The sequence below is a fragment of the Paroedura picta genome, chromosome 3 (genome assembly GCF_049243985.1).
Source record: "Paroedura picta isolate Pp20150507F chromosome 3, Ppicta_v3.0, whole genome shotgun sequence".
Classification (NCBI taxonomy): Eukaryota; Metazoa; Chordata; class Lepidosauria; order Squamata; family Gekkonidae; genus Paroedura; species Paroedura picta.
In genome coordinates this window covers 27,760,821-28,049,178 of record NC_135371.1, presented here as the reverse complement: position 1 = coordinate 28,049,178, position 288,358 = coordinate 27,760,821, and the positions used below count along the sequence as shown (strand labels likewise).

The 288,358-nt window shown below is 42.9% G+C and overlaps 1 protein-coding gene across 6 annotated transcripts; it reads left to right on the top strand.

The window, feature by feature from the left end:
• The first annotated feature begins 46,931 nt into the window (after positions 1–46,931).
• On the top strand, positions 46,932–272,489 carry PDZRN3 (PDZ domain containing ring finger 3). 6 transcript variants are annotated; one of them, XM_077325196.1, is made up of 10 exons: positions 46,933–48,028; positions 58,719–58,805; positions 63,603–63,710; positions 234,477–234,730; positions 244,596–244,683; positions 262,320–262,418; positions 264,402–264,464; positions 266,012–266,116; positions 267,460–267,576; positions 269,700–272,489. In XM_077325196.1, exons 1-10 carry the CDS (start codon positions 47,309–47,311, stop codon positions 271,245–271,247), a joined length of 3,189 nt encoding a protein of 1,062 aa, XP_077181311.1. In that variant the 5' UTR covers positions 46,933–47,308; the 3' UTR covers positions 271,248–272,489. The 6 variants fall into 6 exon arrangements, with proteins under 6 accessions (XP_077181313.1, XP_077181311.1, XP_077181312.1 ...); XM_077325200.1 differs by lacking the exon at positions 46,933–48,028 and adding an exon at positions 54,063–54,104; XM_077325198.1 differs by lacking the exon at positions 63,603–63,710 and having other exon boundaries at positions 46,932–48,028.
• Positions 272,490–288,358: the final 15,869 nt, after the last annotated feature.

Here is a 288,358-nt window from a genome sequence, read left to right as displayed (position 1 = left end):
AACAATACTGTTATCACACATTATAAATGTTGGGTTTTCCTTGAAGATGACAACTTAAAGCGTTTGAAGTCCTTTCCTCCTTTGGCCTCTCCTGATTGTCAGCTTCTTTGCTAAATTTAAACACTCTTTTCTTCTTTACCCCTTATTTTATCTCTTTACTAGAAAATCTGGCATGCAATGAATCAAAGAGGCGATATTTATACCCACACTGTGAGAATGTTTACAGTGTTTGGCAGATTCTGTCTGTGGCTTGTTCTTTGTATATTTTCAGAGCAACTGAAAGTTTTCCAATGCCATTGCTTCTGTATCCATTGGGTTTGCAATTATGAAACGAAAAGGCTTTTATTTAGATCTTTAAGAACATGCAAAATTTCAAAACATTTTGACGAATGAATGAAGCTGTTCAGGAAAAAAAGAATGAAAAGCTGCAATGTGTCAGTTTTCAAAATGAAGATTTCCTCCCTCTTCCCCCAAAAGCCCTTGCTCATGCAGTTGCACTGCAGAAGTGCGACTATTTTGTTTCTTCTACAAAACCCTCCACAGTTTTTGTTCCTTTTACTACCGGTGTTTTAATATCTGAAAATTGAATTCCTTGATATTTCTGCATGGAACATGAATATGGTACATGCTGGATTTTTGTTTTGGTTCCTGCTATATTCCAAGGAGATTGAATTCAACTGCAAGCAACCTTTAATAATTTTCACATGGGCTTTAAGCAACCTTCTGGAAATGCTGTGCAAAGTCCGGGAAGCCCTTTCATGTCCAAAGCTTGGGTTGGAAAAGGCAGACTCGACAACAGCAAAACAGTATTAACGCAATTTGAAATAGAGTTATATCCTTCTAAACCCATTGAAGGAAATGGATTTAGAAGGGTCTAACACTGTGCAGACTGGAAACTGCGCACTGTCCTCATGTCATGTGTAGATCCTAATTGTATAGGAGAGTACACAGATGAATCTCACTAACAGCATCAAGGTGTCCGTGTCTTGTTTCCATCCCCTCAAACTTCTGCATCTCTCTTTACATTATCATACAAACTCAGCTGTTATTAGTGGGTTATACGGGTCATTGATTCTTCTTGTTCTGTCCCTGCCAATGATTACTTATGGACACTTTCACAGAGGGTAGGAACAGAGTGCTCTCTACCTTTCAACAGTCTCACATTCGGAGCACTTTCAAACATGACTTTATTTCCCCAACCCCAACACACACATATCTGAAAAAGCACGTATCATTTTTTGGAAGCATGGTACAAATGTAAAGGATTACAAAGGAGCTGGAGGGCAAATCATACAATTTCCTAATGCATAGATCTGGAGAGAGAAAAAAATACAGTACTAGTGTTATGGGACATGTGCTTTTTCTAGCATAGGTTCCACTTTGCAGGAAATAGTGCAAATATGCTACAACCCCAGATACTGTGACTCCAGTCCTTATTCTCCCCACCCCCAGGCTCACACAAAATGTTTGTCTTTATTTTATTTAGATATTTGTACCCTGCTTTTCTTCCCAGTGAGTACCCAAAGCTGCTTACAGAATCACTCTTACACATCATACACATCAGCCTAGCTACCCAATATCCATTTCATTGCCTCTCTATAAACAGCTAAGCCTGCTGAAAAGCTTGATATAATTTGAGGGAAATAATTGGTTAATATAGTCCAAAAGGAGATTGGCCTAGTAAAAGATTATTGCCTTATGTGTTCTGTTTCTCATGTTGTAGGCCCTAGAATGTAGACAAAACATGGCTGCTAAAGTATATGACATGAATAATAAATGCTGCCACTTCAGTCTCTACGGACTTTCCCATATTGTTAATGAATATTTTAAACTGTCATATCACAGTGAATGTCCTTATATCACCCACCACTGTTCGTGCTTTTTCCTAACATTTAATCAGCTGCTGATGAAGTATAAACAGTCCCAAATATCCTACCCTGATAGCCATTTACTTTCCTGCCATTTTTTCTTGTTCAGAATCCTAGAATATATAGAATCCAAAATAAGGAGAGCGGAAACTGTAGAGACAGGGATGTAAAGGGAAAGGAAGAAGATTTGCAAGAAAACACTATTTGTCCAATTCTGCATGGATGGAAAAGGCCAGTCTAGTGCTCGTATGGCAGAGGGGAATGATCAGTGAGTCCAGAGCCCTGCCAGGGTCCAGCGAAACTGACATGCTTCCCTTTCTACCAGCTGGACCCTCAAGATCGTCTGCACCTCCTTCCAGCCCAGAGAGCTTGAGTGCAGAAGGCGGCAGCAGGTCAACTTCATTTAGCACTTCCAGAGCACCTGACTCATGACCCACTCACTATCAAAGCAGATGCATGCCAGGTGAGAGCAATTCAGCAGAGGATGCCTGAGGCCCCAGCTGTGGCCACTCATCTGGTTAAGGGAAAGTTGCACTTAAGCAAAGCAGGGACTATGCTTGCTTGTGGATGCAACTGAGAGTTAAACCTACTGGTCGCTCCAGTTACTGCTTTAACCTCACTTCAACAAAACTCTGACCCTCAGTTCCAGACCCCTGATTTTGGCTTCAGACCCTTTGGCTTCTGACTCAGGTCTCTCAGCTCCCAACCTTGGCTTGTGTTGCAACATCTCTCTCAACTCACCCTCTGGACTATGATGTGCTTGGTTAGTGCTAAGACATGGATTGGACTGGGACTTGGCTTTGGAAATGACTCAATCATGGCTTAATGGCCAAGGATATTGGAATTTGGTCTCCCCCTGAGCACGTCTGGGTAGGGCAGCACAGTACCAAGCTAAATGTAAACCATGGTTTAGAATCCTGTCTTAAAAGAATTAAGCTTTGATTCACCTGGGTACCTCCATTGCATACATTATGGGACATGAGAAGTTGCTTCAAATCAGGACTCCATAGTTACAGTCTGGGTAGGAATGGAGAGATGTACAGGAAACCAACGGTGTTCATGGACAAGGTGGCAATATGCTTTTTTGGCATGATGTCTATATGCAGCCTACAAGGTTAAGAACCCCACTGGATTGGGGTTCTTCCACTACCATTCCACTACCAGTTCTAGTAGTGTCTTCAACAGATGGTTCCAGGAAGCTCATAAGAAGGCCTTGAAAGTAAGAGCATTCCCAGGTTGCAGCGAGACATTTATATTCAGAGGCAGATCACCTTAGAATGTGAAAAAGCAATCCAAACTGACAAATCCTCTGACAAGCATGTTATTTGTAATGTTCTTTAGCCACTACTGAATTTTGTCTGCTTTGCCGCTCTTGGGTGCACATTTAGAGTATATGAACTGAAAATTCAAATAACACAAACAGTTCCTGGGTTAACCCACTGCAACAAGAAATTCACAGACATTTGGAGAAGACATGAGGTTCTTGCTGCCTCGGGATGTTGAGATATTGTCAGTTCAATAATGCAAGGAAGCCGTTCCTTTTCTTGGCAGGTACACAGCTAGAGATAAATGGACTTTGACATCTCATTTCAACGTAATAACAAAACAGAGATAACAAAGGTGCTCCATATGGCAGTAGTGCTGATTTGCTGATTTCTCCCAGCAGCTACATATCTACCGAGGACAGCACTGCCCTTTCCCAAGAACTTAGGTGTCTCTTCTACTTACCCAAAAGACTGATGCTTGTTCATTTTCAAAGGCTTTGATTTTCCATTTCTGCTGGGCATTGCGAAGCTGCAGAAATTGGATCTGAACCTCAAGTGCAGGCAGCCCAAAAAAGGAAACTGATCTCAGATATGACTTTGAACAGTTTAATATATCCAGGGATTCTGGAAGCCATTACAGGAAATCTGGACTAGAGATTCTGCAGCTCTCTTTTCAAGGTCTAAATGCACTCCCTCCTTAACAAGGATATTTACAAGATGATACTGAGCCCTACTGATACTTCTAAAGAGATGGGGGGGGGGGGTCAGTGGGCCTCATGATCAAGTTTTCCCTGTTTCCTATTGTCAACTATTCTGCCACTACTTATTCTCTCTCTCTCGTTCTCTCTCTCTCTCTCACACACACACACTTCTTATCAAACATACGCTGTAATGGACCATGTTGGAGGACAATTGCAAATATAAATGAGATGAATCTAGGTACTGGATCAAAACCAGGAAGGGGAGAGATGGCCCCCCCTTTCTTTGATGTTGTTGAAACTCTGTACTAATATTGAAGTATTCACAGTGTCACTAAGTGTATTCGTAGTAGATTGTTAGAGGTGGTTGGTTGTTAGAGGGTTTTGAATGCTTGCATCCAGATCATTAACTTAAGACACGCTGTGTGCCCAAGCCCATCTCACTGTGCATGCTGTCATGGCTAAGAGCAGCAGTCTCTAATCTGGAGAGTTGGGTTTGATTCCTCACACCTCCACATGAGGCCAGCTGGGTGGCTTTGGCCTAGTCACAGTTCTCAGAGTTCTCTCAGCCCCAACTACCTCACTGGGTGCCTGTTGTGGGGAGAGGGCGGGAAAGGCGTCGTAGGCACTTTGAGACTCCTTTGGGTAGTGAAAGGCAGCATATGAAAAGCACCTCTTCTTCTTCATGCACAATTCTAAATATGGCTGACAGGGGCCAGTCATTTTGCTCATGGTCTTTTGGTACCTTTGTGATCTGACCAGTCTAGACAGACATCTGCAAAGGTGGGGTTAAAAGAAGTGCTGCTCTCCACAGAGATGTCCACATTTTGAAAAGCAGGAGATCTGGATTGAAACTGGGACAGAAAAAGAAAGTCCAGATCAGGCAGGCAAGCAATAGCACTCCTTTCCTGAAGGCATCTCTATTTATTCACAGTAGATGTGAATAGGTAAGAAAAAAACAAAAGCCATATAGTAGTGCTGACAGTGTTGGACTTTCTAGAAGAAGTGCAGGGACCTAGTCTACCAACCTCCAAGTGGGGCCTGGGGATCCCCTGGAATTACACCTTATATCCAGACTACAGAGTTCAGTTTCCCTGGAAAAAATGGCTTCTTGAGAGGGTGGCTATGGGGCACTGTAGCCCACTGAAGAAGTTCTCCCCAGTCTCCAACACCAATTTCCCAATCTGGAGCTGGCAACACACACACACACCAGTGGCCAGTAGGGACCTGGCAATCATTGGAGAGACAAGTAAACCCCCCATTTAATGAGTCCATTTCTTAACTGTGCAACTGAGAACACAGGACCAAGAAAGGACACCAATTATGAGCTAAATTGCTCTCCGCTAGAACTCCAGAGGAAGAGAATTAGGCACCTGTTGGTTGCTTCCATGTTGGGCTTGTATTCTCTAATCTAGTCCAACCTTTCTGTTACAATAACTGTAAATCTGACCCTAAATGTTTATATGGATGTCTGTCATGCTCAATGTGGCATAATTCCACATAAGTGAATACAATTCCAGTCTTTATTTTTAACTCAATGATTGCAACATAGTCCATTTTAGGTTCATGATAAACTACTAAAGAGCCACTAAGACCGTTTATGCACTGGAAACTTCACTGCCCCACCTCCCTTGCAGGAAGAAAAATCAGGGGCAGATGAGGCGCACCGGGCCAAATGCTCCCCCGTGTGGGTGCAGGAAGAGGTGGGGCTAGCTGCCACAACTAAAACTCCAGCCTGCAACCCAGCATGAAACCTCCAATGCATAAACAGTCTAGGAGCCTGCATACACTGCTCTGAGCTATCTGTAAATAAGTGAAATAGGAGCAGAATAAATAAACAGCTCACTGTCCCTTGTTCTATATACAGAAAGAAATTTGGTGCATACAGTTGTGAACTTCTGTGTGCAGACGCAGCATTACTCCTTCATTGGAAAGCACAGGAAGCACTTGCATGCATGGGGTATCAGTTCATACTCAGTGGATTTACATTAGAGCTATTTTTACCTTTCCCTTCTGAATACTCTTGGATGTACTAGAGATTTGGTTAACACAATGGCCACAGAACAAAGCAAAATTTAAAAAGGACCCTTTTAGTATAATGTCAAACATGTGTCCTACTGAAGGTCAGCCAGATATGCAGTATTTGGCATATCACGCAATATACAGATATTGTAATGAAATGATGCCTTCGGATGCTTCTGAAGCAAGCTGCAAGTTAGCCAAGGCATCTTTATTGCTGAGTAATAAATCCCAGAAAGTCTGTAGCTTCTGACATTTTCCATGTTTTCGTTTGGTCACTTCCAAGCACCAGTAATAAATAGAAGCAGGATCAGGGCCAGCCCTACCACTAAGTTATTGTAGGGGATTTTCAAGGGCAGGACATTGAAGGGGATTTTTTTTTTATTGCCGCATCAGATGGAAAGCATGCTTCATTTCTGGCACTGTTTTGGCACTTACAGTCATTTTGCTGAGGAACAACAAAGGGCAATGGAAGATGAAAAATGTGAATATGTGGGAAGTGAAGGGTTATGCAGCAGGAGAGGGTATACAGTTTCTTTTTAGACAACTTTTTAATGTTAATTCGTGTTTCTGGTTTTCTTGATCTTTTCCCCTTGCCCTCTGTATGATTCATGTTTGTTCTTCCATATAGAACAGATTGCTGCAGTTCAGTGTGAAAGTCAACCAAGCCACTTACTACCAATGTCTCCATCATATGTTGAGTCAGCTTCAGTTAGTTAGCCCTCATCTGGCCTACAACAGATGTCATTAGCATTGACATATTAAGAATACTTTTTTCTTATCTACTTCTAACAGTCGTCTCCTGGGGTTTCATATAAATAGTTTTGTATCAGGGAGTCTAGAAATGGCCGATTACATGAGTTCTACAGTGTGGAGAACAGTCCCCCAGCATCACATTCTTAAGAGAACAATATCACCATACTACAATGCATCGAATAAAAATCCCAGACAGACAATCCGGAAAGATATAATGGTCAATATTTCTGAAAGCCACAAACAGATCCAGGGATGCAGAAAGGCTACAAATCCTCTTGTTTGTCCACAGTGCAGGACTGGTTGTCAACCAAGGTAATCCAAGCAGGTTTTGTTGTTTTGGAAACAACCATAAACACAAGTACAGTCAACTTTTAAATATCCTGCTTAGGACATTTACCATTAGAGCTGCAATCCTTCCAAATGTGGCCTGGAGATTTCTCAATATTATAAATAATCTCCAGTTCACAGAAATAATTTCCCCTGGAAAAAAATGGCAGCTTTATGGCATTATGTCCCACTGAGGACAATTCATTCCTCAACCCAATCTCCATCACCACCCTCAGATCTCAAGGAATTTCCCAACCCACAGTTGGGAACTGTATTTACAGTACAATCCTGTGCTTACTAAGGATTAACCCTGCAAGGTGTTAAATTGACAAATACCTAACAGCCAGTGTCCATAGAGTAATATCATGCATTTTGTGATGTAGACTATAGGTGACTTCTACAGATATTTTTTAATCTCCAGTAATTAAGAATTGCCACTTGTTTGTTTGTTTATTTATTTATATACTGCCCTCCCCGGAGGCTCACGGCGGTTTACAGGAAACAGGAAAAAGATACAGATAACATATGTTAACAACAGGTGATAACAGCAATAACATTATAACAACAATAACCTTAACATGATAACAACAATAACATCAGAGAATGATGGAACTGTAAAAGAGCCTCAGCTCAGCTCAACTCTTACTCAACTCTTACTGGGACCCAGTGGGTTAGGTAGATTCATAGCAGTCGTAGTAGGAGGGGGGCTTGGGGGCCATTTGGAAGCAATGGTTTGGGTCGACCTCAACAAAATGCTTTCACAAGGGGGACTGTTCCAGTCTGGAACACATTTCACGATCAGAATCTCCCCCCCTCACATTTAGACAAAACTTCCTTTGCTGTAGTTTATATCCATTAGTCTGTGTCCTGTCATCCAACATAGCTCAAGACATATCCACCCTGTCATCCACACTGAAACTCATTAGGTATCAAAAAGTGGCAATCTTATCACCTTCTCTAACGTACAGATTCCCAACTCCTTCAGCCTTTCCTCATAGGACATGTTCTCCAAAGTGGATACTACTTACACCATGGATATTTCTGCAGGTGGAGAAGGGAACAATAAAAAAAAAATCCTTCTTCTACATGCAGACTCCTACTTTGTCCTTCATCTTGTTTATGATGGTCCTCTGACTCCTAGGAGTAGAATTTCAGGTGTCTCCATGGGATGCATTAGACATGAGAGGCAGAAAAGTACTACTGTATCAACTTCTTTCCAATCACAGTATTTTGGACCCAATCCAGCTTAAAGAAAGTGGTCTCAGGGCACGAACTCATATTGGTCTAGGATACAAGTTAAGGCAACAACCTGATTTTAGAGCTTTCTGAGAACTTGATCTTATCAACTGGAACATATTCAGTTACTTATAGCATGTTTTCAATATACACAGGAGAGGAAGAATCACGGCCTATTTTCAGGTAAAGGAAGCAGCATGCACAAAATAAAATCAATTTCCCACTGAACAAATGTCTCTGGAAACACATAATTGACGGCTGGTCTTCTTAAAAAAGTCATGTTTGCTTCCAGTGAAATGCCCAACTTAAAACACAGATGAATAGTGTTCCTTCTGGGATCTACACAAAAGCATTATTAGATTAAGCAGTTCAGGAGAAAGAAAAACAAGTAATTAGATTCACATTACCAGAGATATGGGAAATAAGTTGTCCTGTGACTGTAGAATATAGCCATATGACTCAGTAGTGCTTGAATAATCTGGAAATCGCATGAAATTTCTCCACATCATGTTCCTTGACCTAGCTGGAAATGGGAAACACACGTTGTTATTCAGACTTGGAAAGAGTCCATTTGCAGAGAACAAAATAATAAAGAGGCTGAAACAACCATTCAGGTTCGCTTTAGCTTCCTGTCCTGGTTCAATTAATTCTGCATTTATCTCATAATAGCACTGTGAGGTAGTTTGGACTGATAGATAAGAATTGCCTGAAGCTACCCGGCCATCTTCATAGTTGAACAGCTATGAATCTGGTTCAGAACTCTCATTGTCAAGGAGAAAGGTGAATGGCAAAGTGTCAGAACTGAAATAAAATGTCATTAAAACTAATTCTGGAGGCACTTTCAGTTCTCTCTTTTCCTTCCACCCTCAATTTTTATCTCTGGTATTCCATTTGTTTTCAGGCTGTCTAACTTTTTAACACTACAGTTCCCTATGCTCTATTACTGCGATAAGGCTTAAGTCTGGTCTACACATGCACTGGATTAGGAAATCCCTCTGGATTTGTGGGGTAGAACCTGGGAAAGGGAGGGGGTAAGCGAGGTGAGGGAGACCTGGCCATAGAATCCAACCTCTAAAGAAGTTATTTTCTCCAGGGAAACTGAACTCTGTAATATGGAAGAATTCCAGATCTAGCCGAAGGCTGGCAACCCTCTCGCAGAATAAAGCAGAATGAGTTGTGTGCTTCAGACTGTAGGCGAAGAGAATCACATCTTTAATGCTCCAGCATGTAAAAACACTGTGGAAACTGAAAAGTAAGACATGAGAAAGAAAGGTTCATGCCTTCATATACGGTGTTTGTTTTTCCAGTTTGATACAATTATTAATGTAAAGGAGCTATGAAAAATGTAATCCATCCACTGTAGTCTGAAGCAGTTAAGTCCATTCTGCCTCTTCAGCAATCTGCCACCTGGCCCATCACACAACTCAGTTGTGCCACAGATACAATGACAATATAGTAAGCTTTTAAAATATGCACTGAGTAGAAATTTGTTTGTACCACTTTCCCCGGGTGCATGGCAGTTTATTTTCAATGAAATAATGCATAAGTTATTCAGGGGGGGGGGGGAACTAATCCGAGGAAAGAGTTCAGCTTTAAAGTTCAGCTTTAAATTCTGGACAAACATGAAACGCTGGTGTTCTAGTACAGATGTTCTGTTCACTGCCACAGCAAACCTTTTCTCCCCTGACCTCTAGAAACGTTTCTATTCATCCTTGATAGTGTTCAGACCACACTTAGAGAACTGTTGCATCAACTCTTACCATTAAAGGCCCTGCCTGCAATCTTGAAGGATGTAGATCCAAGCTTGGTAGAAAGCCAACCTTCCAAGCAGTGCAGACAGCCTGCCAAGGACACCCAAGTAAAACCAGATGCTGTGTTCTAGAAGTTTGCAGAAAGAAAGAAAGAAAGAAAGAAAGAAAGAAAGAAAGAAAGAAAGAAAGAAAGAAAGAAAGAAAGAAAGAAAGAAAGAAAGAAAGAAAGAAAGAAAGAAAGAAAGAAAGAAAGAAAGAAAGAAAGAAAGAAAGAAAGGTTTTTAATACAATTGTTTTGATAAAGAGGAAGGATTATACCATTAAAGAGAAAGACCAGTCCTCACATTAAAGGTAAATGGCTGAAATAAACAGATCAGCAGTAAAAGGAAAAATGCCTATGATTCATTAATATTGATATTATTAGCTTCAGTTAGATGTATAATGTTTAACTTGTAGAACCAAATGATTGCAGATGTCCAAGCACTGAAATCCATCCTTCCAATTTAATATCTATCATATTAAATATATACATGTATTAATTTTAAAAAGAAAACTTGGATGAATAACCCTATTTGGAAACCTCCAGTTGCCTAAAACCCATTTCAAGCATTTAAGTGCATTTCAGAAGTAAGCTGACGATATCTGAAAATGTTGACAGTTGACATAAGAGGTAAAAAACAAGGGCTTGTAATGGTATGGGTCTGCTGACAGAAGGGATTTCCATCAGCAGAGCTCAGTTTTCTTACCTCCTCCCTCCGCTGCAGCCCCAAAATGCCTCTGCCATGAAATGCTTGTCCTGGAGGACTGGAGACCCACGGGACCGGCATAAGAGAGACTGAGAAGCTTGTACAGGTGGAAATGCAATATCTTTGGGTTCATCAGAAAGTGTGTGTGTGTGTGTGTGTGTGTTGCAGCTCCTACCCAATAACCTTTGGTTTCAAAGGAGCTATAATTTGAGAAACGATTTAACTTTTATGCTGGTGCTGTTGCCTTTGATTTATTTAATCAGGACAACTTCCATTGTTCAGTAGCACTGCCCAGTCACAAGAGCTCTCACCTGACAGTCTGCATGCCATTATTTCATGCCTCCATAATCTCCTGAAATATAATCCATTTGTACAAGCTCCTGGTTTTCCTTTGCCAGTTCACAAATTCTTTTTAAATATGAACTATTCTTCTTCATAGAGCCTCTTATGGCGCAGAGTGGTAAAGCAGCTAACATGCAGTCTGAAGCTCTGACCATGAAGCTCGGCGTTCAATCCCAGCAGCCGGCTCAAGGTTGACTCAGCCTGCCATCCTTCCAAGGTTGGTAAAATGAGTACCCAGCTTGCTGGGGGGTAAACGGTAATGTCTGGGGAAGGCACTGGCAAACCACCCCGTATTGAGTCTGCCATGAAAACGCTAGAGGGCGTCACCCCAAGGGTCAGACATGACCCAGTGCTTGAACAGGGGATACCTTTACCTTCACCTTTATTCTTCTCCATAATAAAATGTGAGTCCAATAGCACCATTAAGACCAACAAAGATATATTCAAGGCATGAGCTTTCGTGTGCATGCTTGTTCGTCATGCTACTTCAGACCAACACGGCAGCCCACTTGAATCTATTCTTCATATTCTTGGAAATGTCTTATGTTTGTTTGTTCCTATTTGGTTTACCCCTGCAAGAATATCAAGGTGGGGCATGGAGAACTTCAAAAAAGTTTGAAAAATCAGAATTTTTAAATTAAATATTGTATTAATTTAGGATTTAATTGATTTTGTTCCGCCTGCCTGCCCATCTGTCATATTTTTATCCTGTGCTTTCTCCAAGAGACTCAGCTAGGCATATTCTCCCCATCATATCTTTACAACAACCCTTGGGGAACAATCAGGCTGATTGAAAGTGTCTGGTCCCAGTTGTCTCAGTAAGCTTTATAGCTGAGCAGGAGATGTAGATGTTGATCTACCCCATCTTCTTCCAGCCACTGTTCCACACTGAGATAAGCAGCCTTCTGAGAATGAAGAGTATAATTTTTTAACAGGATTTTTTTTTTTTTGCCTAATTGCCCATTTCCTGCTGAAATTTTTCTTATGTTGGGGCCTATTCAAAATTACTTCAGGAACATTTTGTTGCTGTTCATTTGAAAGGATGATCTACTACACATCGATTTATGTACTAGTAAATAAGCCCACTGCTCTCGGAATGCAGTGGGCGCTAGCGGGGCTTGGGCTTGTCAGGGGCCGGCGTCCATGGGATCTGAGCGAGGGTCTGAACTCGAGGGGGGTTGTGGGGCGCCGCATGAGGCAGCTCGTCCTGGCCCCCTCCGGGGTGGCGCAGCGTTTCCGGGTGCGAATGGCAGCGGAGGTGGCGGTGAGTGGGCTGTCCGCGGGGCGGTTGTCTGTCGGCGTCGCAGGCTACAGGTCCGCAGAGGTATGTGGAGGTACCTGGAGCGGACGGCACGGCAGGCGAAGTGATGCGGCAGCGGAGGGGGTGTGGAAGTGAGCGGGCCGGACTCCAGCACCACAGCCGCCTCCTGGATCTTCGTGGGGCATCAGGCGCCACAGCACACTATGCAGGGGGTGAGGTCTGGAGGCTGCGGCGGCGGCGGGGCCAGGGCCGTGGACGGCGGGCTGTCTTGTTGGGGCGGAGAGGAGGCGAGCTGCCATGGCGCTGGGGAGTGAGTTAATGGCAGCTCGCGGGCGGCTGCGGGCGACGGTGAAGGGGGGTGGATCGGGAGGCGCTTCGCGCCTCCCGATTAGTCAGTCCAGCACTGCAGGGGCCAATTGCGAGGCACGCTGTGCGCGGCTCGCAATTGGTTGCTTGCCGGCAGACTGACAATCAGAGGGCCCAATCGGCAGGCGCTTCCTCATCACGGACAGGGCCTGCCGCCGGGGCCCTCAGCAAATTATTTAATTCGCTCCGCTAGGAGCGGGTTAAAGATTCTCATAGAATGGGTGAGGCATGTGCGTTTGGACCGCTTCGGCCCAAAAACTGTCTGTAGTAAGGCTGCTTCAGACTCAATTGTCTGAATACGGTCTGAAGTGGCAAACACCCTAGATTTGTATGGCCAAATCACAGGTGTCCTATTCATCGGAATTGTGATTTGGATGACTTCAGCCATTAGTCAATGGCACCATTTATTTCCCTGGGCCATGCAAAGTTTGCCTGGCCTCAACCAGGGCCAAATCTTTTCAGCCCTGGCTCCGGCCTGGTGTAATGAGCTCCCAGAACAGCTGAGGGCTCTGCAAGAACTGACGAAGTTCCACAGGGCCTGTAAGATTGAGCTCTTCCACCAGGCTGAGGCTGGTGGGACGAGGTGAAAGAAGACCAAGCCCCTCATCTGAAATGCTGTATTATCATCTCCCCCAGGTATAAGGTTGGGGGCTGGGAAGGGGAGAGCTGAGGGCTGGTGTGTGTGGAAGGGCGGGAGGGTTTTTAAAAATTGTTTTATGTGAACCTTGTTATGAGCCGGCTGTGCTGTGGAATATAAATGTAATTAATAAATGGAAATAAAAATTAGTATATTACAGCAGTTTGCATTGAACAGTGAGCATGAGTGTTTGATGGCAAATAAATACTGGAAAAATAGTGCTTGGTGGAATCAGAAATAAAAATAACTCACAAATATTGCAATGAGTCACATGCATAGAGAGTTACATATTAATTTGTGCACTTTCTATGCAATGTATTGATTCAGGTGGGTAGCTGTGCTGGCTTGAAGCAACAGAACAAAGTTTGAGTCCAGTGGTACCTTTAAGACCAGGGGTAGTCAAACTGCGGCCCTCCAGATGTCCGTGGACTACAATTTCCAGGAACCCCTGCCAGCATTCGCTGGCAGGGGCTCCTGGGAATTGTAGTCCACGGACATCTGGAAGGCCGCAGTTTGACTACCCCTGTTTAAGACCAACAAAGTTTTATTCAATGTATAAACTTAGTTGGTCTTAAGGATTTCACTTGACTCAAACTTTGATTTGTTCAATATCCCTGGTTTTGTTCCTGCGTTACAGTGGAAGCATATCCATCATGCACTTACATGTGGTAGAAAAGAACCAAAGCAAATTCATTATTATAAACCTATCAACCAGTACCTGGATTAACATGGAATTTAAGTTGCATATTCAAATGTGCACGTATTGAATGTAACATAAGAATTATTCAACATACATACAAAGAAAACTCAAGTGTATATTTCACATGTTATGATGAGCATCCTACACACTTCCCCAAAATAAAATTCAGTTCCCTCACTGACTGAGCTGCACAAGTAGTGCGGTTTCTTTTTTGTAAAATAATAAAGCTGTCCCACCCTGCCGCTGACGGAAGATTTTGCTTTTAACTCAGCCTTAAGGGAAGGTGTAAGAGCCTTCTTTACTTACTCCCTTTCAGAATGGCACTGGAATCTATGTTAAATATCAAAATAAACATTTTATTTAACATATATATACGGAAAGGTTAGATGGAACTAGGAGGTAAAACTTGGTTATGAAAATCAGATGTACAGTTTTCAGATCAACTGCAGGCTTTTGAGAAGTATAGAAGCTTTTTCTTAGTTTCTGGGTTCTTCACATAGACCTTTTCCACACAAGGAGAAAAGGCTGGAATGGCACTCATCTGGCAGTGGGGCTAATCCCCACTTCCACCCTCATTTGCCCCACAGAAAAGGAACGTGGATTCCTTCCATGTTCCCTGTTCTACCACAGGATCAGGCCCATCTGGTAGGGAAGAGTCTTCCCACAGCCCTGGATCAACTATGTTGACCCAAAAGGCACAGTGCCGCTGAGCTGCCAAGGCCTTTTTGTTTGTTTGTTTAGGAATGCAGTATTCCTACCACATTCCTAAACAAACAAACAAACAAAAAGCCCCCCTCCCTGCACAGCAAAATGTTCTGCCCCAGCTGCCTGGGGCAGACAGGGTCCACTGCTGAAATTGGTCCCTTACGGGGACACAAGAAGCGGCAGGGCAAATGACCTCATTGCAAATTCCCAGCAGTGCCCTGGCATGACCACCTCCATGTGAAATTGGTCACACAGACACTTTTTTTCTGTGCCTATCTAAACACTTTGGTATTTTTCTCTGGGTTCCCTTGAACTCCCCTGGTGTTCTTGAAGGCTGGCAACCTCTGTTAATGTCCGAATCTTCCTTCCTTAAGTATACCAGTTTACCTCTAACTCCTGAAATGTCTGAAGCAAGTTTTTCTCATACCAGTCCAGATAAAACCTCACAGTTAATTTCACCTTTTTACTGGTCAGGGATCCTTCTAAGAAAATTTCTCCCCTTTCCTTTGGCATGAGTTAGAAGTCTCATACTACTACCCAAATCACTCTGCCAAGTATCATTCCCTGTTCTTCTGACTATGTAGAACTGCTTTTGGCTTGTTCTGGAGCTGGACACATTAGTGGACTGTGTTCTTTGACTAAATTCTCCTCCAAATAGAGGTACTCCTAAGGTACAGAGATCTTCTCTTAATACATGTTTCTTCCAGAATTTCCTTCCCTCAGCACACTGCTCTCATATCACTTCTCTCACAGCTGATGCTGACCAATCAGAGCACTTGGTAGGAAACTTGGTACTGCTGGTAGGAAAACATCTCTACAATATATATCATCTGTTCTGTCCTTTCTCTCCCCTTTCTAATGCCACTTTCTAGTAAGTAGCTACATACCAGAAATGACTAAGGATTAACTGGTGTTTGCCCCCCCCCCAATATTATTGCCTGACATTTTTAAAATGTTGATTAAAGTAACTTATAATAGTTATAATATCTATGTGAGAACAGCAGGTTTCCAGCCCATTTGTGTCTATTCTACTAAGAACCTGGAATAGGCCCTTAAAAACAAGGGAACAAACTGTAGATTACAACAATGTAGTTTCTATGGAGCTATTTCTCCTATAGTAGCCCTCAGGACAGCATCAATAGTTCTTTCTGCTAAGATTTTCCAGGGCAACAGAATTTATCCTTTTCTACTGTTTTTCTCAGGCCATCATTGATCATCAGGTAACTTGACCAGCTAAATGCTCACTTGGCTTCTTAATTAAGAATGCTTTTTTATTTCCATATTCTAGATGCTTTGTATAGGGCATCTAGTATTTTTGCCGAAGTGCTGCAATAAACACAAGTTTACTTAGAGATAACACCTAAGCAGACCTACTCAGACCTAAGCTTACATAAGAATACTAGCAATAACACCCATTGTGTGAAAAAATACAATGAGCTCTAGCAAACTGTTTGGGGATAGGATCTGAGCCAATAAGAAGCTTAATTGGGAAGTCTTTGTCCAATAAAGTATGTTGTACAAAAAAAAAAAAAACAATGGGCTCTAGAAAACTGTTGATGCTCAGGAGATAGAAGGACACAAAGATTATATACATAAAAGCAAAGAAAGTAAACAAACTCTTAATACATGGCACAATTCTATCTCATCCCTCAAGGATACATGGTTCTGTCTTCCCTCATTGCCCTTTCCCTTTTAAGTGTGAAAGAATGAAAGAGAGAGAGCAACTGGCCCACCGCCATTCAGCCAGCTTCAGAACAAAGGAACTGAACCTGCTTCTCTCTAGAAAAGATAATTCAAATGGTGACAAGGACATCACAGGACCTTTAAAGGAGTGACAGCCTCATGAGGGCCTTGCCTGGGAATAGAGTTGCTCATTTCAGGTTGTGAAATTCCTGGTGACCTAGTGGTGGAGCCAGGGGAGGGCAGGGACCACAAAAGGGTATAAGACAACTAATTTCACCCTTTCAAATAGCCATTGTGCTCTGTTTTTTCTGTCAGCTGCTTGGCTGGTGATGCCTGCCCTTCTGAAGCCTGAGGTCCACTGCTGACAACTGCAGTTATTGTTCTTGTCTGCAAGGCCAAGTTGTTGCCTAATAAAGTTGGACCACCTAAATTCCTACTGTCCACTTCCATGCCTTTGTATTTGAACTCCCACACTAATTCTGATTGAAATTCTGGGTTACTTAATTTTGTATCACCTTCCTGGCAAATATTCTATTTACCAGGCCTGGCTTTACCAACATTGCTTCAGCCCCTGTGTCTTTCCAGACAGTTACTTGTTCACCATTTGCAGTTAACAGGCTCTAAATATTCCTCTCAAGACCCTTGATGGTCTGTCTGTGCTTCCTTGTTCACAGTCTGTCACTGGGATTCAATGGCTTCTGCCCCTTTTGCTATATTGACAATTTTGGGTGATGTTTGTGTTTCTCCCTTCTCTAATTTTGGCCAGTAAGCTTTAATATGCCCTTGTCGCTGAGCTGATAGTAATAACACACTATTCCTAGTTGTCTGTTTTGTATGGAAGTGTTCTCCCAAGCAGAGTTGGTGTTTGATGACTCGATTTTCCCTGAGGTGCTCCAAACTTTATTTTTCTTGATGGGAAGTGGGACAAGAGACCCCCCCCCAAACTCCCCATCTCTCTCATCAAATAAAGTGGTGGCTTCATCCATTTTTTTTAAAATCCTTCAGGAACCATCTAAATTGTGAGGAAACTTGCTTGTAGAACTGCTCAAAGCCTATCAGTTGCTTCAGTACTTCAAACCTTTTTACTTCATTCCCCTCAACCTACCTATTCAAGGCTCTGGGCCGCTGCAGGAGAAAGTTTTCCCCATGGGAAGGAATCTTTAAAAAAACAGATTTAAGCCCTCCTTCCTCAGTCCCACTCCAAATGAAACACATGTCACAAAACAGTACGTTATGACAGCCAGTGTGAAGTTGTGGTTGGAGTGCTAGACTAGGATCTAGGAGAATTAGGTTCAAAGCCGCCCTCTAACATGGAAGCCTCCTGGGTCACACGCCGTCAGTCTAGCCTACCTCATAAAGTTGCTGTCAGGATAAAATGTAGGAGAGGAAATTGATTTATTTAAAATTTATTTTAAAACATAGGGAAAAAAGAATAAGATGAAGGACTTAAAATCCAGCAACTAATTAAAGTTTTTTTGGAGAGAAAGGCGGGGGAAGAGATCTATATAAAATAAAGACAGAAATATAGCAGCACTGGCAAATCTACATATATGTTTTCATCAGTGGTTTACAAATATCTAAAAGCAAGTCCACGGGCCACGTGTTCAGATACTGATAGAGTTCTAAGGTCCTCAATCAGAGTGGGCTTTTATCTTTCCAGTGTTGTCATACAAGTCTTTTAGCTGTAGTAAGCTTTAGTAAGGGCACAAAGGGCCCATTTTCATTAGTGAGGAGAATGATGGAAGTGGCTTTCAGTTCCTATTAGGGAAAAGGGCAGCCTATAAGTGAAGTGAATGTAACTGCCGTGTAAATGAAGTGACAAAACAGTGAACAGAAAGATTATCTGTGTATTTCAGTCCATCATCACCAAAATCTTTCCCTCCAGAAATACTAAAGACTTAAATAGCTTAAATGAACAATCCTTCCCATATTTTACAGAGAAGCCCCATTTTTCATTGTAAAAGATTGACTCTCCAGATCCCTCCTTGGCTTGCCACACTGAACACTAGTCTGGGCTTTTGGTGAAACATTTGTGTAGCTCACCAGCAATATCCTGTAAGTTTTATTGCCCTGATATTGTTGCCAAGGCTTTCTCAAGTGTATGGCTTTGACTACCCACCTTCCAGCCCAGCTAAATAGTCTTTTCAAAGTAGCAAAGATTGCAAGCAGAATTTGAGGTGTGGGGGACGCCCAGTAATGGCCTTTACAAACGCTCTCTAATGGAAAATGAGTTTAACAGAACATGAATAAAAACTGTGGAGGGCAATCTTATTATATCTGCATTACTAGAGAAAAAGTACAAAAGCATAAGGACTCAACCAAGCACAAATTTTTCCCTGCAGCAGAAAACTACTGCACCAAAAAAAAAGGGGGGGGGCGAGGGATAAGCATATGGTGTGTATTTGTTGGTTCTGCCTCACTCCAATATTTAGCAGGAAGTTGTTACGTAACCATATATAGACTAGCTGACCTTCAGAAGAATCTGTTCCCCCACGAGGCTTTGCCTTGCAAAGGAATGAAAAAGGGGGATAGATTTTTGTGACAGTTGATTTCCTTGGACCTTCTTTTCATTTGGAACATCAATGGGGACTTACTTTGCAGTTTAATCCAAAGCACATTTACATGAATGTAGGCTCATTTGTCTCCAGGCTACTAGAAAGTTTGATAAAAGTTTTGCGCGCTATTATCATACTGTGGCTCAGTGGTAGAGCATCTGCTTTGCAAACCGAATGTCCCAGCTTCATTCCCCAGCATCTCTAATTAAATGGACTGAATAATAAGTGACGTGAAAGACCCTGGAGAGCCACTGCCAATCTGAGAAGACTGTACTTACCTTGATAGGACAAGGGTCTGATTTAGTATAAGGTAGCTTCATGTACACAGGTGTTCATACCAGAGGGCTTACTTAGGATGACAAGTAAAGTGTGCGACATATATGGCTACATGCTGCATCCAGCAACAGTGTCTCCTCTAGCCTGCAGTGAATTATGGCTTGCCAAGCAGATTCATTGATTTGCTTCCACATTTCTGCCTTAGTGCAGTGCGGTTTAGCTGCCACTGGGCTGTGAAAATCCTAAGTTTACCAGTGCACATCTGTACCATCAGTGTCACTGCTCGAAATGTCCAGGGGCAATGCATAGTCACATCACCAATAAGAGGAAGACCTAGTGGCCAGATAGGGAGCACAAAATGGTTAGCTTCTGAGATTGCCCCCCACATTAAGCCAACACAAGAAAATAGTTCCAAGGAGGCTCCAGGTAGTGATGGAAAAGACCCACTTTTGCTTTGCAAGCCCTATTCTGCCTTGCCAACCTTCTTTTCCAACTGGTTGCCAACTCCAGGTTGGCAACAAAATGGTTTTCCTCTGGATAACACACTGTGACCACCTGGTCATAGTACAGGGCTGCCAATTAGGAAGGCCAAGACTCTTAGCTGCCCCTTTCACTTCTGAGACCCCACCTCTGTGACTCCCCCACAGCCCCAGCATGTGAGCACCAAAAGGACAATTTACTGCAGGGTAGACCTACCCCTCCCAGAGAAGTAGCTGCTTGCTAAGCTCCCTCCCCTGAGCCTTGCACTAAAGCTAGCATTTCCAAGACAGGAGAGCTTTATGTGGTCTTGTTCTAAGCTCCGACTTCGCTGGTCAACAGGCAAAAGGACTCCTCAGCCTGTGGTCAGCTGCAGATAAACCTCTCTGTCCCCTCCCACAGGAAGCTCCTTTGTTCCCTAGAGAGGAGCCCCCCCCCTCCACAGGTACCAGCTTCCTGGCTAAGTCAATTAGCATTTGAAAGGAGGTGAGCAAGTGATCAGTCACCCCTCCCTTTTCTGCACAGCCCAGACAAAAACACTTGTATCCTTTTGAAGGAAGGGGGCAAGGAAAAGGTGGGGGCATTTTGCCATATAGATCATATCATGTCCTTATTACATTTATATCTCAGTGTTTTTTCAAGGATCTCAAGGTGGCCTATACAAAGCTTTTTCCCAATTTTATAATCAGAACAACACTGAAAGGTGAGCTAATGGACAGTTATGCATTCCAAGATCACCTACTGAGAGCCAGCTTGGTGTAGTAGTTAGTGTAGGGTTGTGTGCAGCGGTGTCCGAATCGGCCATTTCAGGCCGACACAGCCAGCACCGCGCCGCAGGGGGGGAGGGGAGGCACCGGTGCATAACTTGGTGCACACATGCACCGGCGCCCTTGCCTCCCCCCCCAGCGCAGTGCTGTCTGCAATTCAAATGCCGCTGTGCACAACCCTAGGGTAGACTTCTAATCTGGCCAGGTTTGATTCTGCTCTCCCCCACATGCAACCAGCTGGGTGACCTTGGGCTCACCACAGCACTGATAAAGCTGTTCTAACCGAGCAGTAATATCAGGACTCTCTCAGCCTCACCCATCTCACAGGGTGTCACAGCCTCACCCACCTCACCCACCTCACAGGGAGAGAAAGGGGAAGGCGACTGTAAGCCGCTTTGAGCCTCCTTCGGGTAGAGAAAAGTGGCATATAAGAAGCGACTCTTCTTCTTCTACTACTGAGTTTCATGCCTGAATTCTGTTGTAGTTTTGCCCTTGGCCAGCAGTCTCTTTACCCATAATTACTCTGCTTAGAATGCAACTTCAGTAATAACTATTATTTGTTCTTCTGACTATGTCTTCCTTGGCCAAACCTAGTAGTTCTGTGAACAGAGGTGCCATTTTTTTATCAGAAATGTTTGTCCTTCCCCTAATAATTGAATTTAAAATGCTGGCAGCTCAGTTCACAGAACCCCCAACATTCCATCTGGTCTTCTTATTTTCCAGCTGCTGACAGACTATTGGGTGTCTCATTATGGAACAAGCAATTTATTAGGAGAGTGGGACGCTTATGTTTTTAGGGGGAAATAACTGATTCTTATTTGAACTATTTACTTATCCTATCATCCTATCATTGATGGCTCAAATCCGCCATTAAAAGATTCTCCAAGAACTTTCTCACAAACTTTGCCTGAGTTTACCTTCTTTTGAAACTTCATAGAACATCCTAGATACTGGCCTTGATCCACCAGAGCATTTCTACAAAGGGAACAATTTGTTTATATGTGGAACATGACTTTCACACGCCCCTTTCCTGCTGCAGCCTGAAATATATCTCCCCCCACATTGCTCCCAGACAACAGGAGATAAGAAACAGCATTACAGAAGGCATTTGGGATTGAAGGGAGATAGAGAGAGAAAGTCATGTTTCATGAAGGTGAACATTGTTCAATTAATGTAAACATTCAATTGATAGAATATATGCCTCAAAATATACAGTCAATAGGGCTACAAGGCAGACATATACATGTGGAATGACACATTTAAATCTATAAATTCCCACACTATTGTGTGGTTGGGCAAACAATATGTTAGGAATTGACATGGGCAGGAAGTCACAAGTTTCTGTGTTTTTAATGCCTGGCGAGAACTTCTTAGCAGATATTTTAACAAACTAGTTCCCAAAATCCGCAAGAAAAGCTTTCTGATGTGAGTAGATAAATCGTTAGAATGAGAATGATCTCCCATACTTGTTGGACCTTAGTCAACCCCAAATTAATTTTGTTTCATGATTCCATTAAAAGCAACAGGATTTAGCTACAATTTCTATTCCATTGGTTTTATTTGGTTTAATTTGTTTATTTATTTGAAATATGTATGCCGATGTTGCCTGTCCACTCCAGGCAATAAGAACATATAGGCGAACAAACACAACACAAAAAGGGAGGAGGACCAATAAGAGTTTTCTGAGGATACCAACAAGGCAAAAATGCCTTCACCTAGGTCAGTGGTTCTCAACCTTCCTAATGCCGTGACCCTTTAATACAGTTCCTCCTGTTGAGGTGACCCCTAACCATAAAAAGTGTTCTTTCACAGAAATTAAGCCGAAACTGACCAAGGCTGTGAAGATCCACTGTTCCTGATGGTATATAAATTGTTTTTTCTTTTTCCTGGGGTTTCTCAGTTCAGCTCTGTCTCTTGTCCCACCATGCTGATCTTGCTCTTTTCCACTGCTCCAGACAGACGAACGCTCTATCTCGATCTACCCTGCAAGGCTGTTGTGTGGATGGCGCCCCCTCCCCGGCCAAGCTGCTTGCCCTGCCACAACCCCTGTGAAAGGGACATTCGACCTCCAAAGGTGTTCCAACTCCCAGGTGGAGAACCTAGGTGAAGCAGCGCCCCCAAGCAATGAAACTCCGCAGATGAAATTGCAAACCTACCCAGAACAGGAGTCAAACCAAATGTTCCCCCCCCCATACACCAGTAGCATCTTCATTTTGTTGGGATCCCATTTCAGCATGTTAGGCCTCACCCATGCAAAAACTGTCTCCGGGTTCTTGTCCATGGTTTCCATAGCCTCCCTGGGATCTGCTGGAAGCATGAGATAGAGCTGAGTGTCCTCTGCATATTAATGACAACAGAACCTAGTTCTTTGGATGGCCTTTCACAACAACTTTTCATAGATGTTGAATAGCATGGGTGACATGATAGATCCTTGCAGGGCCCCATAGACCAAAGGCCAAGGGGCTGAGTTGCAGACCCCCAGCATAGTTTCTGAAAACTACCTGCCAGGTAGAACTGGAACCATAACAGTCCCAGCCCAGAAAGGTACCATGATTAATAATAAAAGCCTCTAAGAGGTCTAGGAAATCATAGAATCATAGTTGGAAGGAACCTCCAGGGTCCAACCCCCTGCACAATGCAGGAACTCATAATTACCTGCCCACCCACAGGGGCCCAATTTCATGCCCAAGTAATCCCCCCACCAAAAATCTCCAGAATCCAGCCTGGCGTGGAGGAAATTCACCTACCATCCCACAGTGGAGATTAGCAATTCCCTGGGTATGCAAGGAAAGGCCACAAGAGACAAACAATGGCACATCCCTTCCTGCCCACAAACTCACAATCTGCCTAAGTTCATAACATCAGTTATATCAATTATAATTAAAACAATTATAATCCCTCTGTTTATATCTCAGCACAGGTCATCCATCAGGGACATCAAGGCTGTTTTAGTCCCATGACCAGGCTTGAAAACAAATTGGAATGAATGCAAGGAATCTGCTGGTCACAATTAGTATTACTGCCTGTCCCAAGGACTCCATCTTATCCATGTTGTAAGGGCCAATGGGATGAAAACATAGGTAATGGTGGACTTTTAAATGCTGTAACTGCAAGAATTGCTAGCCTATCCTTGGTGTAAACTGCACAGAGCTTTTATTCCAATCCCAGGTCGATTCAGTCCCTGCTGTCTACACAGAATGCAATTTCCTTTTTGATTTTGGGCAATTTAAATTTTCCTTCTGCAGTAAGAAGGATTGATCCAGAGTGACCCTACCTTTATTGTGCGATATCTTAGAGTGCTTTTAGTGCTTAATATTTTAAAATCGCATTGAGAAAGTAGGCTGTTTTGAATCTGGGCTCTAGTCCATGGTAGAGAACCCCTGATTGGCCAAAGCTGGTCATCTCACCAGTTTGCCTTAAAGGAGAAGCCCCTAATTTCTCTCAACTTGGATTTTTTTCTCCCTCCTCTGCCTTCTTCGATCCTCTCTCTCCCCCCTCCAAGAAAAGAAAGAGGCTCCCTTCTTGGCTCCTCCCCCCTTCAAGAAAAGAAAGAAAGAGGCTTGGCTCCCCCCCCTTCTGAACTACCTTAACCACGTGCAGAACACTTTCCTGTTTCAATGGGGGGGGGAGGAAGAAACGAGTTCAAATCGATCTGAATTCAACAGGATTGACAATGGAATAAACAAAGTAAGTGCAGACTCTGCCCTTGTTAAGCATCATTTCACATAATTACTGATTTTAGGATAAGATATTGTGTGTTGACTCCGTATCCTTGCTCAGCCTGATGCTTGAAGAGACAGTGGACTCTTTTTACTTTCATTTAGCAAACATTCTTTTATTTGGTATGTTCCAAGCCTTATCCCTGTGAATACATCACACTTATTTGGTCTTGCTATCCAAAGAGCAGTTAACGGGGGGGGGGGGGGAGTGGGTAAGCCCACCCTTTTGACACTCCCCAGGAGAAAAGGAAGCGGGTGTCAGAATCAAGCTGAGACCTGGAATGGCTATGGGGATTTCTGGCCTCCCAGGACCCAAGGGCTTACAAGTCCATTCACGGCAATATCACATGTAGATATTTATGTATTAGAAACATCTTTCCATCCCATCAGATCCCTATATACAGAAACCATGATTTACATACCATAGCACAAACTACCTAAGCTGCAGTCTCAACATATCAGTTTCATTTACTGAGTCAAATATATTAATTGGAATTTATGGAAAATATGTGAGTGAAGTGTAACAGAAAAAGAATCTGTTTTCAATCTGGCTGTTTCCTATTTTTGCTGTGCAACCATTTTCTTACCACACCGCTGAATGCCAAAAGCTTCCAAAGTGGAAATTCTTAACCAATGATAATGATTTATCTGTCCTTCCAATTAATTTCTTTGCATGCAGTGTTTTGGGGTTATTAAGTTGTCGAAGGCATAGCAACAACCATATAAACACAGCAGTAGAAAATTATATATCATTATGCATTTTGAAAACATACTTTAAAATATCTGGCAAGGTTTTTTAAAAAAGCAATCCTATTTATGTATGGATGTCTGTCTGTAAGTTAAACTTTCTGCCAAAGGAACCCTGAAAAAAATGTAAAAAGATTAGAAGGGTGGTGGTGCAGGAAACATTCTCTAATTGTCTTAATTTTGTAATCTGAAATTGTTTTCACCCTGGCTAAACTGTCTGCTCATTTCCAAAAGCTTAATTTTGTTTGCACATATTTAATACCGGAAAACTACAGAAGGAAAATAAAATATCTTGGACACGACTATGCTTACGTTTGGAAAGGAAAGACAGGCTCAGGACTGAAACATTAATATGTACCATAAGGCATGTTTCCAATTACAGGGGGATAGCGATGGATATCAGCATTTAACAATATAATTAAAATAGATCAGTTACAGCACATTATGCTGGCGGAGCAGAAACACGCTGATAAGATGATAAGAAAAATGGTTTTAAATACAGCCAAATTCTATAGGTAGTATTCTTGCAAAGTGCACACGTAAAGACTTGTTGAGACAGTGGGCATAAGGCTGATCTCTATTTGCAGCCCAGTGGTAATGTTTTACCCCCTGAATCTGCCTGGCATTGATCCAGGATTTTAAATATATATATACCTACTTAGTTCTGCAGGTAAGGGACTTGCTAGGGTACAGCAGTAAAGTTAGAGTCACTCCACTTGGTGACCACCATGAGGCACGATAAAGATATTTCAAAGATAAAGAAAATGCTCATTGGGTTTTCATTGGATTTCATGCAAGGGCCCAAGTTTTTGAGTGCTTGTTGTGTCATACAAAAGCTAAGTTCTTATTTATTTTGGAACTCAGCACTGTATTATTATTGGAACTTTTAGATTTGGCTTGGTCCTGAGTCCCTCCATAAAAACAGAGATGCAGTTGTTGGTTACCTTTGTGGATGAGGCACAGATCCAGACTAACAGTACTTTGAGAGTACTCTTTACTAGGGAAGATTATTTACAAAAATATATTGTATTCATGTGCTTCAGTCTACTTAATGAAGCAGAATACAAAAGCTTAAAGAGTAGTTACAAAAGCAGCACATAGCAAACGTCTGTGACTAGGCTGCAAGCAAATTACATCAGCAGATGGAGAGAGCTGAGCTTAACGCCTGTCCCTTGTGTACTTCTGCAAAGCACTCTGGAAGCTGCTCTTCCTGAAGAAAGAGGAAATGGACCAGGAGACCACCTTAAATAAAGGATTCCCCAGACTACATGGCTCAGAATTCCCTGCAACTTTGGAGTGACCATTAGGTGTCACTAGTGAGCACATAAACCCAGCTTCTTAAACTTCTTAAACAGCTCAAGAACAGCCCTTCAAAGTTGACTTCATCAATTTACCGTATTTGCTGGCGTATGACTGGGCATATAAGACGACCCCCCAACATTTCCATTCAAAATATAGAGTTTGTTACATTACATTACAGTACTATAGGCCACTATGGGCAGCTATGTCTATCCCAACTGAAGTGCACCTGGCGTATAGGACGACCCCCCCACTTGGAGGCATGTTTTTCTGGGGGAAAAGTAGTCTTATACGCCAGCAAATACTGTACTTGCAGATTGCTCCTGCTGCACCTCCTTGCTTTGCTTTGCTCTGCTGCCACCTTTAAAGGTGGGGCCAAGAAAGACAAACAGTTGCTTCTTCATAGAGAGGGGGAGGAGGAGGCTCAAGATAATTTTAGTCCATGGGCATCTGGAGAGTCACAGTTTGGTCATCTTTGCACTGAAGAACAGCTACTTATCTGGGGAGGGAGAAGCTCAAGCGCAATAGCTGGCTTTTATCATTTTAACAGCACAAGTAATATAAAACTATCAGGGCCGGTTTCGTATTGATAATCATTGCTACTCTACCATATCAATAAAAAATCAACTCTCCAGTTTTGCCTTTTAATATTTGATTGTCACTCAAAAGTGGGTTTTAAAAAAACTGGTAACATTTATAGTTATATACTTATGAGCCCAGCTTTTTTTCGGGGGGGGGGGGGGCTGAGACAGGGAAGTGGAGGTAAACAGCTATCTTTATTTTATGAGAATAGGAGTCCTTTTGGAGTAAGAATAGAGGTTCCAGCAATTACATCACAGCAAATATGCTTTCAGACATTATTATATTTTCCCAGAACAACTTTGGTACATTACAATTCCATGCAACAACAAAAATGATGAAAATGGGAGAAAAATCAGATATGTCAGAACAGGTTTTCCAGCAAGCAATAACAGAAGCAGCACCTTTAATAATATCGGTTTACTTGTTCCTCTGGATAAAGTCTAAATATCCATCCTGATTTTCATGCAGCTGCCTTTTAAACTGCTACCACAAGCTTTCTTCTTCTTATTTAGTCTGACATTTTCCTTTACATTTGGCCATCTGTTTTTCACTACAGATATCCACTATTCAACAAGTGGAGACCTCTTTTTTCATGGGGCAAAAGCCCACTGGAACTGAATGGTTGCCAGCTCTAGATTGGAAAATAGCTGGAGATTTGGCGGGTGGAGATTTGGCGGGTTCACCTTCCAAAGTGGCTATTTTCTCCAGGTGAACTTATCTCGGTCACCTGATTTTAAGTTGTAATACCAAGAGATCTCCAACCTCCACCTGGAGGTTGCAAATAGCCAAAATATACTTTGGGCCTCAAACTCTTTCTTTCTTTCTTTCTTTCTTTCTTTCTTTCTTTCTTTCTTTCTTTCTTTCTTTCTTTCTTTCTTTCTTTCTTTCTTTCTTTCTTTCTTTCTTTGCTATTCTCTACTTCCACCATTTGGCCAACTTGCTTGTTTGCTGTCCACCTGGAGGTTAGCAAACCTACAACCGAGTTCTTTTTCCCATGGAAGATGGAGAACTGACACTTCATCTAGGTGTCTTCTGAAGAAATTCTCTAACAATCTGGTGTTAAAACTTGTACTTAGTTACATCGTGGGAACGGTATTATCTGCTATGTAATAAACCACTAAAGTATAATATAAAGCTATTGAATTATCATCTGATGTCTGAGAGATTGATGGAAAAATTATACTGTCCTTTTTATAAAAGAAAAGGTTTCTCATTGGCTGCTGGTGTTAACGCTCCACATGAAGAGAGAGTGAGAGGGCTGTATGATTAAGAGCTGTATGAACAGAAGGCAGTCTCCTGCCTGGGTTTATCAAAAGGCACACAACTATCCCTTGGCCTCTCTGCACTTTAACAAAAAAATAGCCATTCTATGGATTAGCAGAAAGGTGATAGTGGAGGAGAGCAAAGTAAGGCCCATTCCGCACAAGGATCAATGTGGCAAATTGCTTACAGAAAGAAAAAACGGAATTTAAAATAGTGGAATTCGGCGTAACGCATACCTGCCTTTGTAGTGGAATCAAGTTGCGTTTCAATAGTTTCCCACAGGTTTCCGGTCTCGCCAAAAATCGCTAGAAAGGAATCAGTTTTTCCTGTGCTTTGTCCCGCCCCTGGCCATCAATCAAATGAGCAGCCAATGGGTGGTTGTTACCATGCTCCCGAAAAGCCTCTTTCCGTTTAAGAACAGGGTTTTTTTTAAAAAAAGAAAAACACACATGCCTTGATTCCTTGATTCCTCCTAACGAAGAGACTCATCTAGCTGGCACCTGGCGTGTGAGCTGCCATTTCATTGTTGCCATGCTCCCCCGAGTGAAAAAAAAATCCCCCCCCATGCACGGGTGCGATTTTCGGCCAAAAATAAAGGGAACTTGCAAACCGGGCTGTGTTGTGCTTGGTGACTTGAGGGGAGCTTTAAAGCAGCTCTGTGGAGGGACTGCAGCCGGAGAAGCCGGCGGATGAAGGCTCGTAGGCTCATTGCTCTCTGCTCACTCTGAGAAAAAAAAAAGGTGATCGCTTTGCTGGAAGTTCGGAGGAGAGAGCCAGGGGGAGGGACTTTGCTGAAACCGCAACAATGGTTACGCACAGAACATTTTCGCTAGTGTTGCAGATTGTTTGCAAGAGTGTAGCGCTTTCCAGAGGGTGAATCCACTTTTGGGGATTTCCCTGGAAGCGCTACAATGAAGCGCTTTTCGCGGGTCTGTTTCAGGAGTGTGGCAGATTGTGTGCGACATCGTGCATAACTGCAAATTAGTAGCGTTTGCAATTTGCTACACTCCTGCTACATTTAGCTTGTGCGGAATGGGCCTATGAGTTGCCAACAGGGTTGCAAGGTCTGGGTTGGGAAACACCTGGAGATTCTGGAGGTGGAGCATGGAGTGGGTGGGTTTGGGGAGGGAAAGGACCTCAACAGGGTACAATGCCATAGAGTCCTCTGACCAAGCTAGCCATTTTCTCCAAGGGAACTGATCTGGGTTGTCAGGAGAGCACTTGTAATCCTAGAAGCTCTCCAGGTTGAGAAGTTCCTGAAGATCCTGAAATCTAGAGTAAACATGAGAAGGGGATGCTGAGCAGTAATGTGACATCCTAGATAAGAGCCCACTCTCTAAAACTGCCATTTTTTAAATGGGAGAGTAGATCTCTGTAGTTGGGAGGCCAGTTGTAATTCTGGGAGAAGTCCAGGCCCCATCTAGAGGCTGAAAACCCAAAGTGAGGTGGATTTCCAACCTCCTCCCCAATATCTCTCCCCCAGCATGTAATCACTCTGCAGAAGAGAGAGGGGACAGACAATGAGATACCATTCATTGTCCTGCTTTTAGCAGTTTGTAATTAGTATTGGAGTGGCATTGTGTCTTTTCAAGTGGAACAGCAGGGTCAGATTCTTCTAAATCAGTAACAAGATGGAAAAGGTACGAAGGGTCGTTCAAGCCTCTTTAGCAACTATGATTGAGGCTCACCCCTCACTTTGATAAGGTTAGAACTGGGTAAAGGTCACTTAGCTATGCCGCCTGGTTATTAAACAAACGCGTTCCCATTTTATTGCCCCTGTTTAGAGATCACAAAGAACGAGGTCTGCTTTTCAACTGCCCTCTGCAGCTCTGCTTTTAACAGCTGGTAGTGTGTGATCGTGTTTACTTCCATGCCATGATAGAGTCACTGATGATTTCTGCTTGTCAAGTTGTTCTTAAAAGCACAGGAACAAGTTGGATCATTTCCCAGGTCCATTGACATCCCCAAGGAGGGACGTACGACAACTGGTGACCCCAGAGCCATATCTGCCGGCCTCACCTCCTCTCATTGCTGTGATCTTTCTCCTCGTTCCCTTGCCTCAGAGAGAGTTGTGGAGGGTGAACTGCTGAGCTTGCCAACACGTTACGTATTTTGGGTCAGTGCCTGGAACCCTTTTAAGTGGTGCACCAGGGAAAAGAAGCTTCAAATCAAAAATGCTAAACACACTGGAAATAATACTCGGTGTATTAATTTGGTACGTGTGGAACACTTTTAATTTTTAAATGTCAGAAGTTTTATTTTAAAAGATACATTATCAATAGTAGGGAAAGATATCCCTTCTATTGAAAGAAAACCCTACTGGATGAGAAATGGCCCAGGAAAGGAACTTTTGGTTTTCCCATGAGATATTTTTGTGCAGTAAGCTTCAGTTTCAAAAAGGGGTCTATTTCTGTTTCTATCGATAGCAAGGGGAATTATGTCAGGGACTTCAAAAGGAAAGGGATTGAGCTCAAAGCTTCCAGAGGTAAATAAAAACCTGCTTTTAATCCGGGTTTTTGACCTTTAAGGTTCTTGCGGTGTTTGCACTGCGGACTGTGATTTCAGTGTAAGCAAAGAACCTCGATAACCCAGGCTGCATGACATTACACTCCTGTGTTCTATTCTGTTGCAAAATAGGGCCAATAATGAGTTTTTTACTTAAACATTGCAGGTACAATCTAGTCAAAGTTAAGCACCTTTAAATTCCGCTGGTTTAATCTCTCCCTACTGAAATCAGTGGTACTTAGCGGTACTTAACACATGATTAATTCTCCCTTTGAAAATAATAGGACCTTAAAAGTTCTTAAACTGGATCCTGTTGAAAGTAACTTGGAGTAGATTTTCTTGGAAGTAAGTTACTGAAATCTGTGGGGTTTCTCCCAAAGAAAATGTGCTAAGCTTTAGAGCAGAAACATCACCCTTAGCTGGACTGACAAAATTTTCATTTCCTGTTCTGTGTCACATGTCAAGGACAGCTTTGCATATCTTTCAGCAAGGTGATACACATAGAATCATAGAGTTGGAAGGGACTTCCTGGGTCATCTAGTCCAACCCCCTGCACCATGCAGGACACCCACAACCCTATCGCTGACAGTGTAACCAGCCACCCCTTGAATCTTCACAGAATCAGCCTCTCCATCAGATGGCTATCCAGCTTCTGTTTAAAAATTTCCAAAGATGAAGAACCTACCACCTCCTGAAGAAGCCTGTCCCACTGAGAAACTGCTCTGTCAGGAACTTCTTCTGGATGTTTAGACAGAATTTCTTTTGAATTAATTTCATCCCATTCGTTCTGGTCTGTTCCTCCAGGGCAAGAGAGAACAACTCTGCTCCATTCTCTATATGGCACCCTTTAAAATACTTGAAGATGGCTATCAGATCCTCTCTCAGTCGTCTCCTCTCCAGGCTAAAGCTGAATTAGGACTCATTGCCCTTAAAATGATATGTACAGAAATCAAAAGTTAACTTGGTGCCCTTCACTGTACCGGTAAAATAATCTAGCATCTCCCCTTTGCCAAGAAGTGAGCTTTCCTCATTATTTAATTCACTTGGAGTGATGCTTTCTTGCAAATAGCCACACAATTCTAAGGCTTGTCAAAGACTGGGCCTATGTTTTTTTGAGGGGTTTTTTTAGAACATTATAAAAAGCAAGGAAAGAAAGACTGGCTTTTAGGTGTTGCTGTTAAGATGGGGGAAAATCTGTATCTTCTTATTTTATTTATTTTGTGGAGAGAACATAGCTTGTTATGGTCACCAGATCTCTCACTATGGCAGGGTTAGCCAAATAGTGGCTCTTCAGATGTCCATGGACTACAATTCCCATGAACCCCTGTCAACAGTTTGACCACCCTTGCACTATGGCAAGAGATCTCCCACTGGTAGTCTGCTCCTCCTTTGGGAGGCAGAAGAAAAATAAAAATAATTACTGATATCATGCACAACATGATGTCACTTCCAGGTAAAATCCAAAGTTTCTATCACATCACTCTAGGAATCCCCAGATACTCTATGGTTTTACAATCATTTTCAGTGATTCTTAGCATGACATGATGTCACATAGTATCCTCCAGTAGTAACATGCAACAACAGCACCCCCCATGTCCCTCCCCTTCCATCTCTTGTCAAGTGCTAGCTATCAGCTAGCAATCCTATTTGGCATGTTGAAAGTGCCAGCATCTCCATTTAGAGGGATCAGGAAGATTTTTACCTGAGCCACTGCCAATTTTAGTATACGGTATTCACCTTGATGGATCAATGGTCTGAATTGTTGCAGAGTCTGAATTTGCAAAAAGGGTCAAAGCCCCAGGCTGCTTAAAAGAATAAAATAGTTTTATTATGAAGAGAAACAACTTTGTATAGAAAGAGAGAAGACAGAGTCCTACAGTCTGCCGGTGACTAATATTCCAATTGTTCAGGAGGCAAGCAGGGAGGAAGTGTAATCAAAGGAGCAGGAAGTCTCCTATTAGCCAATCAGGACACAGGAGGAGAGTATTTGAAAAATGTCCAGAAATTCCTGATCTAAATATGCTAACTATGTTCCCCAATGCCCCCAGAAGGACAGTATCATACGCACTATAGATCTTGCATATTCCAACATGACTCTGTCTAAGGCAGCTTCATATATTCATGCATGCTTAGAAAATGTATGTGTCACCTCTCAAGAGATATGAATGCATACATGAAAATAAGAATTTAGCTTACACCTTTAACATTTTATCCTCTGTTCTGGACTACTGCATCCAAGTTTTATGTTTGGATTCTGCTTCTGCAAAAAGCCACAAAAGGTTACACTACATTTATAGATGCATTACGTAACAAAAATCTAAAATTCTCACTTGCATGATAGTTGAGGTACCACAGACTTTAGGGAGAGGAGCCAGATATCCCTTGATGCTCTTTGTTTATTGATGAGGAGGTTACAATAATATTGTATTAGGTTTAAGGCTCGAGGTCCTTCCTTAAAAAGGGAGACAAAGAACAAAACACTACAGAAAAGGATTTGTTTCCATGGCTGCATTGTCAGTTTTTCCTTTAGGTGTCTTTTAACAAAAGTAAAAAAAAAAAAAGAGGAAAAGACGTTCACTAAGTCCATTTCCTCTCAAGACGCAACAGTACTTTTGTCTCAAAATTGTGTAGGTGGGATATGAAAACTGGGCTGCAGTCCAGGAGCGGAAACACCAAACAAGCTGTTTGAATGGGATTTGCTCGACAGATTTTGCTGCAATAGGGGTTTTGGCTTCCTAGCAGCAGCAGCAGCAGCAACAGCAGAAGACTAAATCATATATACACAGACCTGAAAGAGACCCAGTGTTGAAAAATGCCTGCTTTCAAAAAGAAAGGGGGGGAAAAAGTGGTGGAATCTTGCCAGGGCTCAATCCCAGTCGTATGACAAGGCACCCTCACACATCTCTTATGACAGGATCCCAGCAAGGAATGAAAGAACTAACGGTTCAAGGGATGGCCCCACCCCTGTGCACAACCTCTAGACAGGAGGACCTAATTGAATAACACTCCTCCCTCTTTTTGGCTGCTGACATTCACCTCTAATGGCAAGGAGGGAACAAAACAGGGCTCCTGTCTGTTTGAAATCTCAGTCTGAGAAAACAACTTGAGAAAGGCAGGATACACCGCCTCCCTTCTGGAAACCCTAAACTGAATGTCTCCTACTGAGAGGAGTTCCCTTTACGCTCCTCCCCCTCCCCCAATGTAACAGCTTTTCAAGAAGGGATTTGAGCTATGAGCCAGCTTTTTTTTTGGGGGGGGGGGTAGATGGAATATAAGGAGCGGGTTGCTTGGGAAATCAGCCTTTCTGTGCCTTGTACATAAACAAAAATCTTAGACCAGGCTGTGCTAATGGTCAAGTGCATCACGCAATTCGGCAGCAGCTGCCTGGAAAGAGAGCCCTAATGAAAACACTAGTCAGAATTATTACACATACTTTCCATCCTGTTGTTGACGTAGGATCCAATAACTTTTCGAGGGACCCTGCTTATCAAGGCTGGATTCGTCATTACGTTACTGTTCGCTACCCTGTAGAGGTCTGAACTGTGGTGAGATTATATGGAAGATTTCTAACAAGTAATGTTTAATCTTTCAGAGTCCCCACATAGTTCGGAACATGATGGCTGCTTTCTCATTGCAGGGCAACGGGAGTCCTGGTCATGTTACCCGGATGATGAAAAATAATAGGAGTCTCTGTATGGAAGTATATTTTACAAGGGGTGTGGGGAGGGCTTTGCATCCCTTTATAGAGAGGTCCCGTGCCAGAGTCACAACATTGTTACCTCAGTTTCACAAACTCAGCATACTCTCTTTTATTGTATTACGGGGACTGTGTAGGAGGCTGGTATCTATCTGAAATGTGTCAGTGGTGGGGGATGTGCCAATATCGAAGGAATCTTGGGCCTCCTTCACACAAGCAGGAAAATCAAGTGATAGAAAGGAAGACACTACTTCACATTATATCGAGAGGGTCCATTTGTGGAAGGCTTTTCCTGCAAGCAGAAAACCACCGCAGAAAACAAACTGGAGTAACATGCTTTTCTGCCTGCTGTGCTAGTTTTCTGTTTATGTGGAGGTTTTTTTTTTTTTGACGTGAGGGAGAATTCAAAGCTGAAATTCTCCTCTGCAGTCTGAACTTCATTGTTCTGCTATTCATTAAGTCCTCATTTGTCGTTCCCCTGTATGTGTGAACCTGGAGCTGGTGAGGCTGATTTGGACAGAAGTTTCAAGTTTGCTGTGAACAGAAGGTTTGCTCTACAGCAGCTCTGAACACAAATCCTGATGTTTCAAGATGATAATCTCGGTTCAGTTCACACGTGCTTAGGAACTGGATTCAAATGGGTAGCTGTGTTGGTCTGAAGTTCTTCAGAGAGTGCTTGCACTCGAAAGCTCACACCCTGAATAAATCTTTGTTGGTCTTAAAGGTGCTACTGGACTCTGATTTTATTGTGCTTAGGAACTAGGTGACAGTGAAAGGAATGGATTGCACTATCAATTAAAGTTTATTCCTGGATGAGTCTGCTGCAGGGTTTCACTTGCTCTTGGTGGAGTTTGAGAGCATCTCACTAAATGCAGGACATTGGATGGCAGATATGTTGTCTTTGGGAGTTTGTACTAGATTCGGTGATCTAATTAGTAGATTGTTGAGAAACAGATGGGTGTGAATCCATTTGCAATGAAGACGTGCTAACAGGGCCACCTTTATTTTAGAAAAGTTTCTTGGAGTTGTTGCAAGCCTGAAAGGTAGAGCTCTGAACTGAAAATATAACTTGTATAAAATCATAAGGACCTGTGGTATGAGGGAAACATGTGAACGTGTGCCTCTGTGAGGTCTGTAGAGGCCATGAAGTCATGGAGCCTCAGACTCAAAACTTCTGTGATGGACTGGTGGGTCTTCATCCTGAAGTATTTGTCTACCACAACTTTCTTCCAGGTATTTTGCACCCAATATTGCTTGCTGGGAAGAATGCTGAATACAACCCTGATGATCTTTCACATGGGGGAGCTGGTTCTATAGCCTTGATGTTCTCAAGGTGATAAGATGGTTTTCATGTTTTGCAGATACTATTCTTTCCTTTTGAACCTTGGGGACTATAGGAAGCATTTTTTTTTGGGGGGGGGGATAGTATTAGAATTTTGTGGAGTAACCTAACCAGCATTGACCCAAACCCACTAGTCCCTATCAGGGAATTCCACAGTTAATTGGAATGGAGCTAACCTTCCTCTCACTTGTGAGAAGCCGACATCAGGATCTTTTTTCTACCAGGTAGACTTTAAGATTGTTTCCATAAATCCTGCCAACCTGAAACAGAAAGGATGCCAGGATCAGTTTAGAATGACAGTCCACCTGCCATGTGTAGAGCCAAAAGGTTTTGCACATCACCATTGCTTATGTCATTGATCTGGAAAAGGAATGTAGGGAATCTAGGGTTGCATCTGCCATGAACATGACAACTTTAAGGAACTTGTTAATTCCCTCTCTGGATTGGTGTCGTGGTTAAGAGTGGCAGCTTTTAATATGGCGAGTTGAGTTTGATTCCCCGGTCCTCCACATGCAGCCAGTTGGGTAATCTTGGGCTCAGCGCAGCCCTGTTATAGAGGCTATTCTTACAGAGCAGTCTCACTCAGAGCTTTCTCAGCCTCACTTACCTCACAAGGTGTCTGTTGTGAGGAGAGGAAGGGAACGCAATTGTAAGCCATTCTGAAACCTTCAGGCAGTGAAAAGAGGGGTATAAAAACCAACTCTCCTCCTTTGGAATTACTGCTTGCAATTTCCTTGCCCAGTAAATAAAGAGGAATTTCCATAATAGAATTGCCCTAATGGGGCCTCATGCCACTTTTTGAGGGCACAGGCTGACTTACAGTCTGCTTGGTTGATTAGGGATCCTTGACCATGTTTAGTGACAAGGCCCCTTGATAAGAAGGCTACTATCAGGACATCTACTAACAGAACTTGTAAAAGACCCATCACTTAATTAAGCAAGGAGTTGTATCTTTTGGTTGGTTAGGTTTCTGCTTATTAGAGAGAGGATTAATTCACTTTTCCTTCATCGATGTACAAAGAATTCAAGGAAGAGTGCCATCTTCTCCACTCCTGGTAACATTGGACAGAACTCTGTGGTTATTTTTCCAGATTTAGAGGATTCCGAGAGATCTGGGGCCACTATTGTTCTTGATAGTCTTCCTGATTAAAAGAGTACTTGAGCTGCTTTTCCCCTTCTGAGACTTCTTCTTTATCAGAAGAGATTTCTGAAGCCATATTTGGTCTAATATCCTGTCATAGGGTAAAATGCACACTGAATAACTGTCTTCCAGATTGTTTTGGGGGGCTAGATTATCATGACAAGGGTCCGCTGCCTGGGGGTATAAAGAAAGAACATGGGCCTTTCCCCCTGCTTTGCTCTTTGCCCCCTGCAGTGATATTTGGAAAGATGAGCATTGTTCCTGTTTGGGTTCAGGACTGCTAGTGGAACATCCACAATACAAAAAAGTCTTATGCACTGGGTTGCTTTGTGAATGTTCACAGATGTATTTTGCTCTCTCTCCTGTGGTAGAAAAATGCATACTTTTGAGATTTTTAGATATTCTTCTGGTGTGGTCCTGTGTAATAGCTCTTGATTATACCTTCTGAATGCTTGGGGATTATATGTGTGTGGAAACAGATTTTCCAAGTACTAAGTCTTCCTAGCCTAAATACACACAGATACACACATAATTCTCAGTGACGTTAATGAGATATTAATAGACCACAAAAAGCACAAAATAATTATTTTGTGTCCAAGTGGAGATTCTGTTGCCCTTTTGTGACAGCTTTGAATCCAGATGGGAAAGTGAAGTCGTCCAGCTTGCAGAGAATTAACTGGAACTATTATGAGGTATAAAATTATTAGTCCAACTGATTTCAAACAAATGTCCTTGAAAGATATTTCTGATTTGTACAAGGCCTAAAATAAGTGTGATATGTAACAAAACGTTAGAAACAAAATTGATCCTTTGAGGTTTACAGTCTAAAAAAAGGTGAACTGTGTTATATCCTAAGGTTCCAACATCCATTTTTTCCTCTGATGCTGGATAAGAATAGTGGTCCATCTAGTCCACCATAATTTTCCATGCAGTAATCAAACAGTTGCCCTGAGGGGTCAACAAACAGCCCCTAGAGATGAAGGCCTCCCCAAGTTCGTAACTATATCTTACACCAGTGGTCCCCAACCTGCAGGCCGCAGCCCGGCATGGCGCCGGGCCGCAGCTCCCTCTCCCCGCCCCCCCCACAGTAAAAAACTTCCCAGGCCGCAAGCTTGCAGCCCGGGAAGCTTCTTACTGCGGGAGGGCGGGAAGAGGGAATCAGGGCCGCGCCGCGCACTGCGCATGCACGGCCGGGCCGCACATGCGCCATGTGCAGCCGAAACCACGCATGCGCGGCGCTTTTGCGCATGCGCGAAGTGCCACGCATGCGCGATTTTGGCTGTGCATGGCACATGCGCGCATGTGCGCATGCGCTGCCCGGCTGTGCATGTGCGATGCACGGGCATGGCCCGCGCATGCACGATGCATGGGTGGGGCAGTTGCCCTGCCAGTCCCCAGCCTCAGAAAGGTTGGGGACCACTGTCTTACACCATTTGTCCTGCATCTTGCCTCATATGAACTGTTTAGATTTTGAGGATATTTTGGACAGATAATTTTTCTTACCATATCTTATCTTTTCTCTGCTTAAGTGTCCTTGATGCTTTTCTTGATTATTTAATTGTTTTCTGTGCTGGGCACTGCAGTATTTTTATAGGCAGAACAAGGGGCTGATTCCAGACTGTGATGTTGAACAATACTGCTTATCTCCTTGGCAAGGCACCTATGCAGGGTTCCATTGCACCGGATATTTTATACCTACATGAAATTACTCATCATCATCAATTTTTAGATGTCATCCAAGTATGCTTTTGTAGAATCATAAGAGTTGGAACGTGCCATGCAGGCCATCTAGTCCAAGCCCCTGCTCAATGCAGGGTCAGTCTAAAGCAGGGGTAGTCAAACTGTAGCCCTCCAGAAGTCCATGGACTACTATTCTCATGAGCCCCTGCCAGCATTTGCTGGCAGGAGCTCATGGGAATTGTCATCCATGGACATCTGAAGGGCTGCAGTTTGGTTACCCCTGGTCTAAGGCATCCCTAACAAATGTTTGCCAGTGAGAGGGAAACCCACCCCCATCATAAGCAGCTCATTCCATTGCTGAACAAATCTTCTTGTAAATTTCACCCCCTCAAATCCAGCTGGTACCTTTCTACCTGTATTTAAGCCCATTATTGAGACTCCTACCAGCAGGAATAGTTCACTGCCCACCTTTGTGACAGCCTGTCAAATACTCAAAGACAGCAATCGTGGGGCTCCCAAGTCCTTCAGTCTTTTCCTTGTAGGGCTTGGTCTCCATGATGTTTCAGAGTGGGTTTCCCACTTCCACTGGAGCCCAAGAATGCCTCTTACGATCCTAAGGAATGGGAGACTCACAAGAGCAGCATGAAGCGGGAATTGGAGGGTAGCTGCAGATAGTTTGACAATGTAAAAATTGCTTGTTCTTGTGCAGACAGAACTTTTCGATGCAATCAAACCCGTGGGCTCTATTTCTGTTAGTGCAAACTTTCCTTCCTAATTGTTCCCAATTACAGGGATAAACCCATAGTCATGGGGGTGGGGGGCTGACAAGGGTGAAGCCTCACCTCAAATGCTCCATCAAACAGCACTGAAAGAGGTTACCTCATTAGTTATGCCAAGGCCACAGTGATCTGCCCCAGTTGCAAATAATTAGAAGCCTTGGGCTCCCTGCTGGTAAAGGCTGGCTACAGAGGAACAAATCACAGCTGAGGCAAGGCGCTTGCATGAGCTGGCCACTCACATACGCTGTTCAAGGAGTTTTCGCACCTCAAGACCAGCCTGCCCTGGGTGCTGCCTGCCAAACAACAAGCTCTCCCAGCTGGAAACACAGGCGCTCACTGTACTTGGCCTACTACAGCTGCTACATGAGGGTGTCACAGCTAGGAGAACAATAGCTTACTGCAACTCCTGCCTTTTTACAGCTCAGCTTGCATACGGCATTCTGCCCAGCTGAAGTTCAAGCAGACCATTCCCGCAAGCACTGAGTGAGCTGCCTTCCTGTCCTTGGGGAAGGAGTTCTGCACACAGCCTAGCACGAATGCAGCCTGATTGTTGGTACCAATGGCTAATCTCAGTGCATTTTCTTTCCCTTTATATCCTGATTGCTTTGTGACTTCTAAAAAAGAAGACTTGCCCTTCTTAAGAGACATAAAGATAAATAAACATGTGCAACTGTACAACCATAAAGGCCACATTGCTAGATAGGCATTCATTCATTCATTCATTCATTCATTCATTCATTCATTCATTCATTCATTCAGCATGTTTGGAGGTGTTCTTGGAAGTCAGTTCTATTTTATTTAGTGGAGCTTACTCTTAGGAAACAGTTCTTAGATTACAGCCTCAGTGAGACTGACCCATTCCAAGAGTTAAACACACCTCCTTCCTATTGATTTTAGGAACTCAGAGTTTTTCACGGTATTACTTTAAATAACATCATCTAATATTCGGTGCAATCCCAACTGATATTAAAGAAGAAGAGTCTCAAAGCGGCTTGCAATCGCCTTTCCTTCCTCTCCCCAAAACTGTGAAGTAGGTGAGGCTGAGAGAGCTGTGAGAGAAACGGTGCTGTGAGAACTGTGACTAGTCCAAGGTTACTCAGCTGTCTGCCTGTGGAGGAGTGAGGAATCAAACCCGGCTGTCCAGATTAGAAGCCACGGCTCTTAACCACAACACCAAGCTCGCCCTCAAGTGACAGCTAGAGGAGCAATATAAAAGTTGGTAACTAATTATGTCAATATTAATCACTGCATTTGAAGGCTAGTAGCCATCAAAATCACAGGCATTTAACATATCTATGAATATGTTTGCTATTCACGCTGGGATTAAATCACTAAGGAGAATGGTGTTAAAAACGATTCACTCCAGGTATCAAATACACTAGGTATACCACTGGGCAGCTTCAAGTGCATTCATGCTGGGATTGCATTTCCTCTTCAGGGGTTTTCCCAGAGGTGCATACAAACAGATCTTTATCCTGCTTCTGTGTAACAGCAACTTGATGTTTAGTTAGTGATGGGCAGTACAGTTTTAAGCTTATTCCCATGCCAGCTGAAGCATCACTTGCTGATTCTTTCAGATCGTGATGCTGTTAAAGTCTGAAAAGAAAAACAGATTCTAGAGCTTTTCTTGATCATCTGGCAACCTGGCATTGGAATAGTAGGTTAAAAATCAGAATGCTGAAGAGGTGTTTTTTCTTCTTCTTTTTTCTTTAATGAGGACCACACTTCTGATTCCAAAAGTATTAGAGGAGGAGGGTAATTCCTGCTGATTCCTCCTTCCTTCTGTATTCAATCTGTGAAACATTATTTTAAAAATGTATAACTTCACCATATCTGGCTACCTGGACCTGGACAGATCCAGGCAAGCACACAGTGCTAAGTTGTAACTGTTGTTGATCAATTGTTTAGACAAGTGGACATTAAGGAATTGGACACTTCTGGGTGGGATTGTATTCATGCTAATGAAGAATGGCTGCAGTGTGGGAGGGCATTATACCTGTTCATACAGATGAAAAGATCATGAGTCCACATAATGTTGCTCAGATACCTTCCCTGTCATCAGCCAAGTGTTTTAGAAAGTGTTCAGGGCCAGGTGGGGGTTTTGCCCAGCCACTGGATATTTGATTGTCTGTGCAGATTTAAAAAAATGTTGTTTTGGCAGCACCTATCATTGCACAAGAATCCTCAGAGTGTGACTGAAGGTAAGCTGTGGCAGCCATTTTGAAACTGACCCCCCCTCTTGTGGCAATCATTTTATGGTGGCCATTTTGTGGCTGTACTCACATGCTATATCAAAATTCCTAATGTCCCTCTAAACTCAAAAAAGTTGGGGACCCCAATCTTGATACCTTAGATTTAGAATCCAGCATTCCTTCAGCAAGATTGTTGACTGATAATAGGGAACATATTCATCGGATTTAAAAGAACTCACTAGCTAGCAGTTTTATTCCGGGCATAATTTATAGTTCTTGTTCTTACTGGCATAATCTTATGGGGTGGTATGGACTGTTCCCATACAAACATACCTGTTAGTGAGAGCAGGCCTGAAAAACTTCTGTTACCATCTTCAGAGGTACATGGTGACCACAGAGCTCTTTAGGTGGCAGGACAACGGGTTTGAAATTTCCTTCCCACTTCTGTTTGTTTGGTAGCATGCTTGTTAAGCTTGTAGGCACCAGTATGGCCAACTGGCCCAGAGCCCTGGACTGAGGCTGCATACTAGAAGACAACAGGTAAAAAGATCCAACGTGCAGTAACGATCAGAGCGTCTGTCTAGGTTCTGGGAGGTCTGGATATAAATCCCCATTCAGCCATAATGCTCACTGGGTGATATCAGGTACTCTCAGCTTAGCCTGTTTCTCAGGAGTCCTAAGAGGAAATAAATATGTATGTGCGTGTGTATGCTATGTAGCTTCTTGAAAGGTTGAATACAAAGTATTATTATCTCAGTATTATTTTCTCAGGCATTTTAAGTGCTATATTGTAGGGGGAGGGAAAAACACTCTTATTTGAATGCTGCTCTTATTTGAATGCTGCTCTTCTATGTATTTTCTAATTTATTATAGGTTCTACTGTCAGAAAATAACATATGCATTTTCATTTCTCCCCTTTTTGTCTTCATGAGGGCTAGTTTCTATGCTGGTTACTTAGATTTTTAAAATCTGGGCATTAAAATATTTCAATTAAGAGTCTAGATGACCCAGGAGGTTAGTCTAGATGACCCAGGAGGTCCCTTCCAACTCTATGATTCTATGAGCAAAAGTGGTTTGCCATTTTCTTTCTCTGAGACTGATTTCACAGTTATTATTTGCTGGGCTGTTTTCACCACATAGGAATCTAAATATATACTCCAAATTTGCGCCTGGCATTATGCATCTGTGGTTTTCTCCCATCACTGGTCAGGACTCCAATCGTGACATGTGTTTTACATTTCCATTGGGAGAGTGGATGGTGCCACCTCCTGTCATGCTGCCTTTTTTTTTTGGTGTGGGGGGAGGGTGTTTGAGCATGTGTAATAACACAGCAAATTTTTTAAAATTGCACCCCCCCCCCATTCCTTGATCACGCAAGTGAAGGGGGGAGGGGTGCTGTTCTGTCAGTCACCATGTATGCATGAAGACAAAGCCGTTACACAATTGTTTATCTGCACAAAAGTTACGAAGTGCCCCATTGCACCTTAAATAATGAAAGTTCATTTAGGTGCTAGAGGTGGAGGATGAATGTATTAACTGTGGCCAACCCTCTTTAGCTCCTACTTTCTAATAAACCTAGGCTAATTTGGGATATCCAGGCTGCTCCTCTACTGTTCTTTCCAAAAATACCCCAAGTTAGGGACGGTTTCAGCCTTCCAAAGGGAAGCTATCTAGAATGCCAGCATTCCTTTAGTGTTTCTTATATAACTAAGTATCAAATGAGTAGCTGCAAAATGCACAAGCACTTCATATAATCCAGTGGTCCTCCCACCGAGTAGCTAACATTATAATCATATGACTCCCTCCCCAGCTACAAGTAAAATGCTAGGATTTTAGATTATACTTATATCCGTATTTGTTTATGGTACCAGGAATGCATCTGTCATTGCCTTAATATTAGGTTTTAATTAAGGGCATGATCTTCTTAATTGTTTCTATAAATTGTTTCTATAATGTGCTATTAGCCTAAAGACTTTTATGAAGATCACTTAGGCTGCTAAATGCTTTATGCTCTGGGTTTTACTAGCTGGATTTTTCTCTTGTTAATTTTATTGTGTTTGTTTTTAATCTTTTATATTGTGAGATGCCTCAAGCAGGTCTCTGAAGAGTGACATCTCAAGAAATGAAATTTACTACTACTTTTTAAGACCTGGGGGGAGGGGAGTCTAGAATCTAATGCATAGGTCTCCAACATTGCTTGAGTCTGTGGGCACCTTTGGAATTCTTACAAAGCATCATGGGTGTATGGCTGTCTCAACTTCCTTCACTCATTCCGTGAATATCTTTCTGTGTGTGTGTGGGGGGGGGGGAAGCTGCTGCCAATGCAATATTTCTTTTAAACCTACATAGCCAATCAAGTCTCCAACAGCTCCACCCGGCCTAGCTCACATTTTAAAAACACTTGGAAGGTATAATGCAGTGGTCCCCAACCCCTGGTCCGGGGACCGGTGCCGGTCCGTGGATCAGTTAGTACCGGGCCGTGGCTCCTCCTTGTCCTCCTCCCCAGCTGCTGCCTCGGGGGCTGCCCTGCCACTCTGCTGCCAGCTCACCTTTGGTGCTCTTCAGTGGCTGCCATGGCTGGTGCTTCCCCTCAGCGTGGCACTGCACAGCTGCTGCTGGCAGCGCCCCCCAGCAGGCGACGGGAAGTCAGGGGCGCCAGTGGAAAGCAAGTGGAGCAGGGGCTCAGGGGGTGGCAAAGTCCCTCGGCAAAACCCCCCCCCGGGCCTCAGTAAAATTGTCAAGTGTTGACCGGTCCCCGGTGACAAAAAGGTTGGGGACCATTGGTATAATGGACACCACATTGGGGGTCCATGATCTACTATCCTCCAGGCAGGGTGAGCAATAGAAAAGACTTGCTATCAGAAATCTCTGCAAGTGGGGAGAAGGGGTGGTTGCCATCCAGCAAGTACTGGGAGGCTGGGACATGGGTGTGCCATTATGTCAACGGTGTGATGTCATTTCTGAGGTGAATGTGGTGAATCCTAGAGCAGTGCACCAAAGGCATGACATCATTTCCAGGTTTACCCCAGAAATGTTTCTCATGGATCCTAGGGCGCTGCATTGATGGCATCACCGGCAGTCTTCAAGCAAAGGTTGGATACACACTTTTCTTGGATGCTTTAGGATGCTTTGGGCTGATCCTGCATTGAGCAGGCGGTTGGACTAGATGGCCTGTATGGCCCCTTCCAACTCTATGATTCTATGATTCTATTCTATGATGGTGTGATGTTTGCCCTGGAAATGATATCTCTTGCTGTCTGTGCAATGGTGATTTCAGCTCATTTTCTGCCCCCTGCAGACCTACTGAGTGGCAATGCAGGTTGAAGGCTGCTGCTATCGCCTACAGTTCTCAGATATGAGGGCGATCTGGCTGTGGCATCTAGCACCCCATTAATCACCAGGGTTGATTCAGCTGTTCTGGCTGGCTAGGCAGGTGTCCCCTACTTCCCTTACTGCTCCAGGCGCATCCCTCCCAAAGCTGCGTGCTTGGTGGAAGAGGGCGACCATTCCAGATAAAGTGTACTGTTCTCCAGTCAAGGGTATAAGATAGCCTACAGTTCTAAATGTTATCTGGAAGGCCAATGTTTGTAGATTGCCCTGTTATGAACCACTAATTTGGTTCATTATTGTGCTGTCAACCAGCAGTGTTTTTCAGTTGTGTCGATCATACAGCTCAGTTACCCAAGATCAGCAGGAATACAAGCAGTATGGCAAAACTTGTGTCCTACCATTCAACAGTCCTATCCTACATGGAGCTGCAGTCATAATGGGAATAGGGCGAAAATAAGGGGTGTGCAGGATCCAAGATGTTAATAGCATCTTTGCAGTGGTCATAATTTCTGGGACAACGGAGTTATTTACTTTTGTGTCAAGCTTTAGCACAATTTATGACATCAGATTTTGGAATATCTGATATTTGACCTAAGCGTGATGGTCCAGATATTCTAAAAATTAAAAAAAAAAAAAACCAACAACTTCCCCTCTTTCTTATCCCTTTTTTTTTGCCATCCTTTAACAAAAATCCCCTTCCTTTTTCTCCTCTTTGAGGCCAGTGGGTATTTTGACACATGATTCTTAAATGGTTTTGGGCTTTAATCAGTAACACAAATATAAAATCTACATTGGCTACCATGTTCATTCAAATTTAAAATGTCTCTCAGCTTCTTGCTGCATCAAAACCCATGCAGGGCCCATACATCAGCTCAAAGCAGCTTTACAGAGTCCTCTGTGAATATGTTCTGTGCATGGTAAGATGCAAAAGCTCTGGCTGCTCTCGGTTTTGCTTTGAGCCTTGTGATATGTATTTTGTGGGAAAGAACGCCTTTAAGATCTGTAATCATAGCTGTGAGAATCTCAGTTTTCACTCAAACCATAGGCAATTACAGACTTGGAGATTGTTGAAGAAAGAGTCTGCGGGGATACCAAGTCTGATATCTGATTAGTCTCCTTGCAGTCCTTGCCTGTGTCTGCCCTACTTATGTCATTTGGGTTGGCCTCGATAAAAGGTATTGCATTATTTTGGCTCCCATACCCCCCCCCCTCCATCACCACTTTCACCTCCCTCTGAGTCACTTCTATGGAGTAAACTTCCCATCTCAGAATACAGGAGGGCTCCTGCCTGAGATATAACGTTTGTATTTTATATATTATACCAGAGCCTCTTTTACAAAACTCCCTCCCCCCAACCCAATACCTGCCACATGAGTCTGGTAGGAGTGTTTTAAAAAATGCTGCAGACATTGTCCTTTGACCTTAGCCGGCTGCTTTCCCCCCACCACTTCCAAACAGGCTGCTAAGAGTCGGACAGGGGGAACAAAGACACTTTTGTCACCCTATATGAAACACAAGGGTACAGGATAGGTAGCCAGTTGTCCTGCATTTGCAGGGGCCATTTCAACACTCCACAGAACTCTGCAGAACAGGGTTAAACTCTTCGGAGTCCACTGAAGTCAAGATCACAGGGTCAGAGGCGTGGATACTAATAGGTTCAAGATACGGCTCCCTGCAGCATGACTGGGTGTGTCCCCCCCTCCAGCCCAAAAGGACACTGTCACTTTGCAGAACACAAAAACTAAACAGCAGAGAAGAACTGAACAGAAGAACCTGCCAGCCTGATATACAGCTCTAAGGAGCTCAGCAGAGCTGTGTTTAAAAAAAAAAATGCTCGGACATTACAGTAGAAAGACCCTCTCATTCTATTGAACTCCAGAAGATGTTCCTTAAGCTTTCCAGAAAACAAGGACAGGTCCACAGAACAGCCACAACTTTGCAAAAAGATCCCCCCAAGCAATCTATATCTCGGACTTTACAAGCTCTCCTTTCTGTTTTTTTTTAATGCATCCAGCAAGCCTTTCAGTTGATTATCCATATGAATAAACAGCATTCTCAGCTGCACCGAGTGAAAAAAAATGCTTAAAAAAAAAAGTTAAACCAAGCCAAAGAAGGCGAGAGCAAGGAGGGGTTTGGGGAAGGGCTGCGTGTGGAGAGGAGGGACGGCAGGGGGCTGCGGGGAAGTGGGCGAGGGAAACTCTGCGCTTTAACTCCAATCAATGTGGTAGAGGATTCCTCCCCAGCATTTTCAAGGAAGTCTGAGGCAATTAGTTCAGTCAGTAGACAGCCTGCAGCCAGCCAGTCTGGGCTGTTCCCAATGACTCGCAAGGAATCAAAAAGGAGAGCAGTTAGAATAATTTCCTATGATCGCTGCACTTTGGGCGTCTTTTGAGAACGGGTTTTTTTTTGTCGGTGGCGTTTCCTCGGAGGGTGTGTGGTTTGTGTGCGTGCCTGATTTTTTTTTTCTTTTTCTTTTCGCCCCCTTCTTCTTTTTGGTCGTTTACGTTTCGCCTTTGGGGACTGGAGGTTTTATTTTTTAATTTTACCCGAGTCCACTTCGTCGCGTGCCTGTCGGGGAGAGCGGAGGCGGCCGAGCGATGGGCTTTGAGCTGGACCGGTTCGACGGGGAGGTGGATCCCGACTTCAAATGCAATCTGTGCAACAAAGTTCTGGAGGATCCTCTCACCACCCCTTGCGGTCATGTGTTCTGCGCCGGCTGCGTCCTGCCTTGGGTGGTGCAGCAGGGCAGCTGCCCGGTGAAGTGCCAGCGGATCTCCACCAAGGAGCTCAATCACGTCCTGCCCTTGAAGAGCCTCATCCTCAAGCTGGACATCAAGTGCGACAACCAGGCGCGGGGCTGCGACAAGGTGGTCAAGCTGCAGCACCTGGCCGAGCACGCCGAGATGTGCGACTACTCGCCGGCCCGGTGCCGCCACAAGGGCTGCGCCGAGGTGCTCAACTTGCGCGACGTGGACGCGCACATGCGCGAGAGCTGCGAGGCCCGGCCGGTGGGCATCTGCGAGCAAGGCTGCGGCTTGGTGCTCACCCACCGCGAGCGCCAGGCCGCCTCGCACTGCTGCCTGCAGGCGCTCCAGGCGCACAACGCCGCCCTCCAAGCCCAGCTGGCCGGCCTCGAGAAGGAGCTCAAGAAAGAGGCGCTCCGCGCCGGCAAGAGGGAGAAGTCGCTCCTCTCGCAGCTCTCGGCCGTGCAGCTCGAGCTGCAGATGACAGCGCTGCGCTACCAGAAGAAGTTCACCGAGTACAGCGCCCGCCTCGACTCGCTCAGCCGCAGCCTGGCCGCCTCGTCGCCCGGCAAGGTGAACGGCGCGCCTGGCCGCAGGGGAGCCGAGCGGAGGGGAGGGGAGGGCAATCCGACCCGGGGCGCGCGGGGGGGGGGGGGTCCTTCTGCACGCGCGCCCACTCGGCCCCTCCCTCTCGCCCCCCGGCCCTGGCCTGGCCTCTCTCTCGGCCCCTGCCCAGGCAGCTCAGGCGTTAGCAGAGTCAGCCCTCCGATGGGGTTAGGAGGGAGTCGCTTTCTGTAGGGGCCGCCCCTCAGTCCCCCTTCATCCTCTCTGCGAGGGATGGGACTCCTGTCACTGCAGACTTGTTATGAGGCAGAGGACATGCCTTTCTTTCTTTCTTTCTTTCTTTCTTTCTTTCTTTCTTTCTTTCTTTCTTTCTTTCTTTCTTTCTTTCTTTCTTTCTTTCTTTCCCCTTCCCTTCCCTTCCCTTCCCTTCCCTTCCCTTCCCTTCCCTTCCCTTCCGTGGCTGGTCTCTACAGGACAGACTCTCTCTTTTGGAATTCCCCCCCTCCTCACTCAACTATTTCACTCCTTCACGTGCAGCCTTAAGCCGCAGATTTGGGACAGATGCTCGGGTGAGAGGCAATATCCCTTTGGAACAACAACAAAAAGGAACCGTCTCCCCCCTCCCACACGCACACACACACACACTCCCCTCCATCCAAGTGCCAGACGTTTGGCATCCTCTGGAGAAAGTCTCTGTGTTGTGTGTAGTGAAGGCACTTTGAAAGTGAGGATAAGAAGGCTGAAGTTGGGGAAGGGCACCAGAATTTTGGTTGTCCGGGTTTCCTGCTAAGTGGTCAAGCCTCTCCCTTCCCCCTTTATGTCTCCTTGCGAACTTATTTTCTCTCCCTCCCCATCTCCTGCCTGGTCTCCCTCTCCCCCCTTTGGTTACAGACATGTCTGTCAGCTGCCGCTTCAGCCAGCTGGAGGGCTCTGCATGAAGGGCAAATATTTACAGCTAAGCTGCTCACAACTAACTTGGGAGAAACAGGACCTGCCTTGGGAAGGAGGAGTGCAGAAAGCGGCGGGGGGGAGCAGAGGGAGAAGAATCAAACATAAGAAAACTTTCATCAAATTGCCATGCTCATGGCATTTAGATGTCAAAAACCAAAACAAACACAAATTATTCTGATACCACCAAAGGCAAATGTTGAAGGGATGTTTTGGTTTTTACAGCACATCTATTTTGTACTTTTAAGGGTTTTCTTTGAGCACAAATTCTTCATGGGAATCTTGTTAATGCAGTCCAGTTTCTCAGTTATGACTGTATTTGATTGATTTGATGGGCGTGGGGGCTGAGAGAATAATGTGATCCCTTGTACTGAATTACATAGTTGAGCATTTGGATAAGCACTGAAGGGCTCGTTCTCTTGCTTCAGAATGAACATGGGATGTATTCGTGATTAGTTCATGATGATTTTGCTATGTTAGTTTACTCCAGAATATCCTCTGGATCATTCTTGGAAGGCTGTAACTGCAGAGTCTGAAACGCAGATGGTGTTTATGGAAGAACCCAAGTCACAGTCTCTTTCCCACTTTTTTCTCCCAAAGTTGGATCTTGGATATACCACGAATAGGATTCTCAAGACTCCCATCTGATACTGAGTCATTAGTAATTGACAATTACTAAACAAGATCACTCAGTGCAGTGATCCCTGTCCTGGGAGCTTTCCAAAATGGGCTATTCAGTAACCACAAATCATCTAGAATGGACTGAACAGTGTTTGAGGTCGCTGGAATCAGCCATTAGAGAATGCATGCAAACATGTAATCTGTTCTCTAAAATCTACAATGGCTTCATAGATCGCAACAACACAACAGACCATCACTCATTGCTGTGTACTTGCAGCATCTCTTAGAGCCATGTCTCTTTAAGCAGTTAGATCTTTTCTTCTTTTAAAAACCACTGGAGCAAGAGCTTATGCAACTTTCAGGACATATACACAGTACTTCTTCCAGTTAAGAAGCATTCATTGTAACTAGGCCAAACATGTTGCCCTTAAAGTGGCTGGTTGTTGGGTAAGATGTGATGCCTTCTTTGGGGAGAGCTCACGCAAAAGCCACTTCTTACTGTGCACCTCCCAGTGTTTTGTCCAACTGCACCATCGCTTGGATGATAGTTTTAAACAAGCCCAATGGCTCACTCTTCCTTGGCTAACGGCACGCTCAAAAACTCTTGCTCCATAAGAACTGCTAGCTTGTTCTCAGTTGCACGGATGCCTGTAGCAATGGGTTATGTTCAGAACTTACCTTGGGGAATGAATGGTCAACCACCCTCCTTGCCCTTTCAGTGGCCCACCCATCAAACTAATCTTAACTTGTGATCCTTTCCAACATTCTGTTTAAAAGAACCAGCTTTGCTTTTCTAAGGTCCTGCAGGAAATTTCTCACCCTGTGATCTGTATCTTTAGTTGTGTTGTTCCTTATTAACAAAACGCTCCTAAGACTTGCTGCAGCCGCTTGCTGACACCGTGGAGGGCTGGCTGGAGGCGGATACAACCACCGCAGTGGTCCATTTTTGGTGTGTGCTGTGGGTACACAGTGTGCATGGTGTCATGGGGCACAGCAAGACCTGTGGTGCCTATAAAGGTGTCATGTGCTTGGGTCCTAGCCTCTTTCCCCAGGTTGTTTTGGGGGCGGCACATAAACGATCGGGGCTTACGCGGTGGGGAGGCCAGGGACTCATTTACCAGGTGGCCTGGGAGCAGTCAACTGAGGTTTGCACCCAGTTTGCTCCCCCACATAGGTCGCTTCCCTTAGGGCAGACTTAAGTAGGCAAGGGGACCTGCTCTCCCAGCAGGAAATGTTGCAGATCCCCAGGGTGCCTCTGGGCTCTGGGGGTTGTAGTCTGCTGACTGCTAGGTCAGGCTCCCTTTCCCATGCTGTGCCAACCCCTCCCCCCCCCCCCCCCCGTGGGGAGGTAATAAAGCTGTGGCCTTGTTTATACCCGACATCGGCATGTTGTGTCTTATTCCAGCCCATAATGCTCGCCTGCAAGTCAACTATGCTGGCTAGTCTCACTCTGTCAGTGATGCTGATATGTAATACCATATCTACCAACACTTCTCCCCACTCACCCTGATAATCTTTCTGCATACTGTTGCATCACTGCGGAGTACTGGAATCTTCTTTTAGACTGTTCAGTTGTGACTGAAACACGAAGCCAAGCACTTCAGTGAATTTGGTGCTAGAGTTCTACTGCTTTGCAAGTGTCTTATGTGCCAGTGCTGAGATCCAATGTAAGAATACCTTATAGATCTCCTGTGCAGTCTTGTATGAGCCAAGAGATGGTTCAGAATGAGTTCCAGGCAAACTCTGCACTTGTTGGTTGTAGCCAGATTGTAGCAAGTTTACTTGTGGTGGCCCCCTTTAACTGCTTACACAACACTAGATGGAACTGATGTGTATGGAGGTGTTGATTCTTCACACTGGAGTCAAGCATTATATTTTCCATCTGAATTTCCATTCCTTCTTCAATTGATCCCCATGTCTGGATGTATGTTGGAGAAAGAGATGCTTGAAAGTGCCTTCGTTGTCTGCAAATGGGGTACTTGAAATTTTTGAAGTTCAGTTCTGGAATTCACAGTTGTTAGGGAAGCATGTCTTCATGAGAGTCCAGACATCGAATGATCTCATCACTGAACCATGTAATGTCTGAATCAGTGTTGGGTGTTCATGGCTTGGCTACAGCATTATTATATTACCCTCCTAAATGCCTGAGCTGCTGTTCAAGAAGAATCTCTGGTAGTGTCCACAGTATGTGGTGCGCATAGCAATGTTTTCTATCAGATTTATGGACACAGCTGGTTAACTTGACTGTTTGTGTGTTCAGCCTGTCCACAAAAAGGTTGTTATTAAGTTTGTAGAAAAAAGGGAGCGTGTAATCTGCAGAAAGCCAAAAGGTGTCATGTCACCACAAAACTGTGGCGTAGCGCTCAATCAATTACATGTCTTTCATAGAGTTTTGGGCAACTTTCCAATCTTAACAGTTTTAGCCTGGCCAATGCCAAAAGGAAGTGCAATTAGAAAACATATGACTTTGTGTTCTGAAGGGCAGCAAAAGGAAGATCGTGTCAGTGTAGGCATCCTTCTGCCACATGGCTTGCTGCACTGGTTTGGGGGCTGCATGGCTGGCTTCCAGAATTTTGATCCTGGGATTATTTAATCAGACAACGATGTCAACATAATTACGTACAGCAAAGGGCAGAAGAAGCATGAAAGTGGCAGGGTATGCACAGTAGGCTCAGGAGTTTTTAGATCCCAAAGATCCTGATTGGGCATAATGCATAATTTGAAACAGTGTTGTTCGTTTTTCCTTCCCTGTTTAATCCTTGTCTAAATGTGATCCCCTGGGTTATCTTTTATTGTGGTTAGGGCTGTTCCTTTAAAAAAAAAAAACACACACACACATCATGGTAAGCTGGAATTGCTCAGTCAGTGTCAAAAATATCATTTGCACAATTGATCCATACAGTATTAATAACTTACACCATTTCTTGAATATACATCCCATGATGGAATATGGGGGTATCCAAGATGCTCCAAGCTTTAGATAAATGGGGTTTTATTTGCCAGTATGTTACAAGACTAGAAACATTGGGGCTTAAGGGATAGTTTTTATAAACAGAGAAATCTCCATTTTGCTTCATCTGATAATATCTTTTGAAAGTCAAATGCCTGTAGATTTGATGCTGTGCACCTCTGTAGTTCCTGCTCGCATCTCCTATGGGTTGCTGCTCAAGGCAAAGGGAGCAAGGTCATTCCACTGTGCTCCGCATCAGCTGTGATTGCAATCTATAAAAAGTTGTCTTTCAGCCTCTTATGGTTGACTATAATTAGGTGGTTCTGTAGTACCTGTAACAAGTTGAGTGTTACCAGCAGCTTGTTATTATCTCATAACTAGGTCATACCACATTGCTGAGCCCATTGTAGAGCAAACATGCACCTGTGTTGGCATAAGGCCTGTGATACTAGTGCCATACTATACATCAAAATGTTCTGACAGCTTTGCAGTCGTTGCATTTCCCCCTGGCTGGCGATACAGGCTCATAGAACAGAGCTACAGGTACTAATTAGCCAGTAGTGTCTGTCTGCTGTTTCCAGTACTGTCCTCAGTGTTCTGCTTTTTTCCTTTCTATCACAGTTATTGTCATGGGATAGTGAAAGTGTCTTGAGTGGGATGAGAGAAATTTGATGAATAAGTTTTCTGGCATCCATGAGCAGCTGGTAAGGAGAATGTGGTGCAAGAACAGGGACCTCTAGATTGGATCGGAGATTGATCAGTGAATCATATAGAAGGGCAAAATTCTTTGCATGAATTCCTCAGTTGAATGCATACTGCTCTTTATAACTTTGCTGTATTATCTAGGCATGGGCAATAAGCCTAGAATTCCCAAACCAATTAGGGTGACACACTTCTATAGCAGTATAATTTACCTTTAACACACAGTTAAATTGGTGGCTTAGCCACTGACCTGAAAACTTTGTGTGTGCTTTTGTTTTTTCATGACAGATACCAATGGCTGCCTAGTCAGTCATCCCCTATATACTGGGAATTTAAAATATCCACTATGCACATACACAGTGTGGAATGAGCTCATACCCACTAGCTGCATTTCCCATTGCCTGTGGACTCAGCTGAACATCTGTGCAGAGTCCTGTGTTCAGTTGTAACTCTGTTTTTTCCTGATCACATGGAATATTTACAATTTACATGCACAGGGGTAGTCTGTGCATACATTCCCCTGAATATATAGACAAGACGTTGGAGATGGGACCAGTAGACACTGGGGATGGGATTCTGCTCCCTATTGAACATCTGGAAAACCTCTAATAGGTATGATCTCTCAAGTCTTTTGAGAATCCCTGTACCACTCTGTTCTGATCAGTTTGGTTGGGAATTGATTTTTTGCATTATTACCAGAGAACTGAGAACCTTTCAGTGATGGGAATGAAATACAAGAGGTAATTTAGGGCTCCAAAATACTCCACAGGGAGGTGAAGCAATTTGCAGAATTATGTTTAAGAGCTTTATTCAGCTATGGGAATATGGCATGCCAAACTTGTAGAATCAAATGATTTGAGCTGGGTGAGGTTAGCCAGGACATTCGCAAGACACTACTTCTTATTTTGAAAGTGGTTGCAATTATTGGCATAAAAGCAGTTTATTTAGAACCAAGAACAGTTGCTTCTATAAGTAGATATGAAGATCTAAAAACACTGTAGGAAGAACATGTTGTTAGATCTTTACATTTTCATGCATAGTGTATAGTAATATCACCCTGTTTTCCCTCATAACGCTACTTGGTTAAGATTTAACAAATGATCAGTTATATGAACCCATTACAAGATAGCAGGATTCCCTCCCACCCAGTATTCTTCAGAATGTTATTGCAGAGGACGTATTAACAAACTTCACCAAAGTCTTTCACCATTTTCCAATTCTTTAAAAAACAACACCTAACTAATCCATTCTGCATGGCCAGTCACTTGTGGGGATGCCTCTAGGTTTAGAGGGAGATGGATGAAGCCTAGTGATAGGTTCTCTGTTAATTACTCTCAGCATTCCACTGTTGGGATTGCATCTGTCCATTAGTCTCTAACCTTGACATTTTTATTTCCTTTACTATGTTTCTTCCCCAGAGCTAGAGCCAAACCAATGATAACCTTGTAAACCTAGCTTGTTATTTTTGTAAGATCCTTTCAAACATTGTCATTATGCAGTGGACTAATTCATGGCCTACCTTCAGTGTATACATGTGGACTTGTAATTCCCATTTCATTGTGTCTGAGGAAATGTGCTACGCATACAGTAGCTTATTCCTGAATAAAATTTGTTTTTTGCTACTGGACTTAAACTTTGTTCTAGTGCTTCAGACCAACATGGCTAACTACCTGAATCTAGTCAATGCATTTTGACCCCCCCCCCGACCCTTCACCCAAATTAATAGCAGTTACTGAGATCCTTTTTCAGGCTTTAATTAGAGTGGTCATCCTGAATGCAATCTAGTAATGGTATCTTGATTGACCCAATTCTATTTTTATTCTTCTATAGAACACAGCTGAGAAATAGAGAAGGTAGCTTTTGTGACAATAACATTCTTGTGTTTCCAATTTTGAACTTATTAGACCTTAAAAGTGGTCTCCCAGGATAGGATGTTTTTGCCTTGAAATATTATCTTATGTCTCGTCTTGGGGATTTCCGGGAAAATAGCTTTAATTCCCCCCCCCCCCCCCCGGTCATTGTTGTCCTTTCAGAAGAGTTGAACATTCACCAAGCCAGTTAATGCAAGCAGAATGTATAAGAACTAAGCACCCCTAGGGACTGGATTTGGACATCTTCAGTACTGTGCATGAAAGAAACGAACATGCGTAGAAATGAAACTTGTTGAAATCAGTGTGACTGGCTTCTAAGTAAATATGTTTAAGTTGACACCTAAGAATTACACTTTGATTCACCACCACATAGCATTTGTTGTACAACTGTTGTACAATTTACAAGTTAATTGGAATCTCTAGAACTGTGTTATTTGTCCTAGTTGATTTAAGCTCTGGACTTTTTTTTCTTTCAGAGGACTGACAGGAGAATATATGACCAAGTCAGAATATACCAGATACTAATAAAGGTTGACTGACAACTTCAAATTGACATAGAGAAAAAGGGTAGGGTGGGGTGAACAAGCTTTAAACATGTGCATTGCAGTATTAGGCAGCAGTTGTAACTTATGTCATTAATGAGGTATGAGAAACAGATGTGTAAAATAGCTTCCTCAAGTTTCAGTGTTTTCAACTTTTTGAGGTGACAGATAAAAAGTTGTTGACTTGTAGCAATGATTGTGTTCAGAATTTGCCTATAATGACAAACTTTCCAGATCCAGGTATTAGTTTATTAGTACAGTGTTGCTTTACTAACACACGACTGAAGTTGGAATTTTAATATGAGTGTTGTGATAATCATCAAAATCTACACTTGTGTGGCTGTTGACTAGAAAAACTGAAAGTACACACACATATTAAACTGCACCCAGACATCATCTACACACTCCAGTTTGCTTGTGGTCATCATGAGCCAGGAAAGTCTCACTCTCTCCCATCTCTTCTCCTGGACTCAGAGCCAGGAATGACAACCTCCTGTTATGAAGGAAACCGCAATTTGTTTGACATCCAGATTAACCACTTGTGCATATTTCAGTTGGTGTCTTGTCTACAAACATGATGTGGTATTCTAAATCAGGATTAAACCTAGTTTTAAATGGTGGTTTCTTTCACACCGAGAAATGTAAAGGCCCAGTCAGCTTCTGGGCCCATTCCTATTGTAACCAGACTAGAGTTTGTTAAGTTTGACGGCAGCCTATAGCAGTACTGAGGACAGTATTCCAAAAAGCCACATACACTCTCTGTATTGGATGACAGCGTTTGATTTTGCCTTTCTCCCTATTTATTTTGTTTTCATAGAGTGCGATGGAGAAACAAGCACCTAGCCAATGTTTACTGTTTTTAAATCCTAAGTAGGTAGCTTCCTCTTGCTGTTAGTTGGATGATGTATGACTTCCTCCAAGTATCCAAATAGTTGAAATTTACAAGCCATCTGTGGCTTGTTCCAAAGCCTACTGAGTTAGATGGAAACGTTTCCCATGATTTCAATAGGCTTTTTGATCAGGCTGTTATTTCTTCAGTCCATATTATGAATAATAGATATATTTTTAAAGAATTTAACCCCTGGGCTGCTCTGGGCAACCCCAATCCTTGCTTGAGGAGATGAGAGAGCACAGGCAGAAACGGAGGTGGAAATGTTTAAGGTGCTCTCGGGAGCCGAAAAGAAAGGTTACTTATTCATATGATGATATATTAGTCACGGCTTTATATCGGCTATGATTTTCACAATTATTTAAGGCAAAGCTGAAGCAAAACTAAGATGTGAGAAGGGGAGAAATAATACATGCAGGGAGATTTTTTTTTTTTTAAGCCATGTGAAACAGGAACTGGGAAGGCGATGGAACCAGATGTTTATGATAGAGTTGTGCCCCCTCCAAAGGAAGCTGATTTTTGATTACATCAGTTTTATTTGATGGAAAAAACAAGAGGGGAGCCTCAGAGTTTCTGGGCTGCATGGGTTTATGTTACCTCCTTCAGAAGGACTAGGCTTAAATTCATCTTTGCATTGCTCTGCTTTGCTAATGTAACTTTATTAAAGTCTGTGAACTTTTACATGGAAGTAGAGAGACTCAGAAGTCAATCAGTTGTTTTATTTTCTGCTGTTGTTTGTGGGAAATTAAAAAGCACTAGGAATCCTCGGGCTCTCAAGGGAAATAAAAGCTCTGCCACTTAATGAATTGGATCAATGGCTCATCTAGCATGGTAATGTCAACCATGAGTGGAGTGTGTCTTGAACTCTGCTCTCTAGGGTCTCAAGTAGAAGTTGTTCCCAGCCCTGCTACCTGATACCCTATTAAGTGGAGATGGCAAGAGCTCCAACTTGAATCCCCATACATTCAAAGCATGCATCCGCCTTCTGAGCTGTGGCCTCTCTTTTTGAGCAGTGGGAAAGGATGTTTTATCAACAGATGGCAATCCTATATTTAGGCACTAGCTCAGCAGTGGGAGCCATGGTCTCATTGTTGTGGTGCATGTTATTATATACCGTTTTACTAGTTATATAGTCATGAAGGAGCCTTTTCTCATGGGTTTTCTAAAAGATATATTAATTTCTGAAACCACGGGACAAGAAGATTTCAGTTGACAAATGCTTCCAGAATATATATCAATATTTCGTGGGCCAGAAACAACAACAAAAAGGTGGCTTTTCATACATGGACAGAATTCTGTTACTGGCCCAGGGCTATCCTAAACAGATTTACATGATCCTAAGTCCAGATTCTTCCCTGGCAGCATGTGGTTGGGGACCTCTGAAGCAGTGAAATCTTAGGCCCTGGCTTCTGCCCCACCTCTGGGTATGCTGACTGGCCCTGATATGAATATAACTCTTTCTAGCTTTCTTTAATGACATCTTTGGTACTTTTTGTCTGTTGTTCCTTTTTGTGGTCTTCTTGAAGCCTTTCCTTTAACACATGCAGACCTTTAGCAAGATGACTGCTGAACAGAAGATGTAAACAGTGAGCCATAAGTGGCAGGACTATAAATGTTTGTGGAAGACCTGACCATGTTATCTATGAACTTTAATCTGTGGTATATTATCTAGAGGTTTAACTTGTGGTTTCTTTTTCCCCAGTGAGCTGGTCTGTTGTCATTATTTCATTAGGAGTGCTACCAGGAAAGGTGGCACATGATAAAACACCACAGTATTTCCTTAAATAAAGTGCAGTGGTCACACACATAACTTCAGAAGAGTTCAGAAGACAATTGCTTCCACTGAGGCATGAGTGAAATCAGCAGCTCTTATTACAAACCATGGAATATTATCCATCCAGGAGCAATTAGAATTTCAAGTTGATAAAAGCTAATGACAGCTTTGCCTGAAAATGAGCTGATCAGTTTGATCTGGTGTTACTCAAGGGTCTTGAACTTTTCAGAAAACTTAATCCTCAAGAAATGTTCATTGACATCTGTGAGCAAAATACATTTGCGTGTTGGGAGTGTGCTTACTGACAGTGCTGCTATCAAATATTAGTTTTCATCACTATTAAGCAGAAGCTGTCCTAAATTTACCAAAGGCTTTACAGTTGACTTTCTTTGCTCATTTTAGGGTGAAGAAACTAAAGCACTCACACTTGTCCTTCATCGTGATTCTGGATCTCTTGGATTTAATATAATCGGTGGACGACCATGTATGGTATGTTAATCATTAAAGTATGTTTGTCTTGCCTGTTAGTGACAGTGTAAGGCCCCTTATGCACGCACCATGATGCCCATGTTGGCGGCAGCAGCGCTTCGAGAATAATAACTGATAACACTCGCTTCCGCCGCCAGCGTAGGCACCTTCCTGCCCAGGGCTACGGAAGGCCTGAGTTAAGCAAACGCGGGATCTTCCGTAGCTTCCTGGGTGAGCCAGGGCTGCGGCGGGCCGGTGCTGTGAATAATTCCAAGCATCCACCGCATGCCCCTGAAGGCTCCGCGGAGCCCCGGAGCTGGCCGAGGCAACCCCCTGCCTCCACCTGGGCATGTGGAGGGGGCCTGCCCCCCTCCCCCCTGGGCCATCCAAACCTCCCTCCCCCCCGCCACTCTGGCTTACCTCCTGGCCCCGGCGTTCAGCACACGCGCTATGCCAGGGCAGCCCAGCATGCTCCGCCCCCGTGCATACACAGAAATCAGCGGGGCAGGCACGGCGGCAGAGCGCAGTAGCTGCCGCCATTCAAAAAAGGCCTAAGAGACATTTTGAAAGAAGGACATATCAGTAATTAGAGATGAAAGTTTTGTTTCACAAAAAGTTTTTCCATGCACAAATTACATGGACTATCTTCACTGAGCAAATGCTCCTTTCTTTTGTCTTCTGAAGCATTAGCCCTGTTCCTCAAACGGGGATTCTTTGATATATTTGATATAGGCAGATGGTATATCACAGGGGTCCCCAATCTTTTTCAGTCTGTGAGCATCTTTGGAATTCTGACACAGCTGCAAAACGGCTGCCATACATGACTGCCACAAAAGGTGGATTCAGCCGTGAGATCGATGCCTTCAGTCACACAGTGGAAATTCTTGTGCTGTGGTGGTAGATGCTCCCATAACAGTAATGGTTTTTTGTTTTTTTTAATCGCCCATTACATCTCCAAAGGCCAGTTCGAAGCCCTATTAGGTAAGAGCCCCACCTGGCTCTACCCGCTTAAAGAAAAAGAAGAAGAGTTAATTCTTATATGCTGCTTTTTCTTTACCAGAAGGAGTGTCAAAGCGGCTTACAGTCGCCTTCCCATTCCTCTCCCCACAACAGACACCCTGTGAGGGAGGTGAGGCTGAGAGAGCCCTGATATCACTGCTCTGTCAGAACAGTTTTATTAGTGCCGTGGCAAGCCCAAGGTCACCCAGCTGGCTGCACGTGGGGGGGTGCAGAATCGAACCCGGCATGCCAGATTAGAAGTCCACACTCCTAACCACTACACCAAACTGGCTCTTAAAAAAAAAAACATTTGGCAGGTTCCAAGGTTTGCTGGCATCATGTTTGGGTCCTCTGGTATATCATTTCTTGCAAGTTTTACCTTCTATTGCTTGTTCTGGAAATATAGCTCTTTCAGAATAAGATTATTCAACTGCAGCTAAAAGTAAACAATTGGCACTTTGTTCTACCTTTAAGGGTTGGAAAATATATACAATTATTAAGCGCTAGCATCAGATATTTAGAAGTTAGCACTGCCTTTGTTACAGTCCAGCGGGAAGGAAAAAAGTAAATATTTTGGGGCACTGAGATGAATATTAGTTAGAGATATGGGGACCAGATATTTCAGCCTTTTCTGTCTTTGTTTAACAAGACGATAGGCAGCTTAATGTTTAAATTATGCACTTTACTATTTCAGCTGAGTTTTTATTTTATACAATATGTGAGTTTTGTATAAATCAAAAATGGGGGGAAATTGGTTCATATTTATTGATTGGCTTTACTCTATCTTAACAAAATGAGCAGATTTCTTCTAATAATAAGAAAGGAAAAGAATTAATTTTGGAATAATGGGGTATTTTTTAGTACATTTAAGAAGTGTACCAGTCTTGTTGACTGCTGCACTTTAATTAAGTAATTTTCTTGTAATTAGCAACATTTTAATGGCATTGTGGTGGAATCTCTCAAATGCTGTTAACATTTCCTGGAAATGATTGCTCAGTGAACAAAAGCAGCTTTGTCTCATTCTCCAGTGTTTTAAAAGATGAGATTGGGGTGGGGAATCTTCACTGAAACACAAATGTATTTTTTGTGCTATATTCTTATGCTTTGAAGTGTTACAGATTAGTCTGGTTCTGCACAATCTAATGAAAGAATGGATTGTTCAAAATCCTTAGAAAATTAGCCGTAATTAACAATAACTATGTAAAGCAAGTACAATTGCCATCCCTAGATGTTGAAGACTTCTTGAATAAACCTCTTCCACCAAAAAGGGGGGCTTAAATATACTAACAGTGAAATAGATTGTTGAGCCTCTTGTGGTGCAGAGTGGTAAGGCAGCAGACATGCAGTCTGAAGCTCTGTCCATGAGGCTGGGAGTTAACGGTAATGACTGCCCATGAGGCTGGGGGGTAAACGGTAATGACTGGGGAAGGCACTGGCAAACCACCCTGTACTAGAGGGCGTCACCCCAAGGGTCAGACATGACCCTGTGCTTGCACAGGGGACACCTTTACCTTTATACAATACTAGGGCTGAGCATAATATTACCCTGGTTCTCTGCCTTACAAATATAAGTTTTTTAATGTCTGACCCAAAGACCTCTGTTGTCTTTCTGGCTGTTTGCAACTATTGGTGTGACAGTATTTATCCCTTCCGGGATTATTTCCTTGTTGTTCTCCCCCTTATAATTCATGCTTCCTCCAGTATTCCCAACTAGTCAGAGGTCATGCACTGGCTTTGATGGCATTTGGATTTGGCTGTGTTTCAGTGGCACTGAGTTCAGTTACAGTGCGGAGAGCAGCTATTATCTGGGTCACATGTAGGTTGCTCGCCAGCCAGGAGTCACTCTAACCATCCAACATTTCTGCAGTTTCTCACTTCACTTTTCAACCAGCCACCAGTTGCTGGAAGGGGAGCTCCTTTTAATGCAGACAAAGATTTTCATTTATTGGGGAATCCATTCAGCTCAAACCTATAAATTCATCTGGTACTGAAGCAGCCCTGCAGCATTTATTCAAAGGGCTGAGACGGCAAAGGATTGTGTCAGAAAATTTGGAGGTGCTGGATTGACTGTTATCTTTCTAATGTTTTTCTGGTGGTCGGTGTCAATAACCAGGGTGACTCCATGTAGAGCTTATTATATCAGGTCTCTTCTGCCTAGGAAAGGCTGTAGTGGGCTAACCAGTCAAAACTGGTAAAAGGCACTGCCGGCCATAGCTACCACCTACCTCTCCAGAAGTAGGCCTGGTTTCAGGAGCACCTCCAAACTATAGACCTGTTCCATCAAGGGAAATTTAATCCCATCGAGAATGAGTGACAATTTAAGTCCTGATGAGGGTTTTTGCTCAGCAGTAGCATTTCTGTTTTCTGCCTCCAAAACTGCCTTCAGGCATCAGTTTAGGTTTTCTATAAGCTCCTTGTGATAAGCAGAAGTATGAGATAGAGCTGAGTGTCCCCCACTAATTGGTGACAGATCAGCCCAGACCTCTGTGTGACTCCACTTGGGGACAAGATGAAGCTTTGCAGGGCCCCAGAGGCCAAAAGCCTGAGCAGCATTCTCCCAGTACCGCCTTCTGAAACCTACCTGCCAGGTATTAAAGCAGGGGGAATCCCCCAGGGGCTGAGTAGGGGCATGTGATTCTTATCTTACTACAGATGCTAATTTTCTGCCTCAATCATTCCTCCCTACTTTAATCTATCTAATTGTGCTTTGCTTTGTACCTCTCCATTCTGACTTCTTTCTTTGCAACACCCCTCCCACCTTTAGATTGGAATATAAGGCCATATGGATCTCCATTCCTACTTGTATATAAGTAAGGAGCTTGACTCTAAAAACCTCACACTCTCCCCCCCTCCCAATCTTGTTGCTCTCTAAGGTGCTACTGGACTTGAATCTAGCTGTTCTGCTGTAGACCACACCTGCCCTCTGAAACAGATGAAGAGTACGACCTCCTCAGTTATTACCTGAGCCAGGCCCATGGTTGACATAGATGCCATCAAGTCCTCATCCATTGCTGACAAAATAGTGAAGTTGCCAATGGCTTGGATTCCTCAACACTACCCTTGGCACCCCCTCTATCAGACAGGGAGACTGTAAGATAGCAGGATGGGTGGTATGCCTGCAGAATCACAATCATGTCTCTCAATCCGAACATGAGGTACACATCCTCAATACTTGAAGGGTCCTGAATAGGGAACTGTTTTAGGGGGTGGACTCTTGATATGCTACAGCAACACCACCTCCCTGCCTTCCAGACCTGTGCTGATATAGCACAAAGTGACCTGGGGGGACACAGGCGGGAGAGGCGAACCCTTTCCCCAACCAAATGTCAACGATACAGTAATACTAGTTGAAATCTCCAACGTGAAGATGGAATACCCGTTACATTTTCTTTTCCTAATCTTCTGGTTCTCTTCCAAAATGCAGGGACACATATTCCTTGCAGAGAGATTCATGTCCTGTTGCTGCAAGTCATGCCTCTACATCCTGACTTCTTTCATCAGGAAGAGATCAGTGACTTGCCCCTTCACCACCTTCAACTGATACCCAACTTGTGGGGATGTTTCCTCTTGTTCTGTTTTCTCTGAATCAAACAATGTGGTCTCTAGAAGGATGACAAGTTAAATACTGGCCTGTTTGCGGCTGCTTATATTGTTTACCAGTAGAAAGGTTTGCATCTCCATGGCTGTGGTCTGCATTGTACTTAAACATCCATTTGGCATCCAGTGTTTAACTTGTGAGCAGTGCCATGACATCAACATGTTTCTGTCTTTTCTAGTGTTTACATTCTCCTCCCCCCCTCTCTTTTCTTTTTTTTAAAGGACAATCAAGATGGCTCATCTAGTGAAGGAATTTTTGTCTCTAAAATAGCTGACAGTGGGCCTGCTGCCAAAGAAGGGGGACTGCAGATTCATGACAGGATTATTGAAGTAAGAACACTTTGTCTGATCTCTTTTTAATAGGCAGAGTTCCATCTCTGATCTTTTGTACGAGAAGACGAGTTTATAAGACAAGTCTTGTTTAGGAGATATAATGTACATCGCCGACTTGGGAGCATTGTGGCACGAGGGGTGGAGGATTGAAGATGAGGGCAGCTAAAATATGCTTGACTTGCTTCAATGCTGACCTTCCTGGCTTTAGGTATAGTTCTTATCTATATATAGAAACCAGATTATGGAAGGTATGTGCTTGTCCTGGCATTTTGAGGAGTTAGCATCTACTTGGTATGCTGCAGTTATTTCTTTCTGAAGCTGCTGGAGATGTGCAAGTTATTTAGTTAAAACCATATGTGTATTCAAGTATCTGTTGTGAAAACTGTGACTTTTATTTAGCTGGGTTCCTAAGGCATCTTTTAAAAAGAGGGCTAACATTTTTTGAACAGATGATAAAGGATAGAACCCTCTCTGAGCAAGCTTTCATGCAGTTTGTGATGAGCCTTACTGAGTAATTCCTTGGAGGGTTACTGTGTATTTTCAGTCCATATAGCCTAGAGTCGTTCCCAGGTTCCTAGAAGTTTTCACTACATGAAAATGTAGAGCCTGTTGTAAAGGTCTTTTTTAATTGTTTAAGAAAATGTTTGATTTATGAAATGGAAAGCAGTTAATGCCACATCACATTCCCCTGTTAGCTATATTTGAATGTGTCCATTTGTTATAATTATTGCAAAAGTGGGAAAGTTAGGGAAGCCTATTGTTCAAATAAGATAAGTGATGCTTTTGTTGCCAAAGATAGCAAGGAACAGCCAGTTTCTCCAAGTAATGGAATTCCTTTGCTCTTATGTTTTGCAAATGAGCAATAAACAGCTGTTAAGGATTTTCTGTTGGCTAAGGACAGCATGGATTTGCTATTTTCTGCATTGGTGTACAGTACATTGCATTCACAGTTTTTTCATAAGCATAGAAAATATTAAGGACAACAGTTTGTGCAAAAAAGGACTTCTATTGATACAAATATGTAGCTGGAGTAGATTTAAAAACTGTTTTAGTTGCTTTATAGGTTTACAGATTTATGAAGCAAAACGTCAGTGAAAAAGATCTAATTAGAAGGCATTCATGCATTCTCTCCTGTGTAAACTATATAGAACTGAAAGATTTGTAATGGTTTTAATATACCTTCCCTCTTCTCAAATACTATGTACAAGATTGCTGAAAGGAAAATTTAAAGGAGTCCTGAGCCCGTTCTGCACACATTGGTTAATCCACTTTCAGTGCATAGGAAAATCCAGCTGCAAAAGCTCATTGAAAGTGCATTATCCAACATGTGTAGAATGGGTCCTGGTCACTCTGGGTACACTCACCCAGGGTGAGGTGGGGAGGTGAGTAAGGCCCTGAGGTATGTGGCTATTGAGGGTGAGTGTGCCTTTGGTCCAATCAGCAATAGGAAATGTTACCTTGCAGGGGATACTGATTGCTTCAATAAGGACACTGGCTACATTCTTATGGCATGAGTATTGGCCACAGCCTTTATTCCAAACTGGGCATGGATCTGTCCCGCCTGTGATCATTCGAACACAAGGCCCCACACTGTCCCACTGGCAAGCCAACATGGAATGTGTGCCCCAATGGCCTGCTGCCCAATGGGAGGTGTCTCCCAGGAGGGACCCCACTGGGCGTCTGCCTCTGATGGGGTCTCCTACCACCCGGAAATGCCAGCCTTCAGTCAGCCCCTTAAGGGGGCAACCCTAAACTGAGGGGCCAGTGCAAAAGCTTGGCCCCTCTCCATAAAAGATCTGCCCCATACTTCCATTCTGCTGACTGTGACAAAGAAATAACCATTAACAGTTTCAACCTTTTATACAACATAACTCAGATACCCAACAATATGAAGGTAGTGTTGGGGTTTTGTCCTTGGACACTGGGAGGGGAAGAGGCCAAGCCAAATGTCTCCTAACGGATGCTCCTGCTTGGCCCCTCCCACTCTGCGGCGTTGGGACACACAATGCTGCCCAAGGAACGCCAGGGCTGGGAGTTCACTCCCACCAGCCAGGTCCCTTCGACGCTTTCTCCCTGCATAGCAACTACCCCCTCGGTAAGTCTCAGGGGAAATTTCTTAGCTGTACACACTGCCTGCCAAGAGGACACATTAAGGAGGAAATGCTGTGCCAAATGACATTGTTAAATGATTACATCTCTGGCTGTTACCTGTGTAGTCTTGGTAAGCAGGGTATGTAGGATCTCGTAGTGCTTGGCCAGGGATTACTGTGGAACACAATGAGTATGTCAATGGTGATAGCTCTCTTATATGAACATTGGCTATCGTGTGAGTAGTCTCAGTTCACCCGTGTTCTCTCCAGAGCAATTGCTCACAATTAAGTGCAACTGTCTCAGTTGCAGACAAAGTCTCTCCAGTTGCATAAAGGCAGGAGTAAAAGTTCCCCAAATAACTTCCCACCAATTAAGTACAAGTAGACCTGAGGGACTCACATGCTTACATTATCCTCAGAGGTGGATCCATTGGGAGAAGAAGCTGTCACATGAAAATGGCAGTACAGGTATACGTTGCCTTTCAAAGAGGCAGAATGGAAAATAAACATTTTGAATCCAGTAGGTGACATTTAGCTGTGGGCCAGAGATGACCAAATATACTGCGACTGAGCTCACATTGTTAAATTATGCTCCCAGGGTAGAAAGGAAATGCCTCCATAAAGTAAAGTCAGAGTAGACTTGCTGCTTTATTCACAGCATGTGAAGGTTTCATCAGGCATCTTCCCTGATGTGCAAGTAATCAGTATTTTGCGGAAAACTCATAGGACTTATTCAGTGCAACGACTTTTAAATATGATCATGACTTTCACCCAAAGCAGGCATCTGATAGCCAGACAGTGTGTGTACAGGCAGCAATGTGTGAGAGAATAGTAGACCTAGGAAAAATAAGCTAGTCATTTTATTGGCATTATCACTGATTTCCTGTGTGTGTCCAGCCTGCACAAATCTCTAGGCTTCAAAGGCTCACGATGCCTGGAGAAGTTATCTTCAGCGCATTGAGATAGCCTTAGTAGGAAGCAGGGGTTGTAACAGTTGAACGTTTGAACTGTGTTTTATCTCTCTAATGTCCAAACACATTAGCGTAGCTGAACTCCTTCGCACCATCCAATCCAGCCTCAGGTCTGAGGGTGTAGATCCCTTTCAAAGGTGACCTTGTGCAGTTGAGAAGAATGTGATGCTAACAAATAATAAATGTTAACTGTTGCGATTAATCAAAGGACAAACGGATCATCCTCCGAGAAATGGAAATATATCTCTTTTGCTTTTATTGATATGGTTCCCAGTTTTATCACGCTGACTTAAAGTAACTGAACCACAAGATGGGGTGCAATCCAGTCCATCTGACACCACAATATTTGCTCATTTGGATTCCACTAAATGAATGGCAGCCTTAAATCTGCAGTGCTCAGTGTGCGATGATTATAATCTGTGGTTATGTGTATGGATTTTATGGTGGCTTTGTGTATAATAATGCTGTTTAAATATAGGTGATAGCATTTTTTAAAATCAGCAGGCATTATAAGGTTGGTCCTGCAGTTTGCAAAAAGAACAAGGTGAATAAAACTAAACAGTTGACCTCTAAGTTCTGATTTGTTTATTTGACATGTGGCACACTTTTCTCTCCATTGGCCCCTCTATTGGGATGTCCAAGCACTGCATGTCAAAGCAGGTCTCCATATCATTATAATCCTTTGAAGTCTCTCCCTGCCCCAAATTCTGCCCTCAAAGTCTCCAGGTATTTCTTAATACAGAACAACCCTATTTTTAGCATAATCATGGGTGATCTCCACTCAGCTTGGTGTTAAACTTCATGAGCTATTTGAGCATCACTGAAACATAGGCCAAGTCTTGGATACTACTCAGAGTTGAGGCCCAGCCAAATAAACCAGAAGATGTTTTCTAAGGCTCCAGGGAGCTGTGGTTATACCCAGAAAGGTATAGCACTCTGTTCTGTCTCTTGTGTGAAAGATACTTTTTGTATCATCGTCATCGTCATCCTCTTGCTAGAACTGTCAAGAAATTATAGATTTTGTGTGTTAAGGAGAGGGAGATATAACGGAAAATATCTCCAAAACTGTTCTAGTGTTATGGGATATCTAGTAGGAAAACTTCTCAGCTTTGTCAAGTAAGCTCAGGTTTCTCAGCTGTATTTCCCCAGTGCTCTAAAGCAGTGGTCCCCAACCTTTTTCTGGCTGGGGACCGGTGGGGCAACTGCCTCGCCCACGCAGCGCGCACGCACGGGTGCACACGCGCAGTGCGCACGCGCAGTGCGCATGTGCAGCCAAAATCGCACATGCGTGAAAGTGCCGCGCATGTGCGATTTTGGCCACGCATGGCGCATGTGCGGCCGGTCCGCGCATGTGTGATGCGCGGCGTGGCCCTGATTCCCTCTCCCTCTCTCCCGCAGTAAGTAGCTTCCCAGGCCACAAGCTTGCGGCCCAGGGAAGTTTTTTACTGCGGGGGGGGCGGGGAGAGGGAACCGCGGCCCGGTGCCCTGGGACCGCAGGTTGGGGACCACTGCTCTAACGCGGGGTCCCCAACCTTACTGAACCAGTGGACAGCTTCAGAATTCTGACGCAGTGTGGAGGGCATAACCACAAAATGGCCTCCCTGGGAAGGAGAACAACACCAGTAATTTTACAAATATATTGTGAAAGAGGAGCATGTGAGAGACAAAAACCAACATTGTGGTGTCAGCTGGCACTGAAGTTATGTCAATTTAATTTGCACAGCTAATCAGATCTCCAGTGGCCAATCAGAAGCCCTGCTGGGCAGGAGCCCCCGCCTCCTCCCCCACACTTTCTGAAAACATTTGATAGGCACCAGGTGCCCATGGGCACCACATTTGGAAGCCCTACTCTGGAGTTTCCTGTGTCTGTCCACTTCTAAAAATAATCTCTTGGGGACATTTGCTTCCTTCTATCTAACTCCCCTTAGTATCTACAACTTTGACAAAGTTTGAGAAAAGTAAAGGCACATTCAGAGCTGAATAAGAACTTGTGTTGGAAATAATGTTTGATTCATAATACATCTGGGCATTCTAAATGAGGAAATTTCATATTTAGATCCAAGTTACTGGAAACTCTAGCAACATCATTGGTGATAGAAAAGAGAATGATATAGAAATGATAATGTGTTTCTAATGACAGCCAGTTTATAGTTCTCATATGTTGTCACTTAATACATAGTGACCTGAGATGAAGAGGATTTCAAATATTTATGTTCCACTTCTCCACAGATAATGTCTCAGATTGTGCAAGTTTGTTAGCAGATTAGATATTATTATGATTCCTGTTCTGGGTAAACGAAACCAAAATTACTAATATACAGAGCAAAATGTCAGGTAAGGGATGTAGGTCAGATGGCTTAAAGTAAACATATCGAGGTAGAAAGCACCATTTCTGCAAAGATGAAATTTATTGTTGCTTCATTTTGTCAGTGTTATCCATAAGGCTGGAGATGCTATATTTTAAAAGGGAAATAATTAATTTTCAGAACTTTACCAAACAACAAACTACACAAAAGATAGGATGGGGAGTCCCAGGAGATTGAAGGAATTTAAGGGATGTAAGCAGTACAGAATGACTGAATAGAATATAACCTGCATGCTAGAATTATGGAACCAAATGAGCCAGTTTTAATGTAAAGGCTGTATTCTCATGAAACACATTGGATTACTCTCGTTTGCAGAAAAAGGTGAACTTATTATACCACTTCCCTTTGTAGTGAGAGGCAGTGCACTTGGACTGTTAGTTGTGTCTGAAAGATGAGCATCACGTTCATGTGTGAGTTGAAGGTTGGGTGTTGTAACCTGGTAGATAGTGAAACAAAAGAAAAGGGGGGAAATGGAATAGATTTATAAAAAGAAACATCCAAAGGCCAGAGTGAACACAGGACATTCTTTTCCCCCTCTGAAGTGTATTCTGTAGGATTGCGTACTCTTGGCCTTGAAGAGGGGCTGAGAAGGTGGTAGATCAAATTATCATAGACAAGGGGTAGTCAAACTTCGGCCCTCCAGATGTCCATGGACTACAATTCCATGAGCACCTGCCAGCGTTTACTGGCAGGGGCTCATGGGAATTGTAGTCCATGGACATCTGGAGGACCGCAGTTTTGACTACCCCTGTCATAGACTTAAGAAAAAATGAACTATGAGATTTAATGTAATTTCTTGCATTCTTATACTTCTGCTCCTCTCTAATGCAAAATAATTTCAAAATAAGAACAAAGAATTCTAAATAGAGAGGCTCTTCTGCATGACTAAACCTCTCACAGACTTGCAACATTCTGCTTCACACACACTTTAATAGAAAATCCAGTTTGCTGATGTGCTGTATGACAGTAGCATTTGACCTTGGTTTGATTCCTTGTTCCTCCACATACAGTCAGCTGGGTGACCCTGGGCTGTTCGTAATCTCACAGAACAATCTTTCTGTACGAGTTTTCTCAGCCCCACCTACCTCACAGGGTGTCTGTCCTGGGGAGAGGAAGGAAAGGCTGCATTGGGGCTCCTTCAGTTAGTTAAAAAGCAGGGTGCAAAACCCCCCAGCTCTTCCTCGTTATGCTATGCTTAGGGTTGCCAACCTCCAGATAGTACCTGGAGATTTGTTATTACAGTTGATCTCCAGGTGACCAAGATCAGTTCTCCTGGAGAAAATGGCTGCTTTTTAGGGTTGACTCTATGGCATTATACTGTTGAGGTCCTTTTCCTCCCCAAACCCCACCCCCAAAATCTCTAGGTATTTCATGACCTAGAGCTGGTAACTCTAGGATGTGCGTTCTCTGTCTCTATTAAATGAAAGTTGTGAATGGCTGCAGTCCAACACAGTTTTTTGTGCAGGGAGTTATGTTTCTCCAACATGAACAAAATGATCTGAACAAAAAAGAATATTTGTCTTTTTGGTCTGAGTTCTTAAAGAATGGTAGCATTTGGTTTCATTTCCTGCAAAGTGTGCTTTGGTTCAGAATTTACCATCTTGGGGGGCTGGGGAGAAATCTGTGTATTTGACATTCATTTGATCAACATAAGTCTCCATAGCACATTAGCACATGCTGTATTCATACATATCTATATCCCTCTGTACCACTTAAAGACCATGGACATTTACAATATCCTTTTTGGCTGTGCCTGACTTTTTTCCGTCTCCAGAAGTGTTTATCATATGTTGCCAGCAGGGAAAAACAATGGTGAGAATTGCAGCCTTGTGGACAAGATGATGCTACAGGTTTATAGAAATTAAATAATGCTACTTTGTTAATGTTGTAGCAAACCAATATCATGGGTTTTTAATTTTAATTTTTAATTTTTAATTTAATTTAAATTTTCCTGCTGAATCTATGATTTCTCTGATAGCTGTGTTGTCAAGCTTCGTGTTTGAAATGCACAGGAAGTTTCTAGAAAACTACAATACTCAATGCAGTTTTAAATGCAACATCTTGATTCTTACAGTGATCAGTATCTGCAATTAGTAGCATCAATTTAAGGGCTGAATAGTACAAGTCTTACGGAATAGTATAAGGATCTAAAGTTAATGAAATCGGCATTGTTTTTGATGAATGAACAACTTATTGCGTTCATCCTTTTTGTCATCCTCTTTAATAGACTCAGCATTAACTTTTAAGTGTTTAAAACAATCATGGTTACTTCCCAGTTCATTCCGCTTCATTAACCATCATGGACCAGAGTGTGCATGCATGACCATTTATGAAATTTTAAGACCAGAAAATCTGTTATGTGATACAACTGTCTGTGTTTGGATAAAACTAAACAATCAAAAAGAGAGAGAGAGAGAAGGGAGAGTATTTCCATTGACATTGTTCTCCTATGAAGGACAATTGAGTTATAAACCAAATTAATACTAACTAGACATTAAAATGGAGAAATATGCCACCTACTTTGCAGACTTGCTAGCATGCATATTTCCGTACAGTAAGTTTTAAAGGGAAGCTCCGGAATCGAGCTGCAGAGCTGTAATTCACGTACAGAATTGATGCTGTCATACTAGGACTAGGTAGTTCCTTACAGATTAGTTTTCATCAAATTGCTTCATCAAGCAATTGTTTTCATCAAATACTGATGTGATACTTTTCAAATTGTTTTACCTGATCCATACCCTCTGTAATGGGACTATATAGTGAAACCCTGGGGTTTCTTGATAGGTCTGGAAGGGTTTCCTGAATTGGGTGGGAATTAATTAATGTTAATTGTATTTTTTAAAAAATCAGTTAAACATTTATCAAGTGATAGGACGATATATGGTTGCGTTGACCTGTCTACCCTCCCAAAATGGCCAATGATGGGCCTGGACGGGGTAGGAAGAGGAGGGGCCCCAGGTGGGCACGTACACAGCTATGCTTCCTGACCATATTCTGCAATATTATTATTATTATTATTATTGTTGTTGTTGTTATTATTATTATTATTATTATTATTATTATTATTATTATTATTATTATTGCTGCTGCTGCTGCTACGACTACTACTACTACTTCGATTAATAGCCCGCCATTCCCCTAAGGCTCGTGGCGGGTAGCAACATATAAAAAGCCATTAAACCCCTAATACATAAAAACATCCTACAAAAACAAATAAACTGCCCTACCCAAGCAACCCGCCAGCGGCAGCATTCCCAGGGAGGAGACCAGGGAGCACTGCATTTATAGCCCTAAGGGGGGAAGGGGCCCTCGATCTTACAAGGAGACACCGGCCTCAACCATAGGCCTGGTGGAAGAACTCCATTTTGCAGGCCCTGCGGAAAGCTGATAAATCCCGCAGGACCCGCAGCTCTTCTGGTAGATCATTCCACCAGGTAGGGGCCATGACCAAGAAGACCCTGCCCAGGAATCACCAACAAATTTGTCCCCGCAGACCATAAGGCCCTGCGGGGGACATAGGGCACCAGGTGGTCCCTCAAGTATGTGGGTCCCAGACCTCGAAGGGCCTTAAAGGTTAAAACCAAAACCATGAATCTTACCTGGCTTTTTAAGGAGCAGGCAGACCACTGCCTCCTTTAGCAGCTTTGGAAACTCCCCTGATTGGAGGGAGCAGTTAACAATGTCACGGAGCTGCTCTCCTACCCTCAGCCCCCCTTACTTGAAGATCCAAGAAGGGCAGAGATCCAGAGGGCAAGTGGTCACCAGCACCTGCCTCAGCAACCTGTCCACTTCGGGTATAGAGAGCTGTCTGATTGCAAGATTGTACCACTTCTGGGGTTTCTCGAAGCCTGAAGAATGTTTCAGGGGTTTCTTAATGGTAAAAAGGTTGAGAAAGGCTGGTATAGTCTTGACTATTGGTGGCTTTATTTGTGCATAATGATGATTTGTGTGTCTCAGACCCTTGATCTTCGGCCTGTATTTTCTACTCAGTTATTCTTGCACTTTTTTGCTGTAACTTTTTATCTGTCTGTCTAAGCTTGCCTATTGAAGACTTTCTGCGTAAGATGAAGTAAACTCTGACTCATGAAAACTTATGCTTCAATAAATGTGTTTGTCTTTAACTGTTAACCAAAGGAATCTTTGAATTCATCCACAATTTTGCAGATCCATATATTAGGTATTTCCTGTTCTGTTCTTCAGGAAAAGTAGACATGCTTTTGAATTCTACTAACACAGCACCATTTTGACTAAATGTATCCAAGATATTTAGTGTGGAAAAATGTGATAACATTTTTTCACATCTGTTATATATAGTTTCTTACATTTACATTTTATTTGGTTTCCCACATTTGTGTCCAAAAACTATCATTATTTAAAATTTGGGTTTGAACTTGAGGGTCCAACTGTTCTTTTTGAGACTCTACAGAGAAAATACTAATGAAGTCTATTCCTATCTATAGTATTTGAGGGGAGTTCATGCATATCATAATAATTGGGCAATCAGGCACAATCATCCTTAATTTGCAACATGTGTAGTAAATTACCATGTCAATTGTATAAAATGATATGAATAAAATTAGTGCAAATCAACTAAAGAGCTATTCATTCTTCAGAAGATTCCTATTCAGAATGCCATTGAATAGAGACAATATGGTTTCATCTAAATTAAGAACTTTGGATTCATAGTATGGACAGTAAGTTGTACCACATTGGACAACTACTCCTGGGTTTGCAGGAAGTCCATATGTCGATCATAGTGCTATTGGATATTTGTTTGACTATTCTATTGCATCTGTTACATACATGACTTCTTCAGTTGCCCATGCAACCAGGAATGAAGAATAAGATTCAGTTGTTGGGTTAAAATAAGGTCAGCTTTATTAACGACAGCAACAGAAAGTTAATGAATAACTTCCCTCCCCACAGGGGATGTCATATGGCGAAAAACCTGCCGCTTACAGTTGGGCCTCTCATATAAAGGATTCTGACTACCATTCCCTATTGGATGGCTGCTGTGTCTTTGCCTTTGTGTTGTGCTTCCTTCCTAAGAAGACTCAATCAAAACCACCTCCATCCCCATAACAGGTCAAAAGAACAAACTAATGTATACATGGTTTGTGTAAAGAAAACCAAATGTGATCACCAAGTACAATTTCTTTTAATAGTTACTTGGATCCAACCAGCTTCAATTGGATGCCGCACAATTTTTGCTCTTTCCCCCCTCCTTGCATTCTGACCCCCCTTAATTACTCTTGTGGTTGTGGGACCCCCAAGGATGTGCAGCTGTGCATCAGACAGACTGCAGTGAAGAGGAAAGGGAATGCAATTGCTCTCCTTTTTTTTTTTGGTATTGCAGTTCTGAGCTGGGGAATTAGCAAACTCCAGCAGTCCTAATTATATTAAGTACTCCTACATTGATACCAGAAAGCCCACTTAAATAACAAGGCATTCCAAGAATCCAAACATTGCACATGTTACTCCACTTAAGAGATGCAAGTGGTCAAAGAGAGAGCAAAGAAGGAAAGGGAGAAAACTGAAGCTGCCAGTCTCTTGAAGATCCAGGGAAGAGTTTGAACACCAAGGCAGTTGCATAAGTATTTGGGTACAGAAGACAAAATCTGGGGGTTCTGTAGTTCAGAAGACAGGGGATGGTCTTGGGCAAGCATAAGTGCACATTTGGGACAGGTTCTGTCCCCGATTATGGGGCAGACACAAAAAAAAAAAACACTCCAGTTTTATTTCCAGGCTTTAAAAGAGGAAGAACTGAAGTAAGGAATTCAGAGATGTAACCTAACAGTTTGAAATTGTAGGATCCTCACAAAAATTTCAAATATGGGAAAATAGAGAAAGTATCAAAGTTGAAATGGATATATTGGAGAGGTGTATGTCCAGCCCCTAGTTTTCCCAATTAAAAACTATCAGCTAGTAAATGATGTGAAAAACCTCTACTTGAGACTTTGGAGACGTCCTGACCATAAGAGTCAGCAGCCCAAGTTCAGTTTTGCTTCTCCTTATGTGAATTGTGCTTATGATTCTCCCCCCCCCCAAAAAAAAAATTCTTATTTTCACAGTTAATTGTCCCCCCAAATGTACATATTTTTCAACATTATTTATGCACCGGTATATTAGCACTGAATATTGTAAGTAGGTGTATGAAGTGCATTGTTACATATAAATTCTTGAGCTGCGGGGTAGCAGTGGCAGATGGAAGGGTAGCAGCATAAATGTAAGGGGCATTCACTTCCTCCTCTACCTCCCTCACTGACTTAGTGCCCCAAACACTAAGTCCTTGGGTTTCCTTGGTATCAGGCTGGTTGGGGAGGGCAGTTACAGGGGGAAGAGGCTTAACCGTCTCCTGTCTGAACTGTCCTAGAAGACAGTGTCAATCTGCATTGGCAGCATTTTATTTGCCTTCCTTCATTTCCTGTCTTGATATATTAAGATTTTGTCTTCTGTACCCAAATACTTATGCAACTGCCTTGGTGTTCAAACTCTTCCCTGGATCTTCAAGAGACTGGCAGCTTCAGAGAGAGAGAGAGAGAGGGAGAGAGAGAGAGAGAGAGAGAGATCTGCTGTAGAGTGTTTGCCCTCTGTTTCCCCAAGTCCAGGCATTCCCTGCTACTCTGGTGTGAGTGCACTTCTGTTGCTTCTGCTTTATGTCAGGCTGGAAAGGATGCACTACCTCAATCACATGGGACACTGAGAAGCCCATCTCAATTTATGTTGTGCAGCTTGCTCCTCTTTTCTTATTCTGTTGTATTATTTTGCATGCGTTTTAGCGTACTGCTAGTTCCGTTCTGATCCCTTTTTAGCCTGGAAGTAAAGTATAACAGTAAGTAGTAATTTTCTTTTCTGTACCCCGCATCAGAAAGGAGTGGGTGAGGGGTTGGGGAATTCCACTGCCAACAGTAGGTTTTAACTTGACTAGTTTGCTGTGTTTCTGTCTCCATGATCATCACAGCCCATCCAAGTAATCAGCAATGTAAAGATAAAGCTTACATTCCTTTCATATGCTGACGACTTGCACAACAGAGGAAAGGCTAAAGAAATGATAGGCATGGGAGGGCATGCTTAATCTATTGGTGATCATGGACAGACTGGAAGATTTGAGGGTCAATAGAAACCACAAAAAGAGTATCAGTCTAAGATCAGAATTCCCTAGGCTGCAGGCAAAGAACTTGGAACAAGTGAAATAGTATTTTTAGTGGGCCAAGTAATGTTGGAAATGTGATGTTTCAAGTTACCCCAAATCTTATTAAGATGTTGGCAATCAAAGACAGAAAATTAAGGGGTGGTACATACTGGGCGAGTGTGCTTAAACAACTAGCGGAAAGAACTGAATAGAAGCTATATTAATTGTGTGGGTAACTGCCCACATTGTCTAGAAAAATCTGGACATATCATCTTGGCAAAGCACTTTGGCCCATGTGGGACAAAAACACTACATTTTTCAGTGCTCTAATTGAACAGGACTCCTGTGAACATGACAATGGAGGTTGACAGGACACTGTATTTTGAAGACTGACCATTTCTCCACTTGGCTTCTTGAGCTGAGCAAGGGAATGGGTTATGTAGCTATCTGCATGCAGCTAAAGCTAATAGAGGTTCACGGGGGTGGCAGGTTAGAGTGGATGAGCGATAGGGTTGTGAGTGTCCTGCATAGTGCAGGGGGTTGGACTAGATGACCCAGGAGGTCGCTTCCAAATCTATGATTTTATGATTCTAAAGAACAAGGGATGTGGCTCGAGAACGAAGGTCTGCTGAAAATCTAGGAGGGACTGAAACATGTTTTGTTCTTAAGTTAGTAGTAGACATGAACTTTTCTCACATAACGTTTTATGTAGGCAAGTTCACTAACATATAACTTAGTAGTCTCTCTGAAAATCCCTGGATTTGCCTCCTTTCAAAGGGCTTGTCTGATAATATTGAGAAATGACCTGTATTGTCCTGGAATTGTGGTCCAAATCAAATTGTGGTTGGTCCATTTTGGATCAATTAGGCATAAAATGGGTGAGTTGGGACCTCTGAATCACATCTCATAAGTGTTCCAGAGGTTTCTGTCATCACCCTAAAATTGAACTAGATACTGAAAATGTTTGTTTGTGCCTAACCCTGTAGCCTTGGAGTGCTCACACACTCTCTCCTTCTCAAAATGTAGCTCTGCTTATACTCACTAGTTGAGTACTCATTACTTAAAAGGACTTGTTTATAGGCCAGACAATTTTCTGTTCCATCTGCACTACTGTCAAAAATTGTTTTTAGGAATTGTTATAGCCTAGCACTGATGAGATCTTTCCTGTACAGAAACTCACAGAGCCAAGGCGATTGAATCTAGGGATTTTTGAGAAACATATTGTTCTACAATTGATTATATTTTTTTAAAATTATCCTTCCAAAATCTTAGCTAGAGTGAAGATGTCATGTTCTTGCAACTGTCACATGAGCATGCCAAAGGGTACAGAGGATGGAATGCTACTTTGCTACCCAAAACCTCTTTGTTGTGGCCAGAGTCCAAGGAGCCATGCAAGTACTTCATGTTCCTGAGAGGTGTTAGATTTGTTTTTTCTTGAATAGCAGCTCCCCTGCCATATGGCAGACTGCTTCTGAAACTGACAGGGGTCAGTGGTGTAAAAAAATTCCCCCAAGCAAGTACAAGCCCTTGGCCACACCTAAAGTAGGTCTTTGGCTTCTGGCCTGTATATTTTTAACCCAGGCTGTCCCTTTGTAGATGTAGTTCAGAGAGCTACATTCAGGTCTGAAGTTTCAGTAGTGGAAATGAGGGCTGGAATTTAAAGAGGCCCATATGGTGTATAAAATGTTTTCATGCACACATGGGGAAGTAGCCAGTTTTTCATATCAGCTGCAGAGCTCGATACTATATTAAATGCCGCTGTGGAAGGTCTTCTGAGTTTTAGGAAAGGGTTTTTTCGGTCTCTAGTAGGAACAGGACCCTGAAATACACCCATGTAAGCATGGGAAATAGGATACTACTGGGGACCTGTTGGATTCCAGTCTGTTTCTCTGTTCACACTGAGTGTGGTTTTGGGCAGAATTATTTGGGGGGAACTGGGAAGGATTTCTATAAAACAAACACTACCTGGGAATTGAGGGGAGGAAAGCCCAAATGCAGAAAGCTTAGAGTCGACTCGCAGCATTCAAAGGAAATCTAAAGCGAGGCTCAAACAGAGTAGAAGAAGTAGAGTTGGCTTGTATATGCCACTTTTCTCTACCAGGAGTCTCAAGGTGGCTTACAATCTCCTTCCCTTTCCTCTCCCCACAACAGACACCTTATGAGTTAGGTGTTTCCAGAAAACAATTTGGTCAGGATTGTTGTATATTATTTTCTGGATTTTTAAAGAAAGAGTTATATAGAAAGAAAGACCACTGAGAAAGGCCCTTCAGGCTGAAACGTGGACAGCCTTATGTTGGGTGGTAGGTGAATTTCTTCCAGGCCGGGCTGGATTCTTGAGATTTTTGTTGGGGGGATCACTGGGGCATGAAATTGGAGTCACTGTGGGTGTTTGTGTGTTCCCGCATTGTGCAGGGGGTTGGACTAGATGACCCTTCCGACTCTATGATTATTTGGTCATTTGATAAGTTCATTAAACTTGTATGGAAAATTGCTACAGATAATGTAACACTTGTTTTGGCTCTTATTGCAGCCTGATAGTCAGGGCCCCCGTAATTTTACTATTGTGCACCATCTAATCAATATTTATTTTGATATTATTTTATCTGCTCTAGCTTGATCCTTGTAGAATTTTCTTTAAAATAATAATATTCCTCTTCAAAATGATCTTGTTTTTGACTATTTCAAAGCATGAATGTCGCCTGTTTTTACGCATTTCCTATGCACTTTTGATTTTTCCTTCATTTTTGACTTCTTTGCAGCTGGGGAGTTACTGGCTCCTGCTGTTGTCAACCATTTCATTAACGGAGTGTGGTTTCCATAATTTTTAAAACTCACTAGAACCCTCTTGTGAACTATGAAAATTCCTTTTCTGTTTTATCTGCTCCTGAAATGAATTTCTTTGCAGCTACAGGGGTAGCAGAACTAACTGGCAAAGGATACTCTTTATAACAATTTGGAACAGCAGAGTCAAAAATTGCTAAACTGAAAAAAAAGATAAAAGAGGAATGCACACAAAGGTGTCAAATCAGATAGATAAAATATTGGCCTTTTATAGCCTCCAGTAAATCTCTAGCTTTATAGGCTATTAAAGTTTCTTTCCCTGAGCTTGTGCATTGTAATATTGTACATTCAATATACAGTATTCTCAGCTTGCTCTCTCCCTTTATTTGAGTCTTTGTTCCTTTAGGTACATTAAGAGAATTTAGCAGTAGTCCTATTCAGATGTAAAACTCATGTGTAGCAGAATCCTACAGGGTGCATACTACCCACAATCCTCCTTATACATATGGTTGCCATATTGTGTGAATGGGGACAATATTTGCCATGAACACATAGTCCTGGTATGCATGAACCATGAAAAAGAAATCCAGAGGTAATTTCATTAGTGTTGAAGCTATATGTGCATGGTAAACATTCGTGTTGCCCGTGAGCGTTGCTGTTGCACATGGCTGACAGTCTCCCGCTACATGTGATTATGATGTCTGAAAACAACTAAACCAACAGTGCAATCCTAAGTAGGAAGTGGTGACAGTGCAATCCTAAGTAGAAATGTAACCATCTAAGATTATTGTAGTCAACGGGTTTAGAAGGATGTTGCTAGGCTTAAGTGGAACCAAAAGGTTAATCTCCTGCACGGCTGGTGTGTGCCAGTAGTTCCTATGATGTGTGAAAGCAAAATGAGAATTTCATACATGCACTGAATTTACTGGCACACTCCAGAATTTTTTAGCAGCCATTTGATGAATTGACATCTTCTATTGGTTCCACTTTTATGGAGCCTGTTATTCATAGAGAATGAATAGATTTTTTAAAAATCTCACAGCCTGCATTTTCTACTATAGCACTTGTGTGTTCAGGATTAGACCTCTGAGGAAGCCCCACTTTGGGACTGCAATGTGTTAGATCTATTATTGTAGGTCTAGCATTGTATGGTGCACATTCTGTTAGCCTATGGGCTCTGTCAGTGTTTCTAACTTTTTAACTTTGAGTTGTGCACAATAAATGTTAATTTAATTTGTATATTTATTGGTTCCTATCTATTGGTTGGTTAGGTTTGCTGGTTTCTTTGCAACACAATCCCCTTTTTGGTTTTCTTGTGCTGGACTTATGTGGACCTCTGCAGAAATGCCATTTTATTCAATAAATCTTATTCCCAGGTCTGTGTTTTTAGGACTCCAGCCTAAGTAACTTAATCCAGCCTAAGTAACAACCACTTAATCATGTTGTCCCTAAGAGAACAAAACATCACTTCTGTCAATAATCAAAAGTGCTCTTGGGATACCTTCATATACTGGGAGAGAAGGCTGTGTTCCCAGTCCCTCTTTGGATCTCCTTCTCGCTCCTGTGTTTGTGTCATGATGTGATTGTAGATTGAGAAGATAATTTATTTGACAGAAGTCAGGTGATGTGGTTTCTTACGCCTTTTGACATGGGATAGTGCTTTTAAACATGGAAGCCGTAGCCCTGCTTGGGAAAAGACTTACTTTTCAGTGGATTTCCAGTGGATTTCCTTGAATGGTCAGATTCGTTATTTTCCCCTTAAAAGGGCCAGACTTCTGGGAGTGGGACTGTTGTGGTGAATAAGGGTTCTCTAGTGAAAAGAGGTTTGATTTGTTGGGTGGAGCTTACTTCTAGTGTTTAGGCCTGACAAATTTTACATGTGCTAATGTTTTTATAACAAATGAATGTTTTTATTCATCATTTCCAGAGTAATGGGACCGCTTTTGGTTGCAGTAACCTACTTTTCAGGAACATTGCCCTCATTCAAGTAAAATGAAAACTCTGTGCTGCTTTGCTGTTGTTTCCATACTGTTTTCAGGAAGTCTTGCCTTTACCACAGATGCTTAATTAAACTGAGCTGTCAATGAGGCGATAAACCATAGCAGAATTTGCTTGGGAGCAGAATGCAAATTTGGAACTATAAGCAGAGGTCTTGGGAAAGGTCTTGACTGCTTTTGCCAGTCCAATTATCAACCAAGGTCATTCATATTCCCAACAAATTATGTGAGAGAGATCATCTTCCACGTGCGAAAATGAGAATGGAAGTTTACTGTGAAATAAATGCTAACGGGAGAGGAAAACTGCTAGTTTGTATTCATCAATGCTGTTTAAATCTGCATTTTCTGTCAGAAGACTGCTAAATTAATATGCCAGGAATATCTTTAAAAAAAACAATCTAAGCAATGAGAAAATACAGAAAAAATTCTTGAATTGTCTTGAGCCAAATCAATATACAATTTCTGATTTCGAATACTTACATTTAGCAATTATATTTTGATCTGGCATTCTTAGTTACTCATGACTGTAATTGATATTAGCCATACCTGCTTATTGTTTTACAATTTTTATGTTGTATAGTCAACAATATTTGCTATCATCATCATCTTTTTTACCTTGTGAATGCTCCATTATGTTTCCACGTAGTAATTCATCATGTCCTGAAGAATCCTGCACTGGATTCGAAGCAGGATGGGTTCAACATGTTAAACATCTACTAAGAAGTCTACATATCAGTTTTAGTCTTCTAGAAGTGTCTGTGTGAATAATGAGATTTCAGTTGTCAGAACAGATTTGCTGTTGCCTCATTCAAGAAAAGTGCCTCTTTGCCTTATCAGAAACATGAGAGAAGGAAGGCATGGATGCATCACATCTTTCAATTGCATTACTAGGACAAGTCATAGGAAATGATAGCTCAATCCCTATGTAATGGAAGGAAAATGAGCTAGTCTTATTTTGGGGTAGATAGTCATCCTGGAATCAAAAGAATCCAGTTGTACATGCCTAATTGTAACAGGGATGTCCTTGGTGTAGACTTTGGAGAAGATGAGCATGCTCTTTTTTTTTTTTTTTGCAGAAATTGAAACAAGAAATGTCAGTTAGCAGGTCTTGTGGCTGCAACATGTGTAGCTACCTGACTTCTGTTTGACTAGTGTCACAACCATTTTAACTTGTAAATCTCATTGCTTATATTTATTGATGCAGTCAAGTTAAGGCCATAGAACTCCCCAAATTTGGTAATGATGACTGGAAACTGGGATTCAATGACCTTTCTGTTCTCTCCTGGAATATTGGGTAGGAAGGTGTATTGTTTGATACTGTGGTTGTGTTTACTCTGAAAGGTGTAAATGGCTCCTTGCAGAGCCCAATTAATGGAACTGAGTTTGTGTCTTTAATTCCACAGGAGTTAACGGCTAAGATCCATGGTTAAACATTTTCTTTTGGTTAGGTGAACAAAGTAGACAGTGTCTTGAGCCAAGGTCAATGGTAAAGCAAGAGCTTGAAGGTAGCCCTCGTTTTAAATTTATGTTTCTTGGCAAGTGTTTGTATCTGTCAATTCATAGTCCCTGCTCTACAATATATTGCTGTGTGCAGTTTTAACTATTAAGAGCATTGAAGTGTATCCCTTAAAATTACAAATAAGCTTGCTTCCCCCCCCCCCAATGTTTTGTTTTCTTTTATAATTTACAATGCTAGACCAGGGAGGATGCCTTACTCCCTTCAGTGAATAGAGCACAAATGCCGGCTTTAGAAAAGAAAGCATAAAGCTAATTGTTGATGGGTTACTGTTTCAGACCACCTACTCTGAGAAGGCTAGGATTTTGTTGTTTGATTGAAATGCCAGACAACTTTGAACTTTTTGAGGGGAAGAATTTCTGCCTGATTAAATAGAAACCTAAAGAAGACGAGCAGTATGCAAAGTTTCTGTAAAACACTGTTTGCATTTCTTTTTAAGTAGCTGTGCTCTGATTGCTTGGCATTTGACAAGATGGAGTTAAGGGCATACTTCTGAGAGATGCAGTTAAATCCTTTACATGCTTTATCAGGAGCTCTGGTGAGATTAAACCATGCCCTAAACAATGCAGAGTGAGCTGTTGGGTGAAAAGATGAGGTGGTGAATTATTTGCAGGAGATACTTGCACTTGGATTTCTGTATCTATGAGAGATGTGATCGATCGGACACTAAATTCTTTTGCCTGTTATACGAGGCATTGTTGTTGATTTTCCAATTGTGTATCAAGAGAAAAGAAGGAATGATGCATAATTACAAGTGGCCCCACTTCTGTTAGGTGACCAATCAAGCAGACAATTTATGAAAAGCTTTAGTTGTACTGGAAAGTGCTTAAATGCAGCAGTGACAAAGCCTGGTAGCACAATTTGATTGTTGGAAGAGAATTGAACACTGTGCTGCTTTTGCATTGTTAACCCTGGCTTCGAACTAACCGTACTGCAAGGGGGTGGAAAGGGGGTGGGGGGAAAACATCCACACTACATCCGCAAGGATGTACATTCTATGTAGTAGCATGGTTATACATAGCCCCTTCTCACCAAAATGTCACCTTTACGGTTCCTATGATTTGGGGTAGAGATGAGCTCTGTGGGATGAGCTAGCCGTCACCTCCCCAGTTAAAAAGAGGTCAGGTAGCAGGTGGAGTGAAAGACCTTGAAATCCCTGAGAGCCATTGCCTGTCACCATAGGTAGTACTGGACTTGATAGACGAAGGGTGTGACTCACTAGAAGGCATCCTCATGGGTTCAAGTATTGTGCTGGTGAATTCAGTCTAATGCAAATGAAGCGGAGATTAATTTTTAACAGGTGCTACGATAAGTTTTCTTTTTCCAGCCCTGATCCCAATACCATTTCCATTTTCCCAGTAACATTTGAGATAGCAGCTTATTGCCAAGAATGCAACGTTTGTGTTACAAACAATAACGCAAGGCCTTGTCACGAAACTGAAACATCTGTATATTTAAAATGTATAGCACCAGTTAAGAAGCTGTGCTGTTTGCAGGTGGGGCTGAGAGTGTTACTCTCTGGGCTTCCCTTAATAGGAACCTCTTTATTGGCAGCCTTTACTGTGCAGAGCCTCATGAGCTTACTGCTCATTCCTTTCAGCAGGTGGTTGGAATCATTCCACAGTTCATAAAAGCTGCAATCTTTCCAATATTTCCTTTTCAGCTGCACGAGACATGTTTCATTAGGTGGGGACCCCTCAAAGTTAGTTGTGCAGTCGCTAATTGCTGAAAGTATTTCTATACTCCTCCTCCTCCAATTCCCAAGAGACGGAGATGCCAGCAGTATCTTTGGGGGCAGTGGCATGGGAGGAGGGAATAGGCATGGTTTATGCCTGTACCATCTCCAGGACTTAAAAACCTGCCAGCCAGGTCCACGGTGAGCTTTTGAAGTGCTGGCAGCACCATTGTGGCTCAGCTTGTGTCTTAGGAAATACAACTTTTTTTTCTTTTTTGTCGGACCTAAATTTGCAGAAGTTGGGGAGGGGATTCCTAAGGAAGTTGAATGACTGGGAAAATTCAGGCCTTCTGTACCTTGCTTAAGCTCATGGCTTTTAAGAAGCTTCAAAATATCTGCAAATATAAAATATCAAAACATGATCATTTGGATTGGTTCTTTGGTATTTATTTCTATTTACATTATTTATAATTTGCCTTTCTCACTGAGACTCCAGGCAAATGAGACCATGAAATCAACATGGCAGAGCAATCAGTAAACAATGAAATAGGGTTTGGATTGCAGAGCCAATCAAAAGTCTAGAAAGCAACTGAAGTAAAATGTAAGTAGCACATAACACATTAAATGATGCAACATTAAAAACAGGATCCAACTTACAGCAACTTTACTTAGTAGTGTAGTGATTCCTAATAATTTATCAAAGTAACTTTGTGAAGTCTTTTGTAGAGTGTCACCCTATTGCCTGTGTAGAAAACTTTGGATAATTCAGTTCCGCAGAGTTTTCAGAAAGCCAGGTGAGTAGAAGCCTTCCTAAGCTCCTCAGGTAGGCTGTTCCACAAGGTGGGGGCTATAGTAGAGAAGGCACTTTTATGGACAGTTGTTGATAACACTCACTTGCAGGTTGGCAGCTGCACAAGGCCCTTCTCCAATTAGTGCAGGTGTCATATTTATATGCCAGGTTTACTTTGTTAAATATATTGATTTTTTGAACAATGAAAAAAGTGAAAAGACAAAAATAACAAGTGGGGCTGAGTTATAAACTGAGAATGGAAACAATTAGAGCAAGCAGGCTGTTTTGAAAATCAGGTTGGTTCAACACCTTTCATAACAACCGTGGGGGACCCATGTGATACACTGTCCCGCAGGCACACAGGTACATATATAAAATGGCATAACTTTGCAGAAACCCTGGTGTACTGACAAGAAATATGATTTCTGCGTTAAAGAAAAATCTTGGCACTCATGTTGAGAAATGGCAGGGATATTTTCCTCCTTCTGAGTCAATATATTGTCAAGGTGTATTATCAAAAAATATAAAGATATCAAGGCTACAGTGGAAATTCATAGAATTAGCTTTTTAAAAAGTAACTTTAAAAAATCTTGAAAAAATTGGCTTATAAAGGAGAATCTAAAATTTACTTCCATTCTGATTTCTGGTTCCTTATTTTTCACATTGCATTTAAAAAATTTAACTCTGTAACCATGTTAAAAACCATTGTTAAAAACCACTCTTAAGAACATAAGAAGAGTCTTACTGGATAAGACCAATAGTCCATCTAGTCCAGCATCCTGTCTCACACAGTGGCCAACCTCTGGATGGCTAACAGCAGGGCATAGAGGCCAGGGTTGTCCCCTGATGTTGCCTTTTGGAGGTTCCCCTCCACAAATCTATATAATTATTTTAAAATAGCCATTATTTCTGTGGCCCTCTGGCAGCAAATCCCACATTTTAATCACTCGTTGCATAAAGTTTTATTTCCTTTTATTTCCTTTTGTCTATCCCAAACCTACTGTCTATCACAATAAAATCAGACAATGCATGTGGGGGAGAGGGGAATTATAGCTTGCTGAATTAGAAACTACCACTTTTAGCTGCTATATCAAGCTGTTACCTCCCTCTTGGAGGTCCTCTTGGAGCTCTTCATAGTCAGCCTTGGTTTTCACTATCATCATCATCATCCTACATAAAACATGTTGGGTGCTTTCTATAATGTGCACCTCAGATTGGCCATCACCGGGAGAGCATTCCACCAGTGGGATGAGAACTCTCCCCAACAGAGGGCCAGTCAGAAGCTCTTCTCTGCCCCCCCTTCCTCCTCTATGCCATTTTCTGGCATTTGGTGTCAGCAGGAAGAGTGCCTAGGACATGAACTCAGGAACTGCAGATAGTAAGGGCGGAAGCTGAGGGTCAGCAGGGCTCCTGCACAGTGGCCATAGAGAGTACCCATCCCTCCTTACTGCAGGAAGCCCTCCACCCAAACTCACCCCCTTGCTCACCCTGCTGTGCACCCTCCTCCCCAAGGTAACACTTCATGAGGGCCCTCCCCCCATCTCACTGACTTGCCCATCCAGCTGTGTGGTATTGAGGCTGTAAGGGCACAGAGCAGAGGATCAGCAGCAGTGGGGCTCCTGATTGGCAGTTGCACTTGCCTCCCCACAATCCTTCCCATCATCAGAGCTCTCCCTGAACCCTCCGCCCCACTACTCCACCTCGCAGTCTCTGCTCTGCAGCTAGGAGGACACTAAGGTACAGGGTGGAGGGTGAGCGGTGGTGGGGCTCCTCCACGTCAGAAGTGCTTCACTCCTGAAACTCCTCACCATGGCAAGACTCGCAGAGCCTGTCCATCATTGCTCACCCCCTCATCCTCCCTGGTCTTCCCACTCAAGGACACTAGAGTGAGGAGCAACTGGTGAGGAAAGACAGAACCTCCCAGCCTAGCTGCCTAGGTCACCCACCCTCCTCAGCAGGGGCTGTTTTAAAAACAGGCTTTCCTGCTAGTTCTGAATATTGTTTTTTTTTGTCATCTGCAAACTAGCCACGACTCTACTCACCCCTACTCACTGCTCATTGAGTCCTACTCTTTGCTTTCTGTCATTTGGCCAGTTCTTAAAAGAACCAAATTTACTCAGAGGTGCTAAATTTACTCAGAGGTTTTTGGGTATTCTTTTTAGCTGTTCTTTTAAGATAGTGAGACTTTTCAGGATTCCAGTGGTGCTCTTGAAGAGATATGTGTTCTGCATGTATCTAATTCCTGATTTTGCTTCCATAGGCATTCTTCCCAACCTATGAATTTTGTTGACTATATCTAAAAATATGTCTTTCAAGTGCAGTGTTGGTAAGTAAAAAGTGAAATGCCAACAGTGCCCTTGCTAATGTTTACTTTTTTAAAAAAAATTAGTATTCCTTGTTAGATCAACAAGATCTGTGCTGTTAGGCACAAAGAAAAGGGATTGAAGACAATGTGTGCATAGCACAGAGTGTGGCATCACATTATAATCAGTGTAAACTCTGGCTTGTTTATATGGAAAGTGTCAGATGTCTGACAGCTCTACAACTGGCTTGTTATTTCCGACAACTGTGGTGGAAGGATAAATAGCTTTTGCGCTTTCCTTTTTGGGTTTTTTTTCACACACCCTCCACACCACTCATGGTTAGAGTATGTGCTAATAAAGTAGCATTGCCTTATTCCAGTCAGTATAGATATGTATTTCTGCCGGAGCTGCCTCAATTCTGCCAGGCCTGCAAGACAGAGCTCTTCTGCCAAACATTTGATTGGGGCCAGTGATTCCAGTAACATCAAATGGGCCCTCCCTGAATAACCCCCCTGCAGAATATCTACATCTGAAGAAACTGCATAGGTGTCCTGAGATGTTGAAATTTTTATTTATGTTTGTGGAATGATTTTATTTTAATTTTATTATTTGACTTATATACTGTCACTCCTGGCCCGGCCAGCTCGTTGCGGTTTACATTAAAAACACCCACATTAAAATTAACCCATACAATTTCCCAAAATACAATTTACAATTTAAAATGACTTACAACAGCATTGATAGCAGTAAACATATGCCCTACTTCACTTCAACTCTCCCATTCTCAGTTCCCTGTCCAATAGTTGATCTCAGACAATATTTGGCCCAGGGGGGAACCAATAACCAAAGAAAATAGGGGGGGGACCTGATCTTTTTACTCTTGTCTCAGCCCAGCCTCAACCAAATGCCTGGCGGAAGAGCTCCGTCTTGCAGGCCCTCAGCTCTTCTGGGAGCTGATTTCACCATGTTGTTGTACACCATCCTGAGCTGCAAGGAAGCCCGGCATATCAATCAATCAATTTAATTAATTCATTTGCTTATGTACTTAAATAATTGAATAATGAGTCAGAATATGAGGCTGGCATGACCTGTGTTCAGACATTTCACCAAATTGTGGTTAAGAAGTTCAGCTATAGTCGAGAAGCCATATTCACTGCTGAGGCTGTTATACTAGAGACAAGGGTGAATTTGAAGCTGCTGAAAGTGGGGAAATGAAAGCAGAGAAGCAATCATAAACTATTTGCCTTTTCTGCATTTGGGCACTCAAATCGCAGTTTGAATTCTACACAATGGTTTGGGGGTTTTTGCTGGTAGAAAAGGGAGGGTGGTTCCCTAGACCACTAAATAGGCTATGTTGACGATCAGAGGCCTTGCGTGAATAAAACCTTACATGGTACATGCACTGAAAAAAAAAAGAAACACTGAGAAAAATATCTGAACTGAGTTGCAGTTTTTATTGTATACTGAAGGAAAGGTAGATGTGTTCCTTTGAAAAGTGTATCTTTTTAAATGTTCTTTTGTATTGAAGCATTAAAAGCTGGTAGTCAGTGTCATTTTAGGGCATATTTCTGTACATATGCACAGAAAACATGCTTTTGTTCAGCTCCTAGTTATTTACACTGAATTTGTACAGACAAAAATTCCAGTAGATAACATTCCCTATGGAGTTCAGGGGAACAAACCAGATCATGTAATCAGCCAGATAGGACATTGTTTCTATTGTTTATATCATGTTTCAGTAGCTGACAGGGATCTCAAAGTTGCTTTCAAAACACTTTGTAAGAACAGAAGAAAAAGAATCAAAATTCCAAAATCAAGTTGAAACAATAGAAAACAGCAGTGATCTGTACAGTCAATGTGATTCAAAGGTCTGGATTTTTTAAAAAACTTTTTCTCTTCTGGTGGATCTTCTGTATATTATAATTCAAATGGTTTGGAAACTCCTTTGTTTCAGTTCCAGTTTACCATGTGGGATGATGATAAAAAAACAAACCCAAAGTCCTCTTGGGCTCATAGTTCTTTCAATCCTGTCCAAATATTTATCAGTTTCTAATGTAAAAAAGAAAGTAGAATTACAGTTCCAGCTTTGGAAATATATATAGCTAGTTAGTTCATCTGTTTGTTCCTCCAAGCATGCCGAAAGAAGGAGACAATATACATGAGAGAGTAATATGCAATAAGATTCCCACAGAGAATTATTTCATAACTCAGTAATATTAAAGTTGATTAATTGCAAAACCATTTAATTTCTATTACTCTGCACAATGTTTTGATCCTCTTTTTGAGACAAACCATGCCACGACGCCATGCACGCATTCTGTTTCTGGCCTTGTGCTATATCGGTCTGTCAGCTGTGGCTTTGATTGAAAAGGTATGCTTGTCAGCTCTGAACAAGTTTCATAACAAATGGCAGCCATTTCTGAAAGAAAATAAAAAGGGCCATTCCAAAAGCCTCTTTTACTCTGAGGATTTCACAATTTGCTCTAATGGGGATGGATAGAAAGTAAACTCACATCAGGCTTGTGGATTTCCAATGTAGTCGGAGATGTTAATACCTTCTGGGTGTATGTATCATTTCCTTATTACATTGTGGGTTAGATTATCTGAGGATGGGACAGAACAATGTGGCTTTTTAGTTATTTGCACAGGATGAGTTGATTCTGTTCTTAAACTGGTCCCCCTTTCTTAAGCCCTTACTCTGGAGAGCTTGCCTGTAGGACTGCATTTACAGAGAGGTACACTGGTTAGTTTCAGCATAGACTGAATGTTTAGAGATCTGTAGAGGTAAGGTTAGATCCAAGGTTTTCCTACATAGTGATGGAAGTATGGTATTTATCAGACTGTCAGTGGTCTAACACAAAGACAGTGTACGAACGGCCACTCACACTCATACAGACACAAATACATACAAGACTAATTCACTTATATATACACATTATCTCTTTTTAAAATTTGTCCAGCTTTCCTGTCTGCTTTCATTTTTTTTCATTTCCACGTGTTAAAACATCTGTCTGATTATTCTTTTGTTGAAGGTCCCTTTGGCACTTTGACAATATATTGGTGCTGAAAAAGATACCTCCATACTCTGTCTGCTCAGCCTGCCTTGTCCTTAATATTTCTGGAAAATGTTTTATTTTGGAGTGAACAGAAATATGAGGCTAAATTGGGTGCAACAACAACAGGAAACTAGTTGACTGGCAGGGTGGCATTATGGGCCGGAATAAAGACACTATGCATTGTATGGCTTTAACATGGCCATGGCTTTATTCAAAATGCCTCCTACTGGAGGGTTGGCCTGGCACAAGAATTGGAGCCTACCATAAGCTGTCCGACTGCTCAAACTAGGATTCCAGAAGTGCCCTGGGTATTCCCAGCCAGGAGAGTGTGCTCCTTGGCTCCTGGAATCCCTACCACCTTGGGAAGCGGCCAAAGAATTACAGTGAGTGTCCAGCTCATATGGCTACTCCTGGCTGCCTGGCAAACGAGCTCCTGGCCTCCCAGCTGGGTCAGCTGCATTAGTCTCCCTGCCAGCCTCTTAATGAGGCCCTCCAACCCCCAGGGAGTCCGGGAGCCAACAGCTCCCTCTCATGCTGTAAACCGCAGTTGTGACTTATAACTATAATTTTTAACAACGCACTAACCATATAGAACCATTAAAAAATTACATATAACAACTTTTCAACAATGAACAGTTCGAACAGTATAAGCTGGATGAGAGGGAAACTGTTCCAGTGGCACCTCAGAATGGAGAGGTGGGTAGCTCGTATATGGCAGCTATATATAGCCTCCTCACGCCACCTCTTGCCCCTGACACTGTCCATGCTGGTGTGCGTGTGGCCCTGCCAGGGTGGCTACATGTTCTCCAGGCCCTCCACAGCATCAACCAGCGTCAACCACAGCATCAACCATATGCAGCGGTATGTCGTGGCTGCATATTCTCATGTTTTTTAAAGAGAACCTTCACACATTAAATATGAAGGCTCCAACATGGATGAGACTATAACTTTAGATCATAGCCACTCCATTTCACACCTACAAATGAAAGTTTTCATGAGGGGAAACACAATGCATATAATACAGCCATCACTATTTCTTAAGTCAGAGTACTTTTTCTAAATTTTGAAGGGGAGAGTGAGTTGTGTCCTTGCACATGCCAAATCATGATTAGAAGGCTTGGTTGAATGGCTAAATGAATAGATGGTAATCCATCCCTGTGTTTCTTTTTTCCACCCCGGTCCAGCAACTGCCATTGAAACAAAGAGACAGGGAATACCAGCCATATTTGATGGATTGCCCCTGTAGTTGGCTAAGGTGCTTGAAAATATTCCAGGTAGATGATGAAATCTGAAGTGATAGATTTGTGCAAATCTGATGGTTTATGTTATTTGAGTTTTGTTTTTTTCACTCTTTGGCTTCCATGGTCTGTAAGGAGGTCAGAGAGCAAACAGGTTACCTTATCATGCTGCCATAGTATACTCCAGGATTTCATCTACAGCCTTAGCCTTCTCCACTAAGCACCTGTTAGAACGAGACAGCCCATCTGGACAAAGCATATAAATAGAAAGGGCTTGAATTATGGGGACTTGATGACAGTCAGAACAGGACAATAATGAAGAAAGCCACTCATGCCACAGGATTCGTTCTGTTCAATAAAGGAGACAGAAGCTTGCTAAATATAACTGACCATTTGTTAACCTTTGCACCTTGATATCACTGTCTCAGGGTGAAATATCTCAAGAAAGCCTAGTCGTTAGAGAGGGGATTAAAGTGGTGAGAAAACTCCGTATGAATTATGGGTATTAAAATATCTTTTGGGAATTGTTATTATTATTTATTAAGTTTATATCCTGCCACTTTCTAGGGACTCACAGTGGCTTACAAACATGAAACCCCCATACAAATCCCTGAATAAAACCCATTGTACCCGGGGTCCCTGAGACCCCCTAAAGACCACAAAAACTGGTGGCCAAAAATGCCCTGTCCCCTGAGAAGACCTCCCTAGAAGTGGGGATGTAGATGTAATATAGCTAAGCCAAAGGAGGGGGCATGGTGTTCCTAGCACTGACACTGGCCACAACCAAAGACCCTGTGGAAGAATACCTCCCTCTGAGCTTTTTTTTTTTTTTTTTGCTCTTTGCTGAAGGAAAGAAAGATGGATGCTCAATACAAATATAGTTGTTTTCCAAACCTGTGGAGGTTAACTAGATTGTTTCGGTACTTTCAAAGGAAAATTACACCTTGCTATCCTATCCCCAAATGTATTTTAACAAGTAGAATTTTTTTTGTTGTAGTTGCAGGTATATTTTATTTTCAACTATAGCATAACAGTCTATTCTACTGTAACATTTGCGTTATTATACTGCATGTGTCATCTTCTGGTAATTACAGGTCTTGAAACAGTTTGGTACAGGAGATCGGCAAATATGGGACTTGACTGGTTGCCAAGAGATTCCAAAGCTACACCACTTGTTGCCATATCAAATGATTTATGCTGAATTTTTCAGTGCTTAAAATGTATGCATAGTGGGAGCAAAAATGAATGGTAAAAACCATAGACCATATTGTTTGCTCATTATTAGCTTGCCCAGGCATCCTTTAGAAACACAGAGAGAGTTCCAGATTAAGCGAGTGGGAAATTTCAGAGGCACAATACGGGATCAACTCCTGCAGGTTTTAGATTGAGGCATTCCCTGTCTGAGGCACAAGAGGGGATCCTGCATTATTCCTCTGTTAGCCTCAACATAGGGCATCTCTGTCTGTTAAAGAAACTTGCCTGTCCATTTCCTAAGGAAAGTATTTTACAGTGTATGAGGTTAGACTGGTATTGTGCAGTCATATGTCATGCCTGCTGAGCTTTAGAGATCTCTGTGCATATGCATCTTTGGGCAAAAGAAACCATAACACACACGCCTCCACTGGCATACAAAGTTTTGTATGCTTAGAAAAGAGGCAGAAGGTTTTTAGGATAAAAAGGAAGCAAAACAAATATAACTGTAGAAATAGGACCAACAGTGTGGCTTTAAGTATAGAGACATCTTCCTTGAGCACAGACCTACTATGTAAGCCAGCGTTGTGTATCACCTTGGATTATTTTGGAAACAAATATACATGTTGTCTTAGATGAAGAATTTCAATATCTTCTTGGTTACCATGCAAAATGATAATATTGGTGTAACCTGCAATCTAGGATATAATGGAGCAATGGGTTCCAGACCCCCCCCCCCGAGAACCCTTTCTTTCTGAGAGATTATGTTCTTAGCAGCCATTGTGCTTTTTTCCCCTTTGTCCAGGGATTCTGGGACACAAAGAGTCCATTTCAAAGGTGTTAGCCAGGCCTGTAGGGCATATTTGATGTTTTGAATTAATAATATTGTTTTCTTTTTCTTTTTAAATCCTCTATCACAGAGCCCTACAGGTTGATTTTAATAGTTATGATAACAGCACATAAGTACAGAGGCCAAGCTAGATGTTATGGTGTACATAGGTCTGATCCATGGACCCCAGCACCACTGTAGAACTGAATGAGGTCATTCAAATGTGCCATGAGAGTCCACACTTGACTGGTTCCACAGCACAGTGGTACCAGGGGATTTTGTTTACTCTCTATCTGTGCCTTTTCACGTTCCAAAACAGATTTGGGCCATTACAACAATTTCCAGTTGTCAGGCTCATCTCTAAACTCTCTAAAATAGCATTGGTGTCCATGGGCTGGAGTTATGGATGCCATAATGTCTAGTTTGGCGCAGATTATTAATATCTATGGGTATACCCCAGCTGCACCACATTCCATGATTTGATTTGATGCCAGAATTGCAGTATCATTATTCCAATGTAAATGTTTAGTAATGGTTGCCAAGGTCATTGTTTACAGAACTGTTCATTGGGAAATAATGGACATAACTAGAGACTCTGTATGCTACTGTTAAATGCTGTATGTATGAGTATTATATGTGTGCACTTACTTTTAAATACCAGACCAGTTAGCACATTTTATGATTCAAGTAATTCCTTTTGCTGTGTTGCATTTTAGAACCTACAAAGTCATACTGCAGCAATTCAAACTTGCTAAGGTATAACAAAATAAGTTGGACTCCTAAATAGTTAATGCAGGATTTTCTCACAGGCATAATAAAAATCTGCTGTAACAGCAGCCGTCTGCCTGTGTGGATGTAAACGCATGTTGCAGAATGTGCTTTTGTTTAAGGTTTAAATGGCTTTTGCAGTCAAGTGTTGTAATCCATTAGCGATAAGTAAAGGTATTTGTCTATCGGTTGCGGTTAACTGAATTCCTATATTAGCAACAATTTAGTCTCCAACATAAAACGGGCACAGGAAATTGTTCAGAGGGAGTCTGGAAATGCAGAGATGGAAACTTGGAGTAGCCAGGCCCAGCAATAATGGGATGTATAACAGAACGGTGACAGCTAACATCTTAACTTTTCAAAGTATCCTACACAGAGCAATACCGCATGTTTTTCCTTCCAGGATTTTGAAAGCTATAACCAATTAACCTTGTTAAGTAAACTAGAAATCCATGTATTGTAAGCCTTTAATAGCTGGTTCTTAGTTTTTCTTTCTTTTTTAAAACAAACCTTGCCAAATCGTACTTATTTATATACTAGCTGAAAAGCCTTTTGCATTCAGGAATGAAGTGGGCGCTAGCGGGCAAAGGCAGGGAGAATGGGCGAAGGGGGGGACCTACTGGAGACGATGGGAGTGTCGGCAATGAGCAGGTTGGTTGCGGGCAGGCTGGTAGGAAGTGGGGTGAGCAGCGGCGGGTGCACGGAGGTCTGGCGGGTGGTGTCTTCGCAGAGGAAAGGGCGGTGGGTGGCCAATGGTGGCAGTAGCAACGCGTCCTCGGCAGCTAGCGCGCAGCTGCGGAGCATAGTCCTGACTTCCAGGCCTATCGGGAGCGCCTGGCTCCATGGCATGTGGCTGCGGGTCCGTGGGGTGCCTCTGCCAAGAAGGCGTATGTGGTGCGGGTGGTTACATGGCAGGCAGGCAGAGGACCATGGGCTGCCACTGCCAGGCATGGTTTTTGGGACCGGGTGCCTTAGCGGTGGGTGGGCGGAGGGCCACGGGGCACACTGGAGCCTGGAAGGAGTTGGGCATGCGCAGCCCTTGGTAGCCAGGAGCCATGTGGCGGCAAGGCTGTGCGAGTGGTCCCATGTTCCTGAGGGAGGCGGGTGCTCTAGTGTAGCAATCCCCAACCTGTGGGCCGTGGACCACATGTGGTCCTTCGACTAATTGGAGGTGGGCCCTAAAGGACGCCTTCTCCCCCCCCCCCGGCCCTTTACTTCATCCCCCCTGGCCCTTTACAACACACTTCATTGTTGTGGCGTGTCTGTATCTTATTTTTAAGGGATGTTTAAACATTGCCATAGCGGTCAGAGAGCGCTAGGGCAGTGGTTGAGAGTAGAGGAGTAAACTACCCCCCCCACCGGGCCTCAGTAAAAGGTGTTGAGTGGTCCCCGGTGAGTGGTCCCCGGCCTTGAGTGATCCCCAGTGATAAAAAGGTTGGGGACCACTGCTCTAGGGGCTGTCCCAGTCTGGAGGTGCCCAGCTTTGCTAGGCGCATCTGCATTGGCCCGCTGCCTGTGCTGTCCTAGGGTCGGACAGACCCGGACAGCAGACTTGAGACCTGGACAGTGCCGCCCAGATGGCCATTTCAACTTTATTTAAGAGCCAGTGGTAAAGATTTCATGTATTCTATGTAAGTGTACACATTACATATTGCATTGCATGCATTCACAGAGAACAGTGTTATGACTTCTCTATATGTCTAGTTAATATAACATGCAAATGCATGTGTTACAGACCAGTGATCCATCCAACACTACACCATGAGCCTAGCCATTAGTGTCAAGGGCAGAAATAAACAACTGTGGTCTTTAGTGGCAGAAAATAGTGAAGACTTGAAATGACCGCTGACTACTTTAGGAGAAAGTGCTAAAGCAGGATTATAGTTGAATATCAAAAAGACAAAAGTAATGACTACCGGGGAATTGTTCTACTTTAAGGCTGACGATGAAGCATCTGAAATTGTTAACAATTTTCTCTTCCTTGGCTCCATGATCAACCAAAAAGGAGAGTGCAACTAAGAAACAAGAAAGAGATTGAGACTGGGAATGACAGCCATGAAAAAGCTATAAATTATTCTTAAGTGTAAAACGGCAATGACTGGGGAAGGCACTGGCAAACCACCCTGTTTTGAATCTGCCAAGAAAACGCTGGAGGGCGTCACCCCAAGGGTCAGACATGACTCGGTGCTTGCACAAGGGATACCTGTACCTTTACCTTTATTCTTAAGTGTAAAGAATCGGGATGTGTCACTGGCAACCAAGATTAAGTTAATTCATACTGTGCACCACCCAAAAGACAAATTAATGGATTCTAGATCAAATCAAACCTGAATACTTCCTACTATCTAAAGTGACTAAACTGAGGCTATCATATTTAGGTCACATTATGAGGAAACAAGGATCACTGGAAAAGACAACAATGCTAAGAAAAGTTGAAGGCAGCAGGAAAAAAAGGAAGATCCAACATAAGAGGATTGACTCAGTCAAAGAAGCTGAAGCCCTCAGTCTGCAAGACCTCAGCAAGACTGTTAATGATAGTATAGCCCATAATTTGGAGATAATTAATTCATAGCACCTATTTGGAGCCTTTTTGAGGTCATTAATTTATACGGATGCCATAAGTCAGAAGCTACTTGCTTACCAGTCACTTCTTGCTTCAGTCAATCAGTTGTTTAATAGAAACGTGGCAAGAATATTCAGCGTTTATTTTTCCTCTTTAAATAATTTCAATCCATTCATACTGGCTGTTGCCCCCAAAATTGTTAAACTATGAAGGTATTATGGGGAACCATGTATTGTACTGTTTAATATCTTCTTTAATTATAGCATTTAGTAGTAGTAAAAATAAATAGTAACTGAACATTTGTTTATCTGTTATCCATTAACATTTTAAGTCAAACATGCAGTTGAACCCCCAAAATAGTGGACTGAACAGACTGAGGGGGAGAACTGGCCTTAAGACATTGCATTTTCTTCAAGCCAAAAATATTCAGACTGACCAGCATTTTTATACTATTTGGCAACTCTATCTAATATTTAATTTTCCATCTTGTTGGCAACAGTTCGTTGCAGTCAGCAAATTCCTCATTGCCGACATGTATAGAAAAAAACAGTATTAACTGTTACTTCTACAATTGCTATTATAGAAGTTAACTATTGCTCTGCAATATTTACTAGGGCATTCCTTACATATTTAATTTTGCACAAACAAATATTGTTGATGTGATAGCTTCTGTCAACTTTTTGCTCTAAAGAATGTTTCAGGGAATAAGTAATAAAATAATTTTACATACTCCCCACAACCATCACACAGAATGTGCTTGAAAGAATGCTAGAGTTTCTACTATTTTCTTGTGTTGTTTTTCTTATTCATATTTATTTTATAGGAATTTCTAAACTTTTTGTTAATAAAACAATGCACGAGGTAATTCTCAACAAGATTAATTAAAAATCAAATATGAAAGGAGTAACAAAACAACCACATTGGAAAACCAGATGACATCACTAAAGTCTACTGAAACACTTCATGAAAATGGCAGCAGTGATGATGAGTACAAAATAAGACAATGAGAAGTGTACAATCATAAAATTGGTAGTTGTCAATACACTGAAACTGTTGATGGTTATCCAGAACAATTCAGTGTTAGCCAACTTCTGGAAGGTCTGCCTGGTTCAATCAACTGGATGAATTTGAAGATGTCCTATGATAATCTGCTGAAATGTAACTTCTTAAAACAAGTGGCATGCTTAGGTATCAATGGGTACAAGGGGCACAGGCTTCATTAGTAATTAGAGCTTCAAATCTGTCTAGAGATGCAAAAATATTTACTATGTGTATATGCTAATAGCTGTCTGACTGCCTGGAATCAGCTTTTCATTAAGCTGTTTAAGAAGGATTTTTTAAAATCTAGGATAAAGTGACCAGAATGATCTAGGATAAACGGACACCATTGACCGGGGGGGGGGGGGAGGTTCTTGATTAAAAATTTGGAGCAACAAAAAGTTTCATAGAATGCATAGAACGCGAAAATAGTATTGTGATTTATATTTTTTTTATTTCAACATAAATACAATTTGCCAGGTACCCCCAGATGTCTTTCCAAAAGTGGGACAATCTGGTCACCTTAATCTAGGACATTGTAGAAATGTTGGCCAGTCCCATTAAACCTAGCTGTGTTTGAGCCTTTTCCTCTAAGATTTAAGATATTAAGACAGGAATAATGGGATTTACCAGGTGGTAAATTGGTACTGCTGATAAGGAGAAGTTTGAAGTCGCCCTCATCTCACGGTTAAATTTTCAAAGTACTGAAGGAAAATTGCCACTCTGTAGTACCACATGAGAAAGATTATGTGTTCAAACTCCATAAAAGTAAGTTCTCCAAAGACCAAACTGACAATCTCATCATTTTTTGGTGCAGATGTTTATCTGGTGAGAATGAATTGCCTTTGTTTCCTTTGCTCATGCTAGCAGATTTCAAAGAGATACATCAATCTGCCTTCAGAGTTAATTTTTCTCCTTCAACTGGCATCCAAAGAATCTGAGCTCTCCACAAGAATTGTTTAACAATATTAAATATGTATTATGTTTACAGGTAATAACTAGCTTGTATCCTGTGAACAAGTTCTGTACGTGAAGAACTGTTAGTCTTTGTTGAGAAGAATACTTTGCTTGTACAAGCACCACGATCTCAGGTATGCAGAGGTTTTAGGGGAAGAGGATAAACACTCCATGGAAGAGACTGTCTAGTATGTTTGGCAGTCTTTCTTAACTTTTTTTTACCCTTGAGAAACCTCAGAAATATTCTTCAGGTTTGACAAACTCCAAAAGTGGCACACGCATACCCCAGAAGTGGCACACGCATACAGAATATGGTTGGGAAGCATAGCCATGTATACATCTGCCTGAGGTTCCCACCCCCTGCAGAGGGAGTCTGGCCATGGGGGCGGGTCATTGGTCATGGGGGAGGTGGGTCAACATGATCATATATGATCATCTCAACCAATAAATGTTTAACATATTTGAATTAAAAAAAAATTAACTCCCACCCATTCAGGAAACCCTTCCAGAGCTATCAAGAAACCCCAGTGTTTCACAAAACCATGGTTGAGAAAGCCTGATGTATGGAATTTGTTAACAGAATCCAAGTACAAATTGTTGTCAATATATATTTATCTGTTTGTTTAGAAAATTTCCATACAGAGATTTGCTTGAAGCGGCTCACAAAGTAAAACAGCATTACAAATGAATAGTCCTTAGCAGATTTCTCAGAATCCTATTCAAGTCTACTTAATGGAGCTCACTCCCAGAAAAATGTTTTTTTTGTTTGCTTTTTTTAGGATTGCACTGCAAAATCATTAAAAGCCACAGCATAAAAATAAGCCAGAATGGGGAAAAAACTGTATGAAAAGACTTCCAGTATTATATTCATTATATTCAAACTATGAAGCTATGTTTTTGTTGCTCATAAAACAAATGTGTCAAATTCAGAACAGTTTATGTGCAGTGTATAATTCCTTTTGATGACTGTGCTGCTTCTGAAGAGAGTAACAGTGAAGAGAAGCATTAAACATTCACCTGATAAATGAACAGTCTAGAAATTAAAAGCAGAAAATATTTCAGACCAAAAAAATGTAGTAGTATAAAACACTAGCTACAGGAGGGCAGACTTTGGGCTCCAACTTGTAAACACAATTTGATTTATGAAATAGTTTTGATTTTTATAAATGGAATTTGCTTCTTGATATGTGATATCAAAAGGCATCTGCTTTCTCCCCCCACCCTTCAAAACACTGGTTTCAATTCAGGAAATGATTTCCCTTCTTTTATAGGAACTAGGAAGGACCATTTAGCAAGTTTTAGCACACATTTAACTAACTCCCACCACATTCAGTGAAAGCATGATTTTCATTTATTGCAGAGTGGATTGCTCTGTTTTGTAGAAATACTGTATGTTGACAGCACTGTGTAAAAAAACTTTCTCTTTTCTGCAGATCTGAGGGCCATAAATTGTGGACTGTGGAATCACTGGCCGCCCAGCTATTTTTAGAGCAATGCATTTTTTCCAAGTAAAGAAATGCAAAAATGGCGGGGGGGGGGGGTTGGGTATTATCCAGAGGTGCACTTGACCATTCATTTTTGGGAGCAATTTTTTTTTTAACATTGAAATATGTCTTGTCCTTGTGGCCATCTGAAGTGCTAGAACAATGCCACCCTGAAATAACTGTATAATACTATAGATGTCTAGCGGTTGTTATCCTTGTCTTCGACACTTTCTGTTTCTGCAGCAGCTCTGTTTGTATTAGACCAGAGATCTACCTAGTTCAATATTCTGTTCCGAACAGCGGCCAGCTGCTTGCATCTATATAATCCAGCTGTGAAAATCACTGTACAGCTTGTAAGTGCTGAATTCCTTACATGTTTTTAAGATTTGCAAATACCTTGACTCAGGTTTTCCATTCAAGTTAGACCAGTAATTCTTTTGGCCACAAAAGAGAGAGGCAATCAGCATCAGTCAGTTTATAGTCTGAAAATCTGTCTTGTTCTAATTTGCGTAATTAAATAAACTGACATTCCGCTGTAGAGTGCTGGAGCATTTTGGTGGTACACATTACCATGTTATTGTGTTTTAACTATGAGTAGTCCTTTGGGCTTAGAGGGGATGCTTGTGGAGAAAGCCACTGCTCATCATTAATAATAAGCTGTAAATAAAATGTTTCACATCTAGACATTAAGTCGAATTGAACATTGCAGCATTTGTTATTTATTAGGCTGTCATTTAAAGTACAAATTACTTGGTACAAAGTAGAACTAGCTGTTGTTAATTTTTAATATTGTATGATGTATGATTGTCTTATGAGCCTCTTGTGGTGCAGAGTGGTAAGGCAGCAGACATGCAGTCTGAAGCTCTGCCCATGAGGCTGGGGGGTGACCCCAGCAGCCAGCTCAAGGTTGACTCAGTCTTCCATCCTTCCAAGGTCGGTAAAATGAGTACCCAGCTTGCTGGGGGTAAACGGTAATGACTGGGGAAGGCACTGGCAAGGCCACCCTGTATTGAGTCTGCCATGAAAACGCTGGAGGGCATCACCCCAAAGGTCAGACATGACCCGGTGCTTGCACAGGAGATACCTTTACCTTTACCTATGATTGTCTTATGTAGAGAATTGCACCAGAACAGAACTCTTTTTTATTGTATCCTTGTATAAAACACTAATGAGTAAGCCAGAAGAAGATGTAAGTCATTTGCTCCATTCAAGACTATGCTCATAGATCCTGGAGTTTTCTAGCCTTCCTAAGGTTTCTTAGATACTAAAGATCACCCCAGGATTGAGAATGCAAGTGTTTTACAGAGGATTTAAATACAATGCGCGGCTGCAACTACCACAGCTACCTTTTGAAGACATGGAGGGCTGGCAGTAGAGGGACATGTCCTCACCTGGAAGTCTTCAAGTGTGTGTGATTCATGCTGGTGGCACGCACATTGGGTGTGTAAAAAGTCCCTGAGGTGTGTAAAAAAGGTGCCATATGCAGGGACCTAGCCTTCCACCTGGGACTGCTGCCAGAGCAGTTTCCTTATGGTTGGGATTGTTGGTTTGCAATCTGTTAGTTAATAATTGGGTTTGACTATTTATTTGTTTGTTTGTTTATTTATTTATTTATTTCTCATGCTCCTGCATGAGAAGGAGCCCGTTTGATGGAAAGCAGTTTGTGACCGGACTACCTAAGACATGGCTCAAAGTGAGCAAAAGCCGACCTGGTAGGGAAGGGGTGCATGCTCATTTTGGCCATTCTGCTTTGGGGGGCATCATGTAGAGAGGTTTGTGCCCTTTGCCCCCTTCCCTTTATAGGCAGCTTCCCACAGTAGTTCAACTCCAGCAAAAAAAAGGTGGCCTACATTCCCAGCGGGGAACTGAGGCAGACCCTGGGTCACCACTGGAGCTGGTAGGGTCAAGCAGTCGGTGGACTGCTAGAGAGGGCTCCCCCTTGTGTTTTACCAACCTTCCACGGTTGTTGTTAATAAAGGTTGTGGCCATGTTAAAAGCCATCCTCGTGGTGTCACATCTCCGTTCCATCCAAAAGCTGCCCTGCTGCTAGTCAATAGAGAGACAGTTCTAATTAGGGTTGGGCACGTCGGCACCCGAAGCGGCCGGTTGCTCCCAATGCAGCCAGCACCACGCCGCAGGGAGGAGGGGAGGCGCGGGTGTCGGAATGCCGGCGTCCGTAAACACGCAGGTGCGGAACTCCACACCTGCGTATGTATGCCCGCTGGCATGCTGACGTCCGTATCTATTGTGGGGAGAGGAAAGGGAAAGCGAATCTAAGTTGCTTCAAGTAGAGAAAAGCGGCTTATAAGAACCAACTCTTCTTCTCCTCCTCCTCCTCCTCCTCCTCCTTCTATTTGGTAAAACCTCCTGAACAAAATAATTATTTAAGCTACATTATTTACGGTCTTTCTTTTGTCTTCAACCACCTGCCCCCCCCCCCCATCCAAGTTATAGTTACCATTCATCTTTGGCTGATACAAATAGCAAAAAATATATAGTTTTCTTCTAGTCTTGGAACAGTTTTGTGAGACTTAAACAGCTTAATGCTGTTTTATGCTGTTTTTATGCTTCTTGCTCATTTATGCTGTCCTTTTTGTGACTTGTTTTTGTCCTCTGGCTTTTAATGATTGTATTAGACAATTTTAATATGCAAACCTCCTCCAACACATATCTCTGGAGATGCAATATATAAAGTTCCTAAGTAAGATATACTGCAAGAAGGCAAACCAATATAATATTTCCTTGAATTTTAGTACGCCCAAGTAGAGGAGTTTGGTTGTTAATAAAGGTTAATAAAGGTTGTTAATAAAGATTGGGAAGGGAAGTCAAAAGTTTAATCGGAGAATTTCGAGAAGAAAGGGTTGTTTCAAGACTGGAAAGGCCTGAGGTTTTAAACGTCTACGCTTCCCTTCTTGAACATGTTCATTAAAAGTACATATCCCTTTATATTTTAAACAAACATTATTGTATTCATTATCTACGTCTGCATGAGATTCATCCAAATAACTTTCAAATGTGCGTACCTTCTGAAACCAAAGCAGATTTTACTGTCTGGCTGCCAGTGTTTATTGGAGCAAACATTCAAGCAACCCTCCCAAGAGAGTTCTTTTTTTTTTTTAAGTTGCCCTGTGAAAATGTCACTTATTCTAATAGCACATCCCATTTTAAAATCATCTACTTTATCTGGAGTCCTTTAAGCATGCATCAGAAAATGTGGCCTCACTTCAAGGTTGTTTTGAATTCCTATATAAAGGGAGTCTTTTAGCACTTTGAATACTTGATTTATTGTACTAGAACCTTTAGGATGCAAGAACCATTCTGTATGAGCATGGGGGAACACCTGTAAACATTGGGCCAGCCAAAAGTCTATGAAATGCTTTTCCACAATGCAGTGTGTGACCTCTCTATGCAAAGTTCATTTGTATACAAGGTAAATGTAGTGATTATGCAGGAAAATATTTAAATGTCAGTGACTTTTTAGTCAGGCCAGGAGTAGCAGCCTAAAAATGTGACAAATAAATAAAAATCATTAGAGGCAGAATATTTTGTGGATTTCCTTCTTCTTTAGCGGCATATTCTGGGGGATCCCTAAGTCCCTCCTGGGCCCATTATGCACGGCCGCTGAAACGGTGATTTCGGGTCATATGGAAAACGAGGAGGGGGAAGAAGCAAAGCAAACCGCTTATGCACGGGACGGGACGCAACAGTGGCAAAACCCAGAGTAACCGATTATGCACGCGGCGACCCCAGCGCCGCTTTGGTTGCGCCCTGGCCACCGAGCAGCTGCGCTTTCTTCCGCGTTTCACTAATGCGGCTTTTTCGGCGGCATGCACCGAATCTGCGGCCGGTTGCAGCCAGCACCGTGCGTTATCGGTGATTTTAGCCACCGCCATTCCACCCCGAATGTGCGCTATTCCCCTTGTGCATAATGGGCCCTGGAGACTAGCATCCTTATGCTGTTCCCAGAAATTCCCTGTTCTCCAGGAGCAGTGTTTGGGGCTGCAGTGGGTGGGGCAAGCAAGGAAGTCCCACTTTGCTAATGGAAATAGCTTCTATTTCTGTTGATACAATTTATCATTTAAAAGATGTCTTCTGGCTATTAATTGCCCACTTTGGATCCAAGTTACTTGGGAGAAAGAAGAGCGTATGGATTTTGAAATAAAGAAACAAAATCCATTTGCAATTAACTGCGGGATCCACTGAGAGGTAGTCATTTAGCTGGTGGAGCCACAATTTGATCTGTGAAGTATGTAATTGTCAAAAGTTAATTGTAGCATTAAAAATATGGCAGACTGATCAAATATATAATAGTAGTAAAATCTTTAAATGTTTCTGATTTAATGCATCTTTGAAATATCATTGGGTGCTTGATCTGAAGTTTCTAGTGATCTCATTAATGATAGTATAGAAAGAATGTTATTTTTCTGACTAATAAAGGATTATTAGTCACTATGTAGTTATTTTCATAAAACATGGCAATGAAAGAATTTATGAAGGAACTTGTATTTCACTGCTATATGGAAAATGCATTAATAACACACTTGATATATGATCCTTTTGCTGCTCTATATATTAAGTTTGCCTCAGTATTAACAGAGGATCTGACTCCTTCATACATCTTGTTCCAGAGTGTTAGCCTGCTGTAGCAAAAGCACGATGAAGATTTCCTGTTCAACTTTAGAGTTTATTGTTTATTGTGCTGTTGGCTTTCATGGGCAAGCACTTACTTAATTTGATGCATGAAGTGCCAGCAAACCTGTTGAATACGGTGGAAAATCTAGTCTGATTTCTTGATAAAGGAGATGCAGAAACTCTTGTGAAACATGGTGTGGTAGTATTGTGTCGAAAGAGGAGAGGGTGCCATGGGATTGGATTGTTGTTGAAGATTTCACAGAAGGGGTTAAGTTAATAGCACTGGAAATGTAAGTGATAGATCCTACATGAAATCAGTTTGAAAGGAATGAATACCTCAGCAAAGAAAACAAATGTCATATTGTTAAGTCTCCAGGCCTGGCAGGGAGAGATGGGCAAGCAGCCAGAACAGTACTGCAGGGAGTATGCGAAGCTTGGCCAAGGAAGCTGAGGCCAGTAGCTGGAGAACAAACACTCACAAGCCAAGTTCAATAAGGGCAAGAAGAAGATCCATAGTCAAGAGTGGCAAGCTGAAGGTCAGGGAAACAGGATCCATGAAGCTCAAGAGTAGTATCTGGAAGTGCAGGTCCAAGAAGAAAGAAATTGCTAGTGCCAATGGGTTTTTGCCTCTCACCTCTCTTAAGCCCGGGCACAGCTAATTATGCACAGTTGCCTCAGTCTTCGGAGTGGATTCTGTCAGGGGTAGTCAAATTTTATTTATTTATTAGATTTGTTCCCCCCCACACACTATTATGAAACAATCCTGAACAGATAGTATAAAGCAGAACTTTTTCATTTAATAAGGTCATTATAGATCACAAGGCTCTGAACAAATGAGGCATGGCAAACAAAACCAATGTCAGTTAATTGGCCATTTGCCATTACGATAATCTCCAATGTGTAATATCTTTTAAAGACTGAACATTTAGGGGCATTTTAACAATCCCCAAAACAATTGAAAACTTAAGCAAAATTGATATCAGGAAAAATTAGAAATAAATAAATTTGTTTGTTTGTTAGTCAGTCAGTTAGGTAGTTGCCCACCTTTAACAGGGTGGTTTACAGCAATTTAATGGTTTATCAGAATTAAAATCGTTAAAACATTTAAAAAGCAATTAAAACAGCTAACAATTGGTGACATCTCCTTTGTGGATCTTCTGAGTAGGAAGTGAACAGGAGAGCACATCTGGATTGCAGTGGGAGAGGCCCTTCATGTTGGTATACCCATTTGTCTGAGCTGTCCTCAACCATCAGCCTGGTGGAAAAGCTTCATCTTGCAGGCCCTAAGGAACTGTGCTAGTTTTGTTAGGGCCCTGATGTTCTCAAGAACTCATTCCCAGGCAGGGGCCAGGGTCAAAAAAGTCTTGGTTGAGGCCAGTCAGACTTCTTTGACTGTCAGGCAATTTGTGGCCACTGAATGTAGTGCCCTCCAGAGGACATATCATCGGCCACCCAAGTGATGTCTGATTTTGCTCTCAAAAATTTAACAGGGAAACAACCAAATCAAAGGTGTTTCTTATCTTAGAGTGGGATAAGGACCATGTAAACATTCTAAATTAATGAATTATTTCTTTCTCCTCCCTAAATGCATGATGTTCTATGGGAATTATCCAGTAAATTCTTAACAGCAGTGAAAATCAGGGCAAAGGGCTACGATATAGTCAGAAAGTATAGAATCTGGTAAGGCCCTGTTTTCAGTTGTAAGATGCTGTTAGGTACTATGTCTTATATTATGACTAGTAAATAAGCCCGCTGCCCCTGAAATACAGCGGGCGCTAGCGGGGCTGTGGAGGTCAGCAGCGCGGCTCTCAGGGGCTAGGCCCTGGACCCAAGGCCGGGCGTGGGGCGACCAGTGAGACGGCGTGAGTGGTGGGCAGGGGCTGGCGCTCCGCGGCCTACCTGGAGCTCCTTTCCTTGGCGATGCGGCGTGGCGGCTGGCAGTGGGGGCGGCCGGCATAGAAGGCAGGAGACAGCAGCCGGCGCGAGGCTGGAGTGCACGGTGGGGCAGGCGGCGCGGCATGCGGGGCAGGCGGCGCGGCAGGAACCGCGCCCGGTGGCACCGGGTCCAATAGCGGCCCGGGTAGCTGGTTGCGGGAGGCTGGATCGGGGCTGCGGCTGGCGGCCCCAGATGAAGCGTTGGTGGGCGGTGGCGTCCGTGCGAGTCCTGGGGCGATCTCCGTTGGGTGTGGCCGGGGTGGGCCGCGGCCCGCGGTGACAGCGCCGTTCTAGGAAACGGCTGTGGGTGGCAGCGCGGCCTTCCTCATCCCGGACAGAGCCCGCCCTAACTCCTCCCCCTAAGCCTTTATGGCTTTATTTAGTCCACGGCACCCATGAGCGCCACGGGCTGTGTTAAGATGATAGGAATTAAAAGGAAATCACCATCTAAACCCTAAAATCCTTTCAAATTACTGAAATGGTTTGGAGGGCCATTTTAGTTCTAGGGCTTATTATTAAAGGGACAGGAGGAGAAAGGTTAAGAAAGACAAGTAAGTACTTAATAGCAAAAGCACGGAAAGCATGAAGACATAAGATTTTACTTGTAGATTATCCACAGCCTTTTGCAAATGCGTGTGAATTGCCATCAAAGCATTAGATATGGACAACAAATTATTAAGCAAATGAAAAATAAAATGTCTCAGTCTCAAAATCAACCTAAACAAGTAGTATATACATTGCGGAACTTTCCAGGCAGAAAATTATCTAAGCAGCTGCACATTAATTTTTGCATGAAACAAGACTCCTCCCCCTCCCCTTCTTCATTAACAACCAGCTAGGTTGAGGTTCATGAAAAGAAGGAATGTGTGCAATGAATACTCTATGGGTATAAAACCCACTCAAGGCAATCAGAAATGTCAAACTTGCACCCCATGCATCTTGTTAGAGCACTATATCAGGCTCATGCATGCTTTTTAATTGGAGAATTTGCTGGTCTGTGACTTATTCTCCAAGTTGTGGAATCAAATGCTTGCCTGACAGTATCATGGTGAACTAAACCATGCTTTTCAGATTTAGCAAATGATTGTACTCAAACATTACGTAAACACACACACAAATAAAATCTCTGGAAGCATGTTTTTTGAGAGTGTTTTCCATGAGGCCTGATCAATACAGTTTGCAACCTCTCAAATTTTTCTTCAGGAGATATTGATATATGGGAATTAGTATCCTTGCATTTTATTGGGAGCTTTTTCCTGCTTTGGGATTATACTGTACACATGAGCATTTCTTGTGGAGACATCAATGTCTCTGAGACTACAGAATTCTAAATTTATTGTAATTTGAAATCCAGTAATGCAGAGATATTTATTTTAGGGAGCCCAAGACTGTAAAAGCACTTTATAGGGACATTTTTGAACTGTTAGAAATTAGAATGGCTCTTGTCCAGTTTCTGCTTGTGGAATTAAGGTGAATTTGGCCCTGATAGATCAATTGCTTGTGTTAGATGTTCATTTTTTATTTTATTTAAAGAGGGTTGTTTATTAAAATAGATACCTATGGACTGCTTATCCTCTACCATCTAGTTTGTATCGTTCTAAATACAAGCTCTAAATGATATATATCTCAAGGTTTAAAAATCTCACAGTTAATACTCAGTTTTGATTTTGATGCTAAAAGTCTGATTTCCTCGAAAATGTTCACATGACTCTAATTAAGGAACCAGACCTTCTGTCTCAGCCCAATCCAGCCAAGGTGTTCTGCTGAGCCTTATCCCCACAGGTGACACAGATTATTGAGAGACCAGCATGGTTTTTGCCATCTGTGTTGCTGGCTTCCTAGCTAGAGCATGGCTCCCTAGGAAAGGATGCCTGTCTTACGTAAACTTTAAACATGGTGTCTAATTCAGCTAAATGCTTCACGGAGTCTATTTAATGATTTCGTCTAGCTGTATACAGTTACAAAGCTACTACAGTGGCTGCTGGGGTTCCAAATTGCTGTTTGAATACAAATTACTTCCAAATTGCTTCTTATGAAGGGCACTGTGCTGTTGATAATAGGATAAGTCTTGGTACTATGTGTTTTATTTATAGAGAAATTATCCTCAGTATGCCCCCCTATGGTGGAAGTAGTAGTAGTAGTAGTAGTAGTAGTAGTAGTAGTAGTAAGTATTGTGGCATCTCCCCTCCCTGTATTACTGCACACTTACCTGCCACCCATCTGCCTTTCGTGCTGCAACAGAAGGTTTCTTTTCTCATCCGCCATGAAACTTGTTGGCAGACAATTGGAGTATGGAAGTCCTTCTCTGACTGAAGCTCATATAATGAGTTCATGTATGCATGTGTGTGAGACCATGAGGTACTGCCTGTGTCTAACTGTGAAGTTCCTTGGAGGGTCCAAAGAATAAGAAAAAGTATCACTCGATGCACAGAATCTCCTAAGAATTGAAGCATTTGGTCTCCTCCTTGCCTCCTCTCAACCTCAGATGCTTTTTATTAGTCTATATAGTCTCCTTTGCCAATAAAGAATAATCTTGGGAGCACTGGCCTGGCTCTCAAATCAAATGTTTAAGAAAACAGGCTCAGTTTCAGCATTCCTGTGGTAGCAGAACAATGCCTTCTAAAACTTAGATTTAAGAAATATACGTTCTAGGATGTGCTTCTAAAATGAGCTTTAATGTGCATGATATTCTCAGGGAACAAGCATTGTTAACGTCACACTTATGAGGCCATACTGCAAGTACCAGCACCTCAAGCGGGCTGAATTGCTTGTGCACAGACACTGAGTTTTGTATATTTAATTCATACTGCATACTGCATACTGCATCAAGAATGTATCTTTAATGAAAAACGAAAAGAAAGGTTTGTGTTTCAGTCAAGCATTTCGATGGAAAAACAGGTTTGGGATTCCAAAGGGTAGGATTGCCAGCTCTAGGTTGTGAAATATCTGGAGATTTATTTTGGAGGTGGAGCCTGGGGAAGGCTGGGTTTGGCGAGGGAGGGATCTCAGGGGGGTACAATGCCCTAGAGTCCACCCTCCAAAGCAGCCATTTGCTCCAGGAGAACTATAATGTGAAGATTGGGGGTTTACAGGCCTCTCCAGGAGGTTGGCAGCCTTATATAGGTGTGTGTGTGTTTGTTTGTTTGTCTGTGTGTGTGTGTGCCTCTCTTACACACAAATAAAGGTAAAGGGTGTAAGTGAGTCACAATCAACTCATTGCAACCCATCAAGATCCACCTTATGGTGTTTTCAAGGCAAGAGATGAACAGTGGTGGTTTGCCATTGCCTTCCTCTGCATAGCAGCCTCAGTCTTAATTCAGAAAACTCTTTGAAAACACTCTTTGAGGCCAGTGGCACTGTTAAGAGCAACAAAGTTTTATTCTGTGTATAAACTTTTGTGTGCATGTCAGTTTATACCTAGAATAAAACTTTGTTGTTCTTAACCACTGGACTGTAACGTTCTGCTGCTTCAGACCAACATGGCTACCCACCTGAATCTTTGAAAACACTGTATGAGATTAATGTAAATTAAACCTAAATCAAGCGTAAAAATTGTCACCTCATGATAAAGTGACTTTTTTGTGAACTTTGTATTTTGAGATTGTCCTATTTTATATTCTATTTGTTTCTATTTTGTGTTTTATTACTGCTGTGGTCTAAGACTGTTTACATAAACAGACTGACTGACTGAACCAAGGGTTGCCAGCTCTGGGTTGGGAAATACCTGGAGACTTTGGGGGTGGAGCTAGGATTGGGCGGGATTTGGGTGGAGAGGGACTTTGGTGGAGTATAATGCTGTGGAGTCCACCCTCCAAAGCAGTCCTTTTCTCCAGGGAGACTGATCTCTGTCACCTGGAGATGAGCCATAATTCCAGGGGATCCCCAGGAACACCTGGAGCTTGGCATCCCTACCTAAATCCCTTGATTGTTTCATATTCTTAACTGAAACTGGAAAATAAAAATATAAGTTTTGAACAGCTTACACAAATTAGTTAATACTTCATAGCAAGTGAGGAAAGATGATAACAGGTCAAGTTCTTTTATGAATTTTCAGACTGAGGGAATTTTGCAAGGAAACCAGTAAATGGGAAATTTTTCAACACTAAGCTTTTAAAAATGTGGTTTGGTTTGCATTCAACTTTGTCTTTGGGGGCCAAATAATGAAAATATTTGTTTGTTTATTTCCCTTCATTTATACCCCCTGTCCCTCCCGTTGGGGAACCTAAAGCAATATGAATCTTTCGCCTGTCCTCCATCTTCTCCTCACAACAACCCTGTGAGGTTCGTTGGCTTAAAATGAGTGACTGGTGCAAGGTCACCCAGCGGACTTTAATGCCAATATGGGTGTTTAAACCTTGGTCTTCTGGGTTCTTATCCAACATTCTAATGACTCTGCCACACTGGCTGCTGGCTCAAAACCCATCCTCAGGATTCTGCCATGCCTAGGATTTTTGTGTTGAGTCTTGAGGGCTGTCAGCTGATGTCCTGGGTTTAGTACTCACCTCTGCTAATGGGAATTAAGCACAAATTGTGACCACATGCTCAGTTTTTATTACTGAAATAAGAATAGGGAAACACGCTGGAGGAAATTGGATCAGAACTATTCAGTGAAATGTTTCCAGCCTTCTGATGATCAGGTTCCAAGAAAAGATCATTCAAGATTCATAAATGCAGACCAGCTGCTTTTTTCATTAAAACACCAAAATATTTCCCTTCAGAAATGGGACAGGAGTCCCATGAATAAGTGTTTGCATTTATTTTTAGAACAGCTGTTCTTTATCCTAGCATTTCTTAATTTGAGAAATCATTGGTATAAGGCCTTCAGTGAAACTCTGCACTGATTCTGTACTGTATACTGAAGAGAGGTGAAAAAAAGGAAAGAGACCTTTTTAGGACTTTAGGGAAAAACAAGGGTATCACCCAGGATACAAGTAAGGATACAAGACATCATTTGTTAAAATATGCTAACATTAGGTTCAAAGGCCATTAGTCAGAACGGGCTTTGAAAGCCCCCTCCCCCCCCGCGCGACCGCCCAGCACACCCGGCGGCCCAGCGAGGTGGCAGATGTGCTGGGCGGGTGCGGGGAAGCCATTCCCAGCCCCCTCCCCACTGGTGAGGCTGCAGCCCAAAGCTACCTTAAGCTGCCTGGCCAGGGGCAAGGGGAGGGGACCCTTTCAAGGCCCGTTCTTAGGAGCGGGTTTTGAAGCTAGTGTTTAATAATTCTGATATCAGTATTAAAAAAATATTGTCATTAATATTGATCTTTTTAATGTACCATTATGTTTTATTATTTTAAATTCTGAGTCCATTAGTGTGCCTAAATCAGGGTTTCGTGAAATTCTGGGGTATTCTGGATTCTGGTTTGGATTCTTGGCCAGTTAATAGTCTCTAGCTAGTATTGAGCTTGGAAGTATTTTGTTTGTCTTTCATGGTTTTAGGACACTCATCAATAGTATTTGTTGCTTCACATGATTTGGTTTAAGAATTTTCATATCATTTTAACATGAAGGGATACCACCCATATTTTGCTTACATACAGGCTTACCAGTTGTGGCACCTGGCAATCCCCCTTTATTACAACTAATGTCCAGACAACCAAGATCAGTTCCCCTGGAAAAATGGCTATTTTGGAGGGTAGACTCTGTGGTATTACACCCTGCTGAGGCCCCTCCCCTCCCCAGACTTTACCCCAAAATCAATTTTTCCCAACCCAGAGCTGATGACACTACTTGCATTCCATGAGTGGGACTAGATATTATAAGTGAAGAACCTGTGTAGACTTGTGGGGGGAGTGGTCTAATTTTTTAAGTCTTTGTGTCTCTTGCTTCCCCACCCCCCAGCAGTGCCTGCAGCTTCTTCCCATTCCTTGTCTTCCTCACTTTTCCACCACCCTGGAAGCCCTATACAGGAATATTTTGCCTTCAGGTTCAAGGCAGGTAGTCAATCACTGAAGCAGGTCTTCTCTTTCCTGGTGTCTCATCTCTGGGTTGCTGCTTTTACATCTGTATCGCTTTCTGAGCTTTACACACTAGGTTAAAACTTTTAATGTTGTTGTCGTTGCTGCTGTTTTTTTTTTAAGTGAAACTTGAAAAGTTTATGCGCTTTAATCATATGTTTTGAGCTAATTTAGATAGCCTAATTGACAAAAGGAGATATAAACATTTAAAATAGAACATTGTGGGGCGCGTTTATTTTTATCAGTGAGACAATGTGAAAGCTGCCATGTGCAGTTGTTCATGTCTTCCTGCTGCCAAGGTCCTGAATATTAAATTCCCAGATAGGGCTGGCCACCCAGAACGTTTGCAGAGATGAGAAGTGAGTGAGAGCCTGATTCAGAGGAGGGAAAAACCTAGATGAAAACCAAGTGTTGGGCTGGAGCATGGGAAGGAAACAGTGTTCACTCCAAGGAGTTAAAGGAAGTGGGGGGGGGGGTGAGTGGGAATCATCAATGTAAGTGTGTGCATATAGTACCTGCTATGGTTTTATTTACATTGTGGGCACCCAGCCATGGCAAACACATGTACAGTCTACAAAGACAAAGAATTATGAGTGAGTATACTGAGAAATTGTTAGCATACAAACCTGAGAGTCTGCTCTGTGAAACTCTGAATATATGTGTGACCTTAGTCGTACTAATTCATACCTCGCAGTACAATCCTAAGCAGAGTCACATACATTTATGTCCATTGAAGTTCGCTTTGGATTGTGTTATAAACTTGCTTGTTCCTGCATATTTTGGAACAAGAGACAGCCCTCCTTGCTTCCGAAACAGCTGTATGAGCTTCTTAGTTGGTTTTCTTGGCTCAATTCAGAATACTGATGTTAAATAAACTCCTGGGACCCACATGCTTGAAAACAGCCTCTCTCAGTAAGGAACCACTCGCCAGCACAGTTCTGCACAGCAGTTTTTTGTTTTTGTTTTTTACCATTCCTTCTTCTCAGAAAGTGTGTTCCCCCCCCCCCTCAGAGCAACCTATTTTGACTTTTTTTAGCCATTGCCCCCCATTCTTTGAAATGATTTTCCTTCCTTTCTTCCTTCCTCCAGCTACTTTGCATGAATAATGTAAAGCAACATTTGCTATAGCGGACTTTTGTTTGATTATTAGCCTAAGACTGATTTATTGTGTTAATAGATTTTTAACCACATTGTTTTGCATTTATCTAAAAGCATTTATAAAACCGTAATTCCTCCCCCAAGTGGTTCAAAGTAATATACGATAAGTTTGATCCAAGCAGTTTTCCTGCTGGTGAAAAGGACCACCAAAACGGTGAATCATGGGAGTTGTGTGTAGCAAAGCCAGGTAGAGATGTAACTGTAGTCGAGAGGGGAATTGGATGAGACTTGGTGGGGAAGCTGATTGGATATAGCCCAATAAAAGCAAACCAGCACCATACAATACAGAAATCAAAACTCACACGCAAAAAGGCAAATATGAAATACAGCAATTTTACAAATCTTGAAATGAGGATGACCTGAGCAACTCTAATGCATCCCATTCTACAATGCAGAAGCTGCCACAAAAAGGACCTTGAAGAAGCTGCCTATACTAATATTCGTATACATGGTAATGACTTACACATGACAATGCAAAGCTGCTGTGAAGAGGTCAACAAAATTTGAGTCCAATAGCAACTTTAAGACCAACAAAGATTTATTCAAGGTATGAATTTTCGAGTGCATGCACTCTTCCTCAGACTACATGGAACAAGGATCATAAGAGTATAGATATAAGGAAAAGTAAATTAGTAGAAAATTAGTAAACTATCATAACATCCAAATTATGCATCATGATAATTCTTTGCGAAAAAAAGGTAATCAGTCCTTTGGGTTCAGCTGTTGTTCAGAAAAACAAAAATGCCTTAAAGGTGCTATTGGACTCAATTTTTGTTGTGCTACTTCAGACCAACACAGCTACCCACTTGAATCTGCTGTGAAGAGTGTCACTGGTGGATGGGTGACTAGGGATGGACACTGACTGGGGATGCATTGATGGGGGTTGCCAGATCCAGGTTGGGATCCTGAACATTTGGGGACAGGGCCTGGGGAGGACAGGGACTTCAGTGTGGTAGAACACCAGAGAGTCCACCCTACAGAGCATCCATTTTCTCTAGTCTCTAGGAGAATATATTTCTGTAATTACCCCACATCCCATCTGGATGCTGGCACCCATAGTGTATCTTGGGGGAAATATGGATCCATTAGAAATATGGATCCTAAATTGTAAAGGGCTTTGGAGAGTGTGAGGACACATGGTTCTGTTCTAAACATATTTTTCAAGAAGTAGTTTTATTGTACATTGAGACACCAGAACCAGGTTTAATCCGTATCACCAGGTTGGCTATTATATGTTTCAGCCCCAGCTTGCTTCCTTCCCACATGCTAATATTCCAGGGCGCCAGGAAAAATGTAACACAGTGTGAAGTTTTACTTGGAAACTGAAGTATTGAAATGAAAACTGGTTGGAACATTCAGTACAAACTTATTATTTCATCAGCAAACCCAAACTGAATTCTCTCTTCCTTTTTCAAGAAGGCCAAGAGCAAATGAGGCCTCTCATACACTATATATTACTATTTATTTATACTGCACCATCAAGGTATGTGATACTTCACAGGAATGCAGAAGAATAGGAAGGCAGGTCTCTGCTTCCAAGAAGCTTTCATTCTAAAATCAACTGCAGATAAAATAATGGTTTGTGAGAATGTTGAATACTTGGCACAAAGCTGCTAAGTTTGCACTTGGAATCACAAAGTTGGCTAACTAGGACGCACCTTGCCTATCATGCCAAGGGCTCACTTCAGGACCTCTGGAAGCCAGGGAAGAAAAGGAACCAAAGGAGACTGTGGGTCCCCTGCTAAGTAAGTTGTTTATGCCTTTTGCGTATACTTCAAGGATTTTATATATTGGTTTGGGAGGTCTAGATTTTTCCACAAGAAACACCACTTCCTTTTATTGATTCTGCAACAGCTGTGTGTACACATTGTAAGCACTAACAGCATCTCCTGCATTTATATCGTGTTGCAGCTTCCTTCTACATCTGTCTGCTTGAACTTGAACATGCAGGGTGGGGGAGAGCACAATTCATTGTACATTTATTCTAGTCTAAACCCATTGAAATTAATGGCCTTAGATGGAGGTAGGTCTGCATAGCTGCAGAAGGATTGCATTGCCGATATTCTGCTGTTACTGCTAGATCCCACTGCTCCCTAACAGTTGAGCTGCTTAGCCGACATTGTCAGTCTTTTGAGTAGTGACCATGCTACTTTGTGCATCACTAGTTTTAATTTTTTTAAGTCCTTAAAGCTGCTCAGGAGACTTCTGTTCACAGATCTGTGTGACAGTGGTTGCTGTAGAGTTCAAGCAAGCCTTAGTCTTCTATATCTATCTGTCTATCTGTCTGTCTGTCTGTCTGTCTGTCTGTCTGTCTGTCTATACCGACCTTTCCTATGGGCCTGGGTGGTTTACATTGAATGTTATGGAATGCTTACATGGCATATTATAACAATGCAATAACAGTCATAATGCAAGGTGATATAACATTGTTGTAATGTAACAGGACAGCTCAAACAGTATTATTAACAGAACAACAATGACTATCCCTGGGCAAGTCAGATTGGTCAGTCATGGAAGGGCGTTTGAGTACGTGCCACAGTCTGTTGCTGGTAAGTATAGTAGTAGTAGTTGTAAAGCAAAATGGGAAAGACAGTACTTAAAAAGCCTGTATAAAAAGCAGGTTAAAGTCTGAGCATATGTCTTTTTTTCCCAGCATTTCCCCCTTCTGCCTGGTGCCCTACGACCCTCAAAAGCATTGAGTATGGAATATGGCTCTCTAGTAGAAATACTGTATAATATCCACTCAGAGCTACAGATTAGATGAGACAAGTTAAGCCAGAAGCCACAGTGCTTCCAAGATGATCGGAATACTAATGTGGCATAAACTCTCCCTTTGTCTCCGCCATTAGCTCTTTGTATAGCAGATGGAGTTTGAAATGCTTGACCTGCAACTAACTTTCTTGGAGAGACACTCTGAGAAGGCCCAGTGTCTCAGCTGTCATCTTGTCAAATAGGCCATCATCGAGGTCTTTCTCCACAGCACTATTTGCTCTGCACCTCGTCTTCTGTCAGGTTGGCGGTTGTGAGGGTGGGAGATACCAATCAAGGGGCTAGGATAGCCTCAGGTCCTTTGGTTTCTACTCTATTAAACTTGAAGCTCAGGCAATGAACCAATCTCAAATATAATTCTGCAGGGTCCCAAACAGAACATTTCCCTTCTTTACAACCTGAAATCCTGTAACTGGAGATGCCAAAAACCAAACCGAACACTGTATGCCTACAAACCGTGTGCTCTACAAACTGATCTGGGTGACCTTACTGAAATTTTTTACCACTGACTACAGTGGGCAGATATTTCACAAAAGTTTCTTCTGGTTAATACAGCTGTGTATATATTTCTGGCCTGAGTCCAAACGCAAAGCTCTTTCATCACATTGTAATGCGAAACCTCCCATTTGGGTTCATGTCAGTTACGAGTCCTTCTCCTAATGAGCAGACCCATGAGGCCACAATTAACTTATGGGAACCCTGCCATAGCACACAAAGATAGTTACCAAAGGAAAGCAATACTTGACCTGCTACAATTAAAAGATGACTTTGATGGGGGGGGGGGAAGGAAAAATACACCAGGCAGCGGTCATATGGGCCTGTATCTAACGGTACCTGAAAATAAAACACAGAAAGCAGCTTTCCTTAATTCTCACTTAAAAGATTCTCACTTAATCTTCCTCTGTGCTTCTCACCTTCATTGTACATTCACCATCTCCTGCCTGATGTAGACTCATGCTCTCAACCAATAGAAGCATTTGAATCAATGGAAATTACCAATATGTTGCTATTCTCCACTGAATCCATACCACTTATTTACCTCTGAAAGCCAAATCACTTGGGACATGGGAAACTCATGGAGTCTATCGGGGAGGCCCTGTTGCCCATTAGGAATCACCCCCTCTAGTGCTTTTTATCCTCACAAGAATGTGGACCCACTAGGAAAACAAGTTCTGGAGGGGATTTCGGTAAGGAAAGTAACCTGTAGCAGAAAGGTTAAACAGGCAGGTAGTTGTGAGTTCCTGCATTATCCAGGAGGTTGGACTAGATGACCCTGGAGGTCCGTTCCAATTTTCTGAATCTATGATCATTCTTTCCATACCACTCTTTTGCGGCACTTATTATGTTGGGCTTCGGAAACTTCTTATATCTGTTGGCTTTGCTGATAATGAAGTGAATGGTGTGTAATGTTTCTGGAGTGGGTAATCCAGGGAGTGGAATCATTAATGAATGATAGACATTTCTGTAACTCCACCTACTGTGTTATTTTAAGTCCCTGCATCAAAGAGTTCCTGAGTGGAGACAGAAGCGATTGGTAAGGGAGGCTCATAATGTGAGGGATGCCTTGATATATCAGATCAAAGGTCCAACTGGTGCAGTATTTTCTTTCCAGCTGTGGCTAACTAGATGCCTCTGGGAAGCTTACAAGCAGTGCAAAAAGGCAGCAGTTGCATGCCATTGTTTGTACTCAGAATATAGTACACAAGGGGAACTCAAATCTTCCATTCTGTTGCCATGAAAAAGAACAAGATTAGACCTGTCCTCTGTGAGTTTACCTCATTTATTTTATAACAAGTTGCCTTAGTACATCTTGCTGTAGAGTGTACTTGCTGTAGTGTGTACATTATTTGATTATGCACTGTTCAACTTGTGTTCACCTTCTAGTTTAATGCACCACTTTAGGGAGTACTCATGTCTTTACATGGCTCTTGCATGAATAGAAAGGATGGACCTTTTTTGTTTGGTTTTACAAAGGTTGAATGTCTGGACAGGAGAAGGCTGAACTCTTCCCCCTTACTTCTCAGGGCACTCTGTTGTTTTTTAACTTTTGTCTCAACCTGGCTCAGGTAGGGAAGAAAGCAAAGCTGGAAGAAAAATTCTTTAGAGATCACAGCACAGTGAAGGAGTGGGAAAGTGCAAGGTTTATCTCTCCTGACCTGCCTACTTTGACTTCATTTTAAACAATTCACTCCCTACCACACTGTTTCTTTGCCCTTGAAGAGATCAACTTGTGGAAATACAAAAGGATCTCTCTGTTGTCACCCGGTCACCTGGTCCACCAGGAAGAATTATAACTGCCTATAAGTTGAGAGTGCTTTCTCCTGTCTGGAATTTTGTAGGGAAGATCCCTTGGGTGAAGGGTAGAGTTCTGAGAATTTCAACCCAATTAAATTAAGCAAGGAAAAGTTAAAGGCAGAAACCAAAAGGAGCAAACATCAAATTGTTATTTAGCTTTAGCGATTAATTTAATTGAAGCATTTGTAAATGTCATTCTGTGTGTGTGTGTGTGTGAGAGAGAGAGAGAGAGAGAGAGAGAGAGACCATTGCTGCCTATTTTTGCCCATTTGGAGACCAGAAACTTGCCGTTAGCACATACTGAATTACTAGATCAGGGATTCCCAATCAGGGGTCCATGGACCCCTGGGGGACTGCAGGAGCTCTGAAAGGGAGCTCTTGTGTGGTATTGAGGGGGGTCCAGGCTGTCTTCTTCTTTCCAGCCTACATGAAGCAGAACGTGGGGAGGGAGTCATGGGGAAGGAGCAAAAGGAGGTCTAAGAAGTAGGTAGTGATGTCACTTCTGGGGGTGTGGTGGGGCGTAGTCAGCTGACATCACTTCTGGGGCTCCTCAAAGTCTAAACAATTATTTCATGGACTCTCCATAATCAAAAGGTTGAAAAAGGCCGTACTAGATACATGATCTGTGTAGACCTACCTACCTTGGGCAAGCTAGTTCAGTTTAGTTTCCTCTTAATCATTTGTGTGTGGGGGGGTGAGGACACTCTATGACAAATGCAGAGAATCCTGATTAAGGACGAGAGGTCTCAACACAGCCAGTTACCAGAGCCTGCAGAGACCCTGCTGTTCCTCCTGACAGCTCATGCAAAGAGGCTTTTCCAAAGGTATCTCTTCCCCACAAAAGCCCGTTTGGCAAAATCCCAAGTGTGCTTCCAGGGGTTCTATTTATGCTGCTGTCCATAAACAATGAAAACTGCAGTGTCTGCTAAACCTGTAGTCTTGACTGCAGCTGAACTCTATAAAGAAGTAGACTTAAAATAGCTTGGAAATGACCTAGATATTTATGTAATGAATATACCATACCTTCAGAAAAAATAATTTTCTGAAACAGGAGGACCAGCTCAGGCTGCATCCACTATGTTGCCATAGCTAGCTGTGATCTGTCCGTGGCCGTGCAACTATCTGCTATTGAATGAGAAAGCAATTACGTGAGCTGAACTTTGCAAGGCGTATCCATCAGCACTCTGTGCCGCTGCTCAGCAGTATTTATTCCAGCAGTCATGATTGTGGAAACTGCTGGAGATGTATCCTTGTGGAGCCTGGTTCATGCTAATGGCTCCTCAAGCAAGCTGATTCTCAGCATTGGACCACAATGGTATGAACCAGCCAAAATAGCAGTGAGAGAAGGGAAGGGGATCCCTGTAGGAACAGAACACTGATTATTGCATTAGAAAACCTGTGTTTCTTTCTTGAGCAGCTGATAAAAGTCCTCCAACAACATTTTTGCTAGTGGAGTCCCTTTGGATTTCTCCTTTTTTTGCAACTTTCCTCATGCCATTTATGTTGTTATCTGTTAAAAAACGTCACCACCTTGACAGAGCAAGATATTTGTGTGGGGAGGAAGGAGGAGATTCTGCTTTCCAGGCCTCACTTGTGTGATGCATACAGCTTCTTTTTAATGTCCATGAGCCTGCCAAATCCAGGACATCTTTTAAAAAATAAATCAACCTGAGACTGAAACTCTGTGAGGGACGAGGCTCTGCTGTCTGTCTCTCTCCTTCCCCTCACCCCTTCGGGGCCAGCAATGTCTCTGGATGTGCTCAGCTGCTGTAATAAGATCTCCTGCTTGCTGCTGTGGACCTTGTTTGTCTTGGCACTTTGCTAGCTGAGGCACTTTAAGACAGAAAGCCAGTCAGAAAGTTCTTTGGGTTATTCCTCTTTCCCCTTCTAGAAATCATTTGCAAATAAAATGGTGATTCTGTCTTTAACATGCTTCCATTTACAGTAGTGAACTGGGAACTATGAAGTAGGATTTGGTATAAATATGGGGAATGGAATCACATTACCTTGTGTATGTTTTGAAGGAGAAAAATGTTTTTTGCACTGTCTCCCATTGTGTCACTATTTTGTTTAGTCACATTCTAATTATTTAGAAACCTTTCAGTTCTTGCATATCTATTTGATTTGTAACCCAGTCCATGTTGGAATTTCATTAATATTATCTTATTTTAATGTTAAGTCCTTGGGTATAAGAGCCTCTTGTGGGGCAGAGTGGTAAGGCAGCAGAAATGCAGTCTGAAACTCTACCCATGAGGCTGAGAGTTCGATCCCAGCAGCCGGCTCAAGGTTGACTCAACCTTCCATCCTTCTGAAGTCGGTATTAATGAGTACCCAGCTTGCTGGGGGGTAAAACGGTAATGACTGGGGAAGACACTGGCAAAGCCACCCTGTACTGAGTCTGCCATGAAAACACTAGAGGGCGTCACCCCAAGGGTCAGACATGACTCGGTGCTAGCACAGGAGATACCTTTACCTTTTACCTTGGGTATAGGAAGCAACTTTCCATCACTTTGCCAGAAGCAGGCAGGACCATTCAAAGGCATCCTCTTAAAACATCTGCCAAGTCCCACATTGGGGTCATCAACCCATCTAGCAAGACTCAAGATAAAGAAGACCAATGGGGTTTCCATGTTGGGCCATAGCAAACCTGATTATCCTCACAGGTTTGATTTCCATTTCAAAAGCTATATGTCTCCTATATGATCATCACATTTTGTTTCATATTTATGCACCATCAATCACAATGAAACTGGCATATGTATATAGAATTATAGAATCATAGAGTTGGAAGGGGCCATACAGGCCATCTAGTCCAACCTCCTGCTCAATGCAGGATCAGCCCAAAGCATCCTAAAGCAGGATCTGGAGAGGGCTCATGAAACTGGTGGTGGAAAGTGCCATCAGATCACAGCTGACTTACGGCAACCCCATAGGGTTTTCAAGAAAGAAGATATTCAGAGGTGGTTTGCCATTGCATGTCTCCTCACCATGAGCCTGATATTTCTTGTAAGTCTCCCATCCCAGTAGTAGCCAGAGCTGATCCTGCTTAAATTCCAAGATCTTATAAGATTGGGGTATTCTAGGCTAGAAAATTGTCTTCTCACTTAAATCCTTAAATTAGAAACTGTTAATTTTGTCTTCTTACTGATATCACAGCAGTTGACCTCAGTTCTGTAAAGTTGAAATGTTTTTGATGTGAAGTAAGGTGGCCCTTACCTAAACAAAGAGTCATTCCTGGTTAATATATGGATGGGAGCCTACCAAGAAAGTCCAGGTTTGCTGTGCAGAGGAAGGCAATGATAAACCACCACTGTTAGTCTCTTGCCTTGGTGGTCTTGGTGCTCTTCTGTGGTTCATACTGAGAAGAAAAATGATGACTATTCACTATACCAGCCTTTCTCAATTTTTTACCATTGAGAAACATGTCTACCTGAGGGCCCTCCCCTCCCCTCCCCACTCCTCATTGGCCATTTTGGGAGGGGGAAAGGTTGACACGACCATGAGTGGTCATCTCACCCAATATTTTAAAACTCTATAAAAATTTAATTAACACCCACCCATTCCAGGGCCTTCAGTAAACCCCAGGGTTTCATGAAACCCTGCCCTATACCACTGTAATTATGTTAGAACTGAACCCAGATTTGTCAAGTGATTGTTCTCCATACACCAGAGAAGTGGTGCAACTTACTGATTGATAGGGTAGTAATCTCCCTGTTCTAGATGGTATAGAACAGGGGTAGTCAAACTGCGGCCCTCCAGATGTCCATGGACTACAATACCCATGAGCCCCTGCCAGCGAATGTTGGCAGGGGCTCGTGGGAATTGTAGTCCATGGACATCTGGTGGGCCGCAGTTTGACTACCCCTGGTATAGAACTTGCTTTTTACCAACAGGATTGTTACATAGCATTATAGGAAACTTTTCTACACTTATTTCTGGCTTTTTATAACTGCCAGGCCTGACTACTGTAATGCACTCTGTGAAAGGCTGTTTTTTTCTTTTTCTTTTGACGTTCAGGTTATCTTCTTCAAAAGACCAGTTAACAGGTCATATAATCAAATACTGAAACCATTGTGCCCATTTAGACAACATAGGCATCCAGGAAGAAAGAATAAGGAAAGGATGCCGGTTATGGGCTCCTTAATAAAGCAAAAGAAATAAACTGATGCTCAATGCCTAAGGCCATAAATTAACCCGTAGATGTCAAAAAGGGATATTTTATGACCCGTGTGGCAAAGGAATGGAAAGGATTCTTGTTCTGGAAATATTTAATGGGATTTAGAGATCATTGTCAACATCATCAGTTCAGCCACCACCTATTACAGCCTGTTTCCATCTGTGGTCACTGTTTATTGTTTTTCCCATGTGGCGTGTAAAAGAAAGTATTATAAATTGTCCAAGTCAAATTTCTATAAGTTTTCAATGAGCACAATAATAAATTTGGTTTCATTTGCAACTTCAGCAAAATGCTGAAAGCTGATGATATTCCTAAAGAAAGCAGGACTTAGGACCAGGCTAGATATTATAAACTAGCAGTTGTAGTGCAGTGATTCTTTTTCCTATTTGAAAAGTAGGGCTGATATGATTATCAAGCTTCTGTTAGGCCACCAGAGATAGAGTTCATTTAGCTTTTGTGTGTGTGTGTCCTCAAATCACAACTGACTTAAGAGAACCCCCTAGGGCAGGGGTAGTCAACCTGTGGTCCTCCAGATGCCCATGGACTACAATTCCCATGAGCCCCTGCCAGCGTTATGTTCTGGAGGACCACAGGTTGACTACCCCTGCCCTAGGGTTTTCAAAGCAAGGGATATTCAGAGGTACTTTGCCATTGCCTGACTTTGCGTCATAACCATGGACTTCCTGGGTGGTCTGCATCCAAATACTAACCAAAAGCGACTCTACTTAGCTCCCAAGATCTGACAAGGTTGGCCTAGCCTGATCTACTTAGGTCTGGGCTGCATATAGCTTTGTGGATCACAAATTGTACATGTTCCTGGCTAAGGGACAGCAATACATGTTGGAAAACTGGATAACCAGTAATAACCAGTACAACAATGTTTAAATGTGTTTAAATGCTAGCAGGCAGAAAATACTATATTGACAACAATAAATAAAAAAGTACGGCACTTGAAGTCTGTGCTCTTTCCTTTTAAATTTAGGAAAGAACCAGCTATATCATCTTTCAGCTCTATTGCTACGGAACCACATTGACTAGTTGTTGTTGTTGTTATGTGCGAAGTCGTGTCCGACCCATCGCGACCCCATGGACAATGATCCTCCAGGCCTTCCTGTCCTCTACCATTCCCTGGAGTCCTTTGACTACATTGACTAGTACCATCAAGCTAACATCTTTAATTATACAGCATTGATAAGCCATTAAATCAGCCTGCATCACAATAAAACAGTTTGCTGTAGTGTTCTGCATTGAAGAATGATAATGAAGGAAGAATGTTAATAAATTGTGAGATGCTCCAAGTTAGCATGCTCTTGAACCCATAGTGATATTTCTGGTGTCCTTGGATCTGAAACAGATAATGAATGCAAACATTTGTCTTTAATTGGTAAGGAAATATAATGGTAATATTTGGGTTTCTATTTAGTTTAATAGAAAACAGTGTGCTAGTGTGGTGGATGGTTGTCATTATGAAAAATCCGTATGAGCCAAGATCGGCTAGAATGTCTTTCTGTGGAGTAAGGCCTGAGGGTACGAGTGTGGAGTGGATAATACATATTTATATGCATTAAACAAAATTAAATTGAAGCAAAGAAAACAAAACACAGACTAACAATTTGTTCTAGTTCCTTGAACATATTGTAGTCAACATGCAGTGTACACCTATGAGTGACACCATTGTCATTTTCCTTGATGGTGAAAAAGAGATCCAGAGACAATTAAGAATGAGAGCAGGGTGATTGGTAGATCAGTGCAAAGAGCAGATATGCACAAAGAAGTCATAATATTTAGGTTTGGATTCATGTTTCTATGATTGTTAATAATGTATTTAATATTAATTTATCATAATGACATATTTGGATTAATTGATCAAGTTAGCTATTATCCGGTTGGTTTCCATAGAAAACGTATGCTTTCTTTTTCCCTCATGCTGTAGGTATAAAATTCTCAAGGATTGTTTCTTCATCCTTCTGAGTTCCTAACATTAGCCAGATTTTATAGACAATGACCGTTTACGCACTGGAGGTTTCATGCCAGGCTGCAGGCTGGAGTTTTAGTCTTGGCAGGTTGCCTCACCTCTTCCTGCATTCACACGGGGGAGCATTTGGCCTGGTGCACCTCATCCACCCCCAGTTTGTGCTCCTGCACGGGAGCTGGGGCAGTGAAGTTCCCAGTGCGTAAACGGTCAATGTAAGGTGTACCATATTGTTGGCTGTAACCTTTCCATCCACCATCTAATTGGGATGAAATTATGTTGTGCTGGAGTGTTCATCTAGCAGAATCTCCAGTACTTCAGGTGATTGATTGGAGAGCGTGACTCTGTCTTTATCTGCTTCTTGATATGAATGCCATATAGCTGGGATGGCTCAAGAAAGTAACAGGCAATTTAGAACAAGAGCTGTTTCCAACCTAGCAAGCCATCAGTGTGGTTAGGGAAACATGCGTAGAAATGTTAATAAGAAATCCTGTAGGTTGTCTGAATATGGTTCAGTAATGGGCCTGTCAAGTACATATATGTTCAGATAAACTCTTTCATCACTGCCCGTATCCTGCTTCTCATCTCACTGGGAAAAGGGGAATTCAGAGGCTACATGTGAAAGTTGAAACTGAATGCAGCATACAGCTGCAGAAGTCATGATATCTTCAGGAAAAACATCCAGAATGTGACTTCTCAGCTTGGATATTAAATCCAAAGGTAATTTCATTCAGATTAGTTACTTTTTCATTAACACATGGTGCCTATTCTAGTCAGAGTTCGATTAGTTGCATTCTGAATGTACCGCCTTGAAAGCAGGCTGCATGATGCTAATACATCTGATCCACCTTCTAAAAAACAAGTCTCTCAAGAAACGTTATATGTTCACTTAGCATTTCCTGGGACATTTACGTAGCCTGACCTACATCAGTACTAATCTTCTTTATTCCAATTTTTCACTGACTGCACATCTGTGGTAACTTCTTTTCACTTCTAAAGCATCTACCATCTCCCTCCAGATGACCTTAAAAAGTATCAAGTAATTTAGAACAAGAGCTGCTCCCAGCCTAGCAAGCTATCAGCATGGTTAGAGAAATATGCATAGAAATGTTCGCAAATACACTTTTGACAAATTATTATTGTTAAATCTGTGGTGTTTTTGTCATGGAAGACAGCATCTGTGAGTAGGTTACTATCTGAATAAAATGTCAGACAATTGACATCATATGATAAACAGATTCATTTGAATCCAAAGTCATCTGTGAGACTGAGGTGTAAACTACACGAAGCTTTTATTCCAATCCCAGGTCGATTCAGTCTCTGCCGTCTACACAGAATACGATTTCCATTTGGATTTTAGGCGATTTAAATTTTCCTTCTGCAGCAAGAAGGATAGATCCAGAGTGACCCTACCTTTATTGTGTGATATCTTAGAGCAGGGGTAGTCAACCTGTGGTCCTCCAGTTGTCCATGGACTACAATTCCCATGAGCCCCTGCCAGCATTAGCTGGCAGGGGCTCATGGGAATTGTAGTCCATGTACAGCTGGAGGACCACAGGTTGACTACCCCTGTCTTAGAGTGCTTTTAAACCTCAATATTTTTCAAATCCGGATTGGGAAAGCAAGCTCCGTGATAGAGAACCTCTATAGGCCACACCTGGTCATGTGACAAGCTTGCCTTAAAGGAGAAGCCCCTAATTTCTCTCAACTTCTGTCGGTCCTGGATTTTTTCTCCCTTCTCTGCCTTCTTCGATCCTCTCCCCCCCCCTCCAAGAAAAGAAAGAGGCTCCCTGCTTGGCTCCTCCCCCCCTTCAAGAAAAGAAAGAAAGAGGCTTGGGTCCCCCCCCCTTCTGAACTACCCTAACCGCGTGCAGAACACTTTTCTGTTTCAATAAGGGAGGGGAGAGGAAGACCCGAGTTCAAAGCGATCTGGATTCAACAGGATTGACAATGGAATAAACAAAGTAAGTGCAGACTCTGCCCAAGTTCTTCCCATGGGATTTAACTATTCTACAAATTATCCAGGGTTGCCCTGGCCTAATCAGGAATTTTCTAATAGAAAATCTGTTCTGGATACTCAATGGCCCATGATTTTATTCACCATTGGCAATAGGACTATATCACAGTAGAATAAGACTGTGTATATTTTTCACTATAGCAGTCATTACAGCTGAATTATGATAGGGCAGTAGCAAATGATATGTGAATGCAGCTTGCATGCAATCCTTTTAAAAAGTTTCTTTAAGGTTGTGTGTATGGTTGTATATATTTAGATCATCTAATCATCAGGAAGGTAAATTAGAGAATATATAAGTAATTTTGCAGACAATCAGAAGTGGATAACTGGGCATTTCTGTTCAGGTAGGTTCCAGATAGATTGTTGTAAATATTGTTACAAATTTCTCAATAGGCAGAAAGGAATTTGTTAAAATTGTTAATGTTAAAAATCTCTATACTACATTATAACTTTTTCAGTTATGCCTGTATCTGGCTGATGTTGTACCATCAGGTGAACTCCCACCCTGTGGTGATTGGCTGAAGATTGGGGAGAACTGGGGGCTATGCTGCTGCCTTGTGTTTAAAACTTTTAAGGGGTTGATTGGTTTTATTGGGGGTTTTACTGTTTATATGTAAGCCACCACGAGTCTTTGGTAAGTGGTGAGATAGAAATCTAAAGAATGAATTAATAAGTAAGTAAACAAACATACATACATATAAATAAATAAATATCTTCCGCACATGAAATATCAATCCAATATTATGATGCACTTTCCTCTCATAATTAATAACATAACAAATGGGTGTCTTTATTATTTATCTCTAGGAATTCGTATTCCTAGAGTTAGCAACAATAAAAAGGGAGGCAGATAAAAATGAGAGAGAGAGAGAGAGAGAGAGAGAGAGAGATTTTTACTCCTTCATGAAATTTTAAGATTTTTCTAACTGCAGTGTCTGTATAATCCATGTTTCCATTGTTCCTTTTGTAACCAGGAGGGGCAGGCGTTAAATGTATGTGGTTTCGGGGCGGATGGGACGGAACCTGGCTTAACTGTTTATATAAACATGCAACCACACTAGTGGAATGTTGACATCTGGTTGCTCTGGAAGCTGTTAATGTGCATAGAAGACACTAAGTTAAACTGTATCTCCAAGGAAGAAACACCATCAGTTTCTGCTTGGAGACTCAAAATTATCAGTAGCTGTCACCCTGGAAGATGCTCAAACAGGGCAGATGCTGCTATTGGAGTACCAGAAATATCATACAAGGAAGCAACTTGCTCCAAAGGACTAGAACAGCAGAGTCAGATTTCATGCTGCAGTTACCATTTATAGCTCTGTTTGATGTACCATGGCCTACCCTGAAAGATAGCTGCACCTTTCCAAAGCATGTCTGCTGTAACAGACGTGATTTCCAAGCAGAGGGGTAAAATGACCATTTGGCTTTGAAGAGCAGGGTAGCTCAAGGGATCACGGAAGGGTGGAAGATGACTTTCAGACCAGATGGTCTGATGAAAGATACTTTTTTCTGTAGAAGGCCAAATGTTGGCATGTCTCAGATTGACACACCGAGAAACATGGGAAATGCAGTGTGCTGCAAGGGAAGGGAAAGAAACAGATTTCTGCAGTGGCAAAAAAAGGAAAAAAAATGTTAAGTCGTGAACCTTAGTGTCCAGCTTTGAACAAATGGTCCGATTAACCTAATTAAACAGGATAAAATACATATTAAATTTATTGTCTTAGCTCAAGGCTGTGGTATGTGGTTGTGAAAAATGTTAAATAGGTTAATGTGGCATTTCCCAGCAGCATGGACATTTGAACACATATTATTTTAATATTCACAGAGAAATAAAATTATATTACCAAGGTGATGACAGAAAATTATCCAAATGTGCCAAGTGTTTTTGCACAAATTTGGGTTGTTTGGGGATTGTAATGTCTTTGCAAATTATTTTGAGCTACCCAAATGGACAACAGCAGAACATAAGGCATTTATTTCTACCTGTCCGTAAATTCAGGGTTGAGAGAGAGGGAGCTGGGGACATAGGGAAGGGATGTGGCAGAGACCTTGAAGTGGCATCATGTCACTCTAGAAATCATTGGAAATTCTATGGGTGTTTTTTAAAGTTTCACTACCTTTCCATCAGGCAGGGGCTTATGAATGACAGCCTGTCACACTCATCAAGAAAATGAAGGAGTGTTTAAAAAAAAAACACCAGACAACAACAAAGTAACAAAATGACAGTGGATATAATAGTTCACCTATCGGGTCCTGATCAGAACTCACAATTTAAAAAAATGCTGCCTTCCCACCCAATCAGGGTCCACAGGTGGCAAACATAAGCACATTAAAACAAAAAACAAAGTTAATAATCTTGGGGAATCTCTACATTTAGAGGCACTAAGCCTCTAAATCCGAGAGCCATAATGCAACATCAGGCCTCCATGTCCTATTATTGGTTCTACAAAGGAACTGGTTGGCCACTGTGTGAGACAAGATGCTGGACTAAATGGACAGCAGGACTCTTCTTAAATTAAAAAAAAAGAAATTTAATAAATAGTAGTTACAACAACAACAGCAATATTATCAAATATCTCCAGAAAAAGACAACATACCAATTTCAGTATTTTTCTTGAACTTTTTGAGGAGCTGAACTTGTTTAATGGTTGAGGAGCCTTCCACTTCTTCAAACAACAAATTCAGATCAAGCTATTTTCTTTTCTTTTATATCTCTGCCTTTTGTATTTTCTGTCCTTTGATAATGTATTTGGAGGACCTGATTTTAGCCTAACCAGAACCTGACCTTGCTGTTCTGGCCGAAGGCCTTGCTCAGTGGAACAACATGAACAAAACTGCGTGGGTGTGTTACACAGTGCTCTGAGAGTTCCCTTAATCTCTATTATTTTTACCATATAAGTGGAGGAATTTTTATATCATCACATGACATCATTGCTGCAATCTTCCACCAGTGCTTCTGGCTGGCAACCCTACCTGGCATACATTTAAGTCTGAGATGCTTAGACTGATTCTGTACAGAGGCGCAAAACCTGCGGTACCTCCTGTTTGCAAGCACACAATTGTAAGCTGTGTGTTTGCAAGCCTCTTCACTCCTGCATTTTCCCTCTTCCTCATCATGGCTTTTTGCCCCCCTACGAGGCAGTAAGGGAAAACAAATTGAACTTCTCCCCCCTGTTCCTCGGCTTGTCAGTCACAGCAAGCCACCAATCAAAGTACAGCGGTTGTCTCGGAGACTCAAACGTCCGTTCCCCCAAGCCCCCCAATTTTTTAAGTGCATTTCCACATTGCTATGCAGTGCATTTCCACATTGCTATACATATAAATGCATTTAATTAAAAAATCAACACTTCCACATTGTTATGGAGAAATTCCACAACGATAAAACATCCCTCCCTTTTGGGGATTTGTGGTGCTTTGGACTCTGTTTATGTTTGGGTAGACTTGTGAGAGGGTGGACATAGTATCTGGACCCTGAAGAGTGATTGTGTGTAAACAGCAGGCTTAAAAACAAAGGGCACATATGCCTAGCTGATCAGGAGAGTGCTGCTTCATCATGCATCCCCCCCCCTCCTTTTCCCCATTCATTAACCTCCACCAGAAAACACAAAAGGTCCTGTGTTTTGTCTTCCCGATCCCATGAAGACCGTGGACACTTTAGGGAAAATGTTAATTTAATTAATGCAAAGTAGCTTTGCGGTCCCATAGCAAACCGGACCATGCAATTTTAAAAAAAGAAACATCTCAGAGCATGCAATGGAAAGGGGAGGGTGGATGTGATGGTGAGCAAAACGCTGCAGGGACTGTTGTACATTTCACCCTCCACACAGGGTTGCCCCTGGTTGCTCCCTGACGTAAAGTGAGATAACAAGTGACAAATCCAGTTTTGGTGATTTCCCTCATCTTGAGGCAAATCTGGCCAAAGCTCGAGCCAGCCCCAAGACAGCCTCGGGATGCAGACGACATCATGTGGAGGAATCTCTGAAACCCACCAGCAACCAGAAGCTGTCCAGGGGCAGATTCCTCATGTGGAATCGGTCTTATTATTTCCAATAAGATAAAAAGATGTACAGAAACCCAGCATTTAAAAAGCCCCCCAAAAACATTGTACATGTGTACCTTGTGCCCAGGCAGGAAGACTGTGGTGCAGATTACATTCCAACTGTTGTAAAAATCTATGTGAGAAAAACCTTCAGCTGAATTGTGTCTTTTCCAAATAGCTGACCTTAAATAGAGAGCCAGCTTGATGTAGTCATTAGGAGTGTGGATTCCTAATCTGGTGAGCCTGGTTCGATTCTGCGCTCCCCCAAATGCAATCAGCTAGGTGACCTTGGGCTCATCACAGCACTGATAAACCTGTTCAAGCAGTAATATCAGGACTCTCTCAGCCTCACCTACCTCACAGGGTACCTGTTGTGGGGACAGGAAAGGGAAGGCAAATGCAAGCCGCTTTGAGACTCCTTCGGGCAGAGAACAGCAGCATATAAGAACCAACTCTTCTTCTAAAGGCACAGAACCACTTTCTGTTAAAAAAAATGGCAGCCTCAGTGAACCATATTTTGAGGAGGGAAAAGGACAATAACCTCTGTCATTGACTTTCGGGACATAACACTGTGTGTGAATGAGACCTTGGGGTATTTGTGGATTGTAAGCTAAACATGAGCAGGCAGTGTGATGCAGCGGTAAAAAAGGTGAATGCCATTTTGGGCTGTATCAACAGGGGCATCACATCAAAATCACAAGATGTCATAGTCCCATTGTATACAGCACTGGTCAGACCACACCTGAAGTACTGTGTGCAATTCTGGAGGCCTCACTTCAAGAAGGGCGTAGATAAAATTGAAAGGGTACAGAGGAGAGCGACGAAGATGATCTGGGGCCAAGGGACCAAGCCCTATGAAGATAGGTTGAGGGACTTGGGAATGTTCAGCCTGGAGAAAAGGAGGTTGAGAGGGGACATGATAGCCCTCTTTAAGTATTTGAAAGGTTGTCACTTGGAGGAGGGCAGGATGCTGTTTCTGTTGGCTGCAGAGGAGAGGACACGCAGTAATGGGTTTAAACTTCAAGTACAACGATATAGGCTAGATATCAGGAAAAAGTTTTTCACAGTCAGAGTAGTTCAGCAGTGGAATAGGCTGCCTAAGGAGGTGGTGAGCTCCCCCTCACTGGCAGTCTTCAAGCAAAGGTTGGATACACACTTTTCTTGGATGCTTTAGGATGCTTTGGGCTGATCCTGCGTTGAGCAGGGGGTTATACTAGATGGCTTGTGTGGCCCCTTCCAACTCTATGATTCTATAACATTTTGAAATAGACAAAAACAAATAATGGGAAAATCCCCTTTTCTCCAGTGAGCTATATTCTCTTGAAGTTCTAGTGAAAGTAGGAGGGAAGATGAAAAGCAACTTGAATTACAATATACTTGTTCTGACTTAGGTCACTAGCTTTAAATCTTGTCAGAAGTGTTCAGCAAAACATAAGCTTAATTAAGACAGAAGGACTGATGGGGGTATTGGCCTTACTTTTATAAATCCTTCATTGTTGCTTCATTTAACTTTGCCAATGAATCTTATTCCCTTTGATGTTAAAGTAATAGGATTAAGATCAACTTGTTAGAGTGAAGAGTGAGGTCACAGGAAGATTCATTAAGAGTAAGGTTTGATTAACATGGTTGCTTTTTTAACAGAGCCTATTAGTCCAATAAGCCTTTACTTCTTTCATGCATCAACTATTTTTACTCAGTTGTATAGAATTGTTTCTGCGAAGCTGCTTGATTATGGATTTGACAATCCAATCCTTTGACATCATCCTGATGAAATATGCCAACCTCTACTGCATCCTCAATCATATGTGCAGTTATACCAGAATAAATGTGTGGGATTAAAGGCTACTTGTACTGTTTGCTTCTTTTCTTTAATCTAGTTTGATCTCCAAACTTTTGCAATTTGTAATTAAAATAAATTATCAAAATCACTGCAAGGTCAAGGACAGAGACCTCCATTGGTATCTTCCATCATCCCCAGATAGGGCCAGTTGACTGTTATTTTATTTTTATCCTAAATAAAATGCATGTATAACATTTGTATCTTTTGGACTTGCTTATACTTCTCTTCAGGTGATGACTGGGGAAGGCACTGGCAAACCACCCCGTATTGAGTCTGCCAAGAAAACGCTAGAGGGCGTCACCCCAAGGGTCAGACATGACTCGGTGCTTGCACAGGGGATACCTTTACCTTTTACCTTATACTTCTCTTCCAGGTTCGGTGTCCTCTTCCCCTTTTTCAAGTGAAATAATCTGTTGTGTCTACCTAGGCCTTTCCAAATCTCTAGCATCAGTTGAATCAATAATTCAGGGGTCTGAAAGAATGTCTTCCTTTGTCATTTCTCTTTCTAAGAGTTAGCTGAGATCCTAGCTGCAGTTTGCAAACACAGGATAGTATGAAAACATTTGTTCCTAATTGTTTGCGGCTATGATGTCATTTTGTATGGATTTATGTCCATTATTAGCTGTCCAAATTGTTGTTTCGTAGTTCATTGTGTGTTTATGTACAATGAACAGTTTATTGCGGAATGGGGAAATATATTATGGGGGGATACACGCCTAATACAGTTCCGAGGATCCAGTGGTCTGTGCTAGTATTTTGGACGGTTTCCCATACAACGGAGTCAGGACGCGATGCTCATAAAGTATGTGCTCAAGAAACTGATTAAATAGCTGTAACTCTTGGATTTCATTTTATATTCAGTGTAAAATTGCAAATTATTAGAGTTTTAACTTTTTCAAAAAAAATTATGTTTGACATTTTGGCCAGTTGCCTGGAGGTTAGTCTCATTAATAACCCCATAAGATATCTCCTGGGTTTGTCGGAATTACTCCAGCAATTGCTTCATTGCCTGGTAATGGTCTAAACAGAGAGTTACATTTTATGGATCCTGGTGCTGAATAGTGAACTATGTCTATCTCCAGACATGCACATACCAGTGCTAAGGATAAGAATCAACATTCACAACTGCAAGCTTTTCAGTATATTTACATGGGCAGAGCAAATTCTACTGCAGCATACAAGAGAGTGGTAGCATGCCCTAAATTCAAACAAGGACTATTTCAGATTTCTGATTGTCACGCACATAGAGCTGCACTTACATAGATGCTTTTCCATGTGATGAATGTTTGTGCTTATCCCATTGCACAGGCCTAGAAGGAAGTTCTGTGTCCACCATCACACTTGTTTGTTAAAGTATTCTGGGTGTAGATGTACTCTGCCATTGCAAAATGTCTCCTCAAATGTTTGCAGTTATGTAGAGGCATGCGCCATATATCATGGCAAGCCACTGTCACAAATGGACTGCTATTGTGAATGGAATAGCCATCATATTGTGGTCTTTTAAGTAGCCCTCATATTGAAATTTCCTTAGTCATCAAGCTATTGTGAAAGGCAGATATAAGGTGAGGTTTAAAAGTAATTAAAATCCCATGTAGATTGGGACTCCCCACCAAAAACAGAAAGCTCAGGGATATGTCAAAGGCTGTCGTAGAAAATACGACAAATCTATAGCTCTTTTGAGATGTTTCATCAACATCTCTAGGGGTTTTAGCTAAGTTTCTGTTCTTGTTATGTTGTTGTTGTTGTTGGGATCACTGAAGTTGTGTTGCTTAGAACCACTGTTGGATGTTGGATGTTGATTCGTTCCATGTATCCCCCTGTGATGTTGTATGTAAACCGCCCTGAGCCATATGGAAGGGCGTGTTAGAAATCAAACAAATAAATAAATAAACTTTCTGCATGTAGATCTTCCCAATATGTATTGTCCCATGTTGTTGGACACATGTTTTACAAGCACATATAACTTCAATAGGCTCAAGCCACTAGATCTTTGCATGAATCAGGTCCCAAACTGTGCATGCAAAACTTCATGCTTCCGGGTGAGCCAACATGAGCACATGGTGTATGGCAGCGGTCGGCAACCTTTGTCAGGCCGTGGACCACTGCGCCGGGGTGTGGTGAGAGGGCGACCCGAGGCCCTGCGCACGGGTGGCAGCCCCGGCGCAAATGAGCATGTGAGGAATTGCCGCGCATGCAAGTTTGCGTTCGGCAGGGGCGCAAATGCGTGCGCGTAGCAGCGCTGCACATGCATGGACTTGCCGCGCGAGCGCGTTTGCGCCCCAAGTCAGCGCATGCGTGTTTGCACTGCCAGCATGCCGGCGGCCACGGCTCCCTCTCCCCGCCCCTCCAGGCCGCAAGGAAATCGGCCGCCAAAGCGGATGATGAGCTTGCGGCCCAGCAAGCTTCTCTTCCCGCCCCCTCCCAAAGCAAGAAGCTTGCCGGGCCGCAAGCTAATCGGCCGCTTCTGCGGCTGATTTGCTCGCGGCCTGGCGAGCTTCTCGCTGTGGGGGGGGGGGAGAGGGAGCCGCGGCCCCACACCGAGGCCTTCCGGGCCACGGCCCGGGGTTTGGGGGCCACTGGGGTATGGTACCTTGATGTATCTCACCCTGAGTCTGGAGAAAGGGCAGTAACAAATATTATTAACTAGTAAATAAGCCCATTTATAAAAATGGGCGTAAAAAGGGGCATAGGGCGAGTGCATCCAACCTGAGACGTTGGGAGGAAGCTCCTGGAGGCAGGCAGTGAAGACGCTCGGCTTGGAGGGGGGGGGCGTTGGGTAAGGGAAGGGAAGGACGCATGCTAGGGAGTCCGGGCATGCGTGGTGGAGCAGAGGGGCGGGGTGTTGGGGGGGCGTCAGCATGAGTAACCAGGCATGCGCGTGAGTCCGCGCATGCCTGGTTCATTTGGCTGGCATACCGGGCTGCGCGCAGGGCGCGCAGGTCGGCAGCGTGTATGCAAGGGCCCAGGGAAGAGAGGGACAGGGAGCAGGAGGACCAGCGGAAGGTGAGTGTTGTTGTGGGTGTTGGTATTGCGCGCCCCTCTCGGCGCGCCGTTGGTGGAGGAGTAGGAGCGAGTTGGGCGGGCAGCAGAGAGGAGACGCGGCCCCGTAGAGGTGGCTGCTGGCCAGGCCGTTCTCCGAGGCTTTTTGTTGCTCTGTTGGTTGGCTTGTGGGACGGCGCTGCCGCTGCTGCTGCTGCTGCTGCTTGGGTTCGGAGGTCCGGCTGCGGGAAGGCAGCTCGGCTTGGGGGACGGCGCTGCCGCTGCTGCTTGGGCTCGGGGGTCCGGCTGCGGGAAGGCAGCTTGGACTTCGTCGCGGGCGTCGTTTGGCTGACTTGGGGGACGGCGCTGCCTCTGCTGCTGCTGCCGCTGCTGCCGCTGCTGCTTGGGCTCGGGGGTCCGGCTGCGGGAAGGCAGCACGGACTTAGTCGCGGGCGGGCTCTCTGCGCGCTGGGGGTGGAGGTGGAAGTCCATGGCCGAGGACGGCGGCCAGGCCCTTCCCCAGACGCTGCCCAGCCCCTTCCCCGAGGCTTTCCCGTTGAGATGTTTGGCCGTAGGCTGCCTTGTGGGACGCGGCGGTGTGTCCTTCGGCGGCGGGGACTCCCTGGCCGGCGGCTTGACGCGGCGAGAGGCGCTTTGCGCCTCTCGCCGCGTCAAGCCGCCGGCCAGGGAGTCCCCGGCAGCCGCGCTTCGCGCGACTGCCAGGGTCTCCCTTGAGCGAAGGCAGGCGGCTCCAGAGCGGCGTTTTCTTTGCGGCGGCCATTTTCTTGTTGTGGTGGGGGCTACCTCAGGCGGCGGCTTGACGCGGTGAGAGGCGCTTCGCGCCTCTCACCGCGTCAGGCCGGGAGCAACAGCGAGCCGCGCTGCGCGCGGCTCGCAGTTGCTGGGAATCAGAGAGACCAATCGGCAGGCGCTTCGCGCCTGCCGATTGGTCCCTCCGATTGTCTGTCATGAGGAAGGGTCCAATCCGGACCCTTCCTCATCCCGGACACATCCCGCCTCAGAACCCCTTACTGTTTTATTTAGTCCGTGGCGCCCGCGGCGCCACGGGCGGTGTACAGATACTTGCTGTTATTATTAATCAGATTTATGTGGTGCCCTTCCCTGGGGGCTCAACAGCAGCAACAACATGAAGCTATTCTATACTGAATCAGACCTTTTGGTCCATCAGTTTCAGTATTGTCTACCCAGAATGGCATTTGCCTTCCAGGTCTCAGGCAGGGGTCTTTTACATCAACAATGTGACATTTTTAACTAGAGATGCTGGGACTTGAAATTAGGACTTTGTGTATACTAAACAAATGCGCTACTGCTAAACCACAGTGCCTCCTTCTAAAGAGGCATCACATAGAATCATGTTTATAGAGTTGGAAGGGGTCATACAGGCCATCTAGTCCAACCCCTTGCTCAGTATAGGATCCGCATAAAGTATCCATGGTAAGTATCTGTCCAGCTCCTGCTTAAAGACTGCCAGTGAGGGGAGCTCATCAACTCCTTAGGCAGTCAATTTGCCTCCTATACTACTCTGTGGATCCCCCCCCCCCCCGATATTTAGCTGGTATCGTTCTACACATAGTTTAAATCCATTAGTGCAAGTCCTGTTATCTGCCACCAACAGGAACTGCAAGGTTTCAAATACTTAAAGACAGAAATCATGTACCCTCTCAACCTCCTCTTCTCCAGGCTGAACATTCCCAAGCCCCTCAGCCTTTCCCCATAGGGCTTGGTCTCCAAACCCTGGATCATCCTCATTGCTCTCCTCTGAACCCTCTCAGTTTTGACTACATCCTTTTTGAAGTGAGGCCTCCAGAACTACACACAGTAGTCCAAGTGGAGTCTGACCAATGCAATATACAGTGGGACTATGACATCTTGTGATTTTGACGTGATATTTCTGTTGATACTGTCCAAGACTGTATGGTTAAAATGTCAAATGGCAATCAAATGCTGGTATGTCAGGCTTTTCCCACCTTGTTTAATCACCAGCTTGCTTCATGTTGGTATTGTCTGCTTAGACTGTCAGTGGGTATTGAACCTTTGCATGCAAAGCAGAGGGTTTTCCACTGAGCCCCAGCCTTTCTGCAGCATGATGGTTCTGTGTATCATAGACACCACGTCATGCAGATTCCTGATTAATATGCTTGCCATGGTCCTTCTGCACTGGATTGTAATGTCTTCAAGGGTTTTATATTTCCTTACTGTGCAAATTCCCACTGTGAGGCTACAAGTCGCTCTCTACTCTCACAGAGTCAAATGAGTAGCCATGTTGGTCTGAAGTAGCACAATAAAATCAGAGTCCAGTAGCAACCAACAAAGATTCATTCAAGGCGTGAGATTTCGAGTGCAAGCACTGTTCCTCAGAATTAATTTTTGCTATATATTCCCAGTGTCATGTAGGGCAGTGGTCCCCAACCCCCGGTCCGGGGACCGGTACCGGTCCGTGGATCAGTCGGTACTGGGCCGCAGCTCTTCCTCGTCCTCCTCCCCGGCGGCTGCCTCGGGGGCTGCCCTGCCACTCTGCCACTGGCTGGGGCTCCCCCTTGGTGTGGCACTGCGCAGCTGCTGCTAGCAGTGCCCCCATCAGGTGGCGGGAAGTCAGGGTCGTCAGTGGGAAAGCAAGTGGAGCAGGGCTCAGGCGGTGGCAGTGACGTCCCTTGGCAAAAGACTACCCCCCCCGGGCCTCAGTAAAATTATCAAGTGTTGACCAGTCCCCGGTGATAAAATGGTTGGGGACCACTGATGTAGGGAGTTCATAGTCTGAGGAAGAGTACTTGAACTCGAAAGCTCATGCCTTGAATACATCTTTGTTGGTCTTATAGGTGCTACTGGACTCTGATTTTATTGTATCCATACATTTGGATGCAAAGCAAGGCCATGAAATCTTGTAGGGGTTATGGTGAATACTTATAAATGTTTCAGTTTGATTGTCCATTAGGTTCAAGATCATTCCTGCGTGGATTGCAACACAAGCTCAGGCTCTCAAGGAGTGAGGGATTCCACAGCAGAATCAATAATACACTTCAAAATGCTGATCGGCAGATTTCAGGCTCTATTAAAAAAATAGAACTATAGATTTTTGCCAAATTGTAAGAATTAACCAACCTCTGAGTTCTCTGAAGCCAGTTTTCTTCTTTTGTAAGCAGTCATTGTTATACAACTAAGATCTCACTAAAGAAAAAACCTCTCTTGAATTAGTGATGATGTGGCAAGTTCTCAGCTGACTCCAGTGCAGCTGTTAAAATTCACACCAGCTGTGTTTCCTGTTGATTTATTAATCCTAGCTGTTTGTTTTCTTTCCGTCTCCAGTAACTTTTGTTATTGGGCTTTGTCCACTTAAATATTATGTTCATTCAGTTCTTATGTTTCTTCCGTTGTACAGGTGCTGATTATTTTACTGGATTGTTTGAAAAATATACTAGCACCTTCATTCCCCTTGTAAAGGCATGGAGGCTATTTAGAAGGGACACAGTTATTCAATTCTAACCATGCTCCACAGCCTTAAAATTTATGTGCCTCTGTGTGTGCATACTTCTTTGCTGTCAAGTCACAACCAAATTATGGTGACTCTGTAGGGTTTTCAAGGCAAGAGATATTCCGAAATGGTTTCCCATTGCCTGCCCCTGCATGGCCTCCATGGTATTTCTTGGTGGTCTTCCATCCAATTATTGACCAGGGTTGATCTTGCTAAGTTTCTAAGAAATAATATAATGCTAGGCTGGGCAATTCAGGTCAGGGCATGAAAAATATTACAAATAATCCAATGAATGTTGAATCAGCAGCGGCTGGAAAAGAAAACCCAGAAATGCCAGTCAGCATTTCTTAAATGCCAGTAGGGGTACCTTTGTGTCATACCCATTCCCCCCCCTTTTTTACAAGTAGCAGCTCCTTGGGGGCCCAGTTTGAATTCAAAGAATACGGTTGTCAACTTCCAGGTGGTGGCTGGAGATCTCCCACCATTACAACTGATATCCAATCAGCAGACATCAATTCACTGGGAGAAAATATCCTCTTTGTAATCAAATATGATGATAAAATGTAGTGGTAAAAACAGATTGTTTATAATAATTGAAGCAAAGATTGCAATAAAGATTATGAGGAGGATGAGGATGCTTTCTTTTGCTAGTTTGTTTAATATACTGTGTAGTGTAAAGTAAAATTTGAATAATCATATGAATTGTTTTGTATAACCCCCTTTCTCTTTTTGTATCTATTTTATATCTTTATTATAGTCTTATTTCTTTCTTCAAAATAAAAAAATAAATTAAGAAAGAGAACGACAAAATGGAAATTTCAGCCGAAGTGGACGGGTGCTCCACAACAGAGATAAGCTAGTGTACACAAAGCTCATTCACAGGATTCAAGCCGCAATATTTGAATTTGCATAAGCCAGGCTGTATGAACATTGAACCTTCCCCTTTGATATTAGAAAGGGACTCCTCAGCTGCCCACACATAGGCTCCCATCCATTTCCTTTCTCATGATTCCAAAATTCGGGACACCCAGTGAAGATGATGTATAATGAATTCATGACATTCTTTATTCAATGACTAACCTGGCTGTGAAATTCATTGCTAGCGGCAGTTTCAATGGCCACAAGCAGATCCATGGAACTGCTTTTCAGTCAAGCAAGCAGTGGCTACTAACTGAGGTGACTAAAGGGAACCTCCAGAGCCAGAGGCAATAAACCTCTGAATGCCAGTACTAGGAAGCAACGTCAGGTCGAAGACTTAGGCTTGATGCCCAGTTTTTTGACTCTCCACCCACTGCGAGATACAGGGTGCTGGACTGGATAAACTACTGATCTGATCCAGCAGGCTTCTTACACTATTCTTTTTGTTGTTTTTGTCCTATTTTGTTCTTCCTCTTCTGATACGTAGTCATGGGTATCATGTGGGTGACCTCATATGTACAAAGACCACCTCCGACTGTGGATTTGAAGTATCAAAGAGCGTTTGGTTTCAATGTGAATATTTTGTTCTTCTTCTTGAATAAGCGATGGCAAAATGCGTCAGTTATTTCCCGTTAATCCGGTTAGGCAAGCAGCTGCTGTAAAATGTGTAGCTAAAGAGAAAGAAAAATGGCCCGATATTCAGGCTGCCTTTCTTACCCCTCATTGCAGATTGCTGTGTCTGTAGGAGAGATACTATCTATATTGTTCTAATACTTTCTATAATCCCTGTTAAATAATCACTTGATGTTTGCCTGAAACCGTAAAAGCTATAAAGTTCCTGTATTTGTTTCTCTTCAGGTCTTGTAAGCAATTACAGGCTTTGAAGGGAGAGGAGTAGCTGGTTTCTTCTGAACTTCAAAAAGAGCAACGAGCCATTTTAATCTTTGCCCTGTATTACATGAAAGTGGTAGATGGGCTATTAGAAGGATTAACTTGGGGGCGCTTTAAAACTGGCCACTCCTGCAAGGTGGTGTCCCCGACTAAGTTTCAGCCAAGCATGAACTTTTTTAAAAAGCCAAATTAGTAGCAAGCATTACATGAACGCTCCTACACTGCATGCTTCTTTGGTTTTTAGTGGAAGGTCCTTGACGAGAAAGGTTTGACCTCTGACCTTGACCTCAGCAGTCTTGAACTGGCAAGAGTAATTTGTTAAGGGTTATTTGTGTGAGTAGAACCTAGCCAGTTGAACATGAGTAGCTTCTAAAGCAAAGTAGCTCTAACATTCTGAAGAGGCCATTTTGTTCTTTTATTTTGTTTGATTTGTATCTGTCTGGTCATTTTGTTACACTGATTACTTCCTTTATCTTGAATATATTCACAAGAAGACTGTATTATAGCATCCTGTCTCCTTTCTCACATAGGTTAAAAGTTGGCTTATCTTAAACATCAAACATATGTTGACCTACTTTCAAATTAGCCTATCATTAAGTAGTGTCTCTGTCACTTGCCCTATATTATGTAGTTGCTTAAGCATATACATTAACATCCCATAATGAAAATGTAAGAAAAAACTCCCTCTATGGAGAAAGGTGCAGATTTCAAGACCCTCCAGTTGTCTAATTTAAGAAGGGGGGGGGGGAGAACACAGAAGCTATGTTTAATCTTTCATTTGTTTAAGGTGCTTTTTCCTATGGCCAAATATGGAAACACAGAAGCCACCCATTTTTCTCTAACAGCAGTTTGGATTGGACAAATGTGAGGACCGATACTCTGCCAGTTACTTCCTTCTGCCCTTTTCCTCCTACCCATTCCTAGGCATATGATCAAAGAGCGTCCTATTATTACTTTTATTTAATATCTTCCCATGTGTAGAGTGGCATTGAAAGAGTTCTGTGCTTTGGAAAGGCTAGGTCCACATTAAGAGAGAAAGGAAGGATCAAGGGAATGAAAATATATTCTTCTCAAGATGTTTCCCTGTGAGTTGTGAGCCTAGAAATACACACTTTCCTGAAGCCTTCAAAACTGTAATTTTGCACAACTTCTTGCATCCGGGATTTGGATGACAACCACTTAGAGCCCCATCCCAAAAAAGGAGAGTGCTTTTTGATGGTAACCAAAGTGAAGCTGAAACTAAGTAAGAAAAAAAACCTGTTTCAACTCTGCTCTGCATCTAGCCTTTGGTTTTCTGATCTATTTGATCTGAAAATAATGTTGGTTCCTTGAGAGGTCGAAAACATCTGGTTATAAATTCATTCCATTTTGCTTTACTAGTGCAGAATGCTGCTCTGCTACTATGGAGTCTTGATTGTGAATCTGAATTAATTATGGGATAGAGGCCAATAAAAACAGCTCCTTTCCCAACAAAGGCCAGCTCAGCTCTGTGGGTTTTGCCCTTAGAAATTTCTCTCCTTAGGAATAACTGATCTTACATCAAAGCAACTAGCAAGAACCTAGGACTCTTTCATTTTTTTTCTTTTTAATAAAGAGATTTCCTACTCTTAAAGGGGCACACCTGACATTGTTTGCAGCCATAAGAAGTAGTCTGTAATAAGTGGCCCAGTGGAAGTTTAAGCCTGCTTTCAAGGGTCATTGACTTTCCTGACTAGTGCTTGATCTGTTGATCTGACTAATTTGCTAATCAGAGAAAGGCTTAAATCTTACCATGATTGTCTTCTGAATGCTGTCACAGCATTTTAAAAACATTTTTAAAGAGAACTAAGTATTAAGGTTTCCATACAAATGAATTGAACATACTGTGCCTTAATGAATACATGCCTATATAACATTTTTAAACCAGTATATCAAGACTGATTTAGTTTTCCATTTAATGTCAGTCTAGATCATTTTGTGCAATAACTGAAATGTTGGACATGAGGCCTGCAGCTATACAACACCCAGTGACAGAAGGCTATAGGCTGAATTCAAAATTGCCCTTCTGTGAACAGAAACCAATGTTCTGTGCCTATAATTTCATAATTTCCACAGCAATACAAGGGCCCTTGTATTGGTGCCCTATGGAGCGGTGAAAAAGAAAGAAACAAGGATATTTTCCCACCAATAGAGCTCATCTCACAGTTTTCTGAATCCTATGAGAGAGAGGGGGGAGTATGAACAAATTGAACTCTCATTCTTAGACCTATGGATTAATTCAAAACATCACATTCTTGATTATTTAAGCTATAGTTTGGAGAACTGTATGCTGGAAAGATTCTGGAGATCTCAGGTCCCCAACCTTTTTGATCCTGAGAACACCTTTAGAATTCTGATACTGAGTGGTGCGTGCAACAAAAAGCAGACTACCATGGGGGTCAGAGCCAACCACAAAATAGCTGCTGTGGGAGCTAGACTGCCCCCCCACAGGAAAAGTGCAAGTGCAGATAACTTGGAAAGAAAAGTGAGAGACAGAATACATACAAAACTGGCAACTGTTAACTGATTTAAAAAAAAAAATCTTCAGTAACGGCCAGTCAGATGCCCTCCTGGGCCAAAGCTCTACTGGGCAGGCACCAGAAATGGTTTCAGTGGATTGTCAAGAAAAGCATTATTCAGTCTGCTTATACATGTTTTTTTTTTAAGAATCCTTTTTTCACCCTCTTTATTTTTCATTTAGGTTTTGGTTTCTTCTTTGCAGTGATTTCAGTGGAAAAGCACATTTCCAACTGTAACTGTTCAGTCCTCCATCCAGCCAGAGCTGACCAATCCACTGGGCAGCCCTAAGCAATTGTCTATGGCATTAGCCTTCGACTGGAAACCAGTTGATACCAGGGTGCCCAGGAAACCACTTAGGAGTTCCCTGCGGTAGGAGAATCTGCTCTTTCCTGCCTCTCCTCTTCCCCCACCTCTCGCTCACTGTCTTGTGCTAAAATTCTACCCTCTCTTCCATGGCTTTGCAGTAGTTTGTTGCAATCTTTGAATTGGGCCCACTGACTCATGCTAACTAGATTTTGTGTCCATACCACAATACGAAACCATGGTTTAAAGTTTGTTGGCAGAGCATGGCTCTGAGGCAGTCTTAAGTGACGGCTGTCATTGTTTAGCAGATGTGGACTTTACAGCCAGTTACTGAGATGCGAACTGCAGGAGGGAACAGGGAATCTAAGGCTGAGATGGAAAGGAGAGATGTCTGTGTTCAGGGGATCAGGAAAGTGATTGGACTTGAACCAGCATGTGAGTGTGGAAGTGGGAGTCCTAGACATTTTTAATTCAAGAAAATGACTAAATGTATGTTGGAAAGTAACTTCGGAAAACTATTTATGTCTCCTGTCCAGACTTGGCTTCTAGAAGAAAACAGCTTGACAAAACATCAGCTGCAAGCAGGATGTTCTGGGCCATTTTCAAATGGCAGGTCTATGTTTTAGAGGGCCCAGGAAAAATAAAGGGCTATTTTGGAAAGCTTCTTGGAAAGATACTTGACCTCTGCCCAGCACCATCTGGTTTCCAATTTAGTGTGTATCTCCCCCCACCCCCCCAGTGCAATCCACTGAGCACTGTTCCAGCACCAGCCCTACTCTTTTTTTCGGTGGTATGAAATAATGTTTGGTGGATTCTGTCATTTGTTTACATTTATCAACCCTTGTGAATAGCCTGTGTCATTACCTAAATACTCTTTCCAGGGTAACCAGGCAGAGAATGTTTTGCCCACTCCAAGAACTGGTCTTTTCCTCTCTCCAGACCCTCAGCGAGCCACAAATAATTAATATACAGAAGTCTGCTGGGGTAGCTATTAGTTTGGGAGATGAATGAGAAATTCTTTGAGCAGTGCTAAGGATGGAATAGCACAGAAGACTCCCCATTCAAACTAAGGAAAGCGTTGCAAGTGAAATATGGATTGTCGACAAGACCGTCTGTGGAATGGAGTCCCCAAGGTGTAGCCATGATATATGCATTGCCTTTCCCTGAAATTTGGCCAGAATCATCCGCATTATTTCTCCTTGCTACCGGGGAGGTATGGAACTGGCATGTACGTAATGAAATGGCTCAGCCAACTCATAAGGGAAGTCAATTACAGATATTATGGCGGATGCCATGCTGATAACAGACTTCATTAGTGTTTAATGGGAACTACAGCTGTGTTTGGTAGCAGACATGAGCTTCAGTAGTTCTGCCTCATCCAATCTGTTACAAACCAGGTTCTGATCCTTTATCATTGTCATTGCCTTTTGAGGCCAGTCCTATTTCACGAAATAAACCAAGCATATCCCCTAGGACATTAAGCTTTAACAACATTACTCTAGTTAAACTGTGATATGCTTCACATTACCATGCCAGCTGAAGACAGTCACATAAGACTGTCAAAAAACCAGAGAGTAAAAATAAATGTATGCTCAGTAGATTAAGTCCAAAAACAAAAGATCTCAGAATATCATGAAAGATTCCTGTATGTGTATAGGAACTTTTGTTGGACTTCCACTGAAGCTCTTCCAGAGAATGGTGCCATAACTGTAACGCCATAACTGCAAATTTATCTCAAAGAGTTTAGAAACTGGAAATATAGAAGAAAATCAAAATGATTTTCTATGTTGATTTATATCCCATCTCATAGTCTAGAGCAGTGGTCCCCAACCTTTTTATCACCGGGGACTGGCCAATGCTTGACAGTTTCACTGAGGTCCAGGGGGGTAGTCTTTTGCTGAGGGATGTCGCCACCGCCTGAGCTCCTGCTCCACTTGCTTTCCCACAGGCAACCCTGACTTCCCACCAACCACTGGGGGGCGCTGCCAGCAGCAGCTGCGCAGTGCCATGCCGAGGGGGAGCCCCAGCCATGGCGGCCGCTGGAGAGCACCAAAGGTGAGCCTGTGGCAGAGTGGCAGGGCAGCCCCCGAGGCAGCAGCCAGGGAGGAAGATGAGGAGGAGCCGCGGCCCGGTACCGACTGATCTACAGACCGTTCCCGATCCCTAGACCGGGGTTTGGGAACCACCGGTCTAGAAAACTAGGCTCTGGAATAATCAACTATGTTTTCTGTTGTTCCTATAAATCTCTTGTATTTTTAGGTCCTTCATAGCCCTTTTTTCTCTTCTCTCAGAGTAATTATGTCACAATTATACTCAGTCAGCTATAGCCCACCTTTTAGTATTTCATTAAGTCATATGATTTCTTCCTTTCTGGCCAAGGAAGAACAGAGACTTCACCCACAGATTGAAATGGTGACACCACCACCACTATGAAATCCACACTGTATGAAGGAACAGTTACTACCAAGCTTGGTTTTTGTTTTTTAAAAGAGTGGATCCAGGAGATGTAACATTAGAAGCAGATCTTTTACCCAGAATTAGGTGACGTTTAAAGATTAACTCAGCTGGAAAGAGTCTAAGCAAAGGGTGCTTACATTATTTGTTTATCATTACCCTTAATGGCAACATTTTATGATTCAGAACACACTTCTTGCTATAGAAGCAATCCCCTAATTATTGCTGCCCCACCACCATCATTCATTTCTGGTGTGCTTGTGTAAGACTCCTACACAAGCCCCATTTAAGTGACTGAAGGACTGGGAACAGAAGATCAAAGAAAAGAGAATGTGCCACAGTGCAATGAGGGGGGGGGGATAAAAGAAAGTAAAACATTTATTCTGCATTTCTAATGAAACTACCAAATGCCCTTCAAAGGCTTTATATATCTAGAGCATTTGGAGAAAAGTTAAATATCAGATTGAAGAGAATTCAGAACAAGAAAGAGTTCAATTGCACACATTTTGCCCTCTCTGTGTCACTGATTATAAAAATGTGAAAGGACAAGAATTTAAAAATGACCTGTTCCAAAATGTACTGTAGGCTCGCAGTGACGATGCTTTACCACAAGAGCCCAGGTGTTTCCTGTCTTGAGTTTGGGATGGCTGTCTAGCTTAGAGTGGATTTACTGAGACATGCTTTTATATGTTGAATGTGCAGAAACGAAATATTTTACTTTCAGTTTACCTCAGCAAAACACAAATGACCAAAAGTACGGAATGATGCCAAGCCATATATCAGAAGAAAGGTACAGTTCATAAGCGCACTGAACAGTTGGATGCCTTATGTTTTAACATGCTAAAGAAAGCTTGGTGGGAAATTGTGTTTAACATAAAAAATATATATATCGGCTATCTTTGTAAGTAGGCATGAGATTTCAAACTGATGGTTGTTTTGCAGCTAACAACTAAAGCTAACGTTTAAGGAAGGGCACGAACCTCATTTTTGCAGTTTGATTCATGTTTCGTCACAAAATATGAACCAGGAGGTTCATATGGGTTTTGAGCACTTTAAAGTTTAAACCCCTGCTTTCTGCAATCCAAGAAAGCAGCGGGAAGCAGAAAGTAGAGTTTTGTATAGCTCCAAGTCATTTTATCCCTTCTCGCCGTAACTTTCTGATCACCGTACTGGCCTGCCGATTGGCCTCGCCGATTCCCGCCCTGGCAAAAAGGGACGCGCGGCTCGCAGTTGCTCCCTTGCTGGCGGCCTGACGCGGCGAGAGGCGTGAGGCGCCTCTCGCCGCGTCAGGCGGCCGGCAAGGGAGCCTCCGGCAGTCGCACACAGTAGAAAAATATTTAGAAAAATATCTGTGTTTCTCTGTTTGTATGAACATGGGGGAATCAGAGAATATTGTGAGGGTGAAAAATATAAGATTAGGTGGGGCAATAATAGATTTTTGGCGTTCAGAAAAATTTTAAGCCTACATAGAATTGTCAAACAAATAATAATCTATTGCTTTCCCTCAAATAAAACAAACCAGAAACAGCTGGTCAACTCTCACTAGTTAAACTTCAGTTTTCGGGAATAATTTGCTATACGTGCACCATATTTATTAGACTGCAATCTTTTACATTGCGGGTCTTCTGATAATGAGCTATTAATGTTACTAATAGAAAGAGTTCAATTATTTCTTTCAAATAAAATAATGTTGCATCCTACTTAATTGTAGGTGCTCATTAAATAATGATTCCTATTCATTTGCATGCATATGTATAGACATAGCTAGAGTTATATGCCTGTTCTTCTATTGTGTGACCTTCCAGATGAGAGTTAAGTTTGTCCAGAGGGTGAAGGACACACACTTGACACAGAAACAGATTGCTGTTTTGTTATGCAACTAGAATGAATGTTTGAAACTCATTGTATAACATAAGACACTGTATCTTCTAATTCATGAAGCCATCTAGTGGCCATATCAAGTGAACATTGTTTCTTGGTTTAAACTTGCTATTTCTAGAAGTAGCACACTGCAAAGCATTCCAATTCTGTACAGCCAAAGATAATGCTAAAAATCTCAATAATTGTATTTGGGATGGGGCGGGGGTCACCTATATAAAGATCAATGAGATAATACATTTCAGAAGGCTGGATTCCTATGTACATGAATGCCGCATGGATTTGAAGAAAGGGTTTGAGCAAAGCCCTAGCACTGATCTTACAGCCTTATGGAATGGAAGGAGGACACTGGCCTAAAATTTGGGCAAAAATGACAGTGTAACGGATTTATTCTTTATTTCTGTTTTATATTGTGTTCTGCTACCATTAGAAGTTTAGCGGGCTGTAACTGACTTCTTGGTGGTGTCTCAAGACTTCAGAATTCTCTGCCTCTTGGATGTATTTTTAGACCATTGCTTTGAATATTTTAGAAGATTCATAAAGACCATTGTAGTGGGTCACTCACGGGTCATTTGATCTGGTTCAATAAATGGCATTTTAATGTGGGATTCTGAATATTATTACTGATTAATCCTTTTAGTGTTGGTTGAATTATCTGTTGCTGTAGCTATAGCTATAGTTATTGTATCTATCGTAATTTTTAGTTTAAATAGTTTTATTGCGAACCACCTTGAAAGGGCATTGAAAAGAATAGTGAAAGCTTTTCAAACACATAAAGGCAATTGATAGAGGAAAGGGCAAATTGAACACACAAGTTTATTTTCAAGATCTACTGAGTGCTAAGACTTTAATGAGTATCATGGGATTAGAGTCAAAGATTAATTGGCAAAAATATGTATTTTAAGAATCAGGTTTTCCAACCAGCTTAAACCAGCAAAAATGAGAAAGTATGATGATAATCATGGGACATAGACATTGACCTGGTCCCAAATGTGCCACCTGTGAAATTTAAGTTCTGTTTGTAGATGGTTATCCAGTTCATTGTACAAAAAAGAAAGAAAGAAAAAAGGAAAGAACTGTAGGAAGAAGAAACCTTGAAGAAACCTTAACTAGCAGCTATTTCCTTTCCATTGTTGGGGTTTTGTATTTAAAGCATAATTCTTTCAGGGTTGACAAGCCAATGATTTAATCTTATCTAGTATTACATTACTACCTGCTTCATATTTGTACTTGCTTCTTCAGACTATTTTTCATTGTTTAGAAGTGTAGACTAATCCCACATCAGTATTGCATGCTACGTCACTTGACTGCTACCAGTCCAAGATGACTTGTAAAACTGTGCAGTTGGTTGTCATTTGCATGAATTAAATTACTGATGCCAAATATGCAACCAAATAATCAATTTGGGTTGTTCCCATTAAGTCAATTGGAACCACCTTGAAAAGCCATCAGATGCCACATGTAACCAGATTTGTATTACAGTTTTGCTTTGTTTTTACTCTTCAAGATAACAGTGTAAAGCCTACTTCACTCTAGCTTTGGGGTATTTTTTTCTAGCGATTTCTGGGATTTAATATTTTCTGGTTTTGTTCATTATAGTCTCTTTTCTCTTTACCAATAGGAGAGCAAAGCAGAAACACAATAATGTGATCACACAACAGCATACTTAACGAGCAACACATTGTATTTTCCAGACCGTGTCTGAGAACAACTCCTTGTAAATAAGGTATATTTGCCCTTAGCTCTAGAAGCTGGGTTTTTTTTTTTAAATAACATCATTAAAGGCTACATGGTGTATATACCTAACTGGGTGCCAAAATATTAAATACTGTATAATTTACTCATATGACCCAAGTTAATATAATTTTATGCTCAATTAAATAAACTTTTATGTCATTTTAAAAACCTTTACTTAGTTTCCCCCTAATGTCTAAGCCAAAAAGCATTACAGCATTTGTTTAAAATTCCAGAAGATTTAGGAAGGAGCCAATACACATTAAGGTGCATTCGTAAGTCACTGAATGGTCATTACCAGGCAGAAGATGCTGTATGAAATAATTGGGTTCATAAACATATTTTAAACACATTATTAGTTTGAACGTTAAATGTATTGTAAGGAATGAAATGGCTGTTGCATAGGTGAAAAATGAAATGGCTGGGTTTTGTCCAGGGTGTGTTGTCATGGAAACAAAACTTCTTTCTGGGCAATAAAAAAAAAAATCTTCCTGTCTGCTGACTAGACTGACTCTTACTATTTGCACAGGTGGTTTTCTTTGCAGGCAGGTCAAGCCAAATCTATTCTTCCTCCATGCTTGCATTCAATAGTCTCATAACAATGTGTTTCATTTCATTGCCATTGTAATCAGTGGCTCATTATCAGCTAATTCAATTATTCTTTGTATTTTGTAGGAGTACACGTGTTGCACAGCACTGATTTATCAAGCCTCTTTTCCTGGGCATGTGCAACCACATACGTTTTAATTACCGGGATGTTTGCTTGTAGTACTTACTGAGGTTAAGTTCTTGATATTTAGGTAGCTTTCTCCCCATAGAATTTGCTTCCTTGGATAAAATGTTTAAGATCAAAGTGTAAATTAGCAGATGGATACTGCATTTGGCGGTGAATGTCACGCAGGAATTAAAGCATGAACTGGGGTAGAAGGATGCAGCTGGTCAGTGGGCGTGTTGTCATATATAGTCCTCCAGAGGGGTTGCAAACAGTCAGTAATGAGGACCCACTGCAAATGAAGCTCCGTCACAAATGGCACTTCAGAGAGGATACACATGACAGTGTTATATTTATTTTATAGTCATCTTATCTGGGGTTCTCTGCCTTCTTCACTGGCACATATACAATCATATTCTGAAGTTTTCAGCTCTGAAAGCTGGTGTGGTTTGTTGCCACTGGTGCAGCTACAGTAGTGTTTGAAGGGAAGTGAACGTGTAGGGCAGATAGAAGAAGAAGAAGAAGAAGAAGAAGAAGAAGAAGAAGAAGAAGAAGAAGAAGAAGAAGAAGAGTTGGTTCTTATGTGCCGCTTTTCTCTACCCAAAGAAGGCTCAAAGTGGCTTCCAGTCGCCTTCCCTTTCCTCTCCCCACAACAGACACCCTTGTGAGGTGGGTGAGGCTGAAAGAGCCCTGATATTACTGCTCAATCAGAACAGTTTTATCAGTGCCGTGGCGAGGCCAAGGTCACCCAGCTGGCTGCATGTGGGGAAGTGGGGAATCAAACCCGGCTCGCCACTCCTAACCACTACACCAAATCCTCTACACCAAACTGATTGGCTACTTCCTCAGTCAGCACAGGAAGTCATGATGTCATTTGGCCTGCCACTGTGGTCACATCCATTCAATAGTCAAAGGAACATTCTAAGTGGAATCCTCAGTTCAGCCATTCTCACATTGTAAAACATTGTCCTTGCTTCCTTGTTCATGATTCTTTAGTGAATCTTCTTGTTCTGTCTTCTGTGTCTGCAGTAGGACAAAACTTTTCTTCCTTACCACAACCACATAGATCAGTTTTGTACTGACTGACCATGCATCAAGGCCAAAGGGCCTGTACTACTAGTCCTTTCCATTATAAATAGAATAGCAAATGCAAATTGAAGTCAGTGTTCCCACCTTAAAATATCGTGGGACTTAAAAAATAATGGCCTTATTCAGTGTTGTTGTGTTTAGCTGGAAAACTCTTATTTGGGGGCCATGAGTACTTAATTCACCACTGAAATTTGGCTCATGTGAAATGCCTAAAAAGGCAGAGTTTGCAAGAGATGAATGTACCCCCCGGTTCATCAGTAGCTAATTGCATTTTGGAAATGACAAACTCAGTGAAGCTGAAAGGATAAAACTCAGAAAGGGTTATTAGCAGATCTTTCAGTGTTAAAACCATCTTATCAGACTACTGGAAAGATACTAAATGTGTATTTGTAACTCGTTGATTTTCTGTGTTTTATTTCCTTTTCTCTGTATATCAGTGATGTAAGAAGTTTATGATAAATTGTATTTACCATAGTCATATTACACCACAGAGCTAAAGATAAAATGGTCCACAAAACAATAAAAAGATTTTAAAAAAGAAAACAATGTACACACACAGAGAAAAAAAACATATATAGACTTACCAGGTACTTACTCATGAAGGGTGGAACCCCATGCTCTATTATCCATACTTGATTATATGAGCAGTGGGGGGGGGGAATTGTTGGGTTCTTTGGCAGATTTCAACATGACAGCCCCTCCAGCAGTGCTGAAGAAACTCCTGCAATCTCTATGTTCTTTACTAGTAATTGGGAAAATTCTTAGAATGTTATTGGGGGGGGGTATGATGTCGCTTCTGGATGATCACCTAAAAGTGATGTCACAGCATCTGCAATGCATCCCCCCCTCCCAGGCTCTGCTTCCTCCCCAAAGCTCTGAGGAGTCACAGGTGTGGGTCTGGAAACCAAAAACTATAATAAAGATAGAAGTTAGCAAGAACCCTCACTCCCTATGCCTGTTAAAACTGTAGTGTACTGTAACTTAATAGTACAGGCTGAGATTTTCCGATAGTGTTGAGCTTACTGTTAAGCCTATAGTCAGCCGTTTTATCAAATTTGATCCCATCCTTGGAAAAGCCAAATATACTTCACTTAACATTCTGTTGCAACATCCACTTAAGAAAATAATTTAGGTAAATGATAAATGCTTTCACAGTACGCTGTAACTGCTTTCAGACCCCATTTGTGCCTGTTAGAGACTGAGGTTGTGATGTGGTGCACTGCAGTGTCTAGGCTTTTAACTCCTTTCTAAAGAAGGGAACTACTGTGAGGATTTCTCATTGTTATGTGCTGAGCAGTTTTTTTTTTCACATGTACAGAAACAGAAAACTCCTGAACATTTTGGGCTGTGCATGCACTGAGTCATTCAGTCTCTAAGCCAAGCAGTTCTGTTTGGCTGGGGAAAGTAGTGTGTACCTGTAAGAACAGGAAAGAATTATTTGTGATTAGATGGAATGGACTACTAAATTACTGGAGAAGGGTATGTCTTGTTCATAGCATGCCAACATAGCTTCTACAAAGGAAGCTCTCATTCTGGATGAAAGGAAACTGCTGGTACAAAGGAACTCATCCTGTTGTGCCCCACTTAGGGCAAGCATGTCCTTTTTTTAGTTGAGGAACTTTTTTTCTTGTTTTATCACATTTATTAATCTCTTCTCCATGAGTGGCAAAAGTGACATATCTTTAAACCGCTCGGGGAGTGGTATACATATTTGGCTAAGTGGGTGGAGACTGGGCAGGGCTGGTCCGGGTGAGGGCCCAATCAGAAGGCATCACCCGGACCGGCCCCACCCACCTGGGAGTTCTAGCTAGTTGGGAGATGCAAAGCGCCTCCTGACCCCTGCCCTACGGGGAACATTGTGAGGTGCCGCTATAACTTTACTCTTGCCCGCTCGCAAAGAAGGATGTCGGGTTAGTGCTGGCCTCGCCGGGGGGGAGGGGGCTGGGAATGGCTTCCACGGGGCCAACCAACCACACCCGCCACCTAGCGGTAGGTGTGTTTGGCGGGCCCCAGGGAAGCTGCGGGCTTGCCGGCGGGGAGGGGGCCGGGGATTGCTTCCCCACAGGGGGGGGGAAGCCTCTTCTCTCCATCTCAGACTTTACTCTCCTTTTAAAATGGCTCCCCCACTGGAGACCGGCTCACGGTGCCAGCGCTCTCTTAACATGACAGTAAAGTCGGGGGGGGGGAAGCCTCTTCTCTACCTCTCAGCTCATGGTGGCAGCACTACCTTTAAATGAAAGTTACGTCCGGGGGTACGGCAGGGGGAAAACCTTTTCTCCTCCAGCTGGGACATTTACAATTGTCCTTTTAAAATGGCTCCCTCACTGGAAACCGCCTCACGGCGGCAGTGCTCTCTTACAATGATGGTTTAGTCGGGGGGCGGGGGGAAGCCGCCTCCGGCTGCCACTTTACTGTCCTGCTAAAATGGCTCCCTCACGCAAAACCAGTTCAATTCCCTCCTGGAGTGTTGGTGGCGTTCTCAGGCCACCGGGGGTTGAGGCGGTTACGACAAGTTTCTTGCCACCTAATCGGGGGGGGGGCTTCTGCCAGAGGGAACAGACTGCCTGCCGAAGAGAACCTTCTCCTGCCTTTGGAGATGGGAAGGCGGCAAAAACCAAGCATGAATTGCGTCTGGGTCCAGCTTAGAAGACATGGGGAGATGGCCACAGAGAGTGAGGGAGATGAGGAGAAACTCATGCTGCTTCTCACAGGAACGGCTTGCCTACACACAGAAAGAAAGAGATGTCGCCAGCAGGGAAAACTTGGTGGGAGAGAGGCTGCAAGAAGCAGGAGACATTTGCCCAGACATCCGGAGGGACGAGATTGCGTGCCACATACACAGATAGACAAGCCGATTTACACAGAGCTACAAACGCACACCACAGAGAGAGAGAGACAGATATAGCAGAAAGATGCAGCTCGACAGGGGAGAGAGAGACGTGGGAGGGGGAACATTGCTGAGACATTGGAGAGAGAATACTGAGATGGGCAGTCATATAGAGAGGGGATAGAGAACACGTGGAGAGACCTGGGTGGGGTGGGGGAGAAGCATGAGAGATGAGCTGTTATTTTGTGCTACAAACAGATAGGAAGACCTCGAGAGAGCAAACCAGTATCAGAAAGAAGAGCGGGACACAGGCAAATACTACATGACACATAAAGGGGCAGAATGCTAATGGCAGAGTTAGTCTTGGAAATGGCACCACACACCTTCTCTGGCCAGTTAGGACTGCCTGTGGATGCTCCCCCCTCCCCCATTTCTCACTGCAGTCAGAGAAATAAAGGTAAGCCCTTCTGCTCCTGGCTAGACCTGCTGTTCCACATGCCCACTAACTCCCCACCACCACCCTTTGCTCTGCTAGTTGGGATGTTTGCTTGTAGCACTTACTGAGGTTACTGAGGCATTTAAGGCTGCAGTGGGCTCTCCTGCCCCTGCCGGGGGGAGGGGGGAAGGAGGCCTTCCCCCAGGGCCCAGAAGCACACCCGGGCTCCTCGAACAGGCCCCGGGTGTGCTTCTGAGCCTGGGGGGGAAGGCTGCGCCGCACACAGGGGGAAGGGGGGAAGGAGGCCTTTCCCCCAGGCCCAAAGGCACACCCGCGGCCTCAAAGAGGCTACATTATACCACAGCAAGGTATGCTCATACCAAATTCAGACCGCATCTTTACAAAAAACATTGTCTTCCAAGAAATCCTACTACAAACAGCACACAGACACATCAAGAACCTGCACATCTCAGCTCTCTTGAACTCTGCCCTGACCATCCCACCTCCCATCACTAACAGCTAATCCTCAAAAGCAACACCATGCCATTCCGCACACAACAAATGCATCCCTCAAAAACAGTTCACCCAAACCACCCATTCCCAACACAACCCTCCTCCATGGCTCTCAGCAGCTAAAACCGAGATCCAATGTATGTCAATAAAGAACTTCTGCTTACAAACCACAATTCAACCCGTTTGTCTTTAATTCGTTATTTATTGTTATTAAACTCACCTCCAAAGTAGTTCCCTACTATCACCATCCAACCTTGCCCTTCTTAAACCTCCACACATGCCACTCCCTCCAGCATGACTGGACAATGCCACTGCAAAACAAAACACAAGAAAACACATTGTCAGACCACCTCCAAATAAGCCCAGCTAACTCTGTACAATTCCCCCCCTCCAACCGGCTTCCTCTTCATCATATGGAAATGCACTACCTTTTCTACACAACAAACAATTTAAACCCTCATTCACAAACCACTACTGCACATTTCTCCCTACTATCTCTATACTTTCCTAAACCTTCTGCCAAAAAACCTACAATACCCCTGCCACAAACCCACTACCAGGCAAGACACTCTCCCATCCACCCTTTCTAGCGCCCGTTGTATTTACAAGTACAAGGAGCTTTAAATCCAGTGAGTTTTATAAATCGGAAAATAAAACAATAAGCAAAAGAGAGCAAGATAAACGCAAGATAAACACAATAGAATTCTTATACTTATTCTTAAAACGTATGTGATCAAATCACAATTTAAAACCATTAGCATCATCCCTCACAGCATCTCTGAGATGTGGGTTAGGCTGAGAAAATGACTCAAGGAGAAACCTAGCAAGCTCCATGACTGAGTAGAGATTTGAAAATAAATTTTACTCAGTCATGCCACTGAAGATTTAGAATGAAAGGTCATATGCTCATTCAGGACTCCACTCTGTTTCATGATCAGCTGACAGTCTGGTCTTTGGTCCTGGGGAGTGAGTGTAGTATAGAGCAGTGGTCCCCAACCTGCGGGCCACGGCCCGCTGCCGGGCCGCGAAGGCCATGGCGCTGGGCCGCGGCTCCCTCTCCCCGCTCCCCCCCCCCGCAGTAAAAAACTTCCCAGGCTGCAAGCTTGCGGCCCGGAAAGCTTCTTACTGCGGGAGTGCGGGGAGAAGGAATCGGGGCCGGGCCGCGCCCATGAGGGCGCGGCTCGCGGGTGCGGCCCGATGCGGGGGCGCGGCTCGCGGGCACGGCCCGATGCGGGGGCACGGCTCGCGGGCGCGGCCCGATGCGGGGGCGCGGCTCGCGGGCGCGGCCTGATGCGGGGGCGCGGCTCGCGGGTGCGGCCCGATGCATGGGCGCGCCCGATGCGTGGCCGTGGCCCGCGCGGGCCGCGGGCCACACCCCAATGCCCTGCCGGTCCCCAACCTCAGAAAGGTTGGGGACCACTGGTATAGAGTAACAGAATGTGCCTTGAGAAACTCAGGTTCTAGTCCATTCTTGCCATAAAATTCATCTTGGGCCAAGCGGCCTCTGTTAGTTTTACCTTCTTCACAAGTTTATTTTAAGGATAAAAAGGGAAGAGAACTCTTTAGAAAGAAGGATGGAATAGAAATTTGATGAATATTGAAGGGAGCCAAGGAAAGATGTTATGCAGGCATGCAAAGACATATTTTCTTTGGGCACTGGCATACAGGAATGAAATTTGATAGGCACCTCTGTGAATACCGTTGTATTTGAAATTTGAATGGTCTTTGTGGCTAAACTCCCTTCCTGTGTGTAGAATAAGACTTTCTCTGAGAGCCAGCTTGGTGTAGTGGTTAAGAGGGGCAGCCTAATTTGAGAATCAGGTTTGATTTGGGTCAGGCAGAGTTCTATTAGAGTTCTCTCAGACTCACCTACTTCAGGAGGTGTCTGTTGTGGGGAGAGGGCAGGTGATTGTAAGCCGCTTTGAAACACCTTTGGGTAGTAAAAAGAGGTATACAAAACCCCAGGTCTTCTTCTCTGTCAGAGAAAATCTTTCTTCATTTTCTGTCTCATGAACAGCATCAGAGCACTTGTCTATCAAGGTCAGTATTGTATCCTCTGACAGGCAGTAGCTCTAGTGGAGGTCTTTCATGTCATGTACTATTAGATCCTCCTAATGAGAGGTTTGAACCTGGGATTTTCTGCCATGGCAAGCAGATGCTCTGCCAGTGAGCCACACACAAACACAGAAAAGATGGGAGAAGAAGGCTTATGAAAATGTTAATATTAGATTAGAAATGAAACTGCTTGGCCACTTGATTATCTTGAAATGCAAGTAAGTTGAAGAACAATTGATTTCCTGTGTTGTTCTTCTATTATTCTAGCTTTAATTGTCTGGGTTTCAGGTGAGGTAAAGATTTTCTTGCTACTATAGATGATAAATTAATTTAGCAAACCTAGAGGAACTGTTGAATCATCATCTGTTGTGTGTGGGCCTTTTATGCATTTGTGTTTCTGAATAGAAATGTCACAGATCTCACCTCTTACATTTAATGGCCCTACTGTTTATCCCTCCCCCTTCCATACTATGCGTCAAAATGTGCCAGAAAGATGCTGTGAGCCATAAGGGAGGGCGGTATATAAATGCAAATAAATAAAATATTATTGTAAAAAAAGAGTAAAAGAATACAGGAGGATATCTGCAAATTTAGGGTATAGTTAACACATCTGAAAAAGTGGACCATACACGGAAGATTGTGCCAATATAAAGCCGTTGTCTTTAGATCACCACATGATTTCTTTTTGTATATTTCTTTTTTTACTTCTCTCCGTGACCCTGAAATGCTGTGGAGGAGTGGGTGTGTTTGCATTTGTTAAGCAGAAAGTTTATTGTTTGGTCTAATTGGGCAACCAATATATAATTTTCTTACATAGTATAAAATGCATTCTTTTAAATTTTCACTAGATGGCACTAGAATGCCATAAACTTTTGCAGGAATGCTTAACTTTAACAGCTTGCCTATAAAATAAGGCTTCCCAGGTGTCATAACCGGGAATGATGGTTCCTGATTGGGCTAAATCAGAATATAGGAGGCTCTTGAGAGGGGCAAATTGTATACAAGCTTTCTCACCTCGCTTTTCCTTTTATTATTTGATTGATGATTGATGACGGTATAACAAAACAGCCTGGCAGTTTAGAAAATGCTTATTTGTTGCATACATAATCATGCTTGTACACAAGAAAGTAATTACAGAGGCAGGTTCGACAGGAAAGGGAAGAGTGGGGAAACTGACCCTTAAGGAAGTGAGGGTGACACCTAAAAAGCAAAATCCCATGATTAAAGTAACAAAATACATGACCGGAGTAACAGAGAGGCCACCAGCTGACTGTGAGACTCGGTGGCAGAACACATTGCTTATCTACAGAAGGTTCCAAGTTCAATCCCTGGCATCTCCAATGAAAATATTAAATAGCTGATATTTAGGTACTTGCACACATGCTGCCTAATGTACTTTCCAGCCGCTTTCAGTGCACTTTGCAACTGGATCTTACGGTATCAAAAAGTAAAATCTTGCAAACCAGCACAAAAATGCATTGAAAGTGGACTGAAAGTACATTATGCAGCAAAAGCCTAGAGAGCCATTGGCAGTCAGAGTAGACAGTACTGACACACCCCAATGGTCTGCTTCAGTATAAGTATATATATGCATTTCAAACATCAGAGTGTAAGCGTAATGACATGATTCTTGTTGATCGTGAGAGAGCTGCGGTTATTGCAAATTGACATCTTTGCCTGTGCACATTCAAAACCGTACTTTACTAATTGGATGTTAAAGGCTGCCACAGGTGGACTGGGAGGCAATTAAAAAAAAGAGCCTTGGAAAATGGCCCCAGCCTTTGCCCTGCCCCCTGATAAAGAAGGGAAGGGAGAAAGACAAGACTCATGCCAACTCTGCATGTGACTTGGGACAATAGTGGTGGTGGTTCATACCTGCCTTGCACGGGACAAGGGTTCCTTCCTGCTCTGTGTAGTATAAATGCTGCCGCTCGCTAGGAGCCGGGGTGGCCCCGGCTGGCAGGACTTCTTTCCAATGGCCTTATTTATTGATCTGTTTTATTTATATTCTTCCTTTCTTTTAAATGGGAACCTGAAGTTCACATCATCTTCTTCTCCTTCGTTTTGCCCTCACCATAACCCTGCGAAGTAGGTTAGGCTGAGACTGTATAACTGACCCAAGATTACCTTGCAAGCTTCCATGGCAGAGCAGAGATTCAGACCTAGACTATCCAGCTCCTAGTTCAATGCAATAACCACTACACCACACTTCTCTTAATGGGCAAGCCACCACACTGCCCTTCTACTACCCTTATATCTACAGCCAGGGCCACCCGTTGTCATATGTGATGAGTAGCCTACAGCGGCATCAAAATCAAGGCAGTGCCTTTTAACGTGTTGGCCAAGATAATAGGATATACCATCTTAAGAATCTAAATAGTGGCATCTTAAGCTAATGGTGATCTAAATGTTACACATCTGGGGAAAACAAAACGCCCACTGGAAGTATATTTGGTCTATTGGCCAGTTAAAGCACAGCAAGAGTTCGGGAGTGGGAAGAAAAGGTACTGTATTTCTTTGGCTTGAAATATGATAGTGGGACCCATAAACAAAGTATTTACTTCCTTGTAATTTAAGAGAACATGGCCATTCAAGCTAGGAAAGTTTTGACCTTTTTGTAGCGTTTTCTAAGACAAGGGAAAAATCAGTCTACAGTTTTACTACTATGATAGCCAGGAATTGAGTCCTGTTTCAGCTGTGTTAATTTGATTTAAAACGATCCAGAAAATTGGGTCTGCCCAGCTAATAAGCTGTTGGGGCAGGATCTCTACTGAGCAGTACGAATTTTGTTCATGATATCCTAAGTCCTCTTCTCCCATCAAGTCACAGCCAAGTCTGTATTATGAATTTGCCCTGTTCGTGAGGCTAAGGTGTATTCCAAAGCAAGTATCCTTTCCTTAGCGAATTTATCTGCAGCACCAAACGGAAAAAGAGATTCTGCAGGTGCACTCTCAAAGTAACATTCAGTGAGACAGAAGCTTTCCTTGAACAGGTGAGGAAGTTGAACAAACGTATTTCTCTGCTTTTGTCCAATTGTTTGATAGTAATTACAGCCCTGAGGTCTGCAAAGGCTGCTAAACAGTGATTTCAAGCCTCTAGGGCAGGGGTAGTCAACCTGTGGTCCTCCAGATGTTCATGGACTACAATTCCCATGAGCCCCTGCCAGCAAATGCTGGCAGGGTCTCATGGGAATTGTAGTCCATGAACATCTGGAGGACCACAGGTTGACTACCCCTGCTCTAGGGAACCGAGGATGAACAGAGGGAAGAGAATATGGAGCTGTGTCATCCGTGGATTTGTTTAGTACTAAACCCTCATGCACTACCATTTAAAAAGCAACTTGTTAGATACTTTTGGTGCTGCCTCCCACGAGCTTGTGAGGCGCAGACAGCACTCTCAGGACTACTGCAGCTTTCTTCATCTAGCAATGGGCGCAACTGCACAAGTTTGCGAAACACAATAATTGACCAGGCAGATAAGAAAGATGACCAAAGGAACAAAACAGCATGAAAACAAATGGGACCTTTTCATGTGGCTGCATCTTTAGCACCGCGCTGAACCGAAAGCCACTGTCGAGGCCTAATATCTTCACTGTGGATGGATTTGTAACACTTTATAGCTGTGCAGACGCCCATGAAGTTCACATTTCCAAATGATCGACCCAAAACGTTGTGGCTTCCTTAGGAAAAATCATGTCACCCTCCTAATTTTGTAACAGAATTTGCTTGATAATCTCATTAGAAAGCATGCAGTTAGCACAAAACTATAATTTACCTGGTGTTACACATTCGTTAAACATCAAAAGGGAACTTGATGAAGTAGAATAATCCTATTTGGCACCCTTCATTGAACATCTTTTCAAAATAATGTTATTCATTTAATTAGAAGGTTTCTAATTGAAGATTGTGTTGGCTTTGCAGCATTTGCAATTGTTATCCGAAGCGCTCGCCGTTTCTTTCTACTTAAGTGTGTTAGATTGCATACAGGGAAATATCAGAGCAAATTAACTTTTTTTTTTTAAACAGGACTATTCAATCCTCATTGATAAAAGCAAAGAAGATCCCGTTCCTCTGTGCAATTTCCCCCTTCAGTGCCACAGATTAGTCATACCAAATAATGACTTTTGCTCAATGTTAAAGGGGATTATTAAATGCCATTTTCACATTGGAGAGTCACATATGTAACACTGTGTATCAAATAGCATGGGGCAGCAAATTAGTTCTTTCTCTCTCGCTACTTAAGAAGTGTTAATGCCCACAGTCTAGTCATCATTTTTAGTCATCGTCTCTCCGTTCTTTCAATAGGATGACACCCTTTCCATAGACGCAGCTTGCAATTCGCGTTGCCCATAATCATAGTGATGGTAAGGCTTAGGATGAGAATGGTAGAATTCAGTGGTCCCCAACCTTTTTAGCACCAGGCACCGGTCAATGCTTGACAATTTTACTGAGGCCTGGGGGGGGGGGGGTAGTCTTTTGCCGAGGGATGCTGCCTGAGCCCCTGCTCCACTTGCTTTCCCGCCAGCACCCCTGACTTCCTGCCGCCTGCTGGGGGGCGCTGCCAGCAGAAGCTGCGCAGTGCCACACTGAAGGGGAGCCCCAACCACGGCAGCCGCTGGAAAGCACCAAAGGTGACCCATCGGCAGAGTGGCAGGGCAGCCCCCGAGGCAGCAGCCAGGGAGGAGGATGAGGAGGAGCCACTGTAATTCCTGGGGAACCCCAGGCTCTACTTGGAGAGTGGCAACACTAACAGAAGCTTGCATGTTCTGAAATCCATTTCACAGACTGGTAGAGCATTAGTTTGATACCTACAAATGTGGCAAGAACTGATTTTTACCCTCCTGAACTTTCCCCAGAGTTTCTTCCTTCTGGAGCCTTCTCAGACTAGGGTTGCCAACTGCAGGTTGGAAAAGACCTGGAGATTTTGGGGGTGCAGCCTGAGGAGGGTGGGGTTGGGGGGGGGGACTTCAATGGGGTATAATGCCATAGAATCAAGCATCCAAAGCAGCCATTTTCTTCAGGTGAACTGGTCTCCATTGCATGGAGTCATGTAATACTGGGAGATCTCCAGCCAGCAACATGAAGGCTGGCAACCCTATCGCTGGCCCCTGAAAGGTATTTCTGGGTAAGTAAGTGGGCAACAGATTGTCAGCAGTGCCTTTATGCACCGAGATCCATAAGATGGTTGCCCTCAATTCTACCGTATGTGGAATTTTGAATTGGCCGTCATTTCCTTGTACAGCCTGATCTGCTAAACGTATTGGATAGAAAGATAACTGTCCTTGGAGCATGCAGTTTGAATTAATCACAAGCTTTTATTAAAGAAGCAAAAAGCAAGCATCCCAGTGGGCCGCTGAAAATATTATAATGTTTGGGAAATGAGGTCCATTGTGTCCATTAGCCATATTGTAACATCACAGTGGCTAGATTAGTTAGCTTGTTATTCATGTCAGTACACTTGCGGGTCTTAAATTTCTGCCAATTGTTTTATTTATTGGCAGCGTTGCATTGCTGAATGCCATGGAAAAGTGCAATAATTGGACTTGGCTGGGATGGCTATTGCCAGCACAGGCTTCAAGGGATGATTATTCCAACTTTTAAACATAGTTTGACACAGCCAGTCCCTTGGCTCTTGACAGTGAGCTGGAAATTGCAGCATTCCAACCAGGTTTCTGCGTGTTTATTTCTCTTCTGATACCCCGCTGTAATAGTTTTATGACTTATTTGTATGGTATGAAAAGATATAAATATTACGGAGAAACGTATTTAACTTTAGAGCGTTGGACTTTAGTGAACTGGAGTTTTTGAAAGTTTCTCTCTCTCTTTGCAGAGAGCAGGCTGGGGGTGAGGGGAGTCTGGCCTCAGGCAGGCTTTAGAACTGCGGGGCTTTACGCACCGGGATCTTTGTTGCAAATTGGTCACTGAATGAAAAATCGCCATTTAAAGTAGTGGAATTCGTCGTTATGCATACCTGCGTTTGTGGTGGAATCCAGTTGCGTTTTGTAGCGTTTCCCACAGGCTTCCGGTCTCGGCAGAAATCGCTAGAAAGGAAGCGCTATTGCCGAGCTGTCCCGCCCCTGGCCGTCAAGCAGCCAATGGGCAGCCGTTAGCATGCTCCCAAACAGCCCCTTTCCCTTTAAGAAAGGTTTTTTTAAAAAAAAACAGACCCATAGCAACGAATCTGGGTAGATTCGTTGCAACGGAGAGACCCATCCAGCTGCCTGGTGTGTTTGAGCTGTCGTTTGATCGTTGCCACGCTGCCTCCGAGTGAAAAAAAAAATCCCCCCCCCCTCACGGGCCCGATTTTCGGCTGAATGAATGTGTAAAAATTAATGGGAAAATACATCAGCAAACGGGCTTTTCTGTGGTTTGTGCTTAGTGACTAAAGGGGAAGGACTGAAGCCAGGGAAGCCTCTAAACAGAAAGAGGCTCGCTGGTGCGTTTATCCCTGCTCGCTCGGAGAAAAAAAAATGGCGATCGCTTCGCCGGAAGATCAGAGAAGAGAGCCAGGGGGAGGGACTTTGTAGAAACCGTAACAATGTTAACGCACAGGTCTTTTTCGCTAGTGTTGCAGATTGGTTGCAGGAGTGTATCACTTTCCGGAGGGTGAATCCACTTTCGGGGATTTCCCTGAAAGCGCTACAAGGAAGCGCTTTTTGCAGATTAGTTTCAGGTGTGTGGCAGATTGTCGACGACGTCGTGCGTTATGGCAAATCAATAGCGTTTTCAATTAGCAACCATTGTGTGATTTTGAAGGTGTGCAAAAAGCATTGTTCCTTGGCTGGAGACAATGAAATGGTCAAGTCACAACTCCAGCTAGAATACTATGATCCCTAGCAGGAGAGAGGAATCATGTAGGCTTACAATGATAGAAAACCTCTTCCTGGATACTTAGGAAATGACTTCTTTGATCCACAGAACTGGGGGGCAAACAAAGGCCATAAAACCCTTTGGCACAGAGGGGAAAGGCTCTTTGGGGCTGATGCTTTCTAACAGGAAGGAGCTCTTATACCTGAACTCCTGCTGAAGGCAGCCATTGCCACTTCATAGAGGCCTGAACACAAAGGGTAATGAGAACATTTTGAAACACTGCAACTTCTAAGTCAAAGAGCTTGCCTTAGATTAACTTCAGCTAAGGCACGTACAAAGTGAAGGACAGCAGAATTGCATATTTACAGTTTTCTTGTTGATCCCTTGCTCAGTCTTTTGCTGTGCTGAAAATGTGCGAACATTTTCTTCTTAGGTCATCACCATCTAAACATATAGTTTCAGAATACACACCTGGAGGAGGGGGGCAGTCATTTGGAAAGCGGCAGATCCCCTTGTGGAGAGCGTGTGCAGCAAGCTGTCCTTATGGTAACCAGCAGGTGCAGGCGTGAGGCAAGGCCTTGGAATGGCATCGCATGGGTAATTCCTATAAAGGCAGGGAGATGGAGGCGGGTAATCTGAAACAGAGTGAAAAGCCCCTGTGTGGCTGGGAAAGACAGGTGGGGGTCGTGTGCCAGGGGAAGGCTTCAATGACTGCTAATGTCCAGATGCCTTGGCAAGCAAGATGGGACTCATGGGACAGTGGGACCATCCCACTGCAAAACACTGTCCCCATTGGGCTGAATATTTTACAGGTTTTTGAAGGAATGACCCAAGGTTCTGAGGAAGTGCTGTTATGATTATGCTACTTTTGAAAAGATAAAACAGGAATCCCGTGGCACCTTAAAAATTAACAAAACAAAATTTATTCTGGCATAAGATTTCATGAATCAAGCATCCATCAGGCTGAAACAAGAGAAGTGGGCGGGGGGGGGGGTTTAAAACAGAGGCCAACTTAAATTAAGATCTAGTCAAAGCAGTCTGCTTAGGCTGGGTGAGGACTACAGCTAACTGTTGATAGATAGACCAAAGGGATTAACACAAAATTAGATCCAATAAAAGGAAGGAGGTCCAACTAGTTAATGAATGAACCATATCTGTAAAGTGTGGGTTATATTAAGACAACAGGACCTGTGTCTGTCGAGAACAGTTGGATGTCACTGAGAAAACTCATCACTCTTCTGACTGGAACTTGGTTTTAAACAGTCTTCTCTTTAGCATTTCCCCCTCTACACTTTTCGGCTCTTTGTAGCTTTAAGTATAAATATATTTGCTTAAAGGACATTTGTTTTATGTCCTGATGAAGAGAACCCTTGAGACATGAAAACTTATCTCTTCCACTTAATATTTCTGGTAAGGCCTTGGAGGAGGAACGTGTGTCATGGCTTAAGTGCCATTCAGTGCTTAACACCCACTAAGGGTGGCTGTCCCGCCCCTGAGTGCTTCCTCCTCCAACCGGCTTGCCTGTCTGTCCAGCAGCCAGCTAATTGCCTTCCTTGGAGGCTGCAGATCCCTGTTGAGCGAGAGCTACCCCTGCCAGTGTCTTCCATAACAGCCGCCTGCAGCTTTTCCAGGTCCTGGGGGGGGGGGGGGGGAGGCTGTCCACAGAGTTCTTCCATTCCACTCCTGTAATCTAGTGCCAATTCTGTTCCTGAATGCAACGGGCTTAGCCCCTAGTCATGGGATAAGTTTCTTAGGTCCAGTATCACTGGACTCCTGTTTAATTTAGCTCCAGTAAATTAACACAGTGACCCCTTCAGGATTATGAAAAGATGACAGTACACCGGTGGGTGTACTCATTTTCATACATTTATGTGCTTACTTTGGTTCAGAGTGTGGAGCAAACTTGTTTCTAGTACAATCTAAGATGGGAGTAAAAGGAGGCAAAAGAATACAATGTGCTTAAAACAAAAGTTTCAGTGGCTTCGCAAGGCCAAGAATGTCTTTCTCAGGAGCTATAAAAGATGTACAGTAAAATTACAGACACCTAAAGACCAGTTTGTTCTTATAAGTTTCATAAGAACTCATTAATCAAATTTCCTGCAGAAGAAATCTTTTGTAGCACAAACGCCTTTCAAAGTCCCATCTGTTTCAGTAAACATAATCTGTGGTCATTTTGGCATAAAACTATTTATTTATTTTCAAAAATACTATTTCATAGGTTATAAATATTTCCTGCAATAAATGTTATACGAGGTGCTTTAACATCTTTAACGGTGCTCTGTAAGAGCTAATGACCTTGCATGCTGCAAGCATAAATTATTCTTCTGCACTTTCCCCTGAGTAGCTTTAGGTAAATATGTATGGTGACTAGTGCTTGGCTGTAAGCTGTTTGCTTAAAGAAAAAGCAGCAATGTCTTTTGTACAATTTCCTGTAGGGCATTTTGAACTTCCTCTGCTCCAAGGGAATAGTGTCCTCAGTTTTATGTGCATGTATTTATCAGACTGCTTTTCTCCCCAACAGGGATCCAAAGAGGCATACAAAAGCTACAAATACAATTTAAAATAAACAAAGAACAGCTTAAAAGAGTAAAGTGGAAAAAACACAAGCCCTTCAGCTAGTGCCCTCTGGTCTCTCCCAAACTTTAAACAGATGCAAGACAGAAAGAAAAATGTTCAACCTGCATTTTACAAGCAGCCTGTCATTATTCCACAAGTCTTTCTCTTCTAAGTGCAAATAAGCTTATTCCAACAATATTGTACTTTTCTTTCCATATGGAACTGAGTACGTGTGCAGATCATGGAATAATTCTTCATTCTCAAAAATGTAGCCATGGGTAATTTCTTCTCTGACAAGGGAACCACCATTACTTTCCACTTGTGTTATCGTTGCCTGTCACGCGTCCCGTCCTTCCTCCGAAGTTCTCATGATGGTGTTCATAGTTCTTTGGACTAGACATGAAATCATTGGCAGAAGGTGAACCAGTCACCTCTTTAACATTTAAAAGAACAAGAATTAGAGTTTGATGTAGTTGTCAGAATGTCATATTAGGACTGGAGAGACCCCATTCAAATGAGGAGCAAGAGTCCAGTAGCAATTTAAAGACTAAATACAATAAAATTGGTGGCAGGGTATAAGCTTTCGTGAGTCATGGCTCTCTTCTTCAGATACCATCCGAAGAAATGAGCAGTGACTCGTGAAGGCTCATACCCTGCCACAATTTTGTCACTCCCACTGGGCTCTTGCTCTTTTTTTCTGCTACACACAGACTAGCTCATCTTGACCAATTCAAATGAAATTCCCTCCATTGCAACCCAACAGGCTTAGCCTGAAATCATTCTGTACAGGATTGCACTGGGGTAATCCCCAGTTGGAATATGAGAAACCTGCTGTTTGGCCATGTTAAAAAAAATCTTAAGAGAGAAAAGAAGAAGAAAAAAAGAAGCCCTTTCCCTGTTCGTTCAGTTTGTTTAGTTTGAAGAGCTTGTCCTTGCTGTCTTGTTTTTCAGCTGGCGAAGGCAGCTGTTTGCTAACTTCGACTAAATGACACCAGATGTGCCGTGCTAAAATCGTACACTTTTTGCCCATGTATGCAAATAATATCAGGGCTAGCAGATTCAAATGCAACCATGAAAACAAGAGACCATGTTTCGTAAATCAAGGTAAAGACAAAGAAACCTTTTCATGTGTATGTGCTTACCAAGGTTCTCATTAAAGTGATGCTTCTTTGACCTGTGCCATTATAAACCAGACTCAAAGGTAAGAAGGCTTGTACTAATGAGCACCAAACATATCTTTGCCTCTTGCAATTAGAATACAGTCAGTAGCAAAGCCAGATGGGTCTCTAAAGTTGCCACCATTTATGAGCTGTTTATACAAACAGGCCAGGAGTCAACAACGGCTTTAACTGGATCATCTCAGGAAGGTCTCCATAGTTTTACCCAGAGTTTGGGTTAGGAAAACGTAATAATACATTTTAAATTACTTAACCAGACACATTTAAATTAATTAAACAGATACTGAGAAACATACTAGCATTACCCTTATCAGCAAATGTTGGCCAAGTGTAAAAACGTTATGATACATTCCAAAATATGTATAGTAAGCCAGCTTGGTGTAGTGGTTAGGAGTGCCGACTTCTAATCTGGTGAGCCAGGTTTGATTCCTTCCCCCCTCCCCCCCACATGCAACCAGCTGGGTGACCTTGGGCTCACTACAGCACTGATAGAGCTGTTCTGGCCAAGCAGTAATATCTGGGCTCTCTCAGCCTCACCCACCTCACAGGGGGAGAGGAAATGGAAGGCGATTGTAAGCCGCTTTGAGACTTCTTTTGGTAGAGAAAAGCAACATTTAAGAACCAGTTGTTCCTCTTCTTCTAGTTCAGTGGTTCTCAACCTAGGGGTTGCGTTCCCATTTGGGGTTGCCTGGCCCCTTCTCTGGGGTCCCCAGGTTGGTTGCTGCCGTGGTTGGCGGCTGGCTGCGGCAGGTGGTGGTGGCTGGCAGCAGCGGCAGCAGAACCATTGCAATGGCCGCCTCCACAATGCCCTGACTTGTTGTGCACCTCCACACACATGCACGCTGTATGCGCCTGCGCATGATGTCACCACCGACCCCACCACCACCGCATCAGAGGTTGTGGCATCAGAGCGGTTGAGAACAGCTGTTCTGGTTCGAGGATTGTTCATTTCTGATTTTTATTCTCTCTCTTGTCTCTTCTATCCCTTTCACCATTGGAATATACAGATCTGAAGATTTCACCATTATTTTTATTCCAGATCTTACTTAACACTGTTGATCAAACTCACAAGGTTTAGCTTAGTGTCCTGGGTTGGGGCTCCATAGAAAAGGCAAGGGACCAGGCAGGATGGCTCTAGCAGCAGCACTGGTTAGCCAGCCAAGCTTCTGGGCTACCCAAGGGGCTGAGCTTCTAGGAGGGCCTCAAAGACAGAATCTTCAGTCCTCCCCCCCTAATTCCAGTCCCCCCCCTGTTGCCAGGGTCTGTTCAAAGTTGGCTCCAGTTTTGTTCCTGGGACTTGCCAGTCCATGGAGCTCTCCCAGCAGGTGTGTTGAGGGGAAATGTGTGCCCATACTGTGCCAATGCTCCTGTGGTGGTATCCGATAAAGCTGTGCCTCCTGATATGCATGACTGTAATTGCTGCCCAGGGCTATGAAAAGTTCCACATCACATTGTTAGTCTTCACCATCACCCTTTTGTATTCCATCCTTTGTTTCTGTTCATCCCCCCCCCCTCCGTGCAAGAATTCCTCCAAGCTACCTGAGTCTTGTTGTAAGAAACAAAATCATTGTGGATGAAAACTGCCAAATCAGCAAGGAACGTATTTCATAAATCAGAAATTCATTTAAGAAAACAGGAGAGATGAGTCACATATGTAATTATTGCTAAATGCATCGCTAACAACTTGATAGGCTCCTGCGTAGTGCCACCTTTGGCCCTTTTTATGCATGAATCATAATGGCAAGTGGCTTTTGCTTATCTGTTTACCTTTCAGCCTTCTCCGGTTCCCTTTCATGCCTTCGCCACGAAGTGTATGTAAATATCTTAGATAGAGATTGATAAGCGTGGGTTTAACAAGGCGGTTGCTTTATTGGGTTATAGGCTGGACTGGATTACATATATTTAATTAGATTGTATTAGAGAGGCATTATTTGCACCCAATGTAATTACAGTTGTGTTGGTGCCGGCATTGTGTCGTTCATCTCCTTTGACTGCTGATGTTTGTTCACACTGGTGATCTGTGCCATGCAGTCACGATTTGCCAGGAAGTGGTTCTAAAATAAAGAAAACTAGTTTGGGGAATGTTCAAAGCAGCATATAAAGAACTTGCGTCGTTTGATTTTGTTCTCACTTTTAAAAGTTGCCGACTTGAAGTCAGGTAACTAACTAGAAAGGGTGGATGTATTACAATCAAACCGAAACAACTGGTGTTTCTAAAACCAGACTGAATGAGAACTTAGCTTGTCTATCCTGTGCATACTGACTTGCATCTAGGCATGATGCATTGAGCAGGGGGGTTGGACTAGGTGGCCTGTATGGCCTCTTCCAACTCTAAGATTCTATAAAACTCAGAGGAACTCTAAACTAAATATGCCGTAAGACAGGTCTATAGGGCTACTGTTCTAACTCCACTTACTGGGCAGTTGATCCCTTCAGGGCAGTCTGCCAATCAGGGCAGCTACCTCAGGCCCTGAGCTGGTAGCATTGACTGCCAATAACCCCTCCACCCTAAATGGAACCTCAACAGTAGACATCCATTGCCCCACCTCAGTCCCTGGCAGGAAGTTGTACTGTGGTGGCCACCCTCCCATCCTGGGTTCAGGCAGCCAGCTTCCAGCAGTGGTTCCTTCCCACCTTGCACAATTCGAGAACTTTTGCCCAGGGTCCCAGAAGCAGTATGACTGAACACATATGGCTGCAGTCCTTGTTCACTCGAGATAAACTTCCAACTAATGTGTTTTATATAATCAACTGAAATAAATGGCAAATCCTGTGTGAGTTTGTAGACCATGTAATATAATATAAACCTGTATGAATGTTCCTGGTTGATGGAGATGCTGCTGATTATAGACACAATGGGGGGTGGGGGGTGGGATTGTGCTAATCCTTGAGTCTTATATGTTGGCAGCATTTCATGGATGTCATATAGAATGCTTTGAAATGCATTTGTATCCACCTTGTGCACAAATTCTGGTAAAAGATATATTGGCGGTATAAAAGATTGTTTTCCCATTGCAAAAAAAAAAAAAGGCAATTTCTGCTAGTGGGTTTTTCCATGGTGACTATAAGCATCCATGTATCTATAAAGACAGAGAATTGTAATTGGCAGGGGGTTTTATAGACAATTGAATGCTGCTCACGCCATTCCGGGCCCTATATTCTGGGTGCCCAGTTGATTAACTGCAATGTTCCTGCTCACCAGCAAAAAATGCCAAGTTGAGAGAAAACTTGAAATGGAGAAAACTTGCTCAACAGCATCTCTAGCACTATAAGAATAAATCCATCCCTGCTCCATAAACACTTGGACGTTTATGGGCACAGGATGCATTTATTGCCCGATAACCTCTCTGTGGCATTGGGTGTATCTCTTCCCTTATCATTATTCTGCTCACTGAGAGCCATCTCTCATGCTTCTTTGCTAGAGTCCACCTCCATAGAATTTTTCAATCCTGGTAAAAGTAATTGTAAAGTGGCCGCTACATAAGTGATCAGTAGGGAGCGGGATTCAAATACCTCCATTGTTCTTTTGTTCCACCTGAGTTGATTAACCAAAGGGCCGTTGGCTTCTTCTGTAGAATGATCAGAGATTAATCTTGGCATGATTTATATGCTGCCATTGTGCTGCCCTTACATGGTGGCTTCACCTAGTGAGCTGATAAGAGAGGAAATCATGGCTCTTGCTTTATGAGCTTGTATCTCGTCTCCGTTGTGCCACGGTTAATTTAGAAACAAAACAAGTAGGGTTTATATCACCGCAGAATTTTAAAGATGTCCATAAAGACTGAAGAAAGCTTATTGAAATGTCTGCAGTAATGCACTGTTCTTTTCAATGTTGTGTTGGCAGTGGCTTTTCATTCAGGACTGCGTGATTGCTATATACATAAGACGTTAGAAACGCAAACTCCATTGTCTTCCAGTCCCTCTTGACACACACTTCTAAGCACCATGGCTGCTGGTGCCTCTCATGGTTGCTTCCATACATTTTCAGGTAGGAGACTGTCGTGCTGTAGTGGAAACTCACAGGTGACTTAAAATGACCCTGATGAACTGAGGTAGTTTGCCATTGGCTGTGGGTAGGTAGCAACCCTGGACTTCTTCTGTGGGCTTGCATCCAAGCACTAGCCAGAACCAACCCTGCTTAGCATCCAATATTCAAGAAGGTTGTGTTAGCCTGTGCCATTCCGGCCAAGGCAAGTATAATTATATGAAAATGACAAAATGTCTTCGATATCTTTTTTAAAGAATTGAACAAATTCATAGACTTAGTATGTTTCAACAGTCATTAGCTATTGTTTGTTTATTTACTTTTGGTATTTTTAGGCTACCCCTCTCTGACAACAGTCTTGGGGCAGCTACCATCATGATTTTTATAAGTTTGTCCTGTTAGTTTACTTAGCATTCAAGTCTTCTTCCTTAATTACATATATTGCATATAGAAGAAGAGGCATGGCAGCACCAGTGCATGGTTGTCAGCCTCCAGATGAGATCCCCTGGAATTACAATCTTAGCCTGAAGGGAGGGTGGTATAGAAATATAGTAAAGAAATAAACCAGACTTGGTTAGCCACAGTGATCAATGTGACGGTCACCTCCAGACTAGATTTCTGTAACTCGCTCTACGCGAGCCTACCCTTGTCCTTGATCCGGAAACTTCAGCTAGTGCAAAATGCAGCTGCTAGGGTCCTCACTGGTACATCTTGGAGGGCCCACATCCAGCCTGTGCTGAGGCAGCTGCACTGGTTGCCAATTGCTGCCCGGATCCGGTTCAAGGTTTTGGTTTTAACCTTTAAGGCTTTATGCAAGTTGGGATCCACATACTTGAGGGACCGCCTATCACCCTATGTCCCCCGCAGGGTGCTACGCTCTGCAGGGATAAATCTATTGGTCATTCCCAGCTCTAGAGAAGCGCGCCTATCCTCAACCAGGGCCAGGGCTTTTTCGGTCCTGGCCCCCACCTGTTGGACTGAGCTCCCGGGTGAGCTGCGGGCCCTGCATGATTTGTCAGCTTTCCTCAGGGCCTGTAAAATGGAGCTCTTCTGCCCGGTTTATGGTTGAGCCTGGGGTCTGCAAGGTAGAGAGTTGCCCCCCCGGGGGGTCTGAAGTATACATCACATATACATTGCTCACCCCGCAGCGCAGAGCTCGCCGGCAGGCACGAATGCACAGGTGCGGAGCTGCTGTGCCTGCACGTTTGTGCCCGCGCCTCCCCCCGTTGCGTTTGTGCCTGCACCTCCTGCTGGTGCCCACGCCTCCCTCTCCCCCCCTTGATCCCCGGCCCGAAAAAAGCTGGGGACCCCTGCTCTATGTGACATCCCTTCAAGTACTTGACGATGGCTATCACACCAACTCTTAGTCATTTTCTCTCCACCTTTCCTCATGGGTCTTGGTCTCCAAACCTTTTTGATTTACAGTTTACTGGATGTAGTAGCAAATGTGTTGCCATGTGCACTATTTGAAACTCTCTGAACCAAAATAAATGTTTCAAGCATACCAAACAGTTTATTGTGATCTGTGTTGCAGTCTTTCAGATAAGTCTGCATATATGTCAGTTGTACTTTGATGCTTTGGTTTGCGGGGAAGGGGGGGGGTTCTATGTATTTATGTTTTAAAAAATGTATCTAGGGCCCTGTTAATTTATTTTACACAGCCATGATGTAATCGTTAAGAGGCCATAATGAAGATTGAAGGTTTAATAATGCCAAGTGTTACGAATTTCTATTTAATCATTCCTAAATTGATTAGTTACTCTTGCCCCCAAATGCTTAGCCATTGAAAGGCAAAGAGCTAAAGATACAAACAGCGAGGGCTGAGGTTTGATGGATGTGGCTTTGGTGCGGTGGTAATTGAGTTATTGAATTTGCTCATCTTCCAAATGATGTTTGCATTGTCTCAGCCACATGTGTTTAGGGCCAAGGGAAGGTCATTAGGAGCTTCAGTCCAGGGGCATGTTTAGGTTAAAGTGATTTTGAACAGCCAGGATTGAAGTTAGTCAATTAAAAGAAATAGCACTGCCAATATGCTATGGGCAGTTGGAGGGGGGCAAGGAGGAGAAGGAGGCATGTCACACACTGGTCAGTGCTCAGGTCTCAAAGGTCTATTTAAAATAGTCTGAATGTCCTGTAAGTAAATGTCTACTCCTAGCCTCAGGCTCTTTAGCCCTTGACAAATGGCTGAGCTAACCAAGCCGTGATTTTATTTGGAAGGCACCTATAAACAAATCCCTCACTTTTATAGCTAAATACGGGATTTAACGGGGCCAAAGTAAGACATTAAACAAGCAGATTTTCCCAGTGTAATGAAGGAGAACGCTTAAATAATGGACTTGTTTGGAAGGAATATCTTGGGTTTTTTTTTCCTCAAGAGGTGCATCTCTTCAGAAGGGAATTGACAATGGCAGAGCTCAACAATTGAAGTTCATTTCTCTATTAGGGCTAAAGTTAATTTAGATAAGACACCCATGTCTCGGCTGCAGTTATTTACTAGAAAGCCTGATTGATTTCACCCACAGTCAGCTTCAAAATGATTGTGTTCACAGTTGCAGCTGCAGAGTTGCATCTCAGGAATGAGCTGGCAGAGCAGAGGCATAAAATGGGACATCACACTGTTTCGGGGAAGCAGATATGCCATTGCAAACTTGGGAATGGGATTTTAGTTGTAATAAACCCCAGATGTGATAAGGACCAGATTCCAGGGAAGAAAGAAAACTTCCTTTAATAGTTTTGTAGTTCAGAAAATTTTGGCAGTTTCTGATTATCATAAAAGATGCTGATTCCCCCCGCCCCCATGTTCCCCCCTTTTCAAATATGGGAAAAGTTGGCCAATCTACCTGTATTTATTTATTGAAAATTTCAGCTTGTTTCTCTCAGTGCACAGGCTACTTTGGTTGACATCTCAGTTTTCCATTGTATTTGTGCAATTCAGATAGCCAAGTTATAGAGACCCTTTAAATACCCAGAAATTCCCTGGATGGCTACTGGCTGCCAGGAGGAAGCAAGACTGAAACTGGGTTATGCCAGATGTTCCCCAGGGGCATTCAGCTCAGACACAGTCAGTGACAACAGTGTGCATATGCTCACTTGTAGCCTGCTCCCTGACTCTTACAGATTGGGTCTGATGTAGGGCTGGAAACTTCCAGGTTGTAGCTGGAGGTCTTCTGGGATTACAGCTGATCTTCAGGTGAGAGAAATCAGGTCAGGGTTGACTGTGTTGAACACTGCTGAGAGGGCTTATAATAAGAGCAGCACCAATCCGCTGCTCAAAGGTCGTCAGGACGACTAGCATTGTTTCTACTCCATGGCCAGGCCAGAAACTTGACTGGGATGGGATCCATGACTGAAGCTCCCTCCAAGAAAGCTGACACTTGGTCCACAACAGCCCTTTCAAGCATCTCTCCCAGAAACACAAGGTGCGAGACGGGACAATAGTTGTTGGGATCTCGTAGGTCCAGAGATGTTTTTTTGAGGAATGGGCAAACCACTGCCTTTTTTACTCCTTCCGGCAATTGTCCCAATTTTAGGTAGTATGGAAAACCACTGTAATAGAAATGCTACAAAGAAGGCATCTCTTTTATTTTGAAAGAGACTATGATGGACCTACAAAGGGTTTATGTGCATTTGCATCAATCCTCACCCACCCGTCCACAGGAACACAGTCAATACAATTATGTGTGATAGTATATTTTTAGAAAACTCTTCATACACAAGTACTGGCAGAATGCCAAAGTTGGCCTTCTTTTGGAGCAGTTTTGTCAACTTCTTTGACTGAGATGTCTGAACGTTCAGGAAAGCCTTCTATGATCCAGCTGGCCCACTGGGTTCACTCTACGATACTAAAACTGTATCAATATTACTTTGTACCTGATTTCTGTCTACTAAGTATTATTTAAATCACAATAGTTCCTAATCCTTTAGAGGGGGGAAATGCTTTAATCAATAGGTATTTGGTGAATACATAGCTCAGGGCTATTGCATCAACTGATCCATGGTAATTGTGGGGCTATCTTGCCGCTTCTGTGATGGACCCCTTTATAAGTGATTGACTTTCCCAAGCATTGGGTACGTTCATAGTTAAGGGCAGTCGTCCATTCAGTACGCAGTGTTAATACAGCTTGTCACGAGCCAGTAAAACAAAGGCTATTTTCTCTGCTTTAATAAGGAAGTCAGAGTAACAGCTACCACTGCTGTATTCTGAATGTAAAAGAACAAAGCCATTATTTAATACGTATAGATCTCAGGCTCTGTAACAAATTGTTAACAAAAACTGTAACGAAAGGCAATTAAAGATGGTCTCCCATGCAAGCCCCATGGGAATTAATGAAGGTTGCACATCAGAAATATTTAGAGAGTTGCAATCTTTGTCTTGTACATTTTCTGTCTAAAAGTCATTAGCTGAATTAGGTTCTGGGATGCTTAAGTACAAAAAGGCACTGCTTTGTTTTGGATTAGTTTATCTTTCAAAAACCATATCTTCCCTCAGTGCACAGCTTGAAGGTGAAGGTGACAGTTCTATTAGGAAGAATTGTTTGATTTTTGTCCCCCGTTGGTATGGCATTGGTGTTTATCTGGATATCACAGTGGTGTGAAATGACGCCATAGGAAATCTGCCCGAGTCTTTTTGAGAAAGGGTGGAATAAAAGTCAGAACAAATAAAATAAATAAATAAGCAGCTCCCAAACAAATAAAATTATGAAAGAAGCCATTGGTAAGGATCACTTGAACTAATGTCTCAGGTGCTCAAAGCAACTATTACTAGTTACAATAACTTTAAAAAAAACTACAGTGTGAGTCCTGAAGATGCAGACAGCTGGAGACTAGAAGAAAGATTTGGCTTTTCGGAAGTTCACCATAGAACATATGTGGCTTCCATATTTTGGAAATGAGTATGAAGTAAAACGCTTCTAAATTCTGATAATTTAAATCAGAGACTGACTGGACCTTTAAGATATTCATCCATCTGCATGTCATTGTTGTATTGGGCAGTAATGGTGTAATCGCTTATTATGATCTTATAAACCCATTTTTGGATAAACATGCATTTCGGTGGGATGGATTTAAGGTAGCCAGGCCTACTCTTGAAAATCCCAGGAGCTTTTGGGAGTGGAACCTGGAACAGGTTGGACCACTGATGCTGTCACATCATCCCTATTCCCACCCCCTTTTCCTACTGTTCACTTGGCTGAGCATAGGCAAGAGGGGAAGGGGGCAGAACCCTACCTCCCTTAGGTAGGCACCTGGCAATCCTAACATTCAGACATACAGATTGTATTGAATAGTGCCTTTCTGCTCATAAAAAGGCTGCTTTTAGGAGCAACAGCTTGTTCTTTGACAGAGAAACTCTTTATTCAAGTGGAAGGCTTCTTGGGAAGGCTATCAAGGTTTGTTAATTTTTTTTAAACTGTATTAGAAAAATAACCCTATTAGGCCAGGATAAACTCTTGTGCAAAAAGATTGTACTAAAGCACACCACATAAATATAATGTATTTCTTTCACTTTTAGTGTTGGGGGGAAATATAGAATTCGTGCAATTTGAAGTTTCACATCAGATGAAACTTGTATCATAAATGCATCCTGTGTAATTTCTACATTACTTTCACACACTTTGCTTTGGACATCATATGCCCTATTTTTTTTAATATTGTTAACAACATGTGGGGGCTTTGTGTGTATGTAGGTGTGCTTTTGTCTCTTGATGGAACACTTATAACCCTAGCAAGGAGGAACAAAGATCCGAAAGGACAATTACACCACTCCCTGCTGTGAAAAAAGATCACATCGAAAACTTATCTATAGCCTTTTTCTTTTCACAGGTATTACAAATCACAGCATAGATATCACATGAAACGAAGAGAGCAAAAAGAGAAAATAAACATTCAAGTGATCTTATTTTGTTCACCCTTTCATGTATGTCCAATATTCTATGTCACTGATAAGGTGGGTGATATAATAATAGAAAATTAAATGTTTGACATAATAAATAGCAACCCAAGTATAGAAAGCTATTGGGGATTTTTGTACATAATATCCAATATAGTTTTTAATATTACTGTAGCTATACTGTCACCCGAGGCTGTATATAAGATGACAACCAGGCAATTAAGGAAAAATGTGTCCAGGCTACGCCCCTGTCAGCCTGAATCATGACCCTTCTTTTGGCAGGCTTATGTACGACTCTTCTTCCCTTGGGGAGGAAGTCAGTGCTGGAGACAATCGCCAACTTTCCAGTTGACATGATATGTACATTTTCATGCATGCATGTCATGCGAGTGATATTATGCCCTTATTGGGAACAGGGCACATCACGCCTCAGTAATGTGGTATTTTAATTGGCTATTAAGGTCTGTTTCATGAATAATAGTGGAAATCTGTAGTGGATGGGATGTACAGTTTCTTTGGAATCACCATATGTGCACATAAATTGTTTTGAAAAGTCATAATATTTCCTGATTAGAGAATAAACATGCACCTTGGTGAGGTTTTGACTTCTGAGGGGGGGGGACGGTAAGTTAACAACACAGCACAGGAGAGGCAAACTTGAGTGATAGAGTAAGAGGACTGAGTCAATGCTATAGCAAGGCCAATAGGTCTTCCTATTCTGTTGTGGGGGAACATAAACCCCAATTTCTCACCAGTAAATGTCTTGGGCTCTATGTCCGATGTTTGCCATTCTGGTTCAAAGATATACCAAGTTACATGTTTCACTATTAATTTTTCCATTCTTAATGGATGCAGAACATACATCTTCAGACCATATCACTTTTAAATAGTATCATGCAAGAGAAGAGCTTTAATGTTATTCTAGGTTTATACATGATGGCTCCAATGACATCTCCTGGCCTTTCATAAATTTTGCTTTTTAAAAAGTTGATTGTACTGTGCTGATCTTGTGAATGGATCCTAATATTAGAGAAAATGATACTGTCACTTTCTAATAAATAATCATCTTACATTCACTACTCAGAATAGAATTTGCAAGAAATTACGATTTACCTGATTACCCCTTAAGTACTGAAAAGAGCAGTAGATATATGGGGTATATCAAATACCAGAATAATCGTTTCTGTTCCTTAGTAGCAGTCCATAGTTTTAGGCATCAGATTAAGTAGACTAACCTCAGCCTGCAATAAATGGGCATACTTTTACTATACCTCTTTTTGTAGGACCATTCAAAATGATGAAGTAAATTCTTTCCCTATGTTCAATTTGTTGTTTAGGCCCTGTACTGTATCATGATTGCAAAAAAAAAAAAAGGTTTCTCTGAATGTTGATTTTGAAGAAGAGCAGATGTACACTTAAATTACCAAATTTTCCTACATTTATTGCCTACAACTCCATTAGTGGCCATTATGGGTCAAAGTTGTGCCATATAGAAAGCAGGAGTCACTAAAAGAGTCTCCACGTTGCCACCTCTCAGAGTTCATAGCACAGCATCTTTGAACTCATAGCATAAAGGTCATACCGTGCAATCCTAAGAACAGTTTCCTGGAAGTAAGCCCCATTCAGTAGACTTGAGTAGATTCTGATTAATCCTGTGAAAGGTGACACTGGTAGGCTCTATTCTGGCTCAGTCACTCCAGTTCACAACCTCTGTCCAAGAAAACAGTCTCACCTCTTACACCACTATTGCACATTCACCACTTCTCTGAGTGTTGAGAAATTTGAGGCACAGCACTTGCTTGGTTTGGTTCCCTTTCCATAAAAGTTCTCCCCAATAAAGCCAACTCTTGAGTCTTAGAAAGAACTTCAGTAGTTTATCGATAAGACTACTAACAGCTACATAGTACACTTCATTGCTAAATCTAACAGTATACAGAAGTCTGAGGCATATATAGGTCCCAGCTTTCACCCCCCCCCTGCCGCCATTTGTTCCCACAGTCCAGGATCTTGCACCATGTACCCTCTTATCTTCAAAAAATATGCATGATTTACAACATAACACCTACAGGAAGGAAGAGGCAGCCATAATATTTAGAAGGTGATAAGAAACCAGATGGCCAAAGGGCCTGCGAGAACTTGAGAACCTGGAAGGGGAGAATTCAAGGGAGAGAGCCAGCTGGCCACCCAAGAGGATCTTGGATCAAGCTGCTATGGCATGAGCGACAGAGAACACGACAGACAGCGTTTTTGTTCATAAATGCAAGTAGACCCAAGATAGAAACAAAAAAGCACTCCTTGAGGGGGGAGAGATGCCGTTCTACAGGAGGTCTCAGAGACACAGGTGCTTGAGCCAAATCACAGCATTATAACAGTACAAGGCACAGGTAGAGCATTGCTTTTATTTCCAGCCCTTAATTTCTAAAAGATTAGGAATGTTAAAATTAATGGACCTTCTGGATAGCAGATAATGGCTTAGTCAATGGTTCCACCTTCCAGAAATGAATCAAACTTGTACAATGATGTTTTCTGTCACCTTTAGGTAAATTAGGTATGCTTGGAAAGAAAACCATGTTCAGACTTTGAAACTATGCCAGATTCATAAAGACAGAAAATAAACTGAATATTGTCCTGGTGTTGGGAATGGAGAGGGGTGGTCACTAAGTAGACCCATCCATCCCTTTTGGTGATTACCTGTCACTTTTTTATCATGTTGTGAGCTCAGGACATCATGCATAGTTCTCAACTGCTCTTCACAACAATCCCATGAAGTAGGCTTGGCTGAATGCATTGCATTGGCACTCATTTATTTCTATCCCTCTTTTCTCCTCAAAGATCATCATTCTTTCCGCCACTCTTTTCTCACAAGAATAACTCTGTGAAACAGGCTAGGTTAAAGGTCCTGTGACTGGCCCAAGGTCACCCAGTGGACTTTCATAGTAGAGATGAAGTTAGGGAGGAGTAGTCAGTGAATTCATAATAATAATCATAATAGAGATGGGGACTCCAACCAGAATCTACCAGGACCCTAGTCTGACACTCAGTCCACTATGCCATGCTGGCACAGAGAGAGGGACTGGCCACCCAGTGAGCTTCATGGCTGATTGGAAAACTAGGACACGGGTCTCTCTAATGTAAAATTAGGTATAGTGAAAGTTCTGTACGAGAAGAGATAATAGAATCATCCTTTGGGTCCCTACCTTCCTTTACCTTTATTATATTTATGTAACTGTCCCTCGCTATCTTTGGCATTTTCTGCACACACAGAATTTGAATCCTGTGACTACAACCTGTACCTTTTTTTCTCTGATTTTCTCTTGGGAATCACAGAGTATGTTTTCTGCATACCAACTGCTTGGACTGGCACTAGGGCTTGCACGTGTGCTTGTGCCATGATCCAGCCTGCAGGAGGCGCTTGAGAGTGACTCCTGAGGAGATATGCCAGGGGTTGGGTTGCTTATGCTCCTGGAGACCACCCAGCCAAGGCAGCTTTGGAAAAGAGGCAGTAAATAAAGAAAACCAAAAGGACCGATTATGCATTTGCCAGGAAAGGCAGGCCGGCTTCATGGATATGTATTTTTAAAGCCAACATTAATATTTTGGATCGCTCACCAACTTAGGGACCCAAAGTTGAGTAGGAAGGTGCCATAAAAATATTTTTAATAAATAAATACCCAAAGCAGTCATCATGTGTGGAATAAGAAATGGGGAGTGGTAGTCCACGTGGATATGTTTTAGTCACCAGGTGCATGACGTGGACAGATCCCAACTGCTTGAATCAACTTGAGGTATTATTCAGTTCTTCACTAATAATCTTTAATTAAAAGTTTTGGGCTTTTAGGCCATGTTCATTGATTAAAAAAACTTATCTCACTAGACATTTCTCCATCCTTTGCTGCTGGCATCTCCAGTAGTCAGACTGTGTTTGTAAAACTAATGAGCATCTTCCCTGTTTGTGATCTTCGTGGCATATTGAGTAATTTAGTAGAAGGCAACAGCAAATGCTACAGGCTTAGGAAAACAATGCCAGTAGTTCATCTTTCAGCCCTCAAAGATGTTTCTAAAATCCAGCCTCCATCTGCTCTTGCCACCATAGTTGTCCTGCTCACCAAAGGAACATTATTTCTTTCCCTTTTGATCTCAGTGACAGTCATGGGGTTTAAATGCCATGGTTCCGTTCTGCTAACAGAGGTCCTCTCCTTCAGAAGACGGAGCTGTCCCCTGAAGCAAGACACTCTTCAAAGGAAAAGTTCCCCAGTAGCAGAACAGATCCATGTGATCCATCCCGCAGTAGTTTAGCAAAGCTGTGTGTTTTATTTATAAATCTTAGTGCACTACTATATGTGCTATAATTAACAAATAGCCATTTTTTTTGGCAAGCAGGGTGAAATTACTTTTTCCTAATTGGTCTTCTGACAGTGTTTACATGGTAAAGAAAGAAAGGGAAAAAAACTTCACCTCGAATTTCAAAGAGGTGTTATCTCAGCTTAATTCTGCTAATGGCAATTAACACAGATGGCTAAAAAAAAAAGTAATTATCTCTTTTCGTTTTCTGCCACCTGTCACAAGTGAACTGTTTTCTTTAATTGCTCCAAATTACTCTTAATCACACAAAACAGATACTTAAATCAGAGCCGCATCTTGAAGCTCAGGAGGAAGATTTAACACCTGACTGGTGAGACTTTGAGAAAGAATCATGGTGGCACAAGGTATACAATCCTTTGCTACTTGCTGCATGAACCAGAAATGCATACAAATTCCTGGTTTAAACAAAGCATAGCCTGTAGCTGTATCTAGATGATAACCACCCATGGGGAAAAGTCAGAAGGGATCAACATCTTTCTGGTTTTGAGTGTTAGATGAGAAACATCTGGAACTTTCCATGTCAAAGCTCCTCTAGCCTTTAATCTTGCCAAGGACAGGGAAGGAGGCAAAGAATTAGAACTTCCCCATCCTCCCTGCCATGGTCTTTTCTTTGTTTACATGACATCTGTAGTGAGAAGAGGCAACTTTTCCTTGAGCCCATTCAGTATTGTGTGTTTGTGTTTTTTACAGCAGGGGTCCCCAGTATGATGTCTGTGGGCACCATGGTGCCTACCAAATCCTTTCTTGGCTACCTCCAAGGGTTTTTCGAAAGTGTCTGGGGTAATGTGACCAGATTTTAACATTGGTAAAACGGGACACCATTGACCGGGGGGGTTCTTGATTAAAAATTTGGTCTATATGGAGCAACAAAAAGTTGCATAGAACGCATAGAACGCAAAAATAGTATTGTAATATATATATTTTTTAATTTCAACATAAGTACAATTTGCCAGGTACCCCCAGATGTCCCTCCAAAAGTGGGAAGATTTGGTCACCTTAGTCTGGGGCTAACTGGGGGGGGGGGGTTGCCCAACAAGGCTTCCAGTTGTAGATTTGATTGGCTGTGCAAATTTTCAGAAAACTATGCTTTGTCAGCAGTTGCCACCACAGTGCAAGTATTCCACTGTGTAACTGCAAGTAAGCTGCAGCAACTGTTTTGTATTTGGTTTTGCCTCCTGTTACAATCCTTTTGTGGCACCAATTTAATGTTGTACCCACCACACTGTCTTGGAATTTCAAATGTGTCCATAAGCTCAAAAAGGCTGAGGACTCCTGTTTTACAGGATTAATATTATATCACGAAGAGAAGGAGAAACCAGTGAAAAATAGGCTGTGATTTACAATCAAATATGGTAATGTTTTGGTAAGATTTATTTTATAATTAGATAACCATATAAATTATGTCTCAAAATGGTGGAGGAGAGAGTTGACTTCAAGTAAAGACCTGGTAAAATATCATGTTGGAATTTTTCCTTTCTTTCCAAGTAATTTTTGATTGGCATTTTAAAAATTCATTAAATTCTTTCTTGAAACTGAGTTGATAAATATACTCTCCTTGTAATTGTAATCAAACAGCAACAAGAACAACAAAAACCTTTACAAGGCAGTGGACAAGAGGAAAGATGACTGCCAATGAGTAAGGTAGCTGTGCTGATGTACTACAGACAAATTCACACTCTGCTTGTTCATTAAAGAATAATGAATTTATTGTGGCATACAAATACAGTTCATCAGGAGCATCTGACAAAAGGGGCTCTGCCTGACAAAGGCTTATGCACATATATATATATTTAATATATTATGCTTAATTCCACTGTTGTCTTGTTTTTGAAATTACATTATTTGCTTTAGCTCTGAAAATCCCCATCGTACTGAACATTTTGCACAAAACCTTAGGCTGGATCCAGATTTTTTGCTAGCTAATCAAATGTCTTGTCTATCAGAGGAACCCTCCTCCATCAAAGAAAAAGACCTGACATAGCAGAAGGGAGGCTCCTAATCGAGGTCACACCTGAATTTAGAACAAGCGGCACAGAATAGCCTGCCTTTCTGCCAGCTATCGCATGCTTCTTGAAGAACACAGGTTTCCTTTTGCATTATCTCTGCTTAGTCACTTTGTTCAACTACCACCACTTTGCCAAAACTTTAATATTTATTTGTTTGTTTGTTTATTTATTTGATTCATATACCGCCCTTCCATATGTCTCAGGGCGGTTTACATACAACATGGAGGGGATTCATGTATTTCCAATACTTGGGATTTAGAGCCTTAACACACAAAGATAAAGGAAGAGAAGTACAGAGCAGAAGTACAGAGCAATGCTAAATAGAGTAAACACTCTAATAAACACATCAACTTCATTGGACTTAGGGGCATACTGCTTAGGGGCATACTGTTATTTGGTCACCGCAGATCTTTATAGCACCCCAGGAATGCTTTACAGAAAGTTTTACAGAAAGACAGAGGAGGCAGAGTGGTGAAATCAAATAAATAATTTAGACTTATGACGTTCAGGAGGATTTGACTCTGCCATGTGTGATTTTTACTATAAGCCATACTACATGCATTTAACATTTCTTGACAGGACTTCCCTCTTTAAAGTGCAATGCTCGAAAAAAACCCAAAAAAGTGTGAAATGGGTCTAGCAAATACTGTGGGCCAGACATTTCTGTAACTAACGACAGCATTAAAGCTTTTATTGATAAGAGCACACTGCTTGAGCATGCATATCACTGCCATCCTATGAAAGCTATGAAGGTAGAACTAGACCTTTATGCCTTAGAAATGAATGAGCAGGGAGTTAATAACAGGCTACATCTGGTAGCTTCGGAATGCATTTAAATACATAAAGCCAACATTTTAGAAACGTCATCTCTTGACTCTATCCGATAAAAGAAAATTAGCTAAATCTGAGAGAAAGATCTGCCACTGTCAGATATGATGAGGATAATTAGATTATTGATCCTTAAAGATTATTGTCCTTGTGGGAATGAGAATTTTGCAAAGACTGCCCCTGGGTTTCAACGGATGAGGTAGAACCAATTCATCTCAACCTACTCATGACAGGGCTTTATTAAATTGCATATTCATCTCTTGTGTGAAATTAAAAGAGGGGGGGACTGTTACAGAGAGCTACTCACGTCTTTTCTTAATTTAACATTGTAAGTCTTTGCATGATTAACAATGTGGCATGGGGGAAAATAATTGTGTTTTTTTCAATATGCGATCCTTCATAATAATTCAGAACTCAATATGCATACTTGGGGAATTACCCTCCCCCCCTTTACACATCGTAACAGTGGATTATGCCATTCAGGGTGGCCTTTACTCATTTCCCTATGAATGGGAGGTTGAGAATACCTAGAGGGTAAACCAAGCACTATTTTTGGGTTTTTTTTCAAAAAGGAGAAAATGTTTAACCATAACCACTGGGACTGGGATTGCTGCTTCAAATACCCTCATGTGAATATCAATAAGACTCTGGTCTGTGGAGCTCCCTGCTTGATTTGACAGTTTAAAGGATCACTTAGTTAATTAGGACATGACATTTGGGCTTTTGCTTCTCCTAGCTGTGCCCTGCCTTCTGCCTCCTCTTTTCATTTTCTTCTCTCTTTTTTTCTTTCTTTTTTGACATGCTAGATTACATCATTAGTGGTGGTTTCACTTGTTAACCACACCAGAAACTGAGAATATTTTAAGCATTAATTATCTATGATTTCTGGTCAGACATGTTGTTCCCTTAGATTCAGAAGAGAAACGCAGACATGCTTTGAAATACATATTTCCTTCTTGCCTTTCAGTTTCCTTCACTACTGCTGCCCTGCTACATGTTTCCTAATGATTAAGTATTTCTGTGCATTTCCTTCTGGCATGGCACATTCGCTACATGGCACATATTACCCAAGCCCCTTGCTAGAATGTTTTGCTGAAAAGCATTTGAGTGGCCATATATTGGAAGAACCTTGACTCAGCATTCAGAGTTCATGTGGTGTCTTTTAAACACACAATAGCAAAGCAGAAATTCCTCAAAATACAGTGGTTGCACAAGATACATCATCTTCCTCTGTGCCCCCACAAAAACGTTAACAATTTGATCTGATACAGGCAGATCATTCCATGTAGTGAGGATGAAATTAAATAGCTAGCCTGAATTTACAAAAAGCATTGTGCAAATGTGATACCCATTTCACAATGCAATCATATGCAGTGTTATATCCTTCTAATCCTGCTCAGTGGATTCCAAAGATATAACTTTGTTTAGAGTGATACTGTCAGTGTGGCTTCACAACAGAGACAGCTTTAGTTGCCCTGGCAGGAAATCTACATTTGGGATTTGACAAGGGAGAGTTTTCTCTTTGAGTTCTGTTGAATTTATCTGCACTCTTTTACAAGGGCATCCATTCCAATTTCTTAGACCAGTTGGCAAATGGGACAGGGGTTAAACTTTGGTCTCTTTTGACCAAACAGATGCAGACAGTTTCCATCAGGGATGTTAAACCATCTGTTTGGGATCTAACCTGTGGCTTATCATAGGGGTCAGTAGTATCCCCCCCTGTTCTTAATATTTATGTTAAGCCATAAAATGAGATTATGCTGTGTTTTAGAGTTTGTCATCAATAAACTGTCTTATTGCTCTCTTTCATTGACTAAGCTGATGCTTATAAGCTGTGGTCAATTAACTGAGACAGAACAAAGTAAAGCTTAATGCAGAGAGGATCAACATAGTGTTGGTTGATAGGCTAGTTTTCATGAAAGGAATGATCTGTTTTTCCATGGTTGTGAAATATTGTCTTTTGCAGATTGTGTAATTCTCTTGAACCTGGTCTTCTTATTGGAGAAACAGATTAAGAGCATATGGTATTAGCTTGCTCATAATTTACCTCCTGTTTTAAGAATTACTCCAATCTGGATGATCATTATACCATAACCTTGAGGCCAGTCTTCTCTGTTTGGCATGTGCTTGCCATGGCGTGTATAAACACAGCCTGGAAATTTCAGCTAGTACAGTGTGGCTGTCCACTTACTGACTGGGACTAAACAGACACAAGCTTATTACATTTATTCTGTATCAGCTTCTTTGGTTGCCTATTTGTTTCCAAAACTAATTTGAGATGCTGTGTCTTCCTTTTTAAAGCTGAGACCTGCATACCTGAAAGACCATGTTTCAAACTGGTGTGGTACAATGGCTACAGTACTGAGTTTTGTATAAATTTTAATCTTTGAAGTGGCTGGCTTTTGACAGGTCATTAATCCTCACTTTTTCCGCCCTCATTGAATTATAAGGATAAAATGAAATAACCATATCTAAACTATTTGGAGTGGGGGGGGGAGGAGGCAAGATAAAATGAGAAAACGCCTTTTAAAAAGTAGACAAGAGAGAAGTAATTGACATCTCTCTATATTACAGTTATATGAAATAAGAACTTTTTCAACAACCTTAATTTCACCAGCGTGACATTTGCTATTGATTGGACCCTTTAATCTGTTGATCACAGATTATTTTCTGATGATTTTTGCTACAAAAAAATAATAACGATTTACTAGTGGGGGATGTAGTTGGAAGAGAACTATAGGGAAAGAGAGCCACTGTTTTTAATTGTACCCCTCCCCTATTGAGAGAACCCTATATCTGTTCTGAACTACCTGTTTCCAGTTACTACCAAGATCTTTGCTTAGGAAGATCTTGGCTCGCTTTAGCATTTCTGTAGACTCTGTTCAATAAAGCTCTCTTTGGATTTCAACTGACCGTTGGATCTCGGATGTGTCTTTATCACGGACTCTGCAGGCTGGGCTCAGCCTGATTCCTGACATTAAAGCTGTCAGTAAGGAGATTCACAAAACTGCGCATGCCACCATGAAATCATCACAGCGTAGCTGGCTGCCGATAGAATAAGACATTGTAAGATGGAGTCTCCCTGGAATGTATGAGCAAGGAGGTTGGCTGTCATGTTCCCAGATTGACCTTCAGTGCTTCCCCCACCCCCACCCCCAAATACTGGCAAGCATTCCTCCAAGTTCCCACTCATGCAGTACCAAAATATCACCTTGCACTAGCCTACAATTCATCAGAGTGCTATGCTGCAAATCTGTGTGGGTGTGCAGCTGTGCAATAAGCAACTGAAATATGCCATCCTATGTGGCGTGTAGATGAAAGTAAGGCTCACTGGAGTTTCAGTAGATCATCTTTGTTACACGAATAAGGACAAAGAAATGTATGCTGGTTCAGCCTATACCGGACAGTTGTCATTCTTGCACTGCAATAACATCCTTGAGATTTCTGTTTGCATTTTCCTTTGTGGCACAGTAGTCTGTAGTAGTAGGGATCATGGGTCGGTGGTAGAGCATCTGGTTGACATGCAGGAGGTCCCATGTTCAATCCTGGCATGTCCAGCTAGAAGGCCAGGTCATAGGTGATGTGAAAGCCTGAGACTCTGGAGAGCCACTGCTACTCTGAGTAGACAGTACTGACCTTGATGGGCCAAGGGTCTGACTCAAAAAGCCAACTACAGTGGACCAAGGGTCTGATTCAAAAAGCCAACTACATTCTGAAAAGAAACTTTGGAAAAATAGCTTTGCTGTGATCTAAGACCTGCTGGAAAATAGATGACAGGTCTTACTATAGCCCAGTATCCCCCCCTCTGTCTGCCCCAAGATTTAATAGTATTTCCTAATGGACAGGTAGAATTACCCCCCCCATGCCCACCAGCCTCAGTCAGGCGTGTTAGAGCAGTGGTCCCCAACCCCCAGTCTGGAGACCGGTCCCGGTTCGTGGATCAGTCGGTACTGGGCCGCTGCTCCTCCTCGTCCTCCTCCCCGGCTGCTGTCTTGGGGGCTGCCCTGCCACTCTGCTGCTGGCTCACCTTTGGTGCTCTCCAGCAGCCGCCATGGCTGAAGCTCCCCCTCAGCGTGGCACTGCACAGCTGCTGCTGGCAGCGCCCCCCCAGCGGGCGGCGGGAAGTCAGGGGCGCTGGCGGGAAAGCAAGCGGAGCAGGGGCTCAGGTGGTGGCATCTCTCGGCAATATACTACCCCTCCCCCCAGGCCTCAGAAAAATTGTCAAGCATTGACCGGTCCCCGGTGATAAAAAGCTTGGGGACCACTGTGCTAGAGGGTGGAAATATATTGTCATGTGGGAATTCCATTATCTAAAATCATTCAACACAAAAACATACAAAATCATCTACTTATTGCCTTATAATTAAATGCATATACTTAAAAATAGAGCCCAGTAGCACCTTTAAGACCAACAAAGGTTGATTCAAGGCATGAGCTTTCGAGTGCTACTTCAGACCACCCACTTGAATCTGCACATATTTAAGTAAAGCTGAATCCTGAGTGAACTAGAAAGGCAGGTTATTAACAAAAATCCTAGGACCTGCTCTGTATGTTATAGTTTAAGTAATCTGATCTGGAAGTGCCATATTGGAACCCAAGATCATCTTATCCTAGTTCCTTTCCTCTCGAGGAGGAACATCAGGATAGCAACCCATTTATCTGTTGACAAAGGATTTCATTAGTGATAGATACAGCAACTCCTGGGTGTTTGCCATGTGAACATCAGGTGCACACTGAAAACATATTAAATAGACATTATATACAACAGAAAGTGCCAAAGATAGCATGCTGAAATATTACATTCTTACTCCAATGCTGTTTCTGTGCCATTCACAGCTGCACATTAAGACTGTATGTCTTTAGTATTATGATCGCCTGCTGCAACTGTGAGATTCTTTCTAGTGATATGTGAACAGTTTCTGTGAAAGGGGCAAGCATCTCCTTAATTCCTTTCTTGGTTTAGGCATATATGGGTTGCAAGAAGCCTTCTATTCATTGTAAAAGTAGATATAAAGAGGAAAAGATCCTTACACTATATTTAATCCTAAGTACACGTATCGTCTCTTTGCTTGTTCTGTTTCTAAGCATCGTTCTCCTCCCAGGTAAATGAGGATTCCATCTCCTGTGTTTAAATTACAGCAGTGTGTTATCAGTGAGACAATCACAAGTTTGTCACAAGCGTTTTGATTGGAAACATCCGATTCTGCATATGGTCCCATATGTCTATGCTTCTGATCCACTGGCCCAAAGGTCAAGATCAAGACTAAGCCCTCCAAAGCAAACTGCCCTCTGGTATTTAGTCTCAGTCATTGGTTTGTGCTTAGAAGAAGGGCACTCCGATGACCTTTGAGGACCCTAAGATGGGAGAGGTAGGTAACGGGAAGCAGCTGTTAAAAGTGAAGGGTGTTTTCTCACCTCCGAATCTGACAGCCAGGAAAATATGCTTGATATAAAAAGAATGTAAACTCCTGCCTGCTCTTCAGGGATCAACATGAGGGCCTGACCCCTGCTGAGAGTCATGCTAACTTTGACAATATTGTGGATGTTGCTGCATCATGACAGGAAATTTCTGTCTTGTGTCCTAACTGCTCAATGCTAATTCTTTCCAATAGAGGGCAGTGGTGTCATATTAGTCAATACTGGGTATTGACATTTTATCCCCAATCACTGTAGGGAGAACTTAATTTTTATTTAGTGTGGTTACGTTTTTTTCCGCCTGCAAAACAATCAGGTTATTGGAAGGGTTCATTAAAAAAAATTAAAACCTGCATCTCTGTGGGCAAAGCTGGAGTGCAAGGTGTCTTTATTTTATGAGACGCATCTTAAGAAGCGTCTCTACTCCTCAATGTTATTACAGCCTTATTAAAAAACACAATGAACCTGATGCATTACAGAAAATGACCTGAATACTCCATAAACTTTATTAATATGCTTATTGATTCACATCTCCTAGTGTACTACCAAATGACAGCTGTGTTCTTCATAGAAAACCTTCTCTTTATAATGCTGTTTTGAGAATTTTCCATATGGCAGTAATTAGGCAATCGACTTCTTCTGTGTTAGGCCCACTCTTCAGAAATGATCTGCCAATGTAGCTGTAGAGGACACCTTCATTGCTGTAGGGTTGGCTTGTTGATGATGTCACTTCCAGTGGTAATCCAGAAGTGATGTCATTGTGTTGTTGGTGATACTCTAGCACAGTGGTCCCCAACCTTTTTATCACCGGGGACCGGTCAACCCTTGACAATTTTACTGAGGCCCGGGGGGGGTAGTCTTTTAACAAGGGATGTCACTGCCTGAGCCCCTGCTCCACTTGCATTCACGCCGGAGCCCCTGACTTCCCACCGCCCACTGGGAGGCGCTGCCAGCAGCAGCTGCACAGTGCCATGCCGAGGGGGAGCCCCAGCCATGGCGGCCGCTGAAGAGCACCAAAGGTGATCCGGAGGCAGAGTAGCAGGGCAGCCCCCGAGGCAGCAGCCAGGGAAGAGAGATGAGGAGGAGCCACGGCCCGGTACCGACTGATCCATGGATCGGTACTGATTCCCGGACCAGGGGTTAGGGACAGCTGCTCTAGCATACATCCATAATTCCATGGTTTAAATATAGAGTCTGAGGCAAATGCGAAAGTGTTGTCCAATGCATTGACATCATTTCCTGGTAGCTGTGGAAGTGACATCACTGCGCCAGGATGATGCCAGTTGCCCCTCCATTAACTCCCATTTCCCCCTGATGACCAGCTGAGCAGTGTGAGTAGGGTTGTGCGATTCGGCCGCTTTGGCGGCCATTTCCTCTGGGTGCAGCCAGCGCCACGCTGCGGGGGGGGGCGGTGCCGGCAGCGGTGTGACAGCGGGTGCAACCACGCAGGCACAGAATTCCGCGTCTGCGTGGTTGTGCCCACTGTCATGCCGCTGCCGGCACCGCCCCCCCCCTGGCGCAGCGCTGGCTGCGCCCGGAGTGAACGGCCGCCAAAGCGGCCGAATTGCACAAGCCTAAGTGTGAGGAGGGCAAGCAAGGGGCAGTATGTCTTCTATCACATCACCTAAGAACCTTGATTTGCTGCATTTAAGAAAATATGTAAAACAGTTATTTCAGAGGACATTTAGTGCAGCATAAATTGATTTGGCGGATTTGCCTGAGTTAAATTGTGTGTTTTTTGTTTCTGCACTGTTTTGATTTTACTAATGGACTGCTGCATTGATTTGTGCACAGGCAATCTGTTTTTGTATTATTAGACACCTTGAACTTAAGAAGAGAAGGCAGGATTTAAATATTTAAATAGATAAATAAAACATTCCAAATATTTAATATCAGATAGTTTAAATATTATCTTTATGGGCCTAGCTAGGTAGTTAAATATTTGTTCTTATTTAATATTTTATCCCAGACTTATGAAGGATGATCAAACCTTATTTTTTAAATCTAATAAACATTTAAAACTTGATTTCCTTGCTATATTATTATCCAAAAAAGAGTCTAATTTAGAATATCAGTGTTACATAAAAACTTCTAATTTCTATTGTATTTTAGGGTGCAGAGCACTTCAGAAATATCATGTATTATTTTGTTCTCTCATAATTATCTCATTAATTGAGATTCTGATTTTATGGAATTGGGAGCCCAAAGCAAGGGTTGTCATATTCTAACTGAAATTATAGATATGCAGAGATTAGAGCTTTTGCTTTAAAAACTATCCAACAAATAGAACTAGCTGATTATTTTGTTAACCTGAGTGACTATCTGTATAATCATAAATGATTCCAAATATGATCAACATTATTCTTGACTTAAAGATGCATAATTCATATACCATTTTGAGACAGAAAGATTGCCTCAAGCAGATCTTTTTCATGGGTTGAAATTGTCATGTACTGTTAAAAGTCTCCTGAGGGAAAATTACGGGTTGGATCCCATAAACCATGAATCTTCCCCATTGTCTCAGTACGCTACAGAGACTTCTGACATATTGATTCTGGGTTTCAGGGAACCAAATATCATGTGCGTGAGGAACTACAATATGGAGAAGGAACTGAGAGAAATTTCCCTCCCTTGTTCTTCCTCCAATGAAGCTTCTACTGGTAAAATAATTCTCCATCAGTGGAAGAGAGATTTAAGAATAATTTCATTCATTTATTCCTCCTCACTGCAACCCCCCATGCCTCATGGCATATTGTTTATTAGGCTTCCATAACCCCATGCATCAGCTTTTTGTAGGACTTATGAGGCTGCTATGTGGGAATGGGCAGAAAAAATATGTGTATGTGACTGTATTCTGAACCCTAGTTTCAGAGCATTTTTATATGGCAACTTTCATTCATATCATGCATGAAGGAAAAGGAGGCTTATGTGGCTTGAAGACTGGCCTTGGGCATGGCCATGGCAACAGTAACCCCATATGTGTTAAAGCAGTAGGATGGGTACGTCCTGAAGGACACAACAGGGGATGCCTCTGGATGTTGGGATCAGCTGCAACCCTGACTGGAGAAGGCAATGCAGGAGGAGGAGAGAAGGGCCAATCCCCCTGATTCCCTGTACAATGACACCCTCTGGGAGATGACTTAAAGGTAGTCATGGTGAGAAGTGGGACAAGCAAATGGACCATATGGATCAGTGAAGGGAGTCAGACTGCAGGGACAGGGCATAATGCAACATCCTTGTCAGAAAGTGCTATGTCTGGCTGAAGCTCATAATAAAGTAGGTTGGAAAATTTTCCAAGCATCTGCAGCTGTTCTTGCAGGTATAGAGGCTTTTTATATCCACTGAAGCTGCCTTCTCCCCATGCTGGGGTGGAAGCTATACCCATGACTATGCCACATTGATTGTTGTTTTCCTTTGTTTGTTTCAGCATATGAGCATCTGAAAATAGTATTGTAGCTTGGTTTAATGGTTGGGGGACATGGAGGGAGGGTAGCATTTAAGCATAAGGTAGCATAAGTTGCCTTAATGCAAAAAGGCATTAAAGAAATGGATAGGATAATAGTACAAAAACAGCCACTATGGAGAAGAGAAACTAGGAAGTTGAAAGCTTATTCCAGACTAGGGGCCAATTCCATTGTATTCAGGAATACGGTGGGTGCTATATTGGGTGGAGTGGAAAAACTCTGCGGATAGCCTCTCCCCCACCCCCGAACAGGGAAAGGCTGCAGGCAGCTATTATGAAACTCACCAGCAGGGGCAACTCTCACACAGCAGGGATCTGCAGCTTTCGAGCCACAGAGGGAAGTGGAAGGTGGAGGAGGTGGTCAGGGATGAGGGACAGAAAGTGATTGGCTGGCCACTGGAGAGACAGGCAAGCTGGTTGGAGGAGGAGGCACTCAGGGGCAGGACAGCTACCCTGAGTGGGTGTTAAGCACTGAGTGGCATTTAAGACATGAGACACGCTCCTCCTCCAAGGTCTTAAAAGAAACATTAAGTAGAACAGATGTAGAAAATAGGGTTAATTCCACTCACAGTGGTATAAGTCCTCCATGCAAATATAACCAGAATGTTGTGCAAAGATACCATATAGGAAAATTGAAGTCATGCTCATAACATGGGGGTCAGAGGAACCAAGAAGGAATGTGATTGGTCCACTACTTTATTGAGTTAAAATGACAAAGACAGTTTGATAAGCACAAAAGAACAAGTCAGAGATGTAGAGGCAACTGGTGGGACCAGGCGGTCCCCTAGGTTCTGAGAGGCTACTGAGACCTTGTAGCTCTAATAAAAACAAAAATGGGTTACATGTGATGGGCTGAAATTGTGAAACTCATTAAATGCCAAAATAAATAACAAGTGTCTGAATTTAAAAACTCCCTTTGAGTTTGATGCCTAGGCCTAATGGCCCTCCTGCCCCAGCCATCTGATTGGCCCTGATTAGGACAAGTGAGGGCCTTGACTGGTAACTTACAAGTGCAATGGAAATTGCCAGTGAGTAATCAAGGGCCATGACCCAAAATCAGACAAACTGGCATTAGAAGTATATTAATAGAATTTGTACCCGAGAGCCATTTTTCTTATATTTTGGCGCTGACACCCGTTATTCATAAGCTACGGGGTCAGCATGTACACAAAAAACAAAGTCTTCAAGCTGCTAGTTGTTAGCAGCCCAACATTTTTTATTGTCATAAGAGCTTTATGATATCGGGAAAGCCCTTATAAATAGCCCTATTGAAAGTGGAATACGTTCTCCATGAGAATTTCTAGTCACTGCAGGGCTGATTAAGCTGACCTAATTTCTGTGCTTGATTAAGGAAAAAAAATTCTGAATGCCTACAGAAACAAAAACAATCTTGATATTCTTTTTTGTAAAGTGCCATTGTTAAAAACAAACCTCCCTCTTTCTTTCACTCTCTTCCCCACAATGGTCATCGCCGGTACAAGAAACATAGCATATGTAAATTGTAAGATTTATTACAAAGGAGCAGCTGCTTGCTCTCTCCTCCCCTCTCCTTGCCCGCCTTTCATATGAGTCTTAAAAATGTGCCAAATGAAGAGAAGTTAATTAGGCCATTGATATAGTAAGCAAAATATTATTTCATTGCACCCATCTGATATAAAAAACATTCCCTTAAACAGGTGCTGGTAAGTATACACAATAACACAGGCCATTATAGTAAGTCAAAATGTGACTGAAATGAGAATTGGATAAACACAAGGGGGAAAAACTCAAATTCAGAAAAGGCTAATTGGTCTTTCAGGCTGATCAGATCATTACATGGTCTTGGATGCTTCATCCAAACCTTTGTCAACTTTTTTACCCTTGAGAAACCCCTGAAACATTCTTCAGGCTTCAATAAACGACAGAAGTGGCATGATCATGCAGAATATGGTTGGGAAGCATAGCTGTGTACATGCCCACCCGGGGCCCCTCCCCTTGTCACCCTCTCCAGGCCACTGGGCGGGGTCAACATAACCAGATATAATCATATCACCTGAATAATGTTTAACAAATTTCAAAAATATATTTTAAAAGTTAATTCCCACCCATTTGGGAAGCCTTTCCAGGGCTGTCAAGAAACCCCAGGGTTTCATGAAACCCTGGTTAAGAAAACCCGACTTAAACAGTAAAGAACTAGAAAATAAATGTTTCTGAATTTACTTTTACATTTGAGTTTTGAAACTACATAAGAGAGGTGCAATTTTAGTACACATTTATATTTACGCGAGACTGCTGTTGGATAGCATTGGGTACCTGTTATTGTTATCCATTATTCTAAAAACAAAGCAAGTGATTTGTTTCAGTGGCAGTTGTGAGCCACTGTTAAATCCTCCTGACCTTGTTAGCTAGGTGTTGCAATTCCTGTCTCGTCCAAGGAAATATGAGGTGGACGCAGGCCTGTTGACATCGTCCATGCAAAATGGAACTATTGAAGAGTCGGGCTGCCAGGCCTTTGGTGGAAGTGGGAATCCCCACCTAGCCCCCAGGACCCATGGCTCACCGCTACTTCCAGCAGTGACAGGAGAAAAAAAATATTAATCTTTACTTTAAAAAGTAATGGGTAGCTTCACGGAAATTTCACGGTAAAATGGGAAGTTTTTACCATAGATTTCCTGCTGATTTCTTGAGCTATCCTTTGTTACTTCCAGATAGCTCTAAGAATCACCAGAAGATTCTTCTTCTGTGCAAGAACTTCCTTATTTTTATTTTAAATTTTGTCCCAGGATAGAGACCCCCTCAACCCTCCTACCTGTTGCCAGGCAGAGCTGGAAACCCCATTTGTAGGGATTGTTCTCCTTTGCTCTCCATACAAGTGTAGAAAAAGGTAGGATAAGGCTTAGACTCAACTTCTGGGTACAGGCATTGTGACTTAGTCAGTCCTATGGAGAACAGTGTGTTCAACAATGTCATTCTAAGCAGAGTTAACACCCTACATCAATCACTGTGGAATCACTGTGCTTGAAAGGACAGGAATCTACTTAGGCTGACACTGTAGGTCTCAGTAGGTATGCATGGAACTGTAGCCTTGTCACATGAATCCACAGGCAACTTTTTCCTCTGTCTAATCTAATTCCACTCATTACTACAGCCTCTGTTGCACATGTCCTTGTTCATGCAGGCTTCATGAGCCCATGATAAACTTGTTGATAATCAGTGGGTATCCTCCATTTCCTACCAGCAGAAACATTGATTGGATTCAACCCTTGTTTCCCAAGTCATTTGCTGAAATATATTTATCCGGCGGCATTGCAGATTTTCTTCTCATTTCTTTCCCTCCTGCCCCCCCAGTAACAGTCTATCATTTATGACATGTTTACAAGATGAAATAGCCGAAGACAACTATGGAAACCTAGCATACTACTCCTGAAACATATATATCATACAAATTGTCTGCTTGTTACCAACAAATTCCTGGGTTTGACCCCTGAGTGAAGTATTGAATTTGGGATTCAGCTTGTATTCTGGAAAAGCAACAAAAATACATTTCAGCATGAAATCCAACACGGAAAGTGACTAATCTTCCATTTTAAGGGCAGCTTTTTGTTACCCTAGGAAAGTGACATTCACATTGTATTCTTCATGCTGACTTTCAAGAAGTTATTCATAATTTATGAACACACACATTCTATAAAAAGTGATAATTGTGCCAGCAGGAGAGGTTAGACTTTATATTTTAATCCTCTGAATAGATTAACAATCCTTCGGCAATTAAACTTTGTTTCTCAATTAGTTACATTGCTTTAATGCAGTGATTCTACAGTTTTGTGATAGAGCAGGTAGGGTGAATAAAGGAAGATCATTGAAAACAGAGAGCTGCCCCTCCACGGACATGCCTGGCACTGGGCAATAAGATCTCCAGAAATCCTGCTATCACAAAAATTTGATCTAGAGAATGAACAGTTTGCAACAGTTGCAAACATAGATGAAATCAGTTCCACCCAATATCTATAACCTGATGAACTCCCAATGAGAAGCCCGCAGGATTTGGCTTGCCACATAAAGTATGGAAGTTGGGGCAAAATACCAGGTCCAAAATGCAATTGTAGTGCAGCCCATCAAACTATATTCCATCTGTCACAGGAATATGAGTGTTACGCTTTCCACAGAGATGTGGCAGAGCTCTTTGTACTCTCCCTAGCTGCAATTGAGGGGATTGAGAGCTTAGATATTAGTATTTTGGGGAATTGCCCAGTCTGTCTGCATAATAGTTGTATCTACTTGGTTAGATATGCTTCCTACATATGTGACAGAGGACTTTGTAAAGCTTCCAAAATCAAGGCACTAAGTGCTTACAACTTCCTCAAGCCAATCAGACATCCCGAAGACATCAGAAGTATGGTGGATCAGGCTGATTAGAGAAAGGTCAGGGACAATGAAGTAGTGACTTGTCATATTATCTACCTCTCTCTCCCTTGCAATGTCTAATTTTGCTCTGTGTCACACCAATAATCAAGGATCTAGTCAACTTCATACTCCTCTTTACCCTCAGAGGCCAATTTCGCATGGGTGGAAAAGGTCGAGAGGGAGCTCATATGGAAGTGGGGCTAATCCCCACTTCCACATAATGCTGATGCTGGACCAGCTCACTCCAGCTCACTCCTGGGCCTACCCTGGATCAGGCTCTCATTTTCCCTGCCTGAAGGAAATATAGAAGAATTTGCATTCCCTTTTTTAAAGTGGGGCCCAACAGGTCCTGTCCAACAGCAGCCCTGTATGGATAAGGAAGAGCTGAGCCTGGAAAGTCCAGCTCCTCCCCATCCTATCGTGGCCCAGAGGGGGCAAAAAATTTCCTGAATGGCTTCACCCTGCCTCATCTCGCTGGGGGCAGACTGGGTATTTTTTCATTTTGCAGCAATTTTTTTTTAAACTAACATTTTTTTAATGCCGCCCCCCTGCGCTGTGGAACCTGTCAGTCGCCACTGTGTTTCCTGGGGAGACACATTTTAGCGGGGGACCAGGTGCTCCATTGAAATGTGTCCTCCACGGGGACACAGAAAGCTGCAGAGCATAAAGCTCCACAGTACCAGAATGGCAGCAGCCCAGCATGGCCGCCACCATGCGGAATTAGCCTGACAGGCTGTTTCAAAAAGAGTTTACCAGAGAAATTAACATTGGTAAGCATGGGCGTAATCTGTGCCTTCTTTGGCAAGAGATTCTGCTGCATGAAGTCCTTTTCACTTTTAATTGCATAGTGATTTGCTTTAAGTTGAAGTAACATGCAATGTTTCACAAAGCTTAAGCATGTGATTAACCAGTCTCTGACCCAAGAATAGTGAATATGCAAAACCAGCACTAAGATATATGCAGGAACAACTGTGAGTAGCCTAGAATTCTAATCTGCCATGTCTTTCCAGTGGTCCATATCCCGTGCTATGCATTTTCCAATGGTTCTCAAATGGAACCAGTAATTTTTGGATTTCTGGAAACTAGAACAGCGACTCTGTGCTGAACATGTGTGCTGTGGTGAAAGAAGCCAAACTTGTAAAATAGTACAAAGATAAGAATAAAGGCAATACATCTTATGAAACTTCTCGTTTCACTGAGAAGGGACTGAAGAAGGATTGAACTGGCAGATTTTGGTTGACCTCCACAACCCACTGGTTTCATGGACAGTAGAGTCATTCAGTTTCACAGCAAATTTTACTGTCTTGTTAGGAATCTCCAAGGCTGTTGAAATAAGACAGGCTTCAATCCTGCCCCATCTTCTCCCTCTTATCTTTTCCCTCTTAATAAAACAGTAAGGGGTGTTGGGGTGGGCTCAGTCCGTGATGGGGAGGGGCAATAATTGGTCCCATGGCCCTGGACTGACAAGCGGAGGGGCCAATCAGAAGGCGCTTTGCGCCTTCCGATCGGCCCCTTACCAGGACAGACCAAAATTCCATCCAGCCAGGGGCAATCTGGAGAAATGGCTGCCAGTCTGCTTCTGACCACCAAAGGGAGAGGAGGTCAGAAGGGCTGCCAAGGGGGGTGAGAACAGCGGCTTGGACAGGCTGTGCCAGCCCTTTTCACCCCAAGGCTGTCCTAACTGTCATGTCCAACTGTAAATTGCCTCAGAACCCTGACAGAGCTGCCAGGAGGCTCATGAGTGTGCTCCCCCCCCTTGAGGCCTGCTGTGAAGGAGCCTCTGACAGGCCCTGACTGAGGGGAGGGAGGCCTTTCCAAGAGCAACGCAGGGGAGACTGAGGGCCTTCCTTTTGAGGGGGGGGACTTTCCCCTTCTGCCAAACAGTTGGTTGACAGGGAGGCTACAGAAAAGCCCCTTCTCACTTATAATACTGCTCTGGCTGGGGGTTAGACACAGCCAAGCCATGTGTGCAACTCTCTGCAGATTTGCAACTCTCTTTGCAACGCTCTGCAGATTTGAGGCCACTGCACAGCATTATTCTACAGAGGAAACTGGCTCTTTTGTCTCCTGTTTCATCTGCACAACAACCCTGTGCAGTAGGCCTCGTCTTTCAATTCAACAACAACCTGTGTGGGAGGCCTTAAATGTTTCTTCTCTACCACAACCCTCTCCAAAGTATCCCTTTCTGCCTGGGGAGCTGATCTTTATACTCTGCAGGTGAGTTGTAATTCCAGGAGCTCTCCAGGCCCCACCTGGAGGTTGGCTACCCCTGGGTTGGAAATATTCCTGGAGGTTTGGAGGTGGGACTTCAAAATCGTACAATGCCTCAGAGTCCAGCCTTCAAAGGAGCCATTTTTGCCTGCAGTTGGGAGGGAGTAGTGCAGGCGTATCCCTCCTGGGCTATGGGCTATGCTGGTAACTGTTTGTATTCTGGGGCGCAGAATACAGCAACTGTTTGTATTCTGGGGCGCAGCAACTGTTTGTATCCTGGGGCGCAGATAGGCAGACCAGCATCAGTCCTATGAGTCTGGAAAGTGCAGGAAGATCTCAATAAATACTTACAGCCTGAAACTGTAAATAGTGAGAGGGAGAGGAAGGGAAGATGACTGGAAAATGCTTTGAGACACCTTAGGCCTGCTGGGTCACTGCGGCCCATTCCCAGTTCTCTCAGACCTCTCACAGCCCCACATCCCTCACAGGTTGACTGTTGTGGGGAGACGAATGAAAAAGGGTAGTAAACAACAGGGTACAAAAATCCATTCTTCTAAGGAGCAACGATAAAAGAAGCATGTCGGCACATAACATTTTATCAACAGTGAAAAAAATGGAGAAGAAGGAACAGGGTGGACACCTGTGTACTGTGACTACCCCATGTGTATTAGGGCAGAGGGGCCTTTCGATGTCAATTCCCAAAGGTCAGTCTTCTCCCACACTCAACAAACATTCTAAACCACAGGTTCTTGACACCCATATCTCCACACCCATGCCCTCATTTGCCACTATGCCACTACAATCTCCCACACAACACACACATTCAACCCCATGCCCTTACAGACTGGACAACTCCTCCCCTTCCTCTTCCCACTGCCAAGCTCTAGCGCCTGTTGTATTCTTGGAGACAATGGGCTTTGCCCCTAGTAGTATAATATTTCTAGGACCTTGACCAAACTGGGAGCCCATTACCGTGTACTTGCAGATGTCCTCACAACTAGGAGAACTGTAGCTGGAGTGATTTCTGTTTCTTAAACAATCCTGCAGTCTTGACAAATCACTACTTTTGTTATGAGTATTTTGCTGGGAGCTGATGTGCACCCATAGGAAAGATGCCTATTGACTCATCTGCTTTTGTTCACTGCTCATTGTCACTTGCTGAAATGCCACATGTTGAATAAGCACAGAGTATGGATAGAGACCCCATTGTAAGCCACCAAGGAGGCAATAGTAGTCAGACACTAAATTGAATGGTGTTACCTGTTCTTCAATATGTGTCAAGGTAATGAAAGAGTGAACCTGGCATCACAGCTGCTTTCAGCTAGTAAATACCATTTCTGTTGATGCCTGTCTTATTCAAAGATAGGTTTCCTGGTACATATTTATTGGGGCCAGTTAGTGCAACAATTGGGATCTTAAAAGCAACTATCGCATTTGTGCTGCTGTGAAATCAAGTGATATACACCCTTTGAGGACTTCATGGGTTATTTACCTGCTGTGCCCCATGCTCATGGGCATGGATAAATGCCATTAATGGATGCTTTGAAACTATTTAACCATTTTGATGCCAAATGGAGTCCATTTGAAGTATCGTGTGTTCTGAGCCTCTCTGATACTGCCAATTGCAGCAGTGAGAATGAGGTGCAGAATTCATCCCACATCAGTTACTGCTGCTTCTATCACCACCCCATTCCGAAACGTCTGAGTGCAATAAATGCATATTAATTATAGACTTTCATTTAGCCATGCAGAAATTCTTTTAAACTGTTTTAAGGAGTGCCTTATTTAACTTTGCTGCACTGTTTAATGTTGCTTGTAATAGTTTCGTTGTAAGCAGTAGATTTGTTTTGGCTTATGACTTAACATTTAAAATGTATTTGTAATCTGCTTAAATATGCTACGGATTATCCTTAGGGACCCCAGTAAAATGCAGTCATGTTTATTTGTAATTGCTACAAAATGGTTTACAGAATTGTTAGTGTATTTTATTATGCCCTGCTACTGAAGTGCTGGCTTGTTAATTAGAGGAATTTCAGCTGTCATAGGCGGCAATTATAGCTTCCGTATCACTGTCTGTTATGAATAGTCAATGAGAGCTGATTAATATGCATGAGGGCCAGTATATAGTATGTGCATTGGACTAAAGCAGTAGAGGGAGTGTTGTGTACTGTGAGTGGAGGAGGGAAAGCATTAAGGGGGGAAAAATAGAGTTCCCTGCCAGTGCTCAGAGCATCACCAATGTGAATCATTTCGGTTTGGCTCTGACAACTTCAGCGTGCCAAAGGGATATCTGCATGCATGCTCGGGAACAGCAACTCCCTGGGTTCTACCAGTGAGTAAGGAAGACAGTTTTCTTAAACATGGGATGCAGCCTGTGCACTCTGCAGAAGCAAGAGGAGCAGTACAAATTACTGTATGAAGTTTGCCAGGTAAAGCCCTTTGATTTACATTCTGAGCACAGAGGCGTGTGATCCTGCTCTCAGGACGATTGCCGCTGTTGTGATTGCTGTTATAATGCGGTGGGGAGGAGATTGTCTCAAATGGGCTCTCATTCGTATCTGCGGGAGGCTCCAGGTTGCTTGTTGTCATGTCTCTTCCCAGCACAACAAATGTAGATGCCGAATGCCTCTCGATCCAGTATTGCATGCGAATTAAGCAAGCCCGCCGGTGAACCCGCAGAGGTTGCTCTCAGCATGTTGCTGAGTTAAAGATCGCCCGCCAGGGTCAGGGCTTGGCCACGGCACTGTTTGAACAAGTCAGGGAAGACGTGTGATGACTGATGCTGCCGGAGGGTTGGTCCCTGCTCACCAATAGTCCTGTGATGTTTCTTAATGGGGACAGCCGTGGGCTCCGCTCAGACTTCATGCTACTCTTTTCCTACCGGTGTTTTGACTTGGGCATAACTCCTGTGAATCCTGTGCTGCTTTTCAATGTAAAAATCTTTCTGCTGATTGGCGATGATCCCATGTGAAATGACTGCCGGGTTAGTATCTCAGTTTCTTTGCCTAGGAAGCACAGAGAGAAAAAAACGAAACCTTTAGCTGTGTGTAGCCACTTCCTTTCTTCTCTTTTAAAGAGACTTGGCTTAAACCTGAAACAGCATGACAGAGAACTGATTTTCAGCACCAGTAAAATCAATAATAAAAAAAATAAATGTTAGGCAGGAAGGGTAACTGCTGTTTAAAAAGAAAATAGTGAACTTTTTAAGATTTAAAGCCTGTCATATTTCTCCCTTTTCTTAGCTGTAGAAGATATGCCTGAACTTTGAACGTATGTCCCACTATACGTAACTGCACATATAATAAGTTTAAGTGTACCGTCTGCTTTAAATAAATAAATGTAAAAATCCATTCAAGGGTCTGTTGAAGAGATGCAAAAAAAAGTTTCGTTTGCACACTTGCCAGCAGAGGGTGCTACAAATCACAGTAGAAGTGATGTGGTCTTTGTTGTAGAACTATTCAAGTCGCTCCGTACCTTGTGAATAAAACGCATCTTGTAGTCCGTGCTGGCAGAAACACAATTAAATTTTAAACACCCGTTTCGATCTATTTCTTCTACACCTCCCAGAGGACACCATAGCTCCGTGGAAAACTTTGTAACTACAGGCAGATAGGCATGCCCATTGTCATGATCGTTTCTATCAACTGCATCCCCTGTGCATTGGGAGCAGATTTTTTTTATTAGGTAAAAAGGTTTTTCTGCAATGTGATAACGTATTGAGAACAGGTTTTGTATAATAATCACCAGCAAAATCGGGCCTCGGTATTATTATTATTCATTATTATTATTATTTAACTTTTATTCTGCCTTCTTTCTCCTTGTGATTCTTCTTACAAGGATTAGTGGCATTAGCCTACAGCGTCCGCTTGTTTTCATGTTGAGGACTTGAGGACTTTTGCAGTGCCATTCTGTGCACTATCATGCTCTTCGGTGTCCTTTGACGCCACTGGGCTTACAAGGGAGGGAGAAGTTCTGTTTAGAAGAAGAAGAAGAGTTGGTTCTTATATGCCGCTTTTCCCTACCTGAAGGAGGCTCAAAGTGGCTTACAGTCGCCTTCCTATTCCTCTCCCCACAACAGACACCCTGTGGGGTCGGTGAGGCTGAGAGAGCCCTGATATCACTGCCCGGTCATAACAGTTTTATCAGTGCCGTGGCAAGCCCAAGGCCACCCAGCTGGTTGCATGTGGGGGAGCGCAGATTCGAACCTGGCATGCCAGATTAGAAGTCCGCACTCCTAACCACTACACCAAACTGGCTCTCTTTTTAGGATTGCACTTGGGAATTTTTCAAAAATTGCATAAACACAAACCAAGAAGAATTGGTTAGCATAACTCCTGGTGAACTAGTAGGCTTTCCGAGTTCTCATAATAAGGGATTTGGACACCAATCATGACTGCTCTTAGGGACAATTTTAATGTCTGGGAAAATCCCAGGTGCCTCATCTGCAGCAGTTTCTCCAAGTTTCAAAGTCGAAAGCACTTCATCTGATACTATTATTGGATACCATTCTCTGAAGACTTCAGAAAGAACTATCCTCATTATATTAGGAAAATCATGACCGATCACAACTTTAAGGAACAGAGCTGGCTGTTTCTGCATGAGGCATTCTCAGACGCATCTGGACAGAACTCAGGTTTCCAATTCAGTGCTTATTGGTGTGCATTTTGGTCCTTCTCTTGGATTATGTGTGGCTTGATCTATGACTAAGTTTAACTAAAGGTCTTGGATTTCAGCCAGTTTATAGCCTGAACGCCAAGCCTACAAAGTGCTCAGATAAAGCCAGTGGCCAGCCCTGTGATGAAGAAACGCTTCAGGAGCACCATCAGCCATTTGTTCAAGTAGCACATGATGGCAGCTCGACCACATTTATGCTAGACAACAGCCTCAAGAGGGCCATGCTGATAACCCTCCTGATGCTCTTAGAGGCCCTAGGTTGATTCCCAAGTGCTCGCCCCCATCCTAGTCGGCCTTTTGGGCCACAATACTGATGCTTCACCAGTACTTGGGATCAACTTCTAGGGCCAGTTTTTTTTTCTTCTCAGACATTCACATCCCTCCTCGTGATTGGTTGCTGTTACCTCAGAAAGCATCTTATAGGGTCTGCTGATACACCTGTTGTTGCCAACTGATTTAAAACTGGTGGGATAATAGGCTTTTACAAAATATTTTATTAAATTCTAGTACTGTACTGAAATAAAGCCTTTGTAGCAGGGGTACTTGGGAATTGTAGTTCATGGACATCTGGAGAGCCACAGTTTGGCCACCCCTGCTGCATAGGCTTTGTGGAATCCCATAAAGTGGCTGTGATCATGTGATTATTGGAACTATGGCTAGTGGATGACGCAGGAAAGACCTGCATGAACTTGTTGATGTAGTTCTATAAGAAAGGCTCTCCCTCATTGCTGCCTTACTTCTCCCTGGCGCTTATTATTATTATTATTATTATTATTATTATTATTATTATTATTATTATTATTATTATTATTATTATTATTATTATTATTATTATTATTATTATTTAATTTATATCCCGCCTCCCCCCAGAGGCTCGAGGTGGGTCACATAAAAACCAATCCCCTAAAAAAATAAAATCACAATAAAACATAATAGAATTAATACAAAAGTTAAGACAAGAATGGCGGCAAAATTCAATATAACTAACCCAATTCCACACCCACTGCGAAGGGAAAGGGCGGGGGCAGATGACAGATGCAACTGTTACATTTTTTCTTAGAAAAAAAATAACAGAAATGACTTATGGCTGCAAAAGAATTATATTATACAAGAGAAATGAAAATGCTTTTCAATACATTATCGTACTACAAAAGTCAAAATAATGGAATTCTAGAATGGCTCACCGTTACAGTGAACTAGGATTGCTAACAGCAGGAAGAGAAATTCCTGGAGATTTTGGGGTGGAGCCTAGGAAAGCAGGGTTTGGAGAAGGGAGGAACTTCAGTGGAGGATAATGCCGTGGAATTCGCCCACCAAAGGAGTCATTTCCTGCAGGGGAACTGATTTCTGTATTTGGGAAATAATTCCAGGAGATTCCCAGTCCTCACCTGGCGGTTCAGCAAAAGAAACGACCTGTCAGGAATTCAAGTGTAGCCTCTCTGTCAGCATCTTCAGCTCTTTGGTTTCCTCACCTGGAGGCTGGCAACCCTAAGTGAATACAGTACTACCTGTCTACAATGTACATTTGATTTTTCTTTCTGCATACCAGTCCTATGAGACATTGACTAAGAACTCCATGACTGAGTTTATCTGCACAACAGTCCTGTGAAGCATTGGCTAAGAATTTCATGACTGTGTAGGGCTATTTTCGCTTTCTGGTGTTCTGGAAAGGGGCTTAGAAGATCCTATTGCTGGGTGTCTGTCACTGGGTGCTTGGCAAGGCCTGCCTGTGGTTACAGCTGAAGGCAAGCGATGTGATCATATTCTAAGCTGTTGTGAGACTGCCCATCCCTCTCTGCCTGCCCACTTCCCTGTCGATATCTAGGCAGATGAGTCTGTAACGTATTTTCATAAGAGAGCTGAAATTGTTGGCTAACCCCTTGCAATATTGAATGGAGTTTGATTGCTCCCATAATTGGGGCCTTGTTAGAGAAAGAATTGACATATTCATACATGACAGATGCTCAGGCTGCCAAAAGTTCACGGGGATCAACTGAGAATGGAATTTACACTCTCCCCATCCCTGTCCCTATTTTAAGCATATCGTGTGTAACTATGCTTTGCCAGCACAGGATACTTGAGTAGACGAAGGCTCAGACTTCATGTTATGTATTCCTCCACTGCAATTTCAAAAGACTGTTTAAAATCTTTCCCAAAGGCAGCCTCTGGAGTTGCCTTTTCACAGGAGGAGGAGCGCACAGAGGGAATGAAAACTGTAAACTTTTCCTCTCCTCAATTTTTCCACTGACAAAAGGCATCCCCCCCGGTTGCTTTTACCATAATCATTAGGGATAATATAGACATATCCAAATATTTTCTTCAGCCAGAATATTAACAGTTTGGTGGTGGATAAAAAGGTAGGGGACACTGCCCCTTTTCTCAAAAAAGCTGTCCTCTTGCATTCCTATTTGTTATGACAAAAACTCTTCAGTCTTGTAGGCAGCCATGTAATGAGGTGGGGGTTGTATTAGGATTGTTGTGGACCCCATGAGTGTGGCAGATCTGTTTATTTACAGTGCCCTACTATTGTAATTACTGAGAGCCAGTATGGTGTGGTGGTTAAGAGTGGCAGACTCTAATCTGGAGAACAGGGTTTGGTTCCCTGCTGCTCCCTCCACATGAAGTTGGCTGGATGAATTTGGGCCAGTCACAGTTCTCTCAGAACTCTCTCAGCCCTACCTATCTTCTAAGGCAGTGGTCCCCAACCTTTTTATCACTGGGGACCACTCAACGCTGGGGACCACTCACCGGGGACCACTCAACGCCTTTTACTGAGGCCCGGTGGGGGGGGGGTAGTTTACTCCTCTACTCTCAACCACTCCCCTAACGCTCTCTGGTCGCTATGGTAATGTTTAAACATCCCTTCAAAATAAGATAGAGACACGCCACAACAATGAAGTGTGTTGTGAAGGGCTGGGGGGGGGAGAAGGCGTCCTTCGGGGCCCACCTCCAATTAGTCGAAGGACCACATGTGGTCCGCGGCCCACAGGTTGGGGATCGCTATTCTAAGGTGAGGACAGAAAGGGATGGTGATTGTAAGCTACTATGAGACTCCTTGGGGTAGAGAAAAGTGGGGTATAAAAACAAAATTTAATGTGATTTCATTGGCATTAGAGCAGCAGTTCTCAACCGCTCCGATGCCGCAACCCCAACTGGTTGTGCTTATATATATATATATATAAAAAAAGAAGAGATACGAAATGTTTATTTGTATTCATTGTGAAATTGTTTAATATAGCCCGGGATAGGTTCTGTTTTCTGTTGCAACCCCAACTGCGGCAGCGGTGTACATGCGTGCGTGGGCTGTGTGTGCATGCAAGCACACAACAGTCGGGCAGCATGGAGGCGGCCATTGCAATAGCTTTGCTGCCACCGCCCGCCACTGCTGCCCTGCCACCGCTGCCCCACCGCTGGTCGCCACTGCTTGCGGCTGCTGCTGCCAGTTTCTGCCGCTTGTGGCCGCTGCCACCGCCACCCCCAGCCGCCGCCACAGCAACCAACCAGGGGACCCCGACTAAGGGGCCCCGTGACCCCAAATGGGGTCGCGACCCCTACATTGAGAACCACTGAGAACGAGTGACCTATTATTGACATATATTTTCCCCCTGTTCATCCAAAAGCCCTCCCCCCAAAAATGAAATATCCACTGGGTTGGATCTAACCCTTCCCCTTATGTAAACAGAAGTGTCGTCCACCGATATATCTCAGGTATTCTTGCCATCTCACTTGGGGAATTTCTGGGAAGGCAAAAGTCTGTTATACAAGCAGAGTTTTTTGGATCTATATCATTAGAATTAGATTAGAATCGGATTTTCATGAATCTTGGTTTTCATGTCAAACACTGAGTGTTATGAATCAAATAGTTAAGTGAATCATACAAAACCAGAATGTGTTCTGTCTTACCCACCTACCTGTGTTGTGCATGAAGAAGGTGAGGTAGCCTACATGTGAAAACTCATGGGAACTCTGAAATCTTGCATTAAATTACTTGGGGAAGCCTCTGAACCAGTCAAGGTTCAGCTAAAACCTAGACAACATGTTTTAATAACTTTCTGCATGACCTCTCTGCCCATGTTATTTTAGAATGGATAAAACATGAACTGCCCTATACCGATCCTTCTTATAAGTTGTTGTTGTTGTTGTTGTTGTTGGATTTATTTCCCACCACTACCTGTAGGCTCGTGGCAGGTAACAGTAGTCTTCATCCCCATTAAAATACCCATTAAAAGTTACAGTGAATGCATGCTCAGTCCATTTACAGAAATGACTAGATTGCTACTGATACTCAAGTTGAGTAATTCTCATGTTACATTCAACACATGTACAACTGAATGCATGATTTGAACCGTACATTGATCCAGTTACTGGTCCCCAGTTTCATTTGTAAAGGGAATACACATTAGCTCTTTCTCACAATCAGCTTCTCACATGTGCATGCATCACATATGTAACACATGAACGGAGCTATTGAATCAGAGCAGTAGTCTGTCAAGCTCTACGATGTCTGCCTGTCAGTGGCTCTCAAGCAGGAGTTTGTCATTTCAAGGACCATCTTATGTTTTGATTGCAGATCGATTCTGGGAAATTGTGTTGGGGAGTTTACCAAGCATAGTAAGCCATCTTCCCAAACTCAGGGCGGGGGGGGGGGGGGGCTTAGGAATAGCCATGAATGGATGGCTCACTGGCAGTCTTCAAGCAAAGGTTGGATACACACTTTTCTTGGATGCTTTAGGATGCTTAGGGCAGTGCACTGCAAAACCAAGGACACTTTTGACAATGCACGTAAAAAAATGAAACTTTTAAAAACCACTTTGACTCAGTCGTAATTATTATGGGCTTCATATGTCCATTTCCACTGGGAAGGCAGAGGTTGGGGGAGTTTACACTTTTAAAGTGATAGAACGTGAACTTAACCTTGTGGTTGATGGTGAGTTGCCCTTATGCACATACTGCTAAAGAGGCATATGTTTGCTTCAATAAGATGTTGAGTCCAAACACTTTATTGTAGGCCAGTTCTCTAGTTGAATTAGTTCAGTGTTCTCACGGATAGACTGGAGGCTCATAATCTGCTGAGAAAACTGCCTTTAATGACTGTGGCGCCCGTCCATGGCTCCGAATTCCCCTTTCTTAATTAGGCCATTTACTAGAAACTGGCAATTGAAATTTTCCTCTTCAGTTGACGATGAATAATGCAACACCTCAGTTGGACTCTGTGTAGAAAATGGGGTCTGTGGTGTGGTTATTGTGCTTTACTCAAAAGGAATAATGTTTTTTCTTTTCAAAAATGATAAATGATTGGCTGGAAAAGGTTTTGCAGTGGTTTACATATATACATCTGTTCAACACTATGAAGCAGGTGGCAAGAATTCGCAGGGGAGGAAGCACTTGGGACATTCGCTCTGAACATTACTGTCACATGTCAAATACTGGAAGGAAAACCAAGCATATGGAGCAGAGGAAAAAGTGCAGGTTTAATAAATGGGCTGTGTTGTGTTCATTAATAATGAAACGGAAGGTCATGGCTCATTTTCAGGAGCAGCAAAAGAACCCTAATATTGTGTATATTGGCACTGAGCCAATAGAAGACTGGAGAACAAAGAGTTAATAAAAATTTATTCCTGTTTTCTTGACTTGGGTACCCATGGTGATCCTGACTGGGAAAAGTCACGGAGTGGAGAAAGGCTACATGCAAAATAGCAAATACATGCATGGGCAACCTCCAGAAGTGACTTGTTTCATATTTCACTATAGTATCTTCTGTCATTAAACTCACAAATATTTTCTCTTGGAGATAGAGGTGTAAGAAAGAAAGAGAACCTAAACTGAGGAGAGCACTATTTTTTTTAACTTGCTTCAAAATCCAACTGACTTTGTTTGTCACTATTACGGATCTTTATATTCATTGTTTTCTCCTTCCAGCTCCCCAAGTCATGTATTGCATGGCTACTGCCACTGTGGTAGATCCAGGTGCATACTGGCAGTTTTCCAGATACCTGGGTGGCCGGCCAGCCAGCCAACAGGCAGGAGAGGGAAAGAGAACCTCATTTGTCATCCTGAGTGCTTCTCTGGCATCTCAAATGCTGTTTCTGATGCGTCCAATGACTAGAACTGTGAGGGCTACATTTCCCAGTTCCAGCAGAAGTGTGCCTCAGATGCATCCAAAAGTACAGAATAGCAGCAGGCTGGGAACAGGAAGAGCCTTATCAGCTGACTGACCACTAACCAACCAAAACTGAGCATCTGATGTGGATATCTGGAGCAATATTTGCTGACGGGACACTTTGTCCTTCAGGGTGGTTGAAAATGTCCATGTTTAGTCATAGAAATTGCCTGTTAGCAGTCCACTGGTTGAAACCTTGGAATTGTTTAATTCATCAGTCTGAGGCTATTTAAATGAGGAAGAGGTGGACAAATACTTACCTCAATAGCTGGCCAGTGTTGCTGATAGAAGGGGTGTGGAGAACAATCAAGAAGGGTGTCATGGCTTTGCATCTGGGAAGGTGCCGTTTCAGTCCATGGCATCTCCAGTTACAAAGATCAGGTAGCAGGTGATGTGAGTGCCCAAAGCTGCCACAAGTCAAGAGCAGTGAATACTGACCGCTTCCACACTGGGAACTTCACTGCCCTGGCTTCCATGCAGGAGCACAAATCTGGGGTGGACAATGTGCACCGGGCCAGATGCCCCCCTGTGCAGGAGCAGGAAGAAATACGGCAAACTGCCCCAACTCAAACTCCAACCTGCAGCCTGGCATAAAGCCTCTGGTATTAAAACAGTGTGAGAAGCAATGACCTTATTCAGTATAAGGCATCTTCATGTGAATATGTGTAGGAGAAGTAAAGTGAGTAAACCAAGGTGATTGTTATTCCCTTTCATTGTTGTATTTCAAACAAATTCAACATGTATATCTTTTGGGGTTCAGCTTTTCATTAAGTTAGGAATTAATGCATCTCTATGACATTGACTTAAAGGTTGATGTTTAATGGCTAAGAACTAAAAGGATTTTCTTTTTGATGGTTGTAAAAGTTGATGCCTAGTCATAGAAATAGTCCGTTAGCCACCTACTATTTGATACATTTAACAGTCTGTACTAAGGTTGATTTATCAATTTGATGGCTCCAAGTATATGTAAGTCTTTTTTTTTCTACCTTAAGGGGTATCTGTACAGCTAATGTCTGCATAATTCCTTTTATTGTGTGTTGTGATCCTTTGCTGTGGAGCAGATTCATCCAGCATTGTGTTTCTGTTCAAACAAGATTAGTGCATTTCAATGAACAGAAACTACTTAGCATCAAAGGAAAGAGATCTGCATCAAAGGACCACCTTCATAATAGACAACAGGGGGGGGAAGGCAAAGAAGCTGAGCCTGAGCAGGTTATTAGAACCACTTAGTAACTAATAGTGAAATTGTAAAAAGAGTAACTTATAATAATTGCAAAGTTTAGACAACAATTCGACAATTTCTTTCACCCCAGTTTCACACCCTACCCTTTCTAATTAATTAATTAGATTACAACGTTAATGTCTATATGTTCGTCCCAATAGTTCGAAGGCCAGCACACTGGACATACCAAAGTGCATGGGACAAAATAGATTGAAACCAGGTGTCTTGGTGCATACTTTTATATAAGAAACCATCTTTTTATATATGAATCAAAGTCCTATTTACTTTAGTTGCAGGGTAAGAGAACAGGCTGTTGACTGCAAAACAGAAACTGAGAGGACCAGGAAAGAAAAGTCCAAGGGTCTAGCCTTGTTCCATCCCACAATACTAAATGTAACCCTATAATCATCAACCAGAATCAAGTCCAGTTGCACCTTGCCATTGAGCTTTCAAAGCACCCTTAATCAGATAAGGGAGACCAATTTTGTTGGTCTCTAAGGGGCTTCTGGACTTGAATCCAGTTGTTCTACTGCAGACCAACATGTCTTCCTTCTGGAACTACCCATAACCATCTGATTGTTATACATGCATGCAAACATCTGTTTTTATGCAGCTAGATGTAGTTCTCCATGCCTACTGATCTCCCCCCCCCCCTTCAAGCCCAGTCAAATCTAAGAGATCCTTGGTTCTCACTCAATCCTAGGTTGCTAGCTCCAGGCTGGGAAATTTTTGGGCTGTAGCCTGAGGAGGGGAGGGTTTGGGGAGGGGAGGGGTGAAATGCCATAGAGTCCACTTTCCAAAATGGCTGTTGTCTCCAGATGAATTTATGTTTGTTGTCCGAAGAACTGTTGTAATTAGGATTGCCACCTATGGGTTGGGAAATACCTGGAGACTTTGGGTACGGAGCTGGGAGTGGGGGGGATTTCAGTGGGGGAGGGATTTCAGCAGGATATAATGCTAAAGCAGCCATTTCGTCCAGGGAAACTGATCTCTATACTCTGGAGATGGGCTGTAATTCTAGGGGGTCCCCAGGTCCCGCCTGGAGGCTGGCATCCCACCTGGAGGATGACAACCTTATACAATCCCTGGTCATCAGTAAGCTCATCCTGACTGTTTCCTTCCATGTTACTCAGTTAAACCAGGTTAGATTTACTTTAAAAATGAAGTTAGGCAGAAATAGAGCTGTCAATCAGTATTAAGATCATTTGCCCTCCTCAGCTGCTGCTACACCAGGGAAATAGGTCCAATACAATGTCTTCGCTCTCAGTATTAAGCCAGGCTGACAAACTGAAGGGACAAAATATAACTTTCAGGTGTCCGGATATACACCACAAGATATCATGCAAAGTTCAATCTAATTAACCGATGATTTTAGTGTTATTTTCTCCAGTCCTGAAATTTCCCACTTGGGATTTTTTTTCCTATTGAAAGCTAAATATTTTTAGAGTTGATGAGTGGATTTTGCTTCATTCAATAAAGCGTTCTCTTTTTAGTCTTCACTTATTTCATCGTGAATAGCTTACAAGAGAAAAGGGAAGTGCACACATGGGATCAGTATATTACTAAACAATACAATTCTGCTTCCTTTAAAAAGGAGACTGTCAATTCCAGAAGAAATAAAAGAAGGATTAGATGAAGCTGTAAAAAAGAATTAACCTGTACTTTGAACCTTCTTTCTCCAGATTCTGAGGGTGGAGGGGAGATTTTGAAAACAGGCTCTTTTGGTGTCACGTTTGCTATAAAGTTGGGGTGGGGTTTTCCTCCTCAAAATGCGTACTTCTTAAAAAGTGGCTAAAGAAGTGAATCAGACCATAAAGTGTGCTCTCCCAATGGGACAGAGACAGCTGTAGTCTAACAGGACTGGCATTTTTGTAGGACAAATCCCAGGGATTGGATTGAGTTTTGACAAAAGGAAAGCTTCTTATGCTTCCTTAAGCACCAAAGTTTTCTCAGTCTCATTTGCCAATGACTTAACAACTGACAAGCCGTATAACGCATACAAATGTGTGAAACCAAAAGGAAGCCAGCTTCTCCTAATGCTGAGAATACAGTAATCACTTTTTCTTTTTTTTTCCCCCAGAGGCCTTTCTCTCCCCTTAAAACTGATGGCGGCATTACATAGTGCAGGAGGCAGAGAGCAGATGCCCTGTGGATGCACACAGTGATGCTGATGGACGGTTTATTCCTGACAGACAATGGGACATACATAATACTTGATGAGTTTCTGAAGTCACTGCCACGAAATATAGGGATGGCCAACAGTGTAGATCAGGGGTAGTCAAACTGTGGCCCTCCAGATGTCCATGGACTACAATTCCCAGGAGCCCCTACCAGCATTCGCTGGCAGGGGCTCCTGGGAATTGTAGTCCATGGACATCTGGAGGGCCGCAGTTTGACTACCCCTGGTGTAGATTGTTTAGTTGTTGCAGGGGCCATTGAAAAGGGGACTGGATAAATTTGCTGAAGATAGATCAATGTTTGTTAGCCATTATGGCTAAATGTAATACGTCAAGAAGCAAAACACCTCTGAATATCAGTTGCTGGCCAAGCCAGACAACCAGCAGTAGACTGATAGGAGGTGGGGATGGCATGACATCATTTCCAGGGAAGCCCAGAACTGATGTCATGCCTCTGAAAGACTCACTGACATCTCTCCTGGGTTTTCCTGAAAGTGACATCATACCATTGCTGAGACCGATATTTTTAAAAGATCTTTCTCCCACTGACAGATGGAGTGCCAGCAGGCATATGGCAGTGCTAGTTTCTGGGAGACAACAGTGAGAAAGAGCTGTTGCATTCTTACCATGCTTGTGGGCTTCCCAGAAACCTTTATATGTTTGTTGTGTGAAATAGGATGTTGGCCTACATGGATTTGGTGTAACCACCAAAGCTCTCCTGATATCCTTTAGTATATGTTTGTCTATTATTTTCACCACCTTACAAGGCCTGGGGGGGAAACAACTCACGCATCTCTGCAGGATCCTTTACGCAATCCCTTGAAGTTGCAAGTGTTAGAAAGCAAAAGCATACAACAGTTTGTTTGCCTCATTCTTCACTGTGTAAATTTAGTTCGTTCATTTGTGCCCCACCTTTTTCCCCAATGAGAACATGTAGTGGTTTCTATCATTCTCCTTTCCTCCGTTTAACAGATGCTAAGTATTACTGTTAAGCAAACAAAAAAGCAGACACAAACACAACATGTCCCCTTATTTTCAAATTGGGTGGGCTGTGCATAAATGTCCTGAGTAGAAATATGAGAGAAGGAAATATTGCCTCCTTAAGTTCCTTACAGCGTTTAAAACAAATATCAATTAAAACATAATTTTAGTGAAGCTGAAGGATATGGCTGCTCTGGCCTCACTAATGTCATCCCATGAAAACATCCCCCACAGGGAATAGGCAGTTCAGCTCTAAAAATAAGAAAGATGGCTCATAATCAGTGTGTTATAAACTCGACCCCTGTATCTTTCACACATTGAAATTACCAACAATGTCTCATTGTTACATTTGTTTCAGTTTCGTTTCCTTTCGCCCTTGTTTGTCCATCAGAAACAAAAGATTTTTTTTTAATCCACATGATTGATGTGGCTGTTTTCGATGTCTTTTGCATTCTCTTGCTTGGAAGACTTTCCATTTGGATTTGTGCCTGGGCCTCCCATTTTTCACCTTAGTATGTCATCTAGTCTTGATTAGGGACATAGATCATGTGTTGCCGTAATGGTCTGCTGTAGCCTTCTCGTTCTGTGCTGTGGATGGCCATTCCATGCATATAACTTGCTCTTTTCCTGTTATTTCTTTCTCTTCTTTTGTATAGTCCATTGACCAACTCTTCTCAAAGTCAGGCCCATTGTAGTACAATTGTTAAAGTATTTCCATGATAGTTTTATAGTACAATGCTAAGCAGGCCTGTTCAGAAGCCTACTGGAATCTACTCCATGGGGCTTACTCCCAGGAAACTGTTCTTAGGATTAACTCCTTAAATGGTTGTCTGTTTTTGCCATCAAGTCACAGCCAATTCAGGGTGACTTCAAATATTTAAAAGCCTGCCATATAGAGGATGGAGCAGAGTTGTTCTCTCTTGCCCCAGAAGGACAGATCAGAACCAATGGGATGAAATTAATTCAAAAGAAATTCCGTCTAAACATCCAGAAGATGTTCCTGACAGTTAGAGTGGTTTCTCAGTGGAACAGGCTTCCTTGGGAGGTGGTGGGTTCTCCATCTTTGGAAATTTTTAAGCAGAGGCTGGATAGCCATCTGACGGAGAGGCTGATTCTGTGAAGGCTTAAGGGGGTGGCAGGTTACAGTGGATGAGCGATAGGGATGTCCTGCATAGTGCATGAGGTTGGACTAGATGACCCATGAGGTCGCTTCCAACTCTATGATTCTATGATTCTACCCCATAGGACCTTTCTAGCTACAACATGATCAGAGGTGGTTTACCATTCCCTGCCTCTGTGTAGCAACCCTGACACTCCATGGTGGTTCCCATTCAAATACTAACCGGGGTCAATCCTGCTTAGGTTTGAAGATCTAACAAGACTGGGCTACCCAGGTCTTGGTAGCATAAATGTGGCATGGCAGCATTCTTCCTGGCTAAAATTCAGTCTTGCAACTTGTAAATTACTGCATGTTCTGTGGGTACAGCAGAAGCAACTCCTCTATTGGAATGAGTATTCCATTTGCAGAGCAGGGAAGAAAGATTTTTAATGATTTCCTCCACTTCCTCCTTCTGCAGACCAACCATTTGTCCTTTCGTGTGGTTACTTCTTGTGCCCACCAGCCTAAAAGACCATAAGTGGGAGGGGCTACAGAAGACTGTAGGAAAGGCAACCGTGGAAGCAAGGAAGTACGCTTTGTCTTGTGTATTCTGCTCATACAGTTGAAGATTGCTTATGTATTCTGTTCATGTAGCCCAAAATTCTACAAGGAAAAACAGTACTAGTGATGCTCCACAAAAGCATAAGAATTCGTAGTGTATTATAAGGTAAAGGTATCCCCTGTGCAAGCACCGAGTCATGTCTGACCCTTGGGGTAACGCCCTCTAGCGTTTTCTTGGCAGAATCAATACAGGGTGGTTTGCTATTCCCTTCCCCAGTCATAACCATTTAAACCCCCAGCAAGCTGGGTACTCATTTTACCGACCTCGGAAAGATGGAAGGCTGAGTCAACCTTGAGCCGGCTGTTGGGATCTAACTCCCAGCCTCATGGTCAGAGCTTCAGCTGCCTTACTACCCTGCACCACAAGAGGCTCTAGTGTATTATAGGAAGGCTCATTAACAGTTCTTAACATTTGTACTCGGATATAGGGCTGCCAATTACAGGTTGGAAAATTCCTGAGCATTTGGGGTGAAGTTATGAGTAGGATGAGGTGGGGGGAGAACTGGAACCTCAGTGGGGTATAAAGCTAGAGTGCCTCACCCTCCAAAGTGGCAATCTTCTCCAGAACTAAACTTTGTAACCTGGAGATCAGTCTATAGTTGCCAGGTCTAATGGTGCTTTTCAGGAGCTATTCTATTCCTAAGGGTTTCCTGTATCCCCATTTTGAAGAGATTAATGAGCTGTAGCATGAAAGAGGGCGCAGGAAAGTTGTGTTTCACAGACTGAAGTGACATGTGAGACGGGGAAAATCTGTCTGGATGAAACCCAATGTAAGGGGGGGGGGAAACCAGTGAAAACCCCTTCTTTCAGTAGAAGTGGGTTCCAACACAGTGGTACTTCAAGACCTCGGGCAACTATGTGGTTGCAAAAGTGTGAGATAACAAGGATAGAGCACATTACACAGAACACGCCTACTGTTGATGAGCTGTCATTCCATCTATATTCCTATGAAATAATTAAGATCTTATTGCAATCAAAAGTACTTTATACAAAACAATTGTTGCAAATGGCCAGGACATTTCAGACACCTAGTCACAACATAGCTGAACTTTTACCAAAAAATTCCTGTCTCTCTTATGTTTAATATTTATATGCATACACATACAAAAAACGGTAATGACTGGGGAAGGCACTGGTAAACCACCCCGTATTGAGTCTGCCATGAAAACGCTGGAGGGCGTCACCCCAAGGGTCAGACATGACCCGGTGCTTGCACAGGGGTTACCTTTACCTTTACCTTTAATTTACAAATAATGCTGGTTTGTTAGTGCACAAATAACAAAGAAAAAATGCATACATTTTACAGGGAGTTATTCAGCTGGAGGAAACAGTGAGTTAGATTCACTGGGGCGTTTGCACAGCTAGAAAGATTTCTACCTTCCTTGCGTCCCCATTCTCCTGTAATCCAATGTGCCCTTAAGTGCTTTTGTCCCCCAGGAGCAGCATTTCAGGAGGCACTTGGAGCTACATCAGGATTTGAGGACCAGGAGAAATACTGCATAAGCATAAGTCCTTCCCCCTGTGGATCCAAGCCATTAACTAGAACTAAGAATAAAGGGCTGCAAATTAGGATTCAAAATCAAAATCTGGATTTGGAGGACAAAACACCAGAGGTAATACATTAAAAATAGTCCTAAAGGTACTTGCAGTGGATCTCACAGAATGTGTATGCCTGCACATCCTATCATAATGAAAGACTTCTTTTTTACTAGGGAAGAAACAAGAAGAGATGAGAAACTTTGAAATAGTGTTTGCAGCACAGGGGCTGAGGCCTGCAGATGGACAAAGGGACTCTCCCTCACTTTTAGAAGGATTTACGGCTGGTACACAAACAGAGAGAGCGAGAATATTATGCATGATGAGAGAAAGATTACATTAGAATGGTAAGGCAAGGCAGGTGGGGAAGGCTCTTCAAGCCATTGGCTTATTCCTTAAGTGGTACATCTCTTTTGCTTGGTGTGTTCCCTATCCCTGTCTCTCTTGGTGTGTTGCCCATAGTCATAGCTTTGACACTGGCAAGGCCATACCTCTAGATCACCCTTCTTCCTGTCCATGACCATGTCACATAACTCTGATAATATGACTTCCTGTCTTCTCCCTTCAATTCAGTTGGTCCCAGATCAGGAAACATCGAATCACACTGGCATGGAATATTATCACACCGTATACCAGATACTGGAGAATGACTATGTACCATACAATTGCCCATTTTCTAATTAAAATGTTCCCCTCCAAAGGAACTGTTGAGTTTGATGTGCTATGCTGTTGAACTTCTTCACACTCTATGAGACCACTGTAATTGGATTCCTGAGGTAAAATAGACAACTTCTTGGAATCTTTCATTCTTCATTAACATTTGAAGTTCTCTTGCTAGTAGGATGTGGGGGGGCTTGACATGTCAAACAATGTGACACTAATAGAAATCTAAATAACTCCCAGGAAAGCATGACATTATGTTGGATTCACATGGATGCTCTTTTTCCATATCTTGGGGACCTTCAGACATCCCAAATATCCCTAATATGTCTTCCATGTGCAAAGCATTCACTAGATCTTTTTGTAATTCCCAGTTGTGTTTCAGTCTGTTTTCAGTGCAATGACTGAAAATGTTGTGGAGTTGAAGTAAAACACTTCAAAAATATCCTTACAGCCATTTGAATCAGTCTTCCAGGGAGTTATTCAAATGGGTAGCCGTGTTGGTCTGAAGTAGCACAATAAGAGTCCAGTAGCACCTTTAAGACCAACAAAGATTTATTCACGGTGTGAGCTTTCGAGTGCAGACGAAGAGTGCTTGCACTCTAAAGCTCATGCCCTGAATAAATCTTTGTTGGTCTTAAAAGTGCTGCTGGACTCTGATTTTATTCTTCCAGGGAGTGATAGTCACTTGCCCACAGCAACACCAAAGGGTCACTATTATGACCAGCATTAGTCCCATGACAAGCAATTTCATGATCTCTGTAGATCTCAAGTTTAGCACATCTCTGCAAATGTTTGGATTTTCAAGAGCACGCTTCCAACTCAAAATGCACAGAGATCTGGGGGGTCCACTGGCCCTCTCCTTTTGCTCCTGCTCGTAAATAAGAAAGCTTTATCCCATCCAATTTGTTGTTGTTAGGTGCGAAGTCGTGTCTGATCCATCGCGACCCCATGGACAATGATCCTCCAGGCCTTCCTGTCCTCTACCATTCCCCGGAAGAGTCCATTTAGGTTCGCACCGACTGCTTCAGTGACTCCATCCAGCCACCTCATTCTCTGTCGTCCCCTTCTTTTGCCCTCGATCGCTCCCAGCATTAGGCTCTTCTCCAGGGAGTCCTTCCTTCTCATGAGGAGGCCAAAGTATTTGAGCTTCATATTCAGGAATCCCATCCAATAGGCTGCTGTAAAGGCTGCTGAATCCAGTGTAGTCCAGGCCAGGATCCATTTCATTTGATCTGGCACACTAGAACAATCTAAATCTGATCTTAACATTAGATGTATCATCCTAATGTGTAATCCATTTTCAGGCTGTGCCCCTATCTTGCATGTGATATGCTAACAGGGGCCTGCTGCCAGTTTCTCCACTCGCCAGCTTCCATAGCTCACTGCACTCACAATATGTAGTGATAGTGATAGTGATATTTAGTGATAGTTTGATGGGCCTCATGCTCTGCCTCCTGCCAAAACAGGTGCAGCAATACCTAATCATACTTTTTGGCAAACTGTAGGGATATCTGGATTTATAACAAATGTTGTCTCCTACTTTTCTCTCCAATGGGGACCCAGAACAGCTTGCATCATTCCCTTCTCTTCCATATTATCATCATAACAGCCTTGTGAGGTAGGTCTGAGAGTACATAACTGACTCAAGGTCATCCAGCAACCTTCCTGGACAGACTGGGAATTGAAACCCAGATCTCCTTGCTCCTGGTCCAACATTCTGACCAACAACCACACTAGCTGTGATAAGTCAGGGAAATTGTTGACTTCCCTTTGTTCTATAATGTTCAGTAATTGGGGGGGGGGGATATTCTCCATCTGTCTGTTTTGCCTTTCCCCTCAAGTGAACCCAAATTAGTTTACAGTTTCACCTTGTAGTCTATCATTTTACCTTCACTCAGTCACCGTGGAGGTAGGTCAGGGTCAGAGCGTATGCCAGGCCCACAGTCACCCAGCAAGCTTTATGGCGGAGATTATCCTAGTCAAATACTCTAAAGATTAATAAACACATGGGTTCTGATTGGTCTGGGAGGTTGTCAAGTCCTCTTTCGTAACAGAGGGGATATTTCTTCCCTCCCTGCCTGATTTTTCATGAGTAAACTTTCATTTCAATTGCGAATAGCATGGGGTTGTTCTGGAGCAAATCTGGTCCAGGATGCTGTGATACCCTTTGGTTTTGGTGCTGCAACTCCCCTGAAGCTGGTAGCTAATTTTGAGAACCCTAGCTTCCATCTTCTGATGAGTTATGCCTGCCACAGAGAGATAGATGGAAGGAGAGATTAACAAACATGCACATCCTTTTATTATTATACTAGGGACAAAGCCTGTTGCATTCAGGAATACAACGGGCGTAGATTGGGGGGTGGGGGTGGAAGCAGATGGCCTGTATCTTCCCCCAGGACCTGGAAAGGTTGCAGGCAGCTGTTAGGGAACTGCTTTAGGATGCTTAGGGCTGATCCTGAGTTGAGCAGGGGGTTGGACTAGATGGCCTGTATGGCCCCTTCCAACTCTATGATTCTATGATTCACCAGCAGGGGCAGCTCTCACGCAGCAGGGATCTGTAGCCTTGGAGGGAAGTGGAAGGAGGAGGGGGTGGTCAGGGGTGAAGAATGGAAGGTGATTGGCTGGCCGCTGGACAGAAAGGCGAGCCGGTTGGAGGAGGAGGCACTCAGGGGCAGGACAGCCACCCTGAGTGTGTGTTAAGCACTGAGTGGCACAAGCCATGAAACCAACTCCTCCTCCAAGTCCTTACCAGAAACATTACATGGAACAGATCTCTTTAAAAAAAATAACACCCTGCTTTTGTACCTTAAGAAACTCTTCAAGGTTTCTTAAAAGACTTAGATTAGTAAAATAACAAGAATGAAAATGAACACCAAAAATTACAATACTCAGCAGCTGCACAAAGTTATAAAAAGTTAATGCTTTTCAGATTCATAAAATGGATTTAGCATGGTGTCACAAAGAAGGCGATGATGACGGTAGCTAGATATGCCTGGGAATGCAATTCCAAAGGTGAGGGGCCATCACAGAAAAGGCCCTCAAAGTCCATTTGCCTACAGAGATATTAATTCCCCAGCTGGTCTAAAAGTTCCCCAGCTGGATAAAAGTTTTTCTTCCAGATACTCTGGACATACACTAAATAGAGTTTTATAGGACTAAACTAGTAAAAAAAAGCCCATTGTATGTCTAAATACAATGGGCGATAGCCTGTCGCCGCAGGGAGGCCCTGGCAGCCGCGCTGCTGGCCCGAGCTCACTCACCGGGCAGCTGGTGTCGAGCTGGGGCTGCTGCAGGTCGGTGAAGAGTCGTTGCAGGGCGTGGCGCTGGTTGGTGTTCTGGCCGCGGCTGCGGGGCGGCTCCTGGGCCTCCGACAGCTGCAGTGGCTTCTGGGGCGATGCCCGGGCTGGTGAAGGGAGCGAGGCTGGCGGGTGTCTCCCGGGCCTCGGGCGGCGGCGGCGGCAGCTTTTGGGGCCGATTCCCGGCTTGTCGAAGGGAGGCTGCTGGGCAGCTCCTGGGGCTGGGGCGGTGGCTTGTGGACGCGATTCCCGCCCTGGCAACGGGAGCGAGGCTGCCGGGCGGCTCCCGGGCGGCGGCAGCAGCATGTGAGGCGGGCTGAGGCATCGGGAGGCGCTTCGCGGCTCTGGCGGTGGCGCAGCTGGACTGGGCCAGCGGGGCAGGTGAAAGCAGCGGCAGGTGGGCGGTGGGCGATTGTGTCGGCAGCGACAAGAAGCCGGTTGGGACGGCGGCAAGGCGGGCAGCTGGTGTCCGTAGGCGGCCCACTGGCGACAGGAGGAGGCGCAGCTCCTGCTGGAGATGTGTCCAGCTCGGCGGCAAGTGGGGAAATGGTGGATGTGGGCGGCCAGTCCAGGGCGGGCCAAGTGGACAATAGGGAGGCGCGCTATGCCACTTGGCCCTCGAGTGGCACTCGGAGGGCTCCTGATTGGACCCCTCCAAGTTTTTATCCCGGACTGGTCCCGCCCTAACTCCTCCCCACCACCCCTTACTCTTTTATTTAGTCCGCGGTGCCCGCGGCGCCGCGGGACGTTTAAAGATGAGGAAGAGCCAAAAAGTATTTAAAGGTGACACAATACTAGGAAATGTTTCCCATTAGTGATATAACGTCTACCAGCCCTGGCAGCATTAAAAAGAGTTTGGGTAGAGGGCGAATTCCTTAATTTCCATCATCTAGTAATGCTGTATTTCCACACGAGCGTACCTGCTCTGTTCTAAGGAAGATGCACCCATCAAAGCCACCCTGAGCTCAAGAAAACCAGAGGTGGTATTGTTTTCTTTCTCCCACATGGAAGTCAGTCATTCCTACAGACTTCCATTAAAGAAGCTGCAGTAGGACAGGCTGTTAAAATGGATCTCTTTTCTCCCGAGGATGGACTCACAGATTTATTAGCCCTTTCTCAAGTGTGTCACCAGCCCTTTTACTTTTCTCCCATTTGAGTCAGTGACTCCCACTGACTTCTCCCAAAGAAAATCCATACAGGCCCGTCATCCTGATGGGCACTTCATTAGATCTATGGCAAACAAAAGGAGGCCAGTCTCAGTGGGAGATCATGAACCTGCCACTGTCCTCTGGGAGTTAGAATAGCAGAACATTGAAATATATATGCAAATATCCCTGAAAGGCTAAGGGAGCAACTAAATAAATATATAAAACTATCTTTAGACACAAGAGCAAAAAAATTCCAGCTGTATACTTTTCTCTCTCTCTTTTTTGACCTTGCTGGACCAAAATACTGTACATCTTTTAAAATAATAATATATATATAGGGCCTATATATTATTATTATTATTAAAAAGATGCACAGTCAATGTCAAAAAGAGAGAGAGAGAAAAGTATACAGCTGGAATACTTTTTGCTCTTGAGTCTTACCTATTTACCTATTTATTTAGTTGCTTATTTTGGGGGGAAATAAGAACCAAGTCTCATAGAGAAAAGTTCCTGGGAAAGATGGAGTATATGTCATTATACTCCAATGGAGTCCCTCCCCTCCTCAAACCCTACCCTCTTCAGGCCCCACCCCCAACATCTCAAGATATTTTCCATTTCAGAGCTGGAATCCCTACCCCTTACCCGGTGCACAGTTCAGTCCTAGCAGTTATCACTGTCTTACTGAGCAGTACTTAGGAAAACTCCCCACCTTTAATGTATTGCAAGACAACATTTTCAAAAGTATACATTTAACTTTTGGAGCATGTGCTATTTAAGTGTTTTTCTGCTAACAGATATCTTTTCTATGTTTGTTATTGTTGTTGTTATGTGCGAAGTCGTGTCCGACCCATCGCGACCCCATGGACAATGATCCTCCAGGCCTTCCTGTCCTCTACCATTCCCTGGAGTCCTTTTAAGTTTGCACCTACTGCTTCAGTGACTCCATCCATCCACCTCATTCTCTGTCGTCCCCTTCTTCTTTTGCCCTCGATCACTCCCAGCATTAGGCTCTTCTCCAGGGAGTCCTTCCTTCTCATGAGGTGGCCAAAGTATTTGAGTTTCATCTTCAGGATCTGGCCTTCTAAAGAGCAGTCAGGGCTGATCTCCTCTAGGACTGACCGGTTTGTTCGCCTTGCAGTCCAAGGGACTCGCAAGAGTCTTCTCCAGCACCAGAGTTCAAAAGCCTCAATTCTTTGACGTTCGGCCTTCCTTATGGTCCAACTTTCGCAGCCATACATTGCAACTGGGAATACCATAGCCTTGACTAAACGCACTTTTGTTGGTAGGGTGATGTCTCTGCTTTTTAGGATGCTGTCTAGATTTGCCATAGCTTTCCTCCCTAGGAGCAAGCGTCTTTTAATTTCTTTGCTGCAGTCCCCATCTGCAGTGATCTTGGAGCCGAGGAAAATAAAATCTGTCACTATCTCCATTTCTTCCCCATCTATTTGCCAGGATTTCTATTTCCCCATCTATTTGCCAGGATTTCTATTTCTATGTTACACATGGGTTATTTTGGTATGAGTTAATTCTGATTGCTTTGTCACCTAATAGCTTTGTCTTAAAAAAAAAATAACAACTCAAGATCATTGCTAAACCTCAGGCATTAAAATTTGCACATTTCATTTATTGTAAATAATAAAACTTTGGATACCGTCAGCATTCCTGCTACCAACAGAAATCATTAAATCGGGCTTAATTTTACAGCTGTACAAATTGTAATGCGCTCAATTGGGTGAGTTAATGATGTTTAATTTGACCAGGCCAAAACGTAGCATGCCTTGGCTCTCATTTTTGCAGCTGCAGTCACTTCTGACTGCCTGGCAAAATGCGTATTGTGGTGATATTTTTGAAGGTTTCTGCTCACTAAATTAGCCTGCTCTAGAGTACCAATGACCATGTACAGGAGAGGTCTTGGGTTAGACTTGCCTCCAGGTGGTGCCTTGAGGACTCCTGCAATTATAACTGATCTACAACAGACTACAGAGATCAATTATCTTGGAGAAAATGGCTGTAAGAAGGACACATTCTATGGCATTGTGACCCAATGAGGTCCCTCCTTAAATGCCCAATTCTCCAAGAATTTTCCAGCTCAGCATTGGTGATCATGTCTTGGATCTTTATCAGGGTTCTAAAATCATTTGTAGAGGCACAGGTTTGTCATGGCTGGAGTGCCTGTATTTCCTTCACTGTATACACTTGCGAAATGGAACATGACTGCAAGAGAGCACCCAAATACACATCCATGAAGCTCCAGGTTGTGTGTGATACCCTGGCTTGCTCCACTCATGCCACAGTCCCCATCACACTGAGGGATAGTGTTCCTCTTCCCACCCCCCACATTATGTTCTGTGAGGAGGTAGCAGCACTCAAGAGACAATAATACTACAGAAAGGTTGCTCCATTGCCATGGGGTTGATGCTGTGTCTACTACATTAGTGCAATTGTTCTTATGTCTGCATTTTTGTTTCTGCCTTCTTCCACCTATGCCTTACTCCTGAGCTTGCCTCCATGGTGGTCCTCTCCTACCCTCATTTCTGTGGGAGGACAACTGCCAGCTGAGTTTCATCAGCCAGCTGGCTTGCCCTCCTGTGATTACACCTCCCCAACTGGGTCTACCTGCTCCAAGCCTCCATCCAGGCAGGTTACATTGGGCCATCCTTAGCTGGCGGCCCCTGTGTTTTTGTCTACTCATGAGGAGAACTGCTCCTTATGACAGACTTACATGGAGAAAGAGATGGAAATGCATGTGTCTTGAGCAGAGGCACGGGCTGTGGCCCTTCACAGAGCTGCTGTTTAGCCTACAATTTCCTTGTGAGCCTGTTGGTTGGCTTTCCTTCCCCCATCTATGCTAGCCCCAAAGCTGTATCAGCTGGGGATCAGATGATAACAATATATGAAACTTTCTGATACTGTCAAGTAATTGGTCTTTACCGTGTAACCTTCACTTGGACTTCTAATATCTGAAAGCTGTAAAATAGTACCAGCCATCTTTGGTGTAGTGGTTAGGAGTGCGGACTTCTAATCTGGCATGCCGGGTTCGATTCTGCACTCCCCCACATGCAGCCAGCTGGGTGGCCTTGGGCTCGCCACGGCACTGATAAAACTGTTCTGACCGGGCAGTGATATCAGGGCTCTCTCAGCCTCACCCACCCCACAGGGTGTCTGTTGTGGGGAGAGGATAGGGAAGGCGACTGTAAGCCGCTTTGAGCCTCCTTCGGGTAGGGAAAAGCGGCATATAAGAACCAACTCTTCTTCTTCTTCTTCTTCTTCTTCTTCTTCTTCTTCTTCTTCTTCTTCTTCTTCTTATAATAAGAGCCTCTTGTGGCGCAGAGTGGTAAGGCAGCAGACATGCAGTCTGGAAGCTCTGCCCATGAGGCTGGGAGTTCGATCCCAGCAGCCGGCTCAAGGTTGACTCAGCCTTCCATCCTTCCGAGGTCAGTAAAATGAGTGCCCAGCTTGCTGGGGGGTAAACGGTAATGACTGGGGAAGGCACTGGCAAACCACCCCGTATTGAGTCTGCCATGAAAACGCTAGAGGGCGTCACCCAAAGGGTCAGACATGACTTGCTGTTTGCACAGAGGATACCTTTACCTTTTTTATCTTGTTATAATAAGCAAATATATCTTCTGTAGTAGGACTGCCAACTTCCAGGTGGACCCTGGAGATCCACAGGAATTACAACTGATCTCCAGATGACAAAGATCAGTTCCCCATGTGAAAATGGCTGGACTCTTGGAGGGTGGACTCTATGGCATCATGCCCTGCTGAGATCCATCCCTTTGCCAAACTCCGCCCGCCCAGGCTCCACCACCCAAATTTCCAGGACTTTCCCAAGCCACAGCTGATAGCCCTACTTCTGCAGACCTAACAAATGTTTCATATATATATGATAAGGGCACCAACATACAGTTTAACTACACACACACACACGCATGTGTGTGTGTGTGTAGTTAAACTGTATGTTGGTGCCCTTGTAATGGATACAGTACAAATTCACTTGAAAGCATTACTAAACCACAATAGCACTTTGTCATTATGCATTTTCACAGTCCATTGATACTAATTGTACAACTGCTGTCATGGAGAAGTCAGCAAAATTTTATGATGTTTAAAAGGGATTCTCATAACCAAACCAGTTGGAATGTGGACAAAGCCACCCTTTGTTTCTTTGTCCCATAAGTGTGGAATCCATAAGGGAGCAATGAACGTTCATGGGACCAGGGAATGAATAGTTTACAGTGTATTAATGCAAAAGGTCTGTGTGTGTGTGGGGGGGGAATGTGTGAGATTTTTATTAATCAATTGAACTCTAGTTGACAGTTGCAAGTGGGTGAGCAGAAGACAAATGATCAGCCGAAACAAAAAAGGACAGAACGGAAGATCTAGGAGTGTAAATAATGGAAGTGATTAACATGGTGGTTAATTTCTGAACAGGGGGCCCAAATTTCTAAAGGACACCCTGACCCCTAATCTAGTTGTGCAGGTGCTGGCAATTGGCCCTCTACACTTGTTCAGAGGCAGGCTGTGGCAAACTACCTGTGATCATCTCTTGTCTTAAAAACCCTACGGGATCACCATAAGTCGGCTGTGACTTGAAGGCACTTTCCGCTGTTGCCACCACATGCTCAAAAACAATCTCTCATTACTTCAAGTATTGCCTTTCTATAAGCCTTCCTCCTTGCAACGTGGTTTTTAGCATCTGCATCCAGTTGTCATCATTGTAATATTTTGGCTACATGCGCTCAGAGTGTGTGCTGGTAAAAATGCATTCATCTCCACTGAGATAACTGATAGCCATTCAGGATTTGGTCGATGGAGTGTGATAATAAGGATGATTAATCAATCTCTGATTAATAATGCTTGTAACATTTATTGGAGTGAAATCTGGCATGCACTCTATATTAGACAGGAATATTGCAAGATTCTTTCCTCTCCCTCCCCCTTAATTGATGTTGGCACTGCAATAATGCCAGCCCTTTTACAGTGATCCCATACATCATTGTGTCCGTTCAAAATGTTCAAGTATTAAATAGGGCACTTGAGTAGTAAAATATATTAAGCCTGAACAACTGATAAATTGCAGGCGCCTTAATTAAAACCATTGTGTTGAGCCTAGGTTAAAGAGCACCACTGAGTTAGGAAAAGGTTTTTACCCAAAATTGCTTGACTGTCTCATAGCCACTCCTGTTGTTTATTTGTTGAGACAGGAGAGTGCACACCCATGTCTCAAGATGCAGTTATTCATCACATAGGAAGATTTACAAGTTTAAAATGTGTTTCCGTGTCACCGTGAACATTCAAACTGACTGCCAGATCTTACCATGATATTCAAAAGCCGATAACTTTCCTTATGTGCAGGTGCATTTATCAGAAGACAAAGGTATGAATAGCAGCATCATTAAAAATGTGGCACCCAACACGAAATGTGTAAGGCTTGCTTTGATCACCATTGTTTTGTCCTAAAACTTTTCTTTTAATTTGTTCTAGTAGCTGCCATGTCCACAGTCTCTTTCTGATCTGCCGTGTGGCATATTCCCCCAAAATAAACTGCCAAAAGAATGCATTTCCTCCCTGATCTCACTGCCTATGCCTTTGAGTAACTAGCAGCCAGGCTTTTGATGTTTGCACTCCTTCTCTGCAGGCAGTCCCTGCTTGCCACGCGGCTTCAAACGCATTGCCTGGTTCAATCTAAAATATGCTCATTTCTTGGTGGGCATTCAGGCCATGTATGGAAGCTTTATGATCACTTTGTGTTGATCGTAAAACAGAAGGAAGCAGGTGTTTCTGCATACAAAGTCATTATGTGATTTTATGTGGCACTTACGGACTTGAGAAGCTTCCAACTTTTTCTTTTAAAATAAAAGAAGTGTTGCTGAAGTACTGGTCCATAAAACCATGTGCTACAGATCTGAGCGCCTGCTTTTTGGATGGGTACAGTCTGGCTCATATCTGTTGACTAAGTTGTCATTCTGTCCTTTTAAAAAGTTGAAGTAGATGGACTTCTGCACATAATCATATACTGTTAAAAAGGTAAAGGTATCCCCTGTGCAAGCACCGTGTCTTGTCTGACCCTTGGGGTGACGCCCTCCAGCGTTTTCATGGCAGACTCAATACGGGGTGGTTTGCCAGTGCCTTCCCCAGTCATTACCGTTTACCCCCCAGCAAGCTGGGTACTCATTTTACCGACCTCGGAAGGATGGAAGGCTGAGTCAACCTTGAGCCGGCTGCTGGGATTGAACTCCCAGCCTCATGGGCAGAGCTTCAAACAGCATGTTTCAAACAGCCTTACCACTCTGCGCCACAAGAGGCTCTCATGTACTGTTATCATTGCCTTATTTTAACCAACCTTACTGTAAATATTTAGACTGTGACATCTTCAGGGCAGGATCGCTCTCATTCGTGCTATCTTTGTTAAATTCCATGTACATATATTGGTATGATAGTCAGTATAAGTAGGTAACTATAATTTTTTTCTTATAGAACTCTAAACCTATGGAGCATCAATATATCAGAATCAGGAATCTTTTATTGGGATACAAAACGATATCAAAATAAAAATCAGGGTAAATAGAGTCACAATTGGATAGAGTGACAGAACAGATTAAAGAGAACCCAAAGGGACCTAATAAGTATGCAACAATTCTCTCTATCACATCCTGATGCAATATCATGGCCCCTTGCTCTTTTCTATTATTTCAGTATTGGTATTGTTCAAAAGGGAGGAAACCTTAAGAAGATCAACAAGTTCCATCTTATTTATCAGAACGGGGCTTGAGTATTTGATACAAATATTAAAAAGACATGAAAAATAATTTCAGGGTTGCTTGTTTCACATGGACAGTGTCTATCTGATTATACTGCTTTTTGGATTCTTCTTCCTAGCAGAATTGCTGAAGACAAGGTGTTACAGCTGGCCAGAGAAAAGACTCTGTGTTGATTTGATATTTGAAGATAATATAAATATGGACCTATCTGGCCTGCTTTTAGTGAGATCCCCTGATTCAAGGGGCAGCAAGTTGTGTAAGCTGCTCTGCTGAGATTTTGTGCTTCAGTGTCTAAGTGTGCTTTATCATTTGAAAGATCTCAGATGCCAAGAGAAGAAACAGTGGGTCCGTGGATATATAGAGAGATCTAATTCTTGTTTCAATATGGAGTAACTAGTTAGATTCTGGAAGCATTCAATAATAAAGACTGAACAGATCCAAATTATGGTGTAGTTGCAACCAATATTTCATAGTTACTCGGCATACTTTTGTTTCAAGTAATCTCTGGTCAGATTCCAAGTATAGGGCTACATATAGTAAACTATTTTTTTTTTGCAAGAACTGAGATTGTGTATGGATTGGTCAGTTGTGCCAGTCCATAGTAGCATTACATACAACAGTTGTGTGCTTATTTTGGCATTAAATACTTTCAGGACAGATATTGGTTTCTTCTATTAAAAAAGAAATGAATGATCACCAGAGCAGGGGGTTTGGCCCTATTTGTTGCCATCTTGTGGAGAATGGTTCAGGATGCATTATATTGGAAATATTTGCTTAGGTACTTGAAATGCTTGACCTGCTCTAGTTTGTGTTACCACTAAGTTCCCATGTATGGGATTTCCAGCTTCTTGAGAATACAAGGATTTCAATTTCTCATCATTCAGTTCCAACCTATTGGCCACATAGACCTCAGAACAACCTTTCAGTAGATGTTTCAGGCCCATCCGCAAGTGGGAAAGTAAAATGGCATAATCAGCATAAAGCAACAAAGGCACATGGCCAGAGCCAAGGCTTGCTTTAACTCCTGACAGAGTTGGAGCAAGATCATTTAGGAAGAGGTTGAATAAGAAAGGGGTTAAAATACAGCCCTGTTTAGCTCCTTTATTGGTCAGAATTTTTAGAGACAACTTTCCTACTAGAGAGCATTTAATTTGACAGCTCATGGAGCTTCTTTATAGGGAACAATAACCTCTTATCTCTATTCATTTTGGATAGTGTATCCTAGAGAGGTTCCCTTGGTATGGACTTGAAGGCTCATTTAAAGTCTAGGAAAGCTGTGAAAAATATGGTCTTTGCTTTTTTGCTGTAATTATTAATCAGTGGGGATAAAGTGACACAACAATCCAGAGTAGTTTTTCCCGGTCTGTGGACATTTTAATCCAGAGACTTTAATCCAGACAGAAGCCCTGTCTGTGGACACTTTAATCCAGAGACTGTGACCATGGATACTGGCATAAGTATCGACTGTGGCTCCAACCTGGTAGAAGAATGTTCCCCAAGGAGATCAGGGCCCTAACAAAACTTAAATGGCTCCATAGGACCTGCAAAATGAGCTCTTCCATCAGGCTTTCAGTGAAGACCAATGATGGAGGGCCTCCTGAAGCCTGGATCCATCCCTGTTAGGCAGCCCCACTGTCCCAAGCCCATGGTGTCCTCCATTCCAATTGTTGCAGTTGCTCATGTTTCTGTTGCTATTGCCCACTAACTGAAATGATTGTTATGTTCTTAATTGTTAAAAGTAGTTCAATGCACATTATATTGTATTGGTTCTGTGTACACCACCCCAAGATGCCACAGTGAGGGGTGGTAAGGTAAAGGTAAAGGTTTCCCCTGTGCAAGCACCGAGTCATGTCTGACCCTTGGGGTGACGCCCTCTAGCGTTTTCATGGCAGACTCAATACGGGGTGGCTTGCCAGTGCCTTCCCCAGTCATTACCGTTTACCCCCCAGCAAGCTGGGTACTCAATTGTGAGGGGTGGTATATAAATTAAATAAACAAACAAATATCTTTCTACACGCCTGTTGAAAACCCTAGGTTTTCATAAAGATTAGCATATCTTTATCTCAGGAAGACCCTGCAAAATAAATAGCTTAGACAACAAAAATGACTTGCTTGGACTATTATAGTGGAGGGTCCATAACATTTCAAACTAGCAACACACTTGAGAATGGATCAAGTTAAGACTTCTTTGCATAGTTGTCCATATATAATTACAGGAAGCACCAATCTGCTTGATGACTGCTTCATAATACCAAGGAGAAGGGGGCATTTAGTAACATAAGAAATCTCAAAAATCTTGAAGGGGTTGAGTTAGCAGTGGGACTGCAGCATCCTGAATCTTTGGGGCACTCTTTGAACCAGTAAAATGAATGTGTGGTATTAAAATAATAAATAATAGATGAAAAGTAAAGTTCTGACGATCACTTCTAAAGTCATTTGTTTAAAGTGACTCAAGGAAGGAGGAAATTTGCCCCAAAGTTTGCATGGAGCAACTTGAAGATCTTTGTCTCCTATTTATTTGTGCACGTGGCCACTTTTACTTCCTGTATCAAGTTCTTTCTCTATAGTTGAGAGGCAAAACAAAGCAGCTGTGACAAAACAATTTAAAACTATTAACCTTTGATAATGTGCCCAATAGTGCAATACTAGCTTTCTACAATGTCCTGAACCTTTCCCTTTACTCCCATACTGTCCCTTGACTGATTTCAAGTGGCAGCAAATCTGGCTTTTGAGACAGCCAATGAAAGAAATCAAAGGACTCTTACCTAAGTATACCCATGGACCATTGTTCCTCAGGGACTCCTCAGTATAAAATGTCCTTCTAGTCATTACCGACTAGTGCTAGGGTGGAGCAAAGCATTTCTGCCTTAGACTGATAGCTTTAACAATGTCTCCTTCTTGACAAGAGAATCTCATGTGGGAATACAGAGAGAATGCTGGAAAAATAAGACTTATTATCATATCCTCATTTTTTTTCTCCCCAAAGGTAAATGGAAAAGACTTATCGAAAGCAACCCATGACCAAGCAGTAGAAGCATTCAAAACAGCTAAAGATCCTATTGTAGTCCAGGTTCTTAGGAGAGCACCACGCACCAAAATCTTCAGTCCCTCTCATGAATGTCTCCTAGTTGATATGGGCACCCAGACGGATATCACCTTTGAACACATCATGGCTCTAACCAAGATGGGATCACCTACTCCACCAGTTACATTGCTGGATCCTTATCTCTTACCTGAAGAGTAAGTACCAATTTTATTAAAGCTGTAAAAAAAACTATTTTTTTAAGAAACCACTGCATATAACATGAAAGGCAGCAGTCACTGGTGCAACATTATTAATACAAGTAATGTGGAGCTGCATTTCAGATTCCTATAAAAGACACGGTGATGTTCTCAGAAATTGTGCCAGATTATTATTTATTTATTTATTATTGTACTTACATACCGCCGTTCCCGGCTGGGCTCACGGCGGTTTACAAAGTTAAAAGTATAAAATACAACAAACCCCCATAATTTCCCTTAATAAAAACTGTTACTATCAATACCAGTATCAAAAACAAGGCAACAGGTGAACCACTGTCGACTGTTTCCCTTGTTCAGCCAGGGACAACATCCTGCTGTTCTCCTACTGGGAGTGAGGCCTTAGATCTTGCAGATCTCTCAGATCAACGGAGGGATTCCTAGGTCAAATATTGGGACTTCACCCTGGCCTCAACCATATGCCTGGCAGAAGAGCTCCGTCTTGCAGGCCCTGTGGAAAGCTGACAATTCCAACAGGGCCCTTAGCTCTTCTGGGAGCTCATTCCACCAGGTTGGGGCCAGGGCCAGGCGAACATCCTGAGGGCCCGGGACTATCAGTAGGTTCGTACCCGCAGAACAGAGAGCCCTGTGGGGGGCATAAGCAACCAAGCGGTCCTGCAGGTAGACAGGACCCAGGCTGCATATAGCCTTGAAGGTCAGTACCAACACCTTGAACTTGACCTGGAAACAAACTGGTAACCAGTGCAGATGTCTCAGCACCGGCTGAATATGGGCCCTCCATGGTGTCCTAGTGAGGACCCTAGCAGCTGCATTCTGCACCAGCTGTAACTTCCAGATCAAAGACAAGGGCAGCCCACATAGAGCGAGTTACAGTAGTATAGTTTGGAAGTGACTGTTGCATGGATCACTGTGGCCAAGTGGTCTGAGGACAGGTAGGGCGCTAGTAGCCTGGCTTGGCAAAGATGGAATAAAGCCATCTGGGCTACCTTTGTGACCTGACCCTCCATAGAAAGAGAGCCATCGAAGGTCACACCCAAATTCCTGGCAGTTGGGGCAGGTGGTAATTGCACCCCATCCAGGCATGGGAGGTGTGCTTCCTGGTCCAACCCTCTTTTACCCAGCCACAGGACCTCCATATTGGAGGGGTTGAGTTTCAGACTCTGCCTGAGCCATCCAGCCACTGCTTCCAAACAACTGGTAAATGTATTGGGGGAGGGGGGGAGTCCAGCCAGCCATCCATCAGGAGATAGAGCTGGGGGTCATCCCCATATTGGTGACATCCCAGCCCATAACCCTGAACCAGCTGGGCTAGAGGGCACATATAGATGTTGAAAAGCGTAGGGGAGAGAATCACCCCCTGCAGAACCCCACATGGGAGGTCTCGAGGGTCAGATAACTCATCTCCCACTGCAACCCTCTGCATCTGGTTCCGGAGGAAGGAGACCAGCCATTGCAGTGCAGTCCCCCTAATCCCAGTTCTGACGAGGTGGTGAGCCAATATCTCATGGACGACAACATCAAATGCGGCCGACAGGTCTAATAAAACAAGTATGGTGGAACCGCCCTGATCCAGCTGGTGTCGGATATCATCCGTCAGGGCGACCAGTGTGATCTCCACCCCAAGGCCAGGACGGAAGCCAGACGATGGTTCCAGGGCCAAGGTTTCCTCCAGAAATGCTCGTAGTAGATCTGCCACTGCCTGCTCTATCACCTTGCCCAGAAACGCAAGATGTGAGACTGGGCGGTAACTGGCGGGGTCCCGCAGGTCTATGAAGGGTTCTGAAAATGCAACATGTGTTTACCCATTAAAGAAGACAAGTGTAAGAATAGTTCTATTAAACCATCTTTGCCTACCCAGCTTTACCACACTCTTCCTTTAGGGGTTCTGTTTCCTTAAGAGGATCCTATATTTTGTTCTCAAAAAACCTCATGGGTTATGTTAGGCTGAGAGTGAGAAATTGGCCAAAGGTCACCCCATGAGCTTCATAAAGACCTTTGTTCTGAGATTAGAAATAACATGCTAAATAGTAGCCTGTGTCCAGCAGCATTCCAAAACCTTAAGGGCACTTAGGTTTTCTTTTTTTTTTTTTTTTTATAATGATTTTTTTTATTTTCATAAAGATAGAAATATAATCATCATTTGAGAATATACGACCCCACATTGACTCCACAGTGATATAAACTTTTGCCCAAAACTCTAAGAGCCATGAGTCTAAGAGCCATGCACATTTCCACTACATTAAAAAAAAAAAAAAGGCCTGTTTAGATATACAAAAGAAAAGTTATTATTAGTCAACTTACTTGAGAGATCGTAGACCTCACATTAACTGCTTGATACAATCTAAGAGCTATCCTAGCAGATATTTCTAGGTTTGAGTTAGATGCTTAACATTAAACATTTCATATAGCACAGTATGAGTTTTGGCCCTGTATCAATACCCTAATGAAGGGAGAGGAAAGTAGGGCTTTGCCTTAAAGATGTACAAAGAAAAAAAATTACAAAAGGATTTCATAATTTCTCCTTATCCTTAATACAGATACATCTACAAACCATTTATACTTGACCCATTCTAAGAGCCATCCTGACAGGTATAAGTTGAGAGCTTTGCATTTTCTACAGATCAATATGGGCTTTGGCCCTATAACAATACACCAATAATAAAAAAAAATAATAAGGGGGGAAAGCCTCATTTTATATTTCCAACGCTAACGATTATATTACCTATATGCCTACTAAGAAAAAAAAACAAGAGAGAAAAAAGGCACTGCTTCCCCTTTTTCATAAAAGTAGCAATGTAGAATACAGTATATGTTGTTAATACAGAGAATAATAAGATTTCCAGGTTTAGATTAAATGCTTAACATTAAACATAAAACAATATAAGCTTTCAGTCTTCTATAGCTTCTCCTTATCCTTGGTTCTGATACATCTACAAAACAATTTATGCTTGACCCATTCTAAGAACCATCCTAACAGATATATTTTCAGATTTAAGTTGAAAGCTTAACATTAAACATTTTCTACAAGTCAGTGTAGGCTTTAGTCCTAGGACAATACACTAATAGAAGAAAGAAAAAATAAGGGGGGAGAACCCCATTTTACATTTTCAGCACTAATGATTATATTACCTATATGCCTACAAAAGAAAAGAGACAAAAAAAAAACAAGAGAGAAAGAGACACTGCTTCCCCTTTTTCATAAAAATGGAAATATAGAATACAGTATAACATTAAACATAAAACAATATGAGCTTTCGGTCTTCTTAAGGGGGTCTCATCTCGAGGCTTGCTACATCTTGTCGTTCCCGTAAAATTTTATTCTGTCCCATAGGCCTTTGGCGTAGAAAGTGCAGTTGTACTCTTTCCCGCAGAGTATGCATCGATAAATCTTGAGGCCGTTGCACCTCCTGGACTCCAGTATCAATACAATTTTTTCCCCAGAGAGATCCTTTAAATCGGTTACTTTCACTGCAGATCCATATTTCTTTTGATTGATTTTTGTACACTGTTGCTTTGAGATGGCTGTATGTCTTTTTAAAAAGGGTGTCCTTATCTGGGCTGCAGAACTCCGGCATCCCATTTTCCGTCTCCAGAATTTCAGATTTCTCTTCTACTGTTGGTTTTCCACCTTGTTTAGAGCTGTCATCAGCCACTGTTATTGATCCATTATTCCTGTTAAAGACGTCTTCCTTGGCATCTTGGATCTCCTTGAAGATATGAATTTCAGATTTCTCTTCTGCTGTTGGTTTTCCACCTTGTTTAAAGCTGTCATCAGTCACTGTTATTAATCCATCATTCCTATTGAAGACTTCTTCCTTGCCATCTTGAATCTCCTTGGAGATATTTTTGATCAATCCATCTAAGAATACTTTGTAATCTTGGGTTTGTATCTCTATTAGATGAGCCAATCTTTTTAACATAGACATGATTTTGACTTTAAAAAAACCCGGCCTCAAACAATTTTACAAGTGGCCAGTAGAGGTCCTCTGTTTAATCCTCTAATGTTCCGGCACAGGCATGTGACGTATTAAAGTCAGTTAAGGCACAGAGTTCTCGTGAGATTTTCCCATTCACAGCTCTTATCTTCTTATCTTCGAAAACCAAAACAATTACAATAAGAGCTTTTGCCAATTAATTCGAGTTGATTTGAGTCCTTCTTCTGCTTAGTTAGGAGAATTAGCCTGCCTCTTAACGAGGTGGCTTCAGGCAGAGCAGAGTAAGAGGAGGGGGGAAACAAAGGGCTTTGATGCAGGAAGAAAGACGAAGAAAAAAAAAACGAGAGATACTTGCAGTAAATGATGTTTTGGAACTCAGCCGATGTCCTTCCCTCAGTTCAAAGCGTTCATTTGTGGTAAATCATCATGTAGGGTTGAAGCAGATACTTTAAGATTAAAGAAAGAAAAGAAAGTCCGAGGTAGAAAATGGCAGTCGTCCTCTGGACCTGGAACGCTGACAGCCTATAATCCAGGGAGATACACTCCCTAAAGGATTGGAGACGGCCCCAAGAACTTCCTGGGTAGAAAGGTGAGGTGGGGTTTGCGTACCCCTCCTCTTTTCTGCCAATTGCTTGCACAATTGACCCCTGTCAGGCTTCAGAGATAGCAGAGCAGATGCCCTGCCACCCTCTCAGGACGACATCTTTAGCCACACCGGCACTTAGGTTTTCTTAATCATTTGGAAATTACAAGAGATTGATCCAAACATTTAGTGTCACTTTTTTGTTGATGCAGAACGACCTGTGAAAATAGAGAAAAGTTTGTCAAACCCCTGCTTCATCACCTGTAATGAAACTATGTGAAATCTTCAGTCAATGGTGTCTTTTGACCAGCAGCCCCATGAATGGCAATTTAGATTCCTGAAGGTTGCTGTGATAAAAGGCTTTCCTACATACTGAAGCCTCTCCCCTCCTGTGATGGGATGCTCTTGAACTACATCTGTGATCATCATATCATAGGAGACGTAGATGGCTGCAATCTGAAAAATATCCCTGCCTGATCTATGTCCAGCAGAGGTTTGAACCCCCTCACATGCTGCATTGCGAGTGGCTTGTGGAATTCAGCTTCCAAGATTTAACAAGATCGAGCTCTACCTGCCACCTTCCCTCCACCTTTCCCCATAAAAATATTGATGCCTGTATAAATGGGAATGCTCCTGTCCAGCTGTCTTGCTCAGACATCGCATCCATCTGGGTCACTATGGATTATTCAGATTGGAGCCGTTATTTGGGGTCTAGCACGTATGCCCCCAAGCCCTGATGGAGATACCAGAGTCAGAGCCTTTTACATCCAAAACGAGCTCAGTCAAGCCTCCCTTAAATGTGGAGTCATAGCTTTTCTGTCTCTACTCTTTGTTTGTTTGTTACACTGTGATTTAAGGTGGCTTTACAAAACCCAGTTTAAAACAGGCAAAATTCACAGGGTTTTTTAAAAAAATTCTCTGAAAATACCTGCTGCTTTCACACGATTACAATCCCTAGCAGATGAAAGAGCTTTACATTGCTGCTTCCTTTTTTGTCATGGTGAACATAAATTTCACACAGCTAAGAGCAACTGCCTTCTGTTCCACTGTATTAATTACTTTGTTATAATCCTATGGCGATGTTACGTAAATAAGTTGTTCTCAAGGGCTGATATTTCTTCAGAATAGTGTCAAGGAAATTGGAGAATCAATTTTTAATTACTGCTAGCAATGTTCTGAAAGTTTTGCACATCCAGATTAAAAAATAAATTGCTGCTGTAGCCACACTGAAGCCTACCCATACTCTTAGCATAAAAAAAAGGATTCTCCCCAGAGTCTATTATTATTCCATGCAGATACTTGATATTTATTTCTGTAGCATGAAGAAAACAGTAGAAATTTACCCAAAATGTCAAATGTATTTCTTTGTGATGAACATCTTTCCATTTTGTACGGAGAAAGCTGCAGTGGTGTTGCTCTTGAAGTCAAATGCAGTTTCAGATCTGACCATGCTGACCATGAAAGATGGGTTTCTAAAGAGCAGAATTTGTGTCACTGTTCCTGCTTGAAAAGGATTTTCAAGTGCACTTGGAGTCTAACATCCATATTCCAACTGAGTTTCTTTTTCTAGTGCTTACCAATGCCTTTAAGTTTTTGACTATGACCAGAACCTGAGGAAATTCATGGAACCTCACTTCATTCTATCCATTGTGAATGTTCTACTAAGCCATTTCCTTAAAGGACTCTGTGGTCTAATGTTTAAGATGATCAAAGAGAAGAATTTTTATCTAATCACCTTCCCCACACTATGTGTTTATAAAGTCTTATAAATTCATTATCTGTTTAATCCTTCTATATCTGATACAGAACCTGCCCCCCATGTGAACCAAGAAACCAAGAAAGTGTGGTCAGATACAGATATGAATATTTTTAGAACCCTGATAGCTCTCCAGGTCTGCAGGAAAATCCCCCAAAGGGAACATTTTGGGTGTACAAGGGAGGTAAGCAGGGAAGGACAAGTAGGAGTTGCTGTTACCACCACAGGGCCTAGGCAGACAGAGGGGCAGTGCCATAAGTGAGTGGGTGTGGAGGTAGCAGTGAAAGCTGATATCACCAAGTAGGAGATGATGGGGCCTCTCTTCTCAGTCCTGCAGGTCCCTCAACTAGAAACTGCCTCCACAATTCAGTCTTTTCAAATCAGGTTACTCCAATCTCCTATATATATATATATAATAACTAGCCTTGCTTTGTAATGTGGTACAGCAATCCTAACCCTCCATAACAGATTTTTAGAAAGGTGTTATAATGCTAGCTTTTTCAAAAAAAAATTCTATCACCTCCCCACAGTCCCTCACTGCTCACCTGTGACTCCATGGGCCATTCTACGCAGTGGCGGCTGCAACAGGCCACCACCAAAGTGTTGCGGTGGAGCAGCATTCTCCACAGTTTTTTGTGTTCCCCATGGGGGGACACATTTTGGCGGCAGAGCTGGTCCGCCACTTTCTGTGTTCCCTCAGGGGATGCAGCCATGGAGGAAAGGTTCCACCACATGGGGGAGCAGTGGGTTCCCCCCCCCTAGGAAGGTGGAATTGCTTGAAAACACAATTCCACTTTCCTGCAAAATAAGAAAAGAAAAAAGTCTCATTCGGCCCGCAGCAGCGCGATGCCCCTTCTGGGCCTCTATAGGATGAGGAGGAACCAGGCCCAGCTCTTCCTGTCTACACAGGCCTCCTCTGCGCTAGGCCCCATTGGCCGCTCGGCATACTTACTGGAATGTGGGGAAAATCCGCATTCCCTTAAAGCAGGGCAATGGCAGCCTAATATTTTTAACAGAACTCATAATAATTCTCTTTTCAACCTTTGCTGCACCGGACTTTGCCCCAACCCACTGCTTGTCCGTTGGCGGGGCAAATTACTGGTTCTAGATGACAGTGTGGCTGGGCCAGGGCCATCCCAGACCTGGCCCAACTCAGGCCCTTGTTTGCCCCGGAGCAAAGGAATATGGATATATCCAGTGGGGTCTATGTCAGGTTTGGGCTATCATGGCCTGGCTCCTTGCCACCTGTCGCTGTGACTGCAGTGTTCTGGCAGGGACAAAAAATGTCCCAGGCGCAGCATGGTGAAATCACCTGGGGCATTTTTTTTAATTCTTAAGAATGAGATATTGTGTTCTAATGCAATACCCCATTCCTAAAAATTAAAATCGTTCCCCACCACTTTGCGGCATGGTAGAACCTCGCCACCCCGGCTGCCTCACCTGGAGGCACAAATCTGGAGTCAACCAGGTGAAGTGAGAAAATGCTCCCCTGTCTGGCAACCTGCCCCAGCCCAAACACCTGCCAGCAGCCTGGCGCGGAACGGAACTTACTAGAACAAAAGGTTGTCTGAATTTTGAAGATGCTTCTTTCCTAGTCCTCTTTTGCATTTTTTAAAAAAATTGATGTTACATTGGCTACCCTCTGTTCTGATAATAAGAGATTTGTTTAATTTTAATGATAAATTGCATATTCCTGTTATAGCCATTTCACATTTAAGTTCTTTAGAGGCTCTCAAGAAAATGCCACGCACCCAATTTGTTAATTATAATTTGCTATTAGCCCCAAAGTCTCATATGCGATATCTCAGCCATCTTCTTTAGTGAAAGAGCAGGCAAATAATTCATTTATCTTCTCTGTAATCTTTGTCAGCATTTCTTTCACACTTTTGTAGTTTAAAGATCTTTCAGGACTAGCTTCCTGCTTAAGGTATTACAGTCATTTCATATAACTTTCCTTCAATTTTCTCCTCAAATTCCCACGGTTTGCCTTTATTGTCAACTATTTTGTTAGAGTTTCTGCTCTTCCCCAACCCTCATTTCAACAAGGCTTCCACTTTTTAATGGAAACAATTTTTTCTTCATAAAAGAAATTGAATCACACTGATATCACTCACACTCAGTTAGTTCCTCTTCCCATTATGCAACTGATCTTCCTTTTGAAAGTTTAGACAAAATTTTAAAAATTTGGGTTCAGTTACACACTTTCAGCCTCACCTACCCCACAGGGTTGTTGTGAGGAGAAAATGGAGAGAACAATGTAAGCTGCTGTGGGTCCTCAGTGGGGGGAAAGGCATTATATATATTTAATTTGTTTGTTTGTTTGTTACACTTATATTCCGCCTTCCTCCTTGGTGGGACTCAAGGTGGATCACATAAAACCTCATAAAAACCCAACCAAATCAGAGCCTAGTAGCACCTTTAAGACCAATAAAGATTTATTCAAAGTGTGAGCTTTCGAGTGCAAGCACTCTGAAGTCTTTGGTCTTCGTTGGTCTTAAAGGTGCTAGTGGACTCTGATTTTATTGTGCTACTTCAGACCAATACGGCTGCCCATTTGAATCTATCATAAAAACCCAAGCCTTAAAACTAGAAACCTCCATATGGCAGATAGAAAGAAAATCTTTCCACCGCCCCCCCCCCCACAACCATATAACAACCATCCACAAACCATCCACAAAGGGTTCAAGCGATGATATAACATCATCCTGGCGGGGGGGGGGGGGGGGGACAAGATCTTAAACAACCCGGCCTCAAACAAAGACCTGGCAGAAGAGCTCTGTTTTACAGGCCCTCCGTCAGGGCCCTCAGCTCTCCCAGGAGCTCATTCCACCAGATCGGGGTCAGGACCGAAAAGGCCCTGGCCGGAGTCGAAATTAGTACCTGCACAGCGAAGAGCCCTGCAGAGGGCATAAGCAGATAAGTGGTCCCTCAGATAGGTAGGGCCCAAGCCGTGTGAATGAATTAAATGAATAATAAATTAAATAACGAATTCAAAACATAATGTTAAGCTAACTCTCTAAAAGTACTACTTCCATCCTTTTATTATGTGACTCTGAATTGTGTTCATTTGCATTTTTATAATTCCTTTTTTCATCATTTACCTTTTATATCACCCCTCCCTGGGAGCGGGTTTGGGGCTGGTCGTTGGTACTGAGCCCAGCCCGAGGGAATCCAACAAGCCATTGTCTGTTGTGACTATTCAGACAGACTATGAACACACTAGAAACTACTGTATCCGAAGCCTTGCCATCCTGCAGCTCTGCTTTCCTGACAGCAAACAACAACAGTAACAATCGTCTGTCACTCCAAGTCTGCTGGCTGAAATTAACTGTATATCTCTCTGGCAGATTAGCCCCTGCATGTTACATGAAAGAGACAGGGTTTTGTTTTTTTATTTGTTTGCTTTTTGTTTAATGAACTTACAACCCTCAGCACCATTGATCACTGGCATCACACCAGCCTTGCATGTACGTGTGACATGTTAGTGATGATCTGCCATGAGGCTTGGGGAGGATTAATATGTTAATTAGAATAGCAAGTGATAACCTAAACTGTGCTTTATTTTCCCAGGCATTCATCAGGGCACGAATACTATGATCCAAATGATTACATGGGAGGCATTCATCAAGAAATGGACAGAGAGGAGCTAGAATTAGAGGTATGAGTAATAACTAGATATTTAAATAAATTTTCACGTGCTGGAGACTTAGCATTGCATTAAAATCATGTTTGCATGCTACCAAAATGTACTGGAAATGTGGATGAAAATAATGTGTTGGTCCTTCTGCAGTTTTGAGTGCAGGCTCCGTGAAATTAGTCCTTATTCACTTTCATGTGCAGTTAATCATGGGTTGTATAATTAAAGGGTTAGAGGCCATGTCCTCAACTGGCACATGAGCAGACTGTTCATTGGTTTCCCTATCAGTTTTAAGATAGTTCCATATTTATCTAATCTTCTTATAGTTCTATATGTAGCTCCATATATGTCTATAATCCTATGGAAATGTGCTACCAAAAGCAAAATCTGATGCATACCATAAATTCATAAGAATCTCAGTCTGCATCATAAAAAGAGAGTTGAATTCTATAAATTTCCATTAACCTAGAAACCCTTTTCTGGTGGTAGGAGAATAAATTTTCTTTGTTGGAAGAAAGCTTCTGTGTATAGAATCAAACCCTAAGTTTCTAGACCTAGTGGATGGACAAGTATATGTAAAAATAAGCATGTAGTATGTGCAGAATCACTCTTCATTGGAGGCCTTTTTTCCTGATAGAGGCAGTCTCCACTTAATTTGGGGGAATTAGTTTGGAAATGGAGTGAGAGGCAGGTAACTGGAATCTCCACCTATGGATACAGGAATTTGCCCCATAAAGACCTCTCAGTGATACTCAGGCAGCTGTTTTACCAGAAGAGTTTTCACTGAAACAAACAGAAAACTGAATAAAAGAAAAAGAGCTAACTAGGGAAAGGAGCAATTCTTGGAAAGAGTGATATTTACCGATTCTGAAGAGGTCCACAGAAGGAGCAAGTCTAGGAGGAAAACAGCCAGCATTTCATGAAAGAGAAGGCCTACACACAAACGGGACTGCATGGAAGATCAAAGAGCACAAACACACACACAAGCAGCAGGGTATTTGTAGGGCAAAATGTACTCTGAGGCAGGTTGACTCTGTGCCAAAGGACGATGACTTGATGGTTTTACTGGAGGTGGACAAAGTGGTGAGAGAGGTTTGATGGGTCTACAGGCCTTGGACATAAAGAGTACCTGGGAAGGTGAATACACTTAAGCTTTTGCTGCTTAATCATAGTTAATGGGTGAAGGAGAAGTCAGGTGTCAGTGAGGTTATACTGAGTGAATCTATAGGTCTTAGGTGATCTATTGTCCTAAAGGCCGGCATCTCTGTAGGGCAAGGAGAGGGCAGTAGCCAACCAGTTGCTCTGGCTCATGCCTTGAAACTGATTTCCCAAGCTAATGACTGCCTGGTATCCATCTTGTTCCATTTCAACCCAAGCAGTGCCCTGCACTTAAGATATTAGTGTGATATTAAGAAGGGTGTTGATAGCTTTTTTAACCTATAAATTGCCCCTGAACAGGAGGAGGTGTCTGACTTGTAACAATCAAGGGGTTTCTTTGTACAGCATATCTTTTTTCTCAAAGTCTCAATCAAGAGTTTCTTTCCCTGCAATCACGTCCTTATCTGTGGTGCCTATATATATTTGTGAAATGCCCTGGTGAGTGGAGCGTGTCCAACCAGCTGAGACTGTCCAGATTCGAATCTGGGCCAAAGAGAGAATGCCCTCCCTAGGTAGCCTCTCGCCTATCTGCAGATGATCCTGGCTGCCGTGGCTGATGCGTGTGTGGTGGTCTACCTGGGTGGCAGCAGTGGCCTCCAGGAGGAGGCGCTGGCAGTACCCACGAGGAGGCACTGCCAGCACCGCCACTGAGGAGGCGGCCATGGGGAAGATGAGGCGGTGGCTGCAGAGCCACCGGGGAACCGATGGCGGCACAGGGCAGCCGGTGGAGGCATGGAGGCCCCACATGAGGCTGCGCAGAGCACGCAGTCGAGATCAAGAGCCCTGCCAGGAGCCTCCGGCCATGCTGCAGGAATTGTGGCAGCGGGGGAGGTGACTTACTAAAGGTAATGAGGCAGGTGGCGCCAGCCAGCCTGGGGCCTGCCAGCCCCAATGCTTCCCCCCCCAACCAATGCTTCCCCACCCCCGCCTTAGGAGGGGGAGGTGGGCAGGGGGGCTCCAGCCCTCTCCGCCCCTCACCATCGCTGCCTCCACCCCAAACCGCTGTCCCGCTAGCACCCGCTGCTTTTCAGCCTGCAGCGGCCTTTCTACTAGTTCAAAATGAATTCATGTACCAAAATTCATTACGAATGATATTGAGCAACAAAAAAACCCAACATGGCCTGAATTGCATCAACATTCACAGTGCAATCCTAATAATTCTTAAGTTATGCATTTCAAAGTCCGTTGGAGTCGGTGGGTCTAGAAGGGTGAAACACCACTCTGATTTTCACTGTTTGTTATCACCATCTGCACCCCAAATTTGTGTTTCCCTGACACTGAAGCTTTAGATAAATTCTCTGAAGATATGTTGCTCTGTGCCAAATACAATGGTTGCCAACTTCTAGTTATTCCACCACTTAGTGGCTTGCCTGGTATGTCCTAGAACCCTTTCCTGAGAAAGTAAAGGAAGTTTTTACAGAGTTCTGCAAAACTATTTTGTTTGTTTTTCATGACATTTAAGCTATGGGCATTTTTAATTGGGTTTGATTGCATATTTTATATACTTTCAATCTTGGAATCGTGAGTGACCTTAAGCCACAAGAGAAAAGCAAGATATAGACATTTGACTGATAAATAAAATGCATCGAGTATGATCCACAGGAGAGCTTCCTTCACTTTTGCCAGTGAAGAACTCTAAACCAGGGCAAGCCCCAACTTTACCTATGTCTCCATCATACAACAAAACTGCTGGCACTATTACCATGGGACAGATTGTAGGACATGCTAAGCCAGCAGCTGACCAATGCATGTTACCCAGTCAGGCTCAAAGCACTTCAGGGAGTTTAATAATTTTGACACTTGAAGATTGCTTTTTTTTTTTAAGACATAGAGACTGCTAAATGTTGAGGAAGTGTTTGTGGCTTAATAGTGTTTCTAAAATCCCTTAAGAATCTTTTCAAACCTGGGCAACGGCAATCAATGGAAAGGGTCAGAGTGTAACAAACACTCTGGCAGCCCCTTGCTTTTATTGTTTGCCTATTGATGGATTTGTCTTAATAGACCACAAAGGCGCTGGCTTCATTGACTATAGCAGCAATGTTGAAAAAGAAGCAAAATATCACAACAGTCCAGCTGGGTTACATGCTCCGTAAAACATGTTCTGAATTTTCAGTCCATCATCTTGGCTTTTATGGCCCCCTAGCTCACAATTAATGACTTAACAGATAGAGTCGACAAGTCTCCTGTGTCCATGTCCATAGCTCTTGCTAGAATATGCTGAAAAGAACTAGAATGGTGTACCAGTCTCTACAGTCTGATATTTGTTGCAAAAAAATTGAATGGCTCCCAAGAATTGACCATTAATGGCAGGAGCTCAGTATCAGAAACCAGACAGCAAAGAACTCAGCTCCCATTAACACCATTAACTCAGCAAAGAACTCGGCTCCCATTAACACTCAGCCTCTGTGTAATGAATATTCACCCCGTGTCATCATGGGAATATAGCATATCAGTGTGTTTCTAAATTGCAATGTATTTTTAAATCTTCAGTTGGGACCATGTCTTTAAATACATGTGTCAATCAAAATGTGCAAAATAAACTCTTTTTACACATTGCTAACGCTAGAGGGCGTCACCCCAAGGGTCAGACATGACTCGGTGCTTGCACAGGGGATACCTTTACCTTTACCTTTAAAGACGTACTAATTAAAATAAATAAAATAGAGCCTCTTGTGGCGCAGAGTGGTAAGGCAGCCGTCTGAAAGCTTTGCCCATGAGGCTGGGAGTTCAATCCCAGCAGCCGGCTCAAGGTTGACTCAGCCTTCCATCCTTCCGAGGTCGGTAAAATGAGTACCCAGCTTGCTGGGGGGTAAACGGTCATGACTGGGGAAGGCACTGGCAAACCACCCCGTATTGAGTCTGCCATGAAAACGCTGGAGGGCGTCACCCCAAGGGTCAGACATGACTCAGTGCTTGCACAGGGGATACCTTTACCTTTAATTAAAATAACACTACCTACAAATAGGTTTAGAAGCACTGTGATGAAAACTAGGAGGTCTGTATGACACTATGGACAAATAAAGCCACCATCTCATGCATCTAACCAAGTAGGCTGCTGTCTAGGAAAGATTCTGCTAGAATTTAGTATTTGAAAGCTACAAGATCCCTGTTTATCCCCTCCCCACCCCACCCCCGTTTCCTTGTCCAAGAGGTAGGATCATCAGGCAGCCATAAGAACCTAGGTCTTCATTTAAAATCATTCTTAAAGGAACAGTGAATACAATTCCTCCAGAATGTCAAATTTTTTCAGGCTGTCCTTGAACCAGTGGCAGCCAGCACTGATGGACCAGCTTAGTGCAGCTCAGAAGAACACCACCCTTTGTATGGTAACTTATGTTTGCTCTATGTAAGTGACTCATGGTATCTCATGCATCTAACACATAATATGCGGATGACATGTAATTGTATCTGCATCTCTAAACATATGCACACAAATTGGTACCATCCTTACTTGACATGTTTGCTGCAGAAAATAATGGTGCAACAGAAGAGTATGTGCTGCGGACATGGGCACTGCTGGTCTCACTGTGTCAAAAGTCTTTTTGAAGATGTAGATCAGTATTCCCATTCAGTACCCTTGCAGCCTCCACTCACTCCACAGATCAATTCTATAGTAACACCTCTTTCAATAAGGCTGGTTCAGGTTTAATAAAGGAGCAAACTGGCCCTAACGGGAGATTGTCTACAACACAATTCGATAATCTGTTGAGCACAAGTTTCCTTTTGGCTAGACAGAGGTTAATTTGCTATTATCTTCTGTTCTGAAAACTTACTGTTATGAGTAGCTTCAGGCACAATAATATCTCTGCACACTACTTCATTCTTGTCTTGTCGTAAATAGCATATGGATTTTGAGCAACCAGGTTGTTTAGCTTTGCTTATCTCTCACCAGTTGGCACAGGGCCACAATAATTTTATGCAATTGTCTTGCATTCATTTTTAATTTGGAGACGTATCTTCTACCTACACACACTTTCTTTTTTTTTATCAAAGCTCTACCTGAGAAAAGGATAATCTACATCTCAAAAAGTTATGCTAAAGCTTATTCATGATGCATTAGTATAATCTGTATCCTTCTTAGGCTATCCCTGACTATTCAGACAATTAGGGTCCAGTCCATTCTTAACTTCATTATTTATCCTCCACTTGTGCTTACTTTCAAGCTGTCAACAGTAGGTACATATTACCATGTTCCTCACCTTCTTTCTCCCTCTTTGGCCATATTGAGTTCATCAGCTACAATATAGCAACATACCTTTGTGCAGTGTCTTGTATGACTTAATATACAGGGATGTATAGATGCTCATAGATGTCATCAATTTACAGCCAATTTATAACAACCTCCTCAAGGGTCTTGCAGGGGAAAAGCAGAGGTGGTAGTATATGGTGGTAATTAGTTTTCAATAGAAACTCATTTACTTGGCTGCAAAGATGAAAAAAACCCCTCAAATCCTTGTTTTCCATGGAAAGAAGGTCACATTTGTATTAGTTACTATACTATGAGTCACCTTCCCTAAAAAAGATTCAAGGAGTCAGGAATTAGAAGCAACTGCAGCCTTTGAGTATACATATTGTCAGCCAGGGAACAACAAAGAAATAAAAGTAGTGACATCCAGACTCTCACAGGTATGTGGAACACATACCTGCTCCTGAGTTCTTTGATCCCTTCCCTCTCTCCCTCCCTCCCTGACTACACTATACTGGTTTAAATCTACACCAATGAAATCGACTGGGATAGAAATTTTGAGAAACTGGGGAAGGTAACCTAGAGCATGAATATTAAATTAAGTTCATAAGGCGGAGCTCTTAAGATGGGCAGAGCTAAGATGTTGAAATCTGAAAACGACACATCTGTACCAGAGATTCATGCTGGGCAGGATTCAGCAGCAAAAAGCGCCTCAGTTTGGGAAACATTTGGAGATTTGGGGCAATGCTTAGGGGGGATCAGACTTTAGGCAGGGGAAGAATGCGGGAGAATATGATACCATAAAACCAGACCTTGAAAGCTGATGTTTTCTGCAGGCCCCATCTGGAGGTTGGCGATTTCTTGCATTGGTACCAGTGCACAATCACTTATAGTTCCACAGGAGAAATTACTTCCAAATTCATTACATCCTGATGCCTCAGGAGCCTGACATGAAAACTATACTCCTGAACCATACAGATCTCAAAAGGTGACATTACAGACGCAGGAGCCCAAGAATCTGTGCACCAGTAACAAATTTCATGGCGCCTGTGGGTTTTTATTTTGTTTGTTAAATATCCCCATTCTAAATGGTAGCCTGAACATTAAAAAAATTTCTTTGCTTTGATGGTGTTAAATTTATGGAGTTATTGTCTATAAAGTCCTTTGAAGCTTTATGATTATATTAAAACTTTATTGAGGCACAGGCAACTAGGAAGCAGCTGTTCTCTTTTCTAAGTACACAAAATTATCATATCTAGGGTAGCATCAAATCCCAGTTATTTCTGTTCTAACTAGGGCTGGGGGGATTGTACCCAAGGGTGGGTCTATATCTAATTACTCATAAAAATTCAGGTAGTAAACACCTGCTATGAGGTTATTCTGGAGGGACTATTTTTTTTAACAAATACCATTTGTCTGCGCACTGTTTTTTCAGATGTGTGTATACTTTTGAAAGTGATTTATCTCCAGACAATATATCCTAGACAGGAGGTGCAGAAGAGATGCATCCTGGGTGGGAAGTAGATTTAAAAGCTCAGGCTTTTGGTTAACATTCCCGAATATGAAAAACAATGTAATAAAATGTTTAAAATGGAAGCTGAGCTGTTTTGTCCTGTACAGCAGAGGTAGTCAACCTGTGGTCCTCCAGATGTCATTGGACTACATTCCCATGAGCCCCTGCCAGTGTTTGCTGGCAGGAGCTCATGGGAATTGTACTCCATGAACATCTGGAGGACCACAGGTTGACTACCCCTGCTGTACAGCATTACTGTCCTCTTCCTGCACATCAATACTCACAACTTCCCCATTCCTTTCATCTGAAGAAGACCTGTGCAGCCCATACACAACTTATGTTCACAATGATGCTCTCCATCAATTGGAATAGGTTGAAAGCCTGGCATCTGATTAGTCCTACCAGTGCCTCTTTCCTGCCAAAATGTTACTTGACAATGACATCTCAAAACAATGTTTCCTGTATCTTTCAAAGTCCTCTGACTGCATTTCCCAGTCACCAATCCTTTAAGTATATGGAGAAAGTCTTTGTGAGGTAGCAGTTAGTGTGCTAGATTGTGACGGGTTATCCAGGCTCAAATTCCCCCCTTTACCATAAAGCCCACTAGCTGGTTTTGAGTCAGTCTTATGACTCACTCAACTGACAAGCTTGTTAAGGAAGATAAATTGAGGGAAGAGGTCTATGTTTGCCACCCTGACGTCCTTGGAGAGTGAGCTGGACACAGTTCTAATAAATAAATAGACTATGTGCAGCTACAGTGGCATGTTGAATGGCTTGTGCTACCATTGCTACAACAGTGCCGCATGTTTGGCTAGGGGAGAAGTTGTATCCCACTAGTGAAATGTTGCTATCATGCTTTGGGCTTCCCAAGGTATCTGGATTGGTGGTAGCCAGAAATGTCTGAGATATGTGAATAATAAATCATTCAGTCTTGTGCTGATTTATGGCAGCATAGAGTTTTCTAGACAAGAGTCATTGAGAGGTGGCTTGCCATTGCTTGATTCTGCACAGTGACCCTGGAGTGCTTTATTGGTCTCCCATCCAAATACTAACCGAGGCCAACTCTGCTTAGCTTCCGAAATCTGATGAGATCAGGCCAGCCTGGGCCATCCAGGTCAAAATGACATACAAGTACTTAATCACAGTCTTTGCCCCATACAACAATTCTATTTTGTTATTACTTTCATAATAGTGGCTGTTGCTATTTCTGAACTCCTGACCTAAGTACCTACAATAGTTCAGTGTTCTAGTACTACCAGACTAACACCACATAGTACGGATGCAGGAGCCATAGGCCTTAAGTTCTAAATACCAGCATGTCAGAGCAAAGGCTTAGAAGATGGGACTTTAGTAAACAGCTTTGGTTTTAAGTGATTAAATAATAAAAGTACTGGAGGTAAATGTAGTTGTTTAATGATGAAAGCAGGTAGGTTTGACTGAATATAAATATTTATTTTTGAACATATTCTGGTAGTACTTCATTGTTTCCCTTGATGCTGCTTTTAATTATTGGGGTTTTCCTGGTAAACACAGGATTTAGAATCCGATCTGACTGCAGTTTGCTGAATTAGTATTTGATTACGTTTACTGTGTATTTAGTCCCGAGACAATAAGCTGCTAAATTCTTGGTACATAGGTATTTTTTTAGTTTGGAGGGGAAAAGTAAAATACAAGTTCCCTACACTCTCCTATCACTGATTCAGTGTCCAGAAGGCGAGGAAGATGTTCCTGGATGTCTGCATGTTCATTTTTAAAGACCAGCTTTTAAATGGATAGGATAGCACATGGGGGAAAAATCACATTTTGAAAAATAACGCGGAATGAATGGCTTAAACCAAATATTTACAGCCAGTCTTCAAGAAACAAGGAACATTCAGTTTTCCGCCGTATGAAAAAAGTTTAAAATAATAAACTAATTAAAATTGAGTTGAAAACCTACATTTATAACATACCACAAGTCAACAACTGCTGTCAGTTTTATGCTTTGCACTCCAATCCTATACAATTAGTTATGTTAACTCCCACTGGGTTCTATCAAACTCACTGCCAAGAAGTATAAAGTGGAGTACTTAAAAAATAGTATGCCACTTAATAAACTATGAGTTAACAATGACACCTAAATTTTCAACTTGCTGGTGTACTCCACACCATAATTATAATACACCCCATTTATACAGAGCAAATTAATTATAATATTTCTCCTACCCTCCTTAATGAAAATGTTTCCAAATTTCAGTATGGTAAACTGCAAAAGCTGTTTATGGAAATCTTTCCAAGGCAGTTGCCTTCCTTTGCCCCAATTAAAGGCATCGAGTCTACCGACTTCATTTCCTTTGGCCTGAAGAATTGACTCCAGGGACTATATTCGGCCGTCATTGTGTAATCTGCGTTATTGATCAGCCAAAGCCCTCTTTCTTTCAGGAGAGAAGAAAAGGCAAAGCCTTAGAAATATGGAAAACTTCAGCCATTGCTCTGATGCATTCAACCTTTCTGTAACAAAAGGAGAGCATGATGAGAGAACACAGCCATTCACAATCGCATCTATTGATTGAAAATCATTTAAATGCCATCTGAAATGTCACTGACATTTACTGCTCTGTTTTTTTTAAAAAAAACAAATTACACATGTTGACAAGTAAATAACAAGAGATTGCTTATCGTGGCAGCTGTCATGTAGACATGCCAATAAATTATTCATATCGGCGAGTTTTATTGTCTTCCCCCGGTGAATGGCACCGCAGGTTGAAATTGAGAGATGCTCAGAGGGTAGACTATTACGTTATTAGGACTCTTAATGCATTAATACCAGGAGAGAAAAGCCAGTAATCTCCTTTCAGTCTGAACCCGACTGCATTTTCCCTCCTCATATCATAATGATATTGGAATTCATAAACGTGTTTCATGTCCATTATTGCAGCACTGGGTCCTTCTTCTTTTTGAACTGTCAGCTTTCTCAGATTCTTAGGGGAACGGAAGTATTATTTAAAGCAGAACTGAGGGGTCTGTAATGCAGGCTAAGTAATGAGTGGGCCCAGAATGGCATTAGGCAATCAGAGCACTGCCTAAAACATGGGGTGATAAAGGATGTAAACTAGCAACAGATCAAGGAGTTTGGGAAATGGACCATTACAGTCATTAAAGATCTTAATAGGGAATGAACTTCCAAGGTGCCCCTTCCTGCCACCCCTTATTCTTGTGAGTGATATGCGAGGTCAGAAATATAAATTAAGGCTGGCTAATTATGGCCAAAAATTACTGTGGAAAAAAAGCAAGAAAACAAATGACAACCCCTGGATAGTAGAAGATCTGGTAGGGTTAATATTACCGGCTTCTTAATCACTTTGCTGGCAACATGTTTAGAAGAACCAAGCTGAATGGTGCTAGCCGAAGTATATGCTGTGAAACAATTCTACTGATTCCATCATGGAACTCTCAGAACAATCCTACTGGATCAGATCCAAGGTTCATCTTATCCAGCCATCCTACTTCCCTGCTTCTGAGAAGCCCATAAACTATACAAGAAGGCAATTTTCCCATTGTTGTCTGTTTGTAACCAATCTCCAAAGAATGGTGTTTCCCTTTTTCCATTATGGTTAATAGTTCTTAATAGCCATTATAGTCCATGATTTTGTCTAATTCCCTTTTAACGCTACCTCAATTAGTGCCCAGTATTACATGGTGGGACAGATAATTGCATAAATTATATGTTGCATGAAGATGCAGTTCCTGAATCCATTCTCATGATAGATGTCAAGAGCTTGTACTATGGGGGGGAAACAAGTTTGCTCAATCCCCTTCATCTCTACCCTAGATAATTTTATGAACCTCAGTTAAACATGTCCCCTCTACAGTAGCCTTTTTTCTCAAGTAAAAACCATTCAGCCTTTACTTCAATCGTATGATCCTTTCAGTTGCCTTGTTTATACCTTATCCAATTTTATGACTCCCACTGACTCAGTGATTGCAGTCAGATATTAGAAACACAAAGCAGAAATCTGTTACCACGCCCACATGCTCCTTCGCTGTTCCCCCCCTTGTCTTGCCTTGTGTGTGGAATGTGATTGTGAGTTTACTGCCTTGGGAAACCTTTGCTTTATTTCCAGTTTAGCATAAGGTGAGCAGAGTTGAAGGGAGGTAAGGCGGGCCGCGGCAACGGTGGGGCCCCCCTCCTCCCTCCCTCCCTCCCTCCCTCCGACTGGACTCACCGTCATCTCCTGAGCACGTCTCCCACGAGCCTGTCGGTTTCCCACCTGCGCGGTCAGCACAGGTTAGCTGGGGGCCAAGGGTGGGCCTCTTCCTGCTGGCCGGGGGGCAGGGAGGGAGGGAGACAGGGAGGGGGCTCCGGCAGAGGCAGGTGGAGGCAGAAGCTGGCAGAGGTAGGCAGAGGCTGGGCCATGGCTGCAGCAATAGGCAGGCAGCCGCGAGGAAGCGGGACATATAAGGACCCGGGCGGGATGCAGGATGATGTCATCAAATACATGAGTGTCCCGCGGACGTCAGGATGGATGGGCAGCTTAGTTTAGCATCATAGTTTGTGAGGAGGAAAGCGCTTCCCCAAGGGCCCGCATCGCTACAACAATGGGGCTTGGTTGTAGACTTCTGAAACCAGGAATCCTTTAGTGGTGCTCCCCATCTAAAAGGAAGAATAGAGACATGTACATGCCTAAAGCAGCGGTCCGCAAGCTTTTGCCCGCTGCGGACCGTTGCGGCGTAGTGGGGGGAGAGGGCGGCCAGGGGGCCCGCGCACGTGCGGCAGCCCCAGCACAAACGCACATGCGTGGACTGCCACGTATGTGCGTTTGCGCCCGGCAGGGGCGCAAATGCGCGTGCGTGGCAGTCCGCGCACGCGCGTTTGTGCCGCCGCCATGCCAGCGGCCGCGGCTCTCCCTCCCGGCCTCTCCGGGCCACCAGCAAATCAGCCGCTAAAGCAGCCAATTAGGTTGCGGCTCGGCAAGCTTCTCTTCCCTCTCCTCCCGAAATAAGAAGCTTGCCGGGCTGCGAGCTAATCGGCCGCTTTGGCAGCCGATTTGCTCACGGCCTGGCGAGCTTGTTGCTTCGGGGAGGGGAGGGAAGAAGGAGCCGTGGCCCGCGGGTTGGGGACCACTGGCCTAAAGTGTGTGTTCATATCATCTGAAGGCAGCAAGCATTCTAAATGCTGCTGGACTTTAAATTTATATAAAGGCATTATGATGCTGGCAGTTTTATTCTTCATTCCTTTCTAATAATCCCTACCTTGGAATTTGTCTTTTCACAGCCAGTGCACACTAAGTCGATGTTTTCATTGAACTATCCATCACTACCCAAGACCTCGTTCCTGGTTAGTCATTACTGGTTTATACACCATCAGTATATATGAGATATTTTTGAGCCACTGTGCATCACTGTAGAAGGACTGTAGAATTCAGCCTCGTTTGCCATTTTGTTGTTCAGGAACCCAGCTTGAAGCGATTCTTATGGAGCCTTTGAAGTCTGCTTGGGCTTTAACTGTCTTTACTGGTTTGGTGTCATCTGAAAACATGGCCATATCGTGGCTCATCCTGACTCCAGAACCTTGCATATATTCAGTTGCAGGTTTAGATACATTTATGCAAAGCAAAAACAAACAAATGAAAAGATGTAAACTGGACTCCTCTTACACACTAAAGGAACATATCATTTCACATGTGAAATGGCCTGCCAATATTATGCAATATGAACTTCAGTTAGTAACTGTTAAAGGCCCTGTACAAGCACCGGGTCATGTCTGATCCTTGGGTGACGCCCTCTAGCATTTTCATGGAAGACTCAATACAGGGTGGTTTGCCAGTGCCTTCCCCAGTCATTACCGTTTACCCCCCAGCAAGCTAGGTACTTATTTTACTGACCTCGGAAGGATGGAAGGCTGAGTCAACCTTGAGCCGGCTGCGGGGATTGAACTCCCAGCCTCATGGGCCGAGCTTTCAGACTGCATGTCTGCTGCCTTACCACCCTGCGCCACAAGAGGCTCTTATTAACTGTTAGATCCTGTCAATAAATGTATGACTTATAACTGCAATCCTAAAAAGTTAGAATGAGATGGTGGGAACATTAATGCATATGGACTCTGGAGGTATTTTTGAAAGTTTTCATTTCAGCCCATCAGCATGATAGGACAGGAAATTTTAGGGGTTCCCAAAGTGTGCAGTAACCCGGCCCCTCCGAGGAAAATGGAAAAATCCAGGAGGCCCTGAGGAATTGGGGGGCAGTAGATGGGCAGCAGTCTGACTCTTCCTTTTGTGGCTGCATTTTCCTAGCAAGAGATATTCCAAGGTGGTTTGCCATTACCTGTCTCTGCCTCCTTCCCAGCCTCCACCCCAGATCTCCAGGAATTTCTTAACCCAGGGTTGCCAAACCTTCCCCAAAAGTCTCCATCTTTGGAAGGCTGGAAAAGCCTCTTTCCGATTGCTCCTGGTCATGGGATTTTCCATTGCGTGCTTCTCTCTTTCTTTCCCTGTCTGACTTTCTCCCCGGTGAGGACCCAAAATTACCTTTACAGCTGACTTTTACAAAGAACTTTTATATTTTTTCCAAGACTAAAATATGGCTACTGCACAATAACCAAAAAAGAAGTGTAGGCAATATAGTGTGTTTAGAATTTGCAGTAGTCCTAACACCAGGAAATAAATGTGCATTCGTAGGGATGTGGCCAGAGAGCCCAGAGGGAAGCAGCCTGAAAAAGTTTGGGAACCACTGGTTTAAACAGAAAAAGAGAGCTTGCTTCGACCATGGAGTGATCAGATCAGATACATTAAGAATACCCCACATGTCTATAGCCTGTGTGAACATGAAATGTATTTAGTCAACTTTCTTGTTCCTAGTGTCCCTTCACAAGTGCCTGAATTATATCAATCCTAGAAAGTTGGAATGAGATGTAGAGCAATCCTAAGCAGGTTGACTCAGCATCAATGTTCCTTCTAATTTTTCTCCTCCACTGAGCAGAATATGGGCAACAGGCAGTGCAAGACCCTGCAGGGCTCCAAACTTCTGCTGAGTGGGGCTTCTTGTGTTAATGAAGAGCCGCTTATGCATACAGCTTAGAGGGAACACAGCTCAACATCTTACTGAAGCCTGCTCAATAAGCATTAGTATTCCTGAAAATTCTGGATATAGATTTAATTATTCAAATTGGCACATCACGAAAATCAAGGAAGTCACAGGTACAAGATCGTTACAGAACTGAGGTTGAATAAATGTGGCTAGCATTGGGTGTAGAATTTCAGTATACTGTATTGAATTTTGACAGTAAAAAATGAATATGCAAGTTATTTAAATGAGATGTAATAGTCCCAGGCTGTAGAAAATTCCACAGTTCTGATTTCTCAGCACGTTCTCACCGCATTGGATTCTAAAGGTAGATTCTGAATTTGTGCCTGGAGTTCTGTCTCTGTGGTTTTCTCCCCTTACTGGTCAGGACTACAATCATGGCATTTGTTTTGCATTTTCTCAGGAGAGTGGGCAGTCCCACCTCCCATCATGCCTCCCCTTTTCTTGATCTGAGCATGAGAAATAACACACCTGCACCATAATGCAATCCATTTTTAATTTTAAAAAATTAAATCACACCCCCTATCCCACAGTTCCCATGGCACTTGAATGACCCAGGCAGGGGGGGGGGTATTCTTGTGCTGATGTGTATTCAGTCATCATGCATGCATGAAAACAAAGCATCTAGGCTACCATTACAAAACTGTTTTTCTGCATAAAATTTATGAAGTGGCCCATTATTAAATTATAAAGTGCATTTAGATGCCGGAGGGGAAACCGGGGGGGGGGGGCTTTCTGGAGCGTCCCCAGAAAGCGGATGCTGTTGTTATTGCAAATTCGCACTGTAACATGATCATGATCAATTTAAAAAAATATATATATGTAGGGGGGGCATGGTGGGAGGAGAGGCAGATTATTGGTCGGAGTTGATACGTCATCACTTGAGGTGGGAATAGAGGAGAAAGTAGCCTCGAATCCAGAGCTTCCTCATTGGAAATCCACAAATTCCCACCCAAGGGAGGGGGAGAAATTGCATTTTCCAAGGATTCTCAAACTGCACAGCAAGCAAGGAAAACATTTGGATCTGTTCCTTAAGAGCCTGATTTTCGTGTGAAAGGTTTGTTATTCCACAGAACATTAGGGAGGCCATCGTGACATTTTCCATGGCCGTGGAAACAGTCATAGTTTCGTCAGTATCTTTAAAAGATCACTCAGCATTCCCTGTTATAGCTCAAGCGGCTTGCTCACTACCCTTCTTCAAGCAGCATATTTCAGAAGCTGCACAAAGTATTTGTCTTCTCAACAATTCCCGTGTTGGACAGCAGGTAGTGCTAATCTTCCCTGGTGATTCTTCCAACCACGGAAAGACTTTCCATTTATGAATTAATTCCAACTGTATTCATCTATAAGTGACACAGAATACTTTACACATGGCTGGGGGGAGGGGAGGGCAGAGTGCAAATATTTCCAAAAGGCATGCCAAAATGCATATTGTTTTTTTACTCTAGCAAGTGGGAAAACCTACGATTAGGTACACCATTTCCCTTGTTCAAAATAAAAATGTCACACAGTAATGAGACCATATAGTTCCCTGTGGGCTTCATAACTTCTCTCCTTGTCAGATCTAAGTAATGGTTTTCATTCCCTCCTTCCCCCTTAATCTCAGAGCTCTGCAAGGAGGTAAAGCTACGCCAGTTATGCTTTCCTCCTGAAAAAGAATCTTGAATGGGGCAAGAAAACAATAGTGTTTGGAATCGTTCATACCAAATCTTTCTCAGCAGTTCTATAAAGGGACGAATCAGTGGAACAGCTAGGAAATGAGGGTCCCAGGGCAAGAAACTTTATTGACCCTGCCCATTTCTGCACCCAATTTCAAAGCAAGAATGTTATTTTAAAATATAATTGATACTCAGTCTTCCCTTCCCTCTCTCCCTTACTTCATTAACCTCTGGGGGGTGGGGGAAGGGTACCCACTTTTTTTTCATGAATGACAGCTAATATGTTTGATCTTATAGAACACACAATGCCATAAGGTAAACTGAACAAAAATATCCATTCACATTTTCAGGGGGGAAATTGGGAAGATGAATTATTCTTTTCATGGGTACAGCTTGCAGACCCTGGCTAGTTCTTGGTAGCTGACCTGGAGAGCTAAGTTTCTATATGGATTTCTAAGCCAGTGTTGCCATCAGGCGCATGATTCAGTCCAGTACTCTGGCAGCCAAAAGTGGATACAAGGCAACCCCAGTAGTGGGAAATGATCACTACGGGGCAGGGATACAGACCCTCTGTCAAGCTTACTGCTGTTCCAGTCCATACCATGGTACTAATGCTGGTTCAACCCCACACGACCCCTAGGGCCATTACCTACCTTGCATGCATGGATGCAAAACATGGCCGTATGTGACCCAGCAGAGTCAGGTTATGTGGCCTGTAGTCCACTACCATACAGCTGGATGAGAGAACACCCTTTTCCTGCCATGGTCCATATTTCGGGGGGGGGGGGGGAGTTATCAGCATGGCAGCATTTGGATCTCCTTCCCTGCAAAAATGTTTACTGTGTCCAAGAGCAGGGATACACGGGGGGTGGGAGAACGGCAAAATGTTGACTCAGCTGTACTATCCTCTGAGAGTCAGCACAGTGATCATTCTCCACAGGTGAAATTTCTCCATTGCACTAAATGTAACCCGTGCGGTTGTTACTGTTTAAGAGACCAGGCATGTGTCCTTAATTATCAGGAGGAAGTGTGGCAATTATTCTCCCTTCTCTGCGCATCGTTAATAGATTGGTGTGTGGTCAGTGTGTGATGTAAACCTAAGTAAGCTGCCATTTTGCTTGTGTTGATGAAATCTGGACTTTCCTTCATGATATATTCAGAAAGCGCTTTGTGATGAAGTAACAGGGAACAGGCACTGTTACTGAGACCTATTATATACTTTGGTTTATGTAAAGATATTATCTCAGTGCTAAATATCTTTATTTTCTTTCTTATTGGTATACTTAACACTGAAACCAGTACAGTTAATCCAGAAGTAGGTATGCACAGTATATCCCTTTGGTAATCAAAGTTGGGTGTTCCACTGCCATTAACAGACTATTCCCACCTGCTACTCCTGCAGATATCAGAACCATAAGTACAATCCATCAAAAAACTGATCAACTAATACTAGTCATTACTTTATTATTATTATTATCATCATCATCATCAACATCCTTTAATTTATATCCCACCTCCTCCCGGAGGCTCGAGGCGGGTCATACAAACAAACGATTTAGATGAATGTCATTTAAGCCCCTTTGCTTTCAGTGTGATTTAGTTTTGACTAACTTTCGATGGTTTGGAGCCAAAGTCTTTGGAATAGAGTCTATTCCAGACTAGTCTCTGGAATGCTAATAGCAAGCTGTAGTTGCTTTCCACGTTAGCCCTAAAGCCCCGGTAAAGACGTATGGTATTGGATCAAAGGAGGATGCATGACTTCGGCAGTAACGCTGAAATAAAAGTTTGTCAACTCTTTCATTTTTCGAGTCTTGCCTTTCGTAAGAGATGGACCATTTTTCTTCCTCCCAATCGATAAAAGGGTCTGTTTTCAGAATGACTTCATATCGACAGAAAAGTCACAGTTGCCCTTGATATTGATTGCATGTCCATAATCACTTCTTGCTCAGTAAATTAACTTCATCCAATCATTTGCAATAGAAAAGGAAATAGATCAGTTAAAGAAAAAATATTTGTCTTTCTTTTTTTAAAAAAATAGGCCTTCACCAGCATCTCACTCAATGTTTTTTCTGTTGCCTAGGAAGTGGATTTGCATCGAGTGAACAGCCAAGATAAGTTTGGGCTTACCGTGTGCTACCGAACTGACGATGAAGATGATATTGGCATTTATATAAGTGAGGTGAGAGGCAGCAGCTTCATTCGGAATATCTGCCCTTTTCAAGTAGGGGAGAAACTATTTCTTCCAGCTAATTATATTTCATGTCATTTCCTACTAGCAAGTTTAATTTTCAACATTTTGCCGTTTTCAAACTGCCTTTATGTTCCATTTTAGTAACTGGTTGCTAAGGGATTTTTTTCCCGTCATTTCAGACAGATCTGTTTTAGTAACTGTCTGCTGGTGGAATTTGTTTACCTGTTCGTACAAGCCTACTTGCATCAAGTTAGGAAAACATGGTTGAGCTGCTTTTTGAGGGAACGTGTTTTCCTTTTTCTGTCCCCTTTATTGTGTTTCTGAATCACTGTGGTGTGCTGCTTAAAATGTCCACAGCACTTCCTACAATGCCTTTTCCCACCTGCTCTTTTTCACCATGCCATCTTCTGTTGAGCACTATAGCTATAGTATCTCAATGGTGCCACTACAGCACTGAAGTGCTATAGTATCTCAATACTGCCATTATAGCACTGAAGTGCTATATTGGTTTAGTGTTAAAATGCTCGATTTCGAACATTAAAAAAACTCCAAGGCAGATTGCATGGCAAAAAGGGGGCGTAGGGGAAGTGGCACTGTTTGAAGTGATCATATCACTTCAGAGACAGCTCATTAATTAAAGGGAAATTGCTGTATGAAACCCCTGTCCCTGCATCACTCAAAATCAGACCAATAACAAATAACATCTGGTTTAGAACAGTAATGTGAGAATCTTCATTTGTTTTTAAACATTTCTTAAAACATAGTACGAAACATTTCACTGTCATTTAGCACAAATGTTACCTCTCCTTCTCTTTCACAAAGTCAGCACCTAATTTATATTCATACAGACATGTTGACATACAGTCTTTTAAAACGTTCCAGTTAAATATTGCAGTTGGACTAACATGCTTAGTGTGAGTACTCACCCTTCCATCAAGTTATGCTAATGTCTTAGCATAGTGAAGCAGGCACTTTATTGTAAGCTTGTGTTGTAATTACATTTGGGAGATTTTTGCTGCATTTACCCACACAAGCAAAACAGCCAATGTAGCAGATTTCCTCCTAGTTTAGGGTTTGTTCACAATCTGTGTGCATCATCTTTTCATCTGATGACCCTAGATTGAATGTACAAGATGTCCAGTTTCAACAGTATTGTGTCACACAGACTTTGGCTTGGATCCACTAGATTCTAAGATTTCTGTGGACAGAAAAGATTTCCATCTGCAGAAACACACTTCTCCTGCTTTGGTCCAAAATGCTTGCACAGTGTTGCTTCCTGGGGGTAGGAATGGTGAAAGCATGGAGTCAGAGTTCAGTTACAAGAGGAGGGAATCTGCACATTGACACTTTTCCCCACAGCACAATTGTGGAAATTCTCCAATGGATCCAAGCTAACAAGTGATGAAGTAGTTATCTCTGTAATGACCAATGGCTCATTCATTCAAACAAATCAATACTTCATTCTGCACTCAGTGAGTGATAAAGCATGTTAGTATGAATCAGTCCACCGCTCTATGATGAACTTCCCAGTGAACTTCTTATTCAATTGCTTCTTTCATTAATGTTAGTCAGTTATATCACCAATCAGCTTGGCCAACTTGCAACCTGTAGTCGAGCCTACGAGGCCCATGTGTCTCTCCCATGCTTCTGATTATTTTGGCATGACATCTTCTGTCTTGGAAGCTCTAAGCCACGGGTAGTCAAACTGCGGCCCTCCAGATGTCCATGGACTACAGTTCCCAGGAGCCCCTGCCAGCGGCTCCTGGGAATTGTAGACCATGGACATCTGGAGGGCTGCAATTTGACTACCTCTGCTCTAAGCAGTTAATTGTGTACATATTATTAACAGTAAGTACCAGAAATATTGTAAAATTTAAAACTCTCCTCTCCTTCCATCGCTTCACTAGCATCGCAGTTAGGAAGCACTGAATGAATGGGAAGCAGTCAACTTCCTGTGCTTTTCTTTTTCAGATTGATCCCAATAGTATTGCTGCAAAAGACGGTCGCATCCGAGAAGGCGATCGTATAATTCAAGTAAGTTTGCAAATAATGCAAGCATTAGACATATGAGAAATGCTGCCACTGTTGATGCCAGTTCACCACTTGCCTGGCTTCGTCTTCTCTCTTGAAAAGCCAGTTTATAAGAAAATCATATGTAAAAAAGTTACCCAAAGCATGTGCTCCAACGTAGATTTTCTGGACATCCTTTCACAAAACCAGCTGCTAGTTCTTTAAGCCCCGTGCAGTATAATTTACTTACATGCGTTCGCTGGCAGGGGCTCCTGGGAATTGTAGTCCATGGACATCTGGAGGGCCGCAGTTTGACTACCCCTGATCTAAGAGGAAAAAAATCAGCAGTCTCTTGTAATGCTTTTCATACAATGCTTTGGATGTGCAATTCTTTGTACAATATAATGCTTTTAATGTATAATTCTTACTTTAGTCAGCCGATTAGCAGCATTGTGAATCCCAATGATCAGCTTATTTTCTGATGTGAAAAAAACTATGTGGCAAACACTTATCTACTTTGCCAGGAGATCTTTTGAGTCCCAGAGTGCACCCTAACACGGTAGAATTTCTTGGTGCTCCTAACCAATTTACCCCTTTGAGGGTGCTCATCAACGTAAGAATCACTAGTCAAAACTGTTGATTTAAAATATTTGTCTGGTGACATCTGAGCATCAATCCCCCCCCTCCATTTTTTTTTTTTTTTGGGATAGGGCTTTTTGGAGGTCATTAATTCATATGGCCACCATAAGTCAGAAGTGGCTTGATGACACACACACACTGCTGATATCAGAAAGTAACCAGATTGGACATAAACTAACAGTACAATTGAAAGCAGGTGACAGGGGCAAAACCCCGGATTCTGGGTTTACCAGAGTTTAGCTGCTTTCATGCCAGGGTTAAGTCATGGAGTTTATGCTATACTGGCATGCTTCAAAGCATGTGCAGAACACAAAGCGTGTGCAGAAAGCATATATCTTTTGGATTGCCCTGATTTATTTTATAGATCTCGGCAGCTTGGACTGAAAAGGGACTGACTTGGCTCAGGCCAACTGGGAACTTAACTTAGACCTATGACACGCGACGCCAGTTTGGTGTAGTGGTTTGGAGTGTGGACTTCTAATCTGGCATGCCAGGTTCGATTCTGCGCTCCTCCACGTGCAACCAGCTGGGTGACCTTGGGCTCCCCACAGCACTGATAAAACTGTCCTGACCGAGCAGTGATATCAGGGCTCTCTCAGCCTCACCCACCCCACAGGGTGTCTGTTGTGGGGAGAGGAATGGGAAGGCGACTGTAAGCTGCTTTGAGCCTCCTTCGGGTAGGGAAAAGCGGCATATAAGAACCAACTCTTCTTCTTTTTCTAATTTCTGTGAGACTGAGAAAATAATGCCGATGGATTAAAGTTCTTATAAAGAAAATGTGTTTAAACCCAGATTAATATTCTCGGTGCCAAAAAGATCTATATAGCTGGAATCTTGCAAATTCTTACAGAAATACACTCCGTTGATTTATCGCTATTTTTCTCTAGGAAGTTCTATATATTAGACTATTAACTTTCTTCTTTTTTTTACAGATTAATGGCATAGAGATACAGAATCGAGAGGAAGCTGTGGCACTTCTCACCAGCGAAGAGAGCAAGAATGTCTCTTTGCTCATAGCAAGGCCAGAAATCCTCCAGGTACAGTGTCAAAAGTACATTCCCTGGGAAAGAATGGAGAGGGCAATAGTCCCTGTCAGATACATGATTTGTTTATTTTAAACATTTTTGTGCTGTGTTTCCAACCAGTTTGGGTCCCCAGGGAGACAAACATGAAAACATTTTTAAAAATGAACAATTAAAACAATACTTAAAAATATAAAATAATAATGCATAAGCATAGTCCAAAATGACTGTGCTCCACTGTAGTACGTTCACACAAAGTAGGCCATGCAGGTGAACAAAAACTGTCCGTGAAGACCTTAAGAGTCAAAAATGGATGTGGAGAAAAGAATATTAGATTCATCATTGGTCAAATAACTCTTTCATTTTTGGGTTTTGTTTTCATTTTGCTCTGAATTGGGCCTATAAAAAGCAGATATTGTAGCATCAGTGCTGTCCTAAACGAAGTTAAACCCTCCTAAATCCACTGACTTCAGTGGGTTTTAGAAGGGCTTAACTCTGTTTAGGATAGCACTGTGGAGTCTGCTGATACTCTTCTCTAAACGCCTCAGAATGAGCCATCTGGCTGATCATCATGCAGCCCTGGGACTTCCTAGTGCCTCTTCCAGAAACCATAATTACTCCATTCTCTCCCAACGTTGCATGGCTATATTCTGCAGCATTCACTGTTAAACGGAACACATCACAGCACTCAAGCTGGGTTCTAATCTTAGCCACTGATGAGCGGAGTGATACTCACCATGTCACATACATCACGCTGCTCTTTCACAATGCAGAATTATTGCCTTTATTGCATCGCATTATGTTGCTGCTGCATTTGTGCTCATGCCATCTGGATGCTTCATTCTATTGCACAGAAACTAACGGGTGCATGTGTGTGTGAAGGTAATTGTCGAAGCCCAAGATAGGATCCTTATAACACACGGTCAATAATTGTTTCCTGTTCCAACCTGGGAAAAGCGCAGCCTCTGTGCTCATGGCTGTACTTTTCCACATGCAGTGCCCATCGAAGACAGCCCTGCCATCAGCTGACACAGTTGCAAGTCAGGAATCCCGTTCTGCCTCTCTTTCCTTTCTTTGCATGTTACTCTGCAAAGAGGAGCTAGAATCAAGTGCATTAGCACCTTAGGGACCAACAAGAGTATCTGTGGAAGTTGTAACTATTGAAAGCTCAGACCCTGAAAATGCTGTTGATCTCTCGGGTGCTACTGGGCTTGAATCTACCTCTTCTACTGCAGACCAAACACAGCTGCCCTCGAAAACTATCTGCCAAGAGGGAGTCCTTATCCTAGAGAGTTGCTCCCCAGATTTCATTTTAGGAGAGGCACCTTTATCTGTCTGCTTTGTATTGCCCCTTGTAGTTGGATGAAGGATGGATGGACGATGACAGAAATGATTTTCTGGATGACTTGCACATGGACATGCTGGAGGAACAGCACCACCAGGCAATGCAGTTTACTGCCAGCATGCTTCAGCAGGTAGATGACGCTGTGTGTCTTTTGTCAAAATGTCTTCATGTCCTGTTCTAATAGAGAAACCATACCATTGCTGGTTAGGACAAAAGGGTTATTTCTACCAAGCCAGGCTCCTCTCTGATTCTTAATATTCAACCCTTCTTGCAGTTCTTGTAAGCTCCCTAGGAATGAGAGAAAATCCTGTATTGGCAGAATATTTGTGAAAATATTGACTTTCTACACTGTATCCATACATTTAAGAGAATAGTCATAGTTCCTTAGAGGAGTTCACTTAGAGGAGGCAGGGAAAGGTTCCTGTTAGCAGCAGAGGATAAGATCTGCCGTAATTGGTTTAAACTATGTGTAGAATGGGACCAGCTAGATATCAGGGGGAAAGTTTTTACATTCAGAGTACGTCAGTAGTAGAATTGGCTGGCTAAAGAGGTGGTGAGCTCCCCCTCACTGGCAGTCTTCAAGAAGCAACTGGACAGATACTTATCCTGGATGCTCTTGGCTGATCCTGCATTGAGCAGGGGGTTGGACTAGATGGTCTGTATGACCCTTTCCAATCAATTATTGTTTAGAATCATAGAATCATAGAGTTGGAAGGGGCCACACAGGTCATCTAGTCCAACCCCCTGCTCAATGCAGGATCAGCCCAAAGCATCCTAAAGCATCCAAGAAAAGTGTGTATCCAACTTTTGCTTGAAGACTGCCAGTTTCATTTACTTTGTTTAGATGTTTAGATTTCTTTCCCCACCTGTCCAAAGGACTTATAATGTATCATTATAATCACAATCTAAGAGATAGTGCAGCTAAGTTGAATTTAAGTTAAAGTTTGGTATTTATTCATAGGTAATTATTTATAGTCCTCCTTTTTCACTGAGATTCAGGGCGGATTACATAATGTAAGTCAGCACAGTCAATAGGATAAGGAGACATCTAATAAACAATTTGATAGGCCTAAGATCGCAGAAATCTGAAGAAAGCATAAATATTAAACATCACATGTTAAACAAAGCAAGAAATGGGATTACATAAGTACAATGCAATGAGAGCAAGAGAAGAATATACAGCAACAGGTAATACATTAGAATTAGTAGAATAGCCCACGTCCTCTTCTCTCCATCAAAATATCTTCTTGAAGACGTGTTCCTTTATAAAAATGCTCTCCTGAACACTTTCGTTTTATGGAGTAGGGGTAGTAAGCTTATTATGGAATTACACCAGAGCAATACAAATAGAATACAAAATATACCTGTTTACACCCACTTGCTGGAGGCTCTGTTCAGATGACAGATGTTTCTATAGCAGGGAATGAGAAGAGAAGTAGTACTGCAGATATGAGGATCCAAGGCTATGAAGGTCTTTGAATGTGGGGGGCAAAGCCATGAATTTAACACCCTAACTAATGAGCAGCCAATGGAATGGCGGTTTAAAAAAAAGAAAAGACTGAAAGAGATTTTTATTTATTTTATTTTATTTTATTTATTATATTTATATACTGCCCTCCCCGAGGGCTCAGGGCGGTTTACAGAAAACAGGGAGGATACAATTAACAATTATGATATTGATATCTGTTCAGAGGCATACTCCTATCTCAGCAGCTGCTGAAGCTCTAATACAGGGGTCTTCAACCCCCGGTCTGCAGCCCGATACCAGGCCGCCAGCGGCCACGCCTGCCTTCCCCCCCGCAGCGAGAGGGGGGGAAGAGGCAGGCGCGGCTGCTGGTACGGCAGCGATGCAAACGCGCGGAGCCGCCACACATGCGTGTTTGCGCCCCCTGCTGGCGAAAACCTGCATGTGCAGCTAGTGGCGAAAACGCGCATGCGCGACAATTGTGCGTGCACGTTTACGTGCAGCTGCTGTGGACGGACCCCCGGCTCTCTCCCACCCTCGGAGGCGGTCCCCGACTACAAGAAGGTTGGGGACCGCTGCTCTAATAAAATGGTTGTTGCTGTTCTTGGAGCCAAAGAACTAGCAATACCATACTCATATCAGTCTTGCATGTAAAACATTTCTGGTGAATCTTTCCCAATGCACCCATAGCATTCAGGCAAAGGGAGGCTGGTGTGCTTGTTCCTTTTCTTTTTCTTTACGTTTTAAACTTCTGTGTAACTGTTTTTTCTATTTACCTCTCCCATTAGAAGAAAAACGAAGAGGACGAAGGCACCACGGACACTGCGACTATTTTATCCAACCAACACGAGAAAGACAGCGGCGTAGGCCGCACCGATGAAAGCACACGGAATGATGAAAGTTCCGAGCAAGAGAACAATGCAGATGATCACACGACTTTCTCCAACACCTTGGGAAGCCAGAAGAAACTGACCTACAGCCAGGACACGCTGGGCAGCGGCGACATGCAGTTTAGCAACGAATCGTTCATCTCAGCCGACTGTACGGATGCGGACTTCCTTGGCATCCCGGTGGATGAGTGCGAGAGGTTTCGTGAACTGCTGGAGCTAAAATGCCAGGTGAAGTCCACCAACGCCTATGGCCTGTATTACCACAACAGCACCCCGGATATTAGTAAGAGCGATCAAGAAAGCGTGGACAGGGAGCTGGAGATGTTGAATGAGGAACTACGCAACATTGAGCTGGAGTGCCTCAACATTGTGAGAGCTCACAAGATGCAGCAGCTGAAGGAGCAGTACCGAGAGCCCTGGATGCTGCACAACAGTGGCTTTCGCAACTACAACACCAGCATCGACGTTCGCCGGCATGAGCTCTCGGACATCACAGAGCTCCCCGAAAAGTCAGACAAGGACAGCTCCAGCGCTTACAATACAGGGGAAAGCTGCCGTAGTACACCCCTCACTTTGGAGATCTCTCCCAACAACTCTTTATGCAGGACTGCAGAGGGGCTCAATCTGCAGGTCGGCGAAGGGGCGGAAGCACAGGGTGGATCTCAGAAAAATTTGCTGACCTGCCCAGAAAATCAAGACTCCAGCACCCTTAAGCCACACCCAAAAGATGCTGACCTTGACAAGCAGCTGGAGAGCAGAGAGAGGAAAGACACTGATGGAAGCAGAAGCCCAACTCAGCCCCCCAAACCAGGTGGCTCCTACTTGTCCGCATACCACCATTCCCCCTATAAACATGCCCATATCCCTGCCCATGCCCAACACTACCAGAGCTACATGCAGTTGATACAACAGAAATCTGCCGTGGAATATGCGCAGAGCCAAATGAGTTTAGTGAGCATGTGCAAAGACTTGAACTCTTCAAACCAGAGTGAGCCCAGGATGGAATGGAAAGTCAAGGTGAGGAGTGATGGCACCCGCTACATCACCAAAAGACCAGTAAGGGACAGGCTGCTGAGAGAACGTGCCATAAAGATCAAGGAGGAACGTAGCGGCATGACCACCGATGATGACGCCATCAGCGAAATGAAGATGGGCCGTTACTGGAGTAAGGAGGAACGGAAGCAGCAATTGTTGAAAGCCAAGGAGCAGAGGAGGAGGCGCAAGTTCATGATGCAGAGCAGGCTAGAATGTCTGAAGGAGCAGCAAGGGGCCGAGGAGAAGAAGGAGATGAACATCATAGAACTGAGCCACAAAAAGATGATGAAGAAAAGGAACAAAAAGATATTTGACAACTGGATGACGATCCAAGAACTCTTAACCCACGGCACAAAGTCCCCTGATGGCACAAAAGTTTACAACTCCTTCCTGTCGGTGACTACGGTATAACTCTCCCGTGCCAAAGTTGTGTACATACAACCCTACCATTGGGGTGGAGATTCCTGCCTCGTTAAATGTGGCAACCCTGGTCCTTTTTGTATATAAGACACACACGTCAAGTTTGTATTTCCAGGACTGAACGGTGGGTGCCGCCGTCCTCAGCGGGGGGCAGAAACAGTCACGCCCCCAACATCTTTAATGGCAATATTGAACAGAGCTTATTTGGAATACCGATAGTACCTTTTTTTTGTAACTTGTTACCCTTTTACATAAAGTGTTTTAAATATCAGGAAAAAAACATATTAATCATACTTACACAGGTAATTTTAATACTCTATTCATATTTAATTTAAAAAAAGGTTACACATGCAGAAACTCAAAGACAATTTCAAATATGTATTTTTAACACCAAAACCCCACTATTTTGCAGTATATCTTTGCTACTGTGCCCTTTTTCTGCACACGTTACGGTTTTATCAACATTTTAGCTGAGCTACCAAACTCCAGATAGGATTGTTTTGCAGGAAGATGCATCATTTATCAAACTGCCTGGGTTTGGGGGACTGAGTACACATTCTGGTTTGCCTCTTGGCACGGCAGGCTTCCATGCTTGGGAGTCCCCCAAACACAGCCTAGCTGTTATTTATGGTGTCCCATCCCATAGGCAGCAAGCTTTTGTTTTTGCTGTCGGACAGGGACTGTAAAACAGGATTGCCAACAAAGTGGCTGAGTACAGCACAGATCCCGTGGGCCATGAATTGTACAGGTACAGTCTCAGAGGGACAGCTGCAAATATCTGGTTAGCTCCACGCCTGCTTCAAAGCAAGAGTCAGAAGTAAATGCATTGAGCTCTGTAAAAATATGCAGCCCATGTAATATGCAGACGGAGGGCACCTATAATAAAAGCACACAACTGCTTAAGAGTTCTGGCTGTACGCTTTCTTCCTCTCTGCGGTTTCTCAAAGTAGGAAGGTCTCGTTGAAAGAACAGGAGCAAAGCTGCCGCGTCCTGCAGCTCTGAAGGAATCCGAAGCAAGTTTGCCGAGGCTGTGGCCTGTGGAAAGAATGTGCATGTATGTCTAATGTTTCTTACAAGGCTGTTTGTGTACTTTGAAATGCCCATTGTAGTAGCTGTCTGCTTTGTAGATTTGAATGTATTGAAAATGAGAGCAGTTTTCACGAAATCATGACTAGTTATCAACATTAACAAGTAAAATGACGTTAAAAAAATAAATTATTGTTTTATATTTCACCTCCTTGGGAATTGTTCTTTACTATCCCCTCTTTCTGCATCCTCCACTACAAACTATCCTCCCACTACAAACTATCGGATATAATTGAGCAGTATGCTGGCTGATGACTAAATGTGGCTTCTGAGATCCACACACGTGGTTAGAGGACTTTCTTGTTTCTGTTGGGGGGGGGAGCATTTGTAGTTCTCTTTAAGTATTTGAAAGGTTGTCACTTGGAGGATGGCAGGGAACAGTTCCTGTTGGCAGCAGAGGATAGACTCACAGTAATGGGTTTAATCTCTGTGCAGAATGGGACCAGCTAAATATCAGAGGGTGGAAACTCACAATCCAAGTAGGTCAACAGTGGAATTGGCTGCCTAAGGAAGTGGTGAGCTCCCTCTCAATTGCAGTCTTCAAGCAGCGGCTAGACAGATTTATCATGGATGCTTTAGGCCAGTGGTTCTCAACCTGGGGGTTGGGACCCCTTTGGGGGTCAAACAACCCTTTCACAGGGGTCACGGCAGGGTAAGCAGCTTGGCCAGGGGGGCGCCATCCACACAACAGCCTTGTGGGGTAGATCAAGATAAGAGTGTTTGTCTGTCTGGAGCAATGGAAAAGAGCGAGATCAGCATGGAGGGACAAGACGCAGAACTGAACTGAGAAACCCTGAGGGGAAAACCAATTTATATACAATCATGAACAATGGATCTTCATGCCATTGGTCAGTTTCGGTTTAATTTCTGTGAAAGAACACTTGCATAATTTTGTGGTTGGGGATCACCACAACATGAGGAACTGGATTAAAGGGTCACGGTATTAGGAAGGTTGAGAACCACTGCTTTAGGCTGTTCCTGCATTGAGCAGTAGGCTGAACTAGATGGCCTTTCTGGCCCATTCCAACTCTATGATTCTAGTTCTTGTGCTGGCAGAGATAAGGAACTAAAGAAGAATTCTTTGTTTTGTTTGTTTTTGGAGGGCAGGTGATATTCTTGTTACCTGGCCATAATTTGTTTTAAGAGTGATTCAGCTTTGCCTTTGTTTTTTCAGATTTGCATAAAACCTATTCATTATATGAAACTTCATAGGTAGAAACCACCCATGATCATGTTAACATTGAAAAGTCAGTAAGGAATCTAAGGCCAAGCTCTAGACAAAATCAGTTCTAACTATGTGAGCAGTAGCTGTGTCTCAGTAACAGATCATCTCCCTGGCATGGAGAAGTTCCCAGGCGCAGTCCCTAGCATTTCCAGTTAAAAGGACCAGGTAGTAAGTAATGTGAAAGACATCTGCCTGGGATCCTAGAGAGACATTGGCAGTCTGAATAGACAGCAGTGACTTTGATGGACTGATGATTTAATTTAGCAGGGCAGTTTCATGTGTTCATGTGTGTCTTTAATTCCTTCTTGGCTTATGCTTCCTTCGGAAGGATTTGTAGTGACCCCAATGAGTCATGATAAACAAGGCTGTCTTTTTCATAAGGGAGGGTCAAAGGTATATATGACACTGCCATTCATTTATCCCCAATGTACTGAACATAAGTGCCATAATGACCACCAGTGTGCTTCCTTATGCTCATTTAGTTTTCTCTTTAAAAAAAAAAAAAACCTTCCCCCATAGCAAATTCTGGTTTTCTTCCATCTTACTAGAGAAGGAGGTACTTCAGAAGACCCTAGATGGAATCACCTTTGATTGAGTCTGCAAGAGCACCCATTCAAAAAATAGATGCTCCATCATTAAAACATGCTTGGCTTAGGACTTCCCAAACTTTTGTCATTCCCTCTGGGAGCCTCTCAAGAGAGTAGCAGAAGTGGCTTTCCATTGCCCTCCATCCAAGTACCAATCCTGCTTAGCTTCCAAGAAGGCTATGCTGCCTTCCCTTCTTAAAATTCCAAACATGTCCATAAACTCAACACGTTTGGGACTCCTCCTACAGATCAACGTCACAAGCAGGCTCGTGAGATGTTCTCTAGGACCTCAAGCCAAGACAACCAGAGACTAAAATTTTCAAATCTCATGCAGAGTACAGTGCTGTCATCTAAAACATGTTTGGGAGGAAGGAGAAATGGATATGAGGGGAAAACTATATGTACTTCTGTGTCTGTGTGTATGCACACATAATGGGATGTATATGTATATACATGCAAGAAATTGCAAGTTGTACATGGTTAGGTGCTCATATATGTGACCAGGTTTATATTACATGGATGCCTCTCAAAGACTACATATTTTTATGGGAATAAATCCCATTGAATTCAGCAGGAATTCAATTAGCATGCTCAGGATTGTGCTGAATTCACACAAAATTACCAGCCGTCTTCACTGGGATATTTGTATTGACCAAAGTTTTTTAGTCAGCAGGGTGGAAGCCCACAAGCCTGTGCTGTGAAATTAATGTAGCCCCCAAACAGACCTAAAAGCATCAGCCTGGTGGATTTTGTGTTGCTTTTGCATCCAGTTCTATATGAAAACACACGTTATCGCACAGTAAGGATCACAAACAAAAGGAGGTGGGGCTACAGATTGCCTCAGGACTAGTGGTTGGAGAATTAATTAGGATTATAAACTGGAAGTATGTAAATTAAAGGAAATATAATTATCTGCAAGTGGCCTTTGGAAATAGGTTACCAGATACTTGTTAGCAAAATTGCTTGAATGCCTAGAAGCGACAGAAAACAAAAGCATCAGCAGTTTCAACTCTCTTCTATTCTTTTGTTTTCTACTTGTCTTCACACTGAGGATATGTATGGAGCATAAAACTATTCAGAGAGAGAGGCTCCAACAAATGGGAGGTTGGAAACTAAAGTTTTAACTGTTGGCTTCATGCTCATACATACCAATCTCTCCCTAATTCTGCAAATATGATTAAATGTAACGTTCCCTGTGATAGGCGTTTCCTTGAGCCCTGTGTTTCTTGCACACTCTAGGCAAAGTTCATCCTGATGAGTGGGCAGTTATGTCGCTGAACCTCACATTTCTGTGGTGTGGGCTTTTCCTTTATACCAGTTTCACATATTCAGAAAAGGCAGTTACAGTGTGAAAGGAAATGTGTGGCCCTTTAAAAAACAAAGAAGCAACGTTTTATTTTCCTGGTGTAAGGGTAGAACAACATATATAGGACTTTATTTTTAAACACATGCTTTAAAAAGTGTCAGTTTTGGGAAGACAAAGAGGAAATTAAGAGTAAATCTTTATTGTCTTACTGCTTTTCTATTAAAAAAAAAACCAGTTTTGCATCTGAAACAGATTTTAGAGGTTAAACACGAACCTGAAATCGGGCAAGTGGGCAGGTTTGAATATTTTTCTCCCCTGAATAGCCCAGACCAGCCTGGTCTTGTTAGATCTTGGAAGCTCAGCAGTGTCAGCCCTGGATGGTATTTGGATGGGTGATCAAGTCCACAGTCACTACAGACACAGGAAATAGCAGACCACCTCTCAATGTCTCTTGCCTTGAAAACCGTCTGAGGTTCCACAAGTTGGCTGCAAGTCAACAGCCAAAAAACCAAACTGTAGGTCTTGGTGAAAGATACTGACTGCTGCCAGTTTGGTGTAGTGGTTAGGAGTGCGGACTTCTAATCTGGCAAGCCGGGTTCGATTCTGCACTCCCCCACATGCAGGCAGCTGGGTGACCTTGGGCTCACCACAGCACTGATAAAGCTGTTCTGACTGAGCAGTGATATCAGGGCTCTCTCAGCCTCACCTCCATCACAGGGTGTCTGTTGTGGAGAGAGGAAAGGGAAGGCGACTGTAAGCCGCTTTGAGCCTCCTTCGGGTAGGGAAAAGCGGCATATAAGAACCAACTCTTCTTCTTCTTCTTCTGCTCTATTCTGAGGTGCTCCTTCCTAAAGCCGCTGTTCACTCCAAGAAGTTGCACATTATTATTATTATTATTATTATTATTATTATTATTATTATTATTATTATTATTATCATCATCATCATCATCATCATCATCATCATCATCATCATCATCATCATCCTTTAATTTATATCCCGCCTCCCCCCAGAGGCTCGAAGTGGGTCACATAAAACCAATCCCCTAAAAACAGTAATAAGAACAATAAAACATAGTACATTAATCACAACAAGGCAAGACAAGAATGGCAGCCAGGTTCATGCAAACTAACCCAATTTCCATAACCCCACTAAAAGGAAGAAAAAAATGGGCAGTGTTGCTCAAGGGACTGTTCAGATGTCTGTTCCTAAACATAGATGGTCATCCCCACAATTAATTGGTTATCATGACGAGAGTGGACCCCAAGAGAATGATTTGACAATGCCACCTTTCCCTTGTTAAATGGGTGAGGTGAATAAGCCTTAAAGCTGTGGTTTGATGCAACATGCAGCAGATGAAATCTGTCACCTCTGGGAGGGAGGCATTGTAAAACTACTAGCTACAGAAAGATTACGGGGACTGTAAAATTCATTAGAAAATTCTAAAGATGAACATGTCTAAATTGAGGTGTCTCCATCTCTTGTGCAGAAGTGCTGTGGCAGATTCAAATTCAGTCTCTGAAGTCCGTAACTTTTAAGTCCAGGCAGGTTATTTTTTTATTGTTGTTTTAGCTAGCGGTGTCAGCATGGCTTCAGGAACACTGGCTGAGTATTGGCCGCTGACCTAAAACCATGAAAGCTACTTAAGAGCACTTTACAAGTCTGTGAAAGATATGATGACACTTGTTGCAATAAGCAAGTAAGAAATTGTGTGCTCAGATACTTGAGAATATACCATGAATATGTGCTATGAAACTGAGATTTCATGCAGCTCCCCGGTACACATCCATCTCTATGCAGAAATGAGCATTGTTTACATATTGTGGTAGTCCAAATAGCACATAGGCTATGACTCTGTTCTGATTTAAACCTGTTCATCTATCTACCTACCTACTTTGTGACTTTAGCAAATACTGTGGGGTAGGGCTAGGCAGCCCCCAACATGCATGCCAACAGCAACACACCAAGCTATTTTCCTTGGCATCCGCCACCAGGTCTCTTCGTTTGCAACCCAAGAACTGGCAGCATTACTGGGCCACCGGTGCAGGAGAAAGCAACAGGTATGGCATACACTTCTTATCACCTCCCAGGCGACCACAGCCACCAGCCAAATACAATGATGCCTTTCCTGAGATGCTGTCAGCACTTCTGGGGCTTGGCTTGCTTAGAGCATGTCTTCAAGTACAACTCTTCTTCCCCATCCATCCTAGGGTTGCCACCTACTGAGTGTCAGAACTGATCTCCAAATGATGGATATCAGTTCCCCTTGAGGACATGGCAGCATCAGAGGATGGACTCTATGGCATTGTGCCATGCTGAAGCTCCTCCCTCTTAACCCTGTCCTCTCCAGGCTTATCTGCCTCCCAAATCTTCAGGTATTTCCCAACACAGAGTTGGCAACTGTAACCCAGCCCCATTTTGCTGATATGATGATGTCTTCACAGATTTTGCATTTTTCAACACTTTGGCCACGAAAGTTGACTAATCCCTTCTCTTGGACATCTGAGTGTCCCATAAACGTTGGCATTGTAGGGTTGTGCGATTCGGCCGCCAAAGCGGGTGTTCCGTCCGGGCACAGCCAGCGCCGCGCCGTGGGGGGGGGGGAGGGCGGTGCCGGCAGCGGCGTGACAGCGGGCGCAACCACGCAGGCGCGGTTGCGCACCTGCGTGGTTGCGCCTGCTGTCATGCCGCTGCCGGCACCGCCCTCCCCCCCCGCGGCGCGGCGCTGGCTGCGCCCGGACGGAACGCCTGCTTTGGCGGCCGAATCGCACAACCCTAGTTGGCAATATCAGTGCCTCTTGTTTACCAAGAAAGACTATTTCAATTGAATAAATAAAGTGAAAGGGGGAGGGAGGAGTCTAGTAGGCCTTCAGCATGGTAGTGGTTAAGAGCAGCAGCCTCTAATTTGGAGAACCAGGTTTGATTCCCCACTTCCGCACATGCCGCCAGATGGGTGACCTTGGGCCAGTCACAGTTCTCTCAGAGATCTGTCACTCTCACCTACCTCACAGGGTGTCTGTTGTGGGAAAAGGAAGGGTAGGCTATTGTAAGCTGCTTTGAGACTCCTCCGGGTAGTAAAAAAATGAGGTACAAAACCCCCAGCTCTTTTTTATAGTAATATGTAGATGACATTTCCTAATGTTGGTATCACTCAGTGATGTCTGACTGCCTGACAGCTGTTCATGCCATGCTTTTCTATAAACCGTCATTTAGAAGACTTTTTAAAATAACCTCTTTGATAATTCTGTTTCTTTATGTACTAAGCCACTGCAGGACCTTGCAACAGGGAGTCCTATTAAGAGTGGGGAAGGAGTGCTGCTGTCAAAGTGAACTCTTGGTGACCTTCCTTTTGAATAAATGCTTGATCATATTGGAAAGTGGCATCACAGCAAGACTTGTGATGAGGAAAGGACTCTTTTGTCTCCCAGAGGAGGGCTGCTTTGAGGCTTTTCAAGAAACTATCCTTCACCTTTGTAAGCCTTTGTTATAATGGAAGGCCCCAAACAAAGGCCTCACAAAAGACAAATCCAATGAAAATTGTTTAATACATGTGAATCAGAGGAAAGCAACTTCTAGAGAAGATCAAAACCTTTGGTGAAAGCAGAAAACTGGGAATATATTGCAGTTGTCACACACTGAGTTAACTGGGCCAGAATCTATCAGAAATGTGGTCTCATCCATACTTCAAACACTAGGATTAACATGAAAAAAACTAAACTGGCGTTGATTGCCCGTATTTCAAAACTCTTCAAAGGAACATGAGGCTCTTCTAAACAAATTGAACACAGGTTGCATTTTTTGTTTTAAAATGTGTTTCTTGCTAGGGGGGGATCTTGCATTCCTTGTTTGCATAATGAATGTTTCTACCATTTTGCACACATAAGAATTCAGCCAAGTACCTCTCCTGCTCTACAGTGTCATCCTAAACCAAGTTAAACCCTTCTAAGGTCACTGATTTCAATTTAGAAGGATGTAAACTCTGCTTTGGGTTATGCTACAATGTATCAATGTACCAATAAAATTCCTGTCCTATGAAACTGAAACCAGGGCTCACACATTAACCAGTTCTACAAGACTGGGTAGGAGTATCAGTCAACAAGCAAGTAACTATTCTATTTGAATTGTAAATAGAATTGATTTTAAAATGTTCAATAGAAGTCCTTTTTTGATCCTTCATTTTATTATTATTTATTTGATGCATATTTATACCACTTTTCCAGCAGGCCCTCTTCAAAGCAGTTTATAACAATATCCAAAACCAAGACTGACCAAAAGAAAATTCAACTAATATGATAAACCAATAGGCAAAAGAGTAGGTGCCAGGTGATTACACATGGAAATGACATTTCATAAATGGAGGGCTACTGGTTTGCCCACCCTTTATTTGTAAGCAGTGGTCCTGCACCCGGGTTTGCAACGAGGCTTTTAACCCCTGGAGAGAACCATATGGGAGTGATTCTTCATTTATGATTTTAAAAGATCACCATGCAGACCTATATCCAGAAATAAATATGAAATGCAAATCTTTCAGTATGTTGGTGATACTGGCCTGGGAGTGGTGGGTAATAAATCTAATAATAAATACTATTCCTCTATCTAATCCCTGATGGCAAACTGTATTTTCTATTTATTGAAGCTTCTGTACAGTTTTCAAAGGTAGCCCACAAAGAGCACACTAGAGTAATCCAATATGGATGAGATCAGAGGATGAATAACTTTGGCCAAGTCTTACTTCTCAAGGAATGGTCTCAAGTGGCATACTGGCCTGAGCTGCTAAAAGGTACTGCATACCATAGAGGAAAACTGTCCTTTCTCCTGCAGTCCAGGAACAACCAGCACTTCTAAATTATGAACCTGCTCTTTCAGTGGAAGTATAATCACTGGGTGACTACTTGCTCACCACTCGGCTGTAATATTGACTAATGACACGCCAGTATTTGTCTCATAATTACCTGCTTCAGGTAGGACTTCTTCACATAAACACACACACACCTGAGGTATTTGAGAAAGAAAATTAAAGCATCAATTATTTTGATTGACACCTCATTCTAAACCCCAAGATGATCTCTCCCAGTGTCTTCATCTAGACATTGACAGGTAGATTGGTGGAATAGAAATACATGTGTGTTGCATAAATGCCATATATTGAGCATTAGTCCCGCAGCTTCACCATGACCGTTTATGCACTGGAAGTTTCATGCCAGGCTGCAGGCTGGAGTTTCAATCGTGGCAGATTGCTCCACCTCTTCCTGCACCCACATGGGGGAGTATTTGGCCTGGTGTACCTTATCCACTCCCGATTTGTGCTCCTGCACGGGAGCTGGGGCAGTGAAGTTCCCAGTGCATAAATGGTCCATATGAGGTAATTTTATTCATTTATTTATTATATTTTTATCCTGCCCCTCTCCAGAGACACGTGGCAGAGTACAATATAAAACCCCCATAAAACATGATAAAACCCCATCCCATAATGGAACAATAAAACATAGTTTAAAAGACGAGAACAAGATTGGCAATATAATCCCTCCCTCTATCCCTGCAGCCGTCCACCACCACCCCAGGGTGCGGTATGCTGGATGTTACTGTATAGCCTGAAGAGGGTCCGCCGTTGTTCCTGGCTCTGACCTCAACCAAAGACCTGGCGGAAGAGCTCCATTTTGCAGGCCCTGCGGAACTCTGATAGCTCTGTTAGGGCCCTCAGCTCTCCTGGGAGTTCATTCCACCAGGTTGGGTCCAGGACCAAAAAAGCCCTGATCCGAGTCGAGGCCAGGCATGCTTCTTTGGGGCCAAGGGCCTCCAGTAGATTAGCACCCGCAGAGAAAAGTGCCCTGCAGGGGGCATAAAGAGACAAGCAGTCCCTCAGATAGGCAGGGCCAAAGACGCATACGGACTTAAAGGTTAACACCAAAACCTTGAACCTGATCCAGGCCAATACTGGCAACCAATGCAGTTGCCTTAGCACCAGCTGGATATGGGCCCTCCAAGATGTACCAATGAGGACCTAGCATCTGCATTCTATGGGGTCACCATAAATTGCCTCTAACTCCATGACAATAAAAGTAAGAAATGCCTTTAGAATGAGAAGCAATTTAAAATAGTTCAGAATTATGTAGTAAATCAGTGGTCCCCAACATTTCTGAGGTTAGGGACCGGCAGGGCATCGGGGCGTGGCCCGCGGCCCGTGCCGCGCGGGCCACGGCCACGCATCGGCCGCCCTCGTGAGCTGCGCCCGCACATCGGGCCGCACCCGTGGGCCGCACCCACACATCGGGCCGCACCCGCGGGCCGCACCCACACATCGGGCCGCGCCCGCATGGGCGCGTCCCGGCCCTGATTCCCTCTCCTCGCCCTCCCGCAGTAAGAAGCTTCCCGGGCCACAAGCTTGCGGCCTGGGAAGTTTTTTACTGCGGGGGGGGGGCGGGGAGAGGGAGCCGCGGCCTGGCGCCATGGCCTTCGCGGCCCGGCAGCGGGCCATGGCCCGCAGGTTGGGGACCACTGTAGTAAATGATATATTTTCTTGAAGCAGAATGAGAACATTTGGAATTTGAACAATATCTTTGATTTAATGTGACATCGAATGGATTTTCTTATTTTAATGGATTTTGACATATTACCAGTCACAGCTAATATCTGATGAGGTGTGTAACATGGGATATATAGTAATGATAAATATGATTAAAATAATAATATATATTATATAATATATATATTATATAATATATATAATATATATTATAATATATATTATTATAATATATATTAATATATATATATATTATATATATTATAATATATATATTATAATCACTGAAGCAAGGATCACTGTAAATATTATGACGATGAGGAGGATATTGTGCAGAACCTTTTGCTTGTTTTTCTAATATATTGTATAGTGTAAAATAAATTTTGAATAATTATACGACTTGCTATGCATCATCCCCTTTTCTGTATCCCTTCTATATTTCTACTGTATTCTTATTTCGCTTTTCAAAATAAAAAAAATATTGAAAAAGAAATGCATTGTAAGCAACAAAACACATGCAGTATGAATACCTTATTCATGCATGTCAAAAAGTGCTGTAGATGTGGGTCAGGCCAACAGAGTAAAACCATCACTACTCTGAGTCAGGGACACTCACACTGAGATGAATGAAATAATGCACTCAGGGAACATTTGGGGGAAGCATTGAGTCTTTCAGCCTTGAAAAAATCAGTGAAACATCAATGCACAATTAAAGCCAAAATCATTCTAAGTCATCCACATACATTTACTAGAAGTTCCCATGGCTACACCATGATACAGAAATTCCTACATAAACAGGAGTTCTAATGAACTCCCCTCCTTATAAAGGTGTTTCATTCACTTCAATAGCATATACAGTGCTATTCATGTGTGGACATCCTTTCTGTTGAAGCTATTGCAACAGTTAAAATGATAAGGAGCCCTACATCCACACCAAAGCCAAATTAGTTCAGAAATCTGACAGGAAAATCTGATTCAAGTCATCATAGGCCAAATCAGAATGTGGCTTTGACCATCCAAATTGCTCACAAGCAGTTGTTTACTTAATCTTGGCCAACAAAAAGTCTTTCACTGGTTTTTACAGTTTTGTTTTTGTCCGCTTTCATTCAGGGATCCCTGATTACATAAGGACTAATATTTCAGCCAAGCAATTAGGCATTGTTTCCTAAGGTCATAAAGATAGCAATTCACCCAGAATTGCATATCTAACTCTGTATGTAAAGCAATAAGATGAAAGGGAATACATAATATTGAAAAAAACAATCCTATATTATACCAGTCCTAGTATTGTATTATACCATATTATATTGTACTAGAATTAAAGCCCGCTGTAACTGTAAAAACAACAGGTGCTAGCATGGGGAGAGGGTGGAGTTATAAGTTCCTGAACTTAAAAAGAGACAGATATTGAGGGGGGGGGGGTGAAAGACAGAGAAAGAATGAGAGAGCCGTGATATGAAAAAGAGAGTGATGGGGAGAAATATGGGAAGGTGGAAAGAAAGCAAGAAAGAGAGAGAGCAGGAAAGGAAAGGACACAGATATTGGTGAGTGGGAAAGAAAGACAGAGACAGAATGGGAGAGCTGCGATATGAAAAAAGAGAGTGATAGGAAGAAATTGGGGGGAGGGGGGGAATGGGAAGGAAGCAAGAAAGAGAAAGCCGGAAAGGATAGGAGACAGATATTGAAAGAGAGATGGAGAAAGACAGAGACAGAATGGGCTTTATTTACCAACTTTAGTCTCCAGGCAGTCCCCTCTCGATCTCAACCTTCCCCAAGAGCCCTGCCAAGGGCTGTGGAGGCCGCACCAGGGCTTCAGGAGGCAGGGGAGGTGGAGGGCAGTCCCCTCTCCCTCCCTGCCAGCTCCCCCCTCCCCCCAGGAAGTCAAATGCCTTCTGCATCCTGGGAAAATCTCGGTGGGCCACTAAAATGGCGGCCGAGGCTTCCCCAAGCCGCCTGAGGGGTTTACCTTCCGAGGGAAGGTAAATGCCTTGGGTGGCCTGGGAAAGCCTCGATTGCCATTTTAGTGGCTGGGAGAGGCTCCCCCTGGAGTGCAGAAGGCAGGCAGGCCACCCTCCATCCCCCCAGCTCCCCCAGCCATCAAAGGCCTGCCCACCCCTCTGCCCGCCCTCCCCCCCAGGAAGACCAAAGCCTTCCGTGCTCCAGGGGAAGCCTTGCCGAGCCTCTAAAATTGCAATCTTCTTTCCTTCCTTCCTTCCCCCATGAATTACACTTTTGCTATGTAGCCAGCCCCTAGGAAGGCCATAGTGCAGGTGTGCATCCTAGTGCCCATTGTTTCCATGGGTTCAATGGGTTTTGCCTCTAGTTTCTAAGAATATAAAAGGAGTTCTAAGCCAGCATCCTGCTTCACACACTAAACAATCAGTTGCTTTGAGAGTTCAACAGACAAGATTCTAGAGGCAAAGTCTTCTCCTGATGTTGTCAGTCAACACCAGTAATGTGGAAGTACTCATTAGTTATCATGATAGTCATTGATGGACTTGTCTTCCATAAAGGAGGACCAGTAAGGCCAGTAGTAAACAAGCAGATATGTTAATGATAGCAGGGATGCTCTTCTTCTAGCCAAATGCTCACTAATGAGATTAGGGTTCTTAATTAATGGCCTGATCACCATTGACCAATAGTTTCTGAGTGAGGTCCTACTTCCCTAGTCACAGGGGTTTTCTAATTAGCAGGATTATGCACATTCCCACCCATCCCTGTATTATGTCTGCAGGCCCAGCACACAAAGCAATTAAATGTTACCAAGTGTTGGCCAAGAAAAGAGAACCACTGTGTATCAGAATCCCCAAAGCCATAAGAGGTCATTGTTTTGGGGGCACTTCTTCTTGCAGCTTATTACCTATTTAAACCCCAGTGCATTGAAATTAAGAAGGAACGATGAGAATTCTTAAAGAGAGTTACTGGACGAACATGGTGTACCTTGCTTATTTTTCACTGTTGGCAAATAAAACAGCTCTATTTCACAAATAAGGTCACTTTCCAACATTGAAATCCTCTCTCTTGTACCAATACGAACAGCAATCAAATTACCATTGCTGTTTCTTTAAATCTGAGACCCCCTTTTCAGAAGTCACCTCCATTTCACAGAAAAGTCTCAGTGAAGGATGCCCAGTCTTTCTATACTTCTGCTGTGACATAATAGTAAAAATTGACATCGATAATTTCCCACTCCAGTTGGCTACACAAAATAAAGAAGTTTTCATCTATACTTCATCAGAGCTGACTCAGCTGCAGTGTACATCTATACATCTAGAAATTAAAACTCCTACCTGAGGGCTTTTTAAAAAAAAACATTTAATGGCTTCTTCATTCTGTTTCAAAGATAGAACAGCCAAACACCACCACAGGCCACCAGAGAGATTTCGTATTGATTCCATGAAAGCCCTTTTCTGGATCCTGGGGGGACTCCCTAGCATTGCCAGCTCTAAGTTAGGAAATACCGGGAGATTTGGGGGGTGCATCCTGAGGAGAGTAGGGTTTGGCGGGGGGGATAGTCTTCAATGGGATATTGTTATGTTGTTGTTGTTGTTGTTAGGTGTGAAGTCATGTCCGACCTATCGTGACCCCATGGACAATGATCCTTCAGGCATTCCTGTCCTCTACCATTCCCCGGAATCCATTTAAGTTTGCACCGACTGCTTCAGTGACTCCATCCAGCCACCTCATTCTCTGTCATCCCCTTCTTTTGCCCTCAATCGCTCCCAGCATTAGGCTCTTCTCCAGGGAGTATATCAATGGGATATACTGCCATATAATCCACCTCCTAAAGAGGTAATATTCTCCAGGTGAACTGTTCTCTGTCGTCTGGAGATCACTTGTAATCCCAGATCTCCAGTCACCGCATGGAGACTGGCAACCCCAAGACTCACACAACCTACTTTGATTTTAGAGGGACAAGTTTATTTTAAACTAGAAACCTTCCCCTCAGTTACCAATAGCTAAAAGTAGCAAGTATATAGGAATGGGTTTGCCTCAATGAGCTAAGTTTTGTGGTGTGCATGTTGTTGAAATGCAACACACATGGAATACGAAGATCACTATGGCAAGAATTGTATATAAACAACACAGGTTTATTTCTCTACACGTTAGTTTCAAATAACAGATCAGCAGCACAGGTCTCAAGATGGTCAGAGGAGAAACCTAGCTGAAGCATCTAAATGTAAACTAGTTATAGCTTCAGAGATTAGTTAAAATTTCTTTAATGCTTTCAGACCCAACCAGGCTTTTACTGACAAACCACTAGGCTGCATCCTCTCACATCACAGGATTCCACCCACACCAGCCTGCCCTTTCCCAGGAGTTAGACTAAATGGTACAAGGTCTGCTCACTGCCAGAAACAGACCTAACTATTGGGTATGCTGTTCTCTCACAGAGGTAGACCTAGACCACAATACCAGGCAGAGCTACCCTCTAAACCAGGGGTAGTCAAACTGCGGCCCTCCAGATGTCCATGAACTACAATTCCCAGGAGCCCCTGCCAGCATTTGCTGGCAGGGGCTCCTGGGAATTGTAGTCCATGGACATCTGGAGGGCCGCAGTTTGACTACCCCTGCTCTAAACTATTTGCTGTTTCAAGGAAGCAGACCCAAACAAAGTGATTCCCTCCCTCAGGCAGAACTGAACTGATTCCCCTATGATTCCCTCCACCATTCCCTCCTCCTTCTGAAAGGAGACTGGGGTCTGAAGCAGCCCTTCCATAGACTCAGGTGAGCGGCTATTTTCCCCTTCAGGGTCAGGGCAGCCTCTTTCCCATCACAGGTTCTGTTCACCTCATCCAGGCCCAACCAAGGTATCATATGGGGCATAGAATATGACTCAACTGGTCCCCTAGTTGCCCACGATGTCCAGTTCTCTCAGAATTTTCTTCACCCGACTTGGCTAGCCTGTGGAAAGTTCAAACAAGATGTTATGTCTCCTATCAACCTTGTTGTGAGACAAAACACTACCCTGCACTTACAAAGCCAAATGTTATTTTAACTCATGGAGGGGAATAGAAATCTCATCATGAAAAAAGTTACACACGTACAATCACCAAGATGAGAGTTGCCATTATGTCAATGGTAAGAAAATGACCAATGCCAGCTAATAGCTGCATTTCAATCGAAGGGTTCCCTCCTCCCTTCTTTTATGACCTTGTCACAGTAGGTCTGATACTAATGTCAGCTACAAGCTGAAACCATAATGGCCTCTACCCGAGACTTATGATAATCTCGGCGATCCGGATGATGAGCAAATCACAGCTAAAGTGTAATGAAATGTATGTATTTATGTCTTTGGTATGGAAGTTAAAGCTATAAACATTGACCGAACCAAGAGCAATGGGGTGTGTTGCCATTGATTGAATATGCTGTGGTAGAAAATGATGGGAAGGTTGTTATGGAAAACAAACAATGGGCTATTTCTCTCTAGTCGCTACTATCAAACAATTCTACCTGTCCCGAGTATGGTCTACATCTTGTTTTAAGCAGGGAAGATCAAAAGCCACCTTCAGGGGAAATACCTTCTGCCATTCCCTACATATGCCATTATTTGCATCGAGATGCACACTTGGACGCAAAGGCAAGTATGCATATCCACACTGTTCTAAAGGAAGGAACCAAAAGTGACCATTTCAAGTTCCTTCAAGCCCAAAGCTAAAAGGAGTGCAAAAGAGGTGCACTCCAGTTCTTTGGGGTGCCTCTCACAATATGAAAAGAAAGAGAGGCCCAGTGGTTGTTGTGATGGGGCCAGGCATCAACAGTATCTCTGCATCTCTTCTGCTGGATCATGGACCTCAGCAGATGACTGACTATGCTGATCCTACCCTTTTGGAATGAACAGAATTTACTTCTGAGTGCAGACATGCAATTGACCGTTTATGCACTGGGAACTTCACTGCCCCAGCTCCCATGCAGGAGCACTAATCAGGGGCAGATGAGGTACACCAGGCCACAAGCTCCCCTGTGTGGATGCAGGAAGAGGTGGGCCAACCTGCCATGACTAAAACTCCAGCCTGCAGTCCAGCATGAAACCTCCAGTGCATAAATGGTCATTGAGGCATTTATGGCACTAAAGCCAGGGATCTCTTCAAATGAATTACAAAGCATGGTTGGGCCATGGAAGTGGAGCAAGCTAGCCAAGCTGAAAGCTTTCTTGCCAGGCTTTTGCCACCTGCTGATGATTCACTCACCTGTTTGGGGCCAAGTAGGGTTGATTGTATCCCAGACCCTCCAATCACCTATAAACAAGCAGAAGTAGAACTTAAAAACAGAAGTAGGGTTTGATTCAACAATGAGGGATGGGCTATGAAAACAGGTCACCTGCAGACAAACTCAAACTTTGACCGCACAACAGGGAGTTGGAATCTAAAAAAT

Coding starts and splice junctions, on each gene's coding strand:
- PDZRN3 (XM_077325196.1), top strand. CDS start 47,309: ATGGGCTTTGAGCTGGACCGGTTCGACGGGGAGGTGGATCCCGACTTC. Junction 63,711..234,476: donor TTCATGACAGGATTATTGAA/GTAAGAACACTT, acceptor TTCTCCCCAAAG/GTAAATGGAAAAGACTTATC. Junction 266,117..267,459: donor CAAGGCCAGAAATCCTCCAG/GTACAGTGTCAA, acceptor TGCCCCTTGTAG/TTGGATGAAGGATGGATGGA.